A 234,239-nucleotide genomic window follows, 5' to 3' on the forward strand; every position below is an offset into this window, starting at 1 on the left:
TGGGAACCAAAATGATCATGTCCTAGCAACCTGGGTTGCTCACTCGCTACCAGCTGTGTTATCCCTTCCAGCTCCCGGTGCAACTAAAGCCTCTAAGCCAGGAGAGATGAATAAAAAAGTGTAAGTAAGCCATACTACAGGATATAGGAAATGCTGTGAAGGAGTTTGGGTTTGGTGCCAGGAAAGCAAGGTTAGGTAAGAGCTTGTGCCTGTAAGAGTTGGGGGAGTATCATGCCAGGGAGACTTGGCACCTGCAAAGAACCAGAGATCAGAATCACCCAGATGTGTGTAAACAAGAGAAAGCTGTGGGCAGAGCTCTGAAAGCAAAAGAACCAAGAACCTGTTGAGTAAGGGGAAGCAGTTAGCCACCATGTATCTAGGCTAACAGCATCCGTTAGATGTGGAAATTAGGCTGTGGTTGAATGGGTCCTGGAAGGGCAACAAGCTGAAAGGGGTCCCAGAGGAAAACACTGAGAGCCAATATTCCTTTCCCACAGTGAGAAGGACTTGGCCCTATTTCTGTTGTGAGGACAGAGCCTGAGAAAGACAGGACATATTTGAGCAAGAGAGTGAGGCATTCTGTGGATGGGATCATGGCCTAGGAAGATGCTAGAAAACAGAGAAAGGGGACTAACTTGGGTAGCTGCCAGGGACTAATTCTCCCTCTACCCTCCCTCCCTGAAAAGACACAGTCCAACACACCCTGCTTCCCCACAACCACAGCACTGAGCTATCCCTGCCCTAAACATACAAGCTGCCCAACTTAACTTTTCCTTTTATTGTTCAGCATAACACATCTGCCATCTCTCATGTTGGGCAGCTCACAACCAGCTCCCACTTCCAGCCCCAGGTGGAACCAAAGCTTCTAAGTTTCACAGGCATCCAAACTCTGGTACACACACACACACACACACACACACACACACACACACACACACACACACGGATAAAATCTTAGTTTTTGTGTTTCTCTCTGTGTAGCCCTGGCTGTCCTAGAACTTGCTCTGTAGACAAGGCTGACCTCAAACTCAGGGATCCACCTGCCTCTGCCTCTGCCTCCTGAGGAAGATTAAAGACATGCTCCACCACCATGCATGGCAAGAATAAAATCTTTAAAAAATACAGGCGTGTTCACTTTGGCGGCACATACACTAAAACTGGAACAATACAGAGAAGATTAGCATCCTACACAAGGGTGACACACAAATCCGTGAAGCGTTCTACGTTAAAAAAAAAAAATTAAAAACAAACTGTGGGTGGTGGAGAGATGGCTCAGTGGTTAAGCAAACTTATTTGCTCTTCTTACAGAGGACTCGGGTTCGGCTCCGGTTCCCAGCACTCACATGGCGGCCACAATCATGCTTAGTACCATTTCCAGAGGACCTGGTACCTTTGCAAACTCCACAGGCACCAGCACACACACAGTGTACATACATGCATGCATACGAAACACTCATACACTTAAGACAGAAAACTAAGTCTTTTAAGATCATTTCGAAAGGAATGTGATCTTTCCGGATCTGGACTGTTACCATGCAGCTTAACAGTTGCTTCCATTTGGGTTCTGGTACAGGTGGCAGCCAGGAAGGTGAAAGGGGCACAGCAGAGAGACTGACAGCAGTAGCTCAGTGGCATTGTTGGGCCAGGGTGGAGTCACGTGATTTATCCTTTTTTTGTTCTCTGGATGTAAAATGGCCACCCATCATCTTGTCACCCATGTACCCACAGCCCTCCCACCTCCCAGATAGCCAACCTGCACCCAGTCCTCGGGAGCAATTTCCTCCAGATTACCCACAGGGCAGTTAGTGCCCACTTTTTCTGTATTTCTCTAAGACAAGGACTGTAACTATGAGTTACTCATTCCAAAAAGTCACCAGATGAGGTGGATGAGAAAACAAACCTGACAGTTCGGGCCAGGCTTTTCCAATGCTTTATTGTAAAGTCTTCCGCATCTACCTATAGATTTCAGTGCAGGAAGACACAACTCTAAGGCTCATTAGACCTCTAACCACATTACAGGCTTTTATGAGTACTCTCAGGACAGCTGCTCACTAGCCAATGCTGGTCCCTCCGGTTTGCAGGAGACATCTCATCCTTGGCCCGGACTCGGCTGCTTAAACCATGTAATTGCTCCATTGTGTTCAGACTTGAAATTCTGAGTATGAACTGCCTTTGGCACTTTTGTGTGTTCAGGGAATGAGGCCTGACCAGGGGGATATAGCTGTCTACTTAGAGAGGCAACTGGCATATGGCATTGCTAAGTGAGTGTCAGCTGTGACTCTGGAGTTGAGAAAGAAGTGGTGGGAAGCTTCCATGCCCTGTTAAGTATTCTGGGGTGATGCCTTTGCTTACCCTGAACATGTATTCAACTCTGCAGAAAGCCCCAGGTGGCAGGCTTCTTGCAGCAGGTCTGGCCTAGGTCAAAAATCAAGATCCAGGAGCTCACCGGTTAAGAACACTAGCTGTTCTTCCAGAGGTCCTGAGTTCAGTTCCCAGCAACCACATGGTGGCTCACAACCATCTGTAATGAGGTCTGATGCCCTCTTCTGGTGTGTCTGAAGACAAACTACTCACATAAAACAAATGTGTACTCACATACAGAAAACATCTGTATAAAGGAAATCAAGATCCAGCAGAGGAGTGGTTCTCAACCTTCTTAATGCTGTGACCTCATGTATGGTAACCCCAAACCACAAAATTATTTTTCATTTCCGTAGCTGATCTTTTGCTACTCTGTGGATTCTTTTTCCCACCTTTTATTCCACCACCACCCCGTTTCACCCCCTAACACTAGGAGAGAAACAAGGATAGAGGGGAGAGATCTACCTGATTCTAATTTCTTTCCTTTTGTTTTTTCTTTGATCACAGAAAGAAACTAACAAATCACAACCAACCTCCCTAAATGACCAACAACTAGCTACCCCAACTCTTGTGGGGGGGGTGCTCACATTTATGTACCCTCTGAAAAGTTCCCGAAATTCCAAGTGTCACACCATTACAGAAATTATCTGCAGCTGAAAAAACCATGCTTCTGCTAGAGCACGAGGCAGTCATAGTCAGCTGCCACAGTCAAGAGTGGCCCTGCATCCCCACACCTGGCATTAAAACTTAAATTTTTTTTTTTAAAGAAGCAAAAATTCTATAATTCTCAAAAATGTCATTACACATTGCCACTTCGTAACTGTAATTATGCTACTGTTATGACTCATAATGTAAATGTGTGTTTTCTGATGATCTTTGGTGGCCCCTATGAAAAGGTTGTTTGCCACTCTCAAAGGAGTTGAGACCCACAGGTTGAGACCCACTGCAGTAGAGGAAGACCAGATTAGAGGATCCTGCACTCTGGACTCTTGGCATTTCTGACTCATTCAGCAGTGACCTTGGTTGTCATCTCAAAGAATCAAACAGCGGGTTTGTGTCTTTTGAGTGCTTGATATAAGACTTCACCTTTCTTGCTTCTTTAAAGGCCTTGTATAGGGGCTGAAGAAATGGCTCAGCAATTAAGAACACTTCTTTTCTTGTAGGGGACCCAAGTTTAGTTTCCAGCATCCAGATCAAGTGGCTCACAACCACCTGTCACCCCAGCTCCAGAAGATGCAAAGCCTCAGTGAGCCCCCCCTCAAAATAACGAAAAAGGCCTTTTTATTCATTCACATGCAGAGTAGCCCACAAAAGCCTCATCCTAGTGCAAGTCCTTCATATCTCACAAAAAGAGAACGAAGCATTGAATAGTGTTAATCCAGTAAGATAGCCTCAGAGATAACAGGGCTTAAGATGATACCTTTGAGGGCACAATGCCAGTACATCTCTAGAACCTTCTATTCTAGAATCCACACCCAGTTCTCTGGAGTCTTTACTCTCCAATCAGTCCAGAGCTGTGGTGGCCTCCTTCTGAGGCTCTCAACCCACACTCTTAGCCTAAAACCCATTAAGTCTTCAGAAACTTGACTGTTTTCTTCAAGGGGCGGCAGGTCCACCTCCTGGCCTTCTCCTTCCCCAGTCCCTTACCCTCTGAAACAAGTTAGACCTCAGCTGTGTCCCTTCCCCTGGCTGACGGGCAGTCAGCTGGCCCACCAAGCCCAGTTCTGTGGCACCCTGCCTTCCATGAGGAGCACCAGCCAGCGCAAGTTGGATCAGAGGGTGTTCGTAGAACAGGTTCGAGAATGCATGAGCAATGGCTACTTGCTCTCCTCCAAGAAGATTGGGTCTGGTGCTTTCTCCAAGGTCTACCTGGCTTATGCAACACGTGAGCGCATGAAGCACAACCCCAGGCTATCCTCCGACTTGCGGGGCAAGCGCCACACTATGGTGAGGCAGGCCTGCTACCTTCTCTGTGGGTTCCTTGGGGTACCCTAGCCTGGTTCCAGCAGACCTGTCCTAAACTCTCATGTACCTTCTAGTTCCCCTAGCTTCCTCTAAAGGACCTCCCTCCTAAGTCCTATTTCTTCTCAGCTTCCCAATGCTGTTCCCCAACCCCTCAAACATGTATGTACCCAGGACAAAAAGTGAAGCAGGCACTATCCTCCCAAGGAAATTGCTTGCCCAGCCACGTGTAAAAGTTGAACAATGTGTATAAATAACAGTGGCCTATTCTACGGAGTCATTATACACAGTTGATCACTCTACATCTTCCTCAGGTGGCCATTAAGATTGTGTCCATGGCTGAAGCCCCAGCAGAGTATTCCAGAAAGTTCCTGCCCCGTGAGATTTTATCACTCAATGCCACCTACAAGCACATGAACATAGTAAGACCATCCTCACTCTGCCTGTCTACCCCATGTCCAACTTAGCTGCTTAGAACCTCTTTGTTGTCCTTGTATGAAGAGTTCTGTCACCCTGCAACTGAGAGCCAGTATGCCTGACATTCCCAGAACTCTTGGCCCAGCCTTCCTCAGGATGACAGTGTATATGGAATACTGGGGGTGTTTGCTAGGTTCAGCTGTATGAGACCTACCAGAACAGCCAGCGCTCCTACCTGGTACTCGAGTTGGCAGCTAGAGGTGACCTGTTGGAACATATCAATGCAGTGTCAGACCTCCGATGTTCCCCAGGGCTGGAGGAGGAAGAGGCCCGAAGGCTGTTCTGGCAATTGGTTAGCGCTGTAGCCCACTGCCACAATGTTGGCATTGTCCATAGGTGAGGGTACCATCTGGCCTGCCTGCCTGCCTACCTGAATATCTGCTGACCCACTTGAGCCCAGCCCCACATTGCCTTCTCCCACAGGGACTTGAAATGTGAAAACATCCTGTTGGATGACCAGGGCTTCTTAAAGCTGACAGGTGAACCCATATGGCTCCATCAGTCCAGTTTAATTCTGGACTACCTCCCAACTTCTGCCTGTCCCACATAATAAGACTCCTGTCCCCAATGATGACCTAGCCCTGACCATCAGCTCTTACAAAGCCTGAATTCAGCTACTTATAGCATAAACCCACTGACCTACATCCACAGGAGCCCCTGCCTAGTTTCTCCCTCATTCTTCCAACATCCACTCCAAGTTCCCTCCCTCCCCAAGCCCCATCATCCTAACATGTCCTCTTGAACCTACTCTCCCAACCCACCCATCACCTGTGTTGCCCTGCCGGTATACTGTGTGCAGATTTTGGCTTTGCCAACTGGGTGGGGATCAAGAACTCTCTGCTGAGCACCTTCTGTGGCTCTGTGGCCTATACTGCCCCAGAGATCCTCATGAGCAAGAAGTACAACGGTGAGCAGGCTGATCTGTGGAGCCTGTGAGTACCCCAGGTACCCCCCTGCAGGACCCATGGGTGGGCTTAAGAGGGACAACACCCTGAGGAAGCTGGGTCCCCAGAGGGATCATCCTGCATGCCATGGTGTCTGGGAAGCTGCCTTTCAAGGAACACCAGCCCCATCGAATGCTGCACCTGATTCGTCGAGGTCCCACCTTCAGGCCAGGGCTGTCCCCAGGTGAGCACCACCATACTACACTCCTTCCAAGGCCCAGCCCGAGCCTGGAGGGCAGCCAGAGACCAGGACGACAGCAAAGAGAATATGGTATCACCCTACCCCCATATGCTGGAAAAGCATAGTCTACTCACTGTATGTTGGGGAAGTTGAGCTGAGGGTGGGACTGACTTGGAGGATTCCAACCCTACTGAATATCTGACAAGGCACTTGCCAGAATACCTCTCCCCTCCTCTGTACCTCAGTCCCCTTTTGATAATAGCCCCGAACCTTTGCTGGGACTAGTTAGTAATTCCTCTCTAGTTGCCAACATTTCTGACAGTAGTTGAGTGTGGGTCAGGACTATGGCAGGCTCCAGCAGTGAGCCTTCCCCTGTAGAATGCCGAGACCTGATCAGAGGGCTGCTTCAGCTGCATCCCTGTGAACGCCTGGACCTACAGCAAGTGGCTGCTCACTGCTGGATGCTGCCTGCAGAACACATGCTGTCCTCTGTACCTGAAGCTCCCCGAGGTGGGAAATGGCTCACAGGTAATTGGCTGGGCTGCAGGCAGTGTGTCTCTAGCACTCAAGACTCCTCTGCTTTGCTCCATAGCAGAACAGGAGCATTCCTGGTCCACAATAGCTCCAGACAACACAGAGCCTGACAGAGATATCAGGTGTACCAGAAGCAAAGGCTCCAGCCCCTCCAGTAGCAGGACATCTCCAAGGAGAGCATCTCTGGCCCGGCTGTGCAGCACCTGGAAGCCTGCACCAGAGGAATAGGTTCTATCACCCTTGGGCTTGGGCGCACCATGGAGATGGTTACTGTCTATGTCTCATGTTCCCCATCAGGAACATGCCTGGGTACTCTCTGGTCAATTGAGGGTGGGTGGATGTGGGCATATAAAAATGTTCATTCTGTTGAGTTAAGGATGCAGCTATCTACACAGGGAGGGCTGGTGGCCTTTGGGTACTTCCTTGGGGACCTGGGTCAGAGGGAAAACACCAGTCTATACTGTGCATGTGCCAACACTGTCAAAGCTTTAACAAGTGCTAGAGAACATGGGGGGGACCACGTAGGGAGATACCACTTCTGGTACCCAATGAAAACACTTAGCCATGAGTGACAACACACACACCAGTCTTCCAGCTTCAGAGGTATGAAGTGGAATGCTGCAAACTCCCATGAAGACTGCAGGTTTCAGGGACCTGAAAGGACCTCTTGGCTTCACAGCACACATGGGTGGACCAAGATCTGTGGCTCAGAAAAGGGGACACAGTAGGGCAAAACTTGCCATGGTATCTGCAGAATTAGGAAGAATAGGTACATACATGGAGCAGGAGTTGGGGGGGTAGGACCGTACAAGAGTAAATGCTGCCAAGAACACATACAAGAATCTCTACAGAGGTAAGCAAGGTGTGCCCAGGAGGGTCTGGATGTCTTGAAAGGCAACTGAGGCTCAAGGAAGCTAACAAAGGAGCCGGTTCTATCTGAATGACTAAGTCCCAATTCACCTTGGGACCAAGGAGGTTGACAGATGAAACAGAATAGAGATATCAAATTGGAAACCCAGCAACTGATCTAAAGACAGGCCTAGAAGGGCAGAGCATTCTAGGAAGACCCTAGGATCCATGTGTAGTCTGTCTTTTAAGGTCTTGGGCAAGGAAAGCAAAAGGACTCCAAAGGTTGGGGCTCTGAGCACTGTGTGCATCTCTAAGCCTACCCGTGTCCAGACCCTTCAGTGCCTGCAGGAATGAAAAACTAGTTGGCTTCCCAGGACTCGGTGTTTTCAGTCCAGTCCTATCACTGTCTGGGAATAGGCTCCTCATGACTCCAGTGAAGACCAGCATTCTGCCTCAACTGTAGGCAGCTGTGACACAGGACCTGGCCAGCTCCCACTCCAGTGCAGCACTGAACAACATGCATTCTTGCTGGTTTCAACAGGGCACAGGGTTGGGCAACATTATCCTTGAGCATTTACCCTAGAACCCTGCTCGAACACTGGCAAAGGTGGGTCTGAGGCTGGCATTCGGGCCAAAGGGGCTTCAGGTCCGTGGAGCACCCTTGCCTCTTAGCTCTTGAGCAAGCTCTTGCTGTTCTTGCTGGTCTAGCTCTTGTAACTTTTGTTCCACGTCTTCAGGTACCTGCACCTCCAGCAGGTTTTCCATGCCAACCTCTGGCTCATCACCAATAAGCACCTGCAAGTAGAGGAGACAGGTGAGCAGCTCCTAAGCTGTTGGTTCTTGTCTAGCCTTCCTGACCCTGCACTCACCTGGATAAGCTTCTCACAAGCCATTCGCACATCAGCCTCTGGCTCCCAGTTGTATAGCTCTCGAAGGATCAAGTAAGCGCCCTGGTCCCGTACCTGCTTCCGACCAGGTGCAGTGGCTGTCAGCTAGGAAGATGGAAAAGGTTACTCAGATGCCAATAAGAATTGTGAAGAAAGAGGCATTGACATCACAGGCCCCTGCTCACCAGCATGATGGCTTCAATGAGCATCTTTCGGATGTCAGCATCCGACTCTCGTTGCTTTTCTGGTGACAGGTACTGCAGATCAACAGGCAGCTCTAGGAGTAAGGGTGGAAGCCTATTGGTCCCTACTGGACACCCAAGCCCTGCTTTGCTTGGGTGAGCCTCATGTGTGTAACGACCCCCTCCTTAAAGGCGCTGAAGGGACTTAAGACCTGCACAATTCTCCATCTCCCCTTGTAGTCGTCCCTCTAGCACAGACAACCCTGAGGCAACCACCCAAGTCACTCACGGTCCATTTCTTCCTCAGAAAACTCTTCAGGCCCAGCCAAGGGCAGTAGCAAGAAGGGGAGAATGTCGACTTGGGGCCCAAGTAACCACTTGTGGTGACCTGGAGGTGGGGACAAGGAAGGGGATCAGAAGATTGGTCTGTTGGGTTCCCGGGGTCCAGTCCCCACCTTAGCAACGGCGTACCCCTCTCCTTGTCACTTACGATGTTCGAAACAGCAATTCCGAAGTGTTCCCACCACCCCGCCCCTGCGCACCGAGGAGTCTGTGTACTGGGTAAGAGGCAGCAGCCGCTGGACCACGCACCTGTTGGAAGAGGATATTCTCTGCTGTCCTTGTTCACTTTCACTCTCCCCAGCCCCTTCCCGCTCGCGCAGGCGACTGGGTTTCACCTGTCCGGGTCCAGGAGAAAAGCACGCACCTCCGCCTGCTGGCTTAGGTTGGAGAGCAGCGGCCCTAGATAATGCAGGGGTGCCGCCGCGTTGTAGCTGGGCATGCACAGCGCGTTGACAAGCCGCTCCAGACCCAGCCGCTCCGGCTCAGCCGCCATCAGCTTCTCCGTTAACGCGGCACACGGAGCGGGCTCGCGACTCAGGTTGGCCAGCACTGCAGCCGCCTCTTCAGCCCAGGGCCATTGAGGGTCCAACACGCAGCTCAGCAGGCGGACAGGAAGCTCCGGGTCCGCCGCCAGCAGCTGCCAGTGCAGACCCGGATCGGCAGCCAAGTTCACGAGCGCGCGGGAGGCATCGCGGGAAGGAGCTGGGGTCGGGGCCACCGCTAGGTCGACCAAAGCCCGCAACAACGCTGTCTGTCCTGCCAGCAGCGCGCGGCCCGAAGCCGCACCAGTCAGCGCCAGCACGTGCTGCGCCGCGGCCGCCTGAAGGTCTGCTCGCGCTCCGGGCACCAGGAAGGGCAGCAGCTCCGCCGCCTCCGTGTCCGCTCCAGCCTCCTGCCCTGACAACCCTCGCTCACCGGAGAGCCCCGAACCGACTCCCGGTCCCCGCATGCCGCAGCAGTTTTAGTCGCTTCTCACCAAACCAAGGCCACCGCCGCTAAAGCGGAAGTCGTTAAAACCCTTCCGAGGCTGAGAACCCAGCTGAAGGGGGCGGGACCGGTCTTGGCGCGAGGCATTGTGGGCCACAGTGTTGGGTTTTTCTCCCAGGTGTTGAGGCATCGGTAGGTGGTGCAGTTGTACACCCATTCCCACCATCACCACCACTAAGTCCTTGCAGGGGCTTTTCCGGCTGCCTATTGCGTGGTTGCTTTGCCAGGCATCAGAACCACGCGTCCAGCACGCAAAATTTGAAGCGTAGCTCGGAAGCCGGTGCTCCTGGTTTCCAGGAGTGTTTGCTGCCGCCTTTTAACCCTGGGTTCAGACCTCCAAGATGGCGCAGGACTCCGCGGTGAAAAGGCAGCTTTGGACCAGCCTCTGACTTTGCAGAGGGGCTAACTTTGGGGCATTTGTTAGGACCTCTAAAGTGACAGAAGTCTGAGTCAAGCAGGGTTGGGCAAAGGGAACTGATTAATGAATCTGTAGTTTGCAGGTTTGGGGGAGCCTGGCGACACTGCTGCGCACAGCTCTCTAGAACGCTGTTCTGTTTCTTTTCCTTGCCTCCCTACGGTTTTCGGCTTCTCAGTGGTTCCATATTATTACTTTCCACGGGCACATTTGTTAGCACAGGTGAGAGGACACTGGCCTCAGCTACATAATCCTAGCAGAAGATAACTTTATTACTGGGGTCTGTTCTGGGCAGGTATTGGTGCTTCTTATGTCTAATAGCAATTAGCTGCCTGGGGTCCTTGCTCTCCCAATAGAGAAGTCTTGAGTTAGTGAGGAGTTTTTCCAGGGTTGGTCCTTGGCAGGTTTTGTAACCCTCTGCTTCTGACAGCAAAGGAGATAGCCAGGAGCTGCAACGGTTCCAGATCCAATGCAACCTTACAGAATTCCAAGGTCACCCCTTGCCTATATGTTTGAGATCAGTCTGCTGTACACGTGCACGTCTCAAAAGGGGCAGGAGGTCAAGGTCTTTTCCAACCGGCTTACAGTGTGAGCCAAACAGCCTAATATAGCTAATAATAATATTCTAAGAAGTGAGGTGTCTGCACCAATCAGGACAGGTCATTATGCAAATGGAGGGTGATGGTAACACCAGCTGAGGTGTTTTGTACCAGTCAAGACTCCTTTGCTAGACTATATAGGGAAGTGCTCCTCTGACCTGGTACAAGTGGCTACTGGGAAAGGCCTACCCAAGACTTTTTAAACAGTCATTGCTGAAACCACACCTCTTGGAAGGAAGATATATTTTAGCCCTGCCCATCTGTGGAATGTTCAAAACAGCCAGTCTCTACGTAAGGATCGTATAGCCTGGCACGCAGGCCTTTGATCGAGGATATTAGGGCACCAGGGAATAGGTCTAATGATATCAGCCAGGGAATCGAATAGCCTTATCCTCTGAAACTAAATGTTCTCAATACATTCTCATCGAATGGGCCCAGTGGCTAACGCACTGCCCTACAAGCATGAGAACTGGAGTTTAGATCCCCAGGACCTATGTATAATTATTAGATACCAATAAAAACATAGATGGGCCCGGAGAAGACGGCTGGGGCTCTTACACAGAGAAACCCTATCTCAACAAAACAAAAAGTCAGCTAGGCATAGTGCTTCCTGTCTAATCTCGCAGCTCAGGAGGCTGAGGCAGGAAAGCCAGCCTGAGCTATAAAATGAGATGGTCTCAAAGATTTTTTTTTTTTAATAAACAAAGTTAACTAACTTTGTTAACGTGACACAAAATAGTCTCCTAGAATGGGAATCTCAGTGACTGTCTAAATTAAGTTGGCCTATGGTCATGTCTGGCTCATCTTAATTTTGGAAAGATTTTGCCCACTTTCCCTAGGAAAGGGATTTTATTAGGGTGGAAAAAGGAAAATTATACTTGCACATATGAATCATTGCCGTCTTCTCCTGACTGGATGGAATGTGACTCGCCGGCCATGTTGAGGCCTGCTCCCCCGGCATAGCTGTAGCCATTTTGCTCCATGCCTGCCAATCATTTCATGTTATTCCTGATACAGGAAATAGTTTAACTCAGAGCAGGATCGAGTTGACCACATATCCTGTTATAAGGTTTATTATTTTTAAGTGATTGTACAACCACAGGCTCCACTTAGGACCAACCTAATTAAAGATCAGTTTGAACAGTTCTGTCTAAACTGTCAAAATAGCTTGAGTCTGAACCAACCACCCTGCAGCCCTTTTTACACCTGCCTATAAACTCATTGTGGGGTTTGCCTTTAAACTGGCCCTGGGAAATACTTGGGGTTGGGATCTTAGCTCCCTGAGTCTAGGCTATGTCCCTGATTGATCAGTCCTGGGTGTGCATTCACTAAACCATCCCTTTAATTAACCGAGACCAGAGTTCCAGCAGTTTGTGCAGCAGTTCCTTGACCATAACAAGCTGCTCCAGGTTTCTGTCCCCTTGACTTCCCCACAATGATGGATTGTAACCTACAATTTTGAGTCAAGTACTTTAGTTGCTTTTGGTTGTTTTGTGTAGCCCTGACTGTCCGAGAACTCAATTTGTAGACCAGACTGGCCTCAAACTCAGATTTTCCTGCTTCTACCTCTCAAGTGTTGGAATTAGGGGCATGCACCACCACACCTGGCTTTTTGATTTTTTGGGGGGGAGTTGTTTGTTTTTTGAGATGGTTTCTCTGTATAGTCCTGGCTGTCCTAGAACTCACTCTGTGGACCAGGCTGTCCTCAAACACAGAGATCTACCTGCCTTTGCCTCTATTTTCCAAGTACTGGAATTAAAGGCACATGTACCAACACCACTAGGTTGTTGGGGTGTTTTTATCTCAGCAACGGGAAACACAAATTTTGCCCATGCTATGGCTGCTTACTCAGGCAATTCATGATAGAAGTGATATTATTTGCAGGAATGGTGATCTGAAATGGGTAACCACATACAATTCTAACATACAAGCTAACAATAACTTTCCAGTTCAGTGTCCATCAAGTTCAGTTCAGTATCAGGATCAAGGCTGAAATGTAGTGACTATCCTTTTGAAGGACAGAATTTAACTATCCTTCAGATGTCTTAGTTAAGGTGTCTTGCCGTGATAAAACTGTAACCAAAACCAACTATTATTTATACTCTTCTGGTCACAGTTTATCACAGAGAGAAGGCAGAAGAGAAACTCAAAGCAGAAATCTGAAGTCAGAAACAGTAGCAGAGGCCATGGAGGGGTGCTGCTAACTGGCTTGCTCCTAATGGCTTGCTCAGATTACTTCCTTACACAATCCAAGATCATCTGTCCAGGGGTGGCTCCACCCACAGTGGGCCGGCCCTTCCCCATCTAGCTTGTATCAAGTTGATACAAAAACATACAAAAGAATAAAAGTCATTAGGTCAATCAGTGGATGACCTATAAAAACAGCAGCCTGTCAGGTGGATCTCTGTGAGTTCCAGGCCAGCCTGGCCAACAAAGCAAGTCCAGGACAGCCGGGGCTACACAGAGAAACCCTGTCTGGAAAAAACAAAACAAAACAACAACAACAACAACAAACCCAGCAGCCTGCAAAACAAAACAAACTCAACAAAAGAAACAGCTTTCACCCATTGACCTGGAGAATGAAGGGAAGAGGGCACCAAACTGGCTTTTTCCTCAAATGTCATCTGGTTTAGTCATTGGTGTACCTACTGCAGATAACCTTCTGCTGCGACCCACTTAGTCCATACATAAAGGGAAACAAATGGCTAAAACATAAAAATAGGACCCAGTGTGGTGGCATATGCCTTTAATCGCAGCTCTCAGGAGCAGAAGCAAGTGGATCCCTGTGAGTTGGTGGCTAGCCTGGCCTACATAGAGAGTCCCAGGATACCCAGGGCTATGTAGAGAGATGTTTTCTAAAACCAAAAAATAATAAAAATAGGGCGTAGAACAAGAAGCCCTCAACATCAACTTTTGGCCTCTTCAATCACGCCCACACATGTACTTGCACACAAATGAACAAGTATATATGCACAATACGTAAATAAATACATATGTGTGTATTTATATATTTCTTAATTTAGGCAAAGCATGGTATTGTGATTTGCCAAGGTGTTAGGACTAGGTCTTAGCCATGGAGCCAGGTCAACGGTAGGTATCAGGGTATGCATCAGGGTCGGTATTTTGAAACAGAAAGTAGCGTTGAAGTGTAGGCTGGAGGAGGAGCGGGGGCAGTGCCCGTGGGGGTGCCGGCCAGCCTGCGGGAAAGGGTTGCAAGTCCACTCGTGGCAACGGCAGCTTCAGCATTCGGATAGAACCATCAGGAGTTAGCGCCTTGCTCTGCATCTTGTGACCTGGACGAGGGAAGCCAGGCAAATTAAGCTATGGGCTGAAGCCCGGTGGGGGAGGTGGGGAACAGGGGAGCGTTAGGGTCCAGTTTTTAGACTTCTGTCTACTTACCCTTGAGAAACGCACCGCAGCCTTGTGCCTTGGCCTCCTGAAGACGGGTGATTGGATAGAGCCTGAAGAAGGGAGAGGATTTAGTTAAGACCTTCCTTCCGTGCAACCAACCCATGCTGGGTGGGTCACCCCAACAGACCCACTGTCATGCGTACCAGCGTCGCCGGGGCGGCCGCAACACAACATTGGGCCTTGGCTGATCTTCGATTGAGACAGGTAAGTGTTCCTTCTCCTCTTCCTCCTCCAGCACTGGTTTCTGCTGCTGTGCCCGCTGAATTTCACAGAAGAGGTTAAGGACATCCATGTGAAACAGGTCCACTACCTGAGAGCGTGACCATATCGTATGAGCCAGCAGTGACTCTCTTCTTGGTCCATCAGGGATAGTTTCGTACTCGGAGTCCTCAACATTGAAGGTCTGCAGCATATCAGCAAGTACCTTTTTGGTTTTCTGGATACGCAAATGTGTATGTGAGCTCGCAGCTTGGAGTGCTGGGATGGATGATACCACAGACTCCATCAGCCCTATAGACTCCACAGGCTCCATGAGGGAAGGCACGGGTGACACCAGCGACTCTTGAAAAGGCAAAGGCATTTCTGATGCTCGTGAGAATGTCCGAGAGGTGTTCATGGCAGGCAAGGTTGCCCCAGAAATGAGGGAGGCTTGTGAGACCTGTCTGGAAGGCTCCACAAAAACAAGGGCTGTGGACTGCTCCAAGTTATGCGTCTATAAGGGAGTGAGTCATAGCGTAAGGACCCTTGCACCCGCGACTCTGAAACTTCCTCTTATTAGAGTCCCAGCCCCAGGGAGAGGGTACCTCACTGAGCCCCCAATCCCCACTCAAGTACAGCCTTCTGCTGTGTAAGGCGTTCTCAAGAGACGTTCTGATTTCAAAAACCGAGGGGATTTCCCATGGGTACTGCTCATGGCCTTCTGGGAGTCCTCTGAAGAAGGCAATAGATTTCCAGTAGGTGGACTGCCCACCCTTGGCCCACCAGACCTTGAGAAAAATTTCTTCAAGCTTCTGTTGACACTGTGTACGTAACATGGCCTTGGAGTCAAGTTTCAAGTCATCAGCCCAGGTTATAATTTCCTTGAACAGTAAGCCGTCAGGGTCATGGAGTCCCAGGCCCTCCAGCAATTTCTTGAGCTCTTTCCTAGGACAGGTAGATGAGGCTTAACTCAAATCCTCCCAGACTAGTAGGGAAAACCTAGCAGGAGTTGAACTTACTGGCATTTGGCTGGAGAGTACAGGTAGTAGGTTATAATCTCCAGTATCACATCAAGGACGTCCAGGTTGCAGGCCAGGAGCAGCTGCAGGGCCAGCATTATAAACTCCTTCTGAGTCTTGTCCTATGCTCAAGAGTAGGATGGAGGTAGGGAATTGTGATGGGTTCTGGGATTAGATCAGAATATGGGTACTCTAGAGGAAAGGATTCACTCACCTGGAGCGTGGGGGGATTGTCTTGGTTAAGCAAGTATAAGAGTTTGGCCTGCAGCTGGCTTCGGAGGTTGCCGGTTACATCAGGCAACAACCTCAGCATACCATTTAGAATGTTAATTCGGTCGGCCCAGGAAGCTTGTAACAGGAAGTCCAAAAACATGGAGGCCAAGCCCTCTATTGTACCCATCTCTGGATAGGCCTGCGGGGAAGATTTGCTCACACCTTGCTGGTCTCCAACTCCACTCTACTTGTACCCCCTACTCCCCACCCCCAAAGCTAGGCTTCCCGGAGTCTCCTAACCTCCAGGGTAAAGAGAGGGAACAGTTTTTTGAACCAGTTCTGGACAACAAAATAATGCAGGAACTTAGGCAAATGTCCATAGCGTTCTTTCAAGCGTGAGGGTCCAAGTTTGCGGGGATGAGAGCAGCTCTTACTCTTGGAGGCTTCCTTGCAAAGTTTTGAGATCAAATCTGTGGCGCTCTAGAGGAAATGACTGAAGCTTCAGAGCTTCATCTCTGAGCACCAATCTCACCCTTCCCATGAGAACCGAGAGCCTACTTCTGTGTCTGGTTCCCAGTGTTCTCGCTCCCCGTCAAAAGCTGGAGAAGAGGAGACCCATTCCAACTCCTCTCTGTCTTCCTTATCTTCCACCTCTGTTTTCCTCCTTGCCAGTCGAAGCAAACTGAATAGTTTATTTCGCCACCTGCCAGAATGCTTTCTGCGCCTTACCCACTGGTCAACTTTGTTTCCAGATGACTGCAGAGGGACAAGAAGAACATGTGGCAGGCTGTGGGGATAACAGGGTCCTCCCAAAGAACCCCCAAGCTCCATTTCTTGCCTTGAATCTGCTCTGGGAAGAAAGCTCTGCTAAGGAACCAAGATGGCTGACATCTGCTTGCAACCACATTTTCTGTAGTATCACAGAGTTGGGCACACAGCCGGGAAACTTGACAGGCTGAGAAAGTACCTAGATGTAGAGGTAACAGATTGGGCTGAGAGTCTAAAATCACTGAACTTGGACATTCCCAAGGAACATCTCTATAACCATGGGCCTCCAAAAGCCAGACTGGACTGGTAGCCTCTGTTCTCAACATGCAAATGGGCAGTTTGGCTTGGGAAACCAGGAAAAGTGTAGTCTGGTGGGCTATGAACTGTGAATGAAGAGAGAAATCCAGAAGTGGCTGGTCCCTGGTGAGCACTGACTGCATACACACACTCTCTCCATGGAACTTAACCTGATAGAGGGGGCAGGATGGGAAGAAAAGAACGTGGAGAGAGGTTGATGTGCTGAAGGGGGTAATAATATAACTGAGCAGGACTCTGGTGTGCTAAGCATGGGGCTAGGGCCTGCCTGAGTGACCAGTATGACCAAGTATGGGAAGATGGTGAATCTTGAGGGACTGGCCCCACTGAACTTTGTTCCCCTGAAGCACGAGAACTCTGGTCTTCTGGGAAAAGTCTACAGAAAACACCACATTCCTGTTGGAGAGACTGATATACAAACACTGGCAATAGACTTCTGACTCAGTCCTAACCCTAGAAAGCAACAAGGAGTCCATGTCCGCGCCAGAACTGGCCAGGCTGGAGGGGTATGGTGTTTGTTTGTTTGTTTGTTTTTTCGAGACAGACTTTCTCTGTGTAACAGAGCCCTGGCTGTCTTGGACCTGCTTTGTAGATCAAGCTGTCCTTGAACTCACAGAGATCTGCCTGTGTCTGCCTCCTGAGCATTGGGATGAATACAGGTGTGTGTACCGCCATGCCTGGCCAGGTACCCTATAGGTTCCAGGTAGGCTTGGCCCTTGGGTCAGAGTGGGACACAATGGCTTTGCAGCAAAGGGATATGCAAAGAGTGACCCCTGGGAGAAGCCACCTCTGGAGGGATGAAGGGGTAGGTTCTCACCTTGTAGGATTTTATGGTGGCAGGAAAGAAGCCCGTGAGCTTTGAGAGAGGCTCTGTGGGCCTTCTTTGCAGCAACAGTGGAACCTGGGGAGGGATAGGAAATAAGAATAAAACAACCAACAAAGCCCCCAAAACTGCCCTCGAATAGGGGCACTAACCCTATTCTTCATGTAGTCGATTGGTGTGTCCCGGTCTAAGGCCTTAACTCCAGACTGATTCCACTTCACTTGCAGGTCCAAGCCAAGGCCCAGCTCACAGCTCAGTGAGGAACTTGCTAGAAGCTAGGGTATACAAGGAGTTAGAAGGGGTTGGAGCAGGGACCACAATGTCCAGGCATGGATGGATAGTTGGAAGTAAAGGAGACCTCACCTGGGATGCCTGGCTATGTACCTTCCGGTAGGCAGGTGGAATGGGCAAGGGGACTCGAGGAGGGCGGGCAAAGCGCCTTCCTGGAGCTCCTGGGGTTTGGAGGGCTGAGGTTGGGGACATTGCCTGAACATCATTGCTTATTACAGCCTGCCCAACGCTGGTGGTAGTTCCAGGATGAATCTCCATGTCCAGTGACCCCTTTTCTGTGGCCGGGGCTATAGTGACCCACTGCATGGACTCCTTTTCAAAATTCACATTCTGGTACAGGAAAGAACAGGAAGTTAGTGTCAGACAGGGTGAAGGTCATGGCAGAACCTGGGACTGATTTCATACCTACCATCAGGTCAGACCCATAGATCAGTTGTAAGTAATTGTCAAAGGCTTCCTGACGCTGCTTCAAGGAGAGTGGGGGCCGTGTTGCTGGGACCACCAGTCCTTGCCTCAGTCTTTGAAGGTCTTGATCCCGGGCTATGATGTTCTCCAAGTTCTGAGGTGGAGATCAGTGGTCAGCCTATGCTTCTCTGAAGACTTGCCATGTGCTCCCCAAGCAACCATGAGGGTCCCAGACCAGAAGCTGAGAGATTGTGGCTTGAGACAGGACATGGGGCATGGATGGACAATTGACTGGCAAAGGGTCAGGACCCACACTACCTCTTTCAACACTGGCTGCTGAAGTACTGGTGTCTGGTAATAGCCAAAGGGCAAGGCTGCACTGTGGGAAGGAACAGGCAAAGGTAGGACTCTGGGCATAACCGGTGAGATAGGTCAGAAGCTGGAGTGAGAACTAGCCAGGAGAAAAGAGTCTGGGGTTGAGATATGGTAATACCAGAGGAACTTGGGAATATAGAGAACTCACACTGGGGGACCCATAGCTCTGCAAACCCTGCCCCAGGCAGCCACCGTAGGCCTGCCAGCAGACCTGAACCTGGCTACTCCATGTAGATTGGCAAGCCTCCGCAACTGGCTGGATGTCAGTGGCTTCTTGCTGGTCAGTGGCAATGGAGGGTCATTTACCACATCAGGGGACTTCAGACACAATTTCTGAAGAAGCAGATAGAGCTTTGTTCCCAGTACTGGTCCCTGTGCAGCAGCCAGTCCCACCTTTCCTACCTTCCTCACTGTATACCTTAACTAGATAGGATGTAGGTAAGTAGGTCTTATGGGACACCGTGTGGAGGCGGGAGCCTAGTGCGAAGACCAGGTCTCCATTGTTGCTGGAGAAGGCCAGGGCCTGAGGGGGGCCATCAAGCTGCAGGAGCCTGCAAGAATACCTAAGATCTAGCCACTGTTTCAAAGAGTAGGAACCGGAGGCAGTGATGGGGTAAGGCCCTGTCTGGCCCCTGGTCTTTAATGGGAAACAGGTTAGAAGAGCCCTGCTGGCTGCCCTCTAGCCACTAGCTGCCCCCACACCATACAGCCCCAGCCCACCGCAGCAGGAGGTTCTCCCTGGTCCATATTCGGATGGTGCAGTCCAGGCTGGAGCAGGCATATATCTTAAGGGTGGGGCAGCAGCAGAGGCCTAGGGGCAGAACTAAGGTTAGGAAGCAGTTGAGAATCAGGGCGTAGGCTTCACCTTTGCTCCATCCCATGCTCACCAGTGATATGGTCCATAGGGTCATCCTGTGGCCGGTGGTCACAACGCATTTTGTCACCCAGGCCAAACTGCACCAGGCCATAGGTGGCACTCTCTGGATCCTCAAAGGCTACAGTGATGCGCTTCCCCAGGACACAGAGCGTTACCACCGGGTGGCAACAGGAAAAGGTACGTAGCAGGCTCAGACATTCCTCAGCATATGGGAATATACGCCACATCTTTACTGTCAGATCTCCACCTTTGGGTGGCAGGAGCCAGGGCTGGGACTTCAGGATGGTGCAGGGGGCCCCAGGCCATCTTTGAGGATAAGGAGGTACTAACCTGAAGTCACAATGCTGCTCCAGGTGGACTCGATAGCAGTCACTGGTCCTGGGCTATGTGCTTCTGTATGAAAGACTGTCGCTGATGTACGCCAATCCAACACAGACAGTGTGCCATCTGTGTGCCCCATCACTGGAAGAAACCTGTGGGAAGTGATGGAGCCTGTTGGCCAAGGCTCTGCCACGTAAGTCAGCCACGGATGGCCTTAACTAGCCTCAAGATGGCGGTAGTGCCCACCTATTCTTATTTTTCCAGGCCCAGGCAATGGCACTACGAAGCATGTCACCCTGATTACGGCGCACAATCTCCCAGCAAGTGAATGCACTCCGAGGGTCTGTAAGATGGCTGTAGAGATGCAGGCAGCAGGGCTGCGGCGCTGGGGGTGGAGGTGGACGCAGGCGGTGTACCTCCACCATCGGGCAGCGTGCAGCATTGGCACGCACTAGGTGCCCTGAGCGTGTTAGCACCCACAACGCTTCTCGAGACAAACAATAAGCCACCCCAGCTGCACAGTCCTCCGGCTCCAACAGAAGTGAACTCACAGTTCGTCCAGTAGTAGCTGACACCAGGTAGACCGACCCATCTGCGCAGGCGCATATAAGGCGAGCAGGCAGAGACGGCTCAGTTGGTGCTGGCAACACTGGCGCCATCTGTACATGGAGCACTGGGGCGGATAGCTGTGCTAATGGTGAATAGAGAGTATTCACACGCCAGAGCTCTATGCTTTTTGAGCAGAGAGCGAGCACCGGCCAGCCAGGACCTGCAGGAGCCAGTAAATGGCTCACTTTCTCAGAGATTAAGTCTTCGGTCCAGCAACCCAGAGTTACCTCTCCCACCTGAGCTGCGGCCTGCAGGTCCCATGTACGAATTGTCCCATCCTGTGAGGCAGACACTGCCAGTGTGCTGTTTGGGAGCACTGTCATAGCTGTCACTGGGCCTACAGGAAAGGTGCAGGTCATTGTAGCACACCACAGCTTAGGGAGGAATTCCTGGGATGTAGCGGAGCTTAGGATGAGAAAGAGAAGGGCTGCAAGAGCTGCCAGACTGACATACCTGTGTGTCCTACAAACACCATCCGGATCTGCCAGTCATTATCCCAGACTTTCACGGTACTGTCCCGGGAAGCTGTCACCATGGCATGTATCTCCTCACAGTAATCCAGATCTGAGATGACGCTAGGGATGGGGAACGGGAGGCCCGGTGGACTCAGCACAGCCCTGTCTGTGGGTCCTACAGCCCCTGCAGTAATTGGCTCTCTCCTTAGGGGATTTGCCTCCCATCCACCTGTCCCGACTGACTCCCCTCACGTTTTATGTAGATCCTGGCTAACATTTATGAGAGCCCAGTCATCCAGATCAAAAGTGAGCACCGCTGAGCCATAGGCAGCAAAGCAATACCAACTGCAGTGGTCAGGTCCCAGCCCTAGGGCCAGACACTTGAACGAGCCAGAGAAGCCTGGTGGTGGCTGCAAAGGTGAACCACAGGGTACTAGGCGGCGACCACCTGAACGAAACTTCCAGAGCTCCAGGCTGCCACCCATCTGGGCCACGATCAACAGACCCAGGCTGGGCACTGGTAGGCAGCAAAAAGGCTCCTGGTCCAGTGACTTGCTCACCCGTGGCTGGCTCAGCCAGAGCAGGTGCAAGTCTTGCCCTAATATGCTTAGTCCAGCTGGGCCCCAGCCGACAAAGTGGCCTACTTCTCCCAGGGGGCCAGGCACAGTCACCAGTCCATTAAGCATGAGAGGAGCCTCCAGCTTTGCCTGCTTCCAGCCATCCTTGGTATACTGATGCAGGTAACCTTCACCATCTAGTACCATGAAGCGTTTATTTACTGGATCTTGCGCTACTGAGCACAGTCCAGCTACCACCTCAAGGTGACGCAGTGGCTCCAGCCCATGTGTCATTCGAGCGACCCTCAGCTCTGCCCTCTTCTCCTGCAGGCCAGAGTAGACAGATGAACATGTGAGCAATAGAGGCATGAGTTCTTCTGCCTAGGGAAACTCACAAGGACCTGTAGAGTTGGTGCCCAGTGTCTCTAGGGAAGAGCCCAAGTAGAAACCTCATAGAGAACCACACCTTTTCCACAATGTCATGGAGGTATGCACGCAGGTGTAGCCACAGCAGTTTGGCGCGGGAACGCAGTGACATACTCCGCCACCTCTGGCTATTGGTAAAGAGCTGAGGGACCTCTGGTCCCCCCAACAGACCCAATTCTGTAAACCAGTAGAGGATGCAGTGTCACCAAGGCCTTGTGCCCCAAGCAACAAAGGAGCCCTCTTTCTGAGGGACATGCAAGGTCAAGGATTGCCCAGGGGAGTTCCACCTTCAGGACTGAACAAGGCCTGAGAAACGCCTGCTTCCTAGAGGGGTGCCCTTACCATTCTTTTCTATGAGCACCCCAGGATCTGGGATGTCATAAATATCCTGATCATAAATGTCTACATCCAGAGACAAGTTGTCACCCTCTGATGAATAGAGGTTGAATGAGTCAAATGTCTTGTCCCCCATGTTTCTCAAGGACAGTCCCAGTGGTTAAGAGATATTAACAGCTCTGAGACAAAGTAACGGAAAGGTAGCAGCTGTTGCTAAGATACCAAATGCTACCAGTCCCGCCCCATGACGCAGGCCCCGCCCCATGACGCAGGCCCCACCCCCAACAAACTCCCAAGTTCCATCTAAGTCACAGAAACTTTTATTGGAAACAAATGAGCTGCAGCAAAGTGACACTCAGTGCATGTGGCCCACCTGGTGAAGTGGAGGCGGGGGGAGGGGGCAAAAGTGGGCACCAGGGGCTGGTCAAAGACCAAACGCCATAAACACTGGGCACCACTTATGGGGCTTCAAACTACTGGCCCTTAGAGCTGGAGTGTACAGGCCCAATAAGAAATACAAAAATAAAACTCTGTGGTCCAGCTGTCCTGTCTGTGACAGATTGTTGGTGCAGAGCAGTCACTTTTCTATGAGACCCCGTGCTGCTTAATCCAGCCACAGCATGGGCAGTAGGAGCCTGCAGGGGTGAGTGGATGTCCACAGGCTGAAACCAAAGGGCTAGGCAGCTATAGCCTTGGGCAGCGCCAAAGCATAGCCAGCATCTGGGGAGGCTCTGGAGCTCCTCAGGTAGGCAGGTCCAGGCACTGGTGGAAGCTGGATGAAGCTGAGACCTCTGCTTCTTCTTGTCACATACAGATCACTGGAACCCTAGGCAGGAGTTGGCATACAGCAGGCCTTTAGGAGATGGCACCCAGACCAAGCAAAAGAAACCCTGATCTGTCCCACCCATTCCAGCTCCCGAGATAGGGCCCTGGCCACAGCCACCACCACCATACCTGTCTTCCTCCATGGTGCTGGTCTCCTCTGCCCTGCCTTCACCGCCTCCACCTCCACTCTCTTCATCAACCTCTTCTGCCCCCAGTTCCATGTCCAGTGCATTGCCTGCCTCTGAGGGTGTGTAGGTGGAGCCACTGGATGGGGGTAGAGACACCAGACTTAGGCTCTCCTATCCCAGGCTGTCCCAGGTAGAGTAGACCCAGTTAAGGAATGGTGTGAGTAAAAGAGGGAGCTGGAGAAGGCAAGGTAGCATGGTACCAACCTGATGGAGCGGCAGCTAAAGAAGACAATTCGTTTAAGCCGCTTGTTGTAAAAGAAATAGTTGAATGACCAGAGGCTTCCATCTTCCCCAAAGGGGTCTGAGTCTAGATCTGGGTTATAGCTGAAGAGTGAGACAAGCAGAAGTGTGAGGCTCCCACTGCCGAGCACATCTGCCACGTCCAGCTGCAAAGACATGAGCCCACCTGTAGATGTCACACTCAGCCAAGCAGATCTCCTCATCCACTGCATTCCACAGCTGTGGCTTCAGGGCCTTGAAGTCTTCGCGAACAGCTGAAAACAGGCTGCAGTTGACTGCATTTACCACCTACAGGAGGTTACAGTGAGGGATGACAAAGGTCCAGGGCAGCAGGTAAAACCCAAGAATCAAAGTAAAATATGGAAGGCAAAGATACTGAGTACACGGTTTGGGGCTTGTCTATCCATCCTTACCCAGCGGAGGCTTGGCTCCCGGCTGAATTCATGACTTCTGGCTGTGCTGAAGTCATAGTCTGGCCGGAAGGACTCATTGAGGGTGGCAATCAGATAGAAGAGGGTCTTGCGGCTGCACTTGTCACTTAGAGGACTTTCATCCTCACCACCCTGGCTCTTGCTCAGTCTGAACAGAAATGAATGTCAGCCTTGCCCACCACTCCACATACCCCAGAAGGTAGTCTCCACCTCTGCTTACCTGCTGGGACTGAGGCCTGAAGTCTGGGGTGGGGACAGTGCCTCCAACACATGGGGCTGGCCCTCTTGGCAGAACTGCTTGAACATATGTTTATCGTCTCCTGCCATCTTACATGAGTAGCTTTCAATCCTAAAGAATGCAGGTAGGATCATGAAGCATGCTAACCCCGAGGACTTAACTGAGGGAACAGGATAGTAGCTTCCGAGAGACTGACCCCCAGAGCCTCCAGCCTCACCTGCCAATAATATGGGCATCTCCAGTCTCCACTGTCAACTGTGAGTTGATGGCCTCAAAGCTGGAGTTCTCCAATAGCTTCATGTCCTTTGGGAAGGGAGCTTCTTGTGTCAATGGGACTAGTGCAGCACTACCTGGGAATGTGGGAAAACAGGTATGGCTACCTAGCTCCAAAGGGCTCTGTTTTTAGCCTTTCCGCCCACTAGCAGAGTACTGTTTGCTGCTCGATCTAACCTTGAGGGCATCATGTAGCTCCTCTTCCTTATCTTACCTGCCCCCTGAGAACTCAGCATTGGCTGACAGGAAGATGATCCTGTTACCTGAGGATGGCATGTCCAGGTTCTAGCTCAATCCCAAGTTGTCCTACATGTATGGGTACTGGGGCTGGCTTGGGGGGGGGGGACGCCCATTCTCGACATTCCTACTCCCATCAACATTCTCCCAGGCACTCCCAGACTGCAGTAAGGTCCTCAATTTCGGTAAGAACCTGCTATCCGGTTCGGAACCGGGCATCTGGGGTTTCAAGCCTTGAGGGTCACCTGTATGGGCGCTCTTCCCCGGTTCTATGGGTTGCTTCGATGCTTCCTGGCAAGAAGAGGAAACCCATGAATTCTTCAGTTCTATTTGCAAGTATGCCTAATTAGTACTTTGTACGTCGAAGTGTGTAGGACGGACGGACACACCGCCTCTGCTAGCTCAGACCAGCGGTCTCCTCGCATTGCTGCCCTGCAAGCCTAGAGGTTAACAGCAGGTTCATAACGGGGAAACTACAAGCCCCAGGAGGCAGTGCACCAAGAGAGGCGCTCCAGCCCCAGGCAGCGTTAGAACTACAAGTCCCATGAGGCACTGCAGCAGCGCGAGGCCCGCCGGGGACTGTGGTTCCCGCAAGCCCGGACCGCTTGGAGCACAAGGCGGACACCCACCTGCCAGAAACGGGCTAGATCAAGCCAGGCTAGCCGGGTTACTTAGTGTCGGTGCCGAGGTGATGGCGGCGCGGGCTTTGCGCAGCGCGGGTTCCTCAGGACTGGAGGGCGGCGCCGCGGCCTCCACTCGGGCCGCACTGTATCCGGGGGAAGAAGCTTCGCGGCGACGTCCCGTTACTCCAGGCCCTGCCGGCCCATACGGGCTGCAGCCGCGACATAGCCTCGTCCCCCTGCAGCTCCCGCTTTCGCGACCGACCTGCCGCGGACCGTAGAGATCGCACCAGCCAAAGAACGAAACAGCGACCTCCGCCTCCCCCGGCCCGACAACAACAAGCGTCCGACGGGTCCAACCCCCTCCTCTGAATGGTCCACTCCAGCCACAGGGTCCAGACCACGAGAAACCTTATTGGGAGAGTCCTCCGCCACTCAGTCTTATCTTCTATTTCTACTGGCTCTATAGTTTGTCCGTCTTGCCCTTGCTTACGAACCCGCCTCCCTTCTTAGTGTTCATTGGTTAGGGCCATACCCGCCCCGCCCCCAGGAGCCAACCCTCTTCCCAGAGTGGTTCACGGTTACGAAGTGCGTCTACTGCGTCTGTGTGTGTGTGTGTGTGTGTGTGTGTGTGTGTATTGGTGCCTGGTTTGCTCTGAGAACTGGTATTGTCTTATGTCGGGCAGCAGCTATAGCTCGTTTAAACCTTTGAGAAAACTCCATCTTTGACTTCTTTTTGTGACCAGTGATAGGTCTGTGACACTGTCCTGGGTTCTGCTGAAACGTGACTAGAGTGGCCGGACTGTAGCTGGAGATCCTTAGACCACCTCTATCTCTTAGGGAGCTATCAGGCTCTGGTAGTGCACAGCACTGGGTCCTTCTTGTTTTCCAAGCTCCGCTGCATCCGGAACCTAGGCTCACAGTCCGAGTTTCTGCCGGCGGAAGCACTCTATATTACGGAAGCGCTTTCGGAGTCAGGACTCCGCGGGACCAAAAATGTCGCCGCCCGCCGGCGGTGCGCCAGCGGCTGCAGACCCTGCCTCACCTGTGGTGCTCCTGACAGTGCAGGCCGTGGTGAGACCTCTGGGCGCTGGACCAGATGCCGAAGCGCAGCTCCGGAAGCTGCAGTTGAAAGCCGACCCTGAGCGGCCTGGACGCTTCCTGCTGGGACTTTTAGGCACTGAGCCAGGGGCGGTGAGTGTGGTCCCGATACTGGAATCAGCCTTCTCTTGATTACCTTGGTGACAGTCCTTAAGCAGTTATTTTTCTTTGGTTGCCTGTAAAAGTGGGAGTAATGCTGATACCTGATTTACAAATCTTGTGAGGAATCGGTAAGATAACAGGCAAGAAAGGTTTAGGACCGGAAAAATCACCTATTTCCTTTCCCTTTCATGTTCTTGTGGGTAATGAAGACCCACTGACCGAGTACTCTTTCCCTGTTCAGGCCAGTTTAGAATGGCCCTTGGAGTCTATTTGTTATACCGTTCGTGCGCCTAATCAACACGAGCTGCAGCCTCCAGCTGGAGGTCCAGGAACCTTCAGTGTGCACTTCCTCAACTCTGAGGAAGCACAACAGTGGGCAGCACTGGTGCGAGATGCCACGGCAGAAGGACAAAATGGTCAGTATTGTGGAATAAATGCTTATTTGAGTAAGCCCGGGCCTCCTGGTTGTGGTTGGGGGTAGTGATGGGAAAAGCTGGGCATTTAAGAAGGCTTCCAAGAGGAAGAACGTGGAGAAATAAATAAGAGGTTCAAGTGCTGACATCTGGAGTACCAGACAAGTGAGAAAAGGAAAAACAAGCATTGTTGCAGGTCTGAGAGTTTAAGAACAATGGGATTGTGTTCAGTGGAAAAATAACAGAGATTTAAAGGTAGAGACTTGGCAGTTATATGGAGTGGTGTAGATAAGGCTACAAAGAAGGCCAGATGTCTTAGGAGATGGAAGTAAATAGGTTTTGTGGTTGTTCAAATGGAAGAGTTGTTGATTTAAGTATGAGCTAGAAGAACCACTTCTAGTGAGGCTTATACACAGTGCCTACTTGGAAAAGCATGGTGATGGCTGGGACTCTGGAGAGGTAAAGACTGGGAGTTGGAGAGGTCACCTAGTCACCAGAAGAAACAGAGAAATGAGGACCTTGGATGTAGACCAGTGGTTCTCAACCTTCCTAATGCTTCAACCCTTTAATATAGTTCTTCACGTTGTGGTGATGCCCCCAGCCATAAGTTTATTTTCATTGCTACTTTTATAACTGTAATTTTGCTACTGCTATGCATTATAAATATGTTTTCCAATGGCCTTAGGTGATACCTGTGAAAGGGTCATTCAACTCCCAAAAGCTTTGAAATCCACAGGTTGAGAACTACTGGTGTAGACAGTGCCCTGGGAAGAGGTAGGTAGGAAAGCCTACAAATACCTTAGGAAGACCTGAGACTGACATAAAAGACTTTCTCTAATCATTCATTTGCTAGATATGTGCACCCAGCCCTTAATGTTGTTCTTTGTGGTAAGGTCTCAATGTGACTTCCAGGCTGATCTCAAATTCATTATGTGGCCCTAGTTAGTGTTGAACTGTCAGTGATTCTCTTACCTGTGTACCATCCAACTGGATACTACTTTTTTTTTCTTTTTCCTCTGTGTGTGTGTGTGTGTGTGTGTGTGTGTGTGTCTGTGGTATGCATGTATTTGTATAGAGGTATATATGTGCATGGCATTTATAGAGAAGTCAGAGGGCAATCTTGGGACAACCTCAAGTGTCAGTTCTCACTTTCCACCTTGTTTGGGAGTCTCTACTGTTTTAGCCTTTTTATAAGCCAGGGTAGTTTTCCAAATCCCCACATCTCTGAGTATTCTCTTGTCTCAACTCCCATCTCACCATACAAACACTGGGGTTACAGATCTACATTTCCATGCTTGGCTTTATATGGTTTGGGGAATCTGAACTCTCAGGTCTATGTTTGTATGAAAAGCACTTTAAGCCAGGCAGTGGTGGTGCATGCTTTTGTTTTGAGGGCCAAGGCTAGGAGAGGAAGATTTAGCCTGAATTAAGGCCCAGGGATAGTGTAATGAAGCAGAGAAGCAAAGGTCCTAAAAACCTGAGATTGGAGACCACTAATCTAATCCACATTTCCCCTCTTAGGTAGTGGCAGCCCAGCCCCAGAAATGTGCCCCATTTCTCCACCATGTTCTTCTGTGGCACAAATACCTAAAGCAACCCAACCCGAGGTAGATCTTCCTCAAAGTTCTGGAAACTTGAAAAAAGGTAAAGACAGACTGGAAGGAGTTGGGGGGCTGTGGCTAGTGTCTAGTTGTGACAGCTGTCTTTTCTCCCTGTAGAAGAGCTGGCTACACGCCTGGCCCAGGCCATTGCAGATGGGGATGAGAAAGCAGCAGCCCAAGTGGCAGCAATCCTGGCACAGCATCACGTGGCTCTCAATGTCCAGCTCATGGAGGCCTGGTTCCCACCAGGTCCCATAATGTAAGGCCTTGTCTTGCTTACTCTTACCTCCTGATCCTTCCAGGTTAACTGCCCAACACCCTAATCTATATTCTGACCCAGGCTGCAAGTCACAGTTGAAGATGCCACATCGGTTTTGTCCTCTTCATCATCTGCCCATGTCTCACTGCAGATCCACCCACACTGCTCCATTGCAGCCCTCCAAGAACAGGTGAGCATGGGCATCAGGAATCTCACACATACAGCAGGGATCTTGGGTGAGTGACACTACCTAGCCCTGATGTTCTGACCTCAGGTGTTCTCAGAGTTCGGCTTCCCACCAGCTGTGCAGCGCTGGGTCATTGGGCGATGCCTGTGTATGCCTGAACGAAGCCTTGCTTCCTATGGGGTCTCTCAGGATGGGGATCCCGCTTTTCTTTACTTGCTCTCAGCCCCCCGAGAAGTTTCAGGTTAGTACTTAATGGGGTAAGAGAGGTGGGGTGTAGTCTTAAGATGGCCCTGAGCCTTCTCCTCTGTTACAGGCCACAGCCCTCAACACTCCAAAATGGATAGGAAATTAGGATACTTGTTTCCTCAGTCAGTGGAGCTGACTCATAACCTCCAGTCATCCAGTTCCAGTCTCCCAAGTCCCCCTCAGGTGGGCAAATAACCAGTCTGGGTGTGGGCCAGATATGGGCAGCTGTGGGCATTAGAAGAACTAGGAAGCATCAACAGTCTTCCCACCTTCCCAGCCTGGCTGGTCTTGCCCTTCCTGCACCTTCATCAATGCCTCAAACCGCCCTGGCTGTGAGATGTGTAGCACCCAAAGGCCCTGTGCTTGGGATCCCCTTACTGCAGCTTCCACCTAGAAGCCACCAAAGGTACAAGAGGCTGGGTGGGGATGAGGGAGTAGAGTGTAGAACAAACAGGAGTAACCTATCTTCTTCCTCAGGTTACAGAGAATATGGCCCTCCTGTCTCAGGCCCAACCAACACTGCTTGAACTTCCCAGGCGACTGCTGCTTGTTGGGGACAGAGAAGTCAATGTTTGAGAACAGGGTGACGAGACAGTAATTAAAGACATATAAGCCAGCCTGTGTTCTTTTCTTGGATGGAGAGTTGCAGTATCCCAGCTCCCTGAGAGCAAGGAAACAAGGTTCTGCCCATCAGCAGCCGGCGGGGTTCCCCAACCCCAAATAGTGGACTACTGAAGAATACAGTTAGAATTGAGTCCCAGTGATCACAGAATACTGTACTGGGACCACTTTACAGAGCCTCTGAGCCTATGGGGGTTCCCCATACTGCTGACCTGCTAGGAGTTCCTCTCACTAATCCTGGCCCTATTGTTGCCCTTCTCAAATTCTTCTATATTGCAATCACCATTATTTTTAGCTGCCTCAGCCAGTATATCAACTGCAGGAATGAGTATTTTTCTTAACCCACTTAGGGTGTTTCAGCATTGGGAGTCGAGTCTCCTGCCTTTGTGATCCTCCTGACAATCATCCATCACTGCTCTAGGTACCAAAAGATGCTTCATGAATCTAGTGACTGTCACTTTGGCCTAGATGTAGCTGTACTGTAGACTACTAGGTATTGTTCCCTGGCAAATCTATCTCCAGCACAGCCCTCTTATCTGTCTAGCCAGGACTAAAAGATCTGCAGATATCCACTGTTTACTCCCAATTGCTTGACATGTCTGAGAAATTTCCCATCCTACCCAGTGCTGCTGTTCCAGATCTGCTGGCTAAAGGCTATTTTCTCAGTATGGAAGTAGAATTGTTCACACTCACAATAGCCCCGTTCTATCTCCCCCAAGGCACACCCATGGTGCTGCCTTTTTCTTTTAAAAAAAAAAAATTGAGATTTAAAAAGAAAAGTACATGGGTGTTTTTCCTATATGGACACCTTTGTACCATGCTCACACAGTGCCTTTGAAGGCCAAAGGAGGGTGTTAGAGCCCCCAGGACTGGAGTTGAATATGGTTTTAAGCCACTGTGTGAGTGCTGGGAACTGAACCCAGGTCCTCTGGAAGAGCAGATAGTGCTCTTAACCACTAAGCCATCTCTCCCATGCAAACAGTAATGCTCTTAGCCAGCTTTTGCATTCTGGTCCATATCAATAACTCTCATACTGAGCAGTACAGAAAACAATATTGTGGAGAAATATGGGTTCCAGGGTTCCACAGAAATGTGTGTTTCAGTCATTGAACAGCTAAAATGTGTATGTTGAGAAACTTAATTTATTCCCACAATGAGGGCTGAAGGAAGATCAGAAGCAAGAGTCTGGTCTCCTGGCCCTTGTTATCTGATGAAAAGGGACCAGGCCTGAAAAGGCCTTGGACTGTTCCTGGGCTGCTGAGAGCTTGTTTAGGCAGGATGACAAGCAGATACTGAACAGGGTCACTTGGGTGGCCGATAAGCCAGCTTTCGACTCTTCAGGACTGACCACTTATGCCGCTTCATGGCATAGGTCAGGGGCAGCAGCAAGCCCATCATCAACAACATCTGGGAACAAAGAAAGCTCAGAAAAGATATACAGGAAAGACCCCTTTTCATTGCCCACTGTGACGCTTGCCCAACCCTTTACCTTGAGCCCCATGCGTTTTCGATGGTCATGCTCTGGCTCTGATGCCCAGCGTAGGAAGGTGGCAACATCCTTGGCTACTTGTGACATGGTAGCTGGGGTGCCTGAGCCAAGAACAAATAGTGAGGTTACCTTTGGGAGCTTGGGTGAATCCAGGGTAATCCTCCGTGCACAGAAGCACGATTAGCCATATCCACTGCTTCAAAGGGATAGGAACCATACAGGAATAAGAAAGAAAGCTGTCCTCAAAGCCTTTTTAGATATGCAGTCAACAAGCACTCTGGGTAAGAAGACCCGGGAATATCAGGGAAGCATGCTAAGGAGAGGACCCATAGTAAAGGACGGATACTCACCATCGTCATACTCCAAGACTTCTGTGTAGATGGGAGGAGCCATGCCAATGGCCTGGCCAGGAAAGTAAGGGTTGAAATAGAGGCCTTCTCGCAATGACACCCCAGTGGGGGGCTCACAGTAGCCAGTAAGCAAGGAAAATACATAGTCCTCACCACCATGCCTAGAACCAGACCAATGGCTTAGTCTTTAGCACAAGGCTGACTTCCCTCCGTTTCTAGCCCCACATTCTGGGCAGCCCAAGTACCTAGCTCGAACGATGTAGCTGAGGTCAGGGGGTAAAGCCCCATTGTTAGCAGCTCTTGCAGCCTCAGGGTTGGGGTATGGTTTTGGAAAATAGTCAGACAGCTTCCCTGGCCGCATGAACATCTCTCCATCGTCATTAGGGCCATCCTGGACCTCCACCTGTCACCAAGAACCCCACCACAATCTTTCAGTCCCTCACAGTTAAAGCCAGTCCCCTGTATCCACCTTTGCTTGAGCCCCCCTACCCCCGCACCTCCTCAGCCAGCGCCTTAGCTTCCTCCTCCGTGTAGCACACTCCCACCAGGTGGCGGTAAGCCACATAATCCATGCTGTGACAGGAAGAGCACACTTGCTTGTATACCTGGAAACCCCTACGAATGCTAAAGAGAGAAAAAGGATTAGAGGAACTGAAGATTCCAATTCACCCAGAAACTTCCACCCCCAGCCCGCCGCTACACACCCACCTGGCATGGTCCAAGGAGGAGAGGAGGCCACGGTGAGACCATGGGTAGCTGGGGGGGTGCAGCTCCAGGTCACTGGCACTCACAGCAGAATGAAGGGCCACCGCTAGCCCTGCACCCCCTGCTGCCAGCATGCCCAACGCTGACAGCATCACCTTTCGGCCTCGAGAAGGGCCAGACTTCGAGGACAAGGACACTGCCTGCAAGAGCCCCGCTCAGCACCTGCCAAAACCCCACCAGCCCACCTGGGGATCTGAATGAGCGCCCATCTCTTACGCTCAACCTCCACCCAGCACTGGCCACCACCGCCTGTAGAGTGCCAAAGGCACACTATGCCCAATGCCTGCTGGATCCCTTACTGCAGCTGACTCCTTGGCCACAGCTCGGCTCTGTAGGGCAAATGAAGAATGCTCGCGGAACTTAAACCAAGAGACAAGCCTAAGACCAAGAGTACTGCAGCAGACCAAGGTCACCCGCAGCCCGCTGAGGTCAAGCTGGGGTCACTTCAGGACATCAGCCAGGTCAAGACAGCTGGCCTCCGGAGTCGTTCTGGGCAAGCCCTTCCAGGAATCTTCCGTCCCCACCCCACCATAGCCGGACCCTGGGCTCAAAGCAACTAGCCCTGTCGTTACAAGGCGTGGGCACCCAGACTGGCTTCCCGAGTGTGCCGGCCCGTCAGCGGGGACCGGGGCGAGTCGTAGGAGGAACGTAGATGACCGATATCAGCGCGCGCCCGGAGCCTCCCCGCCGTGACCTTCAGGGCTGAGGGGCGCGCGATGGAAGGGCCCGTGCCAGTACTCACCTGCGGTGTCCGCAATGGAAGATGCCGGGGCCGCGCGCCGCCCAGCAGGCCCGGAGCACTTGCACCTGGAAGTCCCACGCCCCGCGGGCCCAGCACCGACCGGCGAAGCGAAGCCGCTGCCGCCGCCATGTCGGCCCTCTTTGGTGCGGCCGCCGTTCCCGTCGGCCCCTGCGGACCGACGAGAACTCAGACCACGCGAGAGTAACAGTGGGCGGGCCTAGGCGGAGCTGCTAGGGATCTGTCCATCAGTGGACCCGGGCTGTCCCTGGTCCCGCATCTGTATTTCAGGTTGAGCCTGGCCGCAACTCTAACTACAATAACATCTGTGAGGGGTTTTGTTTGTTTCTCCTAGCTTCTCTACTATATTCCCAGTTCCTTCACCTTTGCCCTGCGGATCCCGCCCCTCCAGCTGAGCCACCGGACAGTCTTCTGAGAGCTAAGAGTGGCTTGCTCATCCATACTCAGTGTGGGGTTAGTTGTGACTCTCTACGAGCTCCCCTGCTCTACAGGCGACCTGGCAGAGAAACACTCCCTGACTAAATTTCTTTTAAATCCTCATATAAATTCCATTTTCTCACTGAGAACATATCTAAGTGGGGGTACCTGTCCATCATGAAGATAAGCTGCACCTCCTTTTGGATGTAAGCTCTTTAAAGTAAGGGGCTGATCACTGTAGCACTAGGTGCTACTTTTTAAAAAATCTAAATTGACACTGTGTTTCAGTGGTTTGAAGTTCTGCAATTAGGAATTTCTCCTTTGCTGTTACCTTTAGGGTGAATCTAATGATGAGTTTAGCCACATGAAGCAATTTATCTGATATATCAATTTTCAAGAAACAAGACTTATAAACTGGAAATGAAAAAATAAATTATTATTAACATAAACTATCCCCGAGAAAGCCCTGCCTTAGACTCAAATTTTCTGTTCTCAAAATATTCGAAGTATTGAAGGATGCTTAATTTAAAGGATGTAATTCAGTTATGTGTTTGCCTAGTGTGTACAAAACTTTGGGTTCCAAATCCAACACACATATATGCTCCCCCATATTAAAAAGAAAAACTAACTTTTAAAGTACAGTAAAACACAAAAATGAACAAAACTGGCCTGTGGCTTCTCTGTATAATTTCACCATTAGGGAAGCTGAAGTAGGAGTACTGCCAAGAACTCAAGGCCAGCCTGAGCTACATAAAGAATACCAGGCCAGCCAAGACAATGCAGTAAGAACAGCAAACAGAGATAGCTGGACCTCTAAGGCCAGCCTGGTCTACAGAGTGGGTACCAAGACAGCCAGGGCTACACAGAGAAACCCTGTCTTAAAAAAAAAAAAAAAAAAAAAAAAACCCAGCAAAAACGCTAATGAGACGCCTCATCACGTAAGGGTGATTGCCACCAAGCTGGAGGATCTGAGTTCAGATCCTGGAATCTACATGATAGAAGCTGAGAACTGATCTCTGTAGATTGTCCTCTGATTTCCACATATATGCCATGGCATGCATGCAAACACACACACACACACACACACACACACACACATATGCACACACATACCATGAATATAAAATAAAATAAAAATAAAGCTCAGCATGGTAGTATAGTTCTTTAATCCCAACACTTGGATTTCTTGTTTGTGTTTTGTAATGGCTTTGATGTAGAAAATCTTGGGGAACAATTTTTAAAAGTTTCAGAAAAGCACAGTCTAAATAGCTGAGTCAGGGACTTTTTGAAGTCTGGGAACAAGAACAATGGTAGTCCATCTAGCACTAGTAGCCTTTCTTGCTAGAGAACAAGATGATGATCAATTTCTCGTACCCACTTTTGCCCTCTGCTTCCCGATATGATTTAATAAAAATTGTTAATGAGTAGATGTGCACCGAGGATTTAAAATAGAAATGACTGATTGTTTTTTATATATAAAATTTAGATTTTAATAATATTGCTTTTAAGATAAATAATGATTGATCCTTTCTTTGTAACAGCAAATTGCAACCTACCAGTAAGAGAAACTATGAAAAAAAATGCCTTGCTTGCTTACACTTGGTTAATCTATTAACAAGTTACTTAGATACGATTGTATGTAGGTTCTTGGGAATCATTTTTCTTTCACCTATATTATATAAAATATTTAATCATGTAACGGTATTAAGGAACATGCTGTTTTCAATTCTAGGAATTATTCACCTAAAGAAAAAGAGAATATAACTACATTGTAATTTTTATATTGCTTGGAAGATTTTGCTGAAATATAAGCTATGGGAGAAGAAATAAAGTTGTTGGAGCTTTGATTTACCAACTGTGTGTGAGTGTGTGTGTTAGAGCTTTGCTTTACCAACTGTGTGTGAGTGTGTGTGTTAGAGCTTTGCTTTACCAACTGTGTGTGAGTGTGTGTGTTAGAGCTTTGCTTTACCAACTGTGTGTGTGTGTGTTGGAGCTTTGCTTTACCAACTGTGTGTGTGTGTGTGTGTGTGTGTGAGAGAGAGAGAGAGAGAGAGAGAGAGAGAGAGAGAGAGAGAGAGAGAGAGAGAGAGATCCCCTTTGGATGGCTCCAGAGACTTGTTTGCTACCAGTAGAGGGCATCAGATCCCTTCATACCATGTGGGTGCTGGGAATTGAACTCAAGACCTCTGGAAGGGTGCCCTGAGCCATCTTCCCACCAGTAGTGCTGAGCCATCTCACCAGTCCCTAGATTTTTAAGCATAACAGGTATTTTTACTCACTGGGAAATCTCTCTGATCCCAATGGCTAAATATAAAACTATATGGACTCCTGGAAGATACAGTAATAAGTGTTAATAATTTTTGGATTATGCAATGGTTTCTTTCTTTTCTTCTTCTCCTATTTTCTTTTTGGTTTGTTTGTTTGGGACAGGGTTTCTCTCTATGTAGCCCTGGATATTCTCAACACTCATTCTGTAGACCAGGCTGGCCTTGAACCCACAGAAATTTTCTTGCCTTTGCCTCCCAAATTCTGTAGCACTACTACCTAGCCTAGTTTTAAGCAAATAGTTTCTTAAACAGGACACCAAAAAATGTAAATAACCAAAGAAACAATAAAGTAGACTTCTTAGATTATTTTTCTTGAATCAAATAACTCTCAAAAATATAGAGCCATGATGGAGCTAAAGAGATCCCTAAAAGGCTAAGAGCACTGGCTGCATTTCCACAGGACCCAATTCAATTCCCAGCACCCACATGGCAGCTCATAATCATTTGTAACTCCAGCCCCAGAGGATCTGGGATAAAAGGTGTGAGCCACAACTCCTGGCTCAGAACTTCTACAACGTAATAAAAACAAGGAAAAGTGGGTTAGATGGCTCAGGGATTGGCTGATTTATTGTTGCTAAAATAGCAACGTGTGATCTAGAGATGAAAAGTAAAAGCTGGGTGGTGGTGGCTTGCATCTTTAATCTCCAGTACTTGGGAGGCAGTGGCAGGTGGGATTTTGTGAGCTGGAGGCCAGCTGGTCTACAGAGCAAGTTCCAGACTAGTCAGAGATACACAGTAACCCTTTTTTGAAAAAAAAAAAAAAAAAAAAAAAAAAAAAAAAAAAAAAAAAAAAAAAAACAAGAAAAAGAAAAATCTACACAAGAAGGATAGAAAGTAGCCATAAACACAAGAGAAGATGATCATAGCACTAACTAGTAGAGAACTACAAGCCAAAGCTCCACTCTGACAAGACTTCACACCCACTAGACATGGCTGTTGGCCACAAGACGAATAGCAGCAGGTACTGATTAGAGCCTTTTTCGGTTTTCTAGTCCAGTGAAGAGACACCATGCCCAAGGTACTTTCATAACAGAAAGCACTTAATCGGAGACTTGCTTATAATTTCAGATGGTGAGTTCATGACTACCATGGCGGGAAGCAAGGCATCAGACAAGCAAGTATGGCACTAAAGCAGCAGCTGAGAGCTCATATCATCTGAAAGTTGGAAGCAGAGAGGGAGTAACTGGGCCTGACCTGGCTTTTGAAACCTCAAAACTCAGCTAGGTAGCATAGCAGTGGTTCCTAACTTTAATCCCAGCAGAGGCAATCGGATCTTTTTGAGTTTGAGGTCAGCCTGGTCTACGGAGTTCCAGGACAGCCAGGGCTACATGAAAAATTCCTATCTTGAAAAACCAATAAAAGAAAAAAAAAAAGAAAAAGAAAAAAGAAAAGGAAGAAAGGGAGGGAGGGAGAAAGGAAGAAAGAGAAAGAAAGAACCTCAAAACTCACCTTTCACCTGACTTCCCTTTAACAAGGCCCAACCTCCTAATCCTTCTCAAAACAATTCCACCAACTGGGGAAATAGTTTGAAAACTTTTTCCTGTAAGACCCCCCCCCCCACAAATTTACAAACTTACTTACTCAAGAAAGGGAACTCATGACCTAATACCAAAATCTAACTTGGTGGACTACTGTATTTGTCTGTTTTTGTAGACAGGGTTTCTCTGCTTAGCCATGGCTGTACTAGAACTCCTTCTGTAGACCAGGCTGGCTTTGACCTCATAAGAACCTGCCTGCCTCTGCCTCCCAAGTGCTGGGATTAAAGCTGTGTGTGCTACCACTACCTCATTGAACTACTGCATTTTATATTATTTTCTAACAGGAGTAGAGGTGAGGAATCACAGGAGCAAGGTTGACACAAAAGCAGCTATCTGGCTGAAAAGAACCACCCACACACCTTGATGGCTCATAAAAGCTGTATCTCTGAGGTATGCTCTCCCAGGCCACTGAATATGTTCAAGAATCTTGTTACAGAGGCTCCTCCTTAGCAGTTTCCGGCTTCTATGATCCTGAAAAGGAACTTGTACAGTTCAGCTTTCTTTCATAATAAAGTACGCTTACTTCCCAAATCTCATGAGCCTTCCTCTCTTCTTTAGAATGAATGTTTTAGTTTGAAGGAATTGAAGCCATCTCTAAACATATGCCCAATTAAAATGTCCAGAAGCTGTGCAGACTTAGTGGCCCACACCTTTAATCCTAGCATTTGGGAGGCTGAAGCAGGAGGGTTGCTGAGAATTCCAGGCCAACCTGATTATAAGGTGAGACTCTGTCTCAGAAAGAAAAGAAGTATGTCCACACAAAAGTTTGGACATGAATACTTACATCAAAATTATTCTTAATAGCGCAAGACAGAAACAACCCCCTATATGTCTACCTGCTGATGAATGGATAGACAAAACATGGCATCCCCGTATGGGTGAACTTTTTAATCCCAATGTGAGAGGTGAAGCATTGGTAAAATGCTTCACCGATGGGCCTTGTGCTCATCACATTAAGTAGAAGTCAGACACAAAAGACCACCCACACATGATTCCATTCTTATGAACACCCTAAGCAGGCAAATACACGGAAGCAGAAAGCAGACTAATTCTGTCAGTGGCTGGAAGGGGAAGGGAGGATGGGCAGTGAGTGCAGAGGGGTACAGAGATTTTTGGGGGTGATAACAACATTTTTCCATGGCAGTTGCGAGCTGATTGCCGGCTTGGAAGACAAGTGAGCAGTTTGAGTACCTTGGGGAAAGTGGCTATTCAGTGAGGAGCTACACACTCAGTTTGTCACAACTCTGTCATGGCTGAACAGCACCATGGCAATGCCTACTGAGCAGGCATGTTAGTTTCATTCAAGGTGACCTGCTCACATCCAAGTTGAACCCTGTGACAAGAGCCAAAATGGAACACCAGAGGACAAGTAAAAATGTCAGGCCCCTCCCCCAACAACACATTTAGGACTTTACCTAGTCCTGTCACAACTCAATTACACCTTTATGATCTTTGTGTCATATACACAGACTAGGCCCAAAATACTCCTGAATCAGGCTGTGTGCTAGGATAACAGACATGACCCATCACACCATGTGCTGTTGTTTTGACAGTGTTTCCCTATGTTGCCTCAAACTACGAGGCTTATGTGATCCTCTTGTCTCAAGGCCTTCCAAACAGCTAGGACCATATGCACACACCATCTTGCCTACTCACTGTTCCCTCTTTCTAAAGATTCACTATGTAACCTAGACTAGCCTCAAACTTGTGGTCCCCCTGCTTCTTCAAAGAGGGCTGGAATTATTATGGTTACATTGCTATGACTAGCTACCTCACATTTTGAAAAATGCACACGATATTAGTGAAAATTAAGACAAATACCTACCTCCTCAACAAGATTTATTTTGATTGTTTCTTCTCAATATTCATATAGATGAAAAATGCTTGATATGTTCAGGACATGTGAAATGACTGTTTAGCTTTCTCCCTGTGTATATGCCCCAAATGTGTGTGTTTTAAATATATATATATATACACATACACACATATATATACATACATATATATACACACACACACACATATATACATATATATATTTGTTTTAAGTGACTGCTAAAGTTCTGTTAAAAACTGCTAAGGCCAAGGCCAAGCCACAATGCAGGGAGGGAAATTCTGTACTAGATGAGAGCTCAGAGACAAAAGGCACACAGGCAAGTCTTCCTAGCCAGAAGGGGACAGCCTGTACTTTACCCAGAAAATAGCACTCCAGAGTGCAAAGGAAGGAAGCAAGCAGGAATGGAGTAGGGTCTAAAGGGCCAAAGATGGCAACTTAATGGCAGGGCTACTTGCCTCAGCGGTTTCCATACAGTCTTTCCATATGTAAGCCATGGACTCCTACCAGGTAGATCAGTGGTTTCCTCCAGGGACTCCCAAAGAAACTTTAAAAGTTTATTTAAAAATTTATCCCATGATGTGTCTCCAAACTAGCCACCAAAGTTTCTGACATGATCCCAACATGTCAGAAGGAGCCATACTTCTTTCCTTCTTCCATAAAAGGTACTGTCATTCCTTCTGGGGATCCCGTCACAACTACCTGCTTCCTTCTGTGTTGGCTAGCCAGTGTTACCCTGCTTTGGGGCTCTTTTCTCTTTCAGTCTATTGCTTCTGGATATTGGTTAGACCTCGAGCACCAACTTTACCTCTAGTGGGCACCTCACCTTGGCTTGTGCTACTTTAAGTGGAGCCTGATGCTTCTATTCCACATAAAGCCCACACTAAAGAACTATATGCTAGAAACACGGCCCAAACCCTGAATCTCCTAAGAATCCAGATCCTTTGTCCTTTCAGCTCAGAACTAAAGATGGTGTTTTGAAGTCTCTGGATATCATAGCTACTGTCAGGCCCTCAAACCCAGGCTGCAGATTATCTCACTGCCCAGAATCGCTTCTAGCAAAGCACAGGATGGCACTGTGCAGACACATGGGCCGGCCTACCTGCAGATCGCCTGCAGGACTGCATAGTAAGCTGGGGGTGGGTTTCCATTTCCACTTGCCCTTTCAGTGCCCCACTGAGGCTCTCCTCCAGATGTTGATGGGACCAGGCTCCCACTCCTGCTACCAGGAGAGAAACATCTGAGAATACAAGGGTGGTTCCTCCAAAGAGGTGAGTGGGAACGCCAACCCAATTGCCAGGGGCTCCAAGAAGACAGTGGTACAAGATCCCAAAGTACACAAACAGAGTACTTGTTTATTTTCCAGGGAGGAGGTAGAACAGAGGCTTGGGGATCCCTTCCCAGAGACCTCACTTCCAGAAGAGAACATTCCAGAAGAGCAGCCAGCAAGGATACAGACCCAAGGCCAGTATTGGGAAGAGGAGGGCACCATAGGTGTAGTGTTCCAGCACACCCTGGGCCAGTGCGGTCAGGAAGAGCTGCCAACCTTCTGCCAAAGACAGTGGTACCTCCTGCAGCTCCCGCCACAGGAATAGGCTCCCGAGGAGTGTGACTGCTGGGCTGGTCACTACCAGCAGGGCAGCATAGAGTGTCCTGGGTAGAAGGGCAACATTTGAGTATTCACCATGAGGGATGCCAGCAAGTGAATAACCTCACTGGGCTCGACCCTGAGGAGGGGCAAAGGCACCAGTGGAGAAGAGGTTGACCAGCACGTACCGGGGGCCATGGGGCTTGGTGAGTGCAGCAGCAGGTACCATGGTGGCAGCCAGCAGGAAGCCCAGGGAGAAATTGAGGAGAGCAATGCAACCCAGCTGCAGTGCCAGGTAGATCAGGGCCACCAGTTTCAGTGCCATCCAGCCCCTGTCTGGGACCTGTGAGCTGACCACTCTACAAGGTAAGAGGTTCAAGGGCAGTCCAGAATCCATCTAAGTATCCAGGGGGCCCGCCTCTGCCTGTCCAGCCCAGCTGCTCACCGGTGGGTGTTGTGCGGAAGGGCTAGGCCGGCTACGTAAATCGCCAGCAGCGTTAACACGACAGCCTCCGCTTCAGCCACTGGGAAATGCTGAGTAGCTATATGTTGGCCCAGCACAGGCAGGAAATAGAGGGCCAAACCCATGGCCTGAGAGATCAGCAGGGGTGCCATAAGTGATGCCAGGCCCACACCCTGCAGAGCACATGGGTACTTGGAGTTAGGCCAGAGGCACAGGGGCACCCGAAGGACTCATGTCACACATCCGACTGAGGGTAGCAACAGAAAGCACTGCTGGGGACACTTAAAAACCCACCCTAAGAGCAGTAGAGTACAATATCACCTGTGTTGCCAAGAGTGGAGACCCAGGGCTAGGGGCCTTCCCAGCCTCCTCGGGGTTCACTCCGGCCTCGTGTAACTGCATCCACAGCTCCAGAGCATAGACTAAGTCAAGGACCCCAACAAGACACTAGATGGGATTTGCTTGAGGGGAGATCTTAGGCTCACTTCCCCACCCCTACAGTACGATGAAGGACTATCCCCCCTTTATAATGAAAGGGATCCGAGTTTGGTCACGAGTGAGGATCGAGAACGAGATGGGAGGATATCTTGAGTCCAAGGACCAGGAGCAGGAAGCCCGTGGCAGGCATGTAGAGTCCGATGGAGACGAAGCGGGAGAGGGCAGGCAGCAGATAGAAGAAGAATGACTGGTGTAGACGCTCCAGGAGGTGGTTGAGCTTGCGGAACATGCCCTCCAGAGCCCTGTCAGGAGCACACCCAGGTCAGGACCAGCCCTCCTCTCACCCCAGCTACATACTGCCCCAAGCACGGGAAGGGTCTGGAGACTTACTTGCCCACTGCCACCAAATCATACTTGTATTGGCGGAAGCTGTTGATGCCACGCAGGGTTAGGGCCTCCACGCCATAGCGCAGAAAAAGGCCATGGGGGCCGTGGGGCCGGCCAGAGGCCTGCCTCAGCACCATGAGTAGCAGTGTCTGCAGACCCTGCAATGGCCCGTCGAGTGATGTCCAGTCCTGGGGCTGCAGCTTTGGAGGCATGGGAACAGGATCAGACTCACCCCTTCTCACAGGCCCCATGCTCCCAAGCAGGGGGTCCCACCTTGCCCTGGAGTGTACATAGCAGCCCCCCTTTCTGGCAGAAGGTCTGGAAGAGGTTGAGCAGATCAAGGTTGGGCAGCTGACCGTTGAGTCCCTCCACAGTCACATCAAGGCTGGTGACAACATCACTGCTCAGCTCCAGAGCTATGGCTGCCTGGATGGCTCCAGCCCTGCCCTGCAGGGGAGATGACTGTATGCCTGTAGGAGCAAGCAGTGAACACTAGAGGGGGTACAAGAGATGACAAGTGACCCCGAAAGAAGAGCAAGACTAGGGTAACACCTACCTGTAACATTAATGTCGTGGTAGGCTTCAAGCCAAGCCTCGGTGCCCAGAAGATCATGTTCTGTTACCAGGAAAATTATATCTTTGGCCCAGTAAATCTGCCCTGAAAGCCAGAGGCAGGGTCAGCAAGGGCCTGGGGAATTGGTCAAACCTTCCCTGACCAAAGCCCCAGAGCCTCACCTCGGAAATGGGCAGCCAGTGCCAACAACAACCCCACAGCCTGGCTGTTGGTGGAGTCTGGACCGCAGGGTACAGTAAGTACCAGAGACTCAGTACTGGCAGCACGTGGGGCCCGCAGGATGCCATACACATTGGTACCTGACACCATCTGCACAAAGTGTTAAGGAGAAAGCCTCAGCAGACTCTACAGAAGACAGGCTGAAACCTGCCTTTTTTCCCTGGCACTACAATGTCCACCACCAGGTCTTCAGACCATCCCTCCCAGAGTTTCCAGGGCACTTCAACAAGACACCCAACCCAGGCCACCCTTCCAATGTGTTTTTCTCCCAGGCACAGCCCTTTCCCTCAATACATAGCGCTCATGGGTCTCATCCGGGAAGGGTAGTTTTCGGGAGAAGCTTTGAGTGTAGACCTCCAGCCCTACGGATCGCATCGACCGTTCCAGCCATGCCACTGGCAGGGTCCTGGAGACACAAAGATAGCCTCAAGTAGAGCTCCCTGGTCTCGGCCTCCCCTGGGATCCCCAGCCCGCTGCTAGGCACTCACCCTAGCTTCTTGCGGTGGGCAGCGAAGTCCCGGGCAAAGCTCCGGGCACGGTCTCCACCTATAAACTGCTCCTCCACCATGGTGGAGCCCATGGCATTTTCGGACATGTAAGTGCGCTGGGTTAGCGGCGGAAAAGCCAGGGCCAAAAACCAGGCGATGCCAGCCACGTAGCTCAGCACACTGTGAGAGGGTACAGAGGGAGACCGGGAATTAGTTCGACTTGGAAAGCTGGTTCGTGGATTCCACCATGCCCCAGAGGGTCCAGAGGGATGGTCCAAGCTATTAACTGGAGCTCAGCGGTTAAGTGCACTGACTCTTTTCCAAAGGTCCTGAATTCAATTCCCAGCAACCACATGGTGGCTCACAACCATCTGCAAAGGGATCTGATGCCCTCTTCTGGGCTGTCTGAAAACAGCTACAGTGTATTCACATAAATAAAACAAAACAAAAAACAAAAACAGCCGAAACCGGGTGGTGGTGGCCCATGCCGTTAATCCTAGCATTCAGGAGAAAGAGGCAGGCGCAGGCAGATCTCTGAGTTCGAGGTCAGTCTGGTCTACAGAGCGAGTTCCAGGACAACCAGGGTTACACAGAGAAATCCTGCCTCTGGCGGAGGAAAAATAAAAGACCCTAGACGCTTTATCAGAGATGGATAGGAACTAGAATCCCAAGCTCAGTGCCTGAGTGACACTTGCAAGGAGAGCGCAGACCCTGGAACAGTAGGCGCTAGTGGAACCACAGCAGTTCGTGTTCCCGCGAGGCCCGCCCCCTGTACCCGCCCTCACCAGAGAGGAGCGTTTAGGCGCAAGACGATGCGGGCGAGCGCGCGCCGGCGCACCGGGTCCGACAGGAGACCCATGGCGGGGCGCGGGGCTCTGCTCTCGCCGCAGCTTGACACCTCCAAGCGCAGGGTTCCTGTCAGACCCGGCGCCCCGTGCTGTCTTTATTTCCGGTCCCAGGATCCGTCGCGCCACTACGCTTGGAAGCGGCAGATGTCATTGGAAACCGCATTTTGCGCATGCTCACAACAGAGGTCGCCAGCTCCGCGCTTGCTCAGAGCTGCAGTAGGCTGGAGAATTACAGGATGCAGTCACGGCCAGTGGGCGGAACTGGAACGTGGGGTGGTGAAGCTCCGGGGCGAGCAGCTGGAAGGGCAAGACATTGGCGCAACTCAAGACAGCAGCAGCAGTGTGCCGGCCTAAAGGTTCTTCTCGGAAGTGTGTAACACAGGTGGGTAGAACGGCGAAAAGACTGATGTCTGCTGAAGTGAGATATTGAGTAACTGTTATAGCTATGACTTAAGGGCCCCATGTGAACTGAGGACCCGTTGTTGAATCATTTCTATGGATGCTGTGAACTCTAACAGTGGGTTCACTGGCACAGTGGGCGAGTTGGTGGCCAGAGAAGTGTGGTGGTGGATAAAGGCAGTTTCTCTAAAAGGGTGTAGAAGTAAGGGTCTAAAGCTGAGAGGCAACAAAGGTTTGCTTTTCTAGAGCCCAAAGAGGCCGGAAAGAAAGCATCAGTCCAGTGGTACTTAACATTCTAACCTTTAATAGTTCTTCATGTTGAGGTGTCCCGCAACCATAAAATTTGCTGATACTGCATAACTAACTTTGCTGTTATGTCATAATATCCACAAGTTGAGAACCAAACCACTGCTTTAGTCTAACCTTACATCTCTTAATGATGGGCACCCACAGCCAGCTGAGCTACCTTATATCCCTGATGGGCTGTGTAAGCATGGTACATTTCTTAGTCAGAAGGGCATGAGTGAGGAACATGGTGATTGGAGAAACTAATTTGTAAGCTGACTTCATCTTGAGCCTGCTTGTTCCCGGTTTAAATTGTGGTTAAAAGATATCACAGTTCCAGGAAAAAACTGCTCAGGGCCAGAGCCAATCAGGGAAATAGAGGGAAAGTGCCTAAAATTTCAAAGGTTACAGATAAAATTGTTCATCACTGACTCTATGCACCAAGATAATGTTTGCCAAATAAGGCAACTGAAAGGTTGGAGACCCAGCTGCCTGCTCAACCCTTGCCAAATAAGGCAACTGCTGTGCTAGAGACCCCCATTCCCTGCCCAAACTGGTATAAAAACCATTCCTAATCGAGGCTCAAGATCTCAGCACAAATCTGATGTGTTGGAGGATTCTGAGGATCCAAGCTCAAGCATAAATAAAGTCTCTGCTTTTGCATATAAATTCAGACTCCTGGTGGTCTTTGCCCTACTATCTGGGCATACACAACAAGAGCACTCTTGTTCTTCCAGCACAAGTGCTCTCTCCACTTAGGAACTGCACTGAAACTGCTCTGCAGGGCTCTGAGCTGCTCTGAAGTGCTGCACAGTAAGGTGTGTTCAGGAGAGGAACAGGCTTTTATTCTGGATATGGGTGGTTGGCACTCAGTCCCCCAGTAAGATAGAGGCCTCCTGCACATGCTGCCGGACAACACGGTCCAGCAGAGTGTGCACATCTCGGGCTGCCTGGGCAGCAGCCTCTAGCACCTGCTCCAGGTGGTCCTCATGCAGCCTCGAATCCATCTCCAGCAGTGCAATCTGGCCGGAGGCTGGCAGCAGGGCCAGGGCTAGCTGGGGCCCTCCAGCTGCTTCTTCCACGTGGCTGAGGTCTGCTAGTGCTGTGCCATCCACAAAGCCAGCCGAACATGCACATACAAAGTCCCGCATAGGTATCCCAGCATCCATCACTGCTAGCGTGGCTGCATTCACACATGCTGCATAGGTCCCACCATCTGCTTGTAGTACCTGCAGGGGGCATCAAGACATCAGACCTCTAGTCCTCCAGCAACTCAGGCAGATCTCATACCCGTAAGCTCCGCCCCAGGGGAGTGGTTTGAGGCTGCAGGTAACTCACCTGCACATAGATGTCAATCTGAGATCGTGGGTGCAGCTGTGTGAGGATAGCTGCCTCGAAGGTCTGGCGTAGCTGTAGCCCCATCTCACAAGACTTCCGGTCTCCATGGGGCCTTCGCTTGCGCTCACCTGTGCTGAAGGTTGCTGAACTGTACTGACAGTTCACTAGAGCTCGGTCAGGCAGGGCTCGAGACCGGGAGCCCCGGATCTGGAGGAAAAAGAATGAATGAGCCAGGCCTGCCTACCTCCCGGGTCACACTTGATGGCTCAACTTTCCTCCTCTTTCTAAAGAGCTTCAGAAAGCAGCAGCTACACTGGCTCCAAATCATAGCTGTGGGGGAGGGGCTACTTTTCAGCCTAAGCCACATCATTGTCGCCTTTGGCAGACAACAATTTGTTCTTCAGTTGCTCCATTTCCTCCCAAATTACTCCCACCATGTTTACAAACATCTAATTTGACTATGTCACCTACACACTAATATTTCACTTACCTTCCAGAAGCTTCCCATCACATGTAAAAGAAAATCACAATTTCCCTGACCTTCAAATCTCTGGGTCCTCACCTCCTTGGTAACCACTCAACTTTATTTGATTGACTGTCCCTCTACCTACCAATAGTCTGCCCACATGTGTTCTATACCTGATCATCATCCTGGCTTCCACCTAGAAAGCTGAGCTCTATATGCTAGCAAACTTTAAAACACGCATGTTTTTGCCGGCCTTCCTACAGCACTGAGACACAGCAATAAAGGCAGACAATTTAGTGTCCCTGTCTTGGTAGTTTATATTCCAGCAGAGAAGCAAGCGACGTGGAAGACCCAGGAAAATCGATGTAAGAGGTGCAGAAATAGCCTGATAGGCTTTTTCCCCCCCAACAAGATCTCGGAATACTGAGCTGAAAGAACAGGGAGTGAGTGTTTTGCCAGGCTGGCTGAGGCACCTCAGAGGCGATGCGGGCAGCCCAAGAGAAAAGATAGGACCCACTGAAACGGTAGAGTAAATCTGCACGAGTTAGGTCTACTCCCTTGACATGCGGCCACGAGCAACCCCCTCCCACGACAAATCATAGTGGCTGTGGACAACTTGATGCAGCCTCATATCCCACACTTGGGATTAAAACAAAAATATATTCACATAACATAAGCGGATCCCTAGAGAAACCAATATTCTTAGTACATCATGGGCCCTAATACTTTATACAAATTTGAGGACCATGTCTGGGATGCAATTTGCTGAGAGGTCTCAGAACTCAGGGTATAATTATATTCATGGCTTAGAGGATGTAACACAAAGGATTGAAATGGAAGTCAGCTAAGGGAAAGAGCTCGCAGATGCTCGCACATCATTTCCCCTACAACACGTTGGGACAGTGTGGTGAGATGCTTTCTGCCAGGGAGGCCTACAAAGCGAGACTCAGATGGAATTTTAGTGCATTGCTGCATAGGCGGAGAAGTTAAGCCATAAAATTTAGGTCTACTCCATCGACGTGCGGCCTCGAGCCCCCAGTCCCTGCCGCTTACTCGCCTCGTGAGGCCCGTAGACCACCGCCAGTGCCTTGGTGTTGCCCTGCTCGATATAAGCGGAGCCATCGGCCTGCGCAAACACGCCCATCCGCGCCTGGATCTTGCGCAGCTCCCCTGCGCGGCGACCGTCTATCCGGTAACCCTGATCGGACAGGAGCTCCAGTCCCGCCATGTTGTGCAGCCCTCGCTCCGCCTCCGAGAGTAAGACCCCTTAGTCCCTGGGCCTCCGGGACTACGACTTCCGTCGGTCCTCTTCCTTTTAAGTCTCGGTAAACTATAACTTCCGGTAAACTAGTCCCTTTCCGGTCCAAGGGCTCGTAGCATCCCCGGTTTTCTGATTGTACGATTTACGTAGTTCAGTTCCGGGAAACCGAAGGTCCGAGCTGAGCCAGTTTTTGCAGCTCCTCTGGGGTGGTTGGAGTAGATATGCCATGAAGACCGACTTCTCTTTCCGGACGTCTTCGGCTTGTTAGAGGCGCTGGTCCCAGCATTTTATTGTACAAATGTTTACCTGCTTGTATGTCTTTTCATCACATGTGTGCTTAGTGCTGCGGAGGTTAGAAGAGGGCATCAGATCCCCTAGAACAGGAATTACAGGCAGCTGTGAATAACTGTGCAGGGATTCGAACCTGGTTCTCTGCTTTTTTTTTTTTTTTTTTTTTTTTTTTTTGTCTTTCACCCATGTGGTTTTTACTATGGTCACTTTATCCAAGCACACTTTTTTGTTCCACATACGCGTGATTATTATCTTTGTGACACAGTTTTAGTTTAGTTTTTTTTTTTTTCTTTTCTTTTTTTCATTTGCTTGGTTAAATCCATAAGTTTCCCTCCCTTACCTTGGCCAGTAAATTTTCTCTATTGTCTGAATGCAAGCACAAAGTGCCTGCCGTTGTATATGTGCATCTTTATAGTATGGAGTTCTGATTATTTTTAAAGATTCAGTCATTTAGGATACCCTTTTTTGGAGTGTTTTCACTCAATATGAAATCCATAGTCCTGAGATTTTTGTTGTTGTGTTTGTTGGAGGAGGGCATTTTGTCGTTGTTGTTGTTTGGTTGGTTTTTGTTTTTTATTTATTTTTTTGTTTTGTTTTGTTTTTGGAGACAGGATTTCTCTTTGTAGCCTTTGTTGTTCTGAAACTTCCTCTGTAAACCAGGCTGGACTTGAACTCACAGATCTGCCTGCCTCTGCTCTGAGTGCTGGTATCAGAGGCATGGGCTGGTATCACCTGATTGTTGTTGCTATTTAAAATCTTGATATATATTTCAGGTTGGCCTCAAACTAACAATCTTTTAACTGTCATCTCTTTAGACCTCAATCTAGGGTTGCTTGTTTGGTCTTTTCTTTCTTTCTTTCTTTCTTTCTTTCTTTTTCTTTTTCTTTTTTTGAGACAGGGTTTCTTCATGTAGCCCTGCCTGTCCTAGAACTCGCTCTAAAGACCAGACTGGCCTTGAACTCACTACCTCCCAAATGCTAGAACTAAAGGCCTGTGCCACCACTGTCCAGCTTTGAGGTTTTTCTTAATCCAACCAAGTTGACTATCAAAATTAAGCATCATGGTGTAGGTGTATATTTTGGCTACTTTATTGTGTTCTTATATCTACCACCTTTCCTACCCTTATTCCACCCTAATCCCTTTCAAACCCTGCCCCCTCCAAAACTAGGTAGGAGAGAAAGGTTTGAGGAGAAAAAGGGTGTAGATTTCTTTAGACTACTGCTTGCTAATTAGTGGTATTGAGTTCCTAGGGCATCCAGCAACTAAGCAATAGCAAAACCAGCAAATGCAACAGCAGGAACTACCAGCAGCAGGGGGAGCAGCAAGCAGTAGCTGCTGGCCCCTTTCAGGGCTCTCACATTTATACCCTCTCAAGTGTCCCCAGACTTCCAAACATAAGCTATTTACAGTTGGCAAAAGTCACCCCCCTTCTAGAGTATGAGACAAATCATTGTGGCTGTAGAAAATCTGAAGCAGCCCCATATCCCATACTTGGGATTAAAACAAAAACATTCACACAACATAACAGAGTCCTTAAAGAAACCAATATTCTGAGCTCAGTCCTGCTATAGAAGAGTGGCCCTGCTACTTCCAGGACTCTTGGTTTTTTGGGGGAGCTCGACATAATCAAGGTGCAAGAAGAGAGGAAAATCTCCAGATACCTACAGGATTAAGAAAAAAACATAATCAACACTCAAAAGTCTCTTGAGAAGAACAAAGGAACACCCCCAGAACACCCCAAAAGCAGATGAAGGCCATCCTTCCGAAGATCCACCACAGCAGACAGGAGGAGATCTTCCGGCTTTGGAGAAAATGTGAGGGAGGAAACTGATGGAAACTTAGAGGAGAGCCTGCTGAGCCCAGCCCAGAGCCTAAGGAGGACACTCCCGAAACACATCTGAACCCTGAAGAAGTGATAAGGGAGTAGTTGAGTTGGAAAGGCTTAGGGAAGAGATAAGAAGAGTAAGAAACAAGTTGGTGCTAATGCATTGGAAGCAAAGACGTTCCCCAAGTCGTCCTTACCCTGTGTGCTTCAGGCCTTGAAGTCGTTTGTCTCTGATATTGAAATGTGGCTGCTGCTTTCTTTCTCTTAGCATTTTCTGATGTATATTTGAACTTCATTTCACTTTTCATAATAGATACCTGGCGGTATTTTCTTTTAGATAGTTTCGTTGTTACCAGCATCTCATTGGATTTCAGGTTTTTGATCCATTTTTTCATGTTTATCTTTCAGTTGGAAAGTTTCACACTTATGCATGGAAATACACAATTAAACAGCAGATTGAAAAGCAGCATATTTAGGATCAGCTCACATATATAGGAAAATTCCTAATTATGTGTGTACATGTATAACTATACGTATCAAAAACATAACAGTGCTTATTTTTGGTGTGGCATGTTTGACTTTTGCCTTTTGCTTATGTTGATTTTTCTTAATGAACAAGTGTCTCACAAAAAAAACTGCAGATTTTTTCATAAGTGGGAGTTAGTTGAAATGAATTTGTAACCAGCTTGTAGAGGCAATAAAGGCACTAAACTCTTGATGAACTATTAAAAAGAAATGTGTAAACCTGGAATTACCTCTGGATTGCTTAGCCAGGGGAATAAAACTGGCAATCATTATAGGCAAAAAGAAAAAAAAAGAAAAGAAAAAGAAAGAAACCAATATTTTCAGTACATCATGGGCCCTAATACTTTATACAAATTTGAGGGCCGTGTTAGGGATGTAATTTGCTGAGAGGTCTCAGAACTTAGGGTATAATTATATTCATGACACAAAGGATTGAAATGGAAGTCAGCCAAGGGAAAGAGCTCGAAGATGCTCACACATTATTTCCCCTACAACACGTTGGGACAATGTGGTGAGATGCTTTCTGCCAGGGAGGCCTACAGAGAGACACTCAGTGATGGGATTTTAGTGCACTGCTGCATAGGCGTGCTCGGCTGGGCAGGCACTCGAAATTCCAACTCCCAGAGGTGAAGCTACTGTTCAGCATGAGATGTATTTGTTTATACAAACAGTTGACTCACAGCAATCCATTCTTATCAGGGAATGATGGGCATCCCCCCAACACTGCGTGCCCAGGCACCAGTAACTTTGCATTTCGAAGAGTAATCTTAGGCCCTCTGTCCGGGTTGATTCCTTTTTTCACCAGACGCTCTAAAAGCAGGATTACAAAGCTGGAGATCTAGAATTAAGCAAATAAAATGAGAAAATAGTCCGGCATGCAGTAAAACATTTAAAGTTGATAAATACTATATTGTAAAAAGAAAACAAAAACAGTTACCTAAGTACCTGATATAATTAACTGTACCAAGTTCCCCTAGCTTGATGAATGTGCCCAAAGCCTGTAAAGATAATACTTTTATGATAGCACCTTCTACATAAAGAGAGAAAGTAACTTCTCTTCTTTTTTAAGTATTTTTTTAAAGATTTATTTATTTATTATATATTAAGTATACTGTAGCTGTCTTCAGACACACCAGAAGAGGGCATCAGTTCTCATAACTGATGGTTGTGAGCCACCATATGGTTGCTGGGATTTGAACTTGGGACCTCTGGAAGAGCAAGCACTGAGCCATCTCTCCAGCTCCCGTAACTTTTCTTCTAATACAGTTTTTTTTTTTTTTTTTTTTTTTTTGAGACTGGGTCTCACGTAACCTATGGTGGCCTCAAATTTGCATCATAGCCCAGATGAACTTAATATTCATTTTTTTGTTAATTTCATACATTTTATACAATGTATCATGATCATACATCCCATTAACCCCCATTTCTTCCCTACACACTTACTAACACCCCTCTTCCCAGCTAGTTTCCCTTCTTGATACAGTTTGTGCTTGTGCTGGTTGTCTGTCATAGCTATGAATGCTGTGTGGGCATGACTCAAAAGCCATGTTATATCCAGAGGACAGTGTTCTATTGTGGTCCTCCCAATCCTTCAGCACTTACAGTCTCTCCAGCCCCTCCTCGCTGATGCTTCCTAGGTCTTGGAGGAGCAATACAAATGTCCTACCTTGAAATTTGAAATTCTGATTATAGGTGCTGAGATTATAGGTGGTGCCATTGTACCTAGCTCCAAATTTTTTGAGATAATTATGGAATTGGGCTGGCTCGGGATTAAGAGCACTTGCTGCTCTTGCAGTCTTAATGGATTCATTCAGAGAACATTTTATTTTAAAGCAATTATTTGGTGTTTGTGTTGCTGTGACCTGCATGTCTTTGGGGTTGAGCTGACCAGACTGACAGGAAATGAAGAAACCCCAGGCACAAACAGAAACACTGGGACCGGGTGGGACATGGACTCTGATGGTGGCAAACCAGCAGCTCAGAAACTCAGAGCCTTTAAAATACAAAGCAAATGAAGGTTAGCTAATCTCTGTAGAGGAGCTGTGTAGGGGAACAGTCTCAGGCTGCAGTCATTGGAGGAAGACTCTGTACATGGACCAGGGGAAGTCCTTGCCATTTCCTGTGGTCTGAGGTACTGGGGTCATTCATGTGGCTGTGCTTGAGTCAACAATACAAGGTTACTCTGACTTCATCTGTTCCCCATAACATAAGTTTACAATTTGTGGTTTTAAAAAGACTCAGTAGTAGTTCTATGAGACAGGATCGTACCATATAGCCCCAGATGGTCTGGAACTCACTGTTAAGAGCAAACTGGCCTCCTTCAAACTCAGAAATCTATCTTCCTCTCTAGTGCAGAAATTACAGGCACACAGCACCATATCAGCCTGTTATTCCTTGCTAATTCTGTGTATATCTGAGTATGTGCCCATGAGTGTGCCCATGAGTGTAGGTTACAATGGAGTCCAGAGAAAAGGCCATCGGATCGCTGGAGCTGGAGTCACAGATAGCTGTGAGTCACACCAACTCAGATGCTGGGGACTAAACTTGGAAGAGCAACTTTCTGTGCAAGAGCAGTAGCATGTGTTCAAATCCCTGGGCGTCACTTTAGGGCCAGTCTTACCTAGAGGGGTAGCACATTTGCATGTTAATGAGATGGGTGTGCTTGCTTCCTTTAACAGAAAGAGCTAGCAACAACGTGTCTCTTTGACACTAGTACATCGTGTTTTTAGAGTTGATTGCTTTTCTGATTTTATAACTTAAAGTGCTGAGAGTGCTACTTTGAATAAATATATTAAAAAAAAAAAAAAACAGAATTATGTTCAGGGCCACTTTAGAAATTATTGAAAAACGTTACCCTAATCCCAAGCCAACATTCATTTAACAGATGTTTACAAAACTCAAGCCAACAACTCAAACGGTTTAAAATTAAGCATGCTGGGCTGGTAAGCAAGGTGGAGAGTAGCGGGTTAGAGTACTTTACAGGATCTCCGGCAACCCAGGTCCAATTCCTGGGATCCATATGGAAGAAAGAACTGACTCCTCCAGCTTGTCCTTTGAATGCCACACAGTGGCCACACTCACACTCACAAAATGAATGAGCACAGGGCAGGGGGAGCAGCACAGGGCAGGGGGAGCAGCACAGGGCAGGGGGAGCAGCACAGGGCAGGAGGAGCAGCATAGGGCAGGGGGAGCAGCACAGGGCAGGAGGAGCAGCACAGGGCAGGGGGAGCAGCACAGGGCAGGGGGAGCAGCACAGGGCAGGGGGAGCAGCACAGGGCAGGGGGAGCAGCACAGGGCAGGGGGAGCAGCACAGGGCAGGGGGAGCAGCACAGGGCAGGGGGAGCAGCACAGGGCAGGGGGAGCAGCACAGGGCAGGGGTGAGATGGCTCATGTTTCTTCATTTCTCTTGTTGCCAGGAGTGATGACTGAGTTCAGTCTCTGTGACCCGGAGGGTAGAAGCAAAGAGAGAACAGACTCCTGAAAGTCCTCTGACCTTCACATGCATGCTTCACCTTGTCTTCTGAGTGTACACACCCCCATCAACCCCCCCAACACACACACACACTCACACTAAAAACCATCCCAGATTGAGGAGAAAATGGCTTAGGTGCTAAGTATTTGTTGCAGGGTCAGATCTCAAGAAACCCACGCAAGTGCTGGTTGGGTGTGGCAGCCTGCCTGGAATTCCACCCAGGAGGAGACAAGGGGCTCCTTAGAGCGGGCTAGCAGGACTAGCTGTGTTGCTGAACTCTGGGTTTAGTTGAAAGCCCCTGTGAAGTTCTGCCTCCATGGATGAAGCTGAAGAGCAGTCAAAAATGATTTCTGACATTGATCTATCGTCTCCACATATATGTACAGACATGTAGACATGTGCATGTGTGCCCACATAGATGCATACACATGAATAATTGAAATAGAAAAATAAATAAATAAAATTAAACATCCTAACACAATCCAGGCCAAAGACAGAGTAATTTATGCTTCTGTGCCAAGGGATGGTGATAGCGAAATACTAAAATTCTTGTTTTCTGTAATTAAGTATTCTATTCCTATCATTAAAGTCATAAAAACTAAAACTTGACAGCATGTTTCCAGAAGGAGTTTCAGGGAACTTGTGTCACAGTTAAACACTGTAATTTATAATATCCTCGAGTCTAAGTTGATGTACATCAGACAGTGTAATATGTGTGTGCAAAATAGTGCATGGTTGTGTGTGCGTGTGTGTGTGTGTGTGTGTGTGTTCAGAAACATTACAACAGTGAAGTTGGTCGTGACCCATAGTTTAAAAAGCTGAGATTTGAGGCTGGGGAGATAGCTCACTGGTAAAGAATACTTGTTCTTGCAGAGGACCTGGGTTTGGATCCCAGAATTACCATGGCGGCTCACAACCATCCTTACCTCTGGTTTTAAGGGGTCCAGCATCCTCTCCTGACCTCCCTGGGAACTTGGCACATGGTGCACATTCATAAACTCAGGCAGAATATAGAGATAAAGGAATATTTAAGTAATGAATCTAAGAAGAAAGCAGGGGTTTAGATAAGTTGAGTCTGGATAGCAGCTCTTACATAAAATATGCTGTAAATTCTTAGGGCCGTGTGAACGTTGGTAACAGATTTATTTCACACGCCACTGAAGGGATTTAATGGCCTTCTCGGTTTCTTGTTCATGACTAATTCTCCATTCTTCTTGAATTACCAATACCCATTAGCCAATTCCATCCATTCATCCTGTTACAACACGCATCAGAAGGAGGCATCTGTGTCTCTAGGTGCAATTTCCACATCAGAACAACCAGAAGAACAGTTTGTCAATAGATGGATGTTTTCCTTGAGCCCAAACTAAGTGCTGCCCAGTTTAACCTCATGAAGCTGGATCCAGTGTTCTACAGAAGGTTCCCTAGGACAGGGTCAGAAGTTCAAGGTAGTCATTAGCTACTTAGTGACTTCAAATTCAGCCTGGGCAAATTGAAACCTTGTCTCAAATTTTCTTTTCTCCAGACTGGGGTCTCACTATATAACTTTAACTTGATAAACAAACTAAGGCTGGCCTCTAACTCACTGAGAACTCTCTTCCTGCCCAGCTTAGAACTGTTTAGCTTTTTTGTTTTGTTTTTGTTGTTATTTTGAGACAGGGTCTCACTTTTGTGGTCCTGACTAGCCAAGAACTTGATATGTAGACTAGGCTGGCTTTGAATTCACAGAAATCCATCAGAATCTTAAGCTCTGGAACCAAAGGTGTTTGCTCCCACATCAGGCAAAACATCTTTTTAATAATTAAAAACAGTGGCCATATGATCCCTTTGCCAGGGTCCCAACCCAGAAAGAACTGATTCTTTAGTTTCACAGTTAGCCTGGCGGCTCTAGAGTCCCAGTTCCCTTGGGCATCTGTGCTGCCCCCCCCCCACCAGCAGACAGTGTCCCTCCTGGAAGAGACTGGCACTTGGCAGATAGCTTGGTATATACCTTTAGAAGATTATTTTTATATCCTTCCTGACCCACAGTTTTCCTTCCCTCCTCTCCTCTCAGTCCTTCCCCTCCCCTCTACCCCTCCCCACTCACTCCTTCTCCATTTCTCTTCAGAAAAGGGCAAGCCTCTCATGGATACCAAACAACCACGAATAACAACTTGCAGTAAGACCAGGCCCCTCCTCTCCTATTAAGGCTACACAAGGCAACCCAATAGAGGAATAGGGTCCCAAAAACAGGCCACAGAGTCAGAGACAGCGCCTATTCCCACTGTTAGGAGTCCCACAAGAAGAGTAAGCTAGATACTGTGACATATGTGCAAAGGGCCTAGGTCAGTTCCGTGCAAGTTCCCTCGCATGCAGTGCAGTATCTGTGAGCCCTGATGGGCCCAGGTTACTTAATTCTGTGGCTTTTTTTCTGATGTCCTTGACCCCACTGGCTCTTGCAATTCTTTGTGCCCCTCTTCCTCAGGATCCTCCAGGCTCCAGTGTTTGGCTGCCGTCTAGGCATCTGCGTGTATCAATTGCTGGGTGGAGCCTCTCCGAAGACAAGTGGGCTAGGCAGCAATCTATGAGTACAGCAGAATCTTTTCATTGGCTTTTTTTTCTTTTTTTTTTTTTTGCCGTGTGTTTGAGTCTATCCTAAATAGGTGTCTAACCATCCAGCCTCTGGTTCCTGACCCTCTGGGCAGAGTCACTGGTGGGTTCCCTCTCATGGCATGGGTCTCAAGCTGGACCAGGCATTGGTTGGCCACTTTCAAGATTTCTGTAAGACTTTTACCCCAGCACATCCTGTAGGCAGGATGAATTGTAGGTCGAAGCTTTTGTGGCTGGGTTGGTGTCCCAGCCATCCCATTGGAAGTCTTGCCGGGTTGGAGGAGATGGCCGGTTCTGGCTTCCTATCCCTCATCACCAGATGTCTTAGATAGGGTCCCCCTTATAGACTTCTGGGAGTTTCCATTGCACGTGGATTCTAACTCATCCCAGGGACACCCCCCAATTCCAGGGGGGACTCTCTCCCTTTGTCCTTCCCCTGATCTGATCCCTCCTGCTTCCATCCCCACATCCTGACTGTCCCCCTTCCGTTCTGCCTGCAGTGTCTATTCGACAGTTACAGAAAGTGACACAGCAGTAGTACAATGCCACCATTCTTGCCGCCATATCCTGCTGTCCATGAACCTCTGTATGAGCAATGCTTTGACAGTCTGGCTGAGTCCAGACTCTGGGCCCCTACACAGGAGTCCAGTTAGTCTGCTGCTTTGTATGGATCATCCTCTTTTGTCCGAAACTGGGAATTTTAGATACCTTGCTGCAACTTTGAATTCTTCAGGGTCAGGTTCCTCGGGCTTGTTCCTTCTTTTGTTTTCGATTTTTGTTCTGCCCAGATCGGCAGTGTGAATTCCACTTCCTTCACAGTATACAGTTTCTGATGTCACTTCTTGGTGTCTTCCCACTGTTTAGGAAGCTAGAAGTTTCCCCTGGGACAGCACAGGTTGGTGTTCCCCCACCGAGGGTGAAAGGTTGTTGTGAGGGTTTGAATATGCTTGGCCTAGGGAGTCCACTGTTGGGAGGTGTGGCCTTGTTGGAGTGGGTGTGGCCTTGTTGAAGTAGGTGTGGCCTTGTTGAAGTAGGTGTGGCCTTGTTGGAGTAGGTGTGGCCTTGGAGTAGGTGTGGCCTTGTTGAAGTAGGTGTGGCCTTGTTGAAGTAGGTGTGGCCTTATTGCAGGCAATGTGTCACTATGGAGATGGGCTTTGGGACCTTGCTCCTAGCTTCCTGGAAGTCAATCTTCTGTTTGTCTTCGGAACAAGATATTGATTTCTCAGCTTCTCTGGCATCATGCCTGCCTGGGCACTGCCATGCTTCCCACCCTGATGGTAATGGACTGAACCTCTGAACCTGTAAGCTAGCCCCAATTAAATGTTGTTCTTATAAGAGTTGCTTTGGTCATGGTGTCTCTTTACAGCAATGGAAACCCTAACTAAAACAGTTGTGCTTAAGGTCCTAGGTAAGCAAGACTCCCGTGTTTTCCCAGGGATTTGTGTGGCTGAGTAGTGTTCCAGTCTGTCCTACATGTAAACTGCCAGAGACTGTATCACAGTCCCAAAGACATATAGCTCTGAATTACATGAATTAGGAACATCCACTTTATTTGGCAAAAGGTACCTTGCAGATCCCGAGATGGGGCAATGATCCTTAATTATGCGTGTCAGGGAGGCCAGTGTAATAGAAAGCATCCGTTATTAAAAAAGCAGGGGAGTAATTTTATTATTGAACCTCAGAGAAGAGGGCAAGCTTTAAAATGAACAGAATGTAAAGTGTCCAAATGAGTCAATCCGTGGTTGTATTGAGTAAAAAACAAACATAAGAGGGAGAGAAAGACAAGGCTTAGATGCTCAGTAAGATTGTAACCCCCTTGCTGGGTGGTGGTGGCTTGGTAGCGGTGGCGGTGGTGGCAGAGTAGACCTTTAATCCCAGTTTCCAGGAGGGAGACAGATGGTCTCTGAGGTCGAGGCTAGCCTAGTCTACAGAGTAAGTTCAAGGACATCCAGGGATACACAGAGAAACCGAGAGAGAGAGAGAGAGAGAGAGAGAGAGAGAGAGAGAGAGAGAGAGAGAGGGCTCTCAAAGGTTCAATAAAGAAGTCTCTAGCTCCTCTCCTACACTCTCAGCAGGATGAACCCTGTCACCATCATGGTGGGGGCTCCAAGCCAAGTCAGTAGAGGCCAACCATTTCACCCATAGGAGGCTACCCCCTTGACTTTGCCTTGAGTTATAGAGCACCTAGCCTCAAACTAGGCAGTAACTTTCCGTTCTTTAGCATCCTTATCTATGGAGGTTTTTAAAGGCACACCCAAACTGCATCTCTACAGGATACTCCTCTACCTGCATCTGACCAAAGCAATATCTTTCTGAACTTGTGTATTCTGCTAACAATTAGGTTTTCTATGAACAATAATGAAGTAGCCTGTAACATACCCCTTTCAAGTACTCTTGTGGTTTAACATCAGTTAATATCATGGAGTAATTGTTCCCATTCAAGTAGGGCAGACTCATCCCTGGGCAATCTGTCTCAAATCTTACTAATACAATATTTTTATTGGATATTCTCTGCATTTACAATTCAGGTGTTATCCCCTTTCCACCAATCCTATTCCCCCCCCCACTGCCTCCATGAAGGTGCTCCCTCCTTCTCCCACTAATACAATTTGAAAATACTTTTATTTTGGTTTCTTCCATACAGAAGAAGGTTGCCAGAGGTGAGTGACATTTAGAGCTAATCAACCTTTTGTTGCCAAGAGACTCAGTTGTTTTATCTCTTTATTTATTTCACTTTTTTAGTTCCCAGGCTGACCTGGTACTTGATACTGAGGTACTCCTCAGCCCCCTGAGTGAGGAGATTATAGGACTGAGCTACCAAGCTAATTTTTTTTGTTTAACAAAATCCCTTATAGCCCAGGCTGGCCTCAGACTTGTTATGCAGTAAAACATGACCTTGAATTTCTGATCCTCCTTCAGGCACTTCCCAAACCCTAGAGTTACCTCCACATATTTTATATCTTTGAAAGGTATTCTTTGACAATAATTCCACACACCTATATAGCATATTTTGATAATATCTGCCACCCCATTCCTCCTCCAGATCTTCCCTCCCCCATGCCACCTTAATACATGTTCCTTGCAACTTCATGTCCTCTCTTTTAGTAACCCCCTGAATCTAGTTAGTGCTGGCCATGTGTTCACAGGTGTAAGGCCATTCACTGGAGCCTGGGAAACCTACTAGAAGCCACATCTCCAAAGAAAACTTGCTGTTCCTCACCACCACCCCAAGACATCGATTTGCCAGCAGTTTCTCAGCTGCGGATGGGGCCTCGTGAGCCCCTCCCCAAACCGTACTGAAATTGATTCTGTGCAACCAACCGCAGTTGCTGTGCGTGTGAGGGCAATGGCCAGCATGTCTAGAAGGCACCATTTTGTCCCAGCCCCATAAAATAAACAAATCTTAGAAAAAAGAAAAGGAAGGAAAACGTGAGATGTTTCTCACAGCATCCTCAGCTTCAGGGTGGGCGGATGGCAGGCACAACAGTACATTCCAAGAGTTTTAGCTAATCCTCATTAGGATGTTAGATCAGCTACAGAGACTGGTAGTGCACCAGCTGGCCCGAGGTCATTTTGGCTTTTCACCTGCTACATTCCATCTTCCCACAGGCATGTTATAAGCAGCGGAAACATCTGCTGTGTGGCTCTGGCTCCTTCTGAGACCTTGCAGGTGTGGCTCTTAGTGGCTTGACACTTTTCTGCTTGATGGCTTTTCCTTGAGGATGCCATTGTCTCCTGGTGTCCTCCTGCCTAAGTTTATCCAATGTCAACTTCCAAATAAAGCCAGAGCTCAGCATCTGGGAGGTAGGGAGTCCCTTCATCTGCCCCCTTGCACCAAGTGCTCCATGTGACACTGGGAACAAGATTTCTTTTCCCAGAATGAGGCCCCTGTCCCTACTCTGTAAGATGATGATGTAAGGATGGTAGACTCATAAATTCAGCTCTTCCCAGAGTGAAACTTACTCTTTATCCCTGGGAGCAGGAAAGGAAGTCTTGAAAGCTTTCTTTTCTTTTTTCTTTTTTTTAATTTTGTAACTGATAAGCCATCGCTCCAGCCCTCCTGAAAGCTTTCATAATTCATTTTTTTTTTTCTTTCTTGAGAACAGGGTTTCTCTATATAACCCTGGCTGTCTTGGAACTCAATCTGTAGACTAGGCTGGCCTTGAACTCAGAGCTCTGCCTGCCTCTGCCTTGGGAATGTTTGAATTAAAGGCTTGTGCCACCACCACTGGACTATTTGTAGACCTTATAAACTCTTTTGTCTTGCTGTATGACCTTGGCCAAAATCCAGAGTGAAAGGGTCACCCAACCGTGATGAGGGACCTCCACCTGACAAAGTTCTTAAGGTCAAGGCCAGGAGCATACCAAACACGTTTTATCGAATTCTCTAGTCCTAGAGCAATTCAGCTAACAAAAACCGGCCCCCATTGCTGTGGCATGGAAGGACCAGGGAAATTTACAGATACAGAGTTAATGTGGGGCGCTGGAGCTATATGGCTTGGTGGTTAAGAATATTGACTGCTCTTCCAGGCGTCCTGAGTTCAAATCCCAGCAACCACATGGCGCACAACCATCTGGAATGAGATCTTATGCCCTCTTCTGGTGTGTCTGAAGACAGTTATAGTGTACTCATATAAATCAATCAATCAATCAATCAATCTTTTTTTTTTTTTTAAGTTCATGTGAACCCATCTAGTTCCCTACCTAGTTTCGGTGCATGGACTCTGCCTTGCAAAAAAAAAAAAAAAAAAAAAAAAAAAAAACAAAACAACAAAAAACAAAAAAAAAAAAAAAAAATCAGGTGGACAGTGTGAACAAACCTGTTCATCTAGCAACAGGAGATGAAGATAGGAACACTTACCTGGCCAGTATTAAGTCTCAAACCCTGGAACAAACTTTTGAGTTGCCTAACATATCAACATATCATATGGAATCAGACCTAGCCACTAGGTTCTCCCAGCATCCCTCAGTTCCTACTTGTTGCAGAGTAAGGCTGGCATACCCCACCCTCTACCCTGAAATCTCCAGCCCAGCAGCGACTTGTCTGAACTTTCCCCAGAGGTTCCTCCCCATATAATCCAGCCATTTTGGTTTTCAGCTTCTCTTTTCACCTTTTGCCTACTTGGCTGTTGCACCTGGTTCCCCTTTCTCCAGTCTCTCTTCCCCTCCCACCCCCCCCCCCTTCTACAGCTCGAGGTCACGTCTACTCTGGACTCTCCCAGATGTGTCTGCCTCTGGCCATGTTCTCCCCTTTATCTACAATAAACTTTCTCCACCTACCTAGAAGCGGTCATTTCCCTTCCTGTTTTTATTTCTCTTTTTCATTCACCCTGCAGTTTGGGGTCAGCCTAAGCAACCCAGCAAGATTCCATTTCTTTCTCTCTAATTTTTTTTAATTACATTTATTTATTTGTAGTTCTGTGTGTATGTGTAGGGGGCACATGAGTGCCATGGCAGACAAGGAGGTCAGAGGACAATTTACAAGAGTAGATGTTCTTCCAACCTGTAGGTCTTGGGGACCAAACTTAGGTTGTCAGGCTTGTTGGCAAGGGCCTTGTGCTGCTGAGCCATCTCACCAGCCCACAGGATTCTATTTCTAAGAAATAAAATAATGTTTAAAAATGCTAATTTAACTGGGTAATGGTTTAAGTGTTTCATGGCTTTAATCCCAACACTTGGGAGGTAGCCTGGTACACAGAGTTAGTTGTAGGACAGCCAGGGTTACACAGAAATGTGTGTCTGTGTATGTGTGTGTCTGTCTGTTTGTGTGTCTCTCTCTGTGTGTGTATTTATGTGTGTGTATGTATGTTTGTATGTGTCTGTGTGTGTATATGTCTGTGTGTGTGTGTGTGTGTGTGTGTGTGTGTGTGATGGAGGAAGAGGAAAGATATTACTGATACAATGAGAGAAAGCTCACTGCTCTAAGCCACTGGATTTCTAAAACAGACTTTGGGCTTTTGAATAAACAATGGTATTCCTGGGTGAAGAAAATTAAAACATTAGCAAATGTTACGAAGTGGGTTCCCCAGAGCTCACCAGAGATGGCTGCTCACACAGTGTATAGCCAATTGAGAGTCTTTATTCCAGCCATCTGGGACCACACCCAAGTGTTGGAGGTAGGCATGGCCCTGAGTGACTAGAACATGGAGGTTTTAAAGGTTGAAACCACATCCTGGCATCTCAGCCATTGCGGTGGGGGAGGGTTTGCAGAAGTAAGCAGTTTTAACAGACACTAAGCTAAGTGGGTAGCCAGCTGGAGGAGCATTTCACAGCAGTTTTAATAAAGGCCAAAATGAGTTACTAGGACATCCTGACCTTTGGTTCCTAGAATAGAGCAGGGTAGTTTTCAATGGATTTTCCATCAAGGAGATCAGTTTCTAGTTAAACCTGGAAATGACCTTAGCAAGAGTACAAGAAGGAGGAACAGGTGAGGAAGACAAAAAGGTCCTAATGCCTTGCCCTAAACATAAGCTTAATAATACTTGACAGGGAAACTTATATTTGAAACTTCTTACATTGTGCAGCCCAAGGCTAGCTTCGAACTCCCTAGGTAGCCAAGAAGGGGGTGTGACTGCTGATCCCTGCCTCTGAGAGTGATAAGTGCATTCTGGGTAAGTAAATGTTCTACTCACTTCACTGCAGCCTTGCTTTTCAATATGAAAATGTTTAATTCTTTCTGGGGGTGGGGGTGGGGAACGCGAATGTCATAGCTAACACCTGGGGGTCAGAGGACAGCTTTCGACCTTGGGGAGTTAGTTCTCCCTTCCACCCTGTGGGGCCAGAACTTGAATGCCTTCACCCTCTGAGCCAAGTTGTCGGCCTTTTCAACATGTTGTCACTGGTGAGTCAGCCTCTAGAGAAGACCCTAGCCTTTCCATCGAACACTTAACAAGGAACCATCTCCTTCTTATGGAACCTCTTTCCACCCTTGAGTCTCTTCTGGGAAGAGAACTGTCTTTGAAGGGGCCACGTAACGACGTCTGACAGACCTGAGATATCTGCAGGCATCCCTCCGCTGCACAGATGACATAAGCTAATCATTGTGAGACTTGAGGCCACCCAATACACAGATCTGAAGACCGTGATAGGATGTATGGCAGAAGCTTTACCAGGGTCTGTCTGCCTCTATATTCAAAATGTCTGCCGAGGAGTTCAATTCACTGGGCCTGCCATTCATCCGGGGTAAAATCTATACTGTCTGAAATGTTCTATTCTGTGTTTCCTGGGGCTAGGGTTGTTTCCTTGTAGAACTATTTAAATTGTCACTACTTGGTGTTGGGGAGATGGTTCAGTAGTCCAGGACATCTGCTGTTCTTGCAGAGGATCTGGGTTCAGTTCCCAGAACTCCCATGGGAGATTTAACCACCTGGAACTATGGTTCCAATGGGTCTAGGGTCCTCTTCTAGCCTCCACAGCATCAGGCATGTGCTCAGTGCAATTAAGCACATTCGGGCAAAACACTCTTGCATGTATAAGAAAAGTAAATATATCTTAGAAAAGGAGCATGGTGCCTAGTCTACTGTGTATCTTTAGGTGGTTCTTCCCCACCTGTCAGGAGCCATTTGCTGCTTCTTTGGTGAAGAGGGGAAAAGAGAGAGGGAACAAAATCTCCCTGCCAGGCAGAGTCAGGGCAGGTCAGGGTCTGTTGGCAGATCCCCCCCCCCCCCCCCCGGCCTGCTGAGGCACGGGATAAGAAGAGGTGCTTTGAGGCAAGGGGCTGAAGATTCTATTGACCTTGGTGGAAGGAATTGGGAGTGTTTTTGTGTGTGAGAGAGCAAATGTCTTGTGTACATTTCAGCAAAATTGTTTCTGTCAGCTTGTGGCTTTGCTTCCCAGGCTACTGTAGTACAAGAAGGTGTGAGAAATACAGTTGCTGCTGGCGTGGTAATGACCTGCAGCCCTTCCATTATCTGTCTCTTGCATCATTTTTTTCTGTCTTTCCAATAATCATCCTCACTCCCTCCTCAGAGGCCTGTCTGACTTTGTACCAGCTGGGCCAGCACACCCCTCCTCTACTGCAAATGAAGCACCTTTGACAGAGCTTTCTGGGCTGTATAAGGGAAATCCCTGGAGAATCCATCAGTTAACCAGTGAAAGCTGCACTCCTCAAGCAAGCAAAAGGAAACATGAACCAAATAATAATAATGAAGAAAAGGTCACAGAATCAAAGTGACTGCATAGAATTATAATTCTACAAGACAAACTGGATGGGAGGAAGTCTTTAATAAAAGTCCAGTGTAAAATTACATTGGATTTAGAAAAATCCATTGTCATTTTGGGTGAGACTATTGCTGCTTGGTCCAGTTCTTTGCCACCAGCTCTTTCCCATGTGCCGATTGAGTTCCTCAGTCTACCAAGGCTGTACCCACTACCCTTGCAGCATAGCTCCAACACCCAGCCACCCCCAACCTCCTTAGATGCTGCACAACCCCTGGATTTAGGCATCACAACCACTTGCCCAGATCCATAATCTCACATGGTGACCAAGGGGCTGTAGCCAGGGACCAGTGCTGGGTGAATGGTAGAGATGCCTGAATTATCTTCCATGACATACCTTAACTGGGTCATCCCAGAGAATCTTCCATCTTCCAGGAAGAGCTTAATAAAGAAATCCAAAGACCTATGGCAGTGTCTGGCCATCTCTGGTGGTCCTTCAAAGCCAGAAATCAGATGTAACCTGCTGCAGACAGGAAGACTAGGCCCTAGCCATCTTGTAATGCAGAGGTGGGGTCAGATGCTGACCTCACAATGGCAGAGCCTCTCTTTCCTGGCCAGTCCATTGACCACTGGCTAGCCGCTGTGCTGCTCCTGGGCATGTCCCTTCTGAGCAGCTATGAGGGCCTACGACAGGAGATCCAGCGGCTGGCCCAAGAGAATGAGGAGCTGCGGCGGCTGGTGCAGCTCATCCAGGAAAACCAAGAGCTAAAGCTAGTCCTCAGGAACAGGGGCAACAGCCTAAGCTTCTGTAGCTCCAGCTTCCTGTCAGAAGAGACTGCCACTCCCAGGCTGCAGAAACGTAAGACGATCAAATTCAAGGATGTCAAGAGAGGTGAGCCACGGGCATCCTTCAGAGCTCTCTTATCCAACGCGTACCCAAGCGGAACAAAGTCATGCAAAACCCTGGTCCTGTGGAGTGTGACTACCTGTTCTTCGTTGGGTGCTGGTGGTAGGTAGTAGAGAGAGATGGAGCAAGCCTAGGGACAAGGGTGGGATGACGTCTCGGGAGCCCACGAGGGGGGAGAGGAGAAAGTGACATGGAGCAGAGCTGGAATGAAGAAAGAGTCACACGGCTGGGGAAAGCTTTCCCAGCAAAGGAATGGTTAGTGCAAATGCCCTAAGTGGATACAGAGGAAAGAGGGTACCAGAAGGTTCTCGCAAGGCAGAGAGTTTGAGAAAAGACTGTCTCCTGGTTCTGGGTGCTTTCTCTTTCTCTCTCTTGAAATGAAAGTCTCACTGAGATATGCACCATAGGCCTTACTCTGGCATCCTCAAAATGAGAAAGGGACATGAGGGCAGGTTTGGAATGCCCAGGGGCATCAGGCATTGCCTGAAGTGTGGCATGTAGCCCAGAGCCTACAATTCCTTGAGAGCCAGCAGTGCACTTAGTCTGGGGGATGGGGGGGGGGCTTGGGTGTGTGTGCCCTAAGCTGTCTGATATCAGGCCTAGCACATGGGGTAAGGTCTTTGGGTTCAATTGATTTTCTATAGTCTCAGAAGCTGTCTGCTCCTCAGGAGCCACCCTTGTGGGGCAGCATCACCACAACACAGGGCTGATAGTTTCATCTGCTGGTACTTCTTCACTCTGGATGTTAAATGGCTCAGGCCTGACTTGAGCCCAGCCTCTGCCCTGCCTGCAGAAGCCCTGACTTCCAGCCAGCACAATTGAGGCTCCCTGGACTCAATCTTAGAAAGAATAGATCTGCTGGCCTAGTAAGAAAGACCTGCTTTCCTGGAGCTGAAACCCCTCAAGGAACAGCAAAGCAAGAAACCAGTCCTGACCCTCCTTGCCTGTTAGTCTTGGTTGTCCTGGGGCCTCCTCTGTCTGTGCACTTTCTTCTCCTCGAGTTAGGCCCACTTAAGGGCTGGCTAAATAAACAAGAGAGTAGAGGACACAGGGAGGTTGTCCTATTGTCCTCGGTGAGCAGGGACACCAGTTCCAGATGTCTGTTGGTCTCTTTACAGTAGAGACGTCAGGTTTAGGTGTCCTTAGCCATTTACTGTAGGGTTGACTGAGGGATGTGTGCAGAGGCCTCTTGTTCTTTGTGCAGTTGCTGCTGAATAAGAGGTCCTCCTACCTTCCATTGTTCCTTGCTGGGTCCTTTCCACCCAACCAATCTCCTGCCTCGCTCGGGTCCTCCCACTCTGGGGAACAGTCTGAGTTCATTAGAAATGTTACTTTTAGGGTGCAACCAGTTACTTAGGTGGGTATCAAGGGCGCCCACTTTCGGTGATCCAGAACTTGCAGAGAGATTCAGCAGTTTCCGAGAACCAAGGTGCCCTTGAGCCAAAGCGCTGGGTCCGCCCCTAGCTGACAAGGGCCACTGAGTCTCTCAATCCGTGCATCGCTCTGGGCGAAGGAGGAGGTGCTCTCCGGCCCGGCCCGCCTTTACGTAATCCTGAGGGCCAGGCATGCCAGGCTTGTGTGTCTGTGGGGGGTGGGGTGGGGGGTGTGTTTCTACTGGCCCCTCCTTGAGGTGGGGGTAGGGCCTGAGGGAAGCGCCGCGGGAGAGCACAAGCAGCACAAGAGCGGATTCCACCGGTAGGGTCTGTGCACAAGTCCTTACTGAGCTACGCTACCGCCTTTTCTCCTTTCCCCTCAGGGCTCTGCTGTTCCTGGTCTCCTTTTAGCCTCGCCCCACCGTTGTACGGGTTCTGTAGGGTTCCAGTGCCTATAAAGCCTGGGCTTGGGGAAACTTGAGCAAAGTGGGAAGTGGAGCGATTTCTTACCTGCCCACCCTAGTTCGAGTGCCTTTTCCTGCAGAAAGAACCCAGGCTCCTCTAGCACGAAAGGGCTCTGGGGTCCTTTTTACCTCTAACCCAGGTACTGGCTTTCCGGCAGCAGGACTCTCAGACCTGTGCCACGGGGACACTGGACTGGCATATGGGCTTGCCCGGCTCTGACTCTGGCCACCCTATGACTGGGTCCTGCAGCTCTTGCCAAACACAGAGCTACCCTATGGCTCCTCTTCAGGGCACCTCCTAGACCTGGAATCCATCTCTTTCCCATCCCAGACTTTTAGAAACTAGCTCCCCTCGGGCATAACCCCAACTCCCCTCACTCCCAGTGACAAGCTCTTCTGTACAGTTCTCCCAGGGCTACCGGCTGAAGAGCCACTACTGGACTCCAGCTTCAACATCATGGGCAGCCCAGAAGGGCGCTTCCATTTTGCCATCGACCGTGGTGGCACCTTCACAGATGTCTTTGCCCAGTGCCCAGGAGGGCATGTGCGTGTCCTAAAGCTGCTCTCAGAGGATCCTGCCAACTATGCAGATGCACCCACAGAGGGCATCCGCCGAATTCTAGAGCAGGTGGGCCAAGGCCGGTGGCTGTGTGTGTGTGGGGTGTTAGGGAGACCCCAACCTTAGGTCTTAAACTCTGTGGTCCCCAGGAGAAGGGAGTGCTACTACCTCGAGGCCGACCGCTAGACACCAGTCGCATTGCCAGCATCCGCATGGGTACCACCGTGGCCACCAACGCACTGTTGGAACGACGGGGGGAACGGGTGGCACTGCTGGTGACTCGGGGTTTCCGAGACCTGCTGCATATTGGCACTCAGGCCCGCCCAGACCTCTTTGACCTGGTGAGCTCTCCCATGCCAACTGGGCACTAGACGAAGCTTGTGCACCCTTTTTTCCTCTCTCCCAGCCAAGGCCCGGTGGGGAGGTCTGTGAAGCAATGGTGGCTAAGTCCACTAGATGATAGGCCTAGAGGAGGCTGAGCGTTGCTGGCAGGACCTGTGTCCCCATACTTCTGGGCTGGCATGTGATACTTTGCCAGTTCAAGCCAGCACTACTCAGGGTGAAAGCTTGGAGGTCTCACCTTGGAATTCCTGGAAAAAGCTGCCCTCGCGGGGTAGGGTGCTGGTTCTACCCTACTTAAGGGCTTGGGTACAGAGAGAAGCCTTCTGGGTGGACCTTGCTGGGCCATTTTGACTGTTTCCTAGCTTTTTAGGACACACCCCCTGGCCTGTACTGCCACATCACACAGGACCCCCACAGAACCCCCAGGCCTGGGTCTCTTCTGAGCCTCTGCTTTCCCTCAGGCTGTGCCGATGCCGGAGGTACTGTATGAGGAGGTGCTGGAAGTGGATGAGCGAGTGGTGCTGTACCGTGGAGAACCAGGTGCCAGCTCTCCTGTCAAAGGTGCGATGGTGCTGACCGCCCGTGTGAGGTCCTTGGGGGTAGGCAGATTCTAGCAACTTTTAAACGGGGCGGCTATGGGCTCTTTCTAGGCCGTACAGGGGACCTGCTAGAGATACAGCAGCCCGTGGATCTGGGAGCCCTGCGAGGGAAGCTGGAGGGGCTCTTATCTCGGGGCATTCACAGTCTGGCAGTGGTGCTCATGCATTCCTACACGTGAGTCAGTCAGGGCCGTTTCCTGTGGGTCCAGAGGAAAGCTGGAAGGGTGTTGGGTGGGAGGCACAGAGCCCAACCCCCCCCCCCCCCCGTGTTCTCCTTGTAGGTGGGCGCAGCACGAGCAGCAGGTGGGCGCACTGGCCCGGGAGCTGGGCTTCACGCATGTCTCTTTGTCCTCGGAAACCATGCCCATGGTACGGATCGTTCCCCGGGGGCATACAGCCTGTGCCGACGCTTACCTTACTCCTACCATCCAGCGCTATGTGCAGGGCTTCCGCCGAGGCTTCCAGGGCCAGCTCAAGGTGAGGCCTGTGGACCACCCTGCTCTAGGCTGTGGACCACCCGACTGGCACATCACTGCCCGCTCTCCCCGTCCACAGAATGTGCAAGTACTCTTCATGCGCTCTGATGGTGGCCTGGCGCCCATGGATGCTTTCAGTGGTTCCCGGGCTGTGCTCTCTGGCCCTGCTGGTGGCGTGGTTGGCTACTCAGCTACCACCTACCAGCTGGAAGGTGGCCAGCCTGTCATTGGCTTTGACATGGGAGGTATGAAGGCTGAAGTGGGTGTGTGACGGGAGACCTAAATGATGCTGGGGACTCCGGTCTTGGGGGTGACTCTTAGCATCTTATCCCGTCAGGCACATCCACAGATGTGAGCCGCTATGCTGGAGAATTTGAGCATGTCTTTGAGGCTAGCACAGCAGGTGTTACCCTCCAGGCCCCTCAGCTGGACATCAACACGGTGGCAGCTGGAGGGGGTTCCCGCCTCTTCTTCAGGTCAGCTCCCATCTCTTCAGTTACGGGTCTCAGCTTTTTTTTTTTTTTTTTTTTTTTTTGTCCTCCGGACATCTAATTCCAGTTTTTTATCTCCCAAGGTCTGGCCTGTTTGTGGTTGGTCCCGAGTCAGCAGGTGCCCACCCGGGTCCTGCCTGCTACCGAAAAGGTAAGAGCTAGCCTCTGCCGTGCTGTTGCCCACGGTGTTCTAGGCCCATCCATGCATCTCTAGTCTCCAAACCACACTCTCTTCCTTCTTCCCAGGGGGTCCTGTGACAGTGACAGATGCTAATCTGGTCCTGGGTCGCCTGCTGCCTGCCTCCTTCCCCTGCATTTTTGGGCCAGGAGAAGACCAGCCACTGTCTCCCGAGGCTTCTCGAAAGGCTCTAGAGGCCGTGGCCACTGAGGTCAACAGCTTCTTGACCAATGGACCTTGCCCAGCTTCCCAACTAAGTCTGGAGGAGGTGGCCATGGGGTTTGTGCGTGTTGCCAATGAAGCCATGTGCCGGCCTATCCGTGCCCTCACACAGGTGTGCTCCCTCTACCCACCCTCACCTGTCTATCCCAGCCCTGCTCGATACTCTCTCAGACCAACAGAAATGCATAGCACACACCAGTTAATCTTGAAAAGACTGGGCATTCCTAATCCTTCCCCTGCAGCCCCAGGCCCAGTCAGGGAAGTGTCCAGAGGCCACCTACCTGGAAACTCACATAGCTGGTTGGCTTTTCTCCTTCCGCTACTGTGTTCCCTTCTTTCTCTTTCCCCAAGTATCACAATCCTCTTCCTCTCACCTAGCCTGGGGGAACCTGGAAGGTCCGCCTCTTTCTTTCCTCTCAGTCATTGGCCACTGGCATCTTTACTGATATATATCAAAAACCAACTGGGGGCTAGGACCTTCAGCATCAGTAAACACAGATTCCTGATCTTTGATCAGAACCATCCTCAACAGAAATGGGACAGGGCGGGGTGGGGCTGTCAAGGGTATGAAAGACTATTTATTGACCTTTCCTGGATCGCCAGGCACGAGGCCATGACCCCTCAGCCCACGTATTGGCTTGCTTTGGAGGAGCTGGGGGGCAGCATGCTTGTGCCATTGCCCGGGCCCTGGGTATGGACACTGTGCATATTCACAGGTGAGTCCGCATGTGGAAATGTGCCTTTGGCTGAGGGAGTTGGCTTTGAGGATTGTCCCCACACTGCTGTGCCACCCTTTTCTGCAGGCACAGCGGGCTGCTGTCAGCACTGGGGCTGGCCTTGGCAGATGTGGTTCATGAAGCACAGGAGCCCTGTTCCCTGTCTTACACACCTGAAACCTTTGCACAACTGGACCAGAGACTGAGCCGCCTGGAGGAGCAGTGTGTGGATGCCTTGCAGGCCCAGGGCTTCCCTAGGTATCACCACTTCCCTTGGACCACTGAACACAGGGCTGGCTTTGTCTCCACCTCCCCTTTGGTGGTATACCACCGGATGGCTTCCCAGATGTTCCTGAATCTTCAGGACAAGGATCTCATAGTGCCTGAGGAAGCAGGAAAGGCACCCTCAGATACTACTGGGTAAGTACCCCAACCTGCTTCCTACAGGTCTCAGATCAGCACAGAGAGCTTCCTGCATCTTCGCTACCAAGGCACCGACTGTGCCCTAATGGTGTCTGCCCATCACCATCCAGCCACAGCCAGCTCACCCCGTGCTGGTGACTTTGGAGCAGCATTTGTTGAGAGGTATATGTGACTCCCTGTGAGTCCAGCATGTGTGGCCTGGTGGTCTGGTTGCTTCGCCCTCATTGCTCCCTTGGATGGGTGGGTGCAGGTACATGAGAGAGTTTGGCTTCGTCATTCCTGAGCGTCCAGTTGTGGTAGATGACGTGCGTGTGAGGGGAACTGGCCGTAGTGGACTCAAGCTGGAGGACACCCCCAAAATCAAGAGTGGACCTCCCCATGTGGAAAAGGTGGGTCAACCTACATCCTCAGGACCTTGGGGGACAAAGGTTGATGGGGAGGTCCAGCCATGTTGAGGGGCCTCAGTAAAAATGATCTGGGAACTCAGCTCACTCCACACCTGCAGGTGACCCAGTGCTACTTTGAAGGGGGTTATCAGGAGACTCCCGTGTACCTTTTGGGAGAACTAGGCTATGGGCATGAGCTCCAAGGGCCCTGCCTTATCATCGACAACAACAGGTAAGTCTGGATGTGTAGAGCCTTGGAGGGGTTACTGCAGGGCAGAGGGTCCATCATTGGGGTATCTCCTGGCGTGGAGTACTGACATCTCTGGTTGTGGGGAGGTTGTGGCCAGCCTTCCTGTAGCTCCTCTGTGCCTCCTGCCCCCAGCACCATTCTTGTAGAACCAGGTTGCCAAGCAGAGGTGATTGAGACAGGGGATATCCGCATTTCTGTGGGAGCTGAGGCTCCTAATGTGGCAGACACCAGGCTTGACCCCATCCAGCTGTCGATTTTCTCTCATCGCTTCATGAGCATTGCTGGTGAGTAGACACTGCTGTGCTCCTCACTGTTGGACGTGGGGCGGGGAGGCAAAAATGCAAGTAGGGTAGCTGACAGCATTGGCTCTTGTTGCATGTGGTAACCTGGCAGACGTGTGTCAAGGGGAAGGGCAGAATCCTCACTGTGGTGAGGACTTGGCTCTGAAATTGTACTCCATGCTGCAAGAGCCGGCTTTGGACAGGGCAAGTCTTTTTCTCTTCTCACCAGGAGCCATTTGATCTTCAGCTATTTGGGGATAGAACACAGGCATCCGCTGTGAGCCCATCCTTCAAGGCTAGACCACCCACCGGCTTTCAGGAATCTAGGGGTTTATGTTTGGGGGTCAGGTTCTTGCTGCGTCAGTCAGGGAGGAAAGTCGAAGTGTGACCCCAGGCAGGCTGGACAGGGAGTGTTCATTTTATAAGCTGCCTCCCATACACCGGGCTGCAGCCTTACTGCTTAAGAGAGAATGCTGTCACCCTGGTCTTCCCCAAGCCACAGGAAAGACTGTTGAGTCTTGGGTTTGGACCCAGGAGGCCTTGACCCTGTGGGTCCTGTGCCTCTTTCTTGGAGCTATACATGTGGGTGATGGGGCCACCTGGCCACTCTGTGCCCCCAGAGCAGATGGGCCGCATCCTACAACGCACAGCCATCTCTACCAACATCAAGGAACGTCTCGACTTCTCCTGTGCCCTCTTTGGGCCAGATGGGGGCCTCGTCTCCAATGCTCCCCACATTCCTGTGCACCTGGGTGCCATGCAAGAGACAGTACAGTTCCAGGTGTGGTAACTGTGACATCTTCCCTTCTGCTCCCTCCCTTGCCCCATGACCTCACCTCCCTTTCCTACTCTGTATGTGTCTCCTGGTTTCAGATTCAGCACTTAGGAGCCGACCTCCATCCCGGTGATGTCCTGCTCAGCAACCATCCCAGTGCAGGGGGCAGCCATCTTCCTGACCTGACTGTCATCACACCTGTGAGAAAGTGTTAGGGGGAACACCTTGACTAGTGTTAGGGGGACAGAGGTTTCTAGTGCTCCTGATGGTTGCTGTTCACCCCTTAGGTGTTTTGGCCAGGCCAGACGAGGCCTGTGTTCTATGTGGCTAGCCGAGGGCACCACGCAGACATTGGAGGTATCACACCGGGCTCTATGCCTCCTCACTCCACAACACTGCAACAGGAGGGTGCCGTTTTTCTGTCCTTCAAACTGGTCCAGGGAGGCGTCTTCCAGGAAGAGGGTGAGCCGGAAAAGGGTCACAGTGAGGATTTGGCAGGCAGGGATGCGTGGCTGCTACCAGAGACGGGGCTGGGCAGAATCCTGATACACAGCCGATACGTCCTGATAATATCAGCCCAGGCCTACCTTGAGGCTTGATACAGTGGTGACCTCTCAGGGCAGTTGTCCAAAGATGACCTCCTAAAAGGTGACTTTGGGGTGGGGAGTTGGCCAAGACACCCAAGGGGGCAGAAGGTGGAAGAGGGAGTTTCAAGATTGGCAACTGCTGCAGGCGACACTGGGTATTGAGTCTACAGAATCCCAGGGAGCTGGCTGGGTCTGGGTCTCAGTAACTGGGCAGTGGAGCAGCTGGAGTTATGATGGTCTGCTTGTACACCTACCTGCAGAGTAACCCTGAGGGTGGGTATAGTGGCCAGATGGAACAGCCGCAGTCACCCTCAAAGATGGTGGGCATCCAGAAGGTAGAGGGTGGAAGGAAGTTTGGGAACTAAGGTGTGTACAATCTGGAGATAGTGGGGTCAGGCTTAGATAGCTACAGGATGGAGATTTTTGCACCGAGCTGCATAGAACAGCCACAGATAAGGTGAAAATCCGGGAGAGACAGCCTTGGTCTGAGGTCACAGGGGTCTGAGAACTTAAAGGGCATCCTGGAGTTAAGGAGAAGAGGGCATGGTAGAGAGTGTGGCTAACCCATAGGCACATAGGATAACCTTGACCATGGGGAGCTGCAGTGGCTCACATGGCAGAGTTTAAATGGACAGTAGACCTCAGAGAAGGTGAGACAGAGACTGGGAAGTGAGGGCTTTTCCCCAGGTGTGGTATATTCTCAGGTTTAGACGACACAGCTTACAAGAGTAGGAGGGGAGCCTTGTCTAGATATAAGAAACTGCAGGGTGGGGCGGGACCTGGAGAGATGGCTCAGAGGTTAAGAGCACTGACTGCTCTTCTAAAGGTCCTGAGTTCAATTCCCAGCAACCACCTGGTGGCTCACAACCATCTGTAGTTGCCTGATGCCCTCTTCTGGTGTGTCTGAAGACAGCAGCAGTGTATTTACATACATAAAATCTTAAAAAGTAACCCTGCAGGAAGAAGACAGGACTTGCTTGATAGGGTTTATGTGTATGTGTTTGCCTAAGTACACCAACCTGTATGCACCATGTATGCAGGTCTCCTTGGAGATCAGAAAAGGGCATAAGATTCTTGGGGATTGGAGTTAGAGGCAGTTATGAGCCCTAGATCCTTTGCAAGAGCACCAAGAGCTATTTTGTGTAGAGCCTTGTATATCTCAGCCTGTGCTGCCTTGTATTCCTGAAGTACTTGGAGGCCAGTGGAGTGGGCAGGGCATAGAGCAGACAGGATATGGTGTGTTTGTGGCAGACTTTTCCTGTGACATGTAGATAGAGGGGAATGTAAAAGCGTCTTCTGTTTGCCTGATGTGATTGTCATTACCAAGCCTGAAGTCTGCTAACCTTTAGGCCTAGTCCTCAAAGCATATAGCTTCAGTACAATCTTCTCTAGGCCTAGAATGTTTTCAGCCTTTGAGATTTACTGCTAAATATGCTCACCCTTTCTAGTTCTGAGCTCTGGCTGGTTAGTTCAACTCACTTGTTCTGGCTTCAACTCCTCTCCGAGCTGACTGATTCAGTCAGACTTCTCTCTCGGTCTCTGACTGAATTGCTCTGCTTGGCCTAATACTTGGTTCATGTGTCTAATCTTCTGGTTTCTCATTCCCTGGTTTGTTTTGTCTTTACCTGTGTTTAGCTTGTTCTCTCTGCAGCTTGTCTCTCTGTTCTGGTAAAACTGCCTCCTTCTCCCAAACACACAGTCAGTGTGTCTTAAGTTAAGGAGTCAGTGCTCTTAAACTGCAGAGCCATCTTTCCAGTCTCAAATCTTTCTCTTATTTGTCACTTTGTCTGCTGCTCAAATTAGATGTCACCTTCAAACATGGCTACTTCCTTCTAGAAATTTTACCTTCACTGTTTGGGATTACAGGCCTGTGCCTCCCTATGTGCTGGGATTAAAGGCATTTGCTAGAGCTGAGTCACACAAGAAACAGCTTTTTCAGTAAATAACACAATCTTGGGGTTCATAGCATCAATACTCTGCAACAGGGGATCCTGGGGAAGGCAGATGGGTGAGCTTGCTAAGGGATGAACCCACCCTCTCCCAAGTCACCTCCAGCTCCAGGGAAGTCTTTGGCACAACTGCTTGCCAAAGGTGCTTTAGATGCTGGGCTGCAGAAGAGGGCTCAGCAGAGGGATGGAGCCTATAGTCTTCAAAGTCCAGGAGTTTGCAAAGTGTGTGTGTGTGTGTGTGTGTGTGTGTGTGTGTGTGTGTGGCATGTTAGCAAAATGTCAGTAGGGAGCTCCCAGTGCCCAGTGTTATGGAACAGGCAGGCACAGGGACCTGTTCCTGAGGACATGAGAGATGGCTCAGTTTGTGACCCTGTCCATCCAGCTGTGACAGAGGCCCTACGGGCACCAGGCAAGATCTCTGGCTGTAGTGGGACCAGGAACCTGCATGACAACCTGTCGGATCTTCGTGCCCAGGTGGCAGCTAACCAGAAAGGCATCCAGCTGGTGGGAGAGCTGATTGGACAGTATGGCTTAGATGTGGTGCAGGCCTATATGGGCCATATTCAGGTGGGCCTGGGAACGGGAACATGCACCCAAGGTAGGTGGGCCACCCTTTAGACAGCTGGGCTGAACCTTATTTCTACTAGGCAAACGCTGAACTAGCCGTGCGAGACATGCTTCGGGCTTTTGGAACTTCCCGGCAGGCCAGGGGCCTGCCCCTGGAGGTGTCTGCCAAGGATCACATGGACGATGGCTCTCCCATCTGCCTTCGTGTTCAGATCAACCTGAGTCAGGTTTGCTTGTACGGGAAGTGGGGGCAGGAATTGGCACTGGCCTCTAGGGTGAGGCCCATTGCTGATAGCTGCACCTTTTTTTCCTGGGGTAGGGCAGCGCGGTATTTGACTTCAGTGGTTCCGGGTCTGAAGTGTTTGGCAATCTCAATGCCCCGAGAGCCATAACACTGTCTGCCCTCATCTATTGCTTGCGCTGTCTAGTGGGCCGTGACATCCCACTTAATCAGGTTCGTAAAGGTGTTTGGTGAGGTAGGTGGGTAGGTCTGAGGTCACCCTGAGACTTACCTGAAAACAAAAGCAGCCCCATGAACAGAGCCTAAGGTGGTGGAATTTTTAGCTGAATGTGGGTAGTTCCCAGCCCTAATTGATCACCTCGGTCTTTCACCAGGGTTGCCTGGCACCTGTGCATGTCATAATTCCCAAAGGCTCCATATTGGATCCATCCCCAGAGGCAGCAGTGGTCGGCGGGAACGTGCTCACATCTCAGCGAGTGGTGGATGTCATTCTGGGGGCTTTTGGAGCCTGTTCAGCCTCCCAGGTGTGGTGGAGCAAAGTGGATATGGGTCTGAGAAACAGAGCGGTGGGGGTGGATGCGCCCACTAACCAAATGCTGTTATCTGCTTCTATCAGGGCTGCATGAACAATGTGACCCTGGGCAATGCCCGAATGGGCTACTATGAGACAGTGGCTGGTGGTGCGGGCGCGGGCCCTGGCTGGCATGGGCGCAGTGGTGTTCACAGTCACATGACCAACACACGTATTACGGACCCAGAGATTTTGGAGAGCCGGTGAGCTGAGTACTCTTGGTGCCAGGCAGTTGATCTGGGAAATGAGCCCGTGCTCATATGCGCTGTTCCCTTCACCTGCACAGGTATCCAGTTATCCTGCGCCGCTTTGAGCTGAGGCTAGGCTCTGGGGGCCGAGGCCGCTTCCGAGGAGGTGATGGCGTAGTCCGAGAAATGGTCTTTCGGGAAGAGGCGCTGCTGTCTGTGCTCACCGAGCGCCGCGCCTTCCAGCCTTACGGCCTTCACGGTGGGTGGCTTCCCCATCTCTTCCCGGCCACCCCAGAACCCCGTCTCCCTACCCCTACCTCTCTTGACCTCAGCTCAGTGCTTCTCCTCCTATAGGGGGAGAACCTGGTGCACGTGGCTTAAACCTCCTGATCAGAAAAGATGGGCGCACAGTGAATTTGGGCGGCAAGACAACTGTGACCGTGTACCCTGGGGTAAGAGAAGGAGCCTGCGTGGTGAACAAGGATACAAAAAATTTAATTTGGCTCCCAAACGGAAACGGGGTGGTTGAGTGATTGTGCCTTACTGGGACAAGGCCACACCTGTGTTGAACTTGCTCTTCCCAGGACGTGTTCTGCCTCCACACGCCTGGGGGTGGGGGCTACGGAGACCCGGAGGACCCAGCGCCACCACCAGGCTCGCCCCCGCTATTTCCAGCCTTCCCAGAGCGCGGCAGTGTGTACGAGTACCGTCGCACCCAGGAAGCTGTGTGAGTGCCCCACAATAAAGATCCTTTGAATGGCATGGTTATTGGGCTCCGCTCCCTATGATGGTCGTCATTCCCTTGTCTGTGCGCCAGTTGTCAGGAGCATACAACTTGAAGCTTCAGGCCCATAGCCAAGTGGTCAGTGAGCCCGGCAAACGCAGTACTGAATGTCACCTGCTCTGCCACCTGCGGGGCAGGTGTCAAGCTGAGAGTTGGTTTTCAGTTAGAGCAAGCCCCGCAGCCCCCCAGTTCAGGCACTTACCGGACTCAGGAGACTCCCGGGTACTCCGCGGTAGGTGATATAATCCAGACGCCGACCCCTCCAAGACTGAGCTGAGTAATCGCCACGAATGGGTCCTGCCATGTAGAGGCGGCGCCCTTTTTCCTGCTGCAGGGCCCTAGGAGAGGGACGGCATCACTAAGGCTAGGGCAGTTCCTCCCAGCTGGCCCTGCCTACTGGTGCCTGGGCTCAAGGATTCCACTTACCTCCGAAGCATCTCTGGGGAGCTGGCAATGGAGTGGCGTAGCATGGAACTGTTCAAGATTGTCCCTGTAGAGTCCGGAGAGAGCAGAAATCAGTGGCAGGCAGCTTTGCAGACAGACATTCTGCAGACCTGCTCTCCCTCCTCCCCAGGAGCAGTACCCAAGGCCCAGGGCTGCTCCTGGCAAGCGCCTAGGCGGCAGGGGTCCTGAAAACAGCCGAAGAATTTATGTTCCTGCTCCTTCGCATGATCTGTGGAGGAAAGTCATTTCTTAGTGGGCAGAGCTGGGTCTCTTGGCTCTACCTGCCCCAGCTTCTTGCCTGGTGAGCAGTTGTCAAAGTTTAGATCTCCCAGAAGGACGCTGAACGCTACAGCCTCACCACTATGGCGGCTCTCAGCCTCGAACTCCTCCACCCATTCCAGCAGCAGCGTAAGCTGTTCGCAGCGAATATGTCCATCCTCTAAGAGGAGAGATGAGGTTGGCTTAGCCCAGAGTACCAGGTCCTAGTCTGTAAACCACCCAGGTATTTCTTGGGATGTCTGGGGCAGAGAACATTTGAGACTGTAGGGACAAACGTGTTGGTGAAGTTAAGGAACCTACTGCCCTCAAAGGACAGAAGAAGGGCTGCCCACATCTTAATCCCTCCTGCAGGGCTCACCAATGGGTGCGTGCAGGTGTGTGCAGTGAATGTATCCCACGATGCGGCGCTGGTCCAGGATGCCTAGCTGCACCTGCAACACCACCCACAGTTCCATGCCGGTTAAACCCATTGTTTACTCTCTCCCCGCTCTGGCTCAGCGCACCCTGGGGTCGTACCTGCACGGATAATAGACCTTTAGAGGCCATGGCGTCCTCGCGACGAGCTTTAGGAAAGCAACGGAAGGTGGCACGCAGCAGCGGGTAGCGCGAGGCCAGTAGAAGCCCACTACCCAGTACCTTGATGTGTGACCCGGCCACTAAGCCAAATGTGCCCACGTCATATAGCACCGGGCCCAGATTTGGTACCAGGATGCGCACAAGACGATGAGCTGCACGGAGGTCAAACACTTCCTGCAGACACACGAAATCCAAATCCATAGGTAATGTGGCCTTCAGCACACCACCAGGCACCCTAGGCGGTGGCTGGCTGCATTCGGTAGCCCTGTACTGTGACGATCGAAGGCTATTTAACAGTGCGGCCCCAACAGCCTCCGCGCGCTGCTGGCTGTGTGACAGGTTGTTAAAGTGTGCCAGCCCGTGGGGCAACAGGCACAGATTAGCAGTGAGAAAGACAAAGCAGCGCTGGCGCTCAGCCGCCGGGTGCCAGGGCTGTGGCCACACCCAGCACGCCGGAGGGGGCTGATAGCAGAAGGGGCGGCGCCAGACCTGGAGGGGCAGCCAGAGCACAAGGCCAACCAACGCCGTAGGTAGGCCGACCACCAGCGGTAGCAACGCCGCCCCACTTCCTGCCAGGACTTTGAGCCACCCCAAGCTGCTGCATCGCGTTACTGGCGCCCAGCAGCCCAGCAACTGGTCTAGAGACCAGTAAGCTGGGAAGAGCAATATGCGGGATAAACTGTAGAGGGCTTGTAGCACCGGGTTCGGGAAAGGTGAAGGCCTCAGAGCGTCGGGTGTCAGGGGCCAGTCAGGTGAAGGCTCTTGGGGCACAGAGCTCCTTCGCCGCGAAACGTCGGGGAGACTCATTGGTTTCCAGCGTGAGGGCTGAATCTTTAAGGGACCACAGGAGCTGCCGGAAGGTCAAGACCAGGTAGCACAACCTGTGCGCGCAGCTAGTAATGCCCGGTGCCCGGCGAGCCTGAGTGCTGGTCACTGGCCCCACCCACTCAGAACTTCTGTGGCGGTTGGGAACCAACAACAATAAAAAAAAAAAAACGTAAAAGAAACCGAGCTTTACAGCCCCACCCCAGCTCCTTCTGGTGCCTGTCCACTCCACTTAGTGGTTTGGAGAAAAACTTAGGACCTCCCCTCCCCGACCCCCCTCCAATACACCTCACAGTCTGGCTACCCAGCCAGGTAGGTTCGCCACAGCCTCTCGATCAGATGCCTGGTTCCTGAGTGCAGAGAATCAACACCCATGGCCGGCAAAGCCCGTGACTAAGGAGCTTCGAGCCCCGGGTGGGGACCGTTAGTTTTAACTTTGAGGTAGCTTTGCCCAGACGGGTTAAAGGAAATCTTCCATTCTATGAGCCCTGTAACAAACTTAAGTTTTTAAATTCTGTGTTTTACTTTTGTTTTGTTTTGTTTTTTTTTAAGACAGGGTTTCTCTGTGGCCCTGGCTGTCCTGGAACTTGCTCTGTAGACCAGGCTGGCTTTCTAAATCACAGTGATTTACCTGCCTCTGCCTCCTCAGTGCTGGGATTAAAGACATGCACCAGCATTGCCCAGCTCAACTTTAGGTTCTTAACACCGTCCCTTAGCTTTCACAGATTTTTCTCGGCTCCCCTTGGAAGGCTGACTCCTTCATTCCAGCAGTGAACTAGCATGCACCCTGACATCAACCATCAGTGTCTCTTAAGTTGCCCATTAGGTTTGTCTGGGCTACGGTGGCCAGGATAGTCATGGAGATGCTTTGGATGAGGCAACCTTTAATGAGTTGTATGCTCTGGGCAAAAGGCATTAAACTCTGTGGGGCAGGGGTTATCCCAGCTAGAGGACTCCAGCCCACCCCATGCCTCTTCTAACCGGAAGTTTAATTGGTACTGAGAGATTCTTGTTCGAATCCAGCCCCCAAGGCTTTTCTGTTCCATGACTGTCAAGCACTCTTTTTCTAAGTCCCTGGTTCTTTTATTCTTTTTCATCTTGTCACTGCCCTGGAGCCTGTTCCTTCAGGCAAGCCGGGAACGACTCCAGGCTTCTGCACACTGCCCTTCTTATGAACCAACCCCATTTTGGTCTCCACTTTTCTAACAACACCACAATGTTTCCAATCTCAATCTATGCACTGACTTCAACACCCGCTATGGGCCCCATTTTTTAATTTTTTTCTTTTCAACCCACATTCATATTTTTTTTCTGTCTTTGTTCATTTTACATCCCCATTGAGGTCACCTGCTCCTGGTCCCCCTTACCCCCCCCACACACAATCCCTTGCCCTATCCCCCCAAACCATATTTTTTTTTCATTCTCCGGTCAGCTCTGGTCCCCAGATAGAACCCATCCTTTTACCAGACCTTGAACATCTTTACAAGGGGCTGTCATTTCTCTGACTCCCCTGCACAGCTTTGGATGAGGTGGCATCTGGCTCTCCTACCTCTACTGTCCTGCCCCAAGGCCCTGAAGCTCTCCAACCCCTTATCTCTGCTAAGGATAGGAAAGTTCCCTCTCTTTCTGCATCCTCCCTTCCCTGTTCCTGCTCCAACTCCCAGAACTTCTGCTTTCCTTTCCAAGCGAAAAGGGAATTTGGGGTCTTTCATTCAATCCCTTTAGAAAGACAGTGTCTGATAGGTCTGTCTGTTCAGAGGGCTGTAATGTGAATGTGGCCCTTCGGGGCTGGCAAGACTGACAGAATCTGGTGAGGCACCCCACAGGAGCCAGAAGGTATGGCATGGGCCCAGTAACCAGTGTCTTTAGGAAACTTTAATGGCCATGTACAATGGCCTGCAGAGCAAGGTAAGCCTGGGCCAGCGGGCACTGGTGTTACCAGATGAACATAGGTTTGCCATCATCAAGGGACAGCTGGTTGAGGCAGGAGAGCAGCAGGAGGGCATCGGTGAGCATGCTGGGGTGCACAGTTTCCACAAGCACACGCTGCAAGAAGTCCACAGTGTAGGAGCCGCCTTCAGAGGCTGCCAGCTCAGGCCGCTCACGCAAGATGCCATATGCATTCACTAGCTGTTCCGTCAATGCCGGATGCACCCGTCCATTGTAGCCCAGGCTGTGCAGCCTGTTCATGATGTTCACATAGCGTTGTGTGAGTGTCTGGCATAGTTCCTCATCCAACTTGTGGTTACTGGGGTTTAGGGAGGCCTGTTGGGGAAAGCGGCCATCAAGGACCTCCCACACCACACTGGCTCACAGGCAGGCAGGAAGGACAGGGGCAAGAGAGGCCGAGGACAGGAAATTGTTGAGTATTGCTAAGAGGATGCCAAGGGAGGAGAAGCTGTGGTGCCCAGAAGGTCCAGAGGGCTGAGCCTGAGGTCAAGGCACCCCAAAACCCAACTCAGGCAGGCCCAGAGGCTTCCCAAAGCTTCTAGAGACCTGTATCCCACTGTTTTTTTCCTTTCACCAGATGTATGGGACTTAAAGCCACCAGGGATGAAAGGCAGAAATGCGGCTTCCAATATGGAGTCACAGGGAGTTCTTTATACGCCCAGGTTGCATGTTTTCCCAAGAGCTAATGGAAAGCTCTTAACCCCTTAACCTGGAATGGCAGACAACTGGTCTAACAGGACAGGAAGGTCTTCCTGAGCATCACCTTTCCAAAGGCCCCTGAGTAGTCAAGGTACTTACATTTCTACCAAGCAAGTGGATGCTGGCAGCAGCAGGCCTTCCATGCGGGAAGAGGCATTTCCACATAGAAGGTGGGTAGGTCTCTAGGGAGCACTATGGGTTGAACACTGGCTCTTCAGGGACAGCTGTACTCAACTAGGGGCATCTGGATCTATCTGCTGTCTTGGGCCTAGTGCCCCTGGTGTATCCACCGGGAAAGTCCCTTGGTGTGTTGACATTTTTCTGGGCAGTACTGCAAACCCAATTTTGTGTCTTTCCTGGAGCTGAGACCCTTAACTATTACAATAAATCCTTATCTGATTACATCAGTTTTTGTCTACAACCAAGCACACTGGACGATTTGTCTAAGAAGACAAATCTGTCCGGCAGGTAGGAGCATGAGAAAAGACTAGTGTCCTTGTCAGAAAGATACAGGAAGGGCGGTCTGTGTGATCTGTTGCTTTATACATTTTGCAAAAAAAAAAAAATGATGTAGCCAATGTGATCTGTGATGAGGGAAGAATTGAGGTTTGGTAGAATCTGGCTACGCACAAGGCCCTGAGTTTGACACCAAGCACCAGGAGAAGAGGAGGAGGAGGAAGAGGAAAAGGAGAAAGAGGAGGAGGGGTTTGAGGAAGAGAAGGACTGACTTTGGTTCTCAGAACCCATGGCAGGGTAGTAACCTCCAACTCCAGCTTCCTGTGGGATAGTGGATGGTGCCAGGAAACTTGGTAAAGTTGAGTGGGGGTTCCTGGCACCCAGGCACCCACCCAAGACGATGGGTGTCTCCCTGCTCCTCACTAGGTTCCTGGCCTTGAACACTTGTGTCCACACATTGGTCACAGTCACATAGCCCAGAACAGAGTTCTCATGTCAATGAGGTATCTAGAGGCCCTGAGGGTTTAGCCAATTAGGAGTTCTTTCCCAGACACTCCTTCCTGCAAAAGGGTATTTAATCTCTGGTTCACCCTGAGGAAGTAGTATGGACCAATTTTCCATGATGAACAATCAAATAATTTGGAACCAAGGACTGCCTCTTTCATCAAGAACATGGAGAAAGCCTTTGCCTATAGAACCACAGCCTAAACCTCCGGCAGAAGGCCCCTCTGTGCTCCCAGACAACCTCCACTAAGCTAAGGACTTTTATGGATGAGCTAAGATGGAGTTCCCATTTCCCTGGCTCCAGGATCCTTATCCTCAGCCTGCAGACCTCCAACTCTATTCCCAACTCTCCCTGACCCAGCAGCGCCTGGATGTCTAGGAGTTTGGGAGTCCCCGTCCTGGGCTCTTCATTGCAGGCACATGAACCCCAACCCTTCACTCCTCTGTATGGTTTTCCAGCTGTGACTGTAACAATGGAGGCACAGGATAAACAGTTTCCTTCTCCCAAGTTACATCTGCCCAGTGTCTGTGTGGCAGAGAGAAACGCAGACCCACAGCTCCAGGGGAATGTGACACCTCTGATCTTAAGGGTGCCTACATTCACACACACTGATCCACACACAGACACACTATACACAATGTAAAATATTTAAAAGTAAATAAGATCTGAGTAGAAAGATACTTGTAACCTGATTATACAACGTGTCTACATATGTGTCATATTACATGGTATCACATTAGGGGATATGATAGCATGTTTTGTTTTGTTCTTGTTTAGGTTTTTTCCCCTTTTAAGATAGACTCCTGTGTAGCCTAGGCTGACCTTGAACTTGTTATATAGCAAAATATGACTTTGAGTTCCTGATCCTCCAGTCTCTGCATCCTTTTGTGGTAGTTTAAATATGCTTGGCCCAGGGAGAGGCACTATTAGGAGGTGTGGTCTTGCTGGAGTGGGTGTGGCCTTGTTGGAGAAAGTGAATCACTGTGGGGCTTTGAGACCCACCTCCTAGCAATGTGGAATCCAGTCTTCTGTTTGCCTTTGGAACAAGATGTTGAACTCTCAGCTCCCCTTCAGTCCCATCCCTGCCAAGACGCTGCCATGTTTCTGCCTTGATGATAATAGACAAAACCTCTGAACCTGCAAGCCAGCCCCAATTAAATGCTGTCCTTATAAGAGTTGCCTTGGTCATGGCATCTCTTAACAGCATTAAAACCCTAAGACACCAGTGTTCTGGGATTGAAGGCATGTAGCACCACATCTGGTTTATGCAGTAGTGTTAGGCAAGCATTTCTACCAGCTGAGCTACATGGAAGCACTGATTTTTGTTTTTATGTATCAGTTTCATATTAAATTTTATGAAATATAGTTAATTTCTTGATTCAAAAATTAATAAAAACATTAAAAAATTTTGTATGTGTCAGTCCATGAGTATGTACACACAAATGCAGGGTCCCACATAACCCAGGGGTTTTGGAAGCCTTTGGAGTTGGAGTTGTAGGTGGATGTGAGTCACCAGATATGGATTCTGGGAATTGAACTTGGGTTCTCTGGAAGAGCAGTACATGTACTTAACCACAGAGCCACCTTTCCAGCCCAACATTTTAAAAATTGAAAGAATATCTAGGCATGGTGGCAAATGCCTATACATAAAGAACTAGAGACTGAGACAAGAAAATTAACTCAAGTTCAAGGCTAGCCTGGGCTACATAGTATGAATCCAACTAGGGATACATACACATTAAGGCTTTGTCTCAACAGGTAAGCAAGTAAATAAATCATTGGTTCACTCATCTTCTGAGCACAATGGTGCAATTCTTGACATCCCACCTCATAGGGGGAAGAGGGAGGGGGAATCACAGCAAGTTTTGGGACTAGTCTGAGTTCCAGGCCAGCTGGGCTACTTAAGAAGACCTTGTCTCAACAATCAAAATATATAAAAATGAAAAGACATGGAAGCTGGGCATCCTCTGGAGGTGAGGTAGGAGGATCAGAGGTTTAAGGCTTAAAAGACTTTTATCAAATGGGTAGATCAAATATAACTGTCTAGATAAATAATATGATTGTTTCCAAGAAAAATCAAGTTGGTATACAGGTTATTAGAATGCCTGAGAGGGCTTGGATACTTAAGGTAGCTTGGATATTAAATCAGTATATAAAAGGGAAATCATTCTCAGGAGCCCATAAGGGGTGGTCAAGGAGCCCCTTGCACCCACTCTCACGTGGACATGACTAGACACAAAGACCCTAGGATTAGGGTGCTAAGAGGAAAGAACATCTTCCAAACATCTTCCAAAAAGTTCTTCACAGCTAGGTAAGAAGAATAAGGACAAAGAGTACTGTGACCCTCTTTTAGTCGGGTTTAAGTGACAGCATAATTGTGCTGGAGAGATGGTTTAGCCATGAAAAGCATGTACTACTCTTGCTGAGGACCAAAGTTTAACTCCTAGCACACATCGTGCACGCATGTATACCGCTACCACTAGCACCTCATACATAACAATACAGATGAAACAGAAAAAAAGACACAGTGGTTTCAGAGATGATATTATGTGCCTGTAATCTATGTAATCAGGAGGCAGAGTCAGAAGGATCACTATAAGTGTTAGGGCAGCCTGGGCTACGTAGCATGCCCTTGGCAAGCCAGGGATACATACACAGTGAGAAATACAAAAACAAGCCAAAAAAAAAATCACAAAAACCAAAACGAAACCAAAACCCCCAAACAACCCCCCCAATACAACAACAAACAACACCGACACCAACTCAAACCAAAAGATAGTGTAGCTGCACGATCTGATAAAAACAAAAAGCACACACACAAAATAAGACAAGAAAGCCAGATTCAGTGGAAAGTCAAACAAAACCTCCATTCAATTTCAACCCACTAAACCTATACAGCCTTGGCTTGTAAGGAAAATGGCAGGTTTGACTAGTTTTAGCAGGTCTGGGTGGAATTTAGGGATTCCAGACACTGACAGTAGGGTATAGAAAAGCAGATACACTGAAAGGGGGAAGTAAAAATTGGGCAGGAGGGGGCTCGAGAGATGGCTCAGTGGTTAAGAGCAATGGGTGCTGAGGTCCTGAGTTCAAGTCCCAGCACCCACATGGTGGCTTAAAACCATTTATAATAGGATCCAATGTCCTTTTCTGGCATGTTGGTGTACATGCAGGTAGAGCACTTATATACATAATAAATAAATAAGCCTTATTTTTTAAAAAATGTTGGGCAGACTGGAATCAGATGCAGGTGAGACTCAACCAAAGGCCCAGCCAGGCGGGTGGGGACCCTTGAACCCAGGGAGTAAATTTTTGATTTATGACCACATGAGTTGCCCTGGAAGACTCCATAGAGGGAGATGGCTGGGTATCAGCCTAGTTCCAGGAGGCTACTTTGTCTCTGGGTAGGTTTCAGTGGAGATGTCCCCAAAAGGAAGGAGAGTCTCTGGGTCACTGCTGATAGAGGTAAAAGGGGACACTGAGTCTGAAAGAGATGATTCAGACTGTTGGTCAGAATGACAAGCAATACTGTGGTAAGATGAGGTCCAGCACTTTCATAAAGCCAGGTATGATGAAACTCCTCTAATCCCGGCACTGGGAGGTAGAGGCAGGAGGATCAGAAGTTGATGTCATTCTCTACTAGGTGACTTTATAATGCCAACTACCCCTTGGTATCTTATGGTCTCTTGCTACACCACTGGGACCTCTTGGATGGAGTTTGTGGCTGATGGTTTTCCTCTGAAAACCCAGGAACGTTGCTTTCTTGTCATATAGAATAAATGTGTAAAGACTCAGGCCAGTTTGAGTGTGCCTCTGGCAGGCCTTGTTCTTCTCTTCCATTCCCCCTGCCTTGCTGAAAACCGTTAGATTACATTCCTAAAGCTAGCCACCAAGGTGTATTCCCGTATTTGGCCACTTCCTCCCCTTGAGGTTAACTCTCAGGTCCAGCTATTAAAGTGTTGAAGTCCAGCAAACCAAAGACCCCTTTGGCTCACCCAGTTCACACGCCCAGTCAACACACCACCACATCCTAGCCCATCATAACACACACTGGACACAGACAGACTGGAGAACCTTTGTAGATGTAAGTCTGAGCTTCTTCCTTACTCTGGCAGCTCTGAACTCTCAAAGGCTGTACCGACTGGCCATTAGGGAACTCCATCGATAGGCCACACCCCTCGAAAGAAAATCACTTTTTGCAACCCTCATGTCCACACAGTCCTCTGTCTCCTTGTCATTTTTTCTCTCATCCCTCAGTCCCAGGGGCTGCCCCTCTAGCCCCAGAGTCACCTGATGCGGTGAGTACTCTGTGTCATGATTGTCCCCGGAGTTGTGTTTTCATGCTGGAGAGAGGACACATCTCACCTTCTAACTTCTACCATGATCGCATACAGAAGAGTCAAAGACTCAAAACCAACCAAACAAAAAAGCCTGAGGGGATGTAGAGAAGGCTGTTAAGAGCACTTGCCGCTTTTCTGGAGGACCAGAATTGGGTTCTTAGCATCCCCACCAGGCAGCTCACAACCAAGGGGATCTTACTTCCCTGGCAACCCTCCCACACATGCGTATACATGATAAAAGAAAGACAAATCTTTACGAAGATCTTAAAAAAAAAAAAAAAAAAAACTCAGACTTTAAACCCTGAAGAGAAAATGTTGACTAAGGAATACAAAATAGTTTCAGGAATGTCTGCTAGGGAAAGATTTCTTTCTTTTCTTTCCCCAAGACAAGATTTCTCTGTATAGCCCCTCATTGTCCTGGACCTCACTTTGTAGACCAGGATGGTCTTGAACTCACAGAGTCTGCCTGCCTCTGCCTTCCGAGCGCTGAGATTAAAACCGGGTGTCAGTACCACCCAGCTAGGGGAAGGTTTCTTACCAGAGACAACACAAGCAACGTAAAGCAAAGATGGACACCTTTGAGCATATTAAAATCAAGCATGGAAACCAGGCATGATGGTGCATGCCTTTGCTGCCAACACGTGCGAGGCAGAGGCAGGCGGAGCTCTGTTGAGCTCAAGACCAGCCTGGTCTTCAAGGTTAGAAAGTGAGTTCCAGACCGTCCAGAATTACACAGTGAGACCCTGCTTCTTCTTCTTTTTTAAAAGGCTTCCCATAAAAGGACACTTAAGCCAAGAAAAGGTAAGCTCAGAACCAGCCTGTGGAATCAGATGTCATTTCAACCCAGGTGACAGGTATGTGCAATTTGTACACAACGATGGCCTCAGAGAATAAGCAGCTGGCAACACCGGGAAGACATCCCCCCATCCCGCAAGAAAAGCTCAAATGGCTTCTGTGCGGGGGATAGGCTCTACATGGTCTCACATGGCAAATTCTGGGTATCCAGCCAAGTTCAGACCCATATCCCCAGTCCTTACTTGCCAGTGCTGTCTGCACCTCTAAGACACCTGTACAGTGACACACTCCAGTACTCCTTGGGCTCTAGGATCTGTGTTCCCTGTGAGTTCAGTGGTCTCCAGTGAGCACTGGGGATGCTAAAGGCCAAGGGCCATAGAACTCTTTAGGTTTGTCGGCTCAGCCCCCAGGAGTTGGTGCTGCCCAAGTAAAGACCTTCCAGGAGGCCGAAGAGGAAGGCTACCTGCCCACTGGAGGAAACCCTTCTCCTAGTGTCTGTGGAGCTTGGATAGTGGGTTTCCATTACAGGGTACGCTGGACACCTCACAGCTGCCTGCACCAAGCTCTGAGCTCTCTCTATCTGAGTCCTCTTAAATGCCTGGTCCTTCAGTACCGACTGAGCTTACTGCCCCATCCGTGAAGTCCCCTCTGGCAACGTGTAGGAGACGGACAGCCACGCACCTGGATGATCTTCTCTGGAATGTTCGAGACTGTGAAGCCGTAGAGACGCACACGCTCTGGGAAGATGCTGGACAAGATTCTTCGGTCTAGCTGGAAGGCGATCTCCCCCACCAGCCTCTCACAGGCCAGTTTTGAGTCTGGGAATGACAGGGAGTCTCAGCGGAGCAGTAAGTGGTGGGGCTGTGGTTAGCAGTCCCGGTATGTGATAAGGGAGAGGGCACCGCACTACGCGGATCCCTGCGGTTTTACTGACCTCGGGGACTGTCAGATAACTTGTTAGACTTTCTGTGGGGCATCTTCCGCTCTAACTCTGGGACATTCTTCCGAGACTGTTCTGTCACGCGTGGACCCCGGATGTCAGCGACTGAAGCCGAAGAGGATGAGGTGCGGGGCGGGGAGGGGAGGTTGTGTGGAGGAGAATGGGTGTGGGCACAGGTCGGGTAGGGGATTGGTGCACCCTGGAGGGGGGGTTGGAGTGGGAGTTTCTTGAAGGGGAACCGTTTTTTCAGCAGCTTGGGGGGGAGTTGGAGCAGAATTGGGGACTGTGCAAGAAGGAGAGCCTGCTGGGGAGCTTTGGATAAAAGTGGGGGGTATTTGTCCCTGGGAAACACCAGTATGAGTCCGAGTGTCCAAAGTGGCATAAAAATTCTCTGTGGGACTAGATGTGGCCATGGTACTCATAGGGATGGTGGTCTGGAGGGGTGCACCCACAAAAAATGTTGAGGGGCTCTGAGTCCGGGGTCAGCTCGGGGTGCTCACTGATGACGGGGATGTGGAGGAATGGAAATGAAAGGAAGGGTGACTGAGGCAAGCTGGGATCAGGAATCGGCCCACCCAGGGAGCCCGATTACCTTTGGAGGTGGGAGCGGGTCCTGCATAGACTGAGGTTCCAGAGAGGTTTTCTCGGATTGGCTCTGTCAGCCTTACCCTTGGCGCCTCTGGCAGCCCTAAGCTGTTTATGGGGTTGGGCAGTATGTTCTGAGACACACCTAGAGGGGTAGTGGAGGACAGCAGGGGGCTACTCAGAGAGACTGCCACTGTGCCTGCCAGGGGAGCCATGATGGGGCTGCTCTGAGATACAGCCAAGGGGCCTACCAGCCGGCTGCTTGTTGTCAGGGAACTAGTTGAGGTCAAGCCCAGTGAGCTGGCCAGAGTGGTCCCCGGGGGTACAGCCATGGGACTGGTCATTTGACTGTTCAGGGGTCCAGTCTGGGGTAAACCCAGAGAGCTGGCCAAGGTGACCCCCGGGGAAACTGCAATGGGACTGGTCAGCTGGTTGCTCATGGAGCACGGCACAAGATTGGCAAACTGGTTGCCCGGCGACAAGGGCACTTGGCCAGACAGCAGTGGGTTGAGAGGAGCCGCCAGGGGATTCACAAGGGAGCCTGCTGCAGGACTGAGCTGCGGAGTATTCAGCACATCAGTCAGAGGTGTCAGTGCCACCATCCCCATCTCTTCTGAGCAGGGGTCCTTTGCTGCTGTCGGAGATGGAGGGAGGAACACACCTGTGGATAAAGAACAAACACTAAGACCCCAGGGAAGCCCCTCTAGATGCAAGTGAGAGGCACTCACGAGCACATCTGGCCAAGGTATCTGTCTGGTGAGCTGGCTGGTTTGACCTGCTCTGAGCATCATTGCTTAGGTGGGTTGGATGAGGGCATCTGTAGGGCAGCCAGAGGCATTCAGCACAGAGAGTATTCTGTGCCACTTTAGAGAGTTCTGGATGTGGGTCTGCCCTCTTTTCTCTCAGTCCCCCAAGGCTTGCTGCTCAACTGCAACTCTCTAGTCAGAACTCCCTGACTCCCACTTGACCACTTGCCCTTCAATCCATAGGATGTTCCAGCCTCTCCTCTGTCTGCCTCCATTTCTCTGAGCTGTCAATCCCACACCCAGAAGAGCGAGCGGATCCTAGTGGTTGTACTCCCAGACAGCTAAGGGGCCCTCTGCTGATGGCTGGGAGAAGTGAGCCTGGCCTCAACCTTGGACAGACACAGGTACCCACTGGTAGGACCTTCAAGGGTCAGCTTGTGAGAGCCTCATGTGGCCTAGAGCCACACATAGTCTACCAGAGTAGGGGTGCTGGTTCTTGACAGCTAGGTGAAATAGCCATAACTCAGAGAGGCACAGAATCATTGCTGGCTATTTTTGGACTCCCTTAGTGGGATGGGGCAGAGACCTTATTCCTGACTTCTGGTGCAGACTTCCCTTAATGGCTTTTGGGAAGGAAATCCCTTGGAGACTCTGCAAGGGGCAGAGTGCAGGTGAGATTTTGTAACTGTACAACGTAACGACAACAACAACAACAATAATAATGCAATTTTGATTTTGGTGAGCTGGAGGGATGGTTTAGGGGTTGAGAACACTGGGTACGCTTCTAGAGAACCTCAGTTTGATCCCCAATACCTTCATGGCAGGTTATAACTATTTATAACTACAGTTCCAGGGAATCTAATGTCCCCTTCTAGATTCTGTGGGCACTGTATTATGTGGCATACATGCAGGCAAAACACTCATATATCTAAAGTAAAAAAAAAAATTAAAAACCACTCATTAAAATATAAAAACTACATTGGAATCTACCCTTTTAAAAAGATTTTCACAGCTGGGCTCAGTGGCACATACTTTTAACCCCAGCACTGGAAAGCAGACCTGGTGTTCAACAGAGCAAGTTCCAGGATAGTCAGAACTATGCAGAGAAATCTTGTCTCAAAAATATCTTTATTTCATTTACGTATGTGTGCGTGGTGGGGTTGATGTGCACGCACAGGTTCCCATGGATATCAGAAGTTTCAGATCTTCTGGAGTTGAAGTTACAAGTGACTGATTGTGAGCTATGTGGTGTGGGTGCTGGGAACCGAATGTAGGCTCTAGTCAGAGTAGTCTGTGATCATAACCTCTAAGCCATCTCACTAGCCCTGACTATGCCCTTCAGTTTTTTCTTTTTTTGTGATGCTAGTGATTAAACCGGGGGCATCAAGCATGTGTGGTAAATATTCTATTACTGTGCTACCCAGTCGCCCTTGAAATATTCTATTTTATTATTATTACTATTATTATTATTAAACAGCTCATGATTTTTATAGGGAAAGAATGAAGATGCAGAAAAAAAATATGAACTCCTGATAATCCATCTCATGGTTTGAAGATCTCATCACCTTGGAGACCGTCTCTACCTACATGTTTTATACAAGTCATGGGCTGCTGGGTTGGCGTGAAGTTCCTGAAAGGGGACAAGCCATGTGGCTTCTGCTGTGACTACTCGAACTATCATTTTGGTGTGAAAGTAGCCCCCCCCCCAAACCACTAGACAGTCTCTGTGGCCACACAGGAGATACCAGCACAAGGCAGCCCACCAGGCCAGAAGGGCTGCTGAGTGGCAGAGGTGGGCATGTGAAGTGTGTGGAAAAAGAACCTGAGCAGAAGACCTATGGCCCCCAGAACCAAACACCTGCTGTATTGCACCAGGGTTGTGTTTGCCTTGTAAGGCTTCCATAGGATCGTGGTTCCTCTATGAAAAATATTCGGAAGACCTTGTGGTGGTTTGAATGAGATCAGCCCCCAAAAGGCTCATATGTTTGAACAGTTGGTTTCTAGTTGATGCAAGTTTTGGGAAGGGTGAAGAGTGACCTTGTTGGAGGTGTGTCACCAGGGACAGACTCCGGTTTTGAAAGACTTCCATCATTTTCTAGTGTGCTCTCTGCCTCCTGCCTACTGTTTGAGATCTGAGCTCTCAGCAGCTCCTGACTTTGTGTGTGCCCCACCATCATGAACTCCAACAATCTGGATCTCCAAACCTGATTAAACAACTTCTCGAGCTTTCTTTTCTTCCTTCTTTATTTTTTCCTGCTCCTCTTCTTCTTCCTCTTCCCCTTCTCCTTCTTCCTCCCCTTCTCCTCCCCTCCTCCTCTTTCCTTTCTTCCCCTCCTCCTCTTCCTCCTCCTCCCCCATTCATCCTCCTCCTTTTTGTTGTTATTTTCGAAACAGGGTCTCTCTATACAGCTCTGGCTATCCTGGAACCCACTCTTTAGACCAGGCTGGCCTCAAACTCACAGAGATCCACCTGCTTCTGCCTCCCAAGTACTGGGACTAAAAGTGTGCGCAAACTTCCTTTCCTCTCCCTTGCTAAAATCAAGGGCTCTTTGATAATCACAATTCTAAAAGAAGAGCAGACAGAAAGCAAAAGAATCAACTATCTATCCAATCAAGGCTCAATACTGAAGATTGCAATAGATTGCAAGAATATAATAAAATAAAACAGTGACTAAAACTGAACTTTGATTAAATAGATGAATTATCAGTACTTATCATTGGGGTTTGTGTGTGTGTTTTCACTCTTTTCAATATGTAAAATTTGACTTTTCTTCTTCCTCCTCACCATGATTATTGCAGACTGGCAAGATAGTTTGGCCAGTAAAGGTGCCTGCTGCCAAGCCAGATAACTTCAGTTTAATCCCTGGGGTCCATGTGGCAGAAGGAGAGAACCAGATCCTTGTAAGTTGTCCTCTGACCTCCACATGCATATACACATATAGAATAATGCATTAATCTAATATAAAATGTATGTATGTAAATAAATGCTTTTGTAAAAAAAGAAAGGAATATAAAAACGGTAATGGGGTTAAAATTATATAAAAATAATTAGTCTGTTTGCATTTAAATAAGAATGACGATAGACATCCACGCTTGACCACCTGGAGCCCAGCTCTGTAATCATGTGATCAGTCTGAATCGTTGTCACCTGACTTCCCAGCCAGTGTCTGGAGCCCTCAGCACTCCTGAGTAATCTCTAGGGCGCCCACCGTCAAGACCACCCCCCCCCCGTGGTTTACATGCAAAAATAAAAGCCACAGAAGCCCCCAAAATAAAGAATGATGAGAAAAAGGTTCATTGATACTTAAAAAGTTAATTAATAAAAAGGTTTAAAAATTCCCTTTGGAAATATAATGTTTGGTGTGCCCATCTGACTTTCAAGAAATAAAGTCTCGGGGATGGAGAGGTGTGGATCAATGGTTAAGAACATTTGCCGCTCTCGCAGCTTCCAAGTATCCACACGGCGGCTCACAGCCATCCAGAGGATCCAAAGCCCTTTTCAGACTTCTGAGGTCACCAGGCATGCTTGTGGAAATCAGACATACCTCAGGCAAAACAGCCGGACAAGTAAATCAATAAATAACACCTTTGAAAATGGTCTCAAAAGGACTCCAGAGCAAAAGAAACTACACAAAGAGCTTGGATACTTGTTATTTCAAAATGCCAACTAGAGAATTATATTTTTGGTGCCAACAAGATAGCTCAAGGAGGTAAAAGTGCTTATAGCCAAGCATTTCGATCTGAGTTCTATCCCTGGGGCCCACAAGGTGGGAGGGTGGAACTGTCTCTCACAATCTGTTCTTTGACTTCCACATGTACGCCTCTTCACGTAAATAAGTGTGAGATTAAGAAAGAGAGAGGGAGGGGAAGGGAGGGAGAGGGAGAGGAGAGAGAGGGGGAGAGGAAAAAGGAGGTGGAAAGGGGGAGAGAGAGGGAGAGAGATGGAAGTCTGTTTTTAAATGCGTTTTTTCTTGGTTCTGTTTCTTTTGTCTTGTGAGTAGATCAAGCAAGCACAAAACAAGGCAGCATGCCTACACAAAGATACTTGTACACAGGGTGAGGCATAACTTGCCTGTCATGCTTGAGACCGAGGAGCCTCTGCCACCAAAAATCCCCAACTTGTACACAAAACACTTGTAGCAACATTATTCATAAAAGCTTACAAAATGAAACAACTCAAACCTAAATGTCTGCAGACTGCGGAATATAAACAAAATGTTTTTCAGTCATAAACCTCATAATAAGCCCTGAAAGCATTACGGAGTGAAAGGATGATCCTGTTTATACAGACAGTCTAGAACAGTGACCGCATCAGCTTGTGAGCACTCCGGGAGTGCACAGACAGCAGTGCGCCCTCGAGCCCTCACTAAAGGACCGGAAGTTTCTTTTTAGGGATGAGAGTGTTCTAAAGTTGTCTGTGCCAATGTTTGTACACATAAATTAATATATTTAAACTTATTAAGTTGTACACTTTAAACTGGGGGTTGGAGAGATGGCCCATCGGGTAAGAGCACTGACTGTTCTTCCAGAGAGGTCCTGAGTTCAATTCCCAGCAACCACAAGGTGACTCACATCTGATGCCCTTCTCTGGTGCTTCTGAAGAAGGCTACAGTGTACTTACATACATAAAGTAAATAGCTATTTTTAAAAAGTATGAACTGAGTGGTAAGTAAATTAATCTTAACAATTATTATAGAAAAGGATACATCAGGATCACAGGCATTTAGGGTAACATTTATGGCTCAGACAGTTAAGTGCCCATAGGCTCACACTGAAAGGCCCAGCACAGCCGTAACATCCATAGGGTCTGACATTAATCAGGGTCACTGAGGTCAGCAGCAACCCCTGGAGAGAGAAGCTTGAACTAGGTTAAAGTTCTGAGATGGGGAAGGAAGTGGGTGGGAGGTGGTACCAGGTGGGCATTAGGGTTCTTTCCTGGGAGAAAAAAAAAAGTGTGTGGGAGGTGGAAGGCTGCCCCCTGCTACAGGAGGAATCCACCTTGAGTAGACAGGTGGCACACCGGTAAGGTTAGAAAGCCCAGGGGATAAAGGATGGAGAGAGTTAGGTGACAGAAATAAAACGTCCCAGACTTCTTAGCCATTTTTACCTCTATGGTCTGTCCCATGCCGACCACTGTCTGTCCTTGTTAGCCTTTGGCACTTGGGCCAGTTGTCACCTTTTTCCCACTTCTCTCTCTGAACAATGGCCTTGCTGTGTAGCCTAGTATTTATAATTCTCCTGCCTCCATGCTTTCGTATTGGGAGTATTGGTAGGTACCATCATGCCTGGATTCTGTGCCGTGACTTCTGTGTGGAGAAGCTAGGTCCGCCCACTGGGAAGAGGGGCCAGTTGTCAGTTACTGTTTTGTAGTCTTGAACACTTAGATCTCTTTTTTCTCTCTCTCTCTCTCTCTTCTGCTGTTCTAACAGTCCTGCGCCTACTTGTCTCTGTCTCCCACAGACAGCCTGGTGGAAGTGTCTGAGCAAGGCCCAGAGTTCTCAGGAGCAAGAGATGTGAGCCTGTGTTTGCTCTAATCCCCCATGTGTGAGCTAAGATCTGTAGGGTCTGGCAGCCGTGTCTCCCTGGGAAGGTTTTTCTTTTGGATAGTCCTCCCAATCTTTCCTTTCTCTCAGTCGGTACAGTCTAGTATGAGCCTACGGCCTTTTTTCTTTCTTTCTTTCTTTTTTTAAGATTTATTTATTGTGTATACAGTTCTATCTGCATGTACACTTGCACACCAGAAGAGGGCATCAGATCCCATTTCAGATGGTTGTGAGTCACCATGTGTTTGCTGGGAATTGAACTCAGGACCTTTGGAAGAGAAGCCAGTATGAGCCCACATTCTTGCTAAACCAGCAAAATGTACTTCATGCCTGCCTCAAGTTACTACTCCAAGAAAAGACATAAGGTGCTGGCTTAGGCCTGTGGAAATCTTGCAAATAGCTAGTACTTTGTAGCACAGTTTAGCTCACTATATAACCAAACAGTACTTTTCCCTCAGTTCCCACTTCCCCCTTTATCTCAGACCTTTTCTTCTTCACCCTTCTTCTTATGTAAATGACCACACTGTCCTTGACACACCAGAAGAGGGTATCAGATCCAATTACAGATGGTCGTGAGCCACCATGTGGTTGCTGGGAATTGAACTTATGACCTTTGGAAGAGCAGTTAATGCTCTTAACCAATGAGCCACCTCTCCAGCCCCCTCCACCCTTATTCTTGTTTTCTGTTTCATTTAAAATTTTTTATTTTACTTGTGTTTTGCCCGCATGCTTGTCTGCATGAGGCTATTGGAACGGCTAGAACTGAGTTACAGACAGTTGTGAGCAGCAGTGTGGATGCTGGGAGTTGAACCCGGGTCCTCTGGAAGAGGAACCAGAGTGCTCTTAACTGCTGAGCCAGCACTTCAACCCTGACTGTTTGTGAAACAGTCTCTCATGGCATAATCTTGGCTAGCCTGGAACTCACTATACAAATGAGGTTTACAGAGACCCGCCTGTCTGTCTCCAGAGTGCTTGGATTAAAGGTATCTATCACCATGCCTGGCTCCACCCTTGCTCTCAGAAAAATTATTGTGGAGAAAATTGAGTCAAGAAGCCTGAAGTTCCCACAGCTCCCTCCCTCCTCACCCAGCCTTCAAACACACACACACACACACACACTTCCCCCAAAACTCCCTTTAGCTCCTTCCAAATACAAACAAATTCAGGCCTCTGCCATCTGAAAAGAAACTCCAGACTCCTTTCTTCTCCCTAGCTACTGCTCTGCCTCCCAACCCCCCTGCGAAGTTAATTTTTGTAGTCAACTTGATTGGATTAAGAAATACCCAGAGTATCCTAGAGGAAGTAGAGATGGGGTGTCAGGAGTTCAAAGTCAACTCTCAGCTGCATAGCACTTTGACACCAGCTTGGACTGCAAGAGTAACCATCTGTACAAAAACCAACCAAATAGCAACAGACAGCCTAACTTTCAGTTTGTCCGAGAGGGCTTTCAACAGTGGATTAGCTGAGCCAATAAGCCTAGATCGACTCTGGGTTGCGCTATCCCGTGGCCTGGGACCCCAGACTAAATACAAAGGAGGGGCTGGTTGAGTACTAGTGTTTATGTCTCTCTGCAGATACGAATGGCTCAAACCCTTACCCTTGCCACAATGGGCGGTATAACCTCTCAAACTTCGAGGTAAAATAAGCCCTTTTTTTAAAACCGGATCTTGCCACAGCAATGAGAAAAGTAATCAAATCTCAAAGCCAAACTTCTTGAACTAAAAAGTCATGGTCATCTATTTTTACTATTTTTTTTTAAACAAGGTGGTAACAACACACACCTTACACCTTTAATCCCAGCACTCGGGAGGCAGAGGCAGGCAGAACTCTGAGTTCGAGGCCAGCCTGGTCTACTGAGTTCCAACACAGCCAGGGCTACACAGGGAGACTCTGTCTCAAAAAAAAAAAAAAAAAAAGTATTTTTACACTTGTGTTTGTACACATGCACACATTCATGTCACAGCATGTGTGTGGAAGTTAGAGGGCAACTTGGGGAAGTCAGCTCTCTCCTAACGCAGTGTGTGCTCTAGGATTTGGATATCAGGCTTGGCAGCAAGCCCCTTTCCCCATTGAGCCAGTCCACTGCCCCTGCTCTTTCCATTTCCTTACTTTACCTCACTCTGGTTGAAATTCCCTTGGCCTCCAGGATATTAAACTCCTGTCATTTCCTTCGTGTCTTGGAATGCCCTTTCGCCAGCTTGTTTCTACCTGTTCTCACTCGCACTTGCCAGTCTCTTGTCACTTTGTACTTTCTCCCAAAGAATTCTTTTTAGCTTCCTCTTTTATGTGCATCGGTGTTTTACCTGCATTTATGTCTGTTGGAGGGAGTCAGACTCCCTGGAACTGGAGTTATAAACAGCTGTGAGCTGTCATGTGGGTGCTGGGATTTGAACTCAGGACCTCTGGAAGAGCAGCCAGTGCTCTTAACCTCTCAGCCATCTCTCCAGTCCAACAGGGATGTTGTTTTTCTTGTTTATTTATTGATTTTTTTTGGTTGTTCAACATAGGGTTTCTTTGTGTGTAGCTCCACTCTGGAACTCATTCTGTTAGACCAGAGATCTGCCTGCCCCTGCCTCCCTGGTGCTGGGATTAAGGCGTGTAACACCACCACCTGGCTTTCCAAAGTGTTCTTAACCCCTCTGGTGGCTTCAGTTACCAACAGCTTTTGAACCTTTTCTATCTAGCCCTGTGGATGTATTGCACCGATGGATAATGTCCTCCAACACTGTACTTCCTTTTCCCAGGCTCACCTCTAACACACTCAGAGCTGTGGGCAGGAACTCAAATGGAAGCCCACACACTGTGTGTCAGAGAGCTTGGACATGATTATTCGAGCTAACGTTTAGACAATGTGCTTCTTTCTTACTCTGGTAAATAAGCCTTTGTAATGACCTAGAAAAGTACATTTAAATTTAGGATTATTGCACTTCCTGGAGTGTCGGGCTAGGATGTGATCCCTTGGGAAAAACTCATGATCCCTTGGTCCAGAGGCCCTACCCAACACCCATTTTCCCCACCATCTGGTCTTGAGCTTGTACCACAGTGGGCCTGGTATACATACATGATTTTGAGTACCTACATGTGTTTAACATCTTCATATCTCCCCAACTAAATTTCCTTCTGCGCTCCTCCTGAATTAAGTTACATCAGTGCCCTCGACCAGAGCTTAAAGGAACAAGGTGCTCTTAGAAAGAGAAATGAAAGCTTGAGTCCGTGAGAGCAGATGAAGAATCTGACCTCATAATAAAGGCCATTCCCAGAAACAGGCTGTGGGAGCCAGGTGTGGTGGTGTAGCCCGTTATCCTAGAGCCTGAGAGGTAGAGGCGGGAAATCTGGAGTTCAAAATTAGCTTGGGCTACGTGAAACTCCGTAACAAAAACCGAAAACCGAAAAGAAAGAAAAGAAAAATAATAGTGGAAAAATGGGAATTAGAGCCACTAAGGTAACTGTGAAGGATCCCCCATGATGGGGCCTGATGGTGACAAACTCTATCTTGAGACCTGGCACCATCTGTCAGCCCTAGTCCTTTCAGTCAGACATGCTCTGGGCAAATGCTATATTTATCACCTCTTTTTCTTATTTTATTCTGAGACAGGGTTTCTCTGCAGCCCTGGCTGTCCTAGAACTCACTCTACAGCACAGGCGAGGCTCAGTCTCAGAGATCCTCCTGCCTCTGCCTCCTGAGTGCTGGGACTAAAGGTGCTCACCACCAACGCCCAGCTATTCCTCACCTTTTACATCCAACACTGGGGTGGGTTTCTGTCCACTTGCAGTCCAGGTCATGCTATGGTCTCCCACCTGGATGACTAGAATCTTCTTTGTAACTCCCCTCTCATCCCCAAAACTGCTGTGCTTCCTCCCAGCAGCTGGGATGATCTTTCTGGCACAAATGTGGCTACTTCCTGTTAGAACTCACAAGCCTCAGCTTGTCACTTTTAGGAGCAAGTCCTTAGTACATCATTTGATATTCACAGTCGGTGGTGATCCGACCCCTGTCGACCTCTCCAGCTGATGGTTCACCTCTCACTGACCCCTGACACGAACATTCTAGAATAGGACTATACATACAGGAAGAACATACACCATCAGATATAAACACAAGCTCCCATACTACATACATTTGTGCATAACACAGCAACACACATGGGGATAGTCACTCACATATGTTTTTACAACTCCTCGAGAGTATATGCTATGTTCTCACAGGCTCATGTATGTTCTCCACCCATATTCACACACATATGTACTCACACACACACACACACCATATACTTCAGTCACACACACCAATGCTATCTATCCCAATCCACCCATCACTTCAGGAACTTGGGTACCACACATCCACCCAATCACTTCAGGCACTTGGGTACCACACACATCCACCCATCACTTCAGGCACTTGGGTACCACACATCCACCCATCACTTCAGGTACTTGGGTACCACATTCTCTTATGCTTCTGTCTAGTTCTCGCTCCTACAGCACTAAGACCAGGTCTTCCACCACCCTAAGCTTTCTCCTTAGAATGCTGCTTTCTGGTTTCATTACCAGCTGTCTGAACTCTTCCATAAAGATCTGAAATAGTCCAAGGCTTTTTTAATTTATTTTATGCATATGAGTGTTTTGTCTGCATGTATGTCTGTGCATGACAGGTGTACCTGGTGCCCAGGGATGCCAGAAGAGAGTGTCAGGGACTGGAGTCACAAATGGTTGTAAGCTGCCATGTGGATTCTGGGAATCAAACCCAGGTCCTCTGCAAGAGTACAAGGCTCTTAACTACCGAACCATTTCTCCAGGCCCAAGGATTTAAAATGCAAGCCTAAAAGCCAGATATGGTTGCGTGCACTCTGCCCTCTAGAGGCCAACCTGGGCTATATATTGCATTCAAGACCAGGCTGGGTATATCGTAAGAACCTGTCTCAAAATCACAAAGGCCAGGGAGATGGCACAACACATGGAAACACTTAATACAGGCATGAAGACCTGATTTGGGTCACGAGAACCTATCTAAAAGTCAGACATGATGTCCTGTGTGTATAAAAAAGCAGAGCCTGGAGGGGGGGGCTTCCCCATAAGCCACGATCTGGGTAGCCCAGAGTATATAGTGCAAATAGCAGAAACAAGAGGACCCTTGACTCAAACAAGATGAAGATGAGACCTGGCAACTGAGGTGGTCTCTGACCGCTACATGTGATATGGAATGTGCATGCCTTCACATGCAGACTCATACGCAAATACATACTTAAAAACTGAGTTAGATGGGCTAGAGAGATGGCTCAGTGGTTAAGTATACTGACTGTTCTTGCAGAGGTCCTGAGTTCAATTCCTAGCAGCCACATGGTGGCTGGAAACCATCTGCAATAGGATCTAATGCCCCCTTCTGGTGTGTCTGAAGACAGCTACAGTGTACTCATATACATTAAATAAATAAATAAATAAATCTTTTTAAAAAATGAGTTAGAAAAGAGTGAAATCTAAGGCTTGAAGTAGGAAGCCGACATCTAGCTTGTTCGACTATGGAACTTTTTTGTCACCCTGACTGGGCTTCATTGTTGGTTTGTGTAGCCCTGTCTGTCCTAGAGCTCCCCCTGTAGACCAAGGTGGCCTTAAACTCACAGAGATCCCTCCCTTGCTGGGGATTAAAGATGTGTGTGTCACCACCACCCCACGGATTTTTTTTTTTTTTTTTTTTTTTTTTTGTTTTTGTTCTTGTTTTCATCTTGTCTGTTCTCCTTGGTTATTAATGGTATGACGTTGGACACTGGAGGTACAGCAGTGCTCATGAGCATTGCTAGGGAAGTTGAGCGTGGCTACGACAGCCAGGCTGACTGGTAGTAAACCCAGCCAAAAAGAAGCAGGCTGAGGAATGCACATTGCTGGGAAGGACTTGAGCCTCTTAGTACAGAGTTCAAGTTCGCAACCGAAAGTTACTCTAGTTAGGGATGAACTGCTGTACTTTCTCTTCCTTTTGAGACAGTGTCTTGTGCAATCTTGGCCAGTCTTGGCATCACTGAATGTTTGATCTTCCTGCTACTGGCTTGTGTAACCATACCCAGTTTTCTGTTAAGGAATCAAACCCAGGGCTTCCCGCACACTGAGCAAGCACTCTACCAACTACGCCCGAGCCCCAGCCCCCAGTAGAGACTATTTCCAGGGATTAATTAGACCTTCAGGATCCTCTGAAGCTATTTTCACTTGTAGTCCTGGAGAAGAGCAGTAGGTGGATCGCCCGAGGGTGGAGGGGCAGGGCTTGAAGCCAGAAGCCTGAGCCCGGGAGTAGCAGTGATTAACCTGAGTCAGGATGTAGATAACCAACTTGGCTTGAGAGCTCAGGAAGAGAGACTCAGGGAGGGTTATTATTCCCAAATGCCGTGCAGAGGTGGAGAAGGCACTTAGGATGTTACTCATAATCTTTCCAGAACAGCATTGTTGGGCTCCATTGCCAACTTGTAGAAGGTCTAAACAGGCAGAGAGAAGTCTTAGATGAGAGAGATTTCACGCCTCATCAGGAACAGAGGGAGTGGGAGAAGCAGGGAGGGTGAGATGAAGGTCTGTGACAGAGGGCAGGTCACTGTAGGGATGGATATGCTGTTAAGCACACACAGAAAATCATGGGCAGGAAAGAACACAACCTCTAGGACAGGAAGGCGATAATAATATAAACTGATATATTAATAATTTACCTCCAGAAGCTCTCCCCCTGGTGTCCTCAATGCTGATCACTCTTTGCTCACAACTTTCCACCTTTTCAGCACTTCCTTCCTGTCGCTATATCCGGCTTTGTAACCTCTGTCATCCCTGGGTATCTGAATGCCACCTCCCTCTAACCCCATCCCTATACCTGGACTGAGCGAGGATTGTTGGTTCCACTGCATTTCCACGAACACTTGCAGCCTTGCTGGTTCTCCTCTCTCAACCCTGCTCTGGGTATCACTAGGGCTTATATCACAGGTTAACAAATCCTAAATCTCAATTTTAGGTCCTGGCTTCTCTCCTCGGCATCTGGATATGAGTTTCTTTCTTGCTATCAGAAAACAGAGAGGGGCTGGAGAGATGGCTCAGCGGTTAAGAGAACTGACTGCTCTTCTAAAGGTTCCGAGTTCAATTCCCAGCAACCACAGGTGGCTCACAACCACCTATAATGGGATCCGATGCCCTCTATGGTATGTCTGAAGACAGCTACAGCGTGCTCCCATATATAAAATAAATAAATCAAAAAAAAAAAAGGGGGGGGGGAGAGAAAGGGAGGACAGGGATGTGGAGATTGAAGGTTGGTAGCATATTGGACTTGGTGGGGAGAAGATTTGGATTCCAGAGCTGGGCAGTTTTTAGTCTATGATGCTATTTGGAAATTAGGTTTAGGGGAATGTGGTGAGGAAGCTTTTATAGGGTGAATATTATGGGGCCTAGGTTGCCCTTTCATCCAATGGTCCTATGTTCTCCTCCTGCCTCCATTCACTGAAGCCAATGCCCTCTGTTTGTTACTAAGTCCTTTCTCCACAATTTCCTCAGACCCCAGCAAACTGGCTCTTCCTCCCTCTGTGCAGCTCCATCCTTCCCTCCCCACTGTCATTATACCCAGGCCTCTTATAGTTACCCTGTTGGGAAGGGCCTGTCGCTGCCTCACCAAGCCCGCTGGTGAACCCGCTGATGCAGAGGCCACCTGCCTGAGTCTTGATCGCAGACTTGAGCTCGTGATTCTCCCGAATGAGCCGTACCAGCTTCTTCAGTTCCTCATTTTCCCGCACCAGCCTCTCTATCTGATGCCGAAGCCCCTCATAACTTGTAAGTAGAGACATGCCCCAGGGAAGAGGAGAAGGTGCAGCCCAAGGGAGGGCACTGCACTTGGAGGCTGCCCAGGGCCCGGGGCCTTGCCCGGGCTGGAAAAGGGCACCAGAGTCTGCAAGACTGGTCCAGTGGGCTCTGGGTATTGTGAGGTCAGAGACTATGCCCTCCTCTTTGCCCTCTGCTCTAACAGGCTCAGCTCTCTGTGTCTCCAGGTCTGTGTTGCCTTACCTCAGCCTGAAATGTCCTGACAAGGTCTGGCCAATTTTAATTTCATGGTTGCCTCTTCTGCTATTGTCTTTACTTCAAGCTAATTGTTGCCCCTGGACTTCCCCTTTAGACAAGTTCTATACCACATCACTTGCCTCATGTCTGTGTGACTGGCCCTTCAGCGCTTTCCACAGGACATTCAGAGAGTATAGGTGTTGTACCTCCCTAGAGTGCCTCAGATGACAACACGGGGTGAAACTTAGCACAGACATTTGTGGATTGAATACTTGTCAACTTCTGCCTTCCTAGACATTGGCATGCCTAGATTACATCTGTCAGCTATCTTCTGAGGAAGCCGTGTCTTGTGTATCAGGAAATTGGTCCATAATGTCCCTCTAACCACAAGTGCTTCATTCCTTTCCTAGCTACTGGCTGAGAGTCGTCTTCATGAAAGCACCAAGCTCCCACAGCTCAGGAGTTTCCATCACTCCTACCTGTAGCGACTCTTCCTTTGCACCTGATCTCTCTGCTTCTCAGGTCCTAGAATCTTCTGGACTTTCATGCTCTCAAGAATCTAAAATAAGACATGCTGGCGATCCAGCGGCTCCCTCTGTGACTCTACGATCGCCAAGGTTGAGTTGACTTGGCTGATCTGGCTGGCTAAGTACCTCATTCCTCCCTCACTACTCCTAAAGCTGTCCACTTGGCAGACGGCAACCTCCTCCCGGAGGAGCAGCAGTGTTCAACCGAAGAAACATACGTAGTTGTGTCCCTCTGCTCAGACCTCCGAACAAGAACTGGAGCTAGTCCTCCTCGACTGGTTTCAAGAGCCGAGGACTGAGTCCTCCTGACACACCCTTCCCCTCCAGCTATCTAGAAAGAATGCCATGGGCCTGATCTTGGGAGTCAATGGAGGCTGATCCTGAAAACCTCCACTGGCTCTGTGGTCTTCTCTCAAAGTTCTCCATGGGTCGGGGAGAGGAAGACAAAGTCCGGCTCCAGACCAGATTCCAGTGGGCAGACTCTGGTAGAGAGTGCAGCTGAGGAAGTGGAGATCAGCCAGGGCTGGGGCCAGTCTAAGGTGGGTGTTCTATCTAGACCTCACAATGGGAGGTCCTGCCCCCCACCCCCGTCTCTGACACTCCATGCTGTAATCCTAAGTCACTCTGACCTCAAGGACAAGAGTACCTAAGGACCAAGCACGAGTTCTTTTCATTATTCTTCCTAACCTTATGAAATATGTCTGCTGGACTGCCCTCCAGCCTGTGGCAATAAACATACCATGGTCTTGTCTTTGAGCTGACGTCATCTCAGATGCTTCCATTTGATGGGTCAGTTCGGATGGTCTAGTGTGCGGTGCTCTTGTCTTTGGTCGGAAGCTGGAATAAACCCTGCTTTGAAGGTGTTTTTGTAGTTGTGGTTGGCATCTACACAATGCTGACTTTAGGTAAAGGAGATCCCTTCCGATCATATAGGTGAGACTCATCCAGACAGTAACAGACATATGAGCAAAAGATTGCATCATAAAAAAAAAAAAAAAAAAAAATCACTTTTTTTTTTCTGTCCCAGTGTCTCTTTCCTCTGTCTGTGCAGGCATTGTTAGGAACTGGAGACACAGTGCCAGTCATAAGCAGCCACTATGAACTGAATGACCAGATTGAGCTCATGAAAATGTTGAGCTTTCCCTGTGCTAGGAGGTGGCGGTGTGTGTTGGGTAGATGTAGTTCATCATTACATCACATGCACCACCTCAGAGGAAGTGATGGTTGAAATACTATCAAGCATGGGAAGTTCCTTCTAGTAGAAGGAATGAGGAAGGTGAAGAGTGAACCTATGTGTGCTAGAGAAAGATGAAGGCCCAGGTCAAGATGAACTGATGTTGACTTAGAAGGGCTTTTGGAAAGGGAGTGTGAGGAGATAGCTCAGTGGTAAGAGCACTGACTGCTCTTCCAGAGGTCCTGAGTTCAATTCCCAGCAACCACATGGTGGCTCACAACCATCTGTAATGGAATCTAATGCCCTGTACTGGTGTGCATGAAGACAGCCACAGTGCACTTATACAAATAAATAAACAAATCTTTAAAAAGGGGGGGGTATGTGACACATACTGGAGGGGAAACCCTGCTGTATGGTGTGCAGGAAGGAGGTCATGGCAGCCATCTGCAGGCACAGTGAGATATCTTAGAGGTGGATGAAGAAAGTAGTCAGGGCTGAGAGGTTGTTAGAGGTGTTAAATGGAGTGGTCCTTGGAATGATGGGGATGAGGCCAGGGATTGCCTTGGAGTGTCTGGCCTGGGTAGTAAAACAGTCTCTGGTTATACCAAACAATAGAGAAGGAGGTCAGGTTTAGGTGGAGTTCAGATGTGCTCAAGATCCCAGGGATGTGCTAAGCAAGGTGTGTGTTTCTGCTGTGGATCAGAGTAGAGCATGCTGCATGGGCTGGAGCGATGGATCTGAGAGTCATCAGCTTCTGGAGTGGCAAGCGAAGGCGTATGAGTGGATGAGATCAGCCAGGAATTGGTAATGAATGAGAGGCCCATTGTGTCTCAAAGAACGAGGGCAAGTCTGCACAGAACAGAGGGGAGAAGGCACAGGCACGGGTGGAATCCTCAGGGCGGCCAGGTTTGATCAGCTGCACACAAGGGACCGTTTCAAGGCCGTGTTGCAACAGTATTACCTAATGCTTCTAGGAAGTCGGATGAGACACAAGGGAAAAGTAATGATGTGGAAGTCATTAGTGACGTGTGGAAGGCTGCTTGGGTAGAGTGATGTGGCCAACTGCAGATTCTGGCAAGTGAGAGGGAGGGAAAGCAGAGGAGGGAGTGCACGAGACAGTGGCTGGCTGTGTGAAGAAGTGTGGGTAAAGCTGACTTCCTTCTCTACTACTTTTCCTTTTAGCAGTAAAGTGTCAGGGTAGACTGTGGTCTCTTAGCCTCTGGTCTCTCCATGGAGCTACAGTGTAGAGAGGGAATGTCCTCGAAGGGCACCGTGACTTTCCCAGGCCCTTGAGTCATTGGCCCCTCTTTGTTTTCAACTTATGATTGTAGCTCTTTCTAATCTTTTAAATAAGATTTGCTTTTAGTGTGTGTGTGTGTGTGTGTGTGTGTGTGTGTGTGTGTGTGACTCAGGTCATGTGAGTGCAAACAGTGTTGGTGCCCACAGAAGTTAGCTGGAGCTCCAGGCAGCTGTGTTGGGGTTCGAACTCAGGTCCTCTGCAAGAGCTGAGCCATCTCTCCAGCTCTTTCTGCTCTTATTTCCTTTCTGTTGTATTTCCCCCTTATCATTAGTCTTATTATTTTGTATTTATAAAAATGTCCTTTGATACCCAAATTAGTGGGTTTGATTGTGGGACAGAGAGCATTGGAAGTTTGAAGATCAGGACTTATCTAGAAATTACTCCCATCCATCTGGGTCTTCAGGAAGTGAGGTCTTCAGAGTACATATAATGGTTATCCCTGTGCTAGTGCCTGGGTTCCTGGCCTGTGCAAACAGAGTTGTTGGCTGCAGGCAGCTGGAGGTCCAGCAACGGAGAAGAATTCATCTCCCAGCATTCATGCGGGCTTTTTATCCCTCACAGGCTTCTCAGGAATTCACTGGGAACAAATCTTCAAGCTGTGTCCCTTCTTGAATGCTGAGTCACATCTACTCCCTCTGGTTTCCGGTCACTGAGTTTGCACAGTTTGTCCCCATTCAATTTTGCCTTATTAGATTCAGTTCAGCATTCCAGCTTAGCCATCCCTCAGGGATCTCTGCTCCCTTCTAATTTCAGCAAACTTGCTGAACCATTTTCCCCCTTTCAAAACATAAATTTGCTAAGGAACAAGGGTCTGTCTTGGAGCCTGTCCCCACCCTCTTTCACCTTTGACCTCCTTTCCCTTCCCCACAGAAGGACTATGATTTTATGAAGAGCAGCATCCCCTGGGAAGCTGCCATCTACTCAACATGGCCAACCCAGCAGCAGGGCTGGCCATGTGACCACTTTGATCCTGCCTGAAGTAATTGCTTATAACTCTGTGGTCGGCCAGCATGTGCTCACATCCTGTTGATGGCAGGTGTTACAGGATGGGATCTGTCCATTCTGGAAGGATTCAATCAATTCAGATACCACCCTACTTCCCATTCATTGTTTTTGTTGGTGTTGTTTGGTTTTTGGTTTTTTAATTAATTAATTAATTAATTAATTAATTATATATAAGTACACTGTAGCTGTCCTCAGACACACCAGAAGAGGGCATCAAATCCCATTACAGATTGTTGTGAACCACCATGTGGTTGCTGGGAATTGAACTCCGGACCTCTGGAAGAGCAGTCGGTGCTCTTAACCACTGAGCCAGCTCTCCAGCCCTGTTTATGTGTTTGAAACAGGGTCTCACTTCAAAACCTTGACTGCCCTGGCCTGTAAACCAGTTGACCTTGAATTCAAAGAAATCCACCTGTCTCTGTCTCACTGGTGCTGGGATTAAATTAGTGTTCCACTATACTTCGGTCATTGTGTTCCTAAATAATGTCAGCGGTGACTCTTACCCAACCCTGTGTTATATTTCAGAGGATTGAGGGGCCATACATGACAGTTATTGAATGCTACGTGTCTGCCGGCCCAGACGTAGCAGGGTGCATCATGGGACAGGTGAGAGCATGCTGGGACACAACCACTTCTCTGTTTGCTCAGCTTCTTCTCAGCTGTGCAGCTTGGGTTTGGGGAGAGCATCTTCGTCTCCAGGCTTCTTGTCTCACTTCCAGCACCCTCTTTCATGTCAGCTTTTCTCTGCACAGCTGCAGACAGATACCTGTGTCATAACTCTGCCCAGAAGAGAAGCATCACAGCACTTTCTGTTTTGTGTGCCAGAGTCCAGCAAAGGCCCTGCTGGGGCATAGAAGTGGCTCAAAAATGTATGAACAAATCACTATTCTTTATTTTGTCCTAAGAGAACACTATCATAAAACTGAAAAGGTTCTCTCTCTCTCTCAGCAGCCAATAAAAAAATATTATTTAAAAAACCCAAATGCAAGTTTGACATGGGGGCATATTCTTTTAATCCCAGCACTTGGGTGGCAGAGATAGGTGAATCTCTGGGAGTCTGAGACCAGCCTGATCTACAACGTGAGTTCCAGGTCAGCCAGGGCTACTACATAGAAAATTCCAATAGGTATGATTGCAACACATCTTTAATCCCAACACTTGGGACACTAAGTCAGGCAGAACTCTATGAGTTCGAGACACTAGTCTATATAGGGAGTTCCAGCATAGTTAGACTATGTCTCCAAAATAAATAAATAAATACAATACAATACAAACACTGGCATTGTGTAGATAAAAAAATGTGTGTGTGTATGTTTGCATATATATGTAGGTATATGATTATATATGTACATGTGTGTATAATGTACATGAATGTGTACATGTGTGCATTTTTGTGTGGTGGGCATGTGGAGACCAGAGTATGACTTTAGGTGTGAATAGCCAAGACAGGCTTAAGTGAACACGTAAGGGAAGGATGAAGTCTCGAGTGATGTATTGTTGACATGGGCAGGGCCTTGTGACCGAGCCCAGTGCCTCAGACCCATGGAAAATTGTCAAAGCCACTCTTCCCGTCCCAGGGGAGGATGATGGTGGGGCTCGAATAGACAAAGCCTGCCTCCGGTCAGTGTGTGAATGTTGGCAGTGTGCAAGAACTAGCAACTAGCAACTTGTTTGTTTGAGACAGGGTCTCATGTAAGCCCATACTCCATTTTGAAGACTGGTCCCAAGTTTATTGTGTAACCAAGGACAATTTTTAACCCATCTTCCTCCTCTACCTCCCAAGTTCCAGGATTGCTGTGCCCTGCCTTCCTGGGTTCTATACCACATTCTCTATCGTGTGCTGTGCAACCTGGGTGGAGATCTTATGGCATAATTGCTATACATTTGTCATGGATAACATACAGCTTGCTATCTTCAAAAAGCTACTCAGGGAGCTCTCATTTGCCTCCTGCAAAATTATGCTCTGGAAGCACAAATCTGGTCTGAAGTCCTGACCAGTTTCTTACACCAGACAAGTTAATTAGTAATTCAGAGGTTCAGCAGACTTCTTACAAGGCACCTGCTGTAACTTTTTTTATTTTTATTTTTTGAAGGCAGGGCTTCTCTGTGTAGCTTTGGCTGGCCTCGCATTTGCTCTGGCGTCCAGGCTGAACTCAGAGACCTGCCTGCCTCTGCCTCCTAAATGCTGGGATTAAAGGTGTGCACCACCACCATGTTGAGAGTATGTTACAATAGGTGCTAATCCGGTGGTCTGCCCTGTAGGGGCCATGCTCCAGAGACTTCCTTATTTACCCATCTTTGGCTGAAGGTTGGTAAGCTAGAGGTGGGTCTGGCATGACAGAACAGCAGCAGCTGCTGGGGAGGGTTGTGTGTTGACTGGCAGACTAGACGAGGCATTAACTAGGTGCCCTTTTTTGAAAGAAAAATATTTTCTTGACAGCAGTGTCTCATCCTGTAGTCCTGGCTGGCTTGGAACTCACTATGCGGTCCAGAATATCATCAAACTCAAAGCAATCCTCCTGCCTGCTCGAATGTGGGGATTATACCTGCGAGCTCCCCATACTAGGTTGTGATCTTGGGAAGGCAGGTGGTGTTCAGGAGGGTCAGGGCATCTGTCTATCTATGCAAGGCCTGTGGCTAGGAAGAAAGACCTTAATGAAGATCTATGATAGTACATGCCCTTAATCCCAGTACTCTGGAGGGAGAGGCAGTTGGATCTCTGTAAATTTGAGGCCAGACTAGTCTCTGGAGCTAGTTCCAGGACAGCCAGGGGTACAAAACAACCCTGTCTCAAAACACCAACAAAGGTAAGAAAATCTCCAGAAGTATTGTCTAGGAGCAGAAACTTGGAGTTATAAGACCTGGACCACTGGACCACATGCCCAAGATTATTCCTCATGGAAGGGCTGAGCCCAAATGCAAAGACAAGGAGGCTCTCTGAGGCTTGAAAATGTTGTCATTGCTGGTTCAATAGCTGCTTTAAAACAAACAAACAAACAAAAACAAAGCAGGAAGGATCAGCTTTGGAAAACCAGCAGGGTGTAGTGCTCAGTCCTACCCACCAGGCAGAAAAGGCTGACAGAGACCTGCTAGAAGAATGTGGCTGGGGTTCCAGAAGCTCAGCCTGTGTCTTTGTAGTGGAACAAGTTTCTGTAGATTTAAACAGCACAGCTTTCTCCCTCACAGTCTAGAGGGTACCAGCAGAAGATCAAGGTCCTGAAAGATCTGAAATCTGTTAGGATTCCTTCCTAGCATCCTGACAATAGCCATATTTTCATGTGTCCCCATAAGGCAGAGTGGAGAGAGAGGAGGGAGCAAGATTATACGTGTGTGTGTGTGTGTGTGTGTGTGTGTGTGTGTGTGTATGTATGTATTTTTCCAGGCTAGCCTTGAACTCACAATCCTCCTGCCTCAGCCTTCTGAGTTCTAGCCTGATGAGTGTGTGCCACCATACCCAGGTGTGGTGTCTTTTTATAAAGACACTTATCCCATTTGTGAGATCTGCATCTCATAACTTAATCACCACCCCCTCCCCAGACCATTACTTTGGGGTTAGGATTTCAACATATAAATCTTGAGGGAACATAGACTGTCAGTCCATAGCAAACTCTAGGACACCCAGCCTCAGGCCCGTACTGTCCTTCTCTGCCTTCCTGTTATTATCCCTTCAGAACTCAGCCTGTGTGCTTGGGCCCATAAACTGGTCCATGCCCGTCAGACCTGTTACTCCTCCTCCTTCAACAGAAGTGCCTGGATCCATGCCTGATTCCTGAGTTAAGTGCTGTGGGTCTGGGCCAGTTCCACACTTTCTCCAGGCCTCCATCTCTTCATGTTGGTGTGGGGATAATAGCATCCTTCCTCTTGCTTGTCCTTGGGAGCACTAGATAAGGTAATGGGGTTAAAGCGGCCGCACTCTCTGCCGGAAACACATGTTCTCGTTTAAACTGTAGCTCTGGAACCTGCCAGCTCCAGGCACGTGATGTGTTCTGGGGATCATCAGTGAGCAGCCAGGCATCTGGAGCCTCATTCTCTCCCTCTGCTTATGCCGCAGGAACTGCTTATGTGGCCTCGAGACCAGAAGCTCATGGGGGACACTTGAGCTCCCTAACCCCATTTCTTGCCTGTAATACTCCCCCGGCCTGGCTGGGGGAAGACAGAAGAGAACAGATGTTAGTCAGGCCTGACATGTTTTTTATTTACCTCTGTGTGGGTGTGGGTGTGTGTGCACATCATGCAGAGATGAGGGAGGGATGAAGACTGTTTCGTAAGACTCTGTCCTCTCTCTTCTCCTCAGTCACTTGAGACAAGGTGTCTCATGGTGTTGGCTAGTTTTTATGTCAACTTAACACAAGCTTGAGCCACCTGGAGAAAGAGCCCACCAGCTTGCCTATGGACAAGTCTGAGGTACGTCTTATTGAGTAGTGATTTATGTGGAAGGTGCCACCCCAGGCGGCCCCAGGGCTGTATAATAAAGCAGGCTGAGCAAGCCTTGAAGAGCAAGTGAGCAAGCATCCAAGCATCACCCCTTAAAGGCTTCTGCATCAGTTCCTGCTTTCAGGTTTCTGCACTGAGTTCCTGCCCTGACTTCCCTGGATGTGGGCTACAAGGTATAAGCTAAAATAAAAACTTTCCCCTCCAAGTTTCTTTTGTTCACAGTGATTTTTTTAAATTTTTATATAGTTTACATATATAAGTTCTCTGTCTTCATGCACACTAGAAGACAGAATCAGATCTCATTACAGATGGTTGTGAGCCACCATGTGGGTGCTGGTAACTAAACTCAGGACCTCTGGAAGAGCAACCAGTGCTTTTAACCACTAAGGACCTCTTCAAACTGCTCATAGTGCTTTTTTTGCAACAATAGAAATCCTAACAAGATACATGTTGAACTTGAGCTCCAGCAACCCTCCCGGTTCTGTCCCAAACATTGCTGGGATTACATGCTGTATGTAAGTAACCATGTCCTGCTTCCTACGTGGATTTTCAGGATTTGAACTCAGGACCAATCCTGTGGAGCTACCTCCCCAGTCTATGGTCTAAGAACTAAGGGCTAGTTGTGGCTAGGTAACTATGAGCTATGTGACATTCCACTTGCTATAGCCTATTCCTCAGAAGCAGGCAACAATGCAGCTTTTCTGTGGCTACAGAAAGGATGGTGCTCAGGTAATTCTCCACAGCAGCCATCACGAGCCAGTTCCTACAGAACAGAGAGCACAGCAAAGTCCCAGCTGCCATAGGACCAACCTCCGAGCAGGAAGAGGGACGGCGGTCCAGAGAAAGAATAACTGTGTACGTGTGGCAGACAAGATTACGTATCATGAGCATAGAGGAGACCAGGAAAGGGGAAAACTGCTGATGGAGGACTTGGAATGGCCTCCCTAACAAGCTAATGCTTGGCAGGATAGCTGAAGGGAGAGATTAAAAAAAGGCAAGACTGGGCCATGAGATATCTGTCAGTAAAAGACCCTCCCATCAATCCTGGCTGCATTAGATCCCAGGACTCATGGTGAAAAGAGAAAGCCAACTCTGAGGATGTCCTCTGATAGCCACCAGCCTGCAACGACACCCATGTACTGCCCCGAAGCAAATAAAATGTGAAATGGTTTTAAAACAGGTGGTGGTGTTGCACTCCTTTAATCCTAGCATTCGGGAGGCAGAAGCAGGCAGATCTCCAAGTTCAAGGCCAGCCTGGCCTACAGAGTGAATTTCAGGACAGCCAGGGCTCCACAGAGAAACCCCATCTCAAAACAAAACAAAACAAAACACCAAAAAATAAATAAATAAATAAATAAATAAATAAATAAATAAACCCAAAAACAACAAAAACTGAGGCTGGGTGTGGTGGCACACACTTTTATCTCCAATCCCGGCACTCAGGAGGCAGAAGCAAATCCTGTGAATTTAAAGTCAACCTAGTCTACATAGAGAGTTCTAGGCTAGTCACGGTTACACAGTAAGACCCAGTCTACATAAATAACATTAAAAAAATAAAAAAAGACAAAACTTTTCAAATTAAGGGAGTAAGCGTACAAAGACCCAGGCTTGGTGTGGTTGAAGATCTTCAAGGAGGCCCAGGAGATGATGTGAGAACAGCCACAGGAAGAGGAAGTGCAAGTCAGGGAATGTCCGTCTGTGGGCTGACAGGAGTACTTTGTATCATACACACAGGTAGAAGAGCCAGAGGATTTGGAGTAAAGGAAGTAACTGTTCTTATTCTACTCCTGGAGGAACTGCGGTGCAGGAGAGTCAGTTGATTAGGTCCCTCTTCTCTTACTGTCACTTCTGAAGGCTCTTGGCCCTCCCAGGGACTATCAAGTGAACACTGGCTGGCACTGCCGCTGTCTTCGCTACCAGCCCCAGAGTGAAGTCCAGGCCTCTTGAAATGTCACCCCTCTGGGTGCCAGTCCCTTCCCTGAATGCACCCACTGCTTCTCACCCTATTTCCTTGACCTGGGTGGTGTGCCCTTCCCCAGGTCACATGAGCCCGCCTCCCCTTCAGTTTGTTCCTCCAGCATTCTAGGACAGTAGGCCTGTCTGGCACCTCGGCCACACTGTCTGAACCATGAAGCCGAGACAGATAGGAAGAGTGCTGTCAGGCTAGCCTGTTTCTGGTCGAATAGACCCTCTCTCTTCAACTCTCAGCTCAGCCCAATTGGAACAAGTCCTCGAAAGGCAGTTTCTATCAGGAATCTCTCTGTAAACAGAGGGAATTGGCAGTTGACTGGGGTGGTTTCAGGGAGAACAGCACCCAAAGGCTCTTATATTTGAATCCTTAGATGTCAGGGAGTAGCATCTGTGTGAGAAGGATAAGGAGCTGTGGCCTTGTTGGAGGAAGTGTGTCACCGGGGGTGGGCTTTGAATTTATCAAAAGCCAAAGCCAGAGCCAGTGGTGGGCTCTTCCTGCTGCCTATGAATATGAATGTAGAACTCTCTGCTAATTCTCCAGCGGTCTGCCTGACCGCTGCCACCACCCCCGCCCCGCCTGACCAGCAGAATGATAGCCTTGGTCATGGTGTCTCTGAGGAGCGGTGTTTAAATGCAACCCAGTACTTTACTGGTCACGTCCCTCTGGGAGTGTGAGGTCACCTCAGACTGGATGCTTTCTCTGTGAGTGGCGTTCACAGCACCTACACTTGGTTATATAAAGGGACAGATATAAACGGTGAGTAGTAAATGAGCCCCAATAATGAACACAGACTTCTAAGACCTGAGTTTTTTACCAGCTTCCATGGGGTGGTGGGGAAAGGCTGCTGAAATTGTCTGAAGATGCATGATCCACACCAGCTTATTCTGATCCAGATTAGGGACCTGAATCTCAGACAGGAGGATAGGCACCGGACCAAAGTCTGTCCTGTAACACTGCTACCCTACTCTAGCTATGAAGATGACCTTAGGCTGGAGACAACCTTTCTAAGTCATGTGTCCCAAGCTGGGCTATAGCCAGGTCTTGTTGGCAGATGTTGCCCAGAGGAAGCCTGACTTCTTCCTGGACTCTTGGGTCAGCCCTTCCTGTGTGGCCTGGGAATTTATCTCTGATAGGTTTCAATAAAGTCACAAAGGTCTTTCCAAAACTACGTCCTAGAATTTTGGGAGGAGCTTGGCTCTCTGAGGAACACTTTAAGAGCTCTTTGGTAGGGAATGATGGATAACTGCTTTAGCCAATCAACTCGCAAACTCTGCTCTGGTCTGTTGGCCCCACCCCTAAGGGTAATCCCACCTCCTGTGACTGTAGCTCAGATGGAGGCCGGGTTTGTTTGTTTGCTACCCTTTAATGACAGAGATAGAAATATCGTTGTCTGGTACAGTTGCAATGGTTGTGTTTTTGGAAAAACTGGTTAAAGTAGTAAGTCACCAAACAATTTTGCTGGCATGTTTTGGGATGCAAACTGGTTTCAGCACTATTGATAGATTTGGGAACGACTGGAACTGAAAGCAAATGTTATGTTTCCTTGTTTAATTTTGTTCACCAGAAACTTTATGCAAAGGTCTATAGAGATAGGCTAAGAGCCCTTTCTGCTTTAGCAGAGGACCCCAGTTCCATTTGAGCACCCACATGCTAGCTTATGTCATTATAACCAGTCCTAGAGGATTTGACACCCTCTTTTGGCCTCCATGTATGCCTGTATGTATCGATATACACATATGTGGTATACATCCATACATGTAGGCAAAACACACATACACATAAACTTAAGTAAAAATTATATGAAAACCAAAAGCACCTGGTAAACAAACCACAAGTCCAGAAGGACAGAAGGACACACCAGCCACACACATCTTTTATAAAGTGACTACCATTTTTAGTAGCTCCTTATCAGCTGATCTTTTATTATTGTAGTCTGTAACTGGGTCATACAGTCATGCTATTTTTAGTTATTCTAGGAACTGCTGTCTTGTTTCCCCCAGTACTCTTCCCACAATTCATGCAAGAGGACTCCAAAGATTTCTCCACATCCTCTCCAAATCTGTTAGTTTCTGTTTTCTTTTTTTTTTTGGGGGGGGGGGGTTTAATTTGGGTCTCGAACTCAGAGCCTGAAACACACTAGGCAAGAGCTTACTATTACCCTGTACTCCAAGCCCTTTTTGGTTCCTTTAAGAAAATATTTTAGGTTATTTTATTTTATGTGCATGAGTATTTTGTCTGCTTGTATGTGCATGTGTCATGTGAATACCCGGTGCTTTCAAATGTCAGAACTGGGCTTGGATCTCCTGAAACTGGGCTTCCTGATTGTTCTGAGCCATCATGTGGGAGCTGAGAACTGGACACTAGTCCATTGCAAAGAGCAGTAAATGCTCTTTTTAAAAAATGTTTTTCTTTGAGATTTACTTATTTTATATGAATATATGAGTACATACTGTAGCTGTCCTCAGACACACCAGAAGAGGACACTGGATCCCATTACAGATGGTTTCGAGCCACCATGTGGTTGCTGGGATTTGAACTCAGGACCTCTGGAAGAGCAGACAGTACTCTGCTGAGCCATCTCCCAGTCACAGTAAATGATCTTAACCTCTGAGCCATCACCTTAAAAAGAAAAATTTTAAAGCTCAATTTGAGTCTTTTAGGTTTTTTTTCCCCTTCAATACAGGGTTTCTCTGTGTAGCCCTGGCTGTCCTAGAACTCACTCTGTAGACCTCAAACTCACAGAGATCTGCCTTTCTTTCCCTCCTGAGTGCTGGGCTTCCAGGCATGTGCCACCACACCCAGGTAACTCTTGTTACTGTTATAGACTTAAATACGTGGTGGGGTTTTCCACATTTCTTCTTCTTTCTACCTCATCCACTTCTATTTTCTCCTAATAATTATGTTTGTACTAAAGATTGTTCTCTCTCCATTTTTGAACCACCTCTAGGTTTGTTTCCAACATTTGACTTTCTTTTGGTTGTAAGCCAGACAGTCCTATATTTTGAAATACCTAGTAAGTTTAATGGAATGACAGATATTGTGTCTAGCTGATACTATCTTTTTTTTCCCCCTAAAGAAGGAATTCACTTCAGTCACTGCCAGGCACAGGGAGTGGACTAATTTCCCATTACCAGTCCAGCAGAAGTGAGTGGAGTCTGGATTGTGGGTCCAACAGCCTTAGCTCTTCTCTGGTTGGAGCCCTCTAGGTTTTCAGACAAGAGCCCAGGACTTTCCTGAGGATCCCAAGTGTGAATTCTGGTCTACTCGGGGCAACATCTGCCAATTACACAGCTACAACTCTTTTCTCATAGGCTGCCTACCGTAGTGGCGATCATGGGATAGGAGAGATGGGCTAGCTCTGAGACACTTTCGAAAGCTAGAACTAGACTGCCCAGAGGTCATGATGATATTTGGGATCAAGAGGAGGGCTTGAGCCTGATGCTAGCGTTATCCCAGAACCAGGGAACTACTGGAAAGTGTCGAAACACAAGCAAGGGCCTCCGGTTAGAGGTACCGGTGTCGACAAAGAGGATGGGGCTGACGGAGAGCATCCAGGGGGCAGGGTGCTTACAAGGAGGAGCAACACTCTGTTACAGAAGAAATGGGAGAAGTCAGAGAAGGGCGAAAGAGGTACGTAGGTTTGGCCATTCTAAAAGGTCTCCAATGTCCTACAAAGCCTGAGACAGAGTAGCGCCCGAGGAGTGATTGGGTGCCAGAGCAGGCCCCTGGGACCTGGGGAGGAGCATCTGGACCCCACTAGAAAAAGGGCCAACTTGGCTACAGGCCTGATGCCAGATCTCCATTGAGTCTCTTCCCTTCTGAGCTCCTCCCATTCCTGTGCCAGTCCTCCCTCACCTGAGCCACTAGAGGGTCCTCACCAGTTTTCCTACCTCTGCCTAAACCATTTCAGAGCCACTGTTGCCTGCACCCTGTACTTCAGACATCTGACCTTCCAGCCTATGGTAGGCTACACTCAGCTTTCACTTTCTTGCTCCGTCCATCTTTCTCCCTTGCATTCGCTCCTCCTCCCATCGGGCGCTTTCCACAAACCTGATTCTGTGTTACCTACCAGGGCCTTACTTTTACTTCTTTTATGCCTGAGACACCACCACGGATGCTGACGGTCTGAGGCAGGTAGTGCTTGATTGACACCATGGCATGCCAGGCCCTGTACTAGGTGCTGGGCTCTGTGTAAAACTCAGATCATAGATCCTGCTCTAAAGATGCTTCCAACCTAGAGATGCTGAACAGTAGCTCTGGTGGACCAGAGGAAGTGTGCGGGGCAGCTAGACTCGAGGACCTGAAGTCTAGAGCTACCCCCCCCACCCCGACTATGCTTTGCAACAGGTAGCAAGGATTATGTCACTCTGAGGTAAAAGAGTGGGACATTTTTCCCATTAAAGCCTGTATTGTTTAATCTCGAAAACAAGATGTAATTATTATTTATGCAAATAAGTCTGTGGTCTTAGTGCAGCTGACTTGGTAATTCTTGAACCATAGCCATGGAGAGATTACAGCTTGGTTTGTACTATACCTTGAATAATTTAAATGATTTTTTTTCTGTTTAGCTATGATTAAGAGGGCCTTGGCTTTTGTTGTTGTTGTTGTTTGTTTGTTTGTTTTGGGGTTTGTTTTATTTTTTATTTATTTATTTATTTTTTGACTCATCATGGTAATAGTGCCGCCTGGTCTGCTGTCAATGTTTTGTGACATTGTTAAAACAGAACGTCAAGACTCTATCAGCGGGTGCCAGCCCAGCTCCTAGCAACCCTGGTGTCTCTATCTGTGGGTGCCAGCCCAGCTCCTAGCTACACTGAGACCTCACAGATAGGACAGGGCAGACCCCAAGCATCGGAAGGTGCTTTTCTTGCTCACTCGAACACCAACATCATCTCACACTTGATTCCTTTTGACTACAAGCATCAACAACTTTCTGAGCTTTAAAAAATATATTTTCATGTGCTGTGTGTGTTATGTGTAGGCATGTGCAACGCCATGTTGTGTGCAGCAGGCAGGCCGCTGTCACCCTGGTTCTGGGGGCACACAGTTCCTGTGTTTGCATAGCAACTGCTTTATTCACTGAGCCATCTCCACAGACCAGCGTGAACTTCCCACTTACTCAGACGCTTGTGTTACCACAAGTTCGGTTTCAGTTTTCCTTTCCTTTCAGTGATAGAAACCTCCCCATACGGTCCTTACGGTCAACCTCAGGCACTGGAGGAATTTCCTCGCCGTCCTAACACATCTCAGAAGCCTGCTTACTGCTTTCTGCACCTGTCTCAGCCAGAGATCTCTAATTTCTTTCAGGCTGTATCTGCTTGAAAACAAACCCAGTAGCTCTTGCTGAGCATTTCTTACCTATAGGACATTTCCAAGTCCCCTCGCTTGGCCTTTATCCCCTCCAGCTTCTTCTACCTGTTCCCAGAAAGCCCCTTCCACAACTAAGTTTTCCTGGGATCTTCTGAGGAAACACTGCCCTCTCTTACTTTTTCCATATTGCTTGACATTTTGACAATGTGAATGGCTGTGGCTTGAGAGATGGCTCAGAGGTTAAGAGCACCGACTGCTCTTCCAAGAGGTCCTGAGTTCAAATCCCAGCAACCACATGGTAGCTCACAACCATCTGTAATGAGATCTGATGCTCTCTTCTGGTGTGTCTGAAGATAGCTACAGTGTACTTATAATAAATAAATCTTAAAAAATAAAACAAACAAAACCAAAAACAATGTGAATGGCCTCTTTCCTCTAGATCTGTGAGCTCCTGTCTAAAGTTGAGCTTTGTTTTTGTGGCACTGGGATCCAGGCCCTTGCCCATGCCTAAGCAAGTTACTGGGCATGTTCGCAGCCATTGAGCAATAACCCCAAACCTTTAGATTGATAATTCTGCTAGACACATGCTTACAGAGCTTGACACAGTACCCTAGATGAGGTACTGCATCTGCTCAAAGAAATGCCAGAAGGTGAGGTGGGGAAAATGGTTTTGTCACCTTGTGTTACCAAATGGCTAAGGCTAGCTGTTAAAGTAAGGCAGACTCCAGCAAAGGGTTCCTAGCAGCAATAACCCCATCCCCCACCCCCAGCAGAAGGGCTATAAGAATAGACCATCTAGGGGAAACCTCTTGGTTCAGTTGTCTGAAGTCAGGCTAGGGATGAGAGTAGGAATGCATTAGGAGCAGTGAGTGAGTAGAGCAGCTGGCAGAATCTGGAGGCCAGGATGAGGAATACCAGCTTCATCCTCAGGGCACCAAGTAGCTGGCTCTTAGGTAGGTGGGTCGTGGGATCCATGGATCACATCTGGTTTGTAGTGGTCTGGTCTAAATGAATCTGAGGCTAGCTGGGGAAGGAATGAGACAGAATGGAGGAGGGGATGGCCACATCTAACCTGGGGAGATAAAGCAGAAACTCCAGGTTCGGGCGAGGATGCTTGTGGCTTGGCATAGGCCACAGCAGAGGTAACTGTGGGCACTGGGTGGCTTTGTGGCACGCATGAGGAATGGATGCTAGTTAATTAAATTAAATATACCCATACACGACCAGGAAGCAACAGCCCAGAGAGGTCCTTATGCTGATCAAGATGTAGGAATCAAGGCCACTCTGACCTTGTGGTTCCAGGAGGCTATGGGATTAAACTGTATGAGGTCCAAGTATTGAGCTCTCTGTGAGGAGGGTAAGGACTCACTCTACTTGTGCAGAACCAGACTTCGGGGACTTGGATAGATGAGGGTTCTAGAGATGATGAGGTAGGAGCAAAGGCTAGAGGAAGAACAGGCAGCCCCGAGGAACTGGCACCAAATGGCAGTGCCAGGGAACCAGAGGCCAAGGGGCCCACCTAGTACAGTCATCTGTTCGGCCCTTTCAGGGTTGGACCAATGACCTATGCTGCTGGTCTTGGGCAGAGACAGGGACCTCTCAGAGCCCACTGCTGCACTGTGCCGTCCTGTCCTCAGAGAGTAGAGATACACAGAGACCTGGCACTGTGCCCTTATGCCTCAAGAATGCTGTCCATAAGCATAGATCTCAGTGCACACCTTAAAATGCAACTGGGAAGACATCGAGAAGTAGAAACATATCGGATTAGCTACTGTCATTAACCGCTGTTGTCGGTGCCTGCTCATAACTTAGCGTCAGCCAGGGCAGTGGGGTGCTGAAGCCCCACCATACTTCCTGAAGGAAGTGGCGGTGACGAGACAAGGAGAAGCAGAGAGCAGAGGATACCTTTTTATTGGCATTTTGACGATGGCAGCGTGAGAGGGCCTCCTCCCCCGAAGCATGCCATCCTCTCTGCTCTTGGGGCTCAGCACAAGAATGAGGCCCCACCCTGCATGCCCCTCAGAAAGCAGGGTGTGGAGGGGTCATGGGTACTCTATGCCAGGAGAGCTGGGACAGGAGGAAAGACGTGCACCCTCACCTCTTGGTATGATCCTTCTCTCCTGGGACCTGGTGTTGATCCCAGACCCTGGGATGGGCTGGCAGACAGGGCTCATGCAACAATGAGTGGACAGAAGGTGGCACAGAAATGCAGCCCTGTCACCCCTTGGCAAGGGCAAAAGGGATAAAGGGGGCCATGCTGTGGCCAGAGAGGGTCCAACGTTAAGTATTTGCAGTGTACATACATGAGGGTCAAAGGGGCTCCCTCTGCTCCAGGCCGTGCCTGGGGACCAGAGAGAGGGAAGCACAGATGGCATTGTCATGCCAGGAACATGGGTCTGAGCCAACCATGCCACCTGAGCTGGGGCTTGTTCTACTCCTTGGCACGGCCAATGATGGTGAGAATATATAGGAAGATGTTGATGATGTCTGTGTACAGATTCAGGGCAGCAAACACATATTCTTCTGGGCTCAGGGACAGCTGCTTGTTCCCCAGGAGCAGTTGGGTGTCCACTGCCAGGAACTAGTGGGCAAAGGCACAGTTGGTACTCAGCAGCCAATTCACTCTCACCCGGCAGGCATCCCAGCAGAGGCCTCCCAACACCCTCACTCACGCAGGTGAAGAGCAGAGCGCCCAGCGAGGCGTACACGATCTCCAGGATGCGGTTCCGGATGAAGATGCAGAGTATGGCGAAGATGAAGAGCACCACCACACTCACCAGGAGCACGCCCATGCACGAGGTGAAGTCATAGCGGGTCTGGGAGGAGGGGAGGGAGCCAGGGAGGGAGGTGAGACTATGGGTGTGGAGGGCTCTGGGGCAACCGTCCTATCTTAGGACCCCCTCACCTGCATGGAGAAGATGACCACCGTGAAGCAGACAGCTGTGGTGATGCCCACGGCCATGATGACTGCCTCGGTGTTGTAAAAGCTGGCTATCATGCCCACCATGTAGGACAAGCTGATGGTCAGGATCGACTGCAGGAGAGGATGACAGGGGGCTTTGGGTGTGTGGAGCTTCCTCTTGGTCCAACCCTGCGTACCTCCCTTTCCTGTTCCACAGGCCTAGGGGAACTGGGCCCAGGTTTGGGAGTTACCAGAGCAACAAGGTTCCAGGGATGCTTTCGCCGGAAGTCCCCACAACAGCTGAGGACAATGAGCGAGATGAAGAAGATGGCATAGGAGACATAGTAGGTCCAGACATTCTCCCGGACAAAGCCCTTCACCTCCCCAACAAAAGTGAAAACGGCCACAGTCGACAAGGTCACCGACAACTGCAGGGTCAGCACCAGGAACACCTGGGGGAGAAGCCAATCAAAACCCCACCTCCACTGACTCCCCATGACTCCTCCCAGCCCCCCTCCCACACTTGACAGGCCCAACCTTTCTGATGAAGGCCTGGCGAATGCTCTTATCCCAGTTGACAGAGGGGAAGTCCTGGTTGTCATAGTAGGATGGAGGTCCTTCCTCCTGGTAGTTCCCATGCTGAGGTGCTGGGGACACAGAGGCTGGGTCAGTGTCCCTTGAGGGCACTTGAATCCCTGCCCCTGCCCCTACCTTTCCCTACACTTACAGCCAGGGTCCTGGAAGGGTGGCGGCTGCCCATAGGGGTTAGGGGGGAAGGGGCTCTGTGGGTATGGCCCCTGTGGGTAGCCTCCTTGAGGGTAGGGTCCTTGAGGGTAACCTTGTGGGTAGGGGCTGGGACCATGGGGATACCCTGGTTGACCATAGGGAGAGGGCTGGAAAGAGGCCTGTGGGTATGGGGCCCCAGGGTAGGGAGGCTGAACATAGGGAGGCATAGGGGGTTGGGGCCCCACAGGATAGCCAGGGTTTGGGGGAGGATAGCTGTCCCCAGACACCAAAAAACTCTTTTCATGGGACATGGCCTCGGGTTCTGTGGCTGCCCCTAGAGGAGAAAAAGAGAATAGTTAGCTCGGAGAGACTGAAACCGGTGACAGCCATACCTGCTGCGGAACCCAGGAAGAAAAAAACAACTGGCCATGACCTTTGTACAGGGCTGTAGGAAGCCACAGAACAAGGAGGCAGGGAGTGTTGTGTGGGGTGCGGGAGACCAATGTGAACCCCTTGGAAGGGGCTCCTCTAGATCGACCTGGGGTGGGGGATGGGAGGAAGAGTGATGGCTGTCAGCCTCAGCTTGGAGCTTGGGAGATGCCTCCTCACTGTTGCGGGTCTTTCGTGTCAGAGCTCAGCAATGAAGAGTGTTGAGGCACAGCGCAGTTGGCTAGAGAGGCGTGGGGGTGTGCCCTGGCCCTCCCCTTTCTATCCCTCCCATTAAGCAGCTTGAAGGGGCCAGCGCTAGCGGGGCTATTTCTATCCGAGGAAATCCCCAGGCCATCTGTGACCAGCGGGAGCCCTGACCCTCCTCTTAAGTACAGGGCCGAATGTCGCTAGCTCCGGGTACTGAATGCAGGCCTGTATTGGCTGCTAAGGTGTCTGCTAGTAGGGTACGCCAGGAACAGCGGGGTGCGGGGGTGTGTGGGGGATGGAAGCGACCAGAGGGCGTTCAAGGGAACAAAGCCGGGATGGGGACGACGGAGGAGGGGGCGGTGGCCACAGAATGTGCCCTGTGGGTGGATGGGCCCTCTGGTCGGGTTGGGGGTCGCAGGACCTCAGGTCTGGGCCGCTACAGCGCACCGCCTCCTCCCTCTTGCTCAGGGCCGCCAGAGCTCCCCACCCCCAATGATGCCACCAGTCTGGGCGAGCGGGCCGCGCGTCCTGTCCGAACCAACTGACCCGAGGCGGCCGCACTCAGTAACACAGAGAGGGAATGGCCGACTGGCAGGGGGGCTGCGGCGGCGACACGCTGCTAGGATTGGTCGGGGGACTCACCGCTCCAGGGAGCCAGAGACCGGTGCCTACGGTGCCCGCTGCGCAGCCGCGCGCGGTGATGGCCGGTGCGTCCGCACCTGCACCCGCTGGGCGGCCGGGCTGCTTGGGCCTGCGCCTGCGGCTGGGGAGACGCAGAAGAGCCTTGTGACTGGGCGGAGCCTTGTGATAGGGCGGAGCCTTGTGATAGGGCGGAACCTTGTAATAGGGTGGGGTCTTGGGGCGGGGCGGGGCGGGGCGGGGCCTTGATGTAAGGCGAATTGTTGTGACCTGTGCTTTTGAGTCTACGGAAACTGCTCGGCCCAGCCTCCTAGGCAGCCTACTATTGTCTGTAGGCGTCCTTGGTCAGAGTCTTGAAACCTGCGCTTTTTGACCAGTGTTGGTTGGGGTCTGGCGTGGGGGCTAACGACTTCGGGAGGCATGACTCTCTTTAGCTTATGTGGCTCTCTATTGATGGATTCAGGGAGTCAGTTCCTAAATCTAAGATTTACTGAAGTCTCCAAGGACTCCATCCCTTCTTGGCTTTTCATTTGGAGGCAGGGTCTCAGTCTGTAACTACAGTTGGCTTGGAACTCACTATGCAACCCAGGCCAACCTCAAACTTGCAGCAGTCCTCCTGCCTTAGCTTTCCAACTACGCTTACAAATATGAGCCACTACACACAGACCCTTATTTGCTTTAAAACACAGCAGTCACAGCTGGGTGGTGATGGTACATGCCTTGAGGCAGAGGCAGGTGGATCTCCTGAGTTTGATCTACAGAATGAGCTCCAGGACAGCCAAGCCTACACTGCTTAGTGAGGCCCTGTCCTGGAAAAAAAACAACAAAAGCCACAGCGTTCATTTTATCCACACCTATTCCAGACCAAAACACTTGGTCATTTAATTGTCCCATTTTCTCCATACTCTTATCACTTGCCTCAGATCCTCAAAATAATCTTGTCAGGACGTAGAGGTGGGGCCAACTCCCTGCCTCAATTCTCGGGGTGAGCCGAGTGCTTCTTGAAATTTTCCCTTGGGTGGTCTCCTGGTCCTCAGTGTTGTGAGGACATTTTGATTCTCTTCTGGTTCTCGGTGTATGGCCACTCTGAGACTTTATAATAAGTAAGGTTGGGAAAGGGCCCACAAAGTGCTGACGTCAGCAGCTGGATCTAGTGAAGATATGTCATTGATCCATAGATTCTGCACGTGCTCCCGGTATGAACGTGCCCACCATGGTTAATTAAAAATTCTGGTTGTGTTCTGTGCTAAGCACCCCCATTTAAAAAGTAGCACAGGGGAGGAGAGTTGTGTCTGGCTCAGGATTTCAGGTCACAATTCTGGGATTCCCATCGAGTAGAGGCATGATCTCCAGCTGCTAGTCATTTCATGCGTACAACCAAGAGAAGAAAAGCATGCTACTTGCTTGCCCGCTTTTGGTTAGCTTTCTTGTACAGTCCAGAGAAATGGTGTAACACACATTCAGGGTGGATAGACCATCCTCAAACCAGAAAATCCCTCATAGACATGCCCACAGCTGAGGTCAAAACTAACCAGCACAGAAGACATTGTTGGCCTAACACCCAGTACACAGATATTCCTGAAGATTTAACAATGGCAGTGGTTTGAACTGTTTTTGTGCATCCCCCGGCCTGTGGCAGGTCCTCTGCAGCCTGCATTTATCTAAGTAAAGTACAGTGTGGTTAAGTCCTGTGAGAAGAAAGCATTGAGCAGACGGGACAGGCTTTTGTAGAAACCGACTCTCATATAATTTGTGGGCCCTTTAAGAAGAATAAAACAAACACAGAGTGGACTATAAGGCCTCAGAAGGAGCCTAGACAACTCAGAGGCCTTTTCAAGTTTTAGCTCCGAGTTAGAGCTGTCACTAAGGGCTGGGTGAGGGAAAATGTGGAGAAAGGATGGCCCCATGTGGCTTTGTGGGGAAGGCTAGGTCATTCGGATTTAAACACGGTCCAGGGATACTGGTTTAGGCAAGAGCTGAGGACTGGGAGGTTGGAACCAAATAAACATCTGAGTGTCTTTTACGAAAAGGGATTAGAGGGATAGGAACTGGGGACAATTAGACTTTAGCTTTCACTGTCATTGGCTCTGGGATTTGTAGCAGCCACTGGTACTCTGTCAGCTCCGAGGAGGAGCCAGTGGGAGTGGCAGAGAAGATGGGTATCTTGGAGGCTTTTGATTGTGGGGAGAGGGAGGGAGAATCAAGGACTGCTGGGACACAGACAAAACCCACGATCCTTTGGAAGAGCAGCAGAGGTCGAGCAGGCCTAACTGGAAGGTGTGGGTAGAGAGCATCAGTCACAGCCTTGGAGATGAAAGAAGGAAGCAGGCTATGGTGGTGGACAGGAAAGTGACTTCTAAAGGCACAGCCTGAAATCTGGGCATGGTTGCACATGCCTATAGCTCCAACATTTGAGAGACTGAGACAGAAGAATCCCTTCTAGTTCAAAACCAGTCCGGCCTGCATAGTGAGTTTCAGACAGTCTGGGTTACAGAGTGATTCCCGGCATCAATAATAATAATGATAATAATAATAATAATAATAAAGGCAAAGCTTAGGTGTGAGTCTTAGCATTCTGTCTAAACTCCATCCCACAGTTACCTGGCAACATCCAGGTGTGCCTGATTCACTATTACATTCACAAACATATCACCCCACCCCTTTTATCTTTTTATAAACACATCAGTGAGGCCTGGCCCTGTCTGTGACTCCAGCTCTCCTTCTGTGTAAGGATTAGCGGCAGAAAGGCATGTCAGCATAGTGGCTACATCTGGGGCAATGGTGATGAGCAAGGAGTAAAGAAAGAAGGAGTAGGCAGACGAGGGCTGGAGGAAATCACAAGAAAGAAGCTGTGTTGTGATCTGAGCTTTATACTTTGAAATAGTCACGTCTGTTTGTTTCTGCATGCACCTGCTGTGGTACACATGCACATGTGGAAGACAGACAATTTCTCTTCTCCATTATATGAGACCCAGGGATCAGAACTCAGTTTGGCTTTTTTTTTTTTTTTTTAAACTTGTTTCTGGGTATGAGATTTTGGGGGGCAAAGGGTGAAACTGCTCCCCCCTCAACACTTAGAAGCACAGTTGGTTATCCTCTGGGTTTGAAGGTTTCTAAGAGCCAGCCACAGCCAGGGGCCAGCCTACCAGATCAGCGCTGCTCAAGTCTAGGACCCAGGGCCCAGAAGCCTAGAGATTTTTGAGGTAGGGGTGGGGGACTGGCAGTGTGATAGTATCTCAAGCATCCCATAGGGAGGGTGGTTAGCCACAAAGAGAAACCAAGAAAGAAGAGAAAGTCTAGGAGAAAACTTGGTCCACCCTGCTAGTCAGAGGCTAGTGGGTGGGCTGGCAGAAAGGTCCTTGAGGACTGATGGTTCTGGCTGAAGCCAGAGAGAAGCTCCTGAACTACTTACAGCCTCTGGCTTAGCTCCACCCTCTTCCCTTTCCTCAGACAGTTTCACTTTTGGTTTCCTACCTCAGGCCTTCTGCCTGGTCTGGGCCTTACAGCAGGGGTGAGTGTACATATGGGGGTGTTAGGCAGCAGCTTGGAGGAAGGAGAGGACTGAATAGGTACAACAGACCTCTTCCCCTCCCATGTGTTGCACCCCAGTATTCTGATGGCAGAGGTGGAGGCTGGGGCGGCTTTGGAGCTCTGGGGACTGCCCCCTGAAATACCAGATGAACTGCTTACTCTCTACTTTGAAAACCGCCGTCGCTCTGGCGGAGGACCTCTATTGAGCTGGCAGAGACTTGGCTCTGGGGGGATCCTCATCTTTCAAGATCCCGCAGGTAAGGAGGTTGACTCAAGAGGTTGCCTAGGTGCCCTGAAGCTTTGCCATCTCTGACACCTCACCTCTGCTCACAGATGCAAAGAGGGTCTTAGCCCAGCCAGAACATCGACTGCATAATGTCCCACTGAGCCTGAGGCCAGCCCCACCACGTGCCCCTGATCGAGTGCTTCTCCAACAACTGCCACCGGGCACTTCGCCTCTGAGTCTGGAGCAACATGTTCAAGCCCTGCTGTTTGCTGCAGGGCACCCGGGGCAGACTTGCCATGCCCTGGCCAGTCCTCGGCAGGACTGTGCCCTGGTCCAGTTATCCACGCCCCTTTCTGAGGCAGGTAAGAAGCACGTGAGAGCTAGGATTAGGGGCATAGCTTCTAGTTAAGGAGGGTGTCTGAGTTCATATACTGCCCACAGAGGTCTGCGCCCTGGTGGAACAGGCCCGGAATCTGCCCCTGAATGGAGCTACTGTGTCCTTGGCCTGGGTGCCCCAGACCCAAGCAGTACGTGTGGTGGACAGCGCCGCCCCTGTGGACCTGTTGTTGCTGGAGCTCTACCTGGAAAATGAGCGTCGCAGTGGTGGGGGACCCTTGGAGGGTCTGCGAAGCCTGCCTGGACAACTGGGCACTGTTATCTTCTTTCAGCAATGGCAGGGTAAGTGGCACCTGAAACTAGGAGGACCCTTCCTCTGTGCCAGAAACTCAGTGTGCTTTCTGTTTTCTCTTATCCTCCAGTGGCTGAACGGGTGCTGAAGCAGAAACACTGGCTACAGGGCTCTGAGTTGAGCCTTGTTCCCCACTATGATGTCTTAGAGCCAGAGGCGCTTGCTGAGGGCATCACTGAAGGGGATCATTCAGCTATGCAAGAATCTGGAGTCACTGAGCATGCTCTTCCAGAAGCTAGAGGGCTGGCACAGGCTCTGACAATGACAGTGAGCTCTGAGGAGGAACCAGGGCACTTAGGAACCCTTCTAAGGGCAGGTCCGGTAGGAACTCCAGGACAAGCCATGCCTACTGATTCCGGATCTGTGAGGTCTCTGGAGCAAGAGGAACCTATAAATCTAGGAACTATGGGAACTCCAGAGCAGGCTGGTTCCATAAGCCAGGGGATTATGGGGTCTGCAAGCTCAGTGGATCTAGGCGAAAGCTTTACAGAGCTCCCAGAGCAAGTAGAACCTATGGCCTCAGACTCAGTGGGTGTTCAGGAGCAGGAGGGCCTGGGGGAAATTGCTATTGGCTCACCCGGGCAGGAGGGGTTAATGGGCCTAGTGGGGATGGCCAGGGAGTCTGTAGAGACAGGGCTGGAGAGCCCTGAGTATGAGGAGATGCAGAAGCAAGAGGGCCCGGTGGAAATGGTGATGTCAGTGGAACCAGGGGCCATGCGTTTCCTGCAGCTTTATTATGAGGACCTTCTTTCCAGCCTGGAAGATGTTGCCCTTTTCCCACTTGAAGGAGTAGATGTGACTGGCTTTCGGGTGAGTGACCCTCAGGATCCCCGCAACTTTGCCTCTTCTCTTACTGGGGTCCAGGTACCTTTCCTGTGCTCTGAACCCATAAACTGTCCTCCTTATGGTCCCGTAGCTTTGCGGAGCCAGGGGCCCCTGCCAGGCAGCCCAAGAGTTGCTGCAGAGTCTTCTGGGAAGCATTAGCTGTCACATGCTGAACATGAAGTATCCAGGCAGCGCAAGGTTCCTGCTGGGGGTGGAGGGGCGGCACCTTCTTCACAGACTGGAGGCTCAGTTCCAGTGCGTCTTCGGGACAGAACATCTGGCCAGCGCCACCCTGGACATAGACCCTGAAAGGGTAGGATGGAGTTCTGCCTTTGTCCTTTGTCTCACATGCCAGACCTAGATGCCTCCTCCTCTGCTGTGACCCTGTTGCAGTAAATATTAAGAAATAATGAACGGTTTATCTCTTTACCGGCCCTGAGATCCGACCCTGGTACGGAGCTCCACGCACCTCTGAAGCCCAGTCTGAACTGCCAACATGGCTCAACTCGTCCATGCAACTCCCTTCCCTTGGCGGGTTACTACCGCCTGTTCTCCACCTCTGTCCCCAGGTCTTTCTGTACCCCAAAATCCCACACAAACACAACTCTACAGCTTTTCACACAGGTTTATATTTTCAACTTTCAATCTACAAATCCTCTACACAACAATATCAACAGACAAAGATACAAACTGCCCTTCTATATTAGACCTATAAAATCCTTAATGTTCATAGCTTTTTAACACCAATAAATCCCACCTGGGTCCAGCTGGTCCTTGGGAAGCTCTGTGTTGCCACGATCTCTAACCTTTGGCCTCTGACCTCCTCAGAGCTCTCAGCCCTCTCTACCTTCCTGGCCCCACCCAGTCACTGGCTTTCCTTTATTTTACTAATTAAAATAGGAAGGTTCAGCTGGAGTCATATGACTAGGCTGCCCTTCTTGGGGAAGTGAAATTAACATTAAAATACAAACAACTTCAGGACAATCTACCGTGACCCTGATATCCTCTTCCCACAGACAGATCCCACTGAGGCCCTCCAACTCTTCCACAGCCACCTTACAGGCATCGATCAGGAGAACGTGAGACTGGGTAGGGCTCCCTAGTATGTCCTGTGGTATTTTCTTGGCAATGCCCTTCCTGCTGTGCTCTGTCACTTGTTCAGTGACCTCCTTGTACCCACAAGTATGATCTCCATCTTCTTATATCTAGTCCAATTCACCCTATTGTTTATCATCAGCCCCCTAGCTGGGTCCAACCCTTGACCCAGTATCCTTTTTTTTGCCTTTAGAAGAAATCCGAGAGATGCTGGCTACCCTGGAGGGCCTACATGAGGAGGACAGGGTGCCTCTGGAGATGGAGAAGGAGAAACCTGGAGAGCCAGAAGAGACTGTTCTAGAGCAGCAGGAGGAAATCCCCACACTTGAGGCTGGGGAGGAGCCTGTAGCTCTTAGCACTGGGGCACCTGGGCAATTAGAGGAAGAAGCCACAATGCAATTGGCTATCCACCGGTCCTTGGAGTCTCAAAGCCAGGTAGCTGATCAGCAGGAGGCTAATGCACTAAGGCAAGCCATGGCCCTCTCCCTGTTAGAAGTTGAAGAGCCCCTGGGTGAGGACACTGGCGGAAGGGCCCAGCTGGTGGTACACATATCCTTTGAGCAGGATATGGATGAATTGGACCAGGCATTATTAAATGCCTTGGAGGCACACCTTCGGGAGGAGACTGTGAGTCTCCAAGGGAGTGTGCTGCCCTCAGAGCTTGGGGCTCGTCTGGAGAGGTGTTATGATGTGAGTGTTACCCTCCACGGTGACCATGTAGTCCTCCGTGGCTTTGGGGTCCAGCCTGCCCGTGCAGCTCGCCACTTAGCTGCTCTGCTTGTTGGCCCCTGGGACCAGAATTTGACCTTTCCTTTGGAGGCCTCGAAAAACAACTGTGAGTCTGTACCTTGGACTTGGAAAGGGTGGAATGGGTTGGCTTTTAGGCTAGTGTTTGAGTCATGGCCCTGATGTTTTTTCTTCTTGTGTGTCAGTACCACAGCAGGGGCTGAAAGAACCCTTGGGCAAGCTGGAGGCCCTGGAAGAGAATTCCAAGGAGTTCAGAGATGTGGTGCAGGCCTTTTATAACACCCTGGATGCTGCCCACAGCAGGATCTGCATTGTTCGAGTGAGTTCATGTCCTGTGTTGCTGGCCTTCCGCCCTGTGTACAGAACTTCCCTTTATATTAGGGCCAGTTGACCAAAAGCTGCTTAAAGTGGATGTGTTGAAAGCCGATAGAATGGATTGCCGAATCCATGCCTGGCTCTGGGACATGACTGGGGACATAGAGGGAGTGAAGAAAAGTCAAACACAGGATTACACAGAATGCTGAGATGCGGTCTGGGCTCTTAGATGGAGAAACTGCAGCACTTCAGAAGCTGAATGTCTGTTATATAGAGTGGACCAGGAGGTGGGGTTATTTCATGCAGCTGCACAAGGAGGCAGGGTTACTATATACAGATAAACAATGATTCGTGGGTCAAGGAGGCAGGGTTAGCAAATCTCTGTTGGGAGCAGTCTTTGGGCAGTAAATATCCTAGTGGAGAAAGCTACGGTAGACATTTTTCTGCACACACCATCAACATCCACATTTGGACATTTGCCACGCCTCTGAGCTTTATAGGTAGAAGGCTTTGCCAAGGTTCTGGGGTCCTTGACCTGGCTCACTCACGCCAACAACACACATTTATTCAGGACTGCACTCACTCAGGGTTCCTCTGCTCCATACAATGGATAAGTATCCCTTCTTTGCCTGGAGAACATTTGGAATCTGAAGAAGATAGACAGAAAGGTATAGGGATTAGGGATCTGACAGGCCTGCCTGAGTGAGGCTCTCTACTGGGGACTGTAGGACTGACTTGCCACAGCTGACACCATCTGGTGGCCAATGTGAGGATTACTCTTCCTGTGTATGGGGGTGGGAGGGGCTCTCTCCAACAGAGGCCCATTCTGGCAAAGGGCTAGCTCCACCTTCTCTCCAAGTAAATAAAATAATACCGGTGTGTGTGTGTGTGTGTGTGTGTGTGTGTGTGTGTAGCTAGAGATACAGGTTAGTGGGAGAAAAATATACATACCTATATGTATTGCACATATTTATAATGGCTACTCCTGTATTCTTGCTAAATTTGACAAGGACAAAAAAGAAGCTACTACCAGGAGTGGGGAGCCTTAGGACTCCTCCTCTCCCCAGCATCCCAGGCAGCTGAGAAAAGAAGGGAAGAGGCAGGTGGATCTGTCAGTTTGAGGCTAGCCTGATCCACATAGTGAGTTCCAGTCCAGCCAGAGCTATATAGTGAGATTCTGTCTCCAAAAAATAAAAATAAAAATAGATAGATAGATAAATAAATAAATAAATGGCTGGGAAGAAGAGAGGGACTTTCAGGCTAGTCTGCTACATGTGACAAGGGAACAAAGAACATGCAGACAGTGACAACAGAGACATCCCTGAAAGGATGCTAAGGAGATGGGCAGTAAGCTAGAAGAGAAAACATGATGGTCAACAGCCTTTTCACCCAGAAGACTGAACGCGCTCGTAGATGAGGCCAAAGAGGGATGGCCATAAACTGGCAGAAAGGACAGGGGAGTTGTCACTGTTTGGTAAGACTGAGCAAGGTGCTCTCCACTCTTGATGCTAAAAGTTGTTGGTGACACTAACAGCCTCAGTCACAGAGATGGCTGGAAATGCAGGACTTCAGGTCTTTCCTGAAGGTCAGGAAGGTCACCAGTGGGCCCCAACAACAGCTGTTACCTACGACCATCAGCGTCACTGCCACATTGGCTGCCATCCCTCTGTTCACAGCCTGATGGTTTTGTTAGGAATATTCGTTTACTTGAATCTTACAGGAAGCATATCTATCATTTAAGATGGCGAATTGGCTTTTTTTTTTTTTTTTGCTTGTCTAGATGTACACAGAGGAGTAGAACTTTTTTCTTTTTTATCATTTCTTTCTCCTACCATCTCATAATTTGGACATTTACAATGTATATACTATCTAGTTAAGGTGCATAAACCAACTTTACTTTATAGTCTCTATGTTTTGGCTCTATGTTGATAGGATAAAGAAAAAAATACCTACCCTTTCATCACAACCAAGTAAATGTGACTGTATTTGGTAAAACTGTGGGAGCTTGCTGAGCGGTGGAAGCACTTGCCTTTAATCCCAGCAGTTCGAGGCAGAGGTGGGAGGATCTCTGAGTTTAAGGCCAACCTGGTCTACAGAGCAAGTTCCAGGACAGCCAAGGCTACACAGAGAAACCCTGTCTCAAAGACAAGAAAACAAAGCAAAGTAAAGAAGCAATCAAAGTTGTAGGAACTGGAGAGACAGCTCAGAGGCCAAGACCATTTGTTACTCTTGCAGAAGACCTTGGTTCTGTTCTCAGCGATCACATGACAGTTCCCAAGCATCTGTAAATCCAGGGAGCCCAGTGACTGAACTCTGCTTGCTTCGGACATGTGTGTGGTGTACAAAAAAATGTGCAGGCAAAACACTCACAGACAGTAACAAAATCTATTCTTATCGTATATTATTTTTCATTTTTATTTATCGTATGTTATATGTATGAATGTTTTGCTTGCACATATGTCCGTGCACCATGTGTGTGCCTGATATCCAAGGATGTCTGAAGAGAGCATCATATGGGTCCTGGGATTTGAACCCATGTCCTTTAAAAAGTGAGCAAGTGCTTTTTGACTACAGAGCCACCTCTCCAGCCCCTAAGAAAATTAAAAAAAAAAGTCTTTTAAAAGTAAACCAGAACAACAAACAAAGAAAAAGCTGGGCAGAGCCAGGAGGGATGACTCAGTGGTTAAGAGAGCTTGTTTTACTTTTAGAGCAATAGAGTTTGGTTCCCAGTACCTGCCATGCTGTTAGGCAGCTCACAACTGCCTGTCACTTCACCTCCAGGAGACTGCTGATGTCCTTCTTCGGCCTCTGCCTGAACCTACACATACACACATACAAAATTAAAACAACAAAAAAATATTTTTAAAAAAGATTTATTTGTTTGTTTGTTTGTTTGTTTATTATATATAAGTCCATCGTAGCTGTCTTCAGACACACCAGAAGAGGGCATCAGATCCCATCACAGATGGTTGTGAGCCACCATGTGGGTGCTGGGATTTGAACTCAAGACCTCTGAAAGAGCAGTCAGTGCTGTTAACCACTGAGCCATCTCTCTAGCTTTTTTTTTAAACAAACAAACAAAAAAAATCTTAAAGAGGGAAAAACAAAACAAACACATACAACAAAACAAAACAAAAAACCACCTTACAACCCGGTGTGGTAGACTGAGAGTGTATCTCAGCGGATCCAGGGCTTCCTAGCCTTGACAAAGCCCTGGGTTCAATTCCCAGCAGTGAACAGAGGGGCATGATGGTACGGAATCCCTCAGTGAGGGGCAGAAGGATGAGGTCATCCTCAGCTACATACTGAGATCAAGGCCAGCCTGAGATACGTGAGACCGTGTCTCAGAAAGCAAAATAAAATAATAAACAACATTGGGTGAAAGAATGTTTAGGGATTTAGTGTCTTCTTCTGTAATGTTTTTAACTTTCCTTGTTTCTCCTGAGTTATGCTTGGCTTCCGGGCAAGCTGACCTCTGGCCACTCTGATGTGTAGACTCTGCTGCCGCATAGGCGTGTCCGTGAGTGGGTAGTGAGCATCTCTGAGTTTCAAGTTACGGTAACAACTGGGTGTACTGGTAAATACTTATCATCCAGGCACTTTCGAGGTTGAGGCTGGGGGATATCGGAAAGTTTGAGGCTGGTTTACACAATAAGGGCTAGTCTGGAATATAGAGCAAGACTGTGTCTCAGAAACCAAAAAGTATGCACATAGCCTTTTAAAACTAGAGGATTGTTTCACAACTCTAATTTTATTTTATTTTGCTGAGACAGGGTCCCACTGTTGTAGCTCTGGCTTCCCTGGAACTCACTGTGTAAAACCAGGCTGGCCTTGAATCCACAGAAATTCGGCCTCCTCTGCCTTTGGAGTACTGGAATTAAAGGCGTGACCCACACTACACCTAGCTCTAACTTGATATAAATGTAAAATTTTCGTGGTCTTTTGTTCTGTAATATGTTTTTATTTGCTTTATTATCTTGGCTGAGGTATAGTATTTAGATTCGAAATATGTATTTTTTTTTCAGATTTATGAAGACATTGCTCTTCTCCCGTCTTTGTGTGGGTGGGTTCTGGGGTCTGAATTCGGGTTCTAGGCTTGTGCGGCAGTGGCCTTTCCTTTCCTGCCCCCCTCCACTTCTTGGAAAGTCAGAACATTATTTTTTTTAAGATTAAAAAATTGTGTTGTGTGGTGGGGGCACTCATGGATGGGTCGGATAGAGGACTAAGTGCACGTGAATGCAGTTGGCCTTGGAGGCCTCTGTTTCCTCTGGAACTGGAATTACAGATAGCTGTGAGTCTCCTGACATAGGTGCCAGGAGTCAAACTTGGGTCCTGCAAGAGCAACATGCAGTCCTAACTAACTGCTGAGCCATCTATTCAGTCCCAAGCTTGATACTTTATACTTGGCATTGAGAAACCCAGGGTGGAATTTCTCCCCGTTTGTACTTGCATACTGACCTTGCTGTGCATGTGTTTACTTGAAAAGGGTTTTTTTTTTTTTTTTTTTTTTTTTTTTTTTTTTTTTTTTTGTTGTTTTTTGTTTTCATTTTCATTTCAAAAGCTTTGGTTTTCTGTTAAGTGCCAGGGGCATGTCTTTCCCAATGTCCTTGGCATGACATGTTTCTCTCCATCTGTTGAGATGGCCTCCAGCTCAGGGACACACCATCCACTTTGTTCCCAGGTGTACCACCTTCTTACGGAGCAGAACTTAGACCTTCCTCTGCTTCATGTTCTTGCCTGTCCTCTCATGATTGCTGACTCTCGTCCTTTGGCTCTGTTCTCAGCATTGGTTTCTTAGATCCATCTAGAGTATCCTGCAGTCGATTCTGTAGCTTTAGCCATTCCATTATCTAGCCCATGCACAGAATTAGCACAGCAATCCTTTCTTTCTCTGCTATTTCTTCTTCTCGTCTTCTTCCTCCTCTTCCCCCCTCTTCCTTTTTCCCATCCACTCATCCATCCACCCACCCACCCACCCATCTATCCACCCACCCACTCAACCACCCACCCATCCATCCATCCACCCACCCACCCATCCATCCATCCATCCATCTTTTGGTTTTTGAGACAGGGTTTCTCTGTGTAGCCCTGGCTGTCCTGGAACTCTCTGTAGACCAGGCTGGCCTCAGACTCAGAGATCTGCCTGCCTCTGCTGAGGTTAAAGGTGTGCAGCAGCACCTGGCTTTTCCCTTTCCGTTTTCTATCCTGGGGCTCCATCTCACTTGCTCGGCAAGCACTCTGCCTTCTGCACTGCATCTCCAGCCTTGAGGTCTCATCCTAAGTGTCCCGTTTCTGATGGCCAGACTTTCCCATAGCCGGTAGTTTTGTTTTGTGGATGTGGTTGGTATTCGTCCGTCTCCTCCTAAAAGCCCAGTTAGCGATTCTTTAAAGTTCTGAGCTTGTTCCTTCTGGAGCAGAAGTTGGTGGGCTGAAGTCTTCTCTGCTGAGCCTTCCAGTGCCGAGAGGCAGCATGGGCTCCTGGCTTGGCTTTTTACTGCCGAAGACTGATTCTTGGTCCCAAGTTTAGGTGAGTGGAGTGGGGTCCGCCCACCTGCAGGGCTCCCCGGAGGAGTCAGACATCTCTGGAGGAGTCTGGCTAGCCCTCCAGGGTCACTTGTCCCATGGAGGCAGTTGATGTATTCCTCTGGACAGTGGCTTTCAAGTTTTCACTCAAATCCTAAATTCTTCCTTTCCATCCGACTGCTGAGTTCAGCTCTCTCTGGCCAGTGTAGGGATGGATTTCAATTAGCTTCACCCCAACTACCATGCACTTGGCAGGTAGAACGCGTGTCACACCCACTGCTGCAACAACAGTACCAGCTGCATCGGGAGCGCTTGATGCAATGCTGCCAGCAACACCCGGTGGAGCAGGTTCTCTACCATGGCACTTCGGAGTCTGCGGTGCTGGACATCTGCGCACACGGTTTCAACCGCAGTTTCTGTGGCCGAAACGGTAAGGCCTGTGCAGGGCAGGGACACGGGCCATGCTAACCCTGATAACTCTCACCTTGGTGACTCACCTGTCCTGTTCTATAGGCACACTCTACGGACAGGGCGTGTACTTCGCCAAGCGTGCCTCTCTGTCGGTACTGGATCGCTACTCGCCTCCCAACGCAGAAGGCCACAAGGCAGTGTTTGTGGCACAGGTGCTGACCGGTGACTATGGACAGGGTTCCCAAGGTCTGAAGGCGCCTCCATTGAAGGCCTCCGGTCAGGTGCTTCGCTACGACAGCGCCGTGGACTGCCTTCACCAGCCCAAAATCTTTGTCATCTTTCACGACACCCAAGCTCTCCCCACTCATTTAATCACCTGCAAGAACATACTCCCGGGTACCCCCTGATAACTCTCTTGGTCTCTTGGATTTCTTTCCTGGACATTTGACCTAAGAGGCCAGCTTCTGATTCCCTGCTCTACAAAATCCTTGAGCGTCGGAGCTGCCCACTGGAGCGCTTCTCCGTCTGGTTGGAAAGCCAGGATGACTGGACTGGGGAAGGCCAGACCTAATCGGTTCCTTGGCCTGCTCGACCGCCAGGGGTCAGCAAAACACGGCAGGAGGGTGCACCGCTAGGCACACCCGTCTTGGTTGGACCGCGCCCTAGCGGGGCTCTGTCTTTGAATAAACCTGTACTTGAAACCAGTTAGATAGAAGGACTGTCTGAAACTTGGAATCTGACCTGTTTGGGGAGTGGGGGCTACCCACGTGGCTAGGAACCAGGTCAGCTGTTCACGGAGGGTTGGGGGCGGCAGTGGGCGGTGGATCCAGGCGTCTGGACGCGGTGCACGCCTACAACCTCAGGATCGCCAGCAGCATTTCAGTCTCCTCACGCACCGCCCACCAAGGTGCACGCACTCGGTGAGTGCCGCCTGGTCTAGTCGTATCTTCGGCTCCGGTTTTGCAACCTCCCGGTCTAGGACGCTTGGCAGGTAGCCGGGTCACGCGTGAATCGTTTGCTTGCTTTCGGAGGTGCCGGGGCAGCGCAGCTCTTAGTAGGACCGGGGCGGGGCTCTGGTTAGCCCCGCCTGCTCTGCCTCCGCGGTTCTCCTGGGCCCCAGGAGCCTGGCTGCAGCGGCTGAGAGGAGGAAAGCGGAACCACCAGGAGCGTAGAACTGGGAGGGTATGGAGAGGCTCCTGATGTGTTGGGAGTTGGGGATGGGGGGGAAAGGCGGGTAGGGGCGAATGGCCTCAGACCACCCGGAACTAGGTGCTGCTTCGCAGCTCCTCTTGCTCTATGCAGAGATCAACACCTCCCTGGGATCAGGAAATTGCGGAACTGGACGGGAGGTGCTTGTGTGTGGGCAGAAAACGCCGCGGTGAAGGCAAGCTCAGTTGGGGGGCTGGAACAGACAGCCACTGAAGGGCCCTGCGGTGGAGTGGGGTCGAGAGAGACACCAGCTTGAGGACCGTTGACTCTTTCCCAGCCCTTGGCCTGAGGGCGAGGCACAGAGCCCACATTGTGCCCCCACTCTATGCCACCCCCGCTGAGACAGAGCCCCATTCACCTCTTCGCACGACAGTGCTCTTGGGGCAGAGAGCTGGGGCGTGTGCAGGCGTGGGGATGCGTGCGCTTTGGCTGCACGCAGTAAGCTGGTGGGTTGCTAGAGCGGCTGCCGGGCTCCCCCGGGCCTTGCTGCATCCGAGTTCCCGCAACCCACGCCGCTGCGGCTCCAGCTATTTATAGGCCTTTGCTGCAGAGATCGCAGGGACCTAGGTGGGACTGTGTAGGCTAGAGGTAGGGTAGAGTGATGGGGAGTCCTACAGGCTAAGCCTGAAGGTAGATGCAGTGACCCGGGACTGGGGTTGAGGGTCTTGTTTTGAAGAGTAGGACAATAGGGACAAAAGCCGTGTTTGTTGATGGTCCCATTGCCAGCCTATTGGAGGATCAGAGGAGAGGGAGTCCAAGACTGAAATGCAGGGAATGGAAGCTCTAGCCCTAGTGACAGGGTCCTATCAATGTGTACTTGAAAGCAGTGCCCTCTTCTCCGGTTTGACAGATGGAGGGTGGAGTCAGTGTCCTGTGCTGAGGATTGGGGCGGGGACAGTTAGCGTTTGGGTAACTAAGAGACAGGAACGATGATGGTCCGTGTATGCACTGGAGGAGGTGAGGATAGATAGGAATGGGAACGAGATCGTGAAGTCTGGGATGAGCATCAGGGGGTGTGTAGGCAAGATAGGAGTTTGGCATCAGTGTTCAGGTTAAGAAGGTGGTGGGTCAATGTGTCACCTTCTTCCACAGGTGAGGGTGTGAATCCTTCTTACTTTCCCTCCAGGAAACCATGTCAGGGGAGGACTCCGAGGTACGGCCAGCGGCAGTGGCTGAAGGCAGTTCCAATGGAAGCAGTGGTTCACCCAGCCCCGGGGACACACTGCCCTGGAACCTTGGGAAAACACAGAGAAGCCGGCGAAGTGGAGGTGGTCCAGTGGGCAATGGGAGCGTCTTGGATCCTGCAGAGCGGGCGGTCATCCGCATTGCAGGTAACGGGGAAGCGTCTAGTTAGCTTGCCTCATCGGCACAGGTGCTAAACACCTTCTATGCACTGTGTTCAGGCGTTGAACTGGATGAGAGACCAGGGGCGATCAGCTATGAAGCAGGGCTCATTCTGAACTGGTGAGTTCAGGTTAGCACAGCTCCACCTGCTGGCTCCACCTTGGTAGCTGCAGGAGGTTGGAGGTCTTTTATAAGGGCTGACGTCTGGCTTCCTGCTGCAACAGCTCAGCAGTGGTCTCCTGGAAACGGGTCCAGATGCCGATCTTCAGTTGCGATAATTTCTTGGTCTGTTGAGGTCAGACTGCTTCTCCAATCTTGGCAGCCATCTCAGGGTGGGAGCACATCGCCACCTGGAAAGGAGAAGATGTTTTATCCGTGAGAGCCCTAGAACCTCCATGAGCCAGAGTCCAGCTGTGTCCTTTCAGGACCTGCCAGTCTGAGTATGGGAAAGACTGAGGCGAAAAGCACCATGGGAGGCAGTAGGCAGTTGGAAGGTAGCTAGCTAGCTGGAGGGCAGCCTGTTCCTTTGAGAAGTGGGTCAACTAAGGCTGGAGGCCACTGGGTGGGATGTCCTGGGAAAGGAAGAATTTACTCCATTCCACCAACAAGGGCCCCTAGGAGATGATGAAGCATTTGAAATGCAGGAGGTGGTTAGGGTAGACTTGAGAGCTGAAAGGCCAGGTCCTGAGCGTGGAGGTGGTACAACATCCAGGGACTTTGGCAGCAGCTGGTGGAGATGGGAGGGAACAGATAAAAGACATGCTTCCCACCCTGCCTCTAGGACTATTTCTGATCTGAGTGCACATGCGCACAAACACACACACTCACACATACACACACAATGATGATCTTATAAAAGGGGTTATTTTCCCACTTGGATTTTGGGGTACCCTTCACTACTTCAGACCTTTAAAGACAGGGGTGAGGGTAGAGACAGGGTACCCCAGAAGACGTTTTTACTGGTTTCTGTGTCCTTCATGCCTTAGAAGGCCGACATGCTGTGTAGCTTCTGTGCTCTCTGCTGATTTTCTGAGAACTGGTTTCTAGACTCAGAGCTTCTGCTTGTGGTTCATACGGTGTTTAAGATTTCCAGGAACAGGGCAGTGTCATTCTGGAAAGGAAGGCGTGACAATGCTGGAAGACCGGTCTGTGTTTGACGGATGGGTAGAAAGGACTTTTTTTTTTTTTTTTTTTTTTTTTTAAGATTACTAAGGTATTCTCTTTTGTAAATTGTGTAGTCCGTCTCTTTTATGCGCGGCTTTTTCCTGTGTTCCAAGGGCTTCTTATATTTCTGCGATGCCAACTAAATGTCCACTGTTCCGATGGAGGGAAAGTTCCTTAGTAACGGCGAAAGGAGGGAGGGAGCCAGGCAGGAAGGGTCTGTCACTCAGGTGGCCAGGTGAAGTAACTCTGGGGTGTGTGGGGGAGTTGGAGAAGCCGCTGCTGGCTGTGTGGCCACCTTAGACCGAGTTCTGTCAGCCGCTTCTGGTTTCCCGAGTAGGCAAGGAAGTGTTTGCAACTGGATGTGTGTGGGAATCAAGGCTCAGATTCCCGCAAAGGGGCTCCAGGCAGCGGATACGGCTACCGGGCAGGTCGGCTGCTGGCCGGCCCGGCCCCGCCCCGCCCGTGGGGCATCCTGGGTGCGGGGCGGGGCGGGGCGGGGGAGGCCTCTTTAAGCCGTGCGCGCGGAGGCGGCGGGGGCAGAGCGGCCGCCAGGGCTGGCCTTGCGCGGCGGCCCGTTGAGTTCTGCTCCCGCCAGCATGGCCCATCTGCTGACGTCTGGCCCACCACCCGACGAACAGGACTTCATCCAGGCCTACGAGGAGGTGCGGGAGAAGTACAAAGGTACGGAGCCTCTGGCCCCTGTCTGCCCTCTCGGGCGCGCGGGGCCCCTCCAGGTTAGCCAGCCTGACAGCCGGCCGTGTCCCCAGCTGCTGTCCCCGACCGTTGTCCCAACAGAGCCCAGTCATTCGCCGCAAGTCTTCCCAACTTCGCTCGCCCCCTGCAGCCTTGGGGCCCAGGGAAGGGATGGATGCGCTCCACTGAGCCCCCGCGTCTATGACCTTAATAGGACATCTCGAGGAACGGGTGGCTGGGGTGGGCCCTGGTGGGGGCGGGTGTGTGTATAAAGCAGGACTTTTCAGTGTCTTCAGTCTAGACCAGTGTCCGGTGTCTTTACCCAGCAGACACGTGGGTCAAGGCTAAGCCATCTCCTGCCTCTTCTCTGGGACAACTGCCTGTGTGGGGTGGGGGTGGTTGCTACTGCCTGGCAGTGAATGGCATAGCTGCTGCCTCTCCTCACCTCCCCAAACTAGTCAGGACTGGGCCACACCCTCCCGGGGCAAGGAATTCCATTGCACCCTGACTTTGTCCCCTGGAAATAGCCCCTTTCTTGTCTAGAGGAACTTCAGAGTGCCTGTCCAGCCCAGTCTGTGGCTTTGGCAACTTAACCTGCTCCATGCCCTCCTGGAGCCTTGGACCTGTCCAGGTTCTGGACGCTGTCAGCCACTCAAGGCCCAAGTGCTTGGCTCTGGGTTGGGGTCTGTAAGCTCTAAGTAGGCATGAGTCCAACTGTACCTCCCAACTTTCAGAGACTTAGAGGTCTGGGTATGTGCCACTAAGGAGGGTTGATACGAAGGCCCCAGGCAGAGCCCAACAAAACAGGTTCCAGCTTCACATGGCTGGTTTTGCTGGCTCTGCCCCCAAGGGCAGCTCAGGGAGAGCAGTCCTGCTATGGCTTTGCCTGGAGCCTAGATGCTACTCCACCCCACACCCTAACTGTGCCCAAGCAGGGTATGCCTCACAGTGCTGGGGGCACAGTGGCTGTACTGTGTGGGAGTCTGCGAGTTCTGTAGCTGACTTATTTGCTCATGAGGATCAGACAGTGATGCTCCTGGGACCGTGGGCTCTTGAGTCTGACCACTGTGCCCCTAGAGAACCATTGGGAAGGCTGGGCTGATGTTCACTCCTCTGGGTCTATCTGGAAATAGACAAGGCAGGGCAAGGGACTATGTCTCCTTGGGCCACAGCCCTGCTGGCCAGCCCCAGGGCAGTACTGTGTAGACCAGTATTGACTATATATAGTGGCACCCTTTGAGCCTTCCTTGTCTGGTTGGTTTGCTGGGCTTATATGGTCCATCGCCAGAGCCTTGTCTAAGTATCATGCTAAAGCTATGATGGCCTCTTCTTTCTGAGGTGGGGGGTTTCCTGCTCATCCAGGAGTATACTGACAGGTCCCTGGAGGTTCTTCGGGCCCAGCTCTGTCCTCTCCTAGCCTAGTTCCCCTGGACACAGAGGTTTATGTTAGGCCCATTATGGGCATATATTGGCCCTTGTCTGTCTTCTGGCATGGGTGGCACTGGAGGCTGGTGAGAGGACAGTGGGTACAGGAGTGCTGCCTGAAGTGGGATTGTCATGTGATAGTGCAGCTGCCTGTACATGTGTGTCTCACCAGCCTCAAAGTAGCTGAGTTGCTAGGCAGGATAGCAGGTGCTGGGGGCTCCCCCGGAGCAGTGAGCAAGGATCAAGATGCTTCTGGGGCACGCCAGAGCACCAGAGTCTCCTTGACTCTGAGTCCATACGGGAGGTAGCTGAGGACTGGAGCTATAGACCAGGGGAAAGAATAGCCCAGAGGAGCAGCATTCTGAGCATCCTGCTGCCTTTTGAGGCCTGACCCTAGTATTATTGAGACTGGACCGTGGTGGTCCCATCGGGCTGCTGAGGGCCCCTGGATTGCAAAGGTGTGCTCCCTGCTGGGTGGTTATGCCTCCCTTCTAGTCCCAGCTTATCATTGGCCAATTCTCTGAAGATAGGGAAGCTCGCCTGCACTAGGATGTTTCAACTTGAGTGCCTGAAGTGAGGAAGGGTCCTAGCCTTTAAAGAGATGCTACCTTTACCTTTTGACTCTCATCCCGTTGACCTTCATTCCCATTTACCACCTCCCAGGCCTCTTCCCTAGAGTCATTCCTGGCTGCTCTTCTTTGGAAATCCCCAGCCATTCCCACAGGGCAATGCTTTTTCTAAACTTTCTAAACTTCCTGTCCATTTGAGTCCCTCTGTCTTCCCAATCTACCCTGTCTTCTATCCATGGAGACTCCTGCAGAGGTAACAACCAGTGGGGCTCGTGGCTAGAGAGCTCTGTATGCCTAAACAGATGGAGGCCGATCCTGGTTTGTGAAGGCCCCCAGAGCTGCACCACGCTACTGTGCTACAGGAGCTGTGGCTATGAGGAGGGCAGTGACAGTTTTGAGGGAGAGGGGACACTTTAAGTATAGAGAGATGAGGATGCTTGGTAAAGAAGAGAAAGCTTGAGTCTTCCTTCACCTCTAAGTATGAGTCAGAGCACAGTTTAGGGTTGACAAGAACAGCCCCTTCGAGGCTACCCTGTCAATTATGGGAACCATACAGTAACAGGCAGCGTGGGTGGCAGGGTAGCACTTGGCAGAGTGCTGGCCACACTGCCAGGTCATCAGGGCAGAAGGCATAAGAATCGAGACAGGAGTGAGTGGGTAAGGATTGGGGGGTTGGGAATCTGCACGAACTATCTGCCCGAGAGACCCACACCAGGCTGGGAGCTATCTCCGAATGTCTACGATGAGACCTGTCCGGGGTCTCCCAAACTCCTTTGAAGGCTGTGGCCTACCTGGTACTGCTGTGGGTGGTACCCTCTCCTGTGTTCCTGTCCTTCTTCACACTGGACTCTGAGCCCTGTTATCTTCGTCCCTGGCACCAGCACCGCCTCCCCCCACCCCCAGCTTGCATTTGCAGGGTGTTTGTGCACACAGTGCCGGTGACTGTACAGGGATCCTCTGCAGTAGGGCTCAGCTGGCAAGAGTGAAGGTTGGCAGTTGTTCGGGGCTCTTCTGAGAGGACTTATGATCGATCTCTTAACCAAGGAAAAGAAAACACTTAAAAAAAAAAGTATGGCACAATAGAGTTAGTTCTACTACCTTAGATAAGTAGTAAGGTAGCTGTGGTGCTGTCTTTGTGAGGTGGGAGGGGGAGGGAGCTGGACAGAGGGAGACAGAGCTTTCTGTGCTCACTAGTTCTCTGACCGAGTTGACCTCTGGAGTCAGTTACCTCTGGAGACACTGGCTTTCCTTATCAACCCTTATTCTGTTGACCCTGTGCTTAGTGTTTGGATGCATTTCACAGGTCATGGTGCACACCTTTCATCCCAGCACTGGCGAGGCAGAGGCAGGCAGATCTCCAAACTTGAAAGAAACCCTGTTTTGAAAAACAAAACAAACAAACAAAAAAAAAAAAACAAAAAAAACCTGTAGATATGTATGTATGTATATAAATAATTGTATCTTTTCTATATGATTAGGATATTTACAGAGTTGTACATCCATCACAATCAGTTCAGAATGTTTTGTTCCCTGTTGCCTGCTGTTGTGATTGGTCTGTTTTTAGGATTCTGTTTTGTCTATTTCATTTAAATGGACACCTCCTGCTTGAGTCTTCCTTCTTTCCCACATATCAGTATTTTATCCATCTCCCTTTATCTACAGCCTCTTTTTTTTTTTTTTTTTTTTTTTTTTTTTTTTTTTTTTAATGTGACAGGATCATACAGCGTAACTCTGACTGGCCTTGAACTCATAATACTCCTGCCTTCCCCTCTGGAGTACTGAGTTTGCGGACATGCCACCACGGAAGAATATTTCATTGAATAGATAAAGCACCATTTATATACATGTGTGTTTATTAGCTGGTGAATGTTTGGATTATTATGACTATGGTCTGTTAACATTTGCACACATCTGTGTGTGGATTTGTATCTTTCTCTTGGGTAGGTGACTAGGAGTAGAATTGCTGGGTCATGTGGTCATTCTATATTTAACCATTTGAGGAACTGCCAGATGGTTTTCACAGTAGCTGGAGTATTCTTCTCTCCCGCTATCACTGTGTGAAGTTTCTAAGTTCTTCAGTACATTTCCTCCCCTCTTTCCATTACCCATCTATTAATTTTCTATTTATTTATTTTTCCTTTTGTGGAGTGGTGTGTGGGACCCAGGGCCTTCGGCATGCCAGGTGCTTTTGCAAAAGTATTTTTAACCGAGAGGGTTTACACTTACTATGTGTTGGGTGGGGCAGGCATGTGTCATAGTGAGCAAGTGGAGGGTAAAGGACAGTGTGTGGAATTTACTTCTTTCCTTCCACATTGGTGTCAGGGATTGAACTCAGCCCCTCAGCCTGGTGGTGTCTGTACCTGTTGAGCCAACTCCCAGCTCAGATATATAAGTTTCATTAAAACAACAAGTTGTTATTATTATTATTATATATCTGATTTATTTTGGATGGTTATGCTTTATATGTTATATCTCAGAAATCATTGCTCTAGAAGATTTTTTGCTTATGGCTTTTCTTCTTCCTCCTCTTCCTCCTCTTTTTCTTTTCCTGGATTTTTAAAAAAGATTTATTTATTTATTTTATGTAAGTTTACTGTAGCTGTCTTCAGACACACCAGAAGAGGGCATCAGATCCCATTACAGATGGTTGTGAGTCACCATGAGGATGCTGGGAATTGAACTCAGAACCTCTGAAAGAGCAGTCAGTGTTCCCCATTTTTGCTCTTTTAAACTTACTGTTTGTTGTACTATTTAGTTATTTATTTTGTGATTCTGGGATCAAAAGGCTTCAGACATGGGAGGTGAGCTGTCACTGCTGAGCTACGCTTCTAGTGACATATAGTTAACTCATTGATCTTTAAAAAACAGTATATTGCCACTTGTATGTGTACCATGTAGTTGCAGTGCCTATAGAAGCCAGAAGAGCACATAAGATCACACTGGACTAGAGTTACAGATGGCTGTCAACTAGCTGCCATGTAAAAGCTGGGACTTGAACCTACAGCATCCAGAAGAGCAGCCAGTGTTCAGATCTGAGCCGTCTCTCCAGCCCCTGTATTTAGTTCTTTGGTCTGTTTTGAGTTCATTTTGTGCATGACATGAAGTAGTTATCTACTGTAGCATGTGAATATCCTGTTGTCCCAGCAGGATTTGTTGCAAAGATTTTTTTTTTCTGTTGAATGTGACTAACAGTCTCATGGTTTTCAATGATTACAAAATACTCTATTATCTGGAAGCATCACTGTTTATTTACTTGATCCTTAGATGGACATTGAACTTATTTTGAAAGGTTACTGGAGCTGGAGAGATAAGTTAGTGGTTTAGAGCACTTGTCTTCCAGAAATCCTGAGTTCTAGTCCCAGAACCCACCCTGGCTGACTTTTTCCTGTTATTTCAACTCTAGGGGTTCCAGCACCCTCTTCTTGTTTCCACAGACACCTGTATTCACGTGGCATACACAGACACATACCCATACATATAAATAAAAAATAGTAAAAGTAAATCTTAAATAACAATTTTTTAAAGGTGTATTTCCAGGATCATCGAGTGAGCTGACTCAGTAGATAAAAAGCACTCTCAGTGTGGGCCTGACACCCTGAGTTCAACCCCCAGGACTCATGAAGGAAGGGGAGAACTAACTCTGAAGGTTATTGTTTGCCTCCCACAAGTACTCCTGGCACATTTGTGTGTGCTCACATGCACACACACACACACACATACACACACACAAATAAAAATTTTAAAATGTTGTACTTCTAGATTGATCTCCAGTGTAGATGTATCCTTCAAATATAACATAGAACTTTCTACGGACTGTGTTATTTGATTATTAATGAAGTTCAGCATCATCCCATAGAATTATTAGCCATTCATATTTCTAATCTTTCTTCTTACATTTTTCCTGTGTATGTGCATTGTGACGGGGGAAGGAGAGATAGATATCACACGTGTTATAATGTGCGTGTGGAGGTAAGGAGAACCTTTAAGTGTTTCTTCGCACCCACTTAGTGGGCTCTGGGGATTGAACTTGGTTCATCAGCAGGTGCCCGTACCCTCTGAACCGCCTCACTCTCTGCCTTAGTTTGCAGGTTTTGGTTTTTTGTTTCTTGTTTATTAGTTTTTTTTTTTTTTTTTGAGTTGCCTATTTAAAAGTGTTAATTCTGATATAAAATTTTCCTTTGCTTCCCACTGTCTTAAGTATATGTGTGTGTGTGTGTGCGTGCGTGCGCGCGCGTAGGCGTGAGCACGTGTTAGGTGACATGTGTTACAGTGTGTGCGAGTACACATGTGTGAGCATGTATGAGATGCAGATGTCAGAGAACAACCTCACTGTCATTTCCTGCTGCCATCCTGTCTTGTCTGTCTGTCTGTCCGTTTTGATTCAGGGTTTCTCCTTGGACTGCACCAAGTACGCTGATCCACTATGAGCCCCATGGATCTACCCATCTCTGTCAACCCAGCTCCGAGATTATAAACATTTGCTGCTCTACCTGGCATGTGTGTGTAACCATTTCCTTTAATTTTTTATGTGTATGAGTATTTGCCTGCATATGTGTCTGAGTACCATATATGTACCTTGTGCCTACAGAGGGAAGAAAAGAGTCAGATCTTCAGGAATTATAGGTACAGACCATTGTAAGCTTCCATGTGGTTGTTGGGAATTGAACCCAGGACCCCTGGAAGGGCAGCCAGTGCTCTTAACCACTGAGCCATCTTCTCATCCCTATGCCTGGCTTTTGACATGGTTGGGAGGATCCCTGTGCTGTCCCATTTTACTAACTGAGCTAGTGCTCTGATTTCTAAGGCATATTTCCCCTTGTGAGAGCTCTTTAGATATTTATATCTTTATGCCTTATGTAAACTTCATGTTTTTTGGTTATTTTTGTAAGCAGTGAAGTTTCTATTGAAGCACAGCTACAGAAAATGTGCAAATTCTACACATACAGCTTCAAGTTCAGAGTTAGCCTGTGATCACTGCCCAGACCAGAAAACACTGGCTTTGGATCCCTTATATTCCAATTGCTCATTCTAACATCATCAGTTTGTTTTCTCCTTTCTTTCTTTTGGTTTTTGGGAACAGGGTTTTTTACTAGGTAGCCCTGGCTGTCCTGAAGCTCACTCTGTAGACCAGGCTGGCCTCAGACTCAAGAGACTGCTTACCTCTGCCTCCCAAGTATCAGTCTGTCTTTATTTGAGTCTGTTGACAGTTACTTTGGGCAAAATTGTTTTAAGTATTTAATTTAATAATAAAAATATTTATTATTGGAGACAGGACTGGAGTTCATACCTTTAATCCTAGTACTCGGAGTTTGAGGCTGGCCTGGCCTACAGAGCAAGTTCTAGGACAGTCAGCTATACAAATAAACCATGTTTCACCCCCAAATAATATTAATTTTATTAATTATATATCAATTAACTATATTAATAACAACTATTATTATTATTACTTGGGATGGAGTCTTGCTATGTTTCTCAGACTGGTCTCAAACTCTTTTGCTCAAGTGATCTGCCTCAGCTGAAACTGTGTGTACGACAATTCCTGGCCAGAAGATTCTTTCAAACTTGCCAGTTTTCACTCTGTGACCTTTGGGTTTTATGCCGTGCTTTGAATGGCTTTCTCTTATTGAAGAACAAAGCCATGGGCTGGAGACATGGCTCAGTGGTTAATATCCTTTGCTGCTTTTTCAGAGGACCCAAGTTTGGTTTGCAGCATTCACATCTGGAGACTCACAATATTAGCCTGTCGCTATAGCTCCGGAAGAATCCGATGTCCTCTTCCGGCACCTGCACATGTATGTGCATACATGTGTGCACACACAGAGTGAGACACATTCATACACACAATAAAGACAAAACCAAAAACCACACACATCTGTTTATTTGTTATACAGGAGGACTTCAGGTTCTGAATGTGTGTTCATGGGCGACAAGGAGTATTTTAAACATCATTTCCCCACCAAACTGAGCATCTGAGAGCAGGGCCCATGGCTTACTGCATCTCTGCATCCCGAGCCAGAGAGAGACAGGTGGACTCTGAGCTGGACCCCACAGGCACTTCCTGCTCCCTGAACCGATTCCTTAGTTCCCCTAAGAAGCCACTGAGGTGGCAATGAAGATGGAGAACACTTGAGATGGGGTAGTAAGTCCATGAGCGGGAAAGCAGAGTAATAGGTTGGCATTGGGTGCATACACCTGACTCAAACGGGGAAGTGACCAGAGAGATGCTGAGAAATGCTGGACTGGGCTTGACAGGGGACAGCTCATTTGGAGCCATCTGTAGGGAAGACCTGTCCCCTAAGACCCTCCAAGTCTAGGGACTGTGAGGATGCAGGCTAGGTGGAGGGGGCTACGTGTCATTGAGGTCTTTATGTGGCCTCAGCTAGCCTGCAACTCTTATGTAGACTAGGCTGGCCTGCCTGCCTGCCTTTGCCCCCCTCATGCTGGAGTTAAAGGCCTAAGCCACTACATCTGTTTGAGCACCAAGTCCTGATAGCAGTGGATGAGGGACTCTTTAGGGGTGCAGTCAGATCCCAGGCACTGAGGCATTGGGAGGGGGGCTGCTGGGGAGTAGAAGCTAGTGCAAGATGAAGATGAGCCCTGTGTGACTTGTGATACAGGCCTTTAGGGCTCTTCATTCCTGACCTCTGAGGAGCTTGGGTCCTAGTTTAGTTGTGGAAGGGTCCTCTAAGTTGGGCAGTTGGCTATTTACAGGGACACTCTTTGTTTCCCAGAGGCAAAGGAAACCTTTACCCAGGAAGAAGAAGATGAAGGCCATTTTGCTGCCCTTTCCAAAAGGTATGCCCGAAGCTGACTGGGTTTACCACACTGTTCCTGTTATGGCGTCTTGGAAGTCTGGCACCTCCGTTTCCTTCTGTTTGTCCCTTTAGTCCAGGCTGGCAGGGTCCCTTCTGGCAGGACATTTTCATAAATCTGTGCCTGCCTTCCGGGTCACAGAGGGCCTGCCTGCCACAGGGCTTATCTGGGTAATCTCTTTCCTCCTGACTCTGCAGAGGCAGCTGAATGGACCCATGAGTCACAGTTAGGTGAAAGGCTATCTAGTCACGCATGTGCCTTTCTTTCCAGGGTATCCTGTCCAGACAGTGACGCTACCCGTGTCAGCATCTCTTTGCAAACTGAATAGCCTGCCAATCACCCAAATCACCAATGCTGGCTTCCTTTTGCTTAACAGTTCCTTCCTCAATTTCTTTTTCTTCCTGACTTTTAAGATGAGCCGGGAGGAGAAACTGAGCTCTAGTTGCTTGGAAATCTTTTCAGCTAAATATCCATGTTTGTTGCACCCCCAATAGAGCACAGCCCAGTCAACTTGGCTCACCTTACTTCCAGTATGCAAGAGTATGTTTTTCTCATTTATTTCTTCTTCTTATCCTTTTTTTGTGGGGAGGGGTGAGGGGGCATCAGCATGGTTTCTCTGTATAGCCCTGGCTCCTGGAACTGGCTCTGTAGACCAGGCTAGCCTCAGAGTCAAAGATCTATCTGCCTCTTTCTCCTTCTTCTTTACAGGATCTTACTATACATCCCTGGAACTCATTCTATAGATCAGCATGGACTTGCATTTATAGAGATCTATCTGCTTTTTCCCTTTGAATGCAGAATGAAAGCCCTCACCCCACTTCCCTCCCCCTCTACCTCCCTCCTTTCATCTTTTCTTTCTTTTCTTAGTGTACTATTGCTCTGAATAGACACCACAACCAAGGCAGCTTCTAAAGGAAGGCATATAATTGGGGGCTTGCTTACAGCTTCATATGGTTAAGTCCATCACCATCTTGGCAGGGAGCATGGTGCAGGCAGGGGGGAAAAAGAGACCGGGTTGTTGTAGTCTTTAGAAACCTCAAAGCCCAGCCCCCAGTGACATACCTCTTCCACACCCCCTAACCCTTCCCAAACAGTTCCACTAATGGGAGACCAAGCATTCGTGTGGGCCTGTAGGGGCCATTCTCTTTCAAACGTCCACACTTTTCTTTTTCTTCTTTCTCTGTATCCTTTATTTTTGCAGGCGGTGGGGAAGGTCTCCCGTATTCCAGAGTTATTAGTCTCAGACTCACCATGTAGCCAGACGTGACTTTGAAGTTCTGATTCTCCCACCTTCAACTCCCCAGTGCTGGATTACAGCCGTGTCAGTGCTGCCACTCTGCCTAGTGTGTGAGGTGCTGGGGGCCAAACCCTGGCTTCACGCATGCTAGGCAAGCACTCTTCCAACTCACACACATCCTCAGCCCTTCCTTCCTATGATTCCGCCAGCAATCCCTCTAATCTTCTTTTTATCCCCACTCCCCACCTGCTCTTTTTCTTAAATGTTGGTCCCACCATATTGCCTAGGATAGCTTAATTGCTCCTCGGTTGAAGCAATCCTCCTGTCTTGGCCTTCACACTAGCTGGGGTGGGGCTGTGCTGTGCGACTACATCCCATTTCATCTTCCGTCTTTCTAAGCAGCAGTTAGTTAGTCCCGGGCTTTTTCTCTTACATACTCAAAATCCTCTAGTTTCTGTCTGTTACCTAATTTTAGGGCATTTCCACATTTTAAGAATTTTGTTTTGTTTTGTTGAGACAGGGTCTCATTATACAGCCCTTGCTGATCTGGAACTAGCTATGTACACATGCTGGATTCAAACTCAGAGATCTGCCTGCCTTTGCTTCCTTAATGCTAGACTAAAGGTGTGCGCCACCACACCCTCCCTCCATGTGCGCCTTTCCAGATATTTGTGACAACAGCACCCCATAGCTCGTGATATTATCCACATTGATTTCCTCGATCATTTGAGACCACAGCAGGCCAGACTTCCAACATCCAAGTGTTCGTGGGTCCTCTCTGAAGTTATTCTGGAAGAACCTGCCTTCCCTTCAGCTGCTCCGTGCCTTGGCTTGTACTGTCTCCTTCAGTCTCGACTTCTGTGTCTTTCATCTTCTCTCACAAGGACACTTCTTAGACCTAGGACCACCTAAATAATTCAGAATGGATTCTTAATTAGAGACCTGTCTCCAGGTAAGGTCACATTTATGCACATGGGACACAGACATGTTTTGGGAGTCCACCATCTAATTCCCTCTTCAGAAGGCCCTCTAGTATTTGACTGATGTAGTCTTATATGTGTTTCCTTTGTGTTTGTCTTAACACCTCACCTGCCCCATGTTTATTACTGTGTTTTCCTTGTGACTTTATGATGTCGTGTTAGGAAGTATTTTAGACCTTTGCATCTACTCTTTAGTAACTAGGGATTTAATTTTTGCTTGTTTGTTTTATGTATGAGTGTTTTACCCCCATGTATGTCTGTACAACAGTTGCATACCTGGTGCCCTCAGATGCCAGAGAGGGTGCCAGCTCCTCTTGAACTGGGGTTAGAGATGGTTGGGAGCCACCATGTGGGTCCTAGGAACATGGGTTCTCTGGAAGATCAGTGAATGTGATTAACCACTGAGCCATCTCTACAACCCAGCCAAGAGAGCTTTATCTAAATAAGGTGTGTAGCTGTTGTTTGCTGCTTTGTGGGTTCTTAGACTTTTCTCCCCCTCCTCCTTTTTCACCCTTTCAGCCCCACCCCCAAACACTAGTTAGGAAAGAAGAAAGGATAGAGAGGAAAGGAAAGAGATCTCTGGATAAAGTCAGGGTCAGAAAGGGAGCGATGTTATTTCAGACTACTTCCTGCTGATTAAGTGGCCATCAGGATATCTACTTTCTTCTTGTTCTTTCTTCTTTGAGCACAGATACTTAACAAATTATGACCAACAGCAACCAACAACCCACCAAAACCCATCAACAACCCCTCACCTCTCGGGGACTTAGCATTTATATACCCGCTAAAAAGTCCCAGAATTCCAAATGTCACACAGTCACAAAAACTGTCTGCAGCTGGCAAAATCATGCCTCTGCTAGAGCAAGAGGCAAATTATAGTCAGCTGCTGTGGACAGTCTGAGGCAGCCCCATATCTCACACCTGGAATTAAAACAAAAACATATTTTTGTAATATTTTTATGTTTTTAAAGAAACAAAAACTCCAGAATTGTCACTACAAAGGTGTCCAGTGAACCTTAGCATATATTTTTTTCTCTTTCCTTTTTTTTTTTTTTTTTTTGTTGAGACAGGGTTTTTCTGTGTAGCTCTGGCTGTCCCAGAACTCTCTCTGTATATCATGCGGGGCTCAAACTCAGAGATTTGCTTGCCTTTGCCTCCAAAGTGCTGGGATTAAAGTCGTGTGTCAACATTGCCTGGTGAGGCTGGATATTTGAATACAGAGAAGCCTAGTTCGTGTGAGGTGTTGGAGATTGACCGGCTAACATCAGATGGTTTCATCTGGTTGGCTTCTTGTAAGGAGGGGGGGGCTTTGGGCTGCAGTAGAGCCTGGTGAAAGGCAGCACAGTGGGGGAGCTAATAGCCGAGGTAGAGGATCCTGGGAAGATCCAGGCGCATAGAGAGCAATCTGCTCTGAGAGCGGCTAATCCTGTCCCTTGAGGGAGAGCACCCCTGTGAGACAATTTTAATCCTTCTTAAACAGCTAATTGCTTCTCTTAAGGTCTGCTGCCTCAATCCCTTTACCTTGAGGAGTTAAGCCTCTACATGAGTTTTGGTGGGGACAAACCACATTCAGACCGTTGCAGTGGACACATGCGATTACATCATTTCCCTCTCTTAGAGGTTATTAGTAGTTAGTGGTTTGCTGTTGTTTGTTTGTTTTAAATAAACTGCTATAGATGAGATGGCTCAGATGGTGAAGGCACTTATTCCCAAGCCTGATGACTTGAGTTCAAGAGAGGACACATCCTCTGAATTCCACTGTACCGCCACACGCATACAAATAATAAATACCTGGCTAATATCTCGTGTTGCAGTCTCAAATAGACAATACACCTTTACCACCGCATACGTGAGTATGTGAGGCAAATGTTACCAGAGTCCTCTCTCTGCACCAGCAGTGGGTTGACTGGAACCAGTTAGTAATTGCATCCAGGTCACCTTGCTGAACTAAGTTTCTGGGAGGTTGGACAGCTGCACTCTGAATGGGGCTCGTTGACTCAGACTTAGCTGGGCGTGGAGCATGCCTTTAATACCAGGACTCTAGAGGCAGAGGCAGGTGGATCTCTGTGAGTGCTTGGCCAGCCAAAGATATACACAGGGACACACACACACACATATTTTGTGTCTTTTTTCCCTTTTTCTTCCCTTTTTTTTTTTTTTTTTTTGGAGACAGAATCTCACATAACTCCAGCTGCTTCAAACTTGTTTTTTTTTTTTTTTTAGCTGAGGATGACCTTAAATTCTGATCTTTTTGCTTGCTGGGATTATATAGGCATGAGTCACTACCCTGGACTCTTGGGTCTTTTGAAAGTGTACTTGAATAAGCAGGCGTGAACTCTGACTTGGTTTTCTGTTGTCATCCCCTGGTCCCCCTTTCAGAGACAGGGTTTCTTTGTGTAGCTCTGGCTGTCCTAGAACTCACTCTGTAGACCAGGCTAGACTTGAACTCACAGAGATCCACACACTTCTGCCTCCTGAATGCCAGGGGTAAGGGCACGTGCCACCACTTCCCAGCTGAACTCTGACTTGTGTTGGCCAGTGATAGACTGAGCTGGTTTGGGTGCTAAGAGGAGCTTTACTGGGTCCTGATGCTGGGAAATCAGCCACACTTGTCTGTTCTCTAGCACCTCTTTCCCATAGCCTCCCACAGTCATTGCCAGAGGGCACATCTGAGACTGTCCTTGTGATTTCAAAGGGCCATTATCCTCTTAGAACATCTTTCCTGGCTTACTGGACCCACCCTTCTGCCTATATAAAAGTCTCAAGCTGTATGCAAGCTGGCCTCAAACGCAGGATCCTCTTGCCTCACTCAGCCTCTGGGTACAGAGATTACAGATTTGGGCTACCATGGGTGGTGGTGGTGGTGGTGGTGGTGTGTACTTATATGTGAATGTGTGTAGGCCAGAGTTCGGTGTGCATTGTCTTTCTCTGTTGATTGCACTCTACCTTGCTATTTTTTGAGGTCTCTTACTTATCAGGAGCTTGACACTTAGATTAGTGTGGCTGGCCACTGAGCCTTGGGCATCTTCCTGTCTCCACCCACACAGTGCTGGGGTTATAGATACCCATAGTTCGTGCTTTTCACAGGGCTAGGGATCCGAACTCGGGTCCTCATGCTTGCACCGCAGGCATTTTATCCACTGACCCCATCCCTGGCCTTTTATTTAATTGAGTGAATGGTTAGAGGAGTAGTTTGGTGGTTGAGCTCTTGACTGGCATGTGTGAAAGAAACCCTGGATTCTATCAGCAGCACATCAAATACAGTGGAAGCAAACCGGCAACAGGTGAGCTGACAGTGCTTCAGAGATTGTCTACAGATCCTCTGTTGGTTTGTTAGTTCATTTATCCAGCCGGATGTGGTGTCAGCACACCTTTAATCCCAGCACTCGGGAGGCAGAGGCAGATGGATCTCTTGAGTTTTGAGATCCTGGTCTACAGGACAGCCAAGGCTCCAGAGAGAGACTCTGGCTTGAAAAAGAATAAGGTGTTTTGCCTACCTCTGTCAATACCCCTCATGTACCTGGTGCCCAAAGAAGCCAGCAGAGGATATCAGATCTTCTGAAAATGGAGTTTATGGATGGTTAGGAGCAGCCATGTGGTGCTGGGAATCGAACTTGGGTTCTCTGGAAGAGCAACCGATGCTTTTAATTGATGAGTTAGTTCTCCCATCCCATTCTTTTATTTTTTAAAAAAGCTACTTATTTTATGTGAATTTATGTGCACCATTTGTATATAGTACCCCTGGATGCCAGAAAAGGCACTGGATCCCTTGGATTTGGAGTTACAGATGGCTGTGAGCTGCTCTGTGGGTGCTGGTATCCAAATCCAGGTCCTCTGCAAGAGCAGTAGGTGCTCTTCGCCACCGAGTTAAACCCTCACCCAGACTCTTTTTCCCTTAGTTCAGTGGTGAAGTAGGCATTATCGGCGGAGTTCTTCAGAAATATATCTTTCTTGGACTTTACTTCATTAGGGCTGTGTTTCTTGTGATGACTGCTCGAGGAGGTAACAAGGAGCTAGGCACCAGGAAGCACATAGGGAGGCCTTTCTGCAAATGCCTGGAGACGGGGTTTTACTGAGTCTGGTCTCCAGGAGTGGGAGGTACCGACTGACGTAATGTGGAGCCGTCACAGGTCACATTGCACAGGATCAACTGGGCCACTTCCCACTCACATAATCCACAGCCAGTGAGCCCCAACAGGAAGGCTGCTGTTAGGGACATACAGGCACAAAGATGGGCTCCTTGAAGGGAGCAGCAGCCTGAGGTTGAATAACAAAGGGGGAGGCGCAAGGGACTCAAGGGCTGAACCATCTGACACCCAGGATGGGCAGAGGAGTGATTGGACTTGGGATTCCTCTGTGACTTGTGCACAAGGCTGAGCTTGCTAGCTTCACAGGGCATGTGTGAGGAAGGGTTGCTCTATGTGCTGAGGAGAGGATCTGGCTTTACCTGGGTCCTGGAGCCTCAGAGTGTTCACGTCTTTCTTGGTATTAGTAGAAAGCATCAAGCAGACTTGGCTTTGTCCAGGATGCGTGTCCCTAGGCCAGATGACATGATGGGACCCTTAGTCATCATGGGAGCGGTGTCAGGTCAGACTGCCTAGCCTCTGAGGATAGCCTGAACAAACTGGAGGTTGTGGTTTCCTGCTGTGCCCCATGCTTGCTGCTAAGTCCAACCGCAGTGAATGACCTGCTGCTTTACAAGCCAGAGTGCTTTACCTGTGAACCTGTTTGTAATCCACAGCTGGGTTCCACGGACCCAGAGCTGTGACATCTGGTCAGTGAGGCAGACAAAAGCTGAGCTCTGCTGTGAGGGACCAGGCTCCTAATCAAACAAAGATGGAAAGACAGGGCCTCCTGCCTTGTGCCACTACACCACTTCCTCCAGTGCAGGTCTCTTACTCACAGGCCCTTCCCCATTTCCAACCATAAGATCTTGGGGCCGGAGAGATGGCTTGGCAGTTGAGAGCACTCGTTCTTGCAGAAGACTCAGGTTTAAAAAAAGGTAGATAGCTTCTGAAGAACCTCTGAATCTGACTTATAGCCTGCATGGGTCATATACAGACAGACAGACAGACAGACAGACAGACACACACACACACACATTTTTCTTGTAAGCTGAATCTCAACTTGTCCAGATACAATTTAGTAAAAGGTAGCATTTTAAGAGGGAGTATTTAGAAAATTGTGTTTAATTTCTTTACTGTTTTCCCCAAGTTTGGGAACTACTGTTTCCTGAAACCCACCCATGCCCTAGGCTGGCTGAGTCCTACAGATGGCAGGAGTGAGGGCTGAGGAACTCAAAGGCCAAATGGGACTGATACCTAGATTCTTAGGCTGTGGCTGTGGCTGTTGCCAACGAAGCTCCTGTGCCATGTTCTTGGCCTCCCTGGCTGTGACCTGGCCTTCCATAGCAAGCCCGCTTGCAGAACGATGAGGCCTCTATCCTAGCTTGACGTTATATGAACTTGAGAAGCCAGCAGTGGGTCTTGGCTGAGGACAAAGTAAGGGTGTGGCCACGAGTATGGCAGGAGACTAAGTGGCTAGAGCCATCCTGTGGGGGCAATCTCTACTCCTGACTGTTACCCAGCACAGAGGACCCCAGGTGCCCGTGGCTTGCAATGTCCACATGCTCACATGTCTCCTTCAGCATCCTGTCTAGGGGGCAGGGAGGTAGTTGCTAACAGTATCCTGGCAACCTCCGTGGTGGTGGCTGGACCAGAGCAGCTGTTGGCTGCTTCTTGGTGATGGTAGTGTTGCAGTGGTGGACGACTGGAACCTGCTAGGAACAGTATGTCATGCTGGGTGGCATTGGAGGCAATGACAGGAAGACATATCGAAGAGCAGAGTCAGGAAGCCTTGTAAGGATGGTGTGAAGGATGGGGACCCCAGAGTTGTGTCCTGAGCCACGGGGTCGGTGGGTGCTGGGAGACCACAGAGCTGGACAGACGGAGCATGCCAAGTACAGTCTGGCTGGAGAGTCAAAGGCTGGGGTGACCAAGTATACCACTTGAAAAGACATCGGATGGGACAAGGCTGAGAGGGAAGGGCACACTGCTGGTCGGGGCAAAGCTGGAGGATGTAGGTCTAGACTCTGTCACCTGCAGGGAATGGATGGGTGGCTGAGGCATCAGTGTGACAGTCTGTGTAGGTACAACCTACAGGCCATGCATATGGCTCTCAGGTAGTAGACTGTGGCGCCGGCTGTGCATACATACTGGGCAGTTATCTGGTGTTTGGGTAGTCTGGCTGGACTTTATTGGTTAGAAAGCTCTTGTTGACTGTGTAGAAGGGGAGGGGCAGTGCGGTGCATGGCCTGGAGCATGCGCTTTGGACACCAGTGTCCTGGACATTGATCAGCAGAAGCCCCGCCTCTGGCTAGCAAGCCCTGCCCCACACCTCCCAGCTCCTCCTTCAGGCTGCAGTGCTGGCCTTGGGCAGTGCGGTGCTGTGCAGTCCTGGACACAGCGACTGCACCACACCATTCTCAGCCCCTAAATGAAGATATGGACCCCTCGAGAGCCATCCAGCATGAGATCAGCTCCCTCAAAGGTACAGTCTGGAGGAGCCTGACTCTCGGACACTCATTGACCTCTGGCTGGGTGCAGCAACTCACGGGGACTGTCAGGGCCAGCTGTCTCCCTGGTAACATTGAAGAGTGCTGAGCTGAAGATGGAGGACCCCAGGCTCATGCCCTTCCAGGTCTCCTCCTAGGGCTGGGTGAGGGGAGCTACAGTAGCTGCTCTGCAGCCCTGCAGTGAGTACTGCAGCAGCCGCATCAGTAGGAGGGCGGGAGCTTGGCCCTGGAGCATTCAGCACTCCTCCGCTTGGGTCAGATGCCTCACAGATTGGTGTATGAGGGGGTAGCATAGGCCTGTGGGGACCTTCATGCCCAAGGCACTAGGCGCCAGTCGGGCTGGCCCTGGGAAAGGCCACACTGTGGCTCTTTGTCCAGGGTTGGGGGGCTAGGGACTGCCCAAGGGCGCTGTCTGGTTGCTCTGGAAACCTGAAGGGGCCGCCCAGGGAGTGCTGCTGGTCTCTCTTCAGTGCTGAATCAGCAACTTCTCTGTGTTTCTGCAAGGTAGGAGAGGGCACAGAGAGTTTTCCTCAGCCCAGGGAACCTGAAGACAAGCAGACCCAGACCAGGGTTGTGTGTGTGCCTGAGCACGTGGGGACAGATGTGGGAGGACATGTTGTTCTAGGCTCCTCCCTTCGGTCTCATGCTTGCAGGTGCTCTGATGGGAGGGAGGAGAGACTCCCTGCACACTGCTTCTGGTGCTGGGAGCTACTGCCCTCTCCTGCCTAAAGGTGGGATAGTGACGATGGCTGGGTTGACTTAGTTACTGTAAGGGTATATCCGTGTGGGGCTGGGCAGAAGAAACTTCAGGTCCAAGGGCTCAGGACTTTGGATGTGGCTGGAGATCATTTGGGGATGGTGGTGAGTTATGTATTGGCTTCGTGGGTGGAGGATTAGAGATTTGATAGGATTAGGCTAGGAAATCATGTCAGGAAGATAGGAACTCTGAGTAGGAATGGGGTGAGTACAGGTTATTGTGGAAAGGTGTCTGAGGGACAGGCCAAGCGAGTCGGAACTTGTTTGCTCTTAGAACTAGGTTAGTACTGGTCCCATAACTAAAACACTGGTGTGGAGAAGTCCTTTGGTGCTTCAGGGAAGGGGGTGTGGTGGCTGTACACTCTTGGCCCCACAGACCCAACATAGTGCCACCCTGCACTTCCAGGGCTGGGCTCCGAGGACCTGGCCCGCTTCCTGCCTAAATCTGGCTAGGGGCGTGGTACAGGGAGAGCCCTGCCGCAGTGAGCTGGCTGAGCTGGCCTCAGGGAAGGCTTTGGGAACTGTTGGCTGAGCCTTCAGAGTTTCCACCCGCCACCGGTCTGCGTCTGTATGTTTGGAGTCTGCTGGGGCGCCATGGTGACAGCCCATAAACCCGCCCCACTCACTGCTTTGTTGGCTGCTCGCCTGCCGCCGGCCAGCACCTCCCACCGCAGGATCCCCCGCCTCCACCCTATTTATAATCAGTTCCTGGGTTTGCAGTGCTTGGTGGGAATGGGTGTGTCCACTTAGGGAAAGCCTTAATGGCCTGGGGGTTTGGTGTGGCACAAAAGAGAGAGTTGGGGTATTGGGTGGTGACCCCAGCACAGGCTCCATCTGTGTGGGACCCTCAGCTGTGAGGACCCGGCAGAGCTGACAGCTGTGCTAGGCAGCCCTTGGGCATGTGGCCATTCCTCTTCCTTACACTTCAGTCCCTGATGGTGTCCTTGTGTCCTCTCCACAGCACCTGCCCCTCTGACCACAAGTGGACATTTGGGCTGCCCGGGGGTAGGGAATTTGTGGATGTCAGGGCCACCAAGCCCAGGGTGTCAGGGACTTGGTGACTTTGATTTCCTATGGCAGCTGGGAGTCCCTGGCCTCCAACAGCTGTGCTGAAGGTGTGGGAGGATGGAGATCTCACCCAGAGCTTTCTTCAGAGGTCTTGGACTGGAAAGTCACTTTGTTTCTGGACCCACCCTAATCTAGTCTGGCATAGAAGTGCTAAGTTCTGTCATCCTCCGGTGAGAGGGGCGCTGTACTGTTCCTTTCCTTTTCTGATGGACAGCGGCAGTGGTGCTTGCAGAAGACTGTCTGTCCTGGCTGCTCCCCTCTCTTCTCTTTCAGGTCTCTGCCCACCAACCACACCCCAGATTCCTCTCCAGTTTTCCTCCCTTGGATTCTTTTAGTTTTCCAGTTCAGGCAACCTCTCCCTTTAGATAGCTATGGTCAGATGATACCCCACCTCACCCTGAGATTACTGCGGGGGTGCTGTCCTCATGGTGAGGACCCTCCTGCTCTCTCTTCCCTTTTTTCTCCCCATCTGTTATCTTCTGGGTGGGGTGTGATTCTTGGTCCATTTACACTTCACTCTGCCCTTACACAGTCTTGGGAATCCTGAACAAGTGTTTTAGAAGCAGATGTAATTTCTGACATTGGAGCTATGTGGCCCTGGTGGGCAGGGGCAGTTTATTGGTGCCCCCACTCTTCAAGGGGCCCCGCCAGTTGTGGGTGGGAGGGGCCGGCCCTGCTGCTGAGTCAGAGGGGGCCGGCCCAGGCGTCCTGGAGGGCGGGCAGGCGGGAGGCTCAGACAGGCAGCCTTGCCGGCGCAGGAATTCATAGAGCAAGGCTCTGGAGCCACACTACCCCGGAGCCTGCGCCCTTGTGCTTAGAACCGGAGCCTGCCTGCCTACTTGCCAGTGGCCCCTGCCGAATCCTGTGCCAAAGGAGCGCCATCAGCCTCCTGGCTTTGCCCCACCTGCTGTCCTCACCCTTTGCTGACCGGCAGGCTTCCAGCAGCCATGGTGGCTGGCATGCTCATGCCTCTGGACCAGCTACGGGCCATCTATGAGGTGCTCTTTCGTGAGGGGGTGATGGTTGCCAAGAAGGACCGGCGACCCCGCAGCCTGCATCCCCATGTGCCTGGCGTCACCAATCTGCAGGTCATGCGTGCCATGGCCTCGCTGAAAGCTCGGGGCCTGGTGCGGGAGACCTTTGCCTGGTGTCACTTCTACTGGTACCTGACCAACGAGGGCATTGACCACCTACGCCAGTACCTACACCTGCCACCGGAGATTGTACCTGCCTCTCTGCAGCGTGTGCGCCGCCCTGTCGCCATGGTGATGCCTGCACGTCATCGCTCCCCCCATGTGCAGACCATGAAAGGTCCCCTTGGCTGCCCACCAAAGAGGGGCCCTCTGCCAGCTGAGGACCCTGCCCGTGAGGAGCGGCAGGTCTATCGCAGGAAGGAGCGTGAGGAGGGGGCACCTGAAACCCCTGTGGTGTCTGCCACCATCGTGGGGACCCTGGCCAGGCCAGGCCCAGAGCCCACCCCAGCCACAGGTCAGCTGCATTTTGGCTCCAGGCCGTTAGGGATGGGAAGTGACTGTAGGTGTTTTTGGTGCTGGGACTTGGGTCTGGTGGGCTCTGGTGGGCAACACATTTGTGTGCATGGGTTCTGTTCATATCAGCAGGTGGCGCCCTTTCTGCCTGAGGGTGCTGGGTGTTCTAGCCAATGGACCCACGTGGCTTGTGCTCCTCCAGGCAAATCCTGGTGAGGGCGGGGCCTGCAGGCCCCAAGACTGGCAGGACCAGCTGTTGGCATAGTCTTGTCTGTACCCCTCTCAGGCACTGTCCTTGCCCTTGCACCACTTCCCCCCTCCCAGTGGCCTTTGGAGGCCCCTCTTTTAAGAAGTGGGTGTGTATAGAAGATCTGCTGGCATGGGACTGGCTCAGGCAAACCGCTTGTCCATTGAGGCTTGAGTCTGTCTTCCCCTCTGGCCAAGTGGCTCAGATTCTGTATTACACGAACAGTACTGAGGGCCCCCATGACTGTGGAGTTGGCCATGATCTGGAGGTGGAGTGGCTCTAGGTGAGATGGGAAGAGGGCCCAGCTCAGGAGCATTGCCTAGGAGGGTAGAATAGGGCGTGGGGATGCTGACCCAGCCGTGGTCTACTGAGGGGTTTTTGTTTTTCCCAGTTGGGAGCCAGATCTTAAGAGGATGGGATAACACCCAGTAGTCCAGGAGCTTCCAGAATGCACTCCCTTACACCATCAGGACGTGGAGAGGCTTATGTGCTCTTCGCATGATGCTGTTCAGGCTCTCCTGAGGCACACTGTCCTTAATGCCTGCTGAGGGCATCCCCGGACCTCCAGCATTTCCCATGTATTGCAGGCACCAGAACAGCCTGGTATCTATCTGCCTCTCTGTGTGCCTCAGTATATGTGTGTGGGACTTGTTCTCTAGGAGTGGGGGAGGGAGTCTTCAGTGAGAGCAGACCCACACTGGGCACAGCTGCCTGAGCAGAAACCTCAGTCTTGGCCTTTCTGGTTGGGCTCTATGGCTTGTTGGCGCGTAGCTGGAGGGACCAGGGGATCTGAACGGCCTCTGGGCTCTCTCCATGGCCTTAGGCAAGTCAGTGGCCTCTGCAGCTTCCCTGTAACCATGGCTATGTCTCGGTCCTTTTGGGTGTGGTGAGTGGGAGGGGAGCCCTCCCCTGCTTTTCTTGCTTTGCTTCCTTGTCCTTATCCGGACTGGGCCAGCAGTTGGCAGCGGGACTAGGAGGGGGTTCTGGGTGTGGCTGTAGTGGGCAGAGAGGGGGGCAACCTCCCTCCCCTGCCTCTGATGGAGGTGACTCAGTCTTCCCAGCCACAACCGCTTGTGGCAATTCAGAGTTTCCAACAGGAAATAAGCTCCAGCTTCAGACTGAGTCAGGGCCCCAGGCGGATTCCCCCCCAGCCCCCCCAGGACTGAGCTTCGGGCCTTAGGTGCTGGGTGTGGCTGGTGGAAGGGGCATTATGGCTCCACATACAGGCTGGGGCAGATCTGAGGCCATCTAAAACCACTGGCTTCTTTGGGTTAAAAAGGAGCGAGCAAGCTTGGTGGTGGCGACCGCTCACACCTTTAATCCTGGCACTCTTGAGGCAGAGACAGGCAGATCTTTGAGTCTGAGGACGGCCTGAGCTACAGAGAGAGTTCTAGGATAGCTAAGGCTACACAGAGAAACCCTGTCTTGGGAAAAAAAAAAAAACGAATAGTTGAGCCACAAAGATTGCCGCTTTTTATAGCATGGCCCCTTCAGGGTAGTACATTAAGTGTGTGCTGCAGCAGTACTGGTCTCCAGCATGGTCCCAGTTAGATGGGGTTACCTCTGTCCGTACAACCCTGGCCAGGGAGCAGGACATCTCCAATCAGCACACTTAAATGGAGGGTGCCACATCATCTGGGTTCAGATGTGGTAAGACATTGTGATCAGAGGTGGCTTTAGGAGCAATCAGAGAGCTCACCCTGACAGGAAGTTGGTCAGCGAAGAGAGTTATCATGAGGGAGGCATCCAGAGATTTCCTCTTGTGCTATAAAGTTGCTGGAGTGGTTTGTGTATGTGAGTTTCATTTTAACTCCAAAAGATAGTATTTTGCCTGGCTCAGAATTTAGAATGGATCCAGAAGTGTTTGGAGCAAAGATGTCTGAGGCGTGTGCTCTCAGAGGCTTGTCATGTAACAGTCCCCTCAAGGACATCAGTTCTGTTGTCATGCCAACATGTGGCTAATGTACCCTGACTTTCCCTGTGGTCCTCCACTGTGTGGCATGCATAGGGGCTGCCATGCTGCCTGGCTTCCTTCTGCCCACTGCTGAGGCGGGCCATGGCCTCAGGTGCTCATTGGTGCTAGGATGCAGGAAGGAATCTGGAGAACTCGGGAAGGTTTTTATCCAGGTTGTGGACCAATGAGGTTTGCGTTTTCCAGGTTATATACTGCTGGATGGAAGAAAGTGTAGACGGGTAGGAGATGTGTTTGCTCAGACTAAAGGACTGAGATAGTTGAGGGGGGACTTGGGTAAGGGAGGGGGCCAGCTTTGGAGGGAATGTGAATATGAAGAAGGAGTAGACGGGGCTAGCAAGATGGCTCTGCAAACAGGTGCTTGCTGTCAAGTATGAGGACCTGAATCTGTTCCCTGGACCTACAAGGTGAAAGGAAGGAATTGACTCCCCTTAGTTGTCCTCTGGTCTCTTCATTCATGCTGTGGCACACACACACTACATAAATGAATGAATGAATGAATGAATGAATGAATGACATAACTAAAAAGGAAAAAAGTTAAGTGGAGGAATTCAGGGGCAAGGTATGCGAGTCAGTAGTTGTGTGCTTGCCTGGAGTTTGATCCCTAGAACTACCAAAATAGTAAGTGGTTGTGTATGTATGCACATGAACACATGCACACATGTGGTTACATGGAACGTGCCCCTTAGCATATGATGTTAGACGTGTAGGTGAGTGGGGTGGCAGGGCTCGACTGGCAGGGAGAAGGATGGAGGGAAGTAGATGCTGTGGGCCGAGTTGGGCTGTGCCTGGCAGAATCAGTAGGGAAGACCGGTGGCCTGAAACCGCAGAGCTTAGGAACTAAGGCCTTTCCTCTGTACCCCCAGATTGGTCTGCCTAGGCTACCCACCGATGCCAGTCACCAGGCTTGGGTTCTGTTGGTCTGGATGACTATGGGGACCCTTTAGTCAGTCATGAGGAGGAGCTACTGCTGGGTGTGGAGGTCAGGGCATGAGCAAGCCCTCCCTTTGCTTCCCACCCCTTCCCTCCTTCCTGCCTTCCCTTCCTCTCTGCTGGTCCTGGGAGCAGCGTATCCTGGCCAGCAGCTATGGATTTGTACAGCATGGAGGAGCTGATCCAGCTGGGCCAAGGTAGGGCACAGCAGTAGTGGAGGTTAGAAAGTTAGGAGGGACCAACGTCTCTAGCTGCGACTTTGGCAGTCTTTGGTAGGGCACAGGTCCCTGAGAGGGAGGATGGACTGGGTGTCACCTACTGGTAGTTCTCATGACTCCAGGCACCCGGACTAGTGCCTGACATGATGGCATGGTTCCTCAGAGCTAGCTCAGGGTGTGTGGAGTGTGGTGGGGGGCTGCTCAGAGCCAGGGCGCTCTGCTTTGGCGGACTAGTCACTGAGGCTGTGGAGACATGGGCTCTGCTGAGAGAACCTTGCCTGACTGTCTCTTTCCCTGCCCACTGCCAGTCATCAGGGGTCTCTTTGGCCTGCCCGAGGGGCTTTCATTACCCCAACCCAGTGGACTCAATCCCTGGCTGCCCAGAGCTGATCACCACAGGCTAGTTTATGAGACAGTGTTGGGCCCAGCCTTCTCATGCACTCCTCTGCCCAGTGTGAACAGGGTACCCCACATCAGCAGTCAGGGTCCCAGGCTGGTTTGCTATGGCTGTGTTGACTGAGTCGAGGCCATTTATGTTGGGGACTCACTTGACCCTGTGGAACCTCAGACCAGCTTCTCACTATGACCAGGCTCCAGTGTCCTCATCTGGCTAGCGTGCTCACAGCCAAGACTCCCTAGGATGTCCTCAGGATTCTAACAGGATGGTGCTTGGCGCAGGAAATGTTACAGAATGGAGGACAGACTAGCTCCTCAGCCATGTGTCAGTCAGGACTGGTGGGCCTGGCCCAGTGTGATCAGGCTCCTGGGAGGAAAGAGATGGGACTGTGTCTCCTCCTACACACAGATGCACACACACACACGTAGCTTGTTTCTCAGGAAGCACTGGGGTCCAGGTCAGTATTGCATATGGCAGATGTTTTGTGGGCCTGCTTACTGACTTGTGGGTGCCTCCACAGGCTAGGGATGCTGGGGGTCTGGGGTGGGAGCAGCCTGACGGGTATAGACAGGTTAGTGCTCATGTGACTTAGATCCCATTTTTGGGTTGCCTGGGTCTCTAACTTGTAGTCTGACCTTGGAGACACAGTTCTGCCTGCCCTGGGGCCAGGTGTTGTGTCCAGTCACTTGCACAGAGCTCTCTGGGAGAAAAGGGATTGGTGTCTCTTTGGCCCATGTGGCATTTCCCAAGATCACCCTAGAAGATGGGCAGCATATGGGCAGCACCCTCTCCCAAGGGAACATGAGTCCACTTCTGTCTCCATCCATGATAGATCCTGGCGCCAGGCACCTCCTTATTATAGTATCACCCATGGGAGCGGGGGTGGGGGGGATGGAGAGGGAGAGCACTAGGGGGCTAAGTGTTGTGGGGCCGCCCAGCCAGATGGGACTCCAGTGAGCCTGAGCTCCCATACGTCATGTACTAAGTCTGGACAAGTGACGGGCCTTGCTTGCCCTCCTTGGATATTTATATCCCCCTGGGCCCCCTGCCCACTGCTCCTCTCCCCTCCCCCAACTTCTGCTGACAAGGCTAGAAAGCTGTGCCCTCCTCCGGCCTCACCACTGCCGCTGCAGGCTTGCTGCCTCAGAGGGGCCTGTGACCCTCCCCACACCCCTCACCCGCTCCCTGTTGGCCCCGTGGGCTCCTGTCGCTGACCCCAATGAAGATCGTCCCCGGTAGGTGGGGCAACCCTTCAGCATCTTTTGGGAACCCAGCTAAGCTGGAGGCCATGACTCCTGTTTTCCTCTGTATACATCTGCCTGCCTGCCCTCACCTGGCCTCTCCCTCAGACACTGTCCAAGGCCTCACATTGGACCTTGGCTTGGGGCTTGTGAGGAGCCCACCTGTCTTTCAGTGTGGTGGGGTCAGTGTGGTGGGATCAGTTGTAGGGAGGGCAGTGAGGGACAGGGCATTGACATCTGTCCACCCTCTGTGCTTCGTAGCTATGCTAGAGGGCACCCTTGGAAACAGACTGAGCATTCAGGCCTCTTCCTAATGTGAACAGGGAGCTGGTTAGGCTTGACATGGGAAGGGGGCCTGTGTTGAATCTGCCCAGGCTAGGTTGGGGGGCTGAGGCTTGGGGAGAAGAGCTACAGGCCCCTCCTCCTGGCGGGTGTGGCTGTGGGTAGGCAAGGGTTAAGGCTCCAGTTAACCTTGAGCGTCGGTGTGCGTAGAGACAGCTGAGCTGGGCCCTGTGGGGAGTGAGGGTGGGGAGCGGCCAAGAGCCACAAGAGGGAGGAGGCTGGGAGGAGGCTGGGTAAGAGCACAGTTGGTGCTGAGGGGACTGTACAGTGTCCCCCGGCTGAGTGCAGACAGTACAGTAGGGCTGTCTCTGAAGGCAGGGCAGCAGGAGACAGAGCGGCCTCTGGTTCCTGGGGCACCCCTCCGCTCACCCTCCATGCAGGGAGGTGCTGTCTGACTTCGCAGCAGCTGGTCCCTGGTGTGGACGGCTCTCCCCATTCTGTGTGGCAGCCATGGAGCAGTCGGGCAGCCTGTTCCCCTCTCTGGTAGTCGTGGGTCATGTTGTCACTCTGGCTGCCGTATGGCACTGGCGTAAGGGGCATCGGCAGGCACAGGATGAGCAAGGTAAGCACCCTTGCCTCTGCCACTGTCATGGGCCACCGCCCCTGACAGGAGACTGGGGCGGGGCAGGGGGTGGAGGGTCCGCCTTCCTCCCGCCCCTTGCCTTCTCCTGAGCCCTCCTCTTCCTGTTCCAGAGTGAAAGCCCGTTGTCTCCCTTGTACCTGTTCTGCATTTTGAAGACCCTGCTACTTCCTAGGGTGTGCTGGGGGTAAAACTTTGTGGATGTTTAGCCTGCATCAGGTCCCGGGTAGGCGAATGGAAAGAGGTGGGGTAAGCTCCGACTGAAGGCGCAGGCCTGTGGGAGTGCCCACCTTCTAAAGAAAAGGCCCCCCTCTCTTGCCACAGCAGTGAAAAACCAGAGTGGCAGGTCCACAGGCTGATCTGGGCAGGGCCACAAAGCCTGCGCAGTGACTTCCGTGCCCACAGAGTGTAGGCTGAGTTGCACAAAGGAAGTTTGTCTGAGTGTCCTCCAACATGGCATACCAGAACCAGTTGTGGGGCAAGAAGTTAGGCTATGTTCTGCCCTCTCCTCAAAGTCACCAGCCCTTGGGCTATAGCCCGAGGAGGCCATGCTCACCGCAGGATGGGGTGGGGCTGAAGTGAATGGAGCTTAGGACAGTCCCTGGGGATTGGGCAGTTCTGCATCAGGGCTTCTGGCCAGAGGGACTGCCCTCATGAGACGCACCTTAGTCCAGGACTGATGGGAGTGTGTTTATGGCCTAGTGCCCCCTAGCGGGCCTGCTAGGTCCTAGCGTCCAGTGGAAGATCGCCAGGATGGGGGTTTTCCAGGCGTGGCTCTAGGTTTCCCAGAAGCGAGTGAGTCAGCTGCAATCAGGGGCGTCCAACAGAATGCACAGGCCTAGAGCTTCTTCCCCTCGGAGATGTTTTTTGTTTGGGACCAAGACGCCCTGGGCTCAATTTAGTTTCTTGTCACCATATGAGGGAAAGGGCTCCCTGTGTCCCCTTTTGGTTCATTAGGTGCCCTGCAGTGCCAGGTGTGGGCGTGGTCGCCTACAGTTCTGTACTCTGCCCATTGCCTCAGCTGATCTGACTCTTGGGGCGGATGACCCTTGCAAATCCTGCTGGGAGTGGCACTCCCACAGACGACAGTCTTAGAGTTACCCCGAACGTGGGAGGAACCCCGGAAAACTCCGATCACTGGACAGTTCCCAGACCTTTTTGACCTAGAGGGCACCTGCACCCTGGTTCCCTCGAGTTCCCGCGAGCTCCCGATGGGCTGGGGCGCGGCTTACTGGCCCACACTGGGCGGGGCGCTTGTAGCAGGGGCAGGTTCTCCGGGTCTGGGTATTGCGTCCGGTGGGCGGGTGCGAACGTGGAAGGCCAAGCCAGGGCCTTCAGCCTTCAACACAGGCACGGCTTCCGTGTTGTCAGCGAGCAGCCCAGGGCACTCGGGGCTTCTGGACAATGGCAGGGACATGGGCAGCGAAGGGCGTCTTCACTTCGCAAAGGGAGGTCCTGCTGGAGCGGCCCTGCTGGCTGGATGGGGGCTGCGAGCAGGTCCGCCGGGGCTACCTCTACGGGCAACTGTGCTGCGTAGGTGGGTGCGGCCGCTCAGGTCGGTGGGCAGGTCTTGATCTTGTGCTGGGGTGTTGCTTGGCTCAGGTACAGCCCCGCCTCCAAGCTCCGGAAACACCTGGAGAGGAAGACAGAGTTGTCTTGCTCAGGGATAGGTTTTCCTCTGGAGGAGGGGGATGGTAAGTGGGCGGGCCAGAGGGTTTTCCGGCTTAGTGCTTTAGCTGTGGGGACCATCCCAGAGCTGTTCGGGCGCTAAGGGTGGGTCTCTGGGCCCTCCCACTTGTGCTGTCCCTGGCTCCTTCAAGGTTATCTCTCAGAGACAGAGACAGAGAGACAGAGGAGGGAGGGAGAACAAGAAACCGAGACAGACAGGGAGGAGAGTGTATGTTGAGTAGGGAAAGACATTCCTTAGAGGACCATAAAATAATTACCTCCTTTTTTCAGGGAGACTGACTTAGTGCAAAAAGGGTCAGCTGCCTTTACAGATGTGCAACACAATATTGGGGTGGGGAGTGTCCCTGGGAACTGATTGGACAGGTGACAGAGCCCCCATGAGGTGTGCACCAGCGTTTGAGGGCATGCCTGGGCTCTGGTCAGGTCAGGGCTGGCTATCTTGGGAGCACTTACCTATGGGTTTGAGAGCAAGTAGGATGAGTAGGAAAGGGAACATCTCTGGCAGGGGGCAAGGGACCAGGCTGAGTTGGGAGAGATGAGGGCAAGCATGTTCAGGGCAGTGCTAGGAGAGGTGGAGACCCTGACCTAGAGCTCAATCCACTTCCCAGAGCATCCTTAGAACGTGATAGTGGCAAAGACGAAGATGCTGGAAAGTAGTCTGGCTGGAGTTTGGGTTAGGGTCTGAGTATGTCTTTGATGTCAGATCCCGTCTCACACTTTCTGTGCTCAACTGCTGGCCCATTTCCAGAGCCCGTGCCCTCAGCAGAGTGACCACTCACAGCAGCAGTGCAGCCACTGTTGGCACAGCCACCTCTCTGAAGGGTTTGCTTCCTGACTGGGAGCTTGCTGGTCTGCCTTTGAGAAGTTCCCAGAACACTGAGCAGTGTAGAGTCAGATTTGAGGTTCAAAAGGCCTCTGGAGTGAGAAGAGTCATCTCTGGTGGGTTGCAGTGGTTGTTGGGCCAAAGGGAAAGAACTCGATGGTCTTTCGTTGGAGGCTGAGGAGAACCCTCGGGTGTATACACCTGGCAGAGAGCAGTGGAGGACCTCTGGAGTTAAGGCTTCAAGCTCTCTCACGACTTACTCAACCACTCGCTCCTGCTCTGCCCTACAGAGTTTTGGTGCCCTCTTGTGGTCATTAGGGAAGCAGCAAGGGCAACATAGGGCAAACTTTTCCTGGAATAGAGAGGCCTTAGCCTCTGGGAAGGGGTTTTTCCTCAGCAGCTCACAGCTGGATCACATCAGTGCCTCTGCTGGAAAATTCTTGTGGTCTGGGTGGTACATTTTTTCCTAGAGTGGGTCGGGTTGGTTGGGTAGTTCCAGATGCTGGCCCTAGGTGGCTCTGTTTTCTGACCTTAGGGACTCAGAGGCTGTAAGTAGACACGTAGAGTTAGACAGGTGTAGTCACAGGCCCCTGCCCTTTGCCCAGCTCTTCCACCTTTATAACCTGTAACAGCTGCTATCTGCCAGACCTACCCTGTTACAAACATCCCCTCCGCCCCAAGGTACGGCTTCCTTTCTAGTGAGTCACAGTGCCCAGGCCCCCTCCCCAGACCTGACTCACTGGCTGTGACCCCTCCGTGTGTTCCTTGCTGCCCCAGCAACCCTTTCTCCCACCCCAACTGGGGAGGTGTCCCTGCCGCCTGGGCTGGGCTGCCTTTCTGGGATGAGTCACCACTGAGCTATGAGCTGTTCTTGCCTGAGGTGTGCTTTGCCTGGCTGGGCTGGCTTGGGCTGGACTGTTGGAGATCCTGTGGGAGACCCTGCCAAACGCAGGAGGTCCTACATCGGGGACCCGGAAGCCCAGCAGTTGTGGGGGCTACTGGGTAGGGCATAGTCCCTGTTGGGTGCAGGAGTATGATTTAGGGGAGCTACAAGAAGAAAGGCAGCTGGTCCCCACCCCTAGGTCTTTACTGTACAGTCACTCTGCAGGGAAGTAGGCTGTCTGTATCTATACCCTAACCCCCTGTGTGGTAGGGGACCTCTGCTCAGTAAGTGTGATATAAGATCCCTCTGGGTGGCCATGGGGATAGTATGTGTTCCCTTGTGATCCTGGGGCCAGCCCCCCTCCCCCATCTCTATACCCAGGTCCTACTGCTGTGGGTAGGGTGGGTGAGGAAACCCGGGTTTCCTGTTTCTGGTGGGCTGAGGGTGTGGCCATGGGGGAGGGGCTGCCTTCCTCCTTTCCCGCAGGGACACTCCCCTCTGGGGGGCGGGCAAGGCGGGGTAAGTCTTGTTGGGTGGGACGGGCCTTGCTAGAGCACAGCAGGCAAGGGAGTGGCCACAAGAACTCCAGTCTGAGCTGAACCTCTGCTAAGTTACTGTCCAGAGCGGCCGGCAGCCTTCAGCAGCTTTCGCACCACTGCACGAGGCTGCCCAGACTAGACGGAGCACAGCACCTGAGAGGCGAGGGAAAGGGTGACCAAGGGGCAGGGGCAGCACCATGTCTCAGCACCGGCTCCGTGTGCCCGAGCCTGAAGGCCTGGGTAGCAAGAGAACCAGCTCAGAGGACAACCTCTACCTGGCTGTGCTCAGGGCCTCCGAGGGCAAGAAAGGTAGCTGGCATTTCTTTTGGGCAGGGCCTTGGTGACAGGAAGAGTCCTTCCTGTATCAGGAAGTCTTGGCACAGAGTGAGGTGGGGCCCTGTTATAAGGGTATGGATTTGGGGGACTGGCTCCAAGATGGGGGCCAGTGATCCATGCCCAGTACTGATTGGCTCTTGAGCTTTAAGCCAGGGTATCTAGGGCTCTCTGTGTTTCTGGGCAGGCCACCTGCCCTGTCAGGGAGACTTGACTTTCCCTCCAAAAGCCCTGCTGGCCCCAGCCCTGCCATGCTCTTTGCTCAGCCTGGGAGGCAGCATGTGGGGTGGGGCAGGCTGGGACTTGTATGCTGTGGGTTCCGTACAGTGGCTCTAGACCTCCTGTCTTAGAAACAATGGAGGTTTTGAGTAGCAGCACCCTGCTGGACCTGGCTAGACCTGGGTTCCTTGGTCTCTGATGTCTGCGTGGGGAGGCTTCTTGGTGGACCCCCGTCTCTGATCTGGGAAAGGCCAGGGATTACCCCAGTGGACCCTTGTCAGGCAATGTTTGGTAAAACAGACCACTGTGTCTGCCCCTCTGGAGGCCTCTCTCCGTTTTTCCCAGGCTGTAGGTAAACTGGTTTTGTCTTCTCCAGATGAACGAGACCGTGTGCAGAAGAAAACTTTCACCAAGTGGGTCAACAAACACCTTATCAAGGTTAGTGGTGCCTGCTTATGAGTTGGGAGGGTTCCCCAGCCCACACGGTCCTGCTCCCAGGGTGTTCTCACACTTCCTAAGCTTCCCTTTCATCTCCGAAACCTGTTATTTTCCGTCCTTTCCTCCCACACTTACTCCTGTCTCTTTCTTCCTTTTCTTTCTGGTCTCTCATGGGCTCTGCTGTAGCACTGGAGGGCAGAGGTAGGTGCCTGCATGGGCCAGGGCTGTGCGTTCTCCATGGCCTTTGCTTCTCCATACCCACAGCAGCGCCCCAGGCCTGAATTCCTCTAGGGATTCTGATCCGTGACAGTCTTGCTTCCTGCTGTTTCCACAGGCACAGAGGCATATCAGTGACCTGTATGAAGACCTCCGTGATGGCCACAACCTCATCTCCCTGCTGGAAGTCCTCTCAGGAGACAGCCTGGTATGTGTGTCTGTCCCTGCCTTTCTTCCTTCCTTGGGGCCTTCCCCTTCCACCCACTCATTGTGTAGCTCCGTCTCTTACCTTCTCCAGCCCCAACTGCTCCTTCCTTCCTGGCCAAAGCATTGGCATTATAGCCTGAGGCCAGGCCTATTGGTGGCCATGACCCCCGCTGTTCTCCGCATCTAACACAGTAACCTCATGCTCTGCTCTGCTTTGGTTTCTCTGCTGCTTGGACTCTGAATCTTGACCTCTGCCCTTTACCCTTTGCCCTGCTCTGGCTGGGCAGCCGAGAGAGCGGGACGTAATCAGGAGTGTGCGTCTGGTGAGTGGTTTGTGCCTGCTAACATGGCGGCACCTGGGCTTCCCAAGACTGTGGAGCCCACCCAACTCACCTGGGGATTGCGGCCAGTCCAGCCTGCCCCACATCTGGCTCGTGGGCAGGCAGATGGCTGTGTGTCAAGCTGCCTGCTGTCCTCCATGCTGCCTACCTGGGGCTGGGCCAGAGACTCACCAGAAGCTACAGTGGGTACCACTGAGGACCCTACCCCCCAGTGCCACTGCCCTCCGCCTGTGGCTTCCTGGCTATTGTCTCCTCCCAACTCCCTTCCTTCCTTCCCACAGCCAGGGTTGCTGGCTTTTCCAGCCTGCCCCTGGGCTGGTGGGCATCCAGCTACAGAGGGTAAACCTGGGATCCTGGAGGGGCTGTCGATGCACTAGGGGAGACCCTTGGTTTAGTGGATGCTGCCGTTCTGGGGGTGACTGAAGGGTTGGGCCTTGAAGCAACTATTGCCCTGTGGACTCTAATTGAGCCTTGCCTCTTCTCAGCCCCGAGAGAAGGGGAGGATGCGTTTCCACAAGCTGCAGAATGTTCAGATTGCCCTGGACTATCTCCGACATCGCCAGGTAAGGAAGGCTCTCTACCTGGCCCCAGGCTCTAGGTCATAAGCCCCAAACCTGGCCATCTCCCTGGATGTTGGGTTGTTTGACTGAGCCGTTTGTTCTCAGGTGAAGTTAGTGAACATCAGAAATGATGACATTGCTGACGGCAACCCCAAGCTGACCCTTGGCCTGATCTGGACAATCATCCTGCACTTCCAGGTGGGTGGCTGTCCTGCTGCCATCCACCTTCCTGAGGGATTTGGTGGCCCCCTCTGCTGGTTGGCTGGCATTATTTCTGGCTAGGGTGTGGCCTGTGAGGTGTCGCTCTTTAGCTTTCCTGCCAGCCTCAGCCTATGCTAGCTAGCTTTGTAGCTCTAGGGCGTAATTCTGTCTCCAAGACCTGCCTATCCTGTGCCTCAGGCTGTGGCTGGATAGTCCCAGTAGAACCTCCTTGCAGAGGAATGCATTTTATGCTGGTTGCTAGGGAAGTTTCTGTAGCTGAAGGGATGCCCTGGGTGACTCATCCATTGCCTGTGCTAGCCTCACAGGAAGCCACAAATCTAAGATCTTGGGCCTAAAAGCCAGGCTGGCATGGGGGTTGAGTCACATTGGCTGGCAGATAAACAGACAGAAAAAAAACTGGTAGACCCAGTCCTTCCTGCAAATAGAGGGGGCTTTAGCCTGCTCCTTCACCCCAACACTTGGACCAACTTTTAGGGTCTGTAGCTGTTCTTCTTGTGTCTGTTGGCCATCCTCTGTGAGCCTCTGGGAGCTCAGGGTACATTCCAGACTCCTACAGCTAAGGGGAACCCTGAGCACCAGTTATCTGACAGTAGAAGTTAGGGACTCTCTTGTCTTTTGTGGAAGCTGCCTCCTAGAGTAGCCTAGTCTTGAGGTAGATGTGGTAGGCTTTAGCCACAGGAACCCAATGTGCCCCAGGTGGCCTGGGGGCCCTCTGGGTATTATAGTTGCATTCTGAGCTGCTCTGCTTTTATGGAGCTAGTCAAGGCATCTGGTGGTTGGGTGGTCAGGCAGGCCAGCCAGCCACAGCTAAGCTCCCCGCCTTTGTTGTATGTGGCAGATCTCAGACATTCAGGTGAGCGGACAGTCGGAGGACATGACAGCAAAGGAGAAGCTGCTGCTGTGGTCACAGCGTATGGTAGAGGGCTACCAAGGCCTGCGTTGTGACAACTTCACCACCAGTTGGCGCGATGGCCGTCTCTTCAATGCCATCATCCACCGGCACAAGTATGTGTCCCTGTGGAACACAGGAGGGCTGGAGGTTGGGAGCACTTCAACTCAGTGCCTTCCAAACAAGTCAGGGCAGAAGGAGCAGGAGGAGTATCTTTCACTGTTGGAACCTGAGGCCTTCAGGGTGTACTGAATGCCAGCAGCTTCCTTTGGGAGGTGCCTAGAGCAGGGCCCTGCCTGTCTCCTGCCAGGCCCTTCAGAAGCTCCTCTGTTCTTCCAGCCTGGTCATGCCCACACAGACCCTCAAAAGAAGCCTGATGGGCCAGGAGGCTATAAGAGCCCAAGTGGATGCTCTCCAATCAGCACACTGCTCCTGCGCTGGTGCCCACCATAGGCTTCTTGGGCCCTGTTGCTGGGTGTGGTGGCACATGTCTTTAACCCCAGCACTCTGGGGGCAGACAGAGAGGCAGGTGGTTCTGTGAGTCTGGTCTGCACAGGAGTTACAGTCAGCCAGGGTTACAAGAAAGACCCTGCCTCAAAACAATAATAACCCCCTCCAACCCAAAACAAAAATCACCTTCCCTGTGGCAGGATTGGAGATGTTAGGGAAGTAGGTAGCATGTCTTTAAGAGGGTATGGGGCTAGGCTCTGTTTGCTAGGGTGTATGAAGGAATGTTTATTTAACCCTGCTCACTGGGAGTCTCTGCTACCCATCCCAACTTGTCCACAGGCCCATGCTCATAGACATGAATAAAGTGTATCGACAGACCAACCTGGAGAACCTAGACCAGGCCTTCTCCGTGGCAGAGCGGGACCTGGGAGTCACAAGGCTCCTGGACCCAGAAGGTACGATCCACTGGCTTTCCCCATTTTCACCCTTGCTGCCTGGGCCCCACTGAGCCAGCCTCTCCCTGCAGATGTGGATGTCCCTCAGCCTGACGAGAAGTCTATCATCACCTATGTTTCATCCCTGTATGATGCCATGCCCCGTGTGCCTGGCGCACAGGATGGAGTGAGGGCCAATGTAAGTGGGTGAATGGGTGCCCCGATGTAAGTGCCCCTGATGGGTGGAAAGTGGGCCTGGGCCGAGGCCCAGATCCCAAGACCTTGAAGGTTGCTTGCCCACTCCTTCACAGGAGCTGCAGCTTCGGTGGCAGGAGTACCGGGAGCTTGTGCTGCTGCTGCTGCAGTGGATCCGGCACCATACTGCTGCTTTCGAGGAGCGCAAGTTCCCCTCCAGCTTTGAAGAGATTGAGGTAGGCCTGCCTACTTGGGCCGGTGTCCTTTGGTTGTCTTGGTGTAGCTGCTGACACCCCTTCTCTCTACAGATCCTATGGTGCCAGTTTTTGAAGTTCAAGGAGACAGAACTTCCTGCCAAGGAGGCAGACAAGAACCGGTCCAAAGGCATCTACCAGTCTTTGGAGGTAAAGTGAGGTGCTCCTGAGGAGAGTGAATGGGGCATCGCCTGGTTTGGGGGTAGCTGGGGGTATGAGGATCATGTATTCCTTAGACAGATAAATAGAGGCCTCCATGAGCCCCAGAATTTGATGCCTCTCTAGTATGGCTTGACCTTGCCTAGTACTTAGGAACCAAAGTTGTATCAGGTTGTGGAGGAGCTGAGCAGCCAGGATTCCCTGTGTCTAGTTTAGGCCTAAGCTTGCCCCTGTTCACAGGGGGCAATACAAGCAGGCCAGCTCAAGATTCCTCCTGGCTACCACCCGCTAGACGTGGAAAAGGAGTGGGGCAAGCTGCATGTGGCCATCCTGGAGCGGGAGAAGCAACTCCGGAGCGAGTTTGAGAGGTGGGCCATGTGGAGGGTGGCAGGCACTGTGGGAGACAGCAGGCGGGTGGGGCCCTGTGGTGGCAGGGGAACCACCCCAGGGTGAGTCATTGCCTGAGGAGGAAACCCCCCCACACCCAATCAAGCTTCAGTGTTTGGGGCCAGCAGGACAGTACGCCTGAGGCAGGCAGAGAGGCCAGAGCAGAGGGGAGCTCCTCTCTGATCCTGGAGTGTCGTGGGCCCCTAGTGACTCCCTGGGGGGCTCTGCTGTGATCTGGTCCATAGGCTGGAGTGTCTTCAGCGCATTGTGAGCAAACTGCAGATGGAAGCTGGGCTGTGTGAGGAGCAGCTGAACCAGGCGGACTCCCTACTGCAGTCGGTGAGGGAGACAGGAGAGGCGGGGCAAGGGGGTGGGGTGGCGGGGCAAGGGGGCGGGTGGGCACTCCTCCAGGTCTGAGGGAAGTAGGAGGAGCTCTGAGCTGCTTACTCTGCAGCCAGGGCTGTGGCCTGCTGGGCTACAGGCCCAGGGTGTGGCACTAGGGTGGGGAAAACCAGGCCCTTCTGGTCTGCTGCCAACTCTGACCTCCTTTTGTGAGCAGAACTGGCCTCTGGCTGCCAAGCAGGACTATCTGCCTTCCTGCCTCATTCAGCGTGGTCCTCCTCATCCCCTCCTTCCTCAGTGAACGGGGAGTAAGGAGACCCCAGCCTCACGGCTAGACAAGTGCCATGGGGTCCATAAGGCACAGGGCTGTGTGTGCCTGGGTAGGAGAAGTTACCTGGTAGATGGTGGCGCACAGGGCACAGAGTTTCCTGTGAACAGAGCCGTGGAGGTCTCTGTCCTTGGACCTAGTGGGAATCTTTTGGACAGGATCCTGACTCCCCAGGGAACTGATACAGATTAGTCTAGAAGCGTGCTAGGAAGATTCGTGGGATCAGTGGGAGAGAAAGGAGTGAATGGGAACCCCATGGCTGTTCGCCAGACAGGACCTTGAGCTTTAGGCTGGGGAAAGGGGTGAAGGGGCAGCCTTGTTTGAGAACCCTAGGCCTCGAGTAGAAGAGTTAGCCAGGCCAAGTCACACAGGACCGTCTTGCAGGATATTCGGCTGCTGGCCTCAGGCAAGGCGGCTCAGCGGGCTGGGGAAGTCGAGAGAGACCTGGACAAGGCTGATGGTATGATCCGGCTGTTGTTCAATGATGTGCAGACCCTTAAAGATGGGCGGCATCCACAGAGTGAACAGATGTACCGGAGGTATGTACCTTACTTGGGAAGGCGGGGCTAAGAGGCCCGAGACCCACCTGACCCACCTTCCCAACTTCTGTGCTTCCTCAGGGTGTACCGTCTGCATGAGCGCCTGGTAGCCATCCGCACTGAGTACAACCTCCGGCTGAAGGCAGGGGTGGGTGCCCCTGTGACTCAAGTGACCCTGCAGAGTACACAGAGGCGCCCAGAGGACTCCACACTGCGCTACCTGCAAGACCTGCTGGCATGGGTAGAGGAGAACCAGCGTCGAATAGACAGTGCTGAGTGGGGTGTGGACTTGCCTAGTGTAGAGGCACAGCTGGGCAGCCACCGCGGCATGCATCAATCTATTGAGGAATTTCGGGCCAAGATCGAGCGGGCTCGGAGTGATGAGGTGAGCAAGTACCCTTGGGTGGGCAGTGGCTGTGTGCTAGGCCCAGGCCACTGTAGACCTTACTATTCACTTCTGTCTCCTGCAGAACCAGCTCTCCCCTGCCACCCGGGGTGCTTACCGAGACTGCCTGGGTCGCCTAGACTTGCAGTATGCAAAGTTGCTGGTGAGTGGGGGCAGCAAGTATCTGGAAGAGGTAGGCAGTGGGAGGGGTAGGCAGTGGCAGTCACTGACTAATTCTTTCCTCCTAAAGAACTCCTCCAAGGCCCGCCTCCGGTCCCTGGAGAGCTTGCATGGGTTTGTGGCTGCAGCTACCAAGGAGCTGATGTGGCTGAATGAGAAGGAAGAGGAGGAAGTGGGCTTTGATTGGAGTGACCGCAACACCAACATGGCTGCCAAGAAAGAAAGTTACTCAGTAAGGCAGTCTTTCCTCCTTAGTGTGTCTACTCTCACCCTTCCCGCTCACACCCATCCGTACTGTTCCCCAATGCTGGGAGCCCCTTGAGTTCAACCTCAGGGCTCTGAAGATGGCCATGGACTTGGGTGGCATTTACAGTGCTCCTGAAACAGTCCTTGAGACTCCCTTCCTTTTTGTCAGGCCCTGATGCGGGAACTGGAAATGAAGGAAAAGAAAATCAAGGAGATCCAAAACACAGGAGACAGGCTGCTGCGGGAAGACCATCCTGCCCGGCCCACAGTGGAGGTGGGGGCATGGCTTCGGGGAACCATGGGAGCATCTCTGGGGGTCGGGCTGTGGGACTGACGGCCTTGGAGTGGGTCTTAAGGACCGTGTTGTCTACAGTCCTTCCAGGCTGCCTTGCAGACTCAGTGGAGTTGGATGCTCCAGCTGTGCTGCTGCATTGAAGCACACTTGAAAGAGAACACAGCCTACTTCCAGGTAAGGACCAGAGCCCCTCTTCCCCCTGTGTCGGCTGTAATGCCCTAAAGTCCTCATAGCCCCCGGCAGAGGTGTGGCCCTGGTTACCCATCCTCCCCAGGGTGAGGGTGAGGGGAGTTCCACTCCCTCTTCTCTCTCAGGTCTGGCTTCTGCTGAAACAGCTTGTCTAGGGTTTGGGCTCTGTCACCCCAGATGACCCCTCCTGCTGTCCTAGTTCTTCTCAGATGTTCGGGAGGCTGAGGAACAGTTGCAGAAACTACAGGAGACCTTACGCAGGAAGTACAGCTGTGACCGCTCCATCACCGTCACCAGGCTTGAGGACCTGCTGCAGGATGCCCAGGTCAGGCAGCTGCGAACAAGGAACAGAGGGACGGACTAGATGGGACGTGGACTGTGAGGGTATCTGAGGATGGGCTAAAGGCCAGCAGGACTAGAGAGACACATGGGGGTTCGTGTGTATGTAACAAACAGAAAACCTGGTGAAGGGTCCCTCACTGGTGGGCTGGGATGAGCTCTGCCCAGCCTCAGAGCCTACCCTGAGTGTCAGCAGGGATTGCCTGCCCTGTGGTGAATAGGCACTGACTGTATGGCCTGGTGATTGGAGCAGGCAGAGCTACAGGGCTGTGAAGGGCAGCTGGATGTGGTGCCCATATAGCGGGGCGTGGTTGGGGGCTATCCACAGTAGTCTCCACACTCTGTAGGGAGTCATAGAGGTAGAGGGGAGAGGAAGAAGCTGATTGTATGATCTTCGAAGACTGGGCCTCAGCTGTAAGACTCACCGACCGACCGGAGAGGGTGGGAGGGGGCTCAGGTACTCCAGCATAGACCCTGTGCTGAAACTGCTCTTGGTAGGAGTGGTTCCCTTTGGGTTTGATGAGGGAAGAGGATGACCTTCTATAGCTAGAAGGGGAGGGAGCCAGAGGCCAGGTCATTGCAGGGGCTGGAGTGTAAACAGGCCTAGTCCCTTTCTTAGAAGATGTGAGGAGTGGCCTAGCGTAGGGCACCTGGTCTTGTTGGGAGGAGCGAAGACAATGGAATGAACTTGTGGAGGTCTGTCCCCTCTTGCAGCTGCACCCGCCTTTATGAAACCTTTCCAGACAGGGCGCTGGGTGGGCGAGGGGTCTGCTGCTTTCTGGGCCAGTTATTCCTGCACTGGGATCTAGTTGGGTTGATCCTGAGCCTCCCCTTCCCCACAGGATGAGAAGGAACAACTGAATGAGTACAAGGGGCACCTCTCAGGTCTGGCCAAACGGGCCAAGGCTATTGTGCAGCTGAAGCCACGAAACCCTGCCCACCCTGTGCGGGGCCATGTGCCTCTATTAGCTGTGTGTGACTACAAGCAGGTGGAGGTAAGGGCTGATCAGGGTTGGGCCCAAGCCAGAGGGGCTGGGTCAGCCAGAACATAGGTCGACCAGCTGCATTGTTTACTACTCTGACCATCCCAGGTGACTGTGCACAAAGGTGACCAGTGCCAGCTGGTGGGTCCTGCCCAGCCATCCCACTGGAAGGTGCTCAGCGGTTCCAGCAGTGAGGCTGCCGTGCCTTCTGTATGCTTTCTTGTGCCGCCACCCAACCAGGAGGCCCAGGAAGCTGTTGCTAGGTGGGTCGCCTGGGCTTCACAGCTGGGGGGAGTTTGTGGAGAGAGAAAGAGGGCTCTAGACAGAATTGCTGAACATGGTCCTTGTCTGCCAGACTGGAGGCCCAGCATCAGGCGCTGGTTACACTGTGGCACCAGCTTCACGTGGACATGAAGAGTCTTCTGGCATGGCAGAGCCTCAGTCGTGACATACAGCTCATCCGGTCCTGGTCCCTAGTCACGGTATGCACTGGCCACAGACCCTGGAAAAGGTGGGAGACGGTGTCTTGGAGGCGCCTTTGACCTGGCCCCATTCTCAATAACATGTACCGCACACCTCCAGTTCCGCACACTGAAGCCTGAAGAGCAGCGGCAAGCTCTGCGCAACCTGGAGTTGCACTACCAGGCCTTCCTTCGGGACAGCCAGGATGCTGGTGGCTTTGGGCCTGAGGACCGGCTGGTGGCAGAGCGAGAATATGGATCTTGTAGCCGCCACTACCAGCAGCTGCTACAAAGTCTGGAGCAGGGTATGGGGTGGACAAGGGTGGGTGGCAGGTAGGCAGGCTGCATGTAGGCTGTTTCCGATTAACATGGTTATTTCCCCAGGTGAGGAGGAGGAGTCTCGCTGTCAGCGTTGCATCTCGGAGCTCAAGGATATTCGGCTGCAGCTGGAGGCCTGTGAGACTCGGACTGTGCACCGTCTGCGGCTGCCACTGGACAAAGACCCCGCACGGGAGTGTGCCCAGCGCATCGCTGAGCAACAGGCAGGCACAGCCCTCCTTCGCTCCTCACCCCTCCTACCCATCCCAACCTCTCTTGCCTTCAGGGGAAGCTGGCTCTCAGGCCCTGCTGGTCACTGTGCCCCTACTTGGTCTCTCTACAGAAAGCACAGGCTGAGGTGGAGGGGCTGGGCAGGGGAGTTGCCCGGCTGTCTGCCGAGGCCGAGAAAGTTCTGGCCTTACCAGAGCCATCACCTGCTGCACCGACTCTGCGGTCGGAGTTGGAATTGACCCTGGGCAAGCTGGAACAGGTCCGAAGCCTGTCTGCCATCTACTTGGAGAAGTGAGTGTCCCCTGCAAGTTTCTGAGTCCATTGGGGTCCTTTGGTGAGGGCAGTGATTCCAGACATGTTCTAAGCAGAGGAAAGGTGGGGGTCGGGGTATGGACCTACCCAGCAGCGTATGGTGGTAAGAAATGCTCCGAGCTTGATGCATTTTGAAGATCATATCTATAGGTCTTCCTGTCAGTGGGATGTGAAGCCAGCCCAGTGAAGAGTGTGTATGTGTGTGTGGGGGGTCAGAGCAGAGGTTCTTTAGGGTTGTGAGTAGAAGGGAGCACAAATGAGCGGGAGGGAGGGATGCTGAGGAGTGGCCAGACCAGTGACTTCAGGAGGAAGGACCAGCGAGAGACAGACAGGCTTCTTAGTGGAGAGAAATGGAGACCTAAGGGGGACAAGGAATGCTGGAGTGTGCTTGAGACATTCGAGGGACAGGACATCAAGATACTCCCCAGACTTTCTGACCTCAACCTCTTAGCATCCTTTCTTGCTTGAATTCTTGGAGCCTTTCCAGAGCCCAGCCCCTTCTGCCTACCTCCTGTACCTAGTGCAGTCTCTGTGAACTTCGTTCCCTTTATTTCAGCGTAATTTGATTCCGTAGGTACATTCACAGGGCCTGACTTTTAGAATCTTTGTGCCCCTGGGATTGATTTTTCAGCATTTATTGCTTTCTGTATTACCCAGTGCATCCGGCCTTTATTAACAAATGCTAATACCGTGTTTGAGAGGAATGTGTCCCTCAGGAACATGACCCCCTTCCTACTTCCTGTTCGCTTAGCCAGTCTTGAGCTAGAGAGAGGGTTGAGAACTACACTGCAGGTGGTATCACCTGCTCTAGGACTTTAGAGTAGCTCCTGGCTGGAGCTTCCTCCCTCTGGGCCTTCCAGCTTAAGTGACCATCTGTTCTGGCCAGGTAGAGTCTGGCCAGGGCAGGAGGCCCCCAGTGGTTCCAGTCCCTTCACTGAGAGTGTGTTGTTTGAGCCCACATACTATGAGTTCTGCTATCTCCTACCTAGACTCAAGACCATCAGCTTGGTAATTCGTAGTACCCAGGGGGCTGAGGAGGTGCTTAAAACCCACGAGGAGCAGCTGAAGGAGGCCCAGGCTGTGCCTGCCACACTCCAAGAGCTTGAAGCCACTAAAGCCTCGCTAAAGGTACCTTTTGGGGGCTGGTGCTTCACTGGGGACATGGTAAGTAGGAGTCCGTGCTGAAATGGCTCCCACCCTGCCTTGCCCAACAGAAGCTGCGGGCCCAGGCTGAAGCACAGCAGCCCATATTCAACACCCTAAGAGATGAGTTGCGGGGGGCACAGGAAGTTGGTGAACGGCTACAGCAGCGGCATGGTGAGCGGGACGTGGAAGTAGAGCGCTGGCGAGAACGTGTCACTCAGTTGCTGGAGCGCTGGCAGGCTGTGCTAGCCCAGACTGATGTGCGACAGCGTGAGCTTGAACAGCTGGGTCGCCAACTTCGCTACTATCGTGAGAGTGCGGATCCCCTGAGCTCCTGGCTGCAGGATGCCAAGGGGCGGCAAGAGCAGATCCAGGCCGTGCCAATAGCCAACAGTAAGGCTGCACGAGAGCAACTGCGCCAGGAGAAGGTAGGCCTAGGACAGGCTTGCCAGGGGAAGGGTGCCGCCTGTAGCTCCACGCTAACCCCTTCCTCCCTCAGGCCCTGCTGGAGGAGATTGAACGTCACGGAGAGAAGGTTGAGGAGTGCCAGAAGTTTGCTAAGCAGTACATCAATGCCATCAAGGTGAGGTCTCCCAGCTGGCAGCTCTAAAACTCAAAATGGGGGCACTGGACTCTTGCGTGACCGTCCCAAGCCTGGACTGTACCCAAGAAAGCCTGTGAGGCAGCCTGGGGGTCAGGCCCAGGCAACCAGAGTCTAGAGCAGGTAGCTGACTGCCGTGTGTGTCCATAGGACTATGAGCTTCAGCTGATCACCTACAAGGCTCAGCTTGAACCTGTGGCCTCCCCCGCCAAGAAGCCCAAGGTTCAGTCTGGATCGGAGAGCGTCATCCAGGAGGTAGGATGGAGGTGGGCCAAGCTGAACAAAGGGGATAGACCTCATGGGGGGCTCTTGGGCATCGGTTGACTTAATCCTTTCCCCCAGTATGTGGATCTGCGCACACGCTACAGTGAGCTGACCACACTCACAAGTCAGTACATCAAGTTCATCAGCGAGACACTGCGCCGCATGGAAGAGGAAGAGGTATGCCTGGGGCCATGTGGATGGGTGTGGGGGAGGAGGTTGGGGGATGGGAAGTAGGGGTTGGGGCAAGCCCTTTTTCAAGTGCAGCCCATAGGAACCTGTCTAAGACCACTTGACACAGTTCATTTCATGCCCCATGCCTGGTGCTGTTCAGTACCCCACCCCAGCACGGCTGCCCAGGTTGCCCGCCCTTGTGGCCCCCACCTTGACCTGGCACGGCTCTGGTGGCTAGCGCGCCCTTTCTCATTGGCGAGTGTTTCTACGTGCATCCTTCTGGCTCTGATGTGTGCTTTTCCAGGGGATTCTGTGTTGGTGTCACTGGGTCTCTTGCCCTAGGAAGAGTTGGTGTTTGAGGTTATAGGGTTTGGAGAGGGCTATCTCAGAGTATCTCGGCCAGGCGTGGCGTCATCTGTCTACCTCCCAGGTGGCCTTGTTGGCCTGCCTACCTGTCTGCCAGCTTGAGTGGCCTTCTGAGCTGGTTTTGGTCTGCACGGCTGTTCCTAAATTGGCTGCCTCACCATGCCTCCACCCCACTGGGCTTTGTGAATGCCCCCCCTCCCCATGAGGGGCATGGAGGGGCGGAGGGTGAGCTACAGGCTCTGCGTGCACGGGCCGAAGAGGCAGAAGCTCCGAAACAGCAGGCTCGGGGGACAGGGTCCTTGTGGGAACGAGGCCTGCTAGGGTGGTAGAATTTAGGCAGGACTGTGGTGGATATGGCTTGCCGGCCCTGCGAGCCTCCTGCTTTGCTCTTTCTCTTTCCCTGTCCATCTGTCTCCGTCGCCTGTCTGCGGGAAGAGGGGAGGACGCCTGGGCCTCCTTCCCCAGGCTGGTGAGCATGGTGGGGCTGCTATGCTCGCTGCTCGAGTATCCTGGGCGGGTGCACGCTGTCTCTTTGGCTGGGTTGGAATCTCTGTTCTCCCTGAAACCCCAAGTCGCATTGTCCAAGTGAACTGTGGTGGTACCTTCCGTGTCGTGTGAGCACCTGGCACCCTCCCCACGCTCACACTGTCTCTGGTTCTCTTCCCCTCTCTGCTGCTGCCACAGCGGCTGGCTGAGCAACAGCGGGCAGAGGAGCGGGAACGACTGGCCGAGGTGGAGGCTGCGCTGGAGAAGCAGCGGCAGCTAGCTGAGGCACATGCCCAGGCTAAGGCACAGGCAGAGCTGGAAGCACAAGAACTGCAGCGGCGCATGCAAGAGGAGGTGACGCGGCGCGAGGAGGCAGCGGTGGATGCGCAGCAGCAGAAGCGCAGCATCCAAGAGGAGCTGCAGCATCTGCGGCAGAGCTCAGAGGCAGAGATCCAGGCCAAGGCCCAGCAGGTGGAGGCTGCAGAACGCAGCCGGATGCGCATCGAGGAAGAGATCCGTGTAGTACGCCTGCAGCTGGAGACCACTGAGCGTCAGCGTGGAGGGGCGGAGGGTGAGCTGCAGGCTCTGCGTGCACGGGCCGAAGAGGCAGAAGCGCAGAAGCGGCAGGCTCAGGAGGAAGCTGAACGCTTGCGGAGGCAGGTGCAAGACGAGAGCCAACGCAAACGGCAGGCAGAGGCGGAGCTGGCCCTGCGTGTGAAGGCTGAAGCTGAGGCAGCTCGAGAGAAGCAGCGGGCCCTGCAGGCCTTGGAGGAACTGAGACTGCAGGCCGAGGAGGCTGAACGGCGGTTGCGCCAGGCTGAGGCAGAGAGGGCACGCCAAGTGCAGGTCGCCCTGGAGACAGCACAGCGCAGTGCAGAAGTGGAGCTGCAGAGCAAGCGTGCATCCTTTGCAGAGAAGACCGCACAGTTGGAGCGCACTCTGCAGGAAGAGCACGTGACGGTGACACAACTGCGGGAGGAGGCCGAACGTCGGGCACAGCAGCAAGCTGAAGCTGAACGAGCCCGCGAGGAAGCGGAGCGGGAGCTGGAGCGCTGGCAGCTGAAGGCCAATGAGGCGCTGCGCCTGCGCCTGCAGGCAGAAGAGGTGGCGCAGCAGAAGAGCCTGGCACAGGCCGATGCCGAGAAGCAGAAGGAAGAGGCAGAGCGTGAAGCACGGCGGCGGGGCAAGGCAGAGGAGCAGGCGGTGCGGCAGCGAGAGCTGGCCGAGCAGGAGCTGGAGAAGCAGCGGCAGCTAGCGGAGGGCACGGCACAGCAGCGCCTGGCTGCGGAGCAGGAGCTGATTCGCCTGCGGGCCGAGACAGAGCAAGGTGAGCAGCAGCGGCAGCTGCTAGAGGAAGAGCTGGCCCGCCTGCAGCATGAAGCGGCGGCAGCCACACAGAAGCGCCAGGAACTGGAGGCCGAACTGGCCAAGGTTCGGGCAGAGATGGAGGTACTGCTGGCCAGCAAGGCGCGAGCCGAGGAAGAGTCTCGCTCTACCAGCGAAAAGTCTAAGCAGAGGCTAGAGGCTGAGGCAGGCCGGTTTCGAGAGCTGGCTGAGGAGGCTGCCCGCCTGCGTGCTCTGGCTGAGGAGGCCAAGCGGCAGCGGCAGTTGGCTGAGGAGGATGCGGCACGCCAGCGGGCCGAGGCAGAGCGCGTGCTTACTGAGAAGCTGGCTGCCATCAGTGAGGCCACAAGGCTCAAGACGGAGGCAGAGATCGCACTTAAAGAGAAAGAGGCCGAGAATGAGCGCCTGAGGCGCCTGGCTGAAGACGAGGCCTTCCAGCGGCGCCGTCTGGAGGAGCAGGCAGCACTGCACAAGGCTGACATAGAGGAGCGCCTGGCTCAGCTGCGCAAGGCATCAGAGAGCGAGCTGGAGCGACAGAAGGGCTTGGTGGAGGATACGCTGCGGCAGCGGCGACAGGTGGAGGAGGAGATCATGGCACTGAAGGCGAGCTTTGAGAAAGCCGCCGCCGGCAAGGCGGAGCTGGAGCTGGAGCTAGGGCGCATTCGCAGCAATGCCGAGGACACAATGCGCAGCAAGGAGCAGGCAGAACTGGAGGCAGCCCGGCAGCGGCAGTTGGCAGCGGAGGAGGAGCAGAGGCGCCGGGAGGCTGAGGAGCGTGTGCAGAGGAGCCTGGCCGCTGAGGAGGAAGCTGCACGGCAGCGCAAGGTTGCACTGGAGGAAGTCGAGAGGCTCAAGGCCAAGGTTGAAGAAGCACGGCGCCTGCGGGAGCGAGCTGAGCAGGAGTCCGCGAGGCAGCTGCAGCTGGCCCAGGAGGCCGCCCAGAAGCGGCTGCAGGCGGAGGAGAAGGCGCATGCCTTTGTGGTGCAGCAGCGAGAGGAGGAGCTGCAGCAGACTCTTCAGCAAGAGCAGAACATGCTGGAGCGACTGCGGAACGAGGCAGAGGCAGCAAGGCGAGCTGCCGAGGAGGCGGAGGAGGCCCGCGAGCAAGCAGAACGCGAGGCAGCGCAGTCTCGGAAACAGGTGGAAGAGGCCGAGCGGCTGAAACAGTCAGCAGAGGAGCAGGCTCAGGCCCAGGCTCAGGCGCAGGCAGCTGCAGAGAAGCTGCGCAAGGAAGCTGAGCAGGAGGCAGCGCGTCGGGCGCAGGCAGAACAGGCAGCACTGAAACAGAAGCAGGCAGCCGACGCAGAGATGGAGAAGCATAAGAAGTTTGCAGAGCAGACACTGCGGCAGAAGGCCCAGGTAGAGCAGGAGCTGACCACACTGAGGCTGCAGCTAGAGGAGACTGACCACCAGAAGAGCATCCTGGATGAGGAGCTGCAGCGACTAAAGGCTGAGGTAACAGAGGCAGCCCGGCAGCGCAGCCAGGTCGAGGAGGAGCTCTTCTCGGTCCGTGTGCAGATGGAGGAGCTAGGCAAGCTCAAGGCTCGCATTGAAGCTGAAAACCGGGCACTCATCCTTCGTGACAAGGACAACACACAGCGCTTCCTGGAGGAGGAGGCCGAGAAGATGAAACAGGTGGCAGAGGAAGCTGCACGGTTGAGTGTGGCTGCCCAGGAGGCAGCAAGGCTGCGGCAGCTGGCCGAGGAAGACCTGGCACAGCAGCGGGCCCTGGCAGAGAAGATGCTGAAGGAAAAGATGCAAGCGGTTCAGGAAGCCACGAGGCTCAAGGCAGAGGCTGAGCTGCTACAGCAGCAGAAGGAGCTTGCGCAGGAGCAGGCCCGGCGGCTGCAGGAGGACAAGGAGCAAATGGCTCAGCAGCTGGTAGAGGAGACGCAAGGTTTCCAGCGGACTCTGGAGGCCGAGCGGCAGCGGCAGCTGGAAATGAGCGCAGAGGCTGAGCGCCTTAAGCTGCGCATGGCCGAGATGAGCCGGGCTCAGGCCCGTGCGGAGGAGGATGCCCAGCGCTTCCGGAAGCAGGCTGAAGAGATCGGTGAGAAGCTGCACCGCACTGAACTTGCTACACAGGAGAAGGTGACGTTGGTGCAGACGCTCGAGATCCAGCGACAGCAGAGTGACCACGATGCCGAGCGCCTGAGGGAGGCCATTGCTGAGCTGGAGCGTGAGAAGGAGAAGCTCAAGCAGGAGGCGAAGTTACTGCAGCTCAAGTCTGAGGAGGTACCACCCTCCCTCCTCACAGGCAGAAGGGTGGCCTGGGTGGCAGCAAGGGTCTAGTCTACCCATAGGTAGTGGTGAGTCATCCTGGGTCTCCATCCCCCCTGAGAGCTGACCCCTCTTTTCTGTCCCCAACAGATGCAGACTGTGCAGCAGGAGCAGATACTGCAGGAGACACAGGCCCTGCAGAAGAGCTTTCTCTCCGAAAAGGATAGCCTGCTGCAACGGGAACGCTTCATCGAGCAGGAGAAGGCCAAGCTGGAGCAGCTTTTCCAGGACGAGGTGGCTAAAGCCAAACAGCTGCGTGAGGAGCAGCAGCGACAGCAGCAGCAGATGGAGCAGGAAAAGCAGGAGCTGGTGGCCAGCATGGAGGAGGCCAGGAGGCGGCAGCGCGAGGCAGAGGAGGGTGTGAAGCGCAAGCAAGAGGAACTGCAGCAGCTGGAGCAGCAGCGGCAGCAGCAGGAGAAGCTGCTGGCGGAGGAGAACCAGAGGCTGCGAGAGCGGCTGCAGCGCCTGGAGGAAGAGCACCGAGCTGCGTTGGCGCACTCTGAGGAGATTGCCACCACCCAGGCTGCTGCCACAAAAGCACTGCCCAATGGCCGCGATGCACTCGATGGCCCATCCGTGGAGGCCGAGCCCGAGTACACCTTTGAGGGATTACGTCAGAAGGTGCCGGCTCAGCAGCTACAGGAAGCAGGCATTCTGAGCATGGAGGAACTGCAGCGTTTGGCACAGGGTCACACCACGGTGGCTGAGCTCACACAGCGGGAAGATGTGTACCGATACCTGAAGGGCCGCAGTAGCATTGCAGGACTGCTTCTGAAGCCCACCAATGAGAAACTGAGTGTCTACACGGCCCTACAGCGGCAGCTGCTCAGCCCTGGAACAGCTCTTATCTTGCTTGAGGCCCAGGCAGCCTCGGGCTTCCTGCTGGACCCTGTGCGGAACCGGCGACTGACGGTCAATGAGGCTGTGAAGGAGGGCGTTGTGGGCCCTGAGCTGCACCACAAACTGCTGTCAGCTGAGCGTGCCGTCACGGGCTACAAGGACCCCTATACAGGGGAACAGATCTCTCTCTTCCAGGCCATGAAGAAGGACCTCATTGTCAGGGACCATGGCATCCGCCTGCTGGAGGCCCAGATTGCCACGGGAGGCATCATCGACCCTGTGCACAGCCACCGTGTGCCTGTGGATGTGGCCTACCAACGTGGCTACTTCGATGAGGAGATGAACCGCGTCTTGTCTGACCCAAGTGACGACACCAAGGGCTTCTTCGACCCCAACACGCATGAGAACCTCACTTACCTGCAGCTGCTGGAGCGCTGCGTGGAGGACCCTGAGACGGGCCTGCGCCTCCTGCCACTCACAGATAAGGCTGCCAAGGGTGGTGAGCTAGTGTACACCGATACAGAGGCCCGTGACGTCTTCGAAAAGGCCACTGTGTCTGCACCATTTGGCAAGTTCCAGGGCAAGACTGTGACCATCTGGGAGATCATCAACTCAGAGTACTTCACAGCGGAGCAGCGACGGGACCTGCTCCGGCAGTTCCGCACGGGTCGCATCACGGTGGAGAAGATCATCAAGATTGTCATCACGGTGGTGGAGGAACATGAGCGGAAGGACCAGCTCTGCTTTGAGGGCCTGCGTGCCCTTGTGCCTGCTGCAGAGCTGCTGGACAGTGGGGTCATCAGCCATGAAGTCTACCAGCAGCTGCAGCGGGGTGAGCGTTCTGTGCGGGAAGTGGCCGAGGCAGACAGTGTGAGGCAGGCCCTGCGGGGTACCGGTGTCATCGCCGGTGTGTGGCTGGAAGAAGCAGGGCAGAAGCTGAGCATCTATGAGGCCCTGAAGAAGGATTTGCTGCAGCCAGAGGTGGCTGTGGCCTTGCTGGAGGCTCAGGCTGGCACTGGGCACATCATCGACCCTGCCACCAGTGCCAGGCTGACTGTGGATGAGGCAGTGCGTGCTGGCCTGGTGGGCCCTGAGCTGCACGAGAAGCTCTTGTCAGCTGAGAAGGCTGTAACAGGCTACAGGGATCCCTACTCAGGACAAAGCGTCTCACTGTTCCAGGCTCTGAAGAAGGGTCTCATTCCCCGAGAACAGGGCCTGCGCCTGCTAGATGCCCAGTTATCCACTGGTGGCATTGTAGACCCCGGCAAAAGCCACCGCGTGCCCCTGGATGTTGCCTATGCACGGGGCTACTTGGACAAAGAGACTAACAGGGCCCTGACGTCACCCAGAGATGATGCCAGAATCTACCTTGACCCCAGCACACGGGAGCCAGTCACCTACAGCCAGCTCCAACAGCGGTGCAGGTCTGACCAGCTGACGGGGTTGAGCCTACTGCCGCTCTCGGAGAAGGCTGTCCGGGCCAGGCAGGAGGAGGTCTACTCTGAGCTCCAGGCCCGTGAGACATTGGAGAAGGCCACAGTTGAGGTTCCCGTGGGCAGCTTTAAGGGCAGAACAATGACAGTGTGGGAGCTCATAAGCTCTGAATACTTTACTGAGGAGCAGCGTCAGGAGCTGCTGCGGCAGTTCCGCACAGGCAAGGTCACCGTAGAGAAGGTCATCAAGATTCTGATCACCATCGTGGAGGAAGTGGAGACTCAGCGGCAGGAGAGACTGTCCTTCAGTGGCCTCCGTGCCCCTGTGCCGGCCAGTGAACTCCTGGCCGCCAAGATCCTCAGCAGAGCTCAATTTGACCAGCTCAAGGACGGCAAGACATCAGTCAAAGATCTGTCAGAGGTGGGCTCTGTGCGGACGCTGCTGCAAGGCAGTGGCTGCCTGGCTGGCATCTATCTGGAGGACTCGAAGGAGAAAGTAACCATCTATGAGGCCATGCGCCGGGGCCTCCTCAGACCCAGCACAGCCACACTCCTGCTGGAGGCCCAGGCAGCCACCGGTTTTCTAGTGGACCCTGTGCGGAACCAGCGTCTGTATGTCCATGAGGCTGTCAAGGCGGGAGTAGTGGGTCCTGAGCTCCATGAGAAGCTGCTGTCAGCTGAGAAGGCGGTCACTGGCTATAAGGATCCTTACTCAGGCAACACCATCTCGCTGTTCCAGGCCATGAAGAAGGGTTTGGTCCTGAGGGACCACGGCATCCGCCTTCTGGAGGCCCAGATCGCCACAGGTGGCATCATTGACCCCGTGCACAGCCACCGCCTGCCCGTAGACGTTGCCTACCAGCGTGGCTACTTTGATGAGGAGATGAACCGTGTGCTGGCAGATCCAAGCGATGACACCAAGGGCTTCTTCGACCCCAACACCCAGGAGAACCTCACATACCGGCAGCTGCTGGAGCGCTGCGTGGAGGACCCTGAGACGGGCCTGCGCCTCCTGCCACTCAAGGGGGCAGAGAAGACCGAGGTGGTAGAAACCACACAGGTGTATACTGAGGAGGAGACTCGGAGGGCGTTCGAGGAGACGCAGATTGACATCCCAGGTGGTGGCAGCCACGGTGGCTCCTCCATGTCTCTGTGGGAGGTGATGCAGTCAGACATGATCCCGGAGGATCAGCGTGCCCGGCTCATGGCTGACTTTCAGGCTGGTAGAGTAACCAAGGAGCGCATGATCATCATCATCATCGAAATCATCGAGAAGACTGAGATCATCCGCCAGCAGAACCTTGCCTCCTATGACTATGTGCGCCGCCGCCTCACTGCCGAAGACCTGTACGAGGCCCGGATCATCTCCCTTGAGACCTACAACCTCTTCCGGGAAGGCACCAAGAATCTCCGTGAGGTTCTGGAGATGGAATCTGCCTGGCGCTACCTTTACGGCACAGGATCGGTGGCTGGTGTCTACCTGCCTGGCTCCAGGCAGACGCTAACCATCTACCAGGCCCTGAAGAAGGGGTTGCTGAGTGCTGAGGTGGCCCGCTTGTTGCTGGAAGCACAGGCAGCCACAGGCTTTCTGCTGGACCCAGTGAAGGGTGAGCGGCTGACTGTGGATGAGGCTGTGAGGAAGGGTCTGGTAGGCCCCGAGCTGCATGATCGACTCCTCTCAGCCGAGCGAGCTGTAACCGGCTACCGGGACCCCTACACCGAACAGACCATCTCACTCTTCCAGGCCATGAAGAAGGAGCTGATCCCTGCTGAGGAGGCACTGAGGCTGCTGGATGCCCAGTTAGCCACAGGAGGCATTGTGGACCCCCGCCTGGGTTTCCACCTCCCTCTTGAGGTGGCTTACCAACGTGGCTACCTCAATAAGGACACGCACGACCAGTTGTCGGAGCCCAGTGAGGTGCGCAGCTATGTAGATCCCTCCACGGATGAACGTCTCAGCTACACACAGCTGCTCAAGCGTTGCCGTCGTGATGATAACAGCGGCCAGATGCTACTGCCACTCTCTGATGCCCGCAAGCTGACCTTCCGTGGCCTGCGCAAGCAGATCACTGTGGAGGAGCTGGTACGCTCTCAAGTCATGGATGAGGCCACAGCACTACAGCTGCAAGAGGGCCTGACCTCCATTGAGGAGGTCACTAAGAACCTGCAGAAGTTCCTCGAGGGTACCAGCTGCATTGCCGGAGTCTTTGTTGATGCTACCAAGGAACGGCTGTCCGTGTACCAGGCCATGAAGAAGGGCATCATCCGTCCTGGGACAGCCTTCGAGCTCCTGGAAGCACAGGCAGCCACCGGCTATGTCATTGACCCCATCAAGGGACTCAAGCTGACTGTGGAAGAGGCCGTGCGCATGGGTATTGTGGGCCCCGAATTCAAGGACAAGCTGCTGTCAGCTGAACGTGCTGTCACTGGCTACAAGGATCCCTACTCTGGGAAACTCATCTCTCTCTTCCAGGCCATGAAGAAGGGCCTAATCCTCAAGGACCATGGTATTCGTCTGCTGGAGGCTCAGATAGCCACCGGTGGCATCATTGACCCTGAGGAGAGCCACCGTCTGCCTGTGGAAGTGGCATATAAGCGTGGCCTCTTTGATGAGGAGATGAACGAGATCCTGACTGACCCCTCAGATGACACCAAGGGTTTCTTCGACCCCAACACAGAGGAGAACCTCACTTACCTGCAGCTGATGGAACGCTGCATCACTGACCCCCAGACTGGCCTGTGTCTCCTGCCACTGAAGGAGAAGAAGCGGGAGCGGAAGACATCCTCCAAGTCCTCAGTGCGCAAGCGCCGCGTGGTGATTGTGGACCCAGAGACGGGCAAGGAGATGTCAGTGTATGAGGCCTACCGCAAGGGCCTCATCGATCACCAGACCTACCTGGAGTTGTCGGAGCAGGAGTGTGAGTGGGAAGAGATCACCATCTCCTCCTCAGACGGCGTCGTCAAATCTATGATCATCGACCGCCGCTCTGGCCGCCAGTATGACATCGATGATGCCATCACCAAGAACCTCATTGACCGCTCAGCACTGGACCAGTACCGTGCTGGCACGCTTTCTATTACCGAGTTTGCTGACATGCTCTCGGGCAATGCTGGTGGCTTCCGCTCACGCTCCTCCTCCGTGGGCTCATCTTCCTCCTACCCCATCAGTTCTGCTGTCCCTAGGACCCAGCTGACCTCCTGGTCTGATCCTACTGAGGAGACTGGCCCAGTGGCTGGCATTCTAGACACAGAGACTCTGGAGAAGGTGTCCATCACGGAGGCCATGCACCGCAACCTGGTAGACAACATCACTGGCCAGCGGTTGCTGGAGGCACAGGCCTGCACTGGGGGCATCATTGACCCCAGCACTGGTGAGCGCTTCCCAGTCACTGAGGCCGTCAACAAGGGCCTGGTGGACAAGATCATGGTAGACCGGATCAATCTGGCCCAGAAGGCCTTCTGTGGGTTTGAGGACCCACGCACCAAGACCAAGATGTCAGCTGCCCAGGCCCTGAAGAAGGGCTGGCTGTACTACGAGGCAGGCCAGCGTTTCCTGGAGGTGCAGTACCTAACAGGCGGTCTGATTGAGCCGGACACACCTGGCCGCGTGTCTCTTGATGAAGCCCTGCAACGAGGCACTGTGGATGCCCGCACAGCCCAGAAGCTGCGTGATGTCAGTGCCTACTCCAAGTACCTCACGTGCCCCAAGACCAAGCTCAAGATCTCCTACAAGGACGCTCTGGATCGTAGCATGGTGGAGGAGGGCACAGGGCTGAGGCTGCTGGAAGCCGCGGCACAGTCCAGCAAGGGCTACTACAGCCCCTACAGCGTCAGTGGCTCTGGCTCTACCGCTGGTTCACGCACTGGTTCACGCACCGGCTCCAGGGCCGGTTCCCGCCGCGGCAGCTTTGATGCCACTGGCTCTGGCTTCTCCATGACCTTTTCTTCTTCCTCCTACTCTTCCTCAGGCTATGGCCGCCGCTATGCCTCAGGGCCTTCGGCCTCTCTTGGGGGCCCTGAGTCTGCAGTGGCCTGATCCCCCAGCCTGCATCCTGCCTTCCCGCTCTGCATGTGGTCAGGCCCCTGTGGAGGCGCTGGGGTCTTTTTTTTTTTTTTTTTTTTAACATTTAAAGGTGTCTTCCTCCCAAGCGGTGCCTAAAATTTAACCAAAAAGACCAGACTAACACATTAATATATATATGCGATGTCCAGACAGCCTGTGTCTTGGGAAACAGGGCTGGCCCAGGCCCAGTGACGACTTCACTCTCCTTGGGCCTCCCGAGTCCTTTCTACCTGCCACTCACCACAGCCAGGTGCCTTGGAGAATCCAGAGCTGGGCACTCAGCCTACCACTCCTGTCTCTCCTGGGAGGATTCTATCTGGGAAAGGCCCCCAGCCCTCTAAGCCAACCCCACTGGGTGTCTACCTGCTGGTCCTAGCTGCTATGGGGAACTGGGGACAATCCTATGAGCAGACAGCTCTTGAGGCCTCTGTCCTGAGCCAGCAGCTTCTCCCCAGTGTATCTCTGAATGTCCTGTATATTCAGTGGGTTTTGCTGGCAAAGGAAAGATCCCAGGCCAACCGTCTTTTCCAGCCTGCCCAGAGAAGCCCCTTCCCCATGGGAAGATAAGGCCTGGTCCTGGCCCCAGCCTCCCGCCTGGCTCCTGCAGCTGCCATTGGAGCTATGCTTTGTAGCTCACCACCCCATACTTATTCCCCTGAGACCTGAGCCTCTGCTTCAGCCTCCCAGCCTCAGCTCCCCTTGTAAGTGCCTTCTGTGTCCTTGTACCCAGGCCCTAAAGACCCAGACCCAGGGTAGGAGATGGACATTCTGGCTGGGCGGGGCTGGAGGGTTCTGAAGATCTGAGATTCTCCTACTCCTGAGGCCCAGGGACTCTTCAAGCCTGTGGAACCCCCATCTGGGTGCTGCTGCCCACCTCACTCCCTGGGAGCCCTGGTCCCTCCATGGCCCAGAGACACTGGCTGGCCCATCTGTGCTAACACAAGCAGTTGGCCAGTGTGACACTCTCCCTTCCTGTCCAGCCAGTCCCTGGCCTTGGTGGCTCCTACCCCTGCCTCCACCCTCTGAGTGAGCTTTGCATGTTCCACTAACCTTGAGCTGGTGGCAGGTGGAGATGCCAGGCAGAACACTAACCTGACCATGGGCGGGGCCCTGCGGTATCCGCCCCTCAATAAAAGCAATTCCAACCTTCATCTGAGTCTTGCCTTGTGCTTTGGTCCTAGATCGTCCGCGTATCGGTGGGAGGGTAGAGGCTGTGGTTTCTGGCTCACCAGACGTGCTGGCCAGGGTCGACACACAAGGCCTTGGGAAAACATTAGGCCAAGGCTGGGCATCACAACCAGGAAAATTCAAGTGGTGGCTAGAGAGCTACCAGGCAGAGAAGGCCGAGTGGAGAAGGGAGCAGGCTGCACTGTGGTGGTCCTGTTGTGTCCAGCCTCTCATCTGGGTGATGACCTGTCACTTGGCACATCCCTATGGCAGCCACGGGGTTGGCACTTGAAGAGCGTTCTCTGAAGTGAGTGCCCACACTCTCCCATGTTGGCCATCGGCTGTGCCTCTCTTCCCTGGGGGAGGGGGAGAGAGTTGATTCCCAGTGGTCAAGGGCAGCTGTTTTAGGAAGGTGGCTTTGGTACTAACTGCTGCCAAGGACCAGCAGCACCCACCTCCAGTGTAGTCGCTCTTAAACCTCAGGCCCACTTTCTTTTCAAGTGAAGGTCAGTAGGTCCTGGACTTAAGCTGGTTGGACTCTGATTGGCTGCAAACATTTAAAAGCCCTACAAGACAGGACAACCTGCTGCAACCCCTGGCTCTGAGGACATCAATGACTTCCTCCTTTGCCTGTGGGGTACAGGCCTTGGTCAGCCTACATTTGTTGGGCTCTTCTCTTTCCACATCGGATGAGTGACAGTGGCCTTACCTGCTAGGTTGACTAGAATGTGTTCCTCAGCCCATACTGCCTTGGCAAGAATGGCCTGCCCAGTGCAGCAATCCACACTTAGAGAAGCCCTTAGGTTCTTGCCCTGTTGCTAAAGTGCAATCTGCTGGTTTGAGAACACGGCCTTAGCCATCTGCTTATGTCCCCGAGGCCCAGGCCCCTTTGACCCGAGTCTCTTTGGACTTTATCTCCCTTCCCTCTGCGTGCTGTCATGTTTCAAAATTGCCACTGCATCACCGTGGATGGATGACAGGACAGGCAGTCCCCACACGCCTCCAGAGGCGGGTCTTACCGTCTGTGGGTCAGCAGGCAGCCATACTCAGAACCCCTCCTTGGACTGTGTTTCCTGTTGCAGGCCAGTTCTTCAGAGGTTGAGCTTGGAGTGGCAACTGAGGTGCCTGTGACTGGAGGAGGCATCCTGGGAGGGGTAAGATAGAGGTGTGGGGCAAGGAGCTGACCAGAATGCGGCCTCTACTGGAGTCTAGTCGTTTCTAGACCAGTCAGTCTTGTGACCAGCCAGTATCCACAAACTAGTGCGAGGGTGGCACATGTAGTTAGCTTCCAGGCATCTCCAGATGTAGCTTTACCTGTTAACTAGAGAAGGGAAGGTGTGTGCCCAGTCAACAGCCAGGGACAGGCAGGAGGACATACCCTGCCCCAGCAGGGTTCAAGTGGGCCGTCAACGGTTCCTTCCGTTTTCCAGCGTGGATTGTGTAGTGTGGTACATGCTGGTGAGTGGGTAGCCTGCGTCTGGTGCCTGCATCTGGTGCCTTCCACCCTTGTGCTTGTAAAGCAAATACTTTTACCCACTAGCCATCTGCCCTTGGTGACAGTTCTGAGTGAAGCCATGTGGCCAGCCTGGGTATCCTGAGCACATGCTGAGGAAGATGCCATTTACCTGAAGTCTTAAAAGATGTCCTTGGGAAGAGTAATGAAAAGGGGCTTACCTGACCGACACCTCTCCTGAGAAGCTGCCACCTTGCAAAGCCTTAGGTTTTAACAACAAGCCCGAGTTCTTCCTTGTGACTCCCAAGGACCTGTTAAAATCCAAGGCACATTCCCAACAGAGGACTGAAAAAAGCAGACCACCCACTGGCTGACAGGCTTGGTGAGGGAACTGGAACACCCTTCAGAGAGGTTAAGTCCACATGGTCATGTACTGGCTTTGATTTACCCAGCATAAGTCTTCATCCTGTGATCTGAATATCTCGCTTGATCCCAACCAGGGCCTCACAGGCTTCTCAGCTAAAACCCCGGCTTTCTAGTATGATCCCACAATCCAAGATGATCGCACACATGAAAGCATGCATTGAGAACAAGTTGGAAAAGCAGAAATAGAACCCGAGGGTTTAGGATACCAGCATTATTCAGTAAATAATCGAGCCCGGGGAGATCCCTAAGCAAGTTAAGAGTGCTTCTGTAAGCCTGGTGGCCTGAATGCCCCAGTGTGCATCTGTAATCAGAGTACTCCTACAGCAAGATGGAGGTGGAGACATGAATCAGCCAGAAGCTGGTAGGCTAGCTAGTTGTTAATACATATTAGCTACAGACACAAGAGTTCCTGCTGTGAAACGAGAGAAAATAAGCTGACACACTCTAGACGATACTGCTGATCTTCATTCACAGTAATACCACACACATACACACACACACACATAATCCTACCTAGCTGCCTATCAACCTGGACTTAATTTCCTGGCCCCTGGGTCCACTGCTCCAGGAGAATCCAAACCGGTCCTCTTACCTAATGCAGGGGTCCAGGCTATCAAACTCTAGTGTCCTTCCCCTCCCCTATGTCTACTCTGGCCCCAGGGCATTCATCCTGTGAATCAGGTGACTCCTGGCATGGTAGGATTAATGTCACATAGACAATGGAGATGTGTCATACAGTAAATAATATCTGCACACCAGATATTTGTAGCACACATCTGTAATCACAGTATCTGGGAAGTAAAGGCAGAAAGACCAGGAGCTCAAGACCAAACTTTTTAAGATTTATTTATTTATTATATATGAGTACATTATAGCTGTCTTCAGACACACCAGAAAAGGGCATCAGATCTCACTACAGATGGTTGTGAGCCACCATGTGGTTGCTGGGAATTGAACTCAGGAACTTGGGAAGAGCAGTCAGCGCTCTTAACCGCTGAGCCATCTCTCCAGTCCCACCATATATATATATATATATATATATATATATATATATATATATATATATATATATATGGGATATTCTCTGTATTTACATTTCAAATGTTATCCCCTTTACCCCTCCCACCTCCCCCCAAGACCAAACTTCTCACTGAGTGAGTTTGAGGTCAACCCTGAGCTTTAGGCTTCTTGTTTTAGTGACTGGAGAATGCACTACCAGAAAACAAATAGAAAATCTGCTTTTAAGAACCAACCAAATATGAAGTGCTCAGGGCTCAGAGGGTAAGAAGAGCACTTCCTAGAAAAGCAAGGGCATCTGAGTTCAAACCCCTAGTGCCCATATCAAATAAAAGTCAGGCGTGGCTGGGAGTGCCAGACTAGCATTGAGAGCTGGAGACGGGTGGATCCCATGACCAGCAGGATTAGTGGGTGCATACCACCCACACATATGCATATAGAACAAATTTATTTTTTACATTTAAAACAATGCTCCAGGAAGGGAGACGCAGCCAAAAACAAGCTAACCACAGAAGGAAATCGACAAAACACACCTAAGCAGGTTCCCACACCCTTCACCTGGTGAACAGAGAGTGTATCTCTTTAATCAGAGCACTTGGGAGTTAGAGGCAGTGGATCTCTAAACTGGAAGCCAGCCTGATCTACATAGAGTGTTCCTCATAACGCGATATTACATTTATCTGATATTTTAGCTATTCATCTAAAACAAACAATAAAAATAAATCAGAAGGGATGAGTTTTTTTTTTTTACTTAAAATTTTAAAATTCTCTCAGTCCTTACATGCCAATCGCAATTTCTTCTTCTCCTTCCTCTCTTCCCAGTACCCCCCCCCCGCGCCCCCCTCCCAGACCCACTCCTGTGCTTCCCTTTGGAAAAAAGAGCAGGCCTCCCAGGGACTCCACTGAGCATGGCATACCAAGTTACAAAAGACTGGACACAAACCCCCGATCAAGGTTGGACGAGGCAACTGAATAGGAGGAAAAGGGTCCCAGTTGCGGGTCACAGACAACCCCATTCCCACTGTTGTGAGTCCCATAAGAACACCAAGCTACACAGCCATAAAGTACACACAGAGGACCAAGCTCAGCCCCTTACAGGTTCATGTTTGTTGCTTCAGTGTCTATGAGTTCCTGTAAGCCCCTTGGTTAATTCTATGGGCCATGCTCTCATGGCGTCCTCACCCCCTCCAGCTCCTACAATTCTTTCCCTTCTGTAGGGTTCTCCCGGCTTTGCCTAGTGTTCAGCTGTTGGTTCCTGAATCTGCTCCTATCACAATTGCTGGATAAAACTTCTCTGATGACAACTGGGCTAGGTTGATCAATGAGTATAGGAATCATTTCACTGATTTTTTTTCCAGTCATGTTTAGTGCCATCTTGGGGTCTCTGGGCTATCCAGCCTCTGATTCCTGGCCATCCAGGCAGTATCAGGTGTGGGCTCCTGGGATATTAAAGTGCTCTTGTTCCGTGTTTAAAGTGGCTGCAGAATATACTTCCTGAAAGCATGTATAAACACGTGCTAAGCCATACCAGAGTCTAAGCTAAAAAGTAAGTCTCAGCAACCTTAAAAGATGCAGACCATAAAAATATGCTGTCTTGGTGCTGGAGAGATGGATGGCTCAGTAATTAAATTGCCGTGCAAGGATGAGAACCTGAGTTCAGATCCCCAGAGCAAATAGAAAGACCTGATTGCTGTGATTCTAACCTTGGCAGATGGAGAAAGGAGATCCCTGGGACAAGCTGGTTACCAAGACTAGCCAAATTGGTGAGCTCTGGCACTGGCTGAGAAGTGCTCTTTGGATGAACTCAGTGGAAGAGATAGAGATTAGTTCAGATGTCAACTTCATTCACGTGCACCCTATATACACAGCTATGTCCACACAGTGCAAACATGTCAACACACACACACACACACACACACACACACACACACACACACACAGAAAAATTGTCATCTGACACATTGGAATTAAATTAGAAATGAACAGTCAGGTGTAGTGGCCCTTTCCTTTAATGCTAGCACTTTGGCAGAGGCAGGCAGATCTCTGAGTTCTGAGGCCTGAGGCCAGCTTAGTCTACATAGAGTTCCAGGCCAGTCAGAGCTACATAGCAAGAGCCTATCTCAAAAACATCAGTTGTCAGGCATAGTGTTTCATGCCTTTAATCTAGTACTTGGGAGACAGAGGCAGGAGGTGGCTCTCTGGTTTTTAAGCCAGGCTGCTCTACGTAGTGAGTTCAGCATAGCCAGGGCTGTGTAGAAAGACCCCGTCTCAAAAAAGCAGAATGAAACAACCAAGAAAACCAAGTAAATGGTAACATAGAGAGGAATAGAAGACACCCGGAAAATCTTTGAGCATTTTAGAAAGAAATCAGCTCCTTCCTGTGTAATTCTGGCCCAAAGAAGAAATCAAAAGGGAGACTAAAAAGTATTTCGGACTGAATTAAAATAAACAGAGGAAAGTTAGAGAGACGCGGCTCCAGCAGTGCTTAAACAGCAATGGGCAGCATATAATAAACTTAACGAAGAAAGAGCTGGGAAGAATGACCACAGCTTCACAAACGTGGAAGGAGAGAGCCAACCTCTAAATGCCATCTTCAGACTGCCACATGCATGCCGTGGCATGTGTGCACACTTGCACGCACACACAATTACGTCTTCATATCTTTTCCAAGGTAGAGCATTCAAGTGTATCTTTCACTTCCAGGCAGACTGAGCAAAATCCTTGAAATTGTGTTGGATTTCTCTTCAAAGGAAGTGGAGCAGATAGCTTTTAAACCTTAAAGCTAATTTTAAAATGAACATGGAAAGAGATTTTGAGAGCAGCCAAAACAACCTTGAAGAAGAAAATGAATTTAGAGGCCTTGTGCCGTGAGCCGGAGAGGCAGTGTAAATCTGTTGGTGGAGACAGGGAGGTGCTGGCTTTAACATCAGGCAGGTGGGGACAGACTATGCATCACTTTCATTTGGCTCTGAATGAAGGTCTAAGGCACTGACCGTGATCATTTCAGCCAACATGCTGTGCTGAGTGGATATATATACAAACAACAACAAAACAAGTGTCGTGCGCAATGCACAAAGGATCTCAGGCTGGATCACTGTCAGAATCTAAGACCATGAGGCATATGGAGGAAGACAGAAATCTCTGCTTTCAGGTTAGGCAAAGATTTCTGCGATACAACACTGGGAGTATAGCCCATCAGGGAAAATACCTCTAAATCAAAGGTCCTCAAAATTAGAAACAATGTTCTTTAAAATGTATACAAAGAAAACAGAAAGAGAAGCCACAGTTGGGGGGGAGGTTCGGAGCAGGGAGTCCTTGTAAGTCTCTTAATGGATATGACTTGTAGCTGAAACCTAGAGAAATCTGCCGGTCAGTGAAACAACATATTTAGACTGGGTTTGGTTCTCAGACTCTCCAGTGTGAGACAGCCATTGCTGCAGAGACAGCTCCATTGGTGTAGTGCCCACTGAGAGAGCGTGAGGGACAGAGCTGGAACCCCAGAACCCCTGGAAAAGATAGGCCTGTGTGGTGTACTCTTCTAATCCCAGCCTGGGGAGGTAGAGATAGATCCCCAGGGCTTGCTGGCCAGTCTAGACTAATCAGTAAGTTCCAGGACAGCGAGAGTAAAGTAAAACACACACACACACACACACACACACACACACACACACACACACAAACCCACACCAACACATACACATCCCCACCCACATGCACATCCACACATGCACAAACAACATAATTTCTGTTTGGTTCCATCTATATTGTGAGCTATAAAAAATGGAAACGAGTCTGTGGGGCGGGGCGGCCAGTCAAGAGTTATTGAAGATGGGACATGTGCAGGATCAGACATGTACAGGCGAACATTAAAGGATTAAAGACACTTGGTGCATAGCCTTGTAGTCTTTGTGTATCACAGCATGGTTAAAGGCCATTGGGAGGCAGAGGAGCCCATGGCTACCTCCACTTCTCCAGGCTGTTGTGTGGGCTGGAGAATCACAATCACAGAGATGCTTCCTATGGCCCTGGAGGTGGATGGTGGCCAAGACTACAAGGCACCAGATATAATTAGTCAGTGAACTGCAAGCTCTTTCTCCTTATCTCCAAAACCTTTGGAGATAACGTTTGGCTGTAGCTTTGGGGCTGAGTTCAGCACTGCCGGGAATGTGTCAGGTCGCCTGGATCTATTGATTTATCCCCGGGGAGGCAGGACAGAAGCTCTGGGGAATGATACCTGGAGAATCTCTCCCTTTTGAGGGCTACAGAGAAGCTGAAGGCCAGAAGATGGGTTGAAGTTTTCAAAGCTCCCTTTGGAGGATGAGCTTGTGGCCATGGAGCGTCAGGTTTGAAAATGAGTCGCGCCTTCAGGCTTTCTCTGAGCTCTCTTAAGAATCTGTAGTGTATCTATCAGAACGATTGGTTCAGAACTGTGCTACGAGACCAGGAAGAACCTGTTAGAAGAATTTGCATCTCAAGGGCAAAATTATTAATTCAGCATGTGTCACCACCATGCTTTCAGGAACCTAAAGACAGGATGTCCTCTAAGGAATGTGGACTTGTGTGGCACTCAGGTGCTTGGGGAACACCCGCAGGGTAACGTGCGTCATGTTGTGTAGCTGTGGGACCTGGCTGGTCCTGATGATAACTCTAGTCTACGTCAGGATTTCTATTCCTGCACAAACATCATGCCAAGAAGCAAGTTGGGGAGGAAAGGGTTTATTCAGCTTACACTTCCACCTTGCTGTTCATCACCAAAGGAAGTCAGGACTGGAACTCAAGCAGGTCAGGAAGCAGGAGCTGATGCAGAGGCCATGGAGGGATGTTACTTACTGGTTTGCTCAGCCTGCTTTCTCATAGAACCCAGGTCTACCAGCCCAGGGATGGCACCACCCACAATGGGCTGGGCTCTCCCATCCATGGTCACTAATTGAGAAAATGCTTTACAGCTGGATCTCGTGGAGGCATTTCCTTAAGGGAGGCTCCTTTCTCTGTGGTAACTCTGGCTTGTGTTAAGTTGACACACAAAACCAACCAGTACAATTCTACAGACATCCGATGTATTATAAGTGGTCTTTTTAAAAAAATGTTACAAAACACCATGTTTGAATTACTAGAAATAGATTTTAACTTTTATTTTTATCCTTTTGAGACAGGGTCTTACTATGTCATCTTGGCTGGTCTGGGATTCACTATACAGACCTGGCTAGACTTGAACTCACAGAGATCCACCTGCCTCTGTCTCCCAAGTGCTGGGATTATGTACCACCATGCCTGGCAAAATTGAGTTTTAAAAATAAATCTTTAAAATTATTTTTATTTGGCTTGATTTGCTTTTATGTGCATGGATGTTTTGTTTGCATGCCTGTGTACCATGTACATGGCTAGTGTCCCCAGAGGCAAGAAGAGGACACAGGATTCCCTGGGATAGGGTTAGAGTTACAGAGTTACAGAGAGCCACCACATGGATGCTAGGAACTGAAGCCAGGGTTCTTAACCACTGAGCCATCCCTCCACCCCCTAAAATTAAGTTTTTAAAGGACAGCAGGGAAAAAAAAATCACCTTTTGTTCTATTTGGAAACAGCTATTTTTAAATTTTCCACTGAGCAGAGAAATTGCTAAATAAGAATGTTTAATCAAGGGCCAGTGAGGTAGCTCATCGGGTAGAGAGGCGCTTGCTCCGAAGACTGACAGCCTGAGTTCAAAGCCCACATGGACTCTCACACATAGTTCTCTGATGTGCATGCTGTGGGTGTGGCCTGTGTGCATACACCCATAGGCATACACATAAATCAATGGTAAGGAACTGGTTTTTTGAGACAGGGTTTCTCTGTGTGTAGCCCAGGCTGTCCTAGAACTTACTCTGTAGACCAGGCTGGCCTTGAACTCCTAGAGGTCTGCCTGCCTCTTTCTCTCAAGTGCTGGATTTAAAGGTGTGTATCACCACTACCAAGCTTGAAAAACAATATTTAATTAACCCAGACCTAGTGGAACAGGCCAGTAATCCCAGTTACTTGAGAATCTGAGGCAAGAAGATCTCAAAGTTAAGTCCTGCCTGGGCAATTTAGCAAGATCCTGTGTCAGAAAATAAAAAAAAAAAAAAAAAAAAAAAAAAAAAAAAAAAAAAAGAAAAGAAAAAGATTGGGAAGAATTTACCTGATATGTTCAAGGCCCTGAGTTAAACCTGGAAGTTAAGTTTCATGAAATAGATATATTTGAATTGTCTTTATTGTTTGAACTTTGCTATTGTGTGTGACAAAAGTGAGTGTTAATTAATTAAAAGTGAGTACTTCAGTATTTTGAGAATCCAGCGATAAAATTTGTATCAAATAAAAGGTTGACTTTTTAATACTTTATTCATTATTATTGTTGTTGTTGTATGTGCATTATTGTGGATTCCATTAAATTAGAGTCACAGAGAGTTGTGAGCTGCCATGTAGATGCTGGGAATTGAACCTGGGTCCTTTGGGTCCAATGCTCAGCAGTTGCTGAGCCATCTCTCTAGCCCCTGACTTTTTTTTTTTTTTTTTTTTTTTTTTTTTTTTGAGAAGGTGGGAGGTGGGAAGGATGCAGGCATTTCTGAGAATGGCATTATTCCTATGGACAATAACTAAAAATGTGTATTTGACCTTTGCTAAGCATGACACACCATTTGATATTTTGCTGTTGTCCTTCGAAGTAAGAAAAAAAAACTTACTGAAGAAACCCCAGAACAAAGCCATATTTGAGAACAGCCCCTGTGAGCTGGTCTCTGTACAGCTCTGTCTCCTTTAGAAGAAGTCTCGCAGATATACTTGAGATGTGCCTGCACTTGCCACATTCCTGGGATGTGGGGTAAAGCTGGAAGGAACTCCTAGAACCTGTGTAGTCTGGTGGCTTCCAGCCGGCGAGCTGTTCCCACAGAACTGAGCAGAGGTTCTGATGAAAGACAGAAGAGTTAAAACCTTTGATCGGAACGCAGGATCTGAGCTGAACACTTGAATGCTTGTGTGTTTTTCAGGGGCACAAAGAGTCCCTGGTCGACTCTGGATTTTGTTGAATGCCCGTGTAAGAAATATGAAAGTAACCTTTAAGGGATAAAAGGACAGAGGGTAGTCAAGCCAGGAAACAGCTAGCCGAGCTCAAACAAAGGCGGCATCAGAAAGCTGCCTTAGGGGAGCTCTGGGGAGGGGAGCGTCCCTGACCTGCCAACACTTGTAATTGTTACATCAGGCAGATGGGGTGGGAACTGCCAAGCCCTGCCAGGGTGGGGTACTTTTCTCTTTTCTCTGTTTCCAAGGGTGTTTTATCTGCTGTTTATTTTCCTGGTTCTGTAAAAGCCTCGGGTGACACATTAATATTTCAAACACGATTGCCAAAAACAAAACAAAGCAAAAAAAAAAAAAAAAAAAAAAAAAAACCCAACGAGCCCCAACCTGGGCACATGTGGTACCCAAATTCCTGGGGAGCCTGTGGCTGCCTCCCTCATGCTGTGGCTCCAGGGCTTCTGCACTCTCTGGGCTTTTAGAAAAGGTGATGTTCAGTGTTGCAGATATGTCCTGGTAAGTGCCCATGGTTCAGGGACAGTCTGCTGGTGTACCACAGAGCCCCTTTTGTCCTTCTCAGAGGCTTACTCTGTCCCATGTCCACTGTGGGTAGGAGGCAGCTTCCCATGTCTGCTGGACTCCAGCCCAGCCCTTGGAGGACTGGCTGAGCACAGGTGTCACTCCATCCCTGCTTGTTCACATGCAAGTGGGCGAGCCCATGAGGGCTCTTCCTCCTCAGGCTTAGCATAGACAGCATGACCTTGACCTCCTTGTGGGACCCTGGCTTGCCATCCCACAGTGGTGGGAGCTTCTCCACAGTCCGCTGCATTTGTAGGCTTCAGATAGATGTAGTAGAGAACAGCCAGCCTCGGTAGGGATGAGAGGTGTCAGGCCATCCACTCTAGAAGGTTCTGAAGTAAAAGAGCCTCTCATCCCCAGCCCCACTGTGTGTCAGTGTCTGACACAGCAGGGTGTCCTGAAGGTTCCCATCTCCTGGGATAAAAAGGACCCAGTGTGACTCAGAAAGTCCCCAATTTAAGATACATCTAGGTCTCATTGGAGTGTCAGACAGCTGCTAGTTGTTATGTTTTGTTTGCGATAAGGTCTCCCTCTCACTGTACAGCTCTGGAGTCCTGGAACTCACTATGTAGACTAGGCTGACTTCAAACTCACAGGCATCTGCCTGCCTCTGCCTCTGGAGTATTGGGATTAAAGGTGTGATCCACATCCATCCGGTGGCCAGTCTCCATGGACATCTCAAAAGAACAGGGTTTCTTAGCTTTATCGTGTGGAAATGCACCTGCAAGGTGGGGCATGAACGTTCCTCACAACCTCTTAAATCTTTGTGTCACAAAAACAATTGCTCATTTTTAGGAGCTCTTGGAAGCCAACCATAATCTGTAAACTGACATACGGGGGCAGAGGGAGTGAATTGTTTTTTTACATCATGAAGAAATGTATTTAAAAATAATTCTTTGGGAGACACCGAGATGGCTTCGAGCGTAGAGTTGCTTGCCACCATGCCTGATGACCCAAGTTTGATCCCCAGAGCATAGTGGAAGGAAAGAAACAACTCTTGCAAGTTGGGTTACATCAAGGCATGAATTCCTGACTGTATAAATACACGAACAAAAACAAATGTTTTAAAGACATTCTCTGATATACATATAACGTTACTGTTTACTAAAGATGAAAGCAGATTTGTGGGCTGGAGAGATGGCTCAGTGGTTAAGAGCACTGACTGCTCTTCCAGAGGTCCTGAGTTCAAATCCCAGCACCCACATGGTGGCTCACCACCATCTGTAATAAGATCTGATACTTACACTGAGTACTCATATAGATAAAGTAAATAAATAGAATCTTTTAAAAGAAGATTAAAGCAGATTTGTATACTAATGAGGTATATATACTTACATATTCTGATGTTTTATCTGTCTTTCTTCTTCTTTCTCTCTGAGAAGGTCTTAGTACATACAAGCTGGCCTTGAACGTGATCCTCCTGCTTCAGCCCTCCACATCCTGGGATTACAGGCATTTGTCACCATGCCTGGTTCATAACCCTACATGACCCTTTGTTAACTGGGCCTCTAGGTACCCAAATGCTGGGACAGGGACATTTCTGTCTATGAGAAAGTAACAGACTGGGAACATCAAGTGTATTGCAGACACAGTGGATGGTTCCCACCCCCACCAGAACCTTGCTTGCTGAATTCACCAGTCGTGATTCTCACACTTTCCAAAGCCTGTCAGGGGGAAAGTCTGAACTCCCAAAATGATGAGAGTCAGTAGGATGTCCAGGAGGATGGAGCAGCATCAAGAGGATTGGTGATAGGACCACTGTTTAAAGGACAATTAGTCACACTAGGTCAGAGAATAATGATGGGAGTCATTAAGGGACACTAGGCTCTTCTTCTCTTTCAGGTTTGGTCAGAAGCTGCTGAGCCCTGGGGTACTGGGGACACCGGATGGCCAGGCTGCTGGCTGAACATCACATCTCACCAGTTCAGGTCCTGACCCTCCTTGAGCTCTGCTAGATGCACTTCAAATTTCTCCCCTGGCCTGACCTTTCTTTTGTCTTGGAAGCCAGCTCAGAGCTGCCTCAGTGAGGACCACTGGGCTGCAGAAGCCGCCTCTAAGACGCACTGCTGTGTCGACAGTGTCTCCCCTAGACAAGTTGTTTCGTAATTTCAAATGTATATTTTAACAAAGCAGCCGGGAGCTGTTATGAGACTCTTCCAGCAGAGGGTAGCAAAGGCTCTTGTTCCAACCAAATCAACGTCTCATGGCCTGTGCTTTTTGCAACAGAAGAAAGAGGGTATTGTGTTGGATCTGAGAGGAGCCACCTCAGCTCTTGTAGGACCAAAGGCCTGGGCAGCCTGACATCATCTCAAACAACCCGTGCCCTTGACACTTGAACACACAGCTGACCAGGGACTCTAAGAGACATCTCTGTCTGGGGACAGCAAACAGACAGTGCATCCTAAAACTTACTCTCCTCAAACATAGATTTCTAATCTCCAGAACAGTGGCCACAGGCAGAAAGCTTTAGGAAACTCATTGAATAGTTCTTCTGATTGATAATTTTTCTTTTTTAAAGACAGGATCTCACTATGGAAAACAATATGGGTCTTGAATTCACCCACTTCTGCCTCTTGGGTGCTGAAATTAAAGCCTGGCGCCATCATGGCCCTCCCCCACCACAGACACTCTCTTTTAACATATATTTAGATGTATTTGTATTTTGTGTGTGTGTATTTTGCCTGCATGTATGTCTGTGTATCGTGTGTTTTGGTGTTTGTATAAGTCAAAGGAATCCCCTAGAACTGGGGTTACAGATACTGTGAGCTTCCATATGGATGCCAAGAATCAAGCCTAGGTCCTCTGGAAGAGTAGCCAGTGCTTTTAACCCTGGAGCCATCTTTCCCACCTTGAGTATTTCTTTTAAAAAGTAGATCCTGGTTGCTTCATATAACACATAAAGGAAAAGATTGTGCAGTTTGTTTTATTCTAGTCTCTTCAGGCATGGGAAGGTGTGACAAACTGGTCAAAAAGGGTAAACAAAACTCCTGGCAGCATTAATGGGTGCCTTATAGCCTCAGCCGGTGGACCTGCAGGCTTGATTTGCATGTCACAGCAAGACTGAACAGGAAGTAGAAAAACATTGGGGAGAGAAGACAGCTTGCAGTGTAGAAGACACTCGAAGCAGGTTTGGTGCCATGATGTTCTGTGTCCCTCTCCCACATGACCCCTCAGCGTCAGGACCCCACCTCTTAAGGATCTGACATTTCCCTATGCCAGCAGCTCTCAGCCCTTCTAATGCTGCGACCCTTTAATGCATGTCCTAATGCTGTGGTGACCCCCAACCATAGTGATCTCATTGCTACTTCATAACTGTGATTTTGCTACTGCTATGACTCGTGATGCAAATACCTGCATTTTCTGATGGTCTTAGGCAACCTCTGTGAAAGATTTGTTCAACCCCCAGAGAGGTCACAACCCACAGGTTGAAAGCCTGTGTCCTCTGTCATCATCTGTTGGAAATATTTCAGGTAAGAGAATTCCTCTGTTTAAGTCCAAAAAAATGTTTGAACATGAGTTGTAAAAAACTATAAGCAAGCTGCCTCCGAGTTTCCAGTCCCAGCCCCTGTTCTGTTCACCTGTGCACTCCTTTCTTGCCCTCAGGCTATGCAAAGCTATCACAACAGTGTATTGTTTTCGGAAGGGAACTGAAGGCTTTTCCCACATGATCTTAATAAAATTATTTTATTGATCTGTGGGCATACACAAATAAAATGTCCACATGAAAATTCTGCTAAAATAGGTACGGAGAGGTGCATACATTCCCTAACGTTTCAGTGCATGAGAACTTGAAGGTACTCAGTGGCTGGTGCCTGCATCAACTTTCAGAAGGTTAATATCCAGGACTCTAGAGACACCCAAAGAGACAAACCTGTGGGGTGGGGAGAGTAGTTTGCACTTGGCAGAGATACAGTGGAATTTAATGACATGGTACTTGGGGTGCACTTCACAAGATCAAGATGGTTATGGTGGTTTGGATAGATATGGCTCCCATAGACTCATGTGTTTGAATTCATGATCCATGGGAAGCGGCACTATTAGGAGATACGGCCTTCTTGGAGGAAGTGTGTCACTGTGAGGGCGGGCTTTGAGGTCTTTTATGCTGAAGATCTGCCCAGTATAGAACACAATCTCTTTTTCTGTCTTCTGATCAAGATAGAGAACTCTGGCTCCTCCAGCACCATGTCTGACTAGACACTGCCATGCTTCCCACCATGATGAAAATGGACAGAGCCTCTGAACCTGTAAGTCAGCAACAGTTAACTATTCTCCGTCATAAGGGTCACCTCAGTCATGGTGTCTCTTCACAGCAATAAAGCCCTAACAGAGACAACTCTTTCCTTGGCATAGGAGTAGAGTGCTCACTGGGACTGTGCAGTGATGCCCCTGTATCCCCAGGCACATGGCAGAGGGAAGCATTGCCTTGTCCTCTTGTGGTTCACTAAGCTGTGTAGCCAGTAAGAGCCAGTGAGGTAATGGAATTCAGTACCAGGCTAAGTTCTCCTACCTCACCATCAGCCAGGAAGAACCACACTACTCTAGATATTTGGCTAGGTCCAGGAGTAAAGATGGCAGAGCTGAGCCTCAGCCAACCCCTGCAGGTAACAGAGTGAGAAGAAGGTATAACTCTTCAGTCTCTGGGATCCTGGGTATGATGGTTAGTGCTGTCAATGTAACACAACCTAGAAGCTCCTAGGGGATCTCAGTGAGGGGAGTGTCTCTATCTAGGTTGGCCTATAAGCATGCCAGTGGAAGATTGTCTAGATTTGTTATTGGTGTTGGAAGACTGAGCCCACTGTGAGCGGCACTATTCCTTAGGTAGAGGATCATAAACTGATTTCTCTCTGCTTTTGACTATAAATAGACTGTGACTCCCTGCTTCAGGCTCTTGACATTTTGATGGATTCACAGTAAAGGGCTGTAACTTGGAACCGCAAAATAAATAAACCCTATTCTCCTTAATTGTTTTGTTTGTTTAGTGATTTTTAAAAAAAATGTATGTGAGTACACTGTAGCTGTCCTCAGACACATCCGAAGAGGGCATCAGACCCCATTACAGATGGTTGTGAGCCACCCTCTGGTTGCTGGGAACTGAACTCAGGACCTCTGGAAGGGCAGTCAGTGCTCTTAACCACTGAGCCATCTCTCCAGCCCTAAGATGGACTTTTTGTTTTGTCTTTAGAGAGTTTTATAACAGCAACAGAAATGCAACTATGATGCTGGAGTGTTTGGCAAGTGTGGCACAACCAAGCCTGTCCCAAGTGATGGAGATTGGTGCCAGACGTGGGGCTGCTGCAACCAACCCCAATGTGACTTTAACATCAGGACTCAGCCAGGCGCCAGCCTTCGGTGCTTAGGAGGAGGGGATCCATGCTATGCAAAACACTTGGCAAGACAGCAAGGGGGCAGGATGAATATCTCATGACCTTGTGGCCCAGGAAGGAGGGCACAAAAAGAGTTTCTGCTTATTTACCACTGGGCACTCACTCGCCGGGTGACGAGTCTCCGCTGACTGTAGTCTCATTGCTAAAATCACTGTGTTGTTTGAAATATCTAGTTTGGGGGATGGTAGGGAGGTGGCACACTGAGCAAACCACTTGCTGCATAAGCAAAACAACTTTAGTTTGGACCCCCAAAACCTGTATAAACACCTGGGAGGTATATCCACTCACCAGAAGTATCTGCAGCACTATCTCACAGAAGGTATCTGCAGTCTTAGTGGCAGAAGAGGCTGATATGGGGATCCCCAGAACAAGCTGGCTAGATATCATATCAGAGAGTTATGGTGAGAGATATAAGTACATAAGCTATAAACAGTAGAGAGTGAGGGAGACATCCACCATCTGGCCTTCACATGCGCACATGTACCCACATACATGGGAACACACCTATGTGTGCACATTACAAACATACAAATTTAAAAAAATAATAAAACAAAACATGCAGTCTTCCCTTTTTGTGTTTTGGAACAAGATCTCACTACATAATCACCTAGCACGCAGATTTCTTCTTCCCATATGACCCTGGATTATGTCATTCAAGTCGACATAATCTAGGGTCATATGGGAAGAACAAATCTTAACTGAGAAAAATGTCTCCATAGGCTTGTGGGGAAGCCTGTAGGGCATCTTCTTGATTGACGATTGATGTGGGAGGGCCCAGCTCACTGTGGGTGGTGTTGCCAATTAGCAGATGGTTCTGATGTTGTAAGAAAGCAGGCTGGGGGCTGGAAGGACAGCTCAGCCATTAAGGGCTCATAACCCAAAAGATAAGAAAGCAGGCCGAGCAAGTCATGAGGGGCAAGTCAGGAAGCAACATTTTCCATGGCCTCTGCATCAGCTCCTCCCTACAGATTCTTGGCCTGCTTAAGTTCCTGTTCCTTTGATGACAGATTGTACTGTGGGTGTAAGTGAAATAAGCCTTTTCCCTGTCCGTGTTTCACAACCTCTACCTGTTTCCTGACTGAAAATCACCATGCAAAAACCACCGTACCTTGAGCCGTCTGCAAATGGGCGGCTGCAGCCTTTTCTCAGCAGGTTTGGGGCTAAGCCTGGGTCTTGAACATTTCCAGTCACTAATACAAATATCCAAGCCATTGGCCAGGATACTGAAAGAACCACCTCTGTGCCTAGTCAGGTTCTTAAGCCTTCACATATGTACTACCCTGTCCCACCCCTTGCTGGAGACACACCTGGTAGAAGATATTTCTCCTTGTGCTGTTGATACAAGGTGCCAAACTGTATTAGGGCCTCTGAGAAACACTTGGGCTTTTTTTTTTTTTTTTTTTTTTTTTTTTTTTTTTTTAGCAAATCCCACTTGGCTCCATTTTAGGTTGGTTTGGGGCCCTCAGGTATAGGAAACCCCTGTTTCACCTTTTAAATTAACTTGTAGTTTGGACTTGGCAGGAAAAATACTGAAATATTCAGTACAAGAAACAGAAAAAATTACACTAGGAATGCTGACAAATACCTTTAATCCCAGCACTCAGGAGACAGGGGCAGAGAGGCTCTGTGAGTTCAAGACCAGCTGGGTCTATAAATCCAGCTTCAGGATAGCTAGGGCTGTTACACAGAGAGACCTTGTTTTGAAAAAAACAAACTTTACAAGCAAGCAAACAAAAATTAAATGAACAGAGTCTCCAAACCTGTGATGCGCCTTTAAACACAGCATGCATATAGTAGGTGTCCCAGAATAAGAAGACAGTAGTAGGAAAGTTATTGGATGTGGCAACAGAGAGAAAACCCTCAAGCTTGTTAGAATCCACAAATCCACATGTCCAAGAAGCTTGGCTCCAAGTAGGACAAGTTCAAAGACTGTTGCAACAAAAGCAACCACCAGCAAATGCATCTTATCACACCAATGAAGACCAGACCAAGAGACATAGTGAGATGCTATCTCAGAAAAAAAAAGCTCATTTTTTTTTGTCTTTGCTATTTAAAAATGTTAATCATAGCCAAGTGTTGATGGCACATGCCTTTGAGCCCAGCATTTGGGAGGTAAAGACAGGCAGATCTTTGAGTTCGAGTCCAACTTTGTCTATGGAGTACCAGGATAGCTGAAGCCACATAGAAACCCTGTCTCAGAATACCAATCATAATAATAATACTGTTACTTATTATTATTACTATTATTATTGTGGAGAGGTTCACATGAGCCACCCCATATGTGCAAAAGTCAGAGGACAGCTTTGTGGAACCAGTTCTCCATTTTGTCTTTATGTGGGTCTGGGGACTCAACTCAGGTCCCCAAGCTTTTGGAGTAATGCCTTTACCTGTGGAGCCATCTCCTTGACTCTGTTGTTAACTCACGAATGGCTCTCATGTACCCCAGGCTAGACTCAGACTGGTCTGTAGCCCAAGATGATCTTAATTTCTGTTTGTCCTGCCCTGGGTGCTGCTGGAGCTACAGGGACGAGCCACAATGCCTGGCAACTTGGGTTCTATCTGCAGCATCACATCTTTGCATAATCATGATGTTCTACTTAGCTGAGGTCGAAGTGTCTAGTGCGTATTTGATTTAAGAGGCAATTGCATAAGTCATTGTAAAACGATGTGGATGGCAACATAATGCACGCAAGATCTGAAGGGTAACAGCACCAGAAGAGGTGGTAACCGAGATGCGTATGAGTGGAATTTTTGTAAGTACAGTAGTTAGTTCAAATAATAATCTGAAGGAAATTGTTATCAATTAAGATGCTAATTATGAAGTTCTTGGCAACAAATAAGAAAATAACAATTAAAAATGGAGGGCTGGGATGTAGCTTCATCTTAGAGCACCTACCTAGACTGTGTAAGGCTCTGGAATCCATCCTCCTGTACCACACACACACACACACACACACAGATACACACCACACACCCACTCACACACACACACTCAACACAGATACACACCACACACCCACTCACACACACACACTCAACACAGATACACATCACACACTCACACACACACACTCAACACAGATACACATCACACACTCACACACACACACACACACACACACAGATACACACCACACACACCCACACAGATACACACCACATACACTCACACAGACATACACACACACTCACACAGATACACACCACAGACACACACAACACCATAAACACACACACACACTCACACAGATGCACACACAAACATACTCACACTCACACAAATACACACACAATACCATACACACAGACACCTCCTCACAGACACACACACAGCTGTACCCGCACCCACACACTCACACACACATACACGTACACACATATCATACACACCACACACAAACACATGCACAGATTCCCAGGCAAGCTAAATATGGTGACACATATCTATAATTCCAGCGCTTAGTTAGATTCTTGCCTGTATAATGAGTTTGAGGCCAGCCTGGGTTACATGAGACCCTGTCTCAAAAAAAAAAAAAAAAAAAAAAAAAAAAATCAACCATTCAACCAAACATCCAACCAAACAACCAAACAAGAAGCCAGACTTAAAAAGCCACTATAGTGCCATTAATATTGAATGCTCAGAGAAGGCAACGCTCTGGCGGCTGAGGTAGGAGGCTCTGTTGAGGCCAGCCAGGGCAGCTTAGTAAGACTCATTTGGAAAAACAAAGGTGTAGAGTTTCTTTTTGGGTAATGAAAGTGTTTTGAAATTAGATAGTGATTGTGGTTGCACAACCTTGTGATTGTATGAAAAACAAAACAAAACACAGAGCTGTACACTGCGTGATCTATGGGGAGCGGGGGAGGGGAAGAGAGAAAGAGGGAGGGGCCCTCAGGCGAGAGTGGGCTGGTTGGATGCTGGAGCAAGGAGAAGGGAGCCAGTACACACGTCATTGGCATAAACTTGGAAGAGACAACTGCGTCTCATTCCCAGGCATGAGTGTGTTGAGTGACAGCAGCCTGTTGTATCCCAGCCCTAAATCAAGACCAAGCCAGAGCGGGCAGCACACCCATCGCTAAGTCTCTGCAGGCTTTTTCTGGTGGATTAGGGAGGCACCTGGTTAATCCTTCCAAGAACCTAAATGGCTCAAGGAAAGGAGACCAAAGGTCCCCCAAGTGACTGAAGTTTGTAGGATTGAGTCAAGAAAAAGAACTGTGGCTGGGCACAGCCGAGACCAAATCTGTAAATTCTCTCTGAGACAGAATGGAGACATGGCGGTTGGCACGCTGCGCTCTATTGAACGGATGGAGAAGACGCTATGTACTCTGTTATTTCTTTGAAGTTTTTCTAGTGGAAAAATTGAAACACAGAAGCAATGGGGGCTGGAGAGATGGCTCAGCAGCTAATACTCCTGACTGCTCCTCCAGAGGGCCAGAGTTCAGCTCCCAGGACTCACAGGCTGGCTCCCAACCATCTGTAACTCCAGTTCCAGGGGATCTGACACTTTCTTCTGGGCACTGCGTGCATGTGGTGTACAGACATTCGGGAAAAACGCTCATACAAATAAAATACAAATAAATGATATTAAAAAACAAATGCAGCGGTCTCCCTGGCCAGCAACTTCATGGTTGTTGGTTTTGTGTGCTTATATTCTACTGTCCACTGAAAATATCAAGTAGAAAATTCCAGAAAAAAAATCACAGATTTTTAAATTGTACAGTATTCTGAATGACAGATTGAAATATTATACCCTGCCCTGTCTAGGTCATAAATTATTCACAAACATCCTCGTCCACGGTGAGAATCAGTCCTCACTTTATAAATGTGGTGGAAGTGCAAAGATGTGAAATTGAGAAGGTTGGTTTTATAAGCTTGCAAAGCCAGGCATCAGCCTAGAATGGCGGGTTTGTAGACTGAGACAGAGAGCCATCTTTATAAACCCTTCCTCTCTCTTTCACGTAGTCAGGAGGGTGTAGTCTTGCATGCCGTTTAGGTCGTACCTTTCCCAAAACTCATGTATGGATTTTCCTCTATGTGTTTTAACTTTATGTGCACCGGTATTCTACCTTGCCTCTATGTCTGTATACCACTTATGTGCCTGATACCCACAGAGGTCGGAAGAGGATGTTGTATCTATTGGGACTAGAGTTACAGTCAGTTAGGAGCCAACATTTCGGTGCTAAGAATCAAAACCAGGTCCTGTGCAAGAATGCCCAGTACTCCTTGCCTCTCATCCATCCCTCCAGGCCCCTTCATGTTTTATTTAAGATTTATTTTATTTTTAATTATATGTGTTTGTGTGTGTACAGGTATGCACACATGACAGCAGACACCTGCAGAGGCTCTGGTGTCAGTTCTTCAGGATCTAGAGTTACAGATGCTTGTGGGTTGCCTCATGTGGAACAACCCCGGAGCCCTGCTAGAGAAGTCTGTGCTTCCTGTCCCTGAGCCATCTCCCCAGCTTGTCATCTCTGTGTTCTGTGTTCTATTTGTTTTAACGTTTATCAGATGCATGACCTGGCAAGGAATCTTGGTTAAACTTCTAGTTTGGGTGTTAGAAAGTAACTTAGCTGTGAGAGAGAGAGAGAGAGAGAGACAGAGAGAGAGAGAGAGAGAGAGAGAGAGAGAGAGAGAGAGGTGTGCATGTGTTTGTGGATGTGTGTGGGTGTGTGGGTGTGTGTGGGTGTGTGTGGACGTTTTTGGGTGCATGTGGAAGTTGACTTTGTAGTGTTTTTTTCAATCACTGTTTCCCACATTTTTGAAACCAGGTGCCTCTCTCTCTCTCTCTCTCTCTCTCTCTCTCTCTCTCTCTCTCTCTCCCACACACACACAACAAAAGCCTTGTTGCATTTTCCTTTTCAGTGATCTGAGCCTGCAGTCTTCACAGAGGGAAACACTTTATTGATTATTTTAAAACCACCTAGCTCTTTTTAAATTTTTGGTTTTGTTTTTGTTTTTTTTAATGTCTCTAGGAATGTGTCCATTGCATCCAGATGTTTGAGTGTCTTATCTCAAAAAGTTTTCTTTGTATCCACACTTGCTCCCCAATTTTATTGTTCTTAGTTTTGATTTACACCTTTTCCCTCAAATTTATTAATTCTTATTTTATCACGTGTATTGGTGGCCTGTATGTGTGTCTATGTGAGAAACAGATCTCCTGAAACTGGAGTTACAGACAGTTGTGAGCTACCATATAGGCACTGGGAATTGAACCCAGAGCCTCTGGAAGAGCAGCCAGTGCTTTTAACTGTTGAGCCATCTCTCCAGCCCCTCTAATTTTTATAATTCTTCTTGTCAACCATTTTCTTGATTAATCTCTAAAGAAAGAGCCTTTGGTTCAGTTATTTGTGCTGGTTTCAGGGTCACATCTCTTTGGTTTTCTCTACTGATTCCTGCCTCGTGTCTCTTTGGTTTGCTCCAGGCCCCCTTGGCAGTCTCGAGGTCTTAACTCATTTGTTTTTGATTTTTCTTGCTTCCTGAAAACAGGTTTCTAAACCACCACATTAGTTCCAAAGACTTTGCATGCACTTCACAAAATCCATGTGGCATTTTCACTATTTGGTCCTCAGTATTTAAAAATTTGCTTTATTGAGATCCTGTCTCAAAAATTAAATTTGCTTTATAATCCCTAGCACAATGCAAGAGTTACTCAGTGAGATGGTCTCTGAGACAGGATCTCACTGGGTAGCCCTGGCTGTACTGAAACTCACTGTGTAGATAAGGCTGGCTTTGAACTCACAGAAATCTATCTGCCTGCCTCTGCTACCTGAGTGCTGGAATTAAGGGAGTGCGCCATCATGCCCTGAGGACGTCCAGTGTGTGATATGTCATGTGGGGGCTGGGCTGATGCTACAAAAGAGACCCCTGAGTGTAGAAGCTAAAATAGAAGAACGTCGGTTCCTCTATCACAAAGCCTCCAAAAGAGGTGGGGAAGGAATGGCTGCCCAGCCTCTCTTCTGCTCCCCCCTCCCTCCCTCCCTAACCGAGTTGCTCTTCTCCTGCCCTAGTTGAAGGGTTGGCCACTGCTGGGCCAGTATCTTAACTAATGGGCTGATGGGAAGGAGTCTGAGAGTAGTGGGTGGCGAGCTACTCTGACTCACACCTAGTTGTATGTGTACAGCTTACCATGGGAAGTGTGTGCCCACACACCCAGGCTGGCATTCCTGCTAATGAGGAAACAGGGGATATGTGAATGCACTCTCCGTCATTGCTCTACGGGTTTCTTTGTAAGAGATTATTAATATTAATGTAACCCGGTTGTTGCTTTTCTGTCTGAGGTCAGTCAGTGGTATTGATGTGTGTGTGTGTGTGTGTGTGTGTGTGTGTGTGTGTGTGTGGTTTTGGACAGGATCTCACTATGCAGGTCTGGCCTGCCTGGAACTGGCTATGTAGAGCAGGCTGGCCTCAAACACACAGAAATCTGCCTGAGCCCTGGGTTTCAGTGTGTGTCCCATCAGCCCTATCTGGCTGGGATTGCCCTGTTGAGACTGAAATGTCCTTGTGGCCTGATAAAGTTGGCAGCATGTGTACTGTACCCGGGGCGGGTCTCTTTCGTCCAATAGCATCTGGGAAGCCACAGCCTAGGTGATCCATGTGGCTCTGTTTTTACATCCTAAGTTCTGTGCTGTTTGCTTTTCCCTGGAGACCAGGAAGGAGAGGGCGGGCTGTGAATGCTGTTCTGTTATCAGGAGTATGACAACTTTTCCTTTCCTTTAAGAATATTCTATGCAATGTAAGAAAGATAGAATGATTAATAAAGAAATAAAATAAAAAAGAAAAAGAAGGAGAAAAGAAAAAGACCCCTGTTCAAATTCTGCATCACTAAATAATAGATTTTCTGGGGAAAAAATGAGGTTTGTTGTGAGGACAGTACCTGTGTACCCAGGAGGAGAACCATGAGGGATGGCAGAGAATGGGAGGAGGCTGAGCAAGGGGAGGTTTTAAAGCCAGAAAGGAGGCATTTGTGCAATGCTTTGAAACAAAGCTCCTTAGTCCACTGCGGGATTCCATGGCTGTTCAACAGTGACACAGACTGTTGCTGGGAGCTGTCTCCAGGGAGCCTCCTGGCTGGAATTTCTTGTTTTCAGTCTGTGTAGTGGTTCTCAGCAGAACACATCAGGACCCAGAGAGTCTACAATAACCTTTCCCGTCGGCAGCCAAAGTTATAATTATATGCCCCCCTTCTTGGTCTTCTCCATTCATTCGCTCTCTGTCTTTGTTTCTGTTTGGGCCTGCCTGCCTACCTGTCTGTCTGTCTGTCTGTCTGTCTGTCTGTCTTGTGTGTATGAGGGTACATGCATGTGTGGGAGTGTACATGTACTAGTGAAGGTCAGAGTGTCCTGGGATCACTGTATTCTCTCTCTGGCTGCTCAGCAAACCCTTCTTCCCTCCCAGGGCCCTTCTGTCCCTGCCTCCCAGAGCTGGGATTGTAGGTACACACTACCATACCTGACTTTCTCTATGTGTGCTGGAGTTCAAAACTCAAGCTTACCCCACAGGTAGGTTGTTGACTGAGCCATCTCTCCAACCTTATTATTTTTCTTTGTTTAGTTCATGTTTATTTATTTATTTATTTATTTATTTATTTATTTGAGGTTCTCAATGTGTAGCTATGGACAGCCTAGAACTCATATAATGCAAGCTGGCCTAGAACTCACAGAGTTCCATCTGCCTCTCCTTTTTTTTTTTAATAATATGATTAAATACATGAGCCACCATGTCAGGCAAGTTCTATTATTTTTAAGTTTGATTCCAACAGTTCTCTAATATTGTTGATCAGAATTAACTAAGGGGGCTGGACAGATGATTAAGCAGTTAAGAACCCTCGTTGCTCTTCCAGAGAGCCTGGGTTTAGTTCCCAGCATCCACGTGCTAGCTTACAATTATTTGTAACTCCAGTTCAAGGGGGCATGAGTCTGCCTTCTGACCTCCAGGGGCATCCAGCATTCACACACACACACACACACACACACACACACACACACACACACACATGAGCAAAACACTCACTGATATATACAAAATAAACAAATCTTAGAAAATACGTTTTTAAAAGGTAAGGCCATTTTCTTTCTGTTCATATGTCTTTTTCGTTTTAAAAGTGTTCTCGGGGCGGGAGATAAGGCTCAGTTGATGGAGTGCTTGCTTACTGTGCACAGGCCTTGGGCTTGATCCCAGCACCATATGAAGCAGGCATAGGGATAGGGAGATGGTAATGGGTAAAGCTCTGGGTCTATGGCATCTCAGCAACAACACAAAGCAGGCACAGGAGCATCTGTCCGTAATCCCAGTGGTCTCCTAGCAGGATGGGAAGCAGGGACAGGAGGAAGTTTGGTGCCAGCTAGCTTTGTGTATACCAAGTCAAAGCAGTGAAGGAAAGGACCCATCAGCTAAGGTAAAGGCAAGAGTTGAGGTTGTCCTCCACATGTGATGTTTCATGCTCGCCCCCTCTTTCCCTCCCCTCCCCCCGCCACACGCACTGGTACTTGGGAATATAGGAAGGAAATTAAGGTCATCTTTGAAGCCGGCCTGGGCTGCAAGGGATGGTTGCCCCCTCCTAAATAGAAAGAAGCAACATGTTGATAGATCTTATTAAAAGTTATTTTCTGGGTTGGAGAGATGGCTCAGTAGTTAAGAGCATGGCTTTCTCTTCCAGAGGACCCAGATTTGATTCCCAGGACTCACACGGCAGCTCACAACTATCTGTAACTTCAGTTCCAGGGGATCTGACACCCTCACACAGACATGCCTGCAGGCAAAATATCAATGTACACGAGGTAAAAATAAATAATTTTTAAAGTCACTTTCTGCCGGGCAGTAGTGGCGCATGCTTTTAATAACAGCACTCGGGAAACAGAGGCAGGTGGATCTCTGAGTTCAAGGCCAGCCTGGTCTACAGAGCAAGTTCCAGGACAGCCAGGACTACACCAAGCTCAGGGGGACTCTACAGCTTTACTGTGTGGTTTTACTTCCTTTCCACTTTGCTTTCCTGTGGATTTACCATGTTTTCTCTTGCCAATTTAGCAACGTTTCGCCTTTGTGGGTACCCCTAAGGCTCATGCCCCTGCCTGTTTCTCTATCTTCTCGGTTCACCTAAAGAGGAAGAACCCAAGGCTACTCTAAGGCCAGAGAACACCCATTTCTGCTGCTCAGTTTTTCTGTCTCTTTTCCCTCCAGTCTGGAGACCCCCATTCCCCCCCCGATTTCTCATGTCTGCCTTTTTCGCCTCTGACACCCCCACAATGCTCTCACCCTGGGAAGACTTGGAGTCTGAGGGTGTTGTCTTTATCCTGACCTTTTGTTGAAATCCGTCTGAATGGCTGTGTATAAGAGGCTAAGGCTGGAGGTCTTTCCTGTTACTGCCTGAGAACAACACGCCATTGTCTCTCACACTCTGTGCCGCTGCTGTGGGATCATCCATGGAGCCCGCCCCAGCTTTCTTCCTTTGCCATCAGGACCCAGACAATTTCCCTCTTGTATTCAGTGTTTCCAGATTCATCATGGGCTCAGGGCACAGCTCCATCTGCCCTGACCCTCCGGAGCCTCTTGTCCTGTGATCTCTCCTCCCTCCAGTTCTAGGAAGCAGGCCTGGCTCCATTCTCCTCTACAGCCTCTGGGACAGTGTGTCCTTACCTCTGCAGCTCTGGCCTGGACATCGATTGGTTTCTCACTCTGTTCTTTTTTTTTTTTTAATTTACAGTTATTTGTTTTTAATTTTGTGCCATTGGTGCTGAGGTGAATGTGTGTGAGAGAGATACATGTGCGTGTGTGTGATATGTGTACATGTGTGCATATATATGTATGTATGTGTGTATGTATATGTGGGTATATGTATGCATGTGTGTATATGTACGTGTATATATGTGTGTGTATTGTGTGTGTATATGTGTGCATTTGTGCATTTGTGTACATATATGTGTGCATGTATATATGTGTGTGTATCGCATGTTTGCATGTGTGTATGTATGCATGTATATGTGTGTGTTTTATGTGTGTATGTATGTATGTGTGTGTATGTGTGTGTACATGTGGGTACAAAAGTCCTACAATACAAACTGGCTCCAGAAATGGAACTCATGTAGTTGGACTTGCAGGACAAATGCTTTCCCTCACTTAGCCATCTTGCTAGCTCTGCCTTTTCTTTCTGCTGTCTCCTCACCTGGCCTGATCCCCAGGCCCCCTAGGTCCCTACCACCCTTGTGCCCTGCCTCTCTACATTCTACGCACCATATTTTCTCTTGCATTATACTCTTCGAAGCTCTCCATTTTCTCTAAGCGTGCTTCCTACTATTACTGTCTATGTTGGTGTCTTGGCTTTAGGTCTGTGTCAGCCACCGTTGTAAGTTCCTTTCTCTCTGTGGCGCCTCCCCACCTTGTATCTGGTAGAGCAGGGGACACTGCTGGCAGCACCTAAGGGTGCCTGGGTCAAAGAGGTGAGTAAATTACCAGGGCAACTAGACCCTCTTGCAGATATGAAGGGATTTGAGGGTATTAGAAGGTATTTGAAGGAATTTAGAGGGTAGAGGCTGAGGGTGGGAAGAAACTCAGATGGACAGTCAGACAACACCTGTTGTCACGCTTGGGCATGAGTGTTTTCATGATCACGATCTTCCTCAAAGTCACCACAGACTGTGGCAGCAAATATGCCCCAAGGGGAGGTCAATCATAGTCCTTGGGCCAGGCAAGGTGACAGCAAGCACAGAGCATGCTGCCTCCCTGGATTTCATTAGGTGGTCACAGTATCCACAGGTGCCTTTGGCTTGTTGAGTCACTTGGTAGTTTGGTTGGTGGGTGGTCATGTGGGTGCAGGTGTGTGGTGGAGGATGGAATACTCAGGGAAGTGCACAGCTCTGTTAGGCTTTGCAAACTGGATGCCCTGGGAACAAAGTGAAGGGAGGAGCAAGCTCAGTCCCAGGCAATGATACTCCCCATAGGTTCAGGTGCACAGCCATTTTAGCTGAGGGATCTCAGGGGGAGGCTCCACCCCCAAGGCTCTCTGACTCTGCCTGGATGATAGAAATTTGTATGGCCGCAGTGACCACCAGGAGAACGGAGATTGTCAGGGGCTCCAGGACTCATGAGTCCCTGTGGTCAGCAGTCACAGCAACCAAAACAGATGAGCATCCCTGGGGACTCTGATCAGATTTCCCAAGGAGATGAGGCCATACTAGAGATGGGTCACATATTCAGACTGCACCAGATATAGTCCGGGTACTGTGTTAAAGAATGGGCTCTGGGGAGGAAGTGTCATGCACACCCTCCAAGGTTTTCTTGGTTCATCTTGCCAAGGTGCCCTAGAGAGTCACCCACCAAACTTGGATGACACTTGCTTCTTGGCTGAGCTCATGGGGCACTCACCTGACAGGGCTAGAGCTGGTGCAGGAGAACCTGGAGATGCCTCCAACATGCAAAGCTAGGAGGTCTCACACAGCAGAAACACTTGTTCACACCCCTGGGCTCACACCCCTGGGCTCACACCCCTGGACCACATCTAGATAGAGCTCAGGTGTGACTGGTCCTGGTGAGGCTGAGCAGAATCTGTTCCGGTCTCTCCAGCTTCTGCCGGTTTTATGGTCCTGGGAAACTCTAAGCTTCAGATACATCACCCACTCTGCCCACTGTCACATGGTGTCTTCTCTGTGCCACCACTCACCCACAGCTGTCTTTTAAGGACACCATTCATGTTAGATTAGGGATCTATCCTTCACAAGTATGACCTCATTTCAACTAGTCACAAAGACCCTATTTCCAAATAAGGTCACATTCTGAGATGCCTGGGGGATAAGGACTACGTGCATACTTTGGGGTGAGTTTTAAAATCCAATCCACTTATCATAATCAGGTGACAAATGGAGTTTTGTCCCTCCTTTAATGGCCCTGGGGTGTTACGAGCCAAAACGGTCTATGGCTCTGGTCTCCGAATGGGTTTATGTCTACGCCATATTGTTGATCTGAGCTGTTTTAGCTGGGTAAGCTGTGACAAACTTCTTTACTACTCCAGTGTCACAGAGGAGCAGTGGTTTTGGAGAGTGACCAGAGACGGCCAGGGGTCTTACCAGGAGCACTGTAGGGAAGCCCAGACACTGCTAGTAACCAGGGCTCTGCAGGTAAGCCAGAGCACCTCAGCTGGGTCAGGGCCATGCCGGTGAGCCAAGGCTGTAAAGGTGAGCCAGGGCACTTCAGATGAGCTCAGTGACATTACTGAACACTTGGCATTCAGCTACCTCGTCTTCAGCAAACTTGAGCATTAGGTCCAAAGGATAGTGACACAGACCTTTTCTCTTGGGGCTTCTTAAAGCAAATACTTATGTGCATTTCCACCTTGCCATGCTCTGAATACTGACTCCAGATACCTGGGAAATGTGGTCTTACTTAGGAGAGGTGTCTTTGTAACTGTAATTTGTGGGGAGCAGATGCAGCCCTGAGTGAGCACCTCAGATCTTTGGGAACTCCTCATCCTGAGACCTCTCCTCTCTAGAGACCACATACTGAGACGAGCCAACTTCCTGTTCATGCTGTTTATAACCAGGAAGCTGAGTTTGCTGTTGCTTCTCCTTCAGAGCCTCATAGCCCACCTGATCCCAGCTTGTCTGTCTGTCTGTCTGTCTGTCCTTCCTCCCTTCACTCCCCATAACCCTGGTCAGGTCAGTGTCAAAGTGGTACAGATTGCAGCAATAATTAGAGGCCATGAAGAGAACTGTGGCTGACTAAAGGTCACGGGTGGGAGAAAACTGAATACGTGGAGCAGAGACTGGGGCTGGTCTCCCATATCTAAGGATCCTCTAGGAGGGAGAAAAGGGCAAAGAAATCTTCCTCCCCCCTCAGACACTTGAAGGAAATACAGTGAAGGACACCTTGCTGTTGAGTTTCCGGCTTCCAGAGCCATGAAAGAATGTATTTTTGTTATTTTAGGCACCAAGGATACGAGCTTTTTAACACCCACACTAAAGAAAGTACACTTCCTTCCCCATGAATGCAGTAAAACATGGTGGTTCTACTCTCTTTTCCCTTGAGGTCCCAGAGCCTGATCACCCCTCTTCAGATGTTTCTAGAACCTTTTCTCTCTTTGCCAGCTGCCTAGAGTTTGGCTATATAGATGGGCTGTGGCTCTTAAAGAGTCCTGACAGTGTCTGTGTGGGTTGTTTCTGGTCTGCCTTTACCAGGCAGGCTGCCCTGACTAGGCCATGCAGGACGTTTGCTTGCAATGTAGGAGTCTGGGACTACCTGGGGTCAGTTCCATCTGAATGTTGACTTTCGAACTCACTCTGATTTTTCATCAGCCCTGACAAGTTATACACCAAGGGGTTTTTCTACCTCTCACAGCTGGAGGGAGGCTTGGCTTCTTTCTGTCTGGTGTGTAGACATGACAGGCAATCCTCAGAAGCCTTCTTGTGTCTGATAGAATTGCAACTAAACTCAGAAACATATATGGAAGAAACTCATAAGACCCCCCCCCACTTCATCCAAAGGTAGGAGATAAACCTTGTATTGGAGCCTTCAGGCATGCATGGAGCGTGTCCTCAGAAGTATCACTTCTCAGTATGGGCTTTTGAGCTGAGGCCCCTGGGCAGAGTCCAGAACAGCTCCCTTGGCACTCCGGTGCCCTGCAAAAAAGGGTGGATTTCTATCGCCTCATATAGGAGTCTAGCACACCCTTCTCCTCTCCTTGGCCTTGGTAGACCTAAACTAGACAGGCCTCTCAAACCACCTGTCATAAACTGCTGGGTTTATAAAGTTGGGTGGGGACAAGCAACGGGAACTTTATCGTAGAGAGATATCAGCACCACAGGCCACAGGCGCCAGCAGGTGCCAGGAGCTTGCCCATTTACATGAATGGTGGCTACTTTGATTACTTGCTTTTGCTGTTCTTTCTGACCCCTACCTGGGGCCTCAGGGATCAGACCGATCACCAGGTGATGGAGATGACAATTCACCCAGCTGGAAGGATGTCCCCCTCCTGTTGTCCCAACAGAGGCCACCAGGCACAGAGGCAACCAGCAGCATTTGAAGCTCTATGTCTGGATAGCCATCGTGGGCAGCAGCCTGTGCTCAGGAAGATGGTTGGAGAACAGAGAGGAAGGAACAAATATTCAGGGCTTGGGAGAGCAAGAGGTTTGTGATAGTGAAGTCTTCAGTGGATACAGGTGCAAAGAAGGTCCCTATTCTGAGGGGGTTCCAAGGAGCTGGGGACATCTTTCCATGACAGGCTGTCCCCCAGGCATTGCTTATGAGGTCATGAAACTGGTAGCTTCAGAGACAAGGATTGAGGCCCTGCTGGATCTGGCACAGGGGCCGTAAGCACAAGGACCTGTCACAAAATCTGGCTGAACCCCTAAGTGTCCTGACAGAAACTGGAAATCCGCCTGATACAGCATCCTGCCAGAACCAAGTAGCACCCTCTTAAGGCCTGTCAGATGGAGCCCTGCAGGAAGTTTCTTGTTTCAGATGCTCTAGGCTCAAGAACTGCCTGTTCTCTGAGTGACTTTGGGAAGCCTCAGGAGACCATGGTGATTTCTCAGCCCTTACCCCATGACCTGTATCTGAGGCAGAGCCAGGGAATGGGGTAGATTTTCAGGAGGCTACAGCCTAGCCTATGCTGATTAGCTTCCTGCTGCTGGGCTACAAAGCTTAGTCCAGAATCCAAGCTCCTGGGCTCATGCTGGTAGAATCGGGCAAGCCAGATGCAAAGCTTGGCCTTATCTGTTCAGGTACTTGAATCTTACCCAACATGCAGCTCGAGTCTCCTCAGATTCACCTGAAAATGGAGCAGTTCCTCTGGCGCATCTTTACTATGGAAACAGAGGGTGGGAAAAAGCAAGAGAATCCTTGGTCTTGTGAGCAGCTCAGATCTCCTCTTTGTTTGTTGGTCTGGGAAGGACACAGCATTGGCAGAGGAAGCAGTTCCCCCGCTCCCTGGGTGTTTGCTGACTGAAGATGACAGCTCTTATAATCAAGCTTGTCTTTCTTATGATTTTTTTTTCTCAGCTCTGAGTGTCAGCTCTAGACAAGGGCTTGGAGATGTACTGTTGACTCCCTTGCTGGATCTGTCTGGTCCTGTCCATAGCAGCTCCAGTCTTCTCCAGAGCTCAGGTGATGTTCTGAGGCCCATGGAGAACCTTGGAGTCCAGGTGCACACGGGAGCCTTGTCATTCCAGGAGAGATTCTCCTTGCCTTTGGGTTTCACCTTGGGGAGGAGGCTCACCAGGTGTGTGGAACTTGGTCCTGCTGTGCCGGTGGGGTTGGTACAGCATCTCCATGTCTAGTGGGCAGCCTTAGAGAAGCTAAAGCCAGAGCTCAGCAGACAGGAAGCTGAAACTGTGATGGGTGCCTTCCAGAGCTTGGATCTTGGTGGTTTATCTGTTTGCTTGCTTGTTTGTTTTGAGAGAGTGGCTGAGTTACTCTGACACTTCCTGTGTTGCACAGGCTGGCCTCAACCTTGCTCTCTTCCTACCTTAGCCTCCGAATTATTGGAGTTACAAGGATGCATCATCCCCTGTGATCATCTTGAGATTTCTTTCCTTTCTTTGGCTGTGCTAAGGACTGAATCTGGGACCCGGTGAGTGGGTGGCAGCTTGACTGCTTCAGCCCCAGACCCTAAGAAAAGAAAGGAAGGAAGGAAGGAAAGAAGGAAGGAAGGAAGGAAAAAAGGAAGGAAGGATGGATGGAAGGAAGGGGAAAGAAAAGAAAGAACCTTTTTGCATTTGAATAGGATCTCCATAAATTGTGCTGGTTGACCTTGAACTTGCAATCTACCTGCCTCTGCCTCTTGAGTAGTTAGGATTACAGGTCTGTGTTGATATGCCCAGCATGTCCTGTCTTGATAGAGCCTCTGGAGTGGGCAGACGTGTTTTAGCCTAAGTGCTCTTCAACTGGGATAAAGGCGCCTCCCCAAAAGCAAACAGCTGCTGAGCATTTGGAGCCGCCCCAATGAAGGGGCTGAGATCTAGACCTGAGATGGATTCTCAGTGAGAGCTCTTAGGAAGTGAAACCAGAAAGGCAGTCAGGGTGGATGTCGAGGGCGGGAAGGGTAGGAAGGGCAACTTGAAGCACCTGTTGGTTGAATCAGATCCAGTCCAGGGCTGGGCAAGGCAGGTAAATCTCCCTCTCATTAACTCTTCCCAACTGCCCCAGGGAACTTTCTTTTATTTTTAATTAATTAAATAATTTAAATTTTAATTACTATTTATTATTTTATGTGTGTCGGCATTTTTGCTTGCTTGGCTGTCTGTGTACCATGTGCCTACCCGGAGCCCACAGAGGCCAGAAGATGCACCAGATCCCTTAGAACTGGAGTTATGAGCCTTGTGGGTGCTGGGAATCAAACCCAGGGCCTCTGAAAGAACAGCTAGTGCTTTTAACCTCTGAGCCATCTCTCCAGTCCCAATTAATTTGTTTTGAAACAGGGTCTCACTACATTTCCCTGTCTGGGCTGAAACTTCCTACGTAGATCAGGCTGCCCTCAGACCCATCTCTATGATCCACCTGCCTCTGTTGGCCAGGCTGCTCTGGCTAAAGCACATGCCAACACATCTATCTTCTCTTTTTTTTTTTTTAAATTTAAAATTATTTGTGTGTGTAGAGAGTTTGTACATGTGTGTGGCTGATGTATGTGCACATGCATGTGAAGGTCAGAGGTCGTTGTCAGGTATCGTTTTTTGATCTCTATCCACATTAGTTTTTGAGACAAGGGTTCTTATTAAACCTGGAGCTCCTCAATTCAGCTAGATTGGCTGGCCATCGAAAGACCTGGGGATCTTCCTGGCTCTGCCTCCTCAGTGCCAAGATTGAATCCAAGGCCTTGCATTTGTTAGAAAAATATTCTGCCATTAAGATGTATCCCCTTAGGGACATCTTAATCTCCACCCCCCCACACACATGCACGCGCGAGCGCGCGCGCACACACACACACACACACACACACACACAGAGAGATAGAGAGATTGACCTTTGTTATATTTGTATTGACCTGCCAAGCAAATCTCCAGGGCATGAGGGCATTAGCGGGGGCAGGTATACCAGGAGGCAGTGTGCACAAAAGCCAGGGCCCCCAAGCTGCAGTGTTGTCCTGGCGCTATTTGCAGGAGTTCATGCAGTACCCTCAGACCTACCTACTACCCACATTAGGTTCACTTCACTGACTCTTCAGAACTGTGGTTTCTAGAGAAATAAAATTGACTTGTAAGTCAGGGGTGGTTGGATGGGGTGAAAATGGGGCAGCGGAGACATGTTACAGCCACAGAGCTATTGATGGTCCAGGCGTTACTACCACATTCACCCGCTGTGTTCCAACTCTCTTCATTGCTGAAAGCCCGTGTGCTGGCCCTGGAGCCCTGCTTGGAGCCTTGAGCCCTGACCTGTGGGACAGTAGACCGTGCCAGGAAACTTAGTAAGGTTGAGCAGGTTCAGAATCCCTGGAACCCAGGCACCCATCTGAGACAGTAGGCAGCTCCCTGCTCCCTGCCAGATTCCTGGCCTGGAACACGAGCCACACTTCCCACATAGGAAATATGACCTGTGGTCATATAGGTCAGAATAGAGTTCTCCATGCTAATGAGGTATCCCGGTGGGCCCTGAGGGGTTATCCAATAAGTGTCCCATTCCAGACATTCCTTCCTGCAAAAAGTATTTTAAACTCTGATCCACCCTGAGAAGGTGGTATGCACCCATTTTCCATGATGAATAATCATTAAACAGTTTGGAACCAAGGACTGTCTCATCAAGAACTGCTGTGGGGAGCGTAAAGAAGGCCTTCGTCTACAGAACTGTGCTACCTAAGCCTTTCACAGAACGTCCCTCCTCTGTGTCCCCAGGTGACCTCTGCACCTCTAGATGACCACTGCTAAGATAAAAATTTTTGCTGATGAGCTAAGCCAGAGTTTCCCTTCCCCGGGCCCCAGCCTTGTCACAGGTCTGTGGACCCTCAACTTTGTTCCCAATTCTCCACAACCCAATGTACCTGAATGTCTAGTTTGAGAGTCCCAGCCCCAGGCTCCTCAACACAGGCCCACGGATCCCCTCACCTTGAGCAATCATTCCAACTCCATGCAGTTTCCAACAGTGACTGGAACCCAGGAGCTTGGGAACCTCATCTTTGGCCTCCCACATTTCAGGCTACATTTCCCCACCTGAGCAGTATATCTGTGCTTCATTTGAACCCAGCACGCAACAGCACAGGGTAGACACAGTCAAGCACTCTGTGTTTTGTTTGCCCAGTTCCCCAGCAGCAGGGCAAAATGTGGACCCACATTAACCTGCCAGAAATCTGTGTCCTTGAGTATGGTCTTTATCTGGCCTTCTCTAGGACCCTCTTTCTGCTATCTGAGGTGGCAGTGGTATCACACCAGCTCCAAGGATAGCCTGACTTAGACTAAGCCAATGGGATGTCACTCACCTGGTCACCAAGGCTGGCTCATGTTGTGTTAAATATTAAAGATGATGGTTTGTTGGCCCTTGAGGTCTCATTCCGCAGTTGCCGCTCTAGTGTGGAGCTGAATGCAAGGACTCTGTCATTCAGCCCACAAGCTACACTCTCTACAAGACTACCTTCCTAGAAGGTTCACTCCGCCCGCCCTGTTGCTTCTGTCCCAGGTGGATACGACCACCCCTGCATTTTTTTTAACCCCACTGCCCAGCACAAACATGTCTCTAAAATCCGGTAGCTTTTCATGGTTGTTTTAGATATTAAATTCTCAATCCACAATACAAGCCCTCTACACAATAAGGGGGATTTTTTTTTTTTTTTTTTTATTTTTTTTTTTTTTTTTTTTT

At 50.1% G+C, this 234,239-nt stretch overlaps 14 protein-coding genes and 1 pseudogene across 27 annotated transcripts; 6 read left to right on the forward strand and 9 right to left on the reverse strand.

The window, feature by feature from the left end:
* Nucleotides 1-4,104: 4,104 nt before the first annotated feature.
* Nucleotides 4,105-6,687, forward strand: LOC308438397 (testis-specific serine/threonine-protein kinase 5; the record flags this gene model as incomplete). Its single annotated transcript, XM_080939747.1, has 8 exons — nucleotides 4,105-4,308; nucleotides 4,638-4,745; nucleotides 4,934-5,136; nucleotides 5,224-5,279; nucleotides 5,600-5,732; nucleotides 5,813-5,928; nucleotides 6,304-6,435; nucleotides 6,521-6,687. The coding sequence occupies 8 exons, from the start codon at nucleotides 4,105-4,107 to the stop codon at nucleotides 6,685-6,687; spliced, it is 1,119 nt and encodes a 372-aa protein (XP_080795873.1).
* Nucleotides 6,688-7,075: 388 nt separating this feature from the next.
* On the reverse strand, nucleotides 7,076-9,682 carry HGH1 (HGH1 homolog). Its single transcript, XM_080939082.1, has 6 exons — nucleotides 9,055-9,682; nucleotides 8,868-8,968; nucleotides 8,667-8,765; nucleotides 8,381-8,472; nucleotides 8,178-8,300; nucleotides 7,076-8,103 (listed from the first exon to the last, which is right to left on the reverse strand). Exons 1-6 carry the CDS (start codon nucleotides 9,666-9,668, stop codon nucleotides 7,951-7,953), a joined length of 1,182 nt encoding a protein of 393 aa, XP_080795208.1. The 5' UTR covers nucleotides 9,669-9,682; the 3' UTR covers nucleotides 7,076-7,950.
* Nucleotides 9,683-13,804: 4,122 nt separating this feature from the next.
* On the reverse strand, nucleotides 13,805-22,255 carry WDR97 (WD repeat domain 97; the record flags this gene model as incomplete). Its single annotated transcript, XM_080939748.1, is given in 24 exon segments — nucleotides 13,805-14,013; nucleotides 14,120-14,181; nucleotides 14,275-14,843; nucleotides 15,118-15,274; nucleotides 15,349-15,470; nucleotides 15,563-15,760; nucleotides 15,862-16,041; nucleotides 16,120-16,395; nucleotides 16,397-16,528; nucleotides 17,462-17,545; nucleotides 17,620-17,742; nucleotides 17,831-18,088; nucleotides 18,168-18,317; nucleotides 18,482-18,542; nucleotides 18,750-18,871; nucleotides 18,957-19,089; nucleotides 19,259-19,349; nucleotides 19,426-19,662; nucleotides 19,746-19,888; nucleotides 19,983-20,682; nucleotides 20,799-20,920; nucleotides 21,053-21,681; nucleotides 21,824-21,960; nucleotides 22,126-22,255. Coding segments are annotated over 24 exon segments (5,025 nt in total).
* Nucleotides 22,256-22,421: 166 nt separating this feature from the next.
* MAF1 (MAF1 homolog, negative regulator of RNA polymerase III) lies at nucleotides 22,422-25,526 on the reverse strand. 3 transcript variants are annotated; one of them, XM_080938895.1, is made up of 9 exons: nucleotides 25,181-25,526; nucleotides 24,797-24,842; nucleotides 24,259-24,391; nucleotides 24,024-24,152; nucleotides 23,786-23,951; nucleotides 23,539-23,660; nucleotides 23,337-23,456; nucleotides 23,074-23,208; nucleotides 22,422-22,945 (listed from the first exon to the last, which is right to left on the reverse strand). In XM_080938895.1, the coding sequence occupies exons 3-9, from the start codon at nucleotides 24,339-24,341 to the stop codon at nucleotides 22,924-22,926; spliced, it is 777 nt and encodes a 258-aa protein (XP_080795021.1). In that variant the 5' UTR covers nucleotides 24,342-24,391; nucleotides 24,797-24,842; nucleotides 25,181-25,526; the 3' UTR covers nucleotides 22,422-22,923. The 3 variants fall into 3 exon arrangements, with proteins under 3 accessions (XP_080795021.1, XP_080795022.1, XP_080795020.1); XM_080938896.1 differs by having other exon boundaries at nucleotides 24,745-24,842; XM_080938894.1 differs by lacking the exon at nucleotides 24,797-24,842.
* A 212-nt stretch (nucleotides 25,527-25,738) lies between these two features.
* Nucleotides 25,739-29,695, forward strand: SHARPIN (SHANK associated RH domain interactor). The gene is made up of 9 exons (XM_080939838.1): nucleotides 25,739-26,365; nucleotides 26,616-26,790; nucleotides 28,309-28,431; nucleotides 28,506-28,647; nucleotides 28,729-28,837; nucleotides 28,922-29,075; nucleotides 29,148-29,263; nucleotides 29,358-29,486; nucleotides 29,558-29,695. The coding sequence occupies exons 1-8, from the start codon at nucleotides 26,168-26,170 to the stop codon at nucleotides 29,472-29,474; spliced, it is 1,134 nt and encodes a 377-aa protein (XP_080795964.1). The 5' UTR covers nucleotides 25,739-26,167; the 3' UTR covers nucleotides 29,475-29,486; nucleotides 29,558-29,695.
* Nucleotides 29,696-30,825: 1,130 nt separating this feature from the next.
* CYC1 (cytochrome c1) lies at nucleotides 30,826-33,226 on the reverse strand. Its single transcript, XM_080938840.1, has 7 exons — nucleotides 33,048-33,226; nucleotides 32,249-32,445; nucleotides 32,038-32,164; nucleotides 31,786-31,943; nucleotides 31,541-31,701; nucleotides 31,191-31,291; nucleotides 30,826-31,108 (listed from the first exon to the last, which is right to left on the reverse strand). Exons 1-7 carry the CDS (start codon nucleotides 33,174-33,176, stop codon nucleotides 31,004-31,006), a joined length of 978 nt encoding a protein of 325 aa, XP_080794966.1. The 5' UTR covers nucleotides 33,177-33,226; the 3' UTR covers nucleotides 30,826-31,003.
* A 7,290-nt stretch (nucleotides 33,227-40,516) lies between these two features.
* GPAA1 (glycosylphosphatidylinositol anchor attachment 1) lies at nucleotides 40,517-44,270 on the reverse strand. Its single transcript, XM_080939702.1, has 12 exons — nucleotides 44,124-44,270; nucleotides 43,339-43,518; nucleotides 43,145-43,256; nucleotides 42,793-42,940; nucleotides 42,614-42,715; nucleotides 42,331-42,527; nucleotides 42,061-42,257; nucleotides 41,819-41,972; nucleotides 41,554-41,649; nucleotides 41,215-41,405; nucleotides 40,958-41,128; nucleotides 40,517-40,834 (listed from the first exon to the last, which is right to left on the reverse strand). The coding sequence occupies exons 1-12, from the start codon at nucleotides 44,195-44,197 to the stop codon at nucleotides 40,591-40,593; spliced, it is 1,866 nt and encodes a 621-aa protein (XP_080795828.1). The 5' UTR covers nucleotides 44,198-44,270; the 3' UTR covers nucleotides 40,517-40,590.
* Nucleotides 44,271-44,462: 192 nt separating this feature from the next.
* OPLAH (5-oxoprolinase, ATP-hydrolysing) lies at nucleotides 44,463-78,087 on the forward strand. Of its 2 annotated transcripts, none has more exons than XM_080939259.1 (27): nucleotides 44,463-44,568; nucleotides 67,943-68,166; nucleotides 68,247-68,438; nucleotides 68,901-69,000; nucleotides 69,090-69,213; nucleotides 69,320-69,515; nucleotides 69,594-69,759; nucleotides 69,852-69,990; nucleotides 70,089-70,156; nucleotides 70,252-70,517; nucleotides 71,009-71,121; nucleotides 71,209-71,379; nucleotides 71,569-71,706; nucleotides 71,795-71,933; nucleotides 72,050-72,162; nucleotides 72,313-72,464; nucleotides 73,082-73,242; nucleotides 73,335-73,436; nucleotides 73,524-73,698; nucleotides 76,155-76,339; nucleotides 76,420-76,566; nucleotides 76,659-76,793; nucleotides 76,955-77,104; nucleotides 77,197-77,354; nucleotides 77,438-77,598; nucleotides 77,694-77,791; nucleotides 77,924-78,087. In XM_080939259.1, the coding sequence occupies exons 2-27, from the start codon at nucleotides 67,996-67,998 to the stop codon at nucleotides 78,068-78,070; spliced, it is 3,867 nt and encodes a 1,288-aa protein (XP_080795385.1). In that variant the 5' UTR covers nucleotides 44,463-44,568; nucleotides 67,943-67,995; the 3' UTR covers nucleotides 78,071-78,087. The 2 variants fall into 2 exon arrangements, with proteins under 2 accessions (XP_080795385.1, XP_080795384.1); XM_080939258.1 differs by lacking the exon at nucleotides 44,463-44,568 and adding an exon at nucleotides 67,362-67,396.
* On the reverse strand, nucleotides 45,000-47,968 carry EXOSC4 (exosome component 4). The gene is made up of 3 exons (XM_080939322.1): nucleotides 47,732-47,968; nucleotides 46,209-46,415; nucleotides 45,000-46,099 (listed from the first exon to the last, which is right to left on the reverse strand). Exons 1-3 carry the CDS (start codon nucleotides 47,900-47,902, stop codon nucleotides 45,740-45,742), a joined length of 738 nt encoding a protein of 245 aa, XP_080795448.1. The 5' UTR covers nucleotides 47,903-47,968; the 3' UTR covers nucleotides 45,000-45,739.
* On the forward strand, nucleotides 49,287-50,269 carry LOC308438399 (transcription elongation factor A protein-like 8; annotated as a pseudogene). Its single transcript has 2 exons — nucleotides 49,287-49,291; nucleotides 49,939-50,269. The product of its transcript is annotated as a transcription elongation factor A protein-like 8 (transcript).
* A 51-nt stretch (nucleotides 78,088-78,138) lies between the features above and the next one.
* LOC308438350 (sphingomyelin phosphodiesterase 5) lies at nucleotides 78,139-80,229 on the reverse strand (the record flags this gene model as incomplete). The annotated part of the gene is made up of 7 exons (XM_080939720.1): nucleotides 78,139-78,249; nucleotides 78,326-78,461; nucleotides 78,550-78,613; nucleotides 78,707-78,796; nucleotides 78,866-79,006; nucleotides 79,205-79,277; nucleotides 79,363-80,229. The coding sequence occupies 7 exons, from the start codon at nucleotides 80,227-80,229 to the stop codon at nucleotides 78,160-78,162; spliced, it is 1,461 nt and encodes a 486-aa protein (XP_080795846.1). The 3' UTR covers nucleotides 78,139-78,159.
* A 1,953-nt stretch (nucleotides 80,230-82,182) lies between these two features.
* SPATC1 (spermatogenesis and centriole associated 1) lies at nucleotides 82,183-104,602 on the reverse strand (the record flags this gene model as incomplete). Its single annotated transcript, XM_080938931.1, has 5 exons — nucleotides 82,183-82,512; nucleotides 89,671-89,807; nucleotides 89,924-90,034; nucleotides 90,522-91,175; nucleotides 104,401-104,602. 5 exons carry the CDS (start codon nucleotides 104,600-104,602, stop codon nucleotides 82,183-82,185), a joined length of 1,434 nt encoding a protein of 477 aa, XP_080795057.1.
* Nucleotides 104,603-122,430: 17,828 nt separating this feature from the next.
* On the reverse strand, nucleotides 122,431-125,583 carry GRINA (glutamate ionotropic receptor NMDA type subunit associated protein 1). The gene is made up of 7 exons (XM_080939470.1): nucleotides 125,442-125,583; nucleotides 124,165-124,497; nucleotides 123,975-124,084; nucleotides 123,689-123,889; nucleotides 123,441-123,569; nucleotides 123,208-123,351; nucleotides 122,431-123,116 (listed from the first exon to the last, which is right to left on the reverse strand). Exons 2-7 carry the CDS (start codon nucleotides 124,472-124,474, stop codon nucleotides 122,967-122,969), a joined length of 1,044 nt encoding a protein of 347 aa, XP_080795596.1. The 5' UTR covers nucleotides 124,475-124,497; nucleotides 125,442-125,583; the 3' UTR covers nucleotides 122,431-122,966.
* A 3,383-nt stretch (nucleotides 125,584-128,966) lies between these two features.
* PARP10 (poly(ADP-ribose) polymerase family member 10) lies at nucleotides 128,967-139,493 on the forward strand. The gene is made up of 10 exons (XM_080938966.1): nucleotides 128,967-129,226; nucleotides 129,303-129,557; nucleotides 129,637-129,873; nucleotides 129,954-130,693; nucleotides 130,800-131,021; nucleotides 131,725-131,797; nucleotides 131,997-132,638; nucleotides 132,736-132,869; nucleotides 138,644-138,818; nucleotides 138,902-139,493. The coding sequence occupies exons 1-10, from the start codon at nucleotides 129,055-129,057 to the stop codon at nucleotides 139,204-139,206; spliced, it is 2,955 nt and encodes a 984-aa protein (XP_080795092.1). The 5' UTR covers nucleotides 128,967-129,054; the 3' UTR covers nucleotides 139,207-139,493.
* Nucleotides 139,494-141,134: 1,641 nt separating this feature from the next.
* Nucleotides 141,135-198,574, forward strand: PLEC (plectin; the record flags this gene model as incomplete). Of its 10 annotated transcripts, none has more annotated exons than XM_080939681.1 (33): nucleotides 141,135-141,339; nucleotides 174,911-174,972; nucleotides 175,159-175,173; nucleotides 175,307-175,396; nucleotides 176,222-176,299; nucleotides 176,402-176,494; nucleotides 177,357-177,523; nucleotides 178,197-178,312; nucleotides 178,384-178,490; nucleotides 178,603-178,722; nucleotides 178,795-178,890; nucleotides 179,140-179,267; nucleotides 179,532-179,625; nucleotides 180,341-180,495; nucleotides 180,577-180,880; nucleotides 180,966-181,043; nucleotides 181,131-181,292; nucleotides 181,476-181,580; nucleotides 181,680-181,775; nucleotides 181,990-182,115; nucleotides 182,972-183,124; nucleotides 183,221-183,375; nucleotides 183,468-183,594; nucleotides 183,695-183,878; nucleotides 183,958-184,115; nucleotides 184,235-184,413; nucleotides 185,424-185,562; nucleotides 185,649-186,005; nucleotides 186,077-186,160; nucleotides 186,329-186,433; nucleotides 186,521-186,619; nucleotides 187,664-191,044; nucleotides 191,180-198,574. In XM_080939681.1, 33 exons carry the CDS (start codon nucleotides 141,141-141,143, stop codon nucleotides 197,396-197,398), a joined length of 13,731 nt encoding a protein of 4,576 aa, XP_080795807.1. In that variant the 3' UTR covers nucleotides 197,399-198,574. The 10 variants fall into 10 exon arrangements, with proteins under 10 accessions (XP_080795807.1, XP_080795809.1, XP_080795808.1 ...); XM_080939687.1 differs by lacking the exon at nucleotides 141,135-141,339 and adding an exon at nucleotides 143,070-143,197; XM_080939689.1 differs by lacking the exon at nucleotides 141,135-141,339 and adding an exon at nucleotides 168,987-169,120.
* Nucleotides 198,575-234,239: the final 35,665 nt, after the last annotated feature.

The sequence above is a fragment of the Micromys minutus genome (genome assembly GCF_963924665.1).
Source record: "Micromys minutus genome assembly, chromosome: 27".
In the NCBI taxonomy this organism is placed as follows: Eukaryota; Metazoa; Chordata; class Mammalia; order Rodentia; family Muridae; genus Micromys; species Micromys minutus.

Excerpts from the sequence above, each read along its gene's own strand:
- HGH1 (XM_080939082.1), bottom strand. The coding sequence starts at position 9,668 with ATGCGGGGACCGGGAGTCGGTTCGGGGCTCTCCGGTGAGCGAGGGTTG. Across the intron at positions 8,766-8,867 it reads GAATTGCTGTTTCGAACATC|GTCACCACAAGTGGTTACTT; the intron begins GTAAGTGACAAG and ends CCCCACCTCCAG. Across the intron at positions 8,104-8,177 it reads CTTGTGAGAAGCTTATCCAG|GTGCTTATTGGTGATGAGCC; the intron begins GTGAGTGCAGGG and ends CTCTACTTGCAG.
- MAF1 (XM_080938894.1), bottom strand. The coding sequence starts at position 24,341 with ATGAAGCTATTGGAGAACTCCAGCTTTGAGGCCATCAACTCACAGTTG. Across the intron at positions 23,661-23,785 it reads GGGAGCCAAGCCTCCGCTGG|GTGGTAAATGCAGTCAACTG; the intron begins GTAAGGATGGAT and ends AACCTCCTGTAG. Across the intron at positions 22,946-23,073 it reads AGCACCATGGAGGAAGACAG|GGTTCCAGTGATCTGTATGT; the intron begins GTATGGTGGTGG and ends ACTCCTGCCTAG.
- SHARPIN (XM_080939838.1), top strand. The coding sequence starts at position 26,168 with ATGTCGCCGCCCGCCGGCGGTGCGCCAGCGGCTGCAGACCCTGCCTCA. Across the intron at positions 29,076-29,147 it reads AGCCCCCCGAGAAGTTTCAG|GCCACAGCCCTCAACACTCC; the intron begins GTTAGTACTTAA and ends CCTCTGTTACAG. Across the intron at positions 29,264-29,357 it reads GTCTCCCAAGTCCCCCTCAG|CCTGGCTGGTCTTGCCCTTC; the intron begins GTGGGCAAATAA and ends CCACCTTCCCAG.
- CYC1 (XM_080938840.1), bottom strand. The coding sequence starts at position 33,176 with ATGGCGGCGGCAGCGGCTTCGCTTCGCCGGTCGGTGCTGGGCCCGCGG. Across the intron at positions 32,446-33,047 it reads TTCCATTGCGGACACCGCAG|GCAGTGTCCTTGTCCTCGAA; the intron begins GTGAGTACTGGC and ends GGGCTCTTGCAG. Across the intron at positions 31,292-31,540 it reads AGTCTTGGAGTATGACGATG|GCACCCCAGCTACCATGTCA; the intron begins GTGAGTATCCGT and ends TTCTTGGCTCAG.
- GPAA1 (XM_080939702.1), bottom strand. The coding sequence starts at position 44,197 with ATGGGTCTCCTGTCGGACCCGGTGCGCCGGCGCGCGCTCGCCCGCATC. Across the intron at positions 41,973-42,060 it reads GATTTGGTGGCAGTGGGCAA|GGCTCTGGAGGGCATGTTCC; the intron begins GTAAGTCTCCAG and ends TGCTCCTGACAG. Across the intron at positions 41,406-41,553 it reads CTCCACTCTTGGCAACACAG|GGTGTGGGCCTGGCATCACT; the intron begins GTGATATTGTAC and ends TGTGCTCTGCAG.
- EXOSC4 (XM_080939322.1), bottom strand. The coding sequence starts at position 47,902 with ATGGCGGGACTGGAGCTCCTGTCCGATCAGGGTTACCGGATAGACGGT. Across the intron at positions 46,416-47,731 it reads TGGTCTACGGGCCTCACGAG|ATCCGGGGCTCCCGGTCTCG; the intron begins GCGAGTAAGCGG and ends TTTTTCCTCCAG. Across the intron at positions 46,100-46,208 it reads AGATTGACATCTATGTGCAG|GTACTACAAGCAGATGGTGG; the intron begins GTGAGTTACCTG and ends TGCCCCCTGCAG.
- OPLAH (XM_080939259.1), top strand. The coding sequence starts at position 67,996 with ATGGGCAGCCCAGAAGGGCGCTTCCATTTTGCCATCGACCGTGGTGGC. Across the intron at positions 68,167-68,246 it reads TCCGCCGAATTCTAGAGCAG|GAGAAGGGAGTGCTACTACC; the intron begins GTGGGCCAAGGC and ends TGTGGTCCCCAG. Across the intron at positions 76,567-76,658 it reads TTCAGATCAACCTGAGTCAG|GGCAGCGCGGTATTTGACTT; the intron begins GTTTGCTTGTAC and ends TTCCTGGGGTAG.
- GRINA (XM_080939470.1), bottom strand. The coding sequence starts at position 124,474 with ATGTCCCATGAAAAGAGTTTTTTGGTGTCTGGGGACAGCTATCCTCCC. Across the intron at positions 123,570-123,688 it reads CCTGGAACCTTGTTGCTCTG|TCGATCCTGACCATCAGCTT; the intron begins GTAACTCCCAAA and ends CCTCTCCTGCAG. Across the intron at positions 123,352-123,440 it reads TGGTCATCTTCTCCATGCAG|ACCCGCTATGACTTCACCTC; the intron begins GTGAGGGGGTCC and ends CCCTCCTCCCAG.
- PARP10 (XM_080938966.1), top strand. The coding sequence starts at position 129,055 with ATGGCAGAGGTGGAGGCTGGGGCGGCTTTGGAGCTCTGGGGACTGCCC. Across the intron at positions 129,874-129,953 it reads CTTCTTTCAGCAATGGCAGG|TGGCTGAACGGGTGCTGAAG; the intron begins GTAAGTGGCACC and ends CTTATCCTCCAG. Across the intron at positions 138,819-138,901 it reads CAGTTTCTGTGGCCGAAACG|GCACACTCTACGGACAGGGC; the intron begins GTAAGGCCTGTG and ends CCTGTTCTATAG.